The sequence below is a fragment of the Microtus oregoni genome, unplaced genomic scaffold (assembly GCF_018167655.1).
Source record: "Microtus oregoni isolate MIOR12 unplaced genomic scaffold, Mior012 000027F_ref0000203, whole genome shotgun sequence".
NCBI classification, from domain to species: domain Eukaryota; kingdom Metazoa; phylum Chordata; class Mammalia; order Rodentia; family Cricetidae; genus Microtus; species Microtus oregoni.
This window is the reverse complement of record NW_024543086.1, coordinates 22,128,493-22,400,000: the sequence shown is the minus strand read 5'-3', so window position 1 is coordinate 22,400,000 and position 271,508 is coordinate 22,128,493. Positions and strand designations below refer to the sequence as shown.

General features: G+C 48.6%; 10 protein-coding genes and 1 pseudogene across 22 annotated transcripts; 6 read left to right on the top strand and 5 right to left on the bottom strand.

The window, feature by feature from the left end:
* Window positions 1–24,405: 24,405 nt before the first annotated feature.
* On the top strand, window positions 24,406–47,299 carry Cdip1 (cell death inducing p53 target 1). Of its 3 annotated transcripts, none has more exons than XM_041675897.1 (6): window positions 24,406–24,536; window positions 43,976–44,049; window positions 44,551–44,658; window positions 44,895–45,050; window positions 45,608–45,881; window positions 45,981–47,299. In XM_041675897.1, the coding sequence occupies exons 3-6, from the start codon at window positions 44,574–44,576 to the stop codon at window positions 46,090–46,092; spliced, it is 627 nt and encodes a 208-aa protein (XP_041531831.1). In that variant the 5' UTR covers window positions 24,406–24,536; window positions 43,976–44,049; window positions 44,551–44,573; the 3' UTR covers window positions 46,093–47,299. The 3 variants fall into 3 exon arrangements, with proteins under 3 accessions (XP_041531831.1, XP_041531830.1, XP_041531832.1); XM_041675896.1 differs by lacking the exon at window positions 24,406–24,536 and adding an exon at window positions 24,705–24,843; XM_041675898.1 differs by lacking the exon at window positions 24,406–24,536 and adding an exon at window positions 40,437–40,455.
* Window positions 47,300–48,511: 1,212 nt separating this feature from the next.
* Window positions 48,512–72,001, bottom strand: Hmox2 (heme oxygenase 2). 2 transcript variants are annotated; one of them, XM_041675895.1, is made up of 7 exons: window positions 71,896–71,976; window positions 53,444–53,482; window positions 52,689–52,813; window positions 51,030–51,147; window positions 49,609–50,100; window positions 48,869–48,995; window positions 48,512–48,780 (listed from the first exon to the last, which is right to left on the bottom strand). In XM_041675895.1, the coding sequence occupies exons 3-7, from the start codon at window positions 52,772–52,774 to the stop codon at window positions 48,653–48,655; spliced, it is 951 nt and encodes a 316-aa protein (XP_041531829.1). In that variant the 5' UTR covers window positions 52,775–52,813; window positions 53,444–53,482; window positions 71,896–71,976; the 3' UTR covers window positions 48,512–48,652. The 2 variants fall into 2 exon arrangements, with proteins under 2 accessions (XP_041531829.1, XP_041531828.1); XM_041675894.1 differs by lacking the exon at window positions 53,444–53,482 and having other exon boundaries at window positions 71,896–72,001.
* Window positions 65,463–65,918, top strand: LOC121464004 (annotated as a pseudogene).
* Window positions 72,002–83,065: 11,064 nt separating the features above from the next.
* On the top strand, window positions 83,066–90,378 carry Nmral1 (NmrA like redox sensor 1). 2 transcript variants are annotated; one of them, XM_041675989.1, is made up of 5 exons: window positions 83,066–83,309; window positions 86,093–86,331; window positions 88,182–88,431; window positions 89,285–89,448; window positions 90,080–90,378. In XM_041675989.1, exons 1-5 carry the CDS (start codon window positions 83,270–83,272, stop codon window positions 90,257–90,259), a joined length of 873 nt encoding a protein of 290 aa, XP_041531923.1. In that variant the 5' UTR covers window positions 83,066–83,269; the 3' UTR covers window positions 90,260–90,378. The 2 variants fall into 2 exon arrangements, with proteins under 2 accessions (XP_041531923.1, XP_041531922.1); XM_041675988.1 differs by having other exon boundaries at window positions 83,068–83,309; window positions 89,258–89,448; window positions 90,080–90,377.
* On the bottom strand, window positions 85,388–118,368 carry Dnaja3 (DnaJ heat shock protein family (Hsp40) member A3). Of its 3 annotated transcripts, XM_041675985.1 has the most exons (12): window positions 118,143–118,368; window positions 115,187–115,317; window positions 113,416–113,499; window positions 110,241–110,441; window positions 108,406–108,558; window positions 106,390–106,537; window positions 105,915–105,979; window positions 103,210–103,338; window positions 101,786–101,901; window positions 100,903–101,000; window positions 94,305–94,421; window positions 92,616–93,738 (listed from the first exon to the last, which is right to left on the bottom strand). In XM_041675985.1, exons 1-11 carry the CDS (start codon window positions 118,351–118,353, stop codon window positions 94,318–94,320), a joined length of 1,440 nt encoding a protein of 479 aa, XP_041531919.1. In that variant the 5' UTR covers window positions 118,354–118,368; the 3' UTR covers window positions 92,616–93,738; window positions 94,305–94,317. The 3 variants fall into 3 exon arrangements, with proteins under 3 accessions (XP_041531920.1, XP_041531919.1, XP_041531921.1); XM_041675986.1 differs by lacking the exons at window positions 92,616–93,738; window positions 94,305–94,421 and adding an exon at window positions 85,388–85,749; XM_041675987.1 differs by lacking the exon at window positions 94,305–94,421.
* Window positions 118,369–121,840: 3,472 nt separating this feature from the next.
* Window positions 121,841–180,105, top strand: LOC121463929 (coronin-7). The gene is made up of 28 exons (XM_041676499.1): window positions 121,841–121,992; window positions 124,751–124,847; window positions 126,072–126,146; window positions 131,400–131,470; window positions 131,864–132,047; window positions 134,508–134,584; window positions 139,077–139,127; window positions 149,654–149,740; window positions 150,200–150,282; window positions 169,139–169,193; window positions 169,538–169,595; window positions 169,674–169,819; window positions 169,896–169,988; window positions 170,140–170,271; window positions 170,856–170,982; window positions 171,266–171,441; window positions 171,975–172,083; window positions 172,192–172,278; window positions 172,357–172,499; window positions 172,573–172,677; window positions 172,940–173,025; window positions 174,014–174,155; window positions 174,246–174,335; window positions 175,399–175,515; window positions 175,740–175,875; window positions 176,593–176,684; window positions 179,320–179,406; window positions 179,526–180,105. The coding sequence occupies exons 1-28, from the start codon at window positions 121,933–121,935 to the stop codon at window positions 179,529–179,531; spliced, it is 2,772 nt and encodes a 923-aa protein (XP_041532433.1). The 5' UTR covers window positions 121,841–121,932; the 3' UTR covers window positions 179,532–180,105.
* Vasn (vasorin) lies at window positions 146,200–164,727 on the bottom strand. 2 transcript variants are annotated; one of them, XM_041676502.1, is made up of 4 exons: window positions 164,575–164,727; window positions 155,341–156,982; window positions 148,113–148,362; window positions 146,200–146,375 (listed from the first exon to the last, which is right to left on the bottom strand). In XM_041676502.1, exons 2-3 carry the CDS (start codon window positions 156,971–156,973, stop codon window positions 148,136–148,138), a joined length of 1,860 nt encoding a protein of 619 aa, XP_041532436.1. In that variant the 5' UTR covers window positions 156,974–156,982; window positions 164,575–164,727; the 3' UTR covers window positions 146,200–146,375; window positions 148,113–148,135. The 2 variants fall into 2 exon arrangements, with proteins under 2 accessions (XP_041532436.1, XP_041532435.1); XM_041676501.1 differs by lacking the exons at window positions 146,200–146,375; window positions 148,113–148,362 and having other exon boundaries at window positions 154,388–156,982.
* A 1,938-nt stretch (window positions 180,106–182,043) lies between the features above and the next one.
* Window positions 182,044–185,986, top strand: Pam16 (presequence translocase associated motor 16). The gene is made up of 5 exons (XM_041676506.1): window positions 182,044–182,194; window positions 184,328–184,412; window positions 185,183–185,319; window positions 185,579–185,644; window positions 185,829–185,986. The coding sequence occupies exons 1-5, from the start codon at window positions 182,192–182,194 to the stop codon at window positions 185,913–185,915; spliced, it is 378 nt and encodes a 125-aa protein (XP_041532440.1). The 5' UTR covers window positions 182,044–182,191; the 3' UTR covers window positions 185,916–185,986.
* Window positions 184,750–208,510, bottom strand: Glis2 (GLIS family zinc finger 2). Of its 3 annotated transcripts, none has more exons than XM_041676503.1 (7): window positions 208,412–208,510; window positions 193,550–193,771; window positions 192,573–192,745; window positions 191,210–191,386; window positions 190,994–191,127; window positions 190,793–190,914; window positions 184,750–189,345 (listed from the first exon to the last, which is right to left on the bottom strand). In XM_041676503.1, the coding sequence occupies exons 2-7, from the start codon at window positions 193,719–193,721 to the stop codon at window positions 188,555–188,557; spliced, it is 1,569 nt and encodes a 522-aa protein (XP_041532437.1). In that variant the 5' UTR covers window positions 193,722–193,771; window positions 208,412–208,510; the 3' UTR covers window positions 184,750–188,554. The 3 variants fall into 3 exon arrangements, with proteins under 3 accessions (XP_041532437.1, XP_041532439.1, XP_041532438.1); XM_041676505.1 differs by having other exon boundaries at window positions 190,793–190,911; window positions 208,412–208,509; XM_041676504.1 differs by lacking the exon at window positions 208,412–208,510 and adding an exon at window positions 202,972–202,992.
* Window positions 208,511–242,868: 34,358 nt separating this feature from the next.
* Tfap4 (transcription factor AP-4) lies at window positions 242,869–259,558 on the top strand. 4 transcript variants are annotated; one of them, XM_041676229.1, is made up of 7 exons: window positions 242,869–243,168; window positions 252,676–252,841; window positions 252,981–253,031; window positions 253,404–253,574; window positions 254,651–254,791; window positions 255,991–256,140; window positions 258,497–259,558. In XM_041676229.1, exons 1-7 carry the CDS (start codon window positions 243,080–243,082, stop codon window positions 258,689–258,691), a joined length of 963 nt encoding a protein of 320 aa, XP_041532163.1. In that variant the 5' UTR covers window positions 242,869–243,079; the 3' UTR covers window positions 258,692–259,558. The 4 variants fall into 4 exon arrangements, with proteins under 4 accessions (XP_041532163.1, XP_041532162.1, XP_041532164.1 ...); XM_041676228.1 differs by having other exon boundaries at window positions 242,873–243,168; window positions 252,933–253,031; XM_041676230.1 differs by lacking the exon at window positions 242,869–243,168 and adding an exon at window positions 244,690–244,857 and having other exon boundaries at window positions 252,933–253,031.
* Window positions 259,559–260,164: 606 nt separating this feature from the next.
* On the bottom strand, window positions 260,165–261,083 carry LOC121464030 (60S ribosomal protein L27a-like). The gene is made up of 2 exons (XM_041676620.1): window positions 260,794–261,083; window positions 260,165–260,324 (listed from the first exon to the last, which is right to left on the bottom strand). Exons 1-2 carry the CDS (start codon window positions 261,081–261,083, stop codon window positions 260,165–260,167), a joined length of 450 nt encoding a protein of 149 aa, XP_041532554.1.
* Window positions 261,084–271,508: the final 10,425 nt, after the last annotated feature.

The following is a 271,508-nucleotide window of genomic DNA, read 5'->3' as shown; positions in this document are numbered from 1 at the left end:
TGGAGGTGGAGTTGGTGGTGGTGGTGGTGGTGGTGGTGGTGGAGGTGGAGGTGGTGGTGGTGTTGGTGGAGGTGGTGGTTGTGGAGGTGGTGGTGGTGGTGGTGGTGGTTGTGGTGGTGGTGGTGGAGTCGGCGGTGGTGGAGTTGGTAGTGGTGGAGGTGACGGAGGTGGAGGTTTTGGTAGTGGAAGTGGAAATGGTGGTTGAGGTGGTGGTGGTGGATGTGGTTGTGTCTGAGGTGGAAGTGGTGGAGGTGGCGGTCGGAGACGTGGTGCAGGTGGTGGAGGTGGAGGAGGTTGTGGTGGAGGTGGCAGGGATAGACGTGGTGGAGGTGGTGGTGGTGGAGTTGGTTGTGGTGGTGGTGGTGAAGGTGGTGGTGGTGGTTGTGGTGGTGGTGGTTGTGGTGGTGGAGGTGGTGGAGGTGGCTATGGTGGAGGTGGTGGTGGTGTTGACAGAGGTGGTGGAGGGAGTGGTGGTGTAGGTGGCGGTGATTGAGGTGGTGGAGGTGGTGGAGGTGGCCCTGGTGGAGGTGGTGGAGGTGGTGGTGGTGCTGGTGGTGGTGGTAGAGGTCGTGGTGGTGGAGGTGGTGGTGGTGCTGATGGTGGTGGTAGAGGTCGTGGTGGTGGAGGTGGAGGTGGTGGAGGTGGTGGTGGTGCTGGTGGTGGTGGTAGAGGTCGTGTTGGTGGAGGTGGAGGTGGTGGAGGTCTTGGTGGTGCTGGTGGTGGTGGTAGAGGTTGTGGTGGTGGAGGTGTAGGTGGTGGAGTGGAGGTGGTGGTGGTGTTGGTGGTGGTGGTAGAGGTCGTGGTGCTGGAGGTGGAGGTGGTGGAGGTGGCAGTGGCAAAGGTGGTGGTGGTCGTAGTAGAGGTGGTGGTGGAGGTGGAGGTGGTGGTGGAGTTGATGGTGATGGAGGTGGAGGTGTTGCTGGTGGTGGTGGAGGTGGTGGAGGTGACGTGATGGTGCTAGCAGAGGTAATGGACGTGGAGGTGGTGGTGGTGGTGGATGTGGAGATTGTGGAGGTGGTGGTTGTGGAGGTGCAGGTGGTGGTGGTGGAGGTGGTGGTGGTGGAGGAGATGGTCGTGGAGGTGTTGGTGGTGGTGAATATGGAGGTGGTGGTGGAGGTGGTGGTGGTGGAGGAGATGGTCGTGGAGGTGTTGGTGGTGGTGAATGTGGAGGTGGTAGTGGAGGTGGTGGAGGTTTAGGTGGTGGTGTTGGAGGTGGTGGTGGTGGTGATAGAGCTGGTGGTCTATGTGGCGGAAGTGGAGGTTGTGGAGGTGTTGGTAGTGGAGGTCGCGGAGGATGAGGTGGTTTTGGTGCAGTTTGAGGTGGTGGAGGAGGTTGAGATGGTGATGGAGGTGGTGGAGGTGGTTGAGATGGAGGTGGTGGTGGAGGTGGTGCATGGGGAGGTGGTTGTGGTGGTGGTTGAGGTTGTGGTGGAGGTGGTGGAGGTGGAGGTGGAGGTGGTGGTAGTGGTGGAGGTGGAGGTGTTGGTGGTGGTGGAGGTGGATGTGGATATGGTGAAGGTGGTGGTGTTGGAGGTGGTGTTGGTGGTGGAGGTGGCTGTGGTGCAGATGGTGGAGGTCGAGGTCATGGAGGTGGTTGTGGTGTAGGTGGAGGTGTTGGACTTGGTGGATGTGGCAGTGGTGGAGGTTGTGGTGGTGGAGGTGGTGGTGGTGGAAATGGAGGTGGTGGAGTTTGCCGTGTTGGAGGTGGCAGTGTTAGAGGTGGCAGGGTGGAGGTGTAGGTGGTGGTGGTGGTGGTCATGGAGGAGGCACTTGTGGAGGTGGTGGAGGTGGTGTAGGTGGTGTAGGTGGTGTAGGTAATGGTAGTGGAGGTGGTTGTGTTGGAGGTGCAGGTGTTGGAGGTGGTGGTGGCAGAGGTGGTGGAGGTAGTGGAGGTGGAGGTCGTGGTGGTGGTTATGGAGGTGGCAGAGGTGGTGGAGGTGGTGGTAGTGTTGGATGTGGTGGTGGTTGTGGTGGTACATGTAGAGGTGGTGGTGGAGGTGGCGGTGGTGGTGGTGGAGGTGGTGCAAGTGGTGGTTATGGAGGTGGTGGTGGTGGAGATGGATCTGGTGGTGGTAGAGGTACAGGTGGACGTGCAGGTGGGTCAGGTGGAGGTGGTGGTGGAGGTGGAGGTGGTGGTGGCGGTGGTAGAGGTGGTTTTGGTGGAGGCGGAGGTGGTGGAGGTTGATGTGGCGGTGGTGGAGGTCGAGGTGGTTGTGGTGGAAGTGGCGGTGGTTGATGTGTTGGAGGTGGTAATTTTGGAGGTGGAGGTGGTATAGGTGAGGTCATGGTGGTGGAGGTGGTGGTGGTGGAGGTGGTGGTGGTGGTGGTTGTGGTGGTGGTGGTGCTGGTGGACGCTGCGGTGGCGGAAATGGTGGTAGTGGAGGTGGTGGTAGTGGAGGTGGAGGTGGTGGTGAAGGTGGTAGTGGTGGAGGTGGTGGTGGCAGAGGTGGTGGAAGTGGTGGAGGTGGAATTCGTGGTGCTGGAGGTGGTGTTGGCAGAGGTGGTGGAGGTTTTGGTGGTGGAGTAGGTGGTGGTGGTGGAGGTGGTGCTTGTGGTGGTGGAGGTGAGGGTGGTGGAGGTGGTGGTGGTGGTGATGGTGGTGGTGGTGCTGGCGGAGGTCACGAGAGTGGATGTGGTGGTGGTGGTGATGGTGGTGGTGGTGTTGGTGGTGGAGGTGGCGGCTGTGGTGGAGGTGGTAGTGGTGGAGGTGGTGGTGGTGGAGTTGGAGGTGGTGGAGGTGGCGTTGGCATATTTGATGGAGGTGGTGAGGTGGAGATGGTGGTTGTGGAGGTGGTGGTGGCAGAGGTGGTGGAGGTTGTGGTGGTGGCGGTGGTGGTGGTGGTGGAGGTTGTGGTGGTGGTGTCAGAGGTGGTGAAGGTTGTTGTGGTGGACGTGGTGGTGGTGGTGATGGTGGTGGTGGTGGTGGAGGTGGTGGTGGTGGAGGTGGTCGTGGTAGTTGTGGTCTTGGTGGTGGCGGAGGTGGCGGTGGCGGAGGTGGCAGAGGTGGTGGAGGTGGAGGTGGTGGTGGTGTAGGTGGTAGAGGTGGAGGTGGTCGTGTTAGTGGTGGTGTTGGTGGTGGCGGAGGTGGCGGTGGCGGAGGTGGTGGTGGAGGTGGTGGTGGTGGTTGTGGAGTTGGCGGTGGCGGAGGTGGTGGAGGTTGAGGTGGTGGATGTGGTGGTGGTGGAGGTCAGGTGTTGGTCATAGAGGTGTAGGTGGTTGTGGCACAGGTGGAGGGAGCGGGGCTTGAAGTGGTGGAGGTGGTGGTGGTAGAGGAGGCGGTGGTTGAGGTGGCAGTGGTGGAGGTGGTGGAGGTGGTGGAGGTGGAGGTGGTTGTGGGTGAGGTGGCGGAGGTGGAAGTCGTTGTGGTGTAGGTGGTGGAGGTGGCAGAGGTGGTGGAGGTGGTGGAGGTGGAGGTCGTGTTGCTGGAGGTGGTGGTGGCTGAGGTAGTGCAGGTGGTGGTGGAGGTGGTGCTGGTGGTGGTGGAGGTGGTATTGGTGGTGGAGGTGGTGGTGGTGGTGGTGGTGGTGGTAGTGGTGGTGGTGGCAGTGGCGGATGTGTTGGTGGTGGTGTTGGCGGAAGTAAAGGTGGTTGTAGTTGAGGTGGCGCTTGTGGTGGAGGTGGTGGTCGTGGAGGTGGTGGCGGTGGTGGTGGCAGAGGTGGTGGAAGTGGTGGAGGTGGAATTTGTGGTGCTGGAGATGGTGTTGGCAGAGGTGGTGGAGGTTTTGGTGGTGGAGTAGGTGGTGGTGGTGGTGGTGGAGGTGGTGCTGGTGGTGGTGGATTTGGTGGTGGTGGTGGTGGTGGTGATGGCGGCGGAGGTGGTGGTGGTGGAGGTCGCGAAAGTGGATGTGGTGGTGGTGGTGGTGGCGGCGGAGGTGGTGGTGGTGGTGGAGGTCGCGAAAGTGGATGTGGTGGTGGTGGTGGTGATGGTGGTGGTGGTGGTGGAGTTGGAGGTGGTGGAGGTGGCGTTTGCATATTTGATGGAGGTGGTGAGGTGGAGATGGTGGTTGTGGAGGTTCCGGTGGCAGAGGTGGTGGAGGTTGTGGTGGTGGTGGTGGCGGTGGCAGAGGTGGTCAAGGTGGTGCTGGTGGAGGTGGAGGTGGTGGAGGTGTCAGTGGCAGAGTTGATGGAGGTGGTGAGGTGGAGGTGGTAGTGGTGGTGGAGGTGGCGGTGTCAGAGGTGGTGGAGGTTGTTGTGGTGGGGGGGGGTGGTGGTGGTGGTGGCGGTTGTGGTGGATGTGGTGGTGGTGGAGGTGGCGGTGGCAGAGTTTATGGATGTGGTGAGGTGGAGGTGGTGGTGGTGGTGGAGGTGGCGGTGTCAGAGGTGGTTGAGGTGGTGGTGGTGCAGGTGATAGTGGTGGTGTTGGTCGAGGTTGTGGTGGTGGTGGCAGAGGTGGTGGAGGTTGTTGTGGTGGAGGTGGTGGTGGTGGTGTTGGTGCAGGTGGTGGTGGAGGTGGTGGTGGTGGAGGTGGTGGTGGTGGAGGTGGTGGTGGTAGTGGTGGTGTTGGTGGTGGCAGAGGTGGCGGTGATGGAGGTGACAGTGATGGAGGTGGTGTTGGTTGAAGTTTCGGAGGTGGAATTGGTGGTGATGGAGCTGGTGGAGGTGGTGGAGGTGATGGTTTTCGAGTTGGAGGTGGTGGTGGTGGAGGTAGATGTGGAAGTGGTGGAGGTGGAGGTGGTGGTGGTGGATATCGTGGTAGTCGATGTGGCGGTGGTGGTGCTGGCGGTGGTGGAGGACGTGGAGGTGGAGGTGGTGGATGTAATGGTGGTGGAGGTGGTGGTGGAGGTGGTGGAGGTGTTGTTGGTGGAGGTGGAGGTGGTGGAGGTGGAGGTTGAGGTGGTGGTGGTGGTGGAGGTGGTGGTGGTGGTGGTGTTTGAGGTGCAGGTGTACATGGTGAAGGTGGCAGTCGAGGTGTAGGTGGTGTATGTGTATGTGGTTGTGGTGGCGGTGGAGGTCGTGGTGGTGGTTGTGGTGGTGGCGGTGGTGATGATTTAGGTGGCGCCGGTGGAGGTGGCGCTGGTGGAGGTGGTGGAGATGGTGGTGTTGCAGGTGGAGGTGGTGGAGGTGAGGTCGTGGTGGTGGATGTGGTCGTGGTGGATGTTGTGGAGGTGGAGTTGGTGGAAGTGGCGGTATAGGTGCAGGTGGTGGAGGTGTAGGTGGTGGTGGTGGAGGTGGTGGTGGTGGAGGTGGAGGTGGTGGAGGTCGATCTGGCGGTGGTGGAGGTGCAGGTGGGTCAGGTGGAGGTGGTGGTGGTGGTGGAGGTGGAGGTGGTGGTGGTGGCGGTTGTAGAGGTGGTTTTGGTGGAGGGGGAGGTGGTGGAGGTTGATGTGGCGGTGGTAATTTTGGAGGTGGAGGTGGTGTAGGTGAGGTCGTTGTGGTGGAGGTGGTGGTGGTGGAGGTGGTGGTGGTGGTGGTTGTGGTGCTGGTGGTGGTGGTGGTGGCCGCGGCAGTGGCGTAAATGGTGGTAGTCGAGGTGGTGGTAGTGGAGGTGGATGTGGTGGTGAAAGTGGTAGTGGTGGAGGTGGTGGTGTTTGAGGTGGAGGTGGTGGAGGTGGTGGTGGCAGAGGTGGTGGAAGTGGTGGAGGTGGAATTCGTGGTGCAGGAGGTGATGTTGGCAGAGGTGGTGGAGGTTTTGGTGGTGGAGTAGGTGGTGGTGGTGGTGGTGATGGTGGTGGTGGTGGTGGCGGCGGAGGTTGTGGTGGTGGAGGTCGCGAAAGTGGATATGGTGGTGGTCGATATGGTGGTGGAGGTGGTGGTGGTGGTGGAGGTGGCGGCTGTGGTGGAGTTGGTGGTGGTGGAGTTGGAGGTGGTGTAGGTGGCGTTGGCATATTTGATGGAGGTGGTGAGGTGGAGATGGTGGTTGTGGAGGTGGCGGTGGCAGAGGTGTTGGAGGTTGTGGTGGTGGCGGTGGCGGTGGCAGAGGTGGTGAAGGTGGTGGTGGTGGAGGTGGAGGTGGTGGAGGTGGTGGTGGCAGAATTGATGGAGGTGGAGGTGGTGGTGGTGGAGGTGGTAGAGGTGGAGGTGGTGGTGGTGGAGGTGGCGATGTCAGAGGTGGTGGAGGTGGTGGTGGTGGAGGTGGTGGTGGTGGTGGAGGTTGTGGTGGTGGTGTAAGAGGTGGTGAAGGTTGTTGTGGTGGACGTGGTGGTGGTGATGATGGAGGTGGTGGTGGAGGTGTTGGTGGTGGAGGTGTTGGTGGTGGAGGTGGTCGTGGTAGTGGTGGTGTTGGTGGTGGTGGAGGTGGCGGTGGTGGAGGTGGAGGTGGTGGAGGTTGAGGTGGTGGTGGTGGAAGTGTTGGTGGTGGAGGTGGTCGTGGTAGTGGTGGTGTTGGTGGTGGTGGAGGTGGCGGTGGCGGAGGTGGTGCTGGTGGAGGTGGTGGTGGTGGAGGTCAGGTGTTGGTGGTAGAGGTGGAGGTGGTTGTGGGTGAGGTGGCGGAGGTGGAAGTGGTTGTGGTGGAGGTGGCAGAGGTAGTGGAGGTGGTGGAGGTGGAGGTCGTGTTGCTGGAGGTGGCGTTGGCTGAGGTAGTGGTGGTGGTGGTTGTGGTGGAGGTGGTGCTGGTGGTGGTGGGGATGTTGTTGGTGGAGGTGGTGTTGGTGGTGGAGGTGGTGGTGGTGGTGGTTCCGGTAGCGGAGGTGTTATTGGTGGTGTTGGCGGGAGTGGAGGTGGTTGTAGTGGAGGTGGCGGTTGTGGTGGAAGTGGTGGTCGTGGAGGTGGTGGCGGTGGCAGAGATCGTGGAGGTGGTGGTGGTGGAGGTTGTGGTGGTGGCGTTGGCGTTGGCGTTGGCAGAGGTGGTGGATGTGGTGTTGGTGGAGGTGGAGTTGGTGGAGGTGGCGGTGTCAGAGTTGATGGAGGTGGTGAGGTGGAGGTGGTGGTTGGGGGGTGAGGTGGCGGTGTCAGAGGTGGTGGAGGTGGTGTTGGTGGAGGTGGTGTTGGTGGTGGTGGTGGAGGTTGTGGTGGTGGTGGCAGAGGTGGTGGAGGTTGTTGTGGTGGAGGTGGTGGTGGTGGTGGTACTGGAGGTGGTGGTGGAGGTGGTGTTGGTGGATGTGGCGGTGGCAGAGTTTATGGATGTGGTGAGGTGGAGGTGGTGGTGGTGGTGGAGGTGGCGGTGTCAGAGGTGGTGGAGGTGGTGGTGGTGTAATTGGTGGTGGTGGTGTTGGTAGAGGTTGTGGTGGTGGTGGCAGAGGTGTTGGAGGTTGTTGTGGTGGAGGTGGTGGTGGTGGTGTTGGTGCAGGTGGTGGTGGAGGTGGTGGTGGTGGAGGTGGTTTGTGGAGGTGGTGGTGGAGGTGGTGGTGGTGGTGGTGGACCTGGTAGTGGTGGAGGTGGTCCTGGTAGTGGTGGTGTTGGTGGTGGCGGAGGTGGCGGTGGCGGAGGTGGAGGTCAGGTGTTGGTGGTGGATGTGGAGGTTTTGGTGGCTCAGGTGGACGTGGCGCAGCTTAGGTGGTGGAGGTCACAGTGGTGGAGGTGGTGGAGGTGGTGGAGTTGGAGGTGGTTGTGGTTGAGGTCACGGAGGTGGAAGTGGTGGTGGTGGAGGTGGTGGAGGTGATAGAGATGGTGGTCGTGGAGGTCGTGGTGTTGGTGGTGGTTGTGGAGCTGGCGGTGTTAGAGGTGCTGGAGGTGGAGGTGGTGGATGTTATGGTGGTCGATGTGCAGGTGGTGGTGGTGAAGTTGGAGGTGGAAATGGTGGTGGTGGAGTGGCAGAGTTGGATGATGTGGAGGTGGTGTTGGTGGAGGTGGAGGTGGTAGTGGTGGAGGTTGAGGTGGTGGTGGTGGAGGTCGTGGAGGTGGTGGTGATGGAGTTGGGCGTGGTGGTGGTGGTGGTGGAGTTGACGGTGGTGGATGTGGTGGTGGTTCAGGGGGTGGAGGTGGCTGTGGTGGAGTTGGCGGTGCTGGAGTTGGTGGTGTTGAAGTTGGTGGAGGTGGTGATGGAGGTTGCGGTGGTGGAGTTGGTGGCGGTGGAGCTGGAGGGGGTGGTGGTGGAGTTGTAGGTGGTGGACGTGGTGGTGGAGGTGGAGGTGGTAATGGTATAGGTGACGTTGGCAGAGGTGGTAGTGGTGCTGGTTGTGGACGTGGTGGTGGTGGTGGTGGCGTAGGTGTCGGTAGCAGAGGTGGTGGAGTTGGTGGTGGTGGAGGTGGTGCAGCTGGTGGTGGAGGTGGTGGTGGTGGTCGTGGTGTTGGTGTTGGCGGAGGTGGCGTTGGTGTAGGTGATGTAGGTGGAGGTGGTGGTGGTGGTGGTCGAGGTGGTGTTGGTGGTCGAGGTGGTGGTGATGGAGCTGGAGGTGGTGGAGGTTGTGGTGGTGGATGTGGCGGTGGTGGAGGTGACGGTGGAGGTGGTGTAGGTGTAGGTGGAGGTGGTGGTGGCAGATGTGGATGTGGTGGAGCTTGTGGTTGTGGAGGTGGCAGTGGTGGAGGTGGTGGAGGTGGTGTTGGTGGAGGTGGTGGAGGTGGTTGCGGTGGAGGTGGTGGTTGTGGTGGTGGTGGAGGTGGTGGAGGTGGAGGTGGTGGTGGTAGCAGTGGTGGTGCAGGTGTTGGTGGTGGTGGAGGTGGTGTTGGTGGTGAAAATTACAGACAGGGCAGGGTGAGCCAACCTAAGGAGATTCTTGCTGAAGACAGGCAGGGTGACCTAACATAAGGGTTCAGTTAGATACTGAGGATGGAAATTTACCTGACAGGTTTTTTGCATGGACAGGAAAACTTCAAGAGATGGTAGTGCTGTGCCCACATCAGGGATCCCCAAAAAAGACTACCACAGAGCCCATATTTGATACAAACACACTGGATTTTTTTATTACAAGTTAGCTAAGTCAGACCATAATCCATCACTCTTCACACAGTGGATAGGGGAGAACAGCCTGGAGGCTTCAGGATAAGGGTATTTTAAAGGGGAAAGCTGCAGGCAGGGTGGCACATGCCTTGGTGTTTCAAAATTGGGTGAAAATATACAACTTTTGAATTTGTTAGTTGGGGTATAGGGGAATTTCAAAACAGTGACTGTCAGCAGACAAAAATTTCAAAACAGCAGTTAATCAGATACTTACAAGTACGTTTGAAGCAAGCAGATGTTGTCTGGGCACCCTGTGGGTCACTTTGATTAGGATTGCCACAGTTTCTTGGAAATGCTTATGCCTTTGCTGGGTTACAGTCATTTGCCCGCCCCCCCCCCCCCCTTAGTTAGGTCCTTTCTAAAATGAAGTTTTCTCAAAATGGAGTTTGTTCTTCTTCATTAGAGGCTGGGTGATGGTGATGTGTGGCTTTAGTTGAAAAACAAAACAGAAAAGCCCCCACAAAAACTCAAATGAACAAATAAATCCATAAAAGAGGTTGCAGGTGTTCAAAAGTCAAGGTCCAGTTGGGGAGAGAATCCAGAGAAGACTGACTCAATTTTTGTCAGAGTATGTTGGCTTAATTTCTACTACATATGAACATTCATACCACGAACATTTGTGCACTTTTTTGTGGATCTTCAGTCAATGGCTTTTGGGATTCTGGCCCATTGGGCATGGTCTTCTGTACTATAAAAGCACACGAAGGGCATGCACAAGCCTGTAGGCTGCTGGATTTGGTCCCAGTTCCTACAGCACACAGAGGATTGCAGTTCATTATTATGTGAGTTTACCCCCAGATAAATAAACCTTTATTATACTCCACTCTGGGCCAGTGTGGAACTATTTTAAATTGCAAGAGATTGGTGCCCAAAAAGGACAATTTAGGAGAGATCTACTGTGGACTCTTAATGACTTTAAAAGATTGCTAGGAGACATTTCCAATCTATGACTCGGTTCTGGGATAACACCTAATCTAATAATTCATATAAACAAAATCTTAGATGATGACAAAGACTTAAATAGTCCCAGGGGATTAACAGCTGAAACTGAAAAAGAATTGACTGTGATTGAAAAGAAATCATAGAAGGCACATGTGGATCAGATGGATCAGAATCTTTTTTTTAAATTTATTAGATTTAAAAGAATACCAATCCAAGTTCCCACTCTCTCCCCTCCTCCCATTCCCTCCACACACCCTCCTACCCCACCCCATCTAATCTTCAGAGAGGGTAAGGCACATTGCTTTATGGAAGGTTCAAGGCCCTCCCTACTATATCTAGGCTGAGCAAGGTATACATTCAAAGGGAATAGGATCCCAAAAACCCAGTACATGCCGGGATAAATCCTGGTGCTATTTCCAGTGGTCCCTCAGTCTTCCACTGTAGTATTAAGGGGCAGCGGGGCTGCGTCCCCAGCACCCCGGGTGCCTGCTCGGCTAGCTTATGCCCGAAATAACAACACACAAACTGTATTCATTTAAACACTGCTTGGCCCATTCTCTTCTGGGCTAATTCTCACATATTAATTTAGCCCATTTCTAATCATCTGTGTGTAGCACCCCAAGGTGCGCTTACCGGGGAGATTCTAGCCTATGTCCATCCTGGGTCGGAGCTTCATGCTGGGAGCGGGGCATGGCGTCTCTCTCAGGCGTCTGCTCCTGAGAGGAGAGCTGTCGAGACTGAGCTCACTTCCTCTTTCTCCCAGCATTTTGTTCTGTTTACTCCTCCCACCTATCCTCTAACCAATAAAATGGGCCAGGGCAGTTCCTTTATTAGCCAATGACCTTCCTCCATCATTTCCCCTTTTTCGGTTTAAACAAAAAAAAAAAAGGCTTTAACTTTAACATAGCAAAATTACATATAACAAAACAGTTATCAAGTAAAAGTTACAATAATCTTTATCATAACTAAGGAAAACTATAACTAACTATCCTTAACTCCATCAAAGACTCCAGAAAGATACAATACTACCTAAGCAAACAAGAAAAAAGCAACTTTTAAAATTCTAGAAATGACAGAGACACCTCGCTGCCTGGACAGTCACCCAAAGTTCCTCTGTACCGTTGGGGCATCCATCTTCAGCCTTCAGGCCCATGCTATCCAGCAGACATTTCCATAAAGCGGGAAAATTCAAAGTCAGTTCAGTCACTATCTGTTGTGTCCTGCAGAATGTCTCGCAGACTCTTTCATAAATCAGGAACCCCGAAAGATCATCTCACCTTAGGCAAGTTCATTAGTCCTCTCTCTGTGGGTTCTCTGTGTCCAGTTTATGCAATAGTCCAGGCAAGAGCAGTTTCTTGCCCAGATGGCTATCAAACTCCGTAAGGATTCTCTTCGATGCCCATCTTCCTCTTGAAGTAGATTGGTGCTGCCAGGAGCAGAGTGTCTCATTGTCATGAAAAGTCCTCAGTTATTAAAACATTAAATGTCCTATTCTGTAATCTTTGAAAGACATGAAGAATGTCTATCTAAAATATATCTCTATATATCTAGAAAATATTAACTAACATGACTACAAACTTGACTATTACGATTATCTATCAACAACCTATATTTCCTAATTATACATTACATTTTAATAATGAACTACACAATCACAATACCTTAATAAAGATCAGAAATACATATACATATAACAAAATTGACCATAAATCTCTATCAATAAAGCAAAATCTATATTAATGCAAATTATTCATACCTTTATCATATCCCCCTTTAAATGTAAAAGAACATTTATAAACATTTTTTGGGAATATGGGCGCAGTTATTTCTCTCCAAACTGCTTCCTGCTGAATGGGGGCGTCGTTAATTAGGTCTTTCATGGTATAACCTGTGTGCTAGTTTCTTCTCAGTTGGCAGTTGAGCGAAGCAATTTTCTGAAGATGTTTACACCAACCCTTCAGGAGGGCGTGGTCCATCATACCAAATCGGAATAGAAGAAATGAACAGTGTCTCATCCTCTGTGAAAACAAAATAAGAAGCTCCTTTCCAAAGTATCATATCCTTAGATCCAAATTCAAAATATCTATGTTGGATTAGTTCAGCAGCATTTATAAATAAATATCTTTTAGCAGCTGTTGCTCCTTCCTCAGCATTCAAATAATTCAAAGAGAGCATAATAGCATACAGTATCAAGAATCTCTGTGTATTTTCCGTCTTTGTACAGCTTTGTTTTAACCTCTATTTCGTTTATTTTTACTTTTAACGATTTGCTTTTTGAGACAGGTTCTCTGTATCTTTGACCTGAAGTAACTCTGTAGACCAGGCTGTCTTTGAACTCTCAGAGATCCGCCTGTCTCTGCCTCCCAGGCATTCGGGATTAAAGGTGTAAGCTACTACACCTTGAACTCACAGAGATCTGTTTGCCTCTGCCTTCTAGGCACTGGGATTAAAGGCGTGTGCTACCACACACAACAACTCTCTTCCTTTTTTTTTTTGTTTTTTACTTTAAGTACTTCAACTTTTAGTCTGCATATATTTTTAACACACTTTAAACCATTCAGAAATTTTCTCTGTCTTTGAATCTCTCTTTACTGTATATCTCTCTTTTTCTGACCACACGAGTCTTTAATTTACCAAGCAATATCAGTAGGATTAAAGGCGTGGCTTTGCCGGCTGGATCCAGCCCATTCCTTAGCTTTCCAGCCTCATGGCTGAGGTACTGGCTGTAGCCAGCAAGCGAGCTTCAGCAGCCTGTGCTTGCAAACCGCACAAACCACCTGCGTAAAAGAGTCAGAGTTTGCCCTGGCAGGACAGCCCAGAAAGCTGGCATTTTTAAACGGCGCAGCTTTTTTACTGCTACGGCTGAAAACCGAAAAGCATGCGTTCAGCTTTTGGTCAACATCGTTTAAGTGTTTCGTGGCAGGACCTCTTAATGAGCTGCAGGCTTTGCAGCTAAAGCTGAGTCAGGAAGCCTCTCTTAGATGAAAGCGCATGCTTGCCTCTAACAAGCAGAGCAGACCCGAGAACACAGAGAGTCTAGTTGCCATCAAACAAATCGTAGCACTTTACTCCAAATGCTCTATTCAAAAGCTCTGTCTCCCGCAGTAGCCAGACAGAGATCGCAATGACGGCACAGCCCCAGGAAGTCGCGCTTTAAAATGACACAGCGTTTTTTCTGCTACTGTTGCCGAATCTGGAAATCTCTCTACAGCACGCCACCAACAAACAGCAAAAATCTGTGTTAAACTCTCTCTCCCTTATTTTTAAGCCTTCTCAGGTTTTTTAAGTGGGTTTAGTCCATCACGTGGGGCGCCATATGAAGTAATAAGGGCGGCGGCGGGGCTGCGTCTCCAACACCCCAGCCGCCTGCCCGGCTAGCTTATGCCCCGAAATAATTACACGGACACTGTATTCATTTAAACACTGCTTGGCCCATTCTCTTCTAGGCTAATTCTCACATATTAATTTAGCCCATTTCTAATCATCTGTGTGTAGCACCCCAAGGTGCGCTTACCGGGGAGATTCTAGCCTATGTCCATCCTGGGTCGGAGCTTCATGCTGGGAGCGGGGCATGGCGTCTCTCTCAGGCGTCTGCTCCTGAGAGGAGAGCTGTCGAGACTCTGAGCTCACTTCCTCTTCCTCCCAGCATTTTGTTCTGTTTACTCCTCCCACCTATCCTCTAACCAATAAAATGGGCCAGGGCAGTTCCTTTATTAGCCAATGACCTTCCTCCATCATTCCACAGTCATGCAAATGTCAACCATATTCAGAGGAACTAGTTTGGTCCTACGCTTGTTCCTTCCCAGTCTGGCTGGAGTTAGTGAGCTCCCATTAGCTTACACAAAGTGTTTCACTGGGTGAACCCATCATGGTCCTTCCACTCTTCAATTGGACTTTGGGAGCTCAGTCCAGTGGTCCAATGTTGGTCTCTGCCTCTGCCTCCATTGGTTGCTGGATGAAGGCTCTATGGTGATATTTAAGATACCCATCAGTCTGACGACAGGGCAAGCCTATAGTTCATGATCCAAGAGAAGCTAAGTAATAAGGTGAACCTTATAAAAAAATATAAACCTACCTGGAAATTAGAAACTGACAGGATTGACTGGCAGGGTTGGGAACATGGTGGTGGTGGGGGAGAGGGGAGGTTAGGAGGAGAAGAGGAGAGGAGAGGGGAGGGAAGAGGAGAACTTGAGGGAATGGAATGGTCAAGATGGAGGAAGGACAGAGATGAGAGCAAGAAGAGAGATATCTTGATTGAGGAAGCCATTATAGGGTTAGCAGAAACCTGGCTCTAGAGAAATTCCCAGGAATTCAAAAGGATGACTCCACATAGGACCCTGGGCAATAGAGGAGAGGGGGCCTGATCTTGACTTACCCTGTAGCTCAATCTTTTTTTTTATTTTTTATTTATTTTATTTATTTATTTATTTATTTTTGGTTTTTTGAGACAGGGTTTCTCTGTGGTTTTGGAGCCTGTCCTGGAACTAGCTCTTGTAGACCAGGCTGGTCTCAAACTCACAGAGATCCGCCTGCCTCTGCCTCCCGAGTGCTGGGATTAAAGGCGTGCGCCACCACTGCCCAGCTAATCTTTTTTTTTAAAGATTTATTTATTAAATATAAAACATTCTGCCTCCATGTATGCCCAAACATCAGAAGAGGGCGCCAGATCTCATTACAGATGGTTGTGTGTGGCTTCTGGGAATTGAACTCAGGACCTCTGGAAGAGCAGCCAGTGCTCCTAACCACTGAGCCATCTCTCCAGCCCTCTGTAGCTGAATCTTAACTGCATTCTAGTCATACTGCCCTCCAAAATTTCCCCTACAGGGATTTTAATACAGAGGGAAGATATTATCTTAGAATCGATCTTTTTACCACATAAGTGGAGTAAAAAAAAAATAAAAACTTATGTAGAAAAGGTCTCTGAATTAATTATAAAAAGAAAATTGAGTCTTTGTCAATTAGCAAGAATAGACCCAGCAGAAATTATAGTACCTTTTACTAGTGATGAAGTTAAAAAAAATTATGGAAAGACAATGAACTCTGGCAAAGAGCTTGTGCTAATTTTTTAGGAGAAATTAATAACTATTCCAAAAGTTATAGAATTAACTTTATAAAGAAAGCTAATTGGATCCTTCCCCATTCTGTATGTGACACCGATAACTGGAACCCATACAGTCCATACTGATGCAAATAAATTAGGAAAGGCTGGTTACAAATCAGAAGATTTAAGCAAGGTGGAACAAAGCCTGGATAACTTGGTTCAAGAGTCAGAATTATATGCTATTCTCATGGCACTAAAGGATTTTAAAGAACCTCTTAATATAGTTACTGATTTTCAATATGCAGAAAGAGTTGTTTTGCATATTGAAACTGATGAATTTATACCAGATGATACAGAACTGACCTCATTATTTATTCAGGTTCAAGATATAATCAGGAACAGGCTTTGTCCCACATACATAACACACATCCAATCCCATATGGGTCTGCCAGGTAATGCAGAAATTGATTGGAAATGTGCTGAAGGGCTTCACAAAAAACATCATTTCACTAGCAAAGGTTTAAAAAAAGGAGTTTTCTATGGCAATAAGCTAAGGAGATTACAAAGAAATGTGCTACTTGTTCTTTATATAATCAAACACCACTATCTGCAGGAAATAACCCAAAGAGCAAAGGAATGAATTCTAGCAGATGGATGGCTTCCACTTCAATGAATTTGGAAAATTAAAATATGCATACCACACCATTAACATCTATTCAGGTTTTCAATGGGCAACTGCTTTGAGTTTGGAAAAGGCTGATTCGGTAATCACACATTTATTAGAAGTTATGGCCATCATGGGTATACCTGTACAAATAAAGACAGAAATGGTCTGGCATATGTCTCTAAGAACATGAAACACTTTTTGCTTATTATAATATAAAGCATATTGCCCAATGGTAGTAGTATAAACCTTTAATCCAAGCATTTGGGAGGAAGAGAAAGGTGAATCTCTGTTAGTTCAAGGCCAGCCTGGTCTACAGAGCAACTATAAAGCATATTACAGGTATAACGAACAATCCTACAGGTCAGGCAGTTATAGAAAGATCAAATTCAACTATAAAGTATATGTTAAACAAACAGAAAAGGATGAAAAATACCCCCAGAAATAGATTGCATAATGCTTTATTAACCTTGAATTTTCTTAATACTAATGAGAAAGGAACAATAGCATCAGAGAGACATTGGATAATAGAAAAAGCTTCTGAATTAAATCAGTTGGTGCACTTCAAGGATGTGTTGACCTCAGAATGGAAACTAGGAGATGTTCTACATTAGGGAAGGGGTTTCTTTCGCTTTTGTTTCCACAGGAGAATAAAAGCAATGGATATCATCAAAATAAAGATTAAGTTTGAAAAAGAGAAATCTATTGATAAAGAGAAATGATAGCTCATCCACAGAGGTAGTAAGGAAACCTCATAAGGGTTGGGGCAGGGTTCTGTTCTTGTCTTTGCAGGAAAATACCCATCTTTCAAAAGTCAAAAGACGAGATCGGGCGCGTTCAGATGAGGGAGGGGGACTTGATCGCGGGAGGGGGAGGGAAATGGGAAGCGGTTGTGGGGACGAGGCAGAAATCCTTAATAAATAAATAAATTTAAAAAAAAACAAAAAAAAATGTAACAAACAGAAAGCCCTAACTAAATCAAGACTAATGAACCAAAAAAAAAAAAAACAAAAAAAACAAAAAAACAAAAGTCAAAAGACCTCAGGTATCTAGATGCCTAAAGAAGAAAAGACAGCTATCCAGAAAGAATCACAGGAAATCTGACTTATGGTACCAATATCCTCTGCAGGGCAAAATTTCACTACCTGAACATGTATATATATCTACTTCTCAGTATAATAATAGTCACAACTCACTTAAAAATCAAAACTTGCTTTGGAGTTAGACAACTGGTGTGGGACAATTCTGCATTCTGTCAATTATGTTTTAAATAAATGCTGATTGGCCAGTAGCCAGGCAGGAGGTATAGGCGGGACAATCAGACAGAAAGTAGAGGAGGGTCAATTCTCCTGTTCTAGGAGAATTCTGGGAAGGAGGAAGCCCATTCCTTCACAGTTCTGCCCAGACACTTAAGAAGCAGGATGTGACCTACCCTGCTGAAAAAGGTACTGAGCCATGTGGCTAACATAGATAAGAATAATGGGTTAATATAAGTTGTAAGAATTAATAAGAAGCCTGAGCTAATGGGCCAATCAGTTTTATAACTTATGTAGACCTTCTGTGTGATTCTTTGGTACCTAACAACTGTGGGAACAGGGCAGGACAGAAACCCCAGTAAGCAGGCCCTCCTGTTACAGACAATGGCTATCCTTATCTAAAGCGAAGCATGTTGTTAAAAGAAAAATTCAAATTTTCTGTTTCATATCAGGAGACATCTGGTTTGGGACAGAAAGAAGAAAGAATTTAGGAAAAGTTTTACTATGGTAACTTTCATTGAATATATGTCATGAAGCTGATAGCACCACTTTAAGATTGGTTTTTGGTTACAAGCTGCTCAAGATGATTCAAATTTGGCTAGCTGATATGGTGGAACCTAAATAAGCTAGCAGAACCCAAAAGCTTTTTAATCTTTCTAAAGAATGTCCGCCAGTACGTTGTCAGAAAGCCTTTAAACAAAGAAGGTAAGAAGCCCCCAGGACCAAGGCACCCAAGATTCAGCATTTTATGACTCCATGTATCCTGCAACACAAACGCCAGCATATTGTTCTGAAGAAGCAATGAACAAAGAAAAACAAGGAGGAAGCTGCAGAATATGTTAAGCTTTTGGCCAAGAGAATGAAGGAAGCCAAAGAAAAGTGCCAGGAACAGATTGCCAAGAGGTGAAGTCTGTCCTCTCTGAGAGCTTCTACTTCTGAGTCCAGTCAAAAATAAGTCTTTGCCGGGCGGTGGTGGCGCACGCCTTTAATCCCAGCACTCTGGAGGCAGAGGAAGGTGGATTTCTGTGAGTTCGAGGCCAGCCTGGTCTACAGAGCTAGTTCCAGGACAGGCTCCAAAGCTACAGAGAAACCCTGTCTCGAAAAACAAAAACAAAAAGCCTTTAAGGGTAACAAATAAATGATCAGACCTTGAAAAGAAAAACAAACAAACAAACAAAAAAAGAACTTTGGATGACTGTCCAGGCAGCAAGATGTCTCTGTCAATTCTAGAGTTTTGGAAGTTGCTTACAATGCACTTCCTGTTAACTTAGGTAACATCATATCCTCTGGAGTCTTTGATGGAGTTGAAGAACAGATAGTTATGGTTATCCTTTTCTTTAGTTATGATAAAAATAGATTAGATATAAAACTTTAGACTCACAAAGATAGGATAAATGATAGAGTATTTTCCTTACTTTGCCAAATGTAAATGAACTAAATATTGTAACTATAATTCTTGTTTGATAACTGTTTTGTTGTATGTAATCTTGCTATGTTAAAGTTAAAACCTTCCTTTAATTTAGACAGAAAAGCAGAGGTGATGTGGGATTCCCTTCTGTATGCTGTGAATGTGTTTTGTTACCATTGGTTAATGAATAAAGCTGCTTTTGCTTACTGGCAGGGAAGAACACAATAGGGTGGGAATTCCAAGCAGAGATAGAGGAGAAAGTAGGCAGAGTCAAGGAGATGCCATGTAGCCTCTGAAGGAGACAGATGCCAGGAACCTTATCAGTAAATCACAAGCCTTGTGGTAAAATACAAAATAATAGTAATGGATTAATTTAAGATGTAAGAGTTAACATGCATGCATTTTTCTACCTCTGCTTAATATATTTTGTATATATTTTAGGATATACTTATCATATTGAACTATACGTTTTTACCTTCGTTCAAGACACTGATACATTGTTTACATTTGAAGGTCATTGTCCTCATTTGCTGCACAGTTGTTTAAAGACTGTTTAATATTTTAATATGAAGCCTTAGTCTTTAAGCTATATAGGTATTAAGAATTATAGGTCAAAAATCATTCATGTTTGTCATACTTATATTTAGATTAATCAGGTTCTTTAGATGCATAGAGATTGTATTTCACATAGATTAGTAATCTTCATCCAGTTCAAAGAACTGTAGAATATGGCATTTAAACAATTTAGGATTCTGTTGATGTGATACACGATTGTTCCTGGCAGCACTGATCTATTCCAGAGAAAATGTTGACCACTGAAGACACTCCACTTGGAGCTTGTTTTCTTTGCACTGGTCTTTGGGTAAAGAACTGCTCCTGCCTTGACCACTGACAAAATGCATGGTGTTCAGACCGGACAAGTAGGATACAAACAAAAAGATTGCCAAACCTTGCCAATTCAGGGTAAGATGGTTTTGAAATTTTTCCTTCCTCTGAAAATGGTCTGTCAGTTACTCTAGGCCTTAGCCAAAGTTGTTTGCCCCAACGTTGCAAATGAAGACTTTGGGTGATTGGCCAGGTAGCCACTTGTCTCTGTGCCTCTGTTATTTCTTGCACCTTTTGGAAGTTACATGAATGCATTTCCTGTTTACCCAAGTAGTATTATTTCCCTTCTCAGGTCTTTTATGGGGTTGAAGACTAGATAGTCATAGTTACTTTCCTCTCAGGACTTAGCCAAGCCATTCCTAATATAAGACTTAGACTCCTTAGGACAGGATAATTATTGAAACATTTAGCATACATTTCCTGCTTGATGTTGTTCATGCTGGTTGTAATTCTAATTTTTATACTTGATATTTGTTCTTATTTTAGATAGTTTTGTATTGGGCTTGGAACTTTCTTATTCAGACAAAACAGGGAGGTGCTGTGGGAACTCCTTCAGCCAATGGCCTCTTGGATGCTGACCCACTTTGGGTGTGGTTTTGTGAACTATAAATGCAGACATAGGGGCATGAGCTGCTAAATTCATTCCCAGTTCCTAGAGCATGCAGAGGATCGAGGATCACTATTCTGTGAGTTTACCCCCAGATAAATGAACCTCTTTTATACTCCACTCTGGGCTAGTGTGGAACTATTTTAAATTGCAGCAGATCTGTGTTCTCAATTCTTTGTGGACTATTCCTGGGAGTGGAACTGCAGGGTTCTTGAGTCTATGATCAATTTTTTGTTTGTTTGAGATAGGGTCTCACTATGCAATGTCAGCTGGCCTAAAATATACTAATCATATGACCCCCACACCCCTTGTGATTAATCTTTTAAGGAACATTTGCCTTTTCATAGGCATTTCAAAAGTGTTATTTAAACTGGGCGGTGGTGGCGCATGCCTTTAATCCCAGCACTTGGGAGGCAGAGGCAGGCGGATCTCTGTGAGTTCGAGACCAGCCTGGTCTACAAGAGCTAGTTCCAGGACAGGCTCCAAAACCACACACACAAAAAAAAGTCTTATTTATTCCTTCTTTTTTGTGTGTGACTTTTTGAGACAGGGTTTCTCTGTGTAACAGCCCTGACTGTCCTGCAATTCACTCTGTAGACCGGGCTGGCCTCAAACTCACAGAGATCTGCCTGCTTCCTCCTCTATGTGCCACCACTGCCTAGCATCTTTATTTGTTGTTTTTCAGATAGTGTTTTTCTATGTGGCACAAGTCAGTCTTAAACTCATGGCAATCCTGCCTCAGCCTCCTGAGTGCTGGGATTATTTGTCACACTTAGCTTTCTCAAAGTACCCTCATTTTCAAAATAAGCCACCTTCCCAGTCTTCCCGGCTGGACTGTGTGTACTTTTCCAGGACTGTAATGCCTTGCTTGACTGAATGAGTAAATGAAAACGTGTTCTAGATCAGGGTTATCCACTACATTGGCCACAAACCACATGTGGTAGCTCCTGAAAAGTAGCTGGTCTAAATTTAGGTGTTGAAAGAATAAAACAAGGCATAGATTTCAAAGGCACTATGAAGAAAAGTAAAATGTTTCATTTATATTTTTATATCGATTAAATGTTGAAGCAATAATTTAACCCAGTATACTTAAAACAGTATATGGTATTATCAAAATTAATTTTTATCAAACCCTGTTTAAAAAAATAAAAAAAATCTCTTATTATGCTAATTCTTTCAATTAAAAAAATGTTCGTGTGTGTTGCTAGGGATGAGCCCAGGGGCCTAAGGATAATAGGCAAGTGTTCTGCTACTAAGCTCCATCCCTAGTCAGAGGTTTCTGGGGCCAGAGGGTGGCTATGTAGCCTCTGCTGGCCTAGAATTAAGATATCCCTGCCTCAGGCTCTAGTGCTGGGACTACAAGCATGCACCATTGAACCCAGCTTTTTTTTTTAATTGTTTAATACAGGGTTTTTCTGTGTAGGCCTGGATGTCTTGTCACTCACTCTATAGACCAGGCTGGCCTCAAACCAGAGATCTACCTGTCTCTGCCTTCCTAGTGCTTGAATTAGAGGCATGCACCACTGCACCTGGATGGTGTGCCCATCTTTTTAATGCATGGGAAGTTGAAAAAAAGATTTGTATTATTTTTTAAAAGTTTAAATTATTTACTTTTGTGTAAATAATTTGTGTAATAATGGCATAAGTGCCATGGTCCTCCTGTGGAGGTCAGAGAACAATTGGGTAGTCATTTCTCTCTCTCCACTGTGTGGGTCCTGAGATTGAACTCAGGTGTCAGGATACAGAGCAATTATTTCTACCTAGTAATCCATCTTATTCTGCTATTATTATTATTGTTGTTGTTATTATTTTGTTTTTTTTTGAGACAGGGTTTCTCTGTAGCTTTGGAGCCTGTCCTGGAAGTAGCTCTTGTAGACCACGCTGGCCTTGAACTCACAGAGATCCATCTGCCTCTGCCTCCCGAGTGCTGGGATTAAAGGCATGCTATTATTATTTTTTTAAGATTTATTTTTTATGTATTTTATATTTATGAGCGTTCTGTCTTCATGAATACCAGAAGAAGGAATCTGATCCCATTTGAGATGGTTGTGAGCCACCATATGGTTGTTGGGAATTGAACTCAGAACCTATGAAAGAGCAGGCAGTGCTCTTAACTACTGAGCCACCTCTCCAGCCCAATATTGTGGGTCCTAAGAAGTTTTCATATTCTTTTTTTTTTAAAGATTTATTTATTACGTGTTCTTCCTGCATGTTTGCCTATGGGCCAGAAGAGGGCACCAGATCCCATTACAGAAGGTTGTGAGCCATCATGTGGGTGCTGGAAATTGAACTCGGGACCTCTGGAAGAGCAGGGATTGCTCTTAACCACTGAGCCATCTCTTCAGCATTTAATTATTTATTCTTCTTTTACATGTATTGGTGTTTTGTTTGCATCTATGTCTGTATGAGGGCATCAGATCCCCTGGAACTGAGTTGTAGATAGTTGTGAACTCACACATGGGTGCTGGGAGCTGAACCCAGATCCTCTGGAAGAGCAGCCAGAGCGCTTAACTGCTGAGTCATCTCTTCGGCCCCCTATTTTTATTATTTTTAATTGTGTGTAGGGTATGTGCATGTAAGTAAAAGGACCAGTAGAGGCCAGCAGTGTAAGATCCTCTGGAGCTGGAGTTACAAGCAGTTGTAAGCCACCTGATATGGATGCTGGGACTTGAACTTTGGTCCTCTATAAGAGCATTTTCTTAATTGCTGAGCCATCTCTCTATGCCCTCTGGTGCTAGAGTTATCAGAAATTTTTAAATTGTATTATGTGCTTGCCTTCCAGCTTCTGGAATGCCGCTCTTGGTCTAAACCATTCTTTTCACATTAGTCAGGAGTCCATGAAGTTGAATCATATATAGTCAAATAACATTATTTAAGGTAGCTATATTCTATGATGTTGCTACAAATAATTAGTAAGTGCTGAACTATTGCTTCTAGGGGAAATATAGGGTTAGGATTCTGTGAGCCTCTAGTTACAATATCTTTTTTTCTTTGTCAACTAATCAGTATACAACTTTGTTTTTTAGCTGGGCGATGGTGGCGCACGCTTTTAACCCCAGCACTCGGGAGGCAGAGGCAGGAGGATCTCTGTGAGTTCGAGACCAGCCTGGTCTACAGAGCTAGTTCCAGGACAGGCTCCAAAGCCACAGAGAAACCCTGTCTTGAAAAACAAAAAACAAACAAAAAAAAAACAAAACAAAAAAACTTTGTTTTTTGAGTGTTTATGTTTATTTGTTTTTGCTTTTCAAGACAGGGTATTTCTGTGTAACCCTGGCTTTCCTGGACCAGGTCTGTAGGCCAGGCTGTCCTTGAACTCACAGAGCTCCACCAGCCTCTGCTTCCTGTACTGGGATTAAAGGTGTGGGCCATTACCACTCAGCAGAATGTTCATGTTTAAGATACCTTATTTAATGTATATTATTGGTTCTGTTTAATTAAACTTAAAGCCAAGCCTATACAAACTCATCTAATACATTTTCACATGGCAGCCTCAGGCAGGCACAGATTCAAACTCATACAACAAAGGAGGGCAGACACAGAAAGCATGAAGTGGAGAATTATAACTGGAACTTGCTCCGGATTAAACGACTCCAAGGGGAGTGGTTTTATTTTTTCCTTAATGTGACACTGATTCATTACTGGTGAGTCAGAGTTAATCACTAATGGGTATAATCCCCACAAAAGACAGCATATCCCTTTTTACCTCGAAACACTAGACAGCAATTCAGCCCTACCCTTAGGGCCATTTTAAACAGCAAAACCACTAACACCTATACACCTAATAAAAGATATTTGTAACAGGTTGCTCGTACTTAACATGGGCTAAGAATGCATAGGATCCATACATCCATGCAATGAGAAAGCACAATTATTGGCTTTATATAGAAATATATGTTACTGAGCAGGTGAAATTTGACTATAAAGCCTGTCAGTAATGAAGATCAACTGTAATTCTAACGTTTAAAACTCATCAACACGTGATGGCTCCCTGCCTGAGGACAGTCAGAGGCTATCCTGGACTAAACAGTGTACGCAAGGCTATCCGCGGTTTCAGAGGGAGACCCCGTCTCAAACACACAAAAGGGTTGGTGGGATGGCCCATGGGTATTGTTAGTCTGCCAAGCCTGGAGACCTGAATTTGATAGTCAAAATCCACATGCTGGAGGGCGACCTGGGTCCTGAAAGTTGTTCTTGGCCTCCATTAAGTACCCAATACACACACAAATACAAAAGGAAAAGAGAGAGCCGGTCAAGGGTTTTAGTTTTTATCTGTAATAAACCCAAACTCTTTCAATGGCCCTGGTGACTTGGATCCAGCCTACCTTCCAGAGTCCTCACCTTGCTGGCCAGTGTCTTTCAGTTCTTGGTCATCTAAAGCCAGTTCCTTTCTTCACAACTCCCTCCACCATCTCCATTCCTAACTTTCCTGCCCACAGGCAACATTCTATAATTCTTCTGGGACGCTCCGCAGTTTGCCTTCGCAGCGCTGGGGATTTTGTGATTTATATGTATGGACATCGTCTGTCAGAATGGAAGCTGCGAGGGCAGGGACAGCTGGGGTGGTTCCCAGCTTCAAGCACAGCTTCTGGGCGGCCAAGGGCAAGGGTGGTGCCACTCCCTCTATCCGTGCAGGGCACTGCTGGCCCGGGCAGGGAGGGAGCGCAAGCACCGCCCGCACAGCCGCACCCACCCTCTCCAGCCTTTCCCCAGCTCAGTGACTGGGGTCCTCCCACGTGCTTATCTCACGCCTGCAACGCGCCTCCGTTGTCGTCACCCAAGCTCGTCACGTGTGACGCTCGGCTCCGCCTTTCGCCGCGAAGCCAGCGGCTTGGGCCTTTCTCCAAAGCCTATCCATTTCCTCTTAACGGGAACGGAGGCTGCCGTTCCTGCAGCTGCGCCGTGAGGGGCCCCAACGACGGTGAGTCGCCTCTGAGACTCCGGGGTGGCTTCCAGTGGGACCCCCTCCCGCACGCGGAGGCGGGGGCTGGGCTCCGAAACCCTCGGCCCGTGTGACCCAGCCCTCCGCCGCGCGGGGGTGCCGGGAGCCGCAGGCCCCCGCCTCAGGGAATGCTGCGGGTGCATAGAAGGACTACAAGTCCCAGGGTCCTCTAGGTGCGGGGGTGGTGTGCGCTCCGAGCCCGCTGATAGAGGGGGCTCCTGGGAGCACCGGGCTGGATGCCCGCCGGCCTCTGTGTTCCTTCGGCCTCGGGTTTCTGGATTCCGAGGTAAACTGGGCTGGGGTAGTGTGGTGCAGTCCATTTCCCCAGAGACGCAGAATCAGGGCGGTCAGTTGATTTCGGTGTGGCTGCCGCCGCTGGGCTACGAAGGACCGCTTTTCAGGGCCGCGAGGGACTGGGCCTGCAGACACGGGATTATCGGCCGGAGGAGGGCCAGTCCACTGGGGTGTTCCCTTATCACGCCTTTCTGCATTTCTGTAAGGAAGGCTGTGTGTGCTGTTTCTCCTCTGGATATGGAGGGTAGAGGAAGGGGAGTCCTTCGGGGAGGGTCCCCTCGCCAAGCCACCTCAGAGACCCGCGGGTGACCTTGGCGGTCCCGTAGGAGCCTGTCTGGCTCTCCCTTCACTGCCGGTTTCCAGGTCTGGACGCGGCTCTACGGCAGAACGTTAGGAAGGCGGTAGGCTGGCGAATCCAGTACGTTGGAGGAGTGGGTCCCCTGGGGCCTCAACAGGTGTGAAAGAAGATGGCGTGAACAGCTTAGGATTCTCTGCATCAGAAAGACCTGGATCTGAATGAGTAGCTAAGGGGGGGAGGCCCAGAAATCTGCATGTAGTCCGCTCTCCAGAAATTCTCATGCATATATGGGACCGAGAACCAGCGTCTCGGGAGTGAGGACCAAGGGTTTTGGGGGGGAGGGGGCGTTGAGTAGCTCTTACGTCAGTTTTGTGGTGCACTCCAAACAGGGCATGTTTGAGCAGTAGGCCTGTTCTCTCCTTTTGTTCTAACGTTGGGGCTGACCTGAGGTGGGTGGGAAGAGGCGGCATGGCATGTCTGCTCTTCTTGCCCTCTGCTCATAAGAAGAAAGATATTTTCAGTCATTCGCTGTCTCGAAGACCTCCCCTACCCCGACGTTTAGTTAGGAAAATTTCAAAGCATACAGAAAATGTTGATTTTTTTTACAGCGCATACCCGTGGACTACCACTTAGAACGTGCAGTTCATATTGTCCTTTGTTGTGTATCCATCCAGCAGTTCCGTATTTTCATACTTGCCAAAGTACACTGCAGATAACAGTATGTTTCCATTCCTAGTAGTTAAGCTGGCACGTTATTAACTAGTTTTAGAAATCTTTTTCAACCTCGGCTATTTAGAAGTCAACCTGCCTCTCAGCCCTGAAGATCCAAAGAGTTTTGGAGGGTTTCTCACAGGATGTGGTTTTAGAATCAAGAAAGGCTTTTAGAGGACTTAAACACATTTGATCATGGTGCTAGAATCAGAAGAAACAGGGAGTGTGGAAAGAATACTTGAGGGAACAAAACTGTTTTGAGAGAAAATGGAATGTCCCAGAGGTCTGGTTGTCCCAGCAGATTATGCTGGCAATAATTAAAGTGAGCTGTCTGCTTGTTCAGCCCTTGGCCTTGTTCTCTTGGCTTGTTTTGTGTGTTACAAGCTTGCCCAGTTTGAACCTGCTGGTGTGGTGGGTGTTTTTGAAGCTCTAGAACAGATTCGAGGTATACAGCCATGATACTGATGGCTTACGGTCACAGCTTTGAGACCCACAGGTCTTTGCTCCGCAGCTGTGAACACCAGACTGTTACACACTCTGTTCTTTTGTTAGGGAGAAGAAACAAGCTCTGTAAATTCTCTGCTTTCAGAAACACCACTCAAAAGGCAGAACTGTAAGGAGCACACAGTTTGGGAGATGTGGCAGTAAAAGTTTTGTCATTTATGTTAAAGTGTCCTATAAGTGAAAGATGTTCTAGTAAGAAGTCAGAATGGAGGAATCCTACAGAGGAGTTGGTCTTCACTGGGCTGAGGAGGAGAGTCTGGCTGGCAGTGTTGAAGGGAGGTTTTTTGTCTTGTGAGAGAACTTAGAAGTAGATTGTACCAAACAGAAATGGACCCATTTTTTGGAGTCCACAGAAGGCTCCATCTCCATACAGGATTCCCCTAACCACCATGTCTTGTAGGGTAAGCTTTATGGTAGTGTCCCACTACTACCAGAGAGAAGAACAAGCCAGGCCTCAGCCCTTTCTTAGAGTTTCCTGCCCTTCTAGAACCACCCACCCACACAGTTCTGAGGCTGCGACCCCCTGGATCTACCTGGTGCCTCAAAACTCTGGTGATGATGATAGAGTCCTAGACTTGGAGATGGCAGACCACACTGAAGAGCCCTCTTGGTGACTCTGAAGTTTTGTGACAAGCCATTTCCCTCCCGAGAATGTCATGTGTTACATTTAGACAGAGAACAGCCAGGCGAGATGAAAACTGGTGTCTGATAAGTGCTGAAAAAGATTAGAATTCCTTCGTAAATAGACAAAAGAAAGACCACGAAGCTGCATAGCGTAAAGAAGCCTTAACGTAGAGTCTGATGGTACCCCTGAATTCTCAACTACCGTGAAGGCTGAGGTGGAAAAATTGATTGCTTGATCCCAGGAGACGAACAGGGGGTATTGGTTTACAAAAACATGCTTATTCTCCCCTTGAAAGCAGCTGTCGTGCATTGTCTTTCTAGGAAATACTCCTCATCGCCACGCTTCTGAGTGAGGGCTGAAAATCCCCGATTGTCTGGCCATCGGGTGAACCAGCTTGTCAGTTCTTAACTACAAGGTGTCAGAGGAGTTCAGCTAAAACTCTGAATGTGCCTTATAAGCCACACAGTCAGTAAATGTTAAATTAGTCTGAATTCAGATTCAGTTGCATGCTGTGCCTGGGATTTTCCTTCTAGAAGAAACCCTAGTGGAAATAGGTAATAAGGTGCAGGAGTTGTTTGAGTGGCGTTTGAGAAGAATTCTGACTTCTTACTCCTTGATGAGTAGTTATTATGCCTCAGTGACATTCAGAACAACAGCATCACAGTTGGGGAATTGAATGAGATTTCAGTACAGTGTCTTTTGTTTATTTATTGTTGCTCCTTGACTGGTTCTCTGTCTAGGATAACAGTACTCAACCTGTAGGTCAAGACCCTTTGTGGGGTCGAACAACCCTTTCACAGGGGATACCTAAGACCATCGGAAAACACATATTTACATTACGATTTATAACAGTAGCAAAATTACAGTTATGAAGTAGCAACAAAAATAATTTTATGTTTGGGGGTCACCATAATATGAGGAATTGTATTAAAGGGTCAAACCATTGGGAAAGTTAAGAACCACTGGTCTAGGAGGTAGCCTAGGCAGAGCACTTCTAGCAGAGTTTCCACATAATGACAAAGCAGGCCTTCACACCCTAAAATAGCGGGTTAAAAGGAAAGAGGACCACAGAAGTATGAGCTGTGTTGGCTCGGAGCGGATTGTGATTCAAGAAGTGGCTTTTTCCCCCTGTTTTTATTTGGGGGGGGGGGGGGGGATTTGTGTGTTTTCTTTTTTCGAAACGGGTTTCTCTTGTGTAGTCTTAGCTGTTCTGGAACTCGCTCTGTAGACCAGGCTGGCCTCAAACTCCACACCTGCCTCTGCCTCCTGAGTGCTGGAATTAAAGATGTGCACCACCATGCCCTGCCCTTTGCTGTTTTAACTCTGGCCATAAATAAAGGTCCTTTCAGGAAGCAGACTGTGACGTCCACCTCCACTGTGGCTGTGTTGTAGCTGGAGTGGAGGGCAGTGGGCGTTTGGTTTAGGAGTAGCGTAGGATGGCCACTGCGGTGGATCCCAAATCTCATGGACTCGTTTATTCAGCAGGTGTATACAGTGGGTGGGGCTGGAGTAGGTGTGGGACATAGGGCTGAACCTAGACCTTTTCTTTCTCATCTTGGTCATCAGATGAGATAGAGCGTTTTGGTTTTATGTTTGTTTTACCATAGAGTTAGAAGCACTGGTCAAGGTTGAGAAAATGTTTTAAATTGTCAGGGCTGGAGAAATGGCTTTGCAGTTAAGAGCACTCGCTGCTCTTTCAGAGAACCTGGGTTCAGTTCCCAGCACCTATAGTAATTCCAGTTCCATGGGATCCTATACTCTTTATTTTGTTTGTTTGTTTGTTTTTCAATACAAGGTTTCTCTGTAGTTTTGGAGCCTGTCTTGGAACTAGCTCTGTAGGCCAGGCTGGCCTCGAACTCACAGAGATCCTCCTGCCTCTGCCTCCCGAGTGCTGGGATTAAAGGCGTGCGCCACCACCGCCTGTTTCCTACATTCTCTTCTTGCCTCTTCAGGCACTCCTTGAATGCAGTGCACAGACATCTATGCAGGCAAAATCCCATACACATAAAATAAAAATTTTAAAAAGTTGGTAGCTGACAAGATGCTCATCAGGTAAAGGCATTTGACTTAGAGTTTAATCCCCAGGACACACATAACAGGAAGAAAACCAACTCTCTTAGGTTGGCCTCTGACTTCCACAGGTATACTGTGGCACATGAGCCCACATATAAGTAAATTGTAATTTTGAAAAAAAAAAATGTTTGGAGCCACTTTCAGCCATCTAGTTTGGTGACTGGGTGTGGCGTACAGAAATAGGGCCTTCTGGATGGGGAGCTCCTGCCTAGGAATGTGAGCCAAGCTCTAACACTCCTGTTGTATGAGCTGTGGGAGTGACTAATGCGCTGGGCCTGGAGCTCCCTATGTGCCATCCTGCAGGGTCCCAAACCATAGCCTCTCCAGGTGGGTACTTGAGGACTGGGACAAGGGTACAGTGAATTGTCTGCATTGAGGAATCAGAAGTCACTTAGAAAAGGAAACTAGACCAATGTAGATTCATTGACTAAAACTGGCCTGTGTTAGACCTGAAGAAGACGACCTTGCATGATCACTTCGCAGCTCAGATGTCCCAGGCGTTCTGTATCTGTGAGGCTTGGGCCTTAGTCTTTGACCCCTGGTTGTGGTCAAGCTAGGCTTCCACATATGCATGGCTTACCGGTTTGGCCTAGAGATGAGCCACACTGTGACCTGTTTCTCTGTGGCTTCAAACTGGCCAAAAAGGAACTGTACCTGGAACAGCCAGAGGTACCTCTATCAGCCACCTGTTTGGTAATGGTGCACCACACAGTGCAGAGGAGACTGGGACAACCAAAGGATGCCCTACCCTGCTTCCCAGATTATCCAGTGTAAAAAAGATCTTAGCCCAGCTGCTCTCCTGACTGCATCTCTGCCCTCATTGCGGGAGCTCCCTAGGATCCCCTCTCTCCAGTCTGCTCAGGGGGTCCTTGCCTCTCACCTTTGACCTGGCTCTCCTTTCCACACTACATGTAGTTGGCATTGCCTGTGCTAAATGTTTCACGTTCAGTGACGTCTTTCCTATGTAAATTAGCTCTGTAGCTCTCCTTCTCTAACTGTTCCTCCGTCACTGTACTGCTATGTTTATATGTCTGTTGGTAGCTCCCTTTCCCAGTCTGTTAAAATAAATGTTTCCCACCTTGATTGCTAGGAAATTGTCTCACACATAGCGGACACTCAGTATTTATTGGCTGAATAAAATCAAATACTACCTGAATTTCAGTTGTGTTGTCTTCCTATGAGCTCTGAAGACTCAGGGCGGTGTTCACTGTTCCCTTCCCTCAAATAGCAGATGGAGAGTTGAATTCTCAGGTGCCAATCATTGATTAGTTCTAAAGTCAGCTGGTAAAGCAAAGACCTCAGGTGGTCAAACTGCCCTTTAAAGTCCTTGAATGAATAGCCTTTGAGCTTTGAGAATGGTGGAGAGACTGCAGCCCAAGGAGACACTGCGTTTTGTTTCCCATTTTCTCTCCAGCCTTGCTTTTGAAGGAAGAGCCAGGGGCTAGGCAGTGAGACTTGAGACTTCACCTTTTTGTTCTAGGTGCCAAGAAATCCATGTAAACGTTAGTGCTGAGGATGGAAGCATAAGGCACCACCCACTTAAATGTTTGGTGTTGTGTTGTTATTTTTTTATTTTTATTTTATGTGCATTGCTGTTTTGCCTGCATGTGTATCTTTGTGAGGGTGTTGGATCTTGGAGTTACAGACAGTTGTGAGTTGCCATGTGGGTGCTGGGAATTGAACCAGGGTCCTCTAGAAGAGCAGATACTGCTCTTAACCATCTCTTCAATCCTATTTGTTTTTGAGGCAGGGCCTTATACAGTTCAGGCTGTCCTCAAACATTCTCTGTAGCTGAGACTGGCCTTGAACTGCTACCTGCCTACACCTTCCAGATATTTAGATTATACACTTCTACCACCATTCTGGGCAGCCAGTGTTCTTGGAACGTTTTCAAGAATATGACAAGGGGGCTGAGAATGCTGTAGCAGCTGTGTTGGCTCGGGGCAGCCAGTCCTGTCTCTGCTCTAGCATATTTGTGCAGCCAGAATCGTCCGTCACTCCTCAGCCCACTTCCCAATATATTGGCCTTTTCTTTCCTACTGTAGTCTCCAGTAGTTCTCCTGCCTTTGGGTGCCTAGTAAGTGCTTGACACCCAAATGAATGTTAGCTGGAACTTCAGATTTAGTTATCTCTGATGCTTTTCTAGCCAGAAAGGTGAGATACCTGAGTCAGAAGGAAATCTGACAATGACAGCTCCAAACATGATACATGTTCTCATTTTCCCAAAGGGAGAATCTGGAGTTTTCCCAAGCCACCTGATGTGAAGTATCCCAGGGCCTCATGTCAACTTCCAGTAATAGGCATTTGTTTCAACCTCTGTGTACTATGTCATATGATGAGTGTAAAGTACTAGTTGCCTTCCACTCCTATAGCACTTGATTCCCATTCTTCCTAGTTGTCTTTGCTGAGATCTGTGTATGGATCCAAAGGGCAGGCTGTTGCTATTGCTATTTTGTGACCCTGGACTAGGCATATTAATTCCTTCCAGCTTCACAGTGTGGCCCTGGCTGACCTGGAAAAATGGCCTGGAACTCACAGAGTTTAATCCCTAGTGCTGCTTTTTTTGTTTTGTTTTGTTTTTGAGACAGGATTTCGCTGTAGCTCTGCCTCCCAAGTGCTGTGATTAAAGGTGTACGCACCACTGCCTCCTGGCTCAAAAATAAAAATCTTAAAAACAAAAAAAACCTCACCTGTTGGCTATGACTATCATGACTAACTACATGGTTTAACTGCATATCCGTGTCTTATGTGTTTTCCTAGGTCAGAATAGCAATCTTAATCTCACTGAGACATCTGGGTAAAACAACCCAGCGACTGTCCATTTGTGTCAGTTCAGTGCAGGCAGATGTCAGGATTTTTTCCCTAGAGTTCCGTTTTGGTGGCTTGATGGTGGGTCTTTTTGGCTTGTGGTGTTTCTAAACTTAGCTTTCAGTCACCATAGCCTGCCTGCCTTGGATCAGGTGCTGACAACTTGTTTATCTCTGGTTGTGCCTGAAGCTGTAGCTCTTTTTCCATCCTTGCTCTTCATTTCCTCTGTGTGTACTTCTGCATGTTCTGTATCAACAGCAGAGTAGGCAGCAACAAGCTCCCAGGCTCTGCAGCAGCTCAGAGAACAGTGCAAGGGCCTGGGCTCTGCTCTCAGCTCAAAACCAGCCATTGCCTGCCTCAGGCAGGCCTGTAACCTTGCCATTCTCTAGTGTATCATGTGTCCCTTAGGGAGTTGCTTGCCTGCCCTCCTCCATCAAGTGACTTGCTGACTCTCTATGTAAGACCTAGCCAACTTGACAGTGTGCCCAAAGCCCTGGATGGGAGTCACTTTATCCGACCTAGGAAGACCCAGTAAAGATGCTTGTGATATCTGAGAGGGAGTGTTTTCAGAAGCCCGTTTCCCCTGCACGCCATGGAGAACTCTGTCATAGTCTGAGGCACCTTTCTGGACTAATTACAACAGATTTAACAGTTTTTGAATTTTTTATTATTATTATTATTTGTTCTTTTGTTTTTGAGATAAGGTTTGTTTTTCCCTTTTTTAACTTCAGCACAGTGGCTGGACCTCAATTGTTATTACAGCCAGCAATTGTGACTCTGCAGTTACTGGCCTGCTTCTTTGGTAGCTGCCTCAGACTGGCGGGAATTCTGTTCTCGCAGGCACTGGCCCTGTTGCTGCTAAAGGTAGTTTTAACTATCATTCTAAGTATAAATAAAGCTTGAGATTCAAAGGCTGTCGTGAAAACCTGAAAGCTCAGAGAGGCTGAGTAGCAAATAGCTAGCCCCTATCTTTGCTGGTGTCTCCTAAAGACCTGTGCTTCCACACGGCCAAACCCAAAACGGCTGCGCCACTCCAGATCCCTCCCTGCTACTTCTGTTTCTCCCAAATGCCCTCTGATGCTCTATGATTATTTTCTGTCAACTAACTGCTAACTCAGCCTCCTGACCCAAGCTTAATTTTATCTAATGAACACAAATGCAAACTCGGGGTTCACAGTGTGACTGAACATCCCCCAACAATCCCTGGCTGTCCTGGAATTCACTGTGAAGATCAGGCTGGTTTAAAACTCATAGAAATCTGCCTGTCTCTGCCTCCTGAGTGCTGGGATTTAAAGCGTGCAATGCTAACACCACCCAGCAATTGCACTGATCTTAACTGCTTGTACTTAGTTCTTTCTTTTTTCTTTTCATTTTTTTGTTGTTGTTTTTGTTTTTCGAGATAGGGTTTCTCTGAAGCTTGGGAGCCTGTCCTAGAACTAGCTCTAGACCAGGCTGGCCTTGAACTCAAGGAAATTCGCCTGCCTCTGCCTGGGATTAGGTGTGCGCCACCACTGCCCGGCTTTTGTACTCAATTCTTAGCTCATACAATTTTTCCATGTTGGTTAAAAGTAGATAGGTGTCATTTTCAGACGTGAATGCAGTTACTCTGTAGCTGGGTCAGGTGGAGTTAGCCATCCTTTTGGCTGAACATCAAGACCGTACATACAGATACCTTAAAATGGAATGAATCAAAAAGAATGTATAGGAAGAACAACTTTCCTCCAGGAAAGTAGAATTAGCTTGCTCTGTTGGGGAGTTTGCTAAGAACAATGATGAGAAACATGAGGATGTTAGTGCACAGTTATTATGACTTCTAAGTTGGGAGCCACTAGTCCTTTCTTTATATTGCTCTGCTTCTCTTTTTTACTTGTCTGTATTTATTTATTTATTATTTTTACTTCCTCATGTTGGGCTTGTGTCCTCACTTCATAGATACAAGCCAAAGATGGTCAGGGCCAGCAGTGGAGGCATTGCCCCTCCTAACTTGCCTCTACTGTGGAAGATGGATGACCACAGGTAGAATTTCATAGTCTACCCAGTGCTAATTGAGTAACCAAGGACAACAGTCTCTCAGGTTGGTCATGGAAGCATGCTGGCAGCCTTCCTAGTACAGTCTTAGAAAGGTTCAGCCTTTACCAGGTTCTGAAACTGGATTTCCTAAAGGATCCCCCCCTTCACCCCCATCTCTTTCTTTGAGACAATCTTTTGTTTGTTATTTTGTTTTTTGAAACATGGTTTCTCTGTGTAACAATCCTGGCTGACTTTGGACTCAGAGATCCGCCTGCCTCTGCCTCTGAAGTGCTGGGTTTGACTGTGTCTGGCTTTCTCTTTGTCTCTTGCCTAGCCATAGTGTCTCTGATGAGCTGCAGGAGTCCTAGCTTGGTTCCACACTAGTAAATGCCTAACTCAGCTGCAGATTTCTGCAGAGCTTAGTGGGGAGAAAATGGTCAGGACCTGAGTGAGACACTAGTGAACTGTCATTTGAACAGACCCTCGGGGGAGCATCTGTGTCAGTATGGTATATGCTCCCTCAGGACTCACTATACAATAGCAGCAGCCTCTCCAATCAGGTGGCTGTGCTGAAGTGAGTGATGGCCTCATTCCTGGGCTACTAGTTGTCTGTATTGTTTTTCTTTCCCTCTTTTGTATGTAGTGTTTGAGATTGAACCCAGGACCTTGCTTATGTTAGACAAGTGTTCTACATTGAACTACATCCCCTTTCCTTGATTTTTTGAGACAGGGTTTCTCTTTGTAGCCCTGGAACTCACTTTGTAGACGAGCCTGGCCTCAAACTCAGAGATCCTCCTATCTCTGCTTCTCAAATGCTGGGATTAAAGGCGTGTACCACCATACCCTGCCCCGGTTTTTGTTTTGTTGTTATTCTGGCGCCCTTGTTCCTCCCCCCCCCCCCAGAGGATCTCTATGTAGAGGCCCATGATTGATAGCCTCTGTTGCTAAAATTCCTTTCCATCAGGAGATATAAATAATGTCTACCGCACCTCTTATGGTCCCAACAATAAACCAAGGTGAGATTCTACCTCAGTTTATTCTGGGTACCCACTGAATATATTAGGCTTATTTACAGAGCTATGCATACTTACCTTAGAGCAGCCATACTGAGAGGTTTGATCCAGCATAGAGGATGACTCTTCCATGGCTATGTACAGTCAGGAGTTGGGATGGGGTCTGTTTTTAAGCCATGAAAGCATTTGTCCCAACTTGCTAGTCTAACAGACTATATTATGTGATGTGGAGAAAACCATTCAGTTGGAAACTTAATGGAAATGTTTAGATGGTTCATCACCTGGAAAGAAGTTATATGCTTTTAGGTCCAAGTAACATTTATTTGTAATGCTAGGGTTTTCCCCCCCATAGTTGGAAAAGATTTTTTTCTAATAATTGGAAATTGGCTTACCAATAATTGACTAAAGCAGGTTTATTTCTATTAGTGGAAGAGTTAGAGGTGGTTGGGGTCTGCATGGCTTTCCTTAGCACTGGCTTCCGTTGTTCCATTGCTACTGTACTCCTGTAGCTATGTCCTGTGGCCCAGCCAGCAGGAAGGAGAAAAGGATCCTGGATTAGACGAGCTGATTTCCCTCAGTGCCTTCTCATGGCCCGGGCATGGCCAGCCATGGTCAGAGCTTAGTCTGATGGTCATGGGAACTGTAATTAGGGCTGGAGTGTCTTGGTTAATCCACTGATTTCATAACAGAAGGAAAACACAGGAAGGGTGGCTTTGGGTGCAGCTAGCTGTTTGAGCCACCTACTTCATGAGGCTGTCATTCTTCACAATCTGTCACTATTGAATGTGACATAATCATAGTCTTGGTTTCACTAGGGATGGAGGATGTTTCTTTGCATAGTAGTTCAATTAAAAGCATCTTCTGATATAAATACTACCTGTTATGTTACTTCCATGAAGTCTATTTTGGCCCAGCATTCAGAGTTTTGTTCTCCCTCACAAAAACATCGTGTTTCAAAACAAGTCAGACATTAAGGAATTTGTCTAGGGCATCAACCATTATCATGATGCCAGAGTGCCAGAACGACCTGTGCTCTTAGTGTGTCATTGATGGTCAAGAGAGTAAGGTGGTTCTGCTTCCATTGCTATTTGGGCTGGCTTTTTATGTTCCCTTTTTGTTTGTTTGTTTATTGTTGTTGTTTTTGAGACAGGATCTCACTATGTCACTCTTGCTGTCCTGAATTTTTTTCTTTTTAGTACAAGAATTTGAATTCAGGGCCTCATGGTTTCGAAGTGTTCTACCATTGAGCTATGTATATCTCACCCTGCTAGTGCCTTCCACGTGCAAGGTTGGCTGGTGCTGAGGATCTCAGAAGCCTGAGCCTGAGCAGGCATGGGACTGTCTTCTCATTTGCTCTGCCTGGATCTGAGGGCCACAGCTTAGAAGCAGTCACCAGCTGGGTCCTCCCACTCCGACAACACAGTCACCTGGTCACTGTCTCCTCCTCTTCTTTGCCTGCTGGACTTTGCTTTGCTGGACTCTGTTTCCTCTCTAAGCCTTCCTCCTGGGCTTTAACCCCAGAACACTGAATCTTCTGGGGGTTTTTTTGGCGGGGGGTGTTTTGTTTTTAGTGGGACCATTGAGTAGTTGTTGGAATGAGTGTTTGCGCAACTATGATACTAGCCCAGGTTGTTCCACGAGGAAGCACCAGCCATCTGGATCTCACTCCACATGGCCACCACACCGGCTTAGGCTAAAACCTATCCTTGGGATATGGGAAAACAGGTTTAGGACAGCTAAGTTGCCCTAACCTAGTTGACCCATCACACTGCATGGCCTTCTAGCCGGCAGATACCTCCCATTCAGAAAATGGGAGACCATGTGAGGCAGAATACCCTGCCACTGGCCAGATGCCCAAGACCTGCTCCAAAAGACAGAGGGGCCTGTCTGAGGCCAGCTGGTGTCTTAGTCCAGAGCTGTCACAAGAGACAACCTCTCCAGCAGTGGTAGTCAACTGACCCTGGTAATACAGTTCGAGCAGCTGCACCCTGCTTCCATGCCACTGCATCTGAGGTAGAATGCTTTCCCAGGGGTGTTGCTGACTTGGGGAGCTCCAGGCAAGTCCCTACTTTTCTTAAGATACAGTCCAACAGGAGAGCAATCTAGAGGATGTCTCAGAGGCTGTGACCTCGGCTGTTTGGGGTTGGATGCCACAGGGCTGAGGTGCTCAGACTGGGTCTTGCCAGAATGTCTCAATGAGGTTTGTTGCAGGTGATCAGGGAGCAGATGAGTCCAGGATAGAGGCATCAGCCCTGCTGAGTAATAAAGTAACAGTGTTCTTGGGGGCTAACCCTGTCCTCTAGCAGAGGACTTTTTGTGACCCCTTCTGGTGACCTTCTTCCATTCTGAGAAGAAGGCAAATGAGTAAACCAAGGCTCTGATGTGGCAGCCAGAAACAGAGAGCTCTGATGTGGCAGCCAGAAACGGAGAGCTGGATTTAGTGAGGTTGATGCAGAGCCCGTGTCCCAACTGCTTGCTTAATTTAAAAAGACTGCACAGCAGCAGGTGCCTCCCTGGAGTGCAGTCCATGTTGAACAACAACAAGCTGTTTTCCCTGGAGATACCTAAGACTCTAGGTCTCTTTGACAGTGGAAAATTAACCCTGCCTTTAGGCATTTAGTGTTTATTACATTCAGTCTAGTGATGTCTCTCCACTACAGTGGTGTCCTCTGCAGCCTAGGGGAGGGTTTCCCAAGGTCCCCAGCTGGAGGTCAGACTACCATATTAGTAATATTAGTAGAGCAAAGACTTTTTTATTTTTAAAAATATGAGGTTTTTTTGTTGTTGTTGTTTGTTTGTGAAAACAGGGTTTTTTTCTGTGCAGCCCTGGCTGTCCTGAATGAAACTCAGTCTGTAGACCAGGCTGACCTTGAACTCACAAAGATTCATTTGTCTCTTCCTCCTAAGTGTTGAAATTAAAGGCATGTGTCACCACTGGTTAAAGATAGGTTTTTATTAGCCAAAAGTTAATGGTTACCACTGGCTGGCTAAAGATGGGTTTTTATTAGTCAAAAGTTAATGATTAGCCAGAGAGATGGCTCTGTGAGTAAAAATGCTTAACATGCAAACCTGACAGCTTGAATTCTGCCCCCAGAACCCACATAAAGGTGGGTTAAGACAGCTAACTCCAGAGAGTTGTCCTCGGATCGCCACACGCATGCCGTTAATAGCAACAAGAACTTACTTGGGGCCGGGTGGTGATTCAAGCATTCAACAGGTGATACTGTCTTGAAAATGAACAAAGTAATTCCCTACTACAGGAAACAACTTTGGTTTCTATATGTTGCTAGTAACTTTTTTGTATTTATTTTGTATGTGAGGGTGTGTGTGTGCACCACAGCATTTGTGTGGTGGTGAGTAGCTTCATGGCTTCCCAGGATCACACTCAGGATCCCAGAATGCATAGCACACACCTTTACCTATGAGCCATCTTCATGGCCCACTAGTTTGGATTTTTTTTTTAAGATTTACATATGTGTATGAGTGCTGAGCCTCTGTGTGTGTGAGAGACAGACAGAGACATACATGTGCCTGGTGCCTGTGGAGGTCAGGGAGCATTAAGAGAGGAGTGGATTCCCCAGAACTGGGTGGTTGTGAGCTGCCACTGTAAGAGCAACAAGTGCTTTTAACTGCTGAGCCGTCTCTTCAGCCCCTGGTTTAGGTTTTTTGAGGCATTTCTCAATCTGTAACTCAGTTTGACTTCAAGCTTACAGCAATCTTCCTGTCTCAACCTCCCAAATGCTGAGTACCATTATTTCCAGCTAAATTTGTAATGATTTGTTGCCATTGTTAAAATTTGATCTATTGGTGAGTATTGATTGGAATTTTGAAAACTTAAAATTTTGTGAGCTTGATAGTTTCATGACATTGAATCTTTTTGGTGTTGGGGATTGAATCTAGGACCTTACATGTGCAAGGAAATTGCTCTCCCACGGAGCTACATTCTTAGCCTCTTTTTAATTTTTTGAGACAGGGTTTCTCTGTAGCTTTGGAGCCTGACCTGGAACTAGCTCTTGTAGACCAGGCTGGCTTCAAACTCATAGAAATCCATCTGCCTCTGCCTCCCAAGTGCTGGGATTAAAGGCATGTGGCACCACCACCTGGCTGAACTAAATTTTTAATTCTTCATTTTTTTAAGTATTTAAGAGATATTTCTAATATAGTAGATAAGTCTATTTGAAGTTCCCAATAATTGGGTGTAAAGAAGTCCACAGGGGGGTAAAAGTCCACAGAACAAAACATTTGGAGAACATTGGTGTGTAGACCTAGAAGTCATGTCATAAAGTCCCTCTAAGCCTTGTCCTCTCTGTCACCTTTGCCTCATCCCCTCAGGACTTGTCTTCAGTCCTGTGAGAACTTGTGCACATTCCCCTTTCCTCTCCCCTGGCCTTTGCTGCATTGGGACTTGGTAGTATGCCTGCTGCCTGGTACTCTGGGGAACAGAAAAGACCATGGGAGCACGCTGGCTACTGGCAGTTGCAGTGTGTAGGACAGTTTCACCAGAGAATTAAGTTTACATAACTAAGACCCTACAGCCGCAGCTATGGCCAAGACATATGCATCCTGCTGTCAGTCCCCTCCAAGGGGCCCTGTATCAAAGGCAGGCTGCCAGACTTTGCCTTGGCCTTAGATCAGTTGCACTGTATAATGAATAGTTGAGAGCCAAGTAGAATACCAGGGGCAATTATCAAGGCCCTGAGGCCTTGTGCTTGGAACTCCTCTCCAGGAATCTAGTGACCCAAAGAGCAACTGTACTTAGCATACCAGGAGGAATCCAGTCCCCGTTTCTCCCTTTCCGTCCCGTGTCTTAGTGTACTTCCTGTTGTGGTGATAAAACAGCATTACCAAAAGCAACTTGGAGAGGAAGGGGTTTTAGCTTTCAGATCCCAGGTTACATACAGTCTATCACACCAAGGGAAACCAGGATAGGAGTTCAAGGAGAAACCAAAAGAAAACACTACCTGCTGGCTTGCTGCCATACTCACAGCTGCTTTCCTTAGATGGTCCAGGCACACCTACTTAAGGTTAGTTAGTACTGCCCACAATGAACTGGACACTCAGTTAGCAATCAGAAAAAATGCCCCACAGACATACCCATACCCGTAGGTCAGTCTTACAGAGGCAATTTTTTTAATTGAGGTTCTTGCTTCCCATGTGTGCCAGGTTGACAAAATTAGCATACCACGCAATACTGTCTTCCAGGGTCCTGTTTTAGAATCATATTCTTTCAAAGTACCGCCATGTGCTACATAACAATGTTCTGATGAAGGTTGGATTGCATATACAAGCATCTCATAAGATTAAGTGCTGTCATAGCTGTTTTAGTTTCTATAATCTGTAACGTTTGTACTGCCTGAAATTGCCTAACAATTTATTTGTTTTTTTGTTTTTTTTTTAATTTATTTATTTATTAAGGATTTCTGCCTCGTCCCCACAACCGCTTCCCATTTCCCTCCCCCTCCCCCGATCAAGTCCCCCTCCCTCATCTGCTCGAAGAGCAATCAGGGTTCCCTGACCTGTGGGAAGCCCAAGGACTGCCCACCTCTATCCAGGTCTCGTAAGGTGAGCATTCAAACTGCCTAGGCTCCCACAAAGCCAGTACGTGCAGTAGGATCAAAAACCCACTGCAATTGTTCTTGAATTCTCAGTATTCCTCATTGTCTGCTATGTTCAGCTAGTCCGGATTTATCCCATGCTTTTTCAGACCTAGGCCATCTGGCCTTGGTGAGATCCCAATAGTACATCTCCATTGTCTTAGTGTGTGGGTGCACCCCTCGTGGTCCTGAGTTCCTTGCTCGTGCTCCGTCTCCTTCTGCTCCTGATTTGGACCTTGAGATTTCTGTCCGGTGCTCCCATGTGGGTCTCTGTCTCTGTCTCCTTTCATCGCCTGATGAAGGTTAATATTCCTGAGGATGCCTATGTGTTTGTCTTTGGATTCACCTTATTTAGCTTCTCTAGGAACATGAATTATAAGCTCAATGTCCTTTATTTATGGCTAGAAACCAAATATGAGTGAGTACATCCCATGTTCCTCTTTTTGGGTCTGGCTTACCTCACTCAGGATAGTGTTTTCTATTTCCATCCATTTGTATGCAAAATTCAAGAAGTCCTTGTTTTTTACTGCTGAGTAATACTCTAATATGTATATATTCCATACTTTCTTCGTCCATTCTTTCGTTGAAGGGCATCTAGGTTGTTTCCAGGTTCTGGCTATTACAAACAATGCTGCCATGAACATAGTTGAGCATATACTTTTGTTGTATGATAGGGCCTCTCTTGGGTATATTCCCAAGAGTGGTATTGCTGGATCCAGGGGTAGGTTGATCCCGAATTTCCTGAGAAACCGAAACACTGCTTTCCAGAGTTGGTTGCACAAGTTTGCATTCCCACCAGCAATGGGTGAGTGTACCCCTTTCTCCACAACCTCTCCAGCAAAGGCTATCATTGGTGTTTTTTATTTTAGCCATTCTGACAGGTGTAAGATGGTATCTTAAAGTTGTCTTGATTTGCATTTCCCTGATCGCTAAGGAAGTTGAGCATGACCTTAAGTGTCTTTTGGCCATTTGAAGTTCTTCTGTTGAGAATTCTCTGTTCAGATCAGTGCCCCATTTTATAATTGGGTTGATTAGCCTTTTACGGTCTAGTTTCTTGAGTTCTTTATATATTTTGGAGATCAGACCTTTGTCAGTTGCAGGGTTGGTGAAGATCTTCTCCCAGTCAGTGGGTTGTCTTTTTGTCTTAGTGACAGTGTCCTTTGCTTTACAGAAGCTTCTCAGCCTCAGGAAGTCCCATTTATTCAATGATGCCCTTAGTGTCTGTGCTGCTGGGGTTATACATAGGAAGTGGTCTCCTGTGCCCATGTGCTGTAGAGTACTTCCCACTTTCTCTTCTATCAGGTTCAGTGTGTTCGGACTGATATTGAGGTCTTTAATCCATTTGGATTTGAGTTTTGTGCATGGTGATAGATATGGATCTATTTTCATTCTTCTACAGATTGACATCCAGTTTTGCCAGCACCATTTGTTGAAGATGCTCTCTTTTTTCCATTGTATACTTTTAGCTCCTTTATCGAAGATCAGGTGTTCATAGGTTTGTGGGTTAATGTCAGGGTCTTCTATTCGATTCCATTGGTCGACTTCTCTGTTTTTATGCCAATACCAAACTGTTTTCAATACTGTAGCTCTGTAATAGAGTTTGAAGTCACTAACAATTTATTTGTAAGAGTAATTTCCCAGTGTCGGGCAGTGGTGGCACATGCCTTTATTCTCAGCACTCAGTAGGCAGAGGCAGCCTGGTCTACAGAGTGAGTTCCAGGACAGGCTCCAAAGCTACCGAGAAACCCTGTCTCCAAAAACAAAATAATGATAATTTCCCATTATTAATTATGTTTGGTACTTTTGATGTCTTAACAGCTGTACAACTATCACTGTGATGTAATTGCAGAACACTTTCAACCCCTCAGCAGGTCCCCCTCCCCCATGGGATGTACTAGAGATTAGGTTCTGTATGGGCCTGGGGCAGGCCTTTTCTCATACAGGAAGGTGGAGAGACTTTTTGACATGCCAAGGTTGACTTGAGGCCAGGTTTATCTGATTCCAGATCTCCATCCTGTCCATTCTGTTTGCCTGCTACAAGCGAACCCTTTCTCTTCTGAATGGGAGAGGAAATAGAGTTGTGATGCTCTGCTGACCCCATGCTACAAGACTGTAGATGTTTGTCCTTAGAGCTGAGTCACATCCCATATGGCCTGGGGTGGGGGTCGGAAGTAAAGCAGTTTGCTTTATTTCATGGCTCTGTAGTTAGGGTCTCCTCAGTTTTGGTAGGCAGCTCAGAATGGCAGTTCCATCCTTTCTTCTGTAAAAAAATCCATCTGGAAGTTCTTCAGAGAAGCAAGATCTCAGTCTGGTGGGTGAGTGTGACCAAGTAAAGGAGAGTTTGCAGCTCCCTGGTTAGCTTCATGCAGGGTGAGGGGAACCCGTCAGGTTTCCAATCCATGATTGCTACTTTGAACAAACAGCCCCCAGAGCAACTGAATGAAATGTACATCGCATTTCAGACCCAAACATAATCTCTAGGTTGGGACTGTGAGATGTGAGGGTGGCTTTTCATAAGAGTGGCTCTATATAACCTGTAAGTGGATGGAAGCTTCAGCCACTGTCTGTGGAAAGGTGGGATGCAGGCAAAGGTTGCCTAAGTAACTTCCTGAAGAAGGGAATTGGGGGTGGGGGTTTAGGCTGTACTGGCCAGAAGTGGAGTTTCTCAAACTTGTCATATTAAAATTGAACCCAAAGCTTGAATCTCATTTCTCTGCCCCTGTCACTGATTTGTTAAATTTAGGAAGCAAGGTGTCCTGGTGCATGCCTATAATCATAGCATTTGGGAGGCTAAGGCAGGGGATGGAGAGTTAGAGGCCAGACTGGACTATTTCAAAGGGGAACATGTGAAGTTGGAGAGTAGGGACAAAGTGAATCACGAACCCCAGGGTCTCTCACCCTTGGCAAACTTGGCACCTCTCTGTGTGCCTGGATTTACTGTAAGGGCAGCTGCTTTTCCACCAGTGCCTTGCAGCAAGTACTCAAGACATTGGATGGACTAAAACAAAGTGTTTTTCTTTGGCTGACTCTTTTTTTAAAAAAATATTTATTTATTTATTTATTTATTTATTATGTATACAATATTCTGCCTGTGTGTATGCCTGCAGGCCAGAAGAGGGCACCAGACCTCATCACAGATGGTTGTGAGCCAATATGTGGTTCCCAGGAATTGAACTCAGGACCTTTGGAAGAGCAGGCAATGCTCTTAACCTCTGAGCCATCTCTCCAGCCTGCTGACTCTTAACTTTTCATACCTCCCAAGCAAAACAGAAGGGGACAAGTCAGTGCCAGACAGCAACCCACAGCTGACTCCTTTTGCATTCCTTCAAGCATGGGCATTGGGTCTGTAGGGATTGAGAATGGTAGGCACCCAGAGGATGTAGCAGTTTTGCCTCTTGGGGAAATAAAGGGGTGGGAGTGGAGGGGTTATGCTGTGATAACTCACCTGGAAGCCTGCGGTTAAAGGTGTTTCTCTTTCTCTGAAACAGCCTCCTGGATCCACGTTTCAGCCGGTAGCTGAATTACTCTCACCTGCTTTCATTCTCTGCACCAGGAACCTCAGGTAAGAAATCCATATCTCTTTCCAAACCTTGCTACAGCAGCCTGTGGTAGAAGTCTGCCCCTCTGTGGCCCAGTCAAGAGTTGGAAGAATGGGTGCCAAGTTTCCCTGGGTAGAGGTAGGGGTTAGGTTCCCAGAGAGGATTGCTGAGCCTTGTCCTCAGACGTCTATTCCCCACCCCACCCCACCCCCAGCTTCCAAAGAGTTGTGGGTGACCATGGAGCAGTGTATAGGATGGTAGCTCTGGTGGGTTGTCCCTGGCAGACATAGAGTATCCCAAGTGTCAAAGGGAGCCCAGTCGTCACTGATGCTCCGAAGGTACTAGACCTAGCCACCAGCCCTGATCCTCCACACACTTAGATACCTGAGCTTGAACCAGGGAATCTCCGAAAGGAGCCAGAGAAAACACTTAGGTGCTTGGGCTTGGTGGACATCTGAAGATGGTCACAACCTAGTGTGTTGGCCCTGCGTAGAAACAAGGAGCTCGGTTTGTTTTCCCTTCAGGTCCAGGAGTATCAGCAGCAGAGATGTCTAATGAGCCCCCCCCTCCTTATCCTGGAGGCCCTACAGCCCCACTACTAGAGGAAAAAAGTGGAGCCCCACCTACCCCAGGTAAGGATAGCAAATTGTTCTGGGTAAGGGTTCCTAGATGGGATTGCTGGGTCAGTACCTCATATCATTGGCTCTTGAAGGTCTTTCCTGACCTCAGCCCTCTGGGGTCTCTTGTAACTCCCTCTCCATTCCAAGTGTGATTGAGGCTTTTCAGTGAACTAACCCTGCTTCAGGGTCACCCTGTGCCCAGTCTGTGTGTAGAAACCACCTTAGCCACCTTCTTTCTGCCTGTCCAGGCCGCAGCTCCCCAGCGGTGATGCAGCCGCCACCAGGCATGCCACTACCCTCTGCTGACATTGCTCCTCCACCTTATGAGCCACCTGGTCATCCAATGCCTCAGCCTGGCTTTGTGCCCCCTCACATGAATGCAGATGGCACCTACATGCCTGCAGGTGAGTTGGGAAGAGACCTGAAGGGAACAGGCAGCCTCCACCCTGAATTGACTGTGGCAAGGCATCAGTCATGCCATATGAAATGAAAATGGTGGCAGAGGAGGACTTGTCACTCACTGAGGGAAGGTTACAGTGGTTCATGTGGTGGGGCTTTTCCCTGTCAGGGACATAAGCCCCGTTGGAAGCCTGGGCCTTTCTCACCAGTAGCTCTCAGGCCCAAAGTTTGTGGTTCCTATAGTTTCTGGGGTTGGGTGATCTTTGATATATCAGACATTGACATGCAAAAGCTTTGTATGCAGGAGAGGTATGCTTCCCTCTTGTTGCCAACACCCTCATCCTTGCGGGCATGGAAACACAGTCTTGGCATGCCAGAGCAAGAAAGTTAAGTAGATCTGGGATATGTTCCCAGCTGCCTGCCACATCTGTCTTGGTCTTAGTATGTAGAGATCAAAAGACCTGGGCCATTGTAAGAGGCTGTGTGGGCTGTGCCCTAAGTGCTGGGGATCATAGGTTTTGTGTTCTCAGCCAGCCAGTGATCTCTCTGTGTGATGTTTCAGGTTTCTACCCTCCTCCAGGCCCTCACCCACCTATGGGCTATTACCCACCAGGACCCTACCCACCAGGGCCCTATCCTGGCCCAGGGGGCCACACGGCCACAGTCTTGGTCCCATCAGGGGCAGCCACCACGGTGACGGTGCTACAGGGAGAGATCTTTGAAGGTGCACCTGTGCAGACAGTGTGCCCCCACTGCCAGCAGGCAATCACCACCAAGATTTCCTACGAGATTGGCCTGATGAACTTTGTGCTGGGTTTCTTCTGCTGCTTCATGGGGTAGGTGTGGGGTGCTGACAAGTGGTGGTGCTGATGGGGCTCTGTAAGCTGCCTGACCATTTCTTCAGGCCTCAGCCTATCTGTCTGTCTTCAATTCAGGTGTGACCTGGGCTGCTGCTTGATCCCCTGTCTCATCAATGACTTCAAGGATGTGACGCACACGTGTCCCAGCTGCAAAGCCTACATCTACACATACAAGCGCTTGTGCTAACAGAGCTAGACTTGGAGTCCCCCACCTATTACTCTGGCCCCGTGTGCTTTGCTCCCCATGCTCAGTGGTCACCATCCCTCAGCCCCCACTTAGGGTTGGAAGTTTTGCCACTGTACCCTGGAAATCCTGTCCTCACCTTGCCCTTCCCTGAGCATCCGACTCTTCTAGCAAAAACTGCGTTGGATTTAAGGCCAAGGGCCAGTGGGTGGCATGGGGGTAGCACAGATCTTGTGTGTTGCTTGGGCATTTGCAATCCAGAAGATAAGCTGGAGGGTCTCTTACTGGGGTCCTCATTCCTCCTTTCTGTTAAGGTCCACGCTTGGTCCTTACTCTTCCTGGGACCAAAAGCACCCAAAGCATCAACAGGTCCCAGACTAGGGCCTACAGTGAGGGTTATGCCTGGAACCATAGTTGTTTCTGACCTGAAATGAGGTCAGGGCATCATCTAGAGTTAAGTGGACCCAAGCAATACAGGGTCTTAAGGCCTGGACTTATATGGAGTATGTTGTCTGGGGTGCCAAAGGTGGAATAAGAAAGAAGTAATGACTGCCAACTCTGGGGCCTCAGAACTCTCAGGTATGGAAACCCAGGACTTCTACCCACTGTCCAGGAGGTACCTAGGAGCTGCCTGGCATAAAGCGAAGAGGACACCGGGCTAGTTAAAGCCCTGGTAGCCAAGAACACTTGCCCCTGTTCTTACTTAGCTTCATTTGAGTCAGTCAGTGTGCAGAGATCTTCTTTCTGGCCACACCTCTATGAACCCCTATATTTTCTGGGGCCAGAAAGAATGAATGCCCATGAGCCTGTCTTGTCTACTTTTGTGTCTGTGCTGTGTGTGAATACAACTTCTGCCTGGTGGCTTGCTGACAGATGGCAGATCAGAAGAGCCAACTTAAAGGTTCATTGGTCTCTGGAGTAAATGCCAGTCTTTTTTGCCATAGATGGGACAACTGTGGCACTGAGCTGGGGACCAGGAAGAAGTCACAAGTGGTGGGGGTGTCCTAGGACATGAGTCTTGCCCAGGATGTAAACCCAAACTTGTCTATTTCCTAAATGGTCTGTGAAGATGCTCACGTGGGCGCTGTGTCCTGCTGCTGTCCCTCTCCTGGTCTCACACTACCACTGCATGGCCTCCTATCACTGTGAACTGTGGCCTGGTTCCAGTTTGTAGTTTCATTAAACTGGCCCTTTCACTCTCCTGCCCTGGGCCTCTGCTGTCTTGCCTGGCTTCCTTCTTTTCTGAGGGTCAGGGTGGGACTACAAGTAGTCTTACTGGCAGGCAAGAGATTAAGCCTGGAAAAAACAGGTTTAAAAACCCAATTACACCAAACCAGAATTATATATAGACTTGCCCTGGGGGAACCCAGCTGTTCTGAGCCAAGGAGGTATTGGTTTCCACTACTTACATAATTAGGTGTCCAGGCTGCAGAGCCTGAGAACTGGAGCCTTGTCCTAGCTTAGTGACCTCCTAACCTGAAGGTGTTGCTCTTTGGTCCTTAAACAAGACAGCACTGTTGGACTGAGACCTTGTATTCTGAAGATAAACACTAAAGTCTGGCACTCAGGCACCCACTCGACCAGGTTGGCCTTGGTAAAACCAACCATCTGAACTGTGAAGGTGGTGGACTCATGTTTCAAGAGTTTCCCTGCTGTTTTACTATTTTTTTTTCACACAAGACTTTTACAGAAATAGATTCCAACTAATAAAAATATTTAACTTCACATTTCTATTTTAGACTATGAATTGTTTAAGTTAAATGTGCTTTCAAAGTAAGAAACCTTAAAGTATTTCTAAGAAAAATCACAAGTTCAAGTAGACATTAAGAATCTTTATAATGCTTAACATGAATACATGGAAAAATAAGGTACAGGGAATTGTCCAGAAGTGTTGGGAGGTAGGCGAGGGCTGTCAAAGAGGATGTATACAACATGCTACTGTTTCTGGGGGACCAGGAGGTAGTCGCACCTACCCTATCCCAGGGTGGAGGAAGTGTGAGGTGTCTGCTTTAAGAGTGCTGAAGCAGGTATACCAGTCAGTGGAGACAGCCCAGGGTAACAGCCTGCTTAAGGAATAAGCTGGGGGGAGAGGGGGAAGCTTTGAGAACAGGAAAGCATAGTTTTCACCCCCAAAAGGCTCCCTGAGGCCTAGAAAATTGAACATTATCAGTTGGTATGACCCTTTCCCACCAAGCCTGGGTGTATGGGCAGCCAACTCCCAAGCAAAGGCAATGACTACTCCAAGTACTATTAAGAAAGAAGAAAATGTACCCAGGCCTCCAAAGTGGCAGAAATCCTGGGGCACTGCCAGATGAAGAGGTCCAGAGGCTGACTTGCAGTGGAGTACTGGCTGGCTGTCAGAGTGACAGCCTATGCTTGGTATGCACCTGGATAGCAGAGAAGATGCTGTTTACGCAGAGGCTCTAGTGTCTGGCTTTTATTGGTTGCTTGTTTTCTCAAACCCAGCAATAAAAAAGTTGCCTGAGGTGGTAGTTTAGTCAGAGGTGGAGATAGGGATGGAACAGGTCACTTGGGGTAGGATGCAAATAACATGACAGGTCCTTCACATGTTGTACCAGGCCAGGAATCCAGCAGCCAGGGCCACACTGAGAGCTAGAATGAACTGGAGGCTAGGCTTCCTCAGCAGAGCCATGGCTGTCCGGAAGGGGCAGCTGCTCCCTTCCAGGGTACCTGTAGGCGCACAACAGGAGACAGGGCATCAGTGGAGAGCAATGACATAACCTGCTCCGGAAATGTTAGCTTAGGACCCGCAACCTACCTTTGTCTGGCTGAGCAGCATAAAAGGGGCATTTACGTATATCTCCCTTCCCATCATGCATGGGGAGTCCATCCTCCTGAGTTTCTCTTGCCAGTATGGAGCCAGCCTGGTCCAGTTCATTGAATATCTGAGGAGCAGAAATTAACTGAGCCATCCCTAAAGTAGGCAGACTTAGAATTTACACCCTACTCACCACCCATAGAGGGACTACAGCCCAGATACATCTGATCAGGACTAGGTGAACATCAAGCCAGAAAAGTGAACACTTCCCTGCACCTCTTAGTGGGAGTTCAGGTGACTGCTGTTCTAACACTGAGGGCTGACATTGGGTTCTGGATCAGAAATGGCTTCAGCATGATCAGCTTGTAAAACCTACTCCCCAATGACTCTGGCTCCATACTAAACAATATTTTTCCTGTCTTTGCTACAAAATGAACAAACTGCTCACTCATCAATCCTAGCTAGCATCCTGTAGTGACAGACCTTTCAAATGCTGGAGCTCTGCCCTTCCATAACTATCTACAGGCCTTAAACCAGGCCTCCATCTGGGAGCCACACACTAACCCCATGCTGTCCACTGGCTAACTGGTCCCTCACCTTCCTCTAGGGCATGCAGGAGCTCATTTATGCTACCAATGGCCTCGAGACAGCTCTGGCTTTGACTCTACTGCTAAAGGATCAAGCTCATGCATCCATGATCATAACTCCATGAAGTAGGCTCCAAGGTCAGTGCCCAGTACCTGCATATTATATTCAAAGGCTTTGTTGGCCTCCTCCACGATCCTCTCTTTGGTCTTTAAATTCAGGTCCAGGGCATTCATTCTGGCTCGGTAGAACTGCTTAAATTGCTGGGCATTGTCCACATGCTCAAACAGGTAGAACTGGGTCCCTTCCCCAGTGCTGGGGAGTTTCAGTGCCCGCTGGGCCACCTTCTTCAGCACCTGGCCTCCTGAAAGGTCCCCCATGTAACGAGTATAAGCATGGGCCACCAGCAGCTCTGGCTCATTCTGCCCGACATAGTGGATCCGGTCCACATACTTCTGGGCAGCCTCAGAGCACTTCACCTGCTCCTCCCAGTTTTCACCAAAGAAATACTCCATGTCCTTGATCAGTGCTTCCTTCCGGTGTAGCTCCATGGGGAAATACAAGGGGGCGAAGGCTGGGTGGTCTTTGTTTCGGTCCATTTCCTCCTCAAGGGCTGAGTACGTGAAATAAAGTGCAGTAGTGGCCAGCTGTGAGGGTGATGAAGATCGTGGGAGAAGATTATAAGCCAAACCAGCAGCTTTAGAACTATGTTTCGTTTTGGGTTTTGGTTTTTCAAAGACAGGTTTGTGTGTGTGTAGCCCTGGCTGTCCTAGAACTCATAGCGTAGACCAAGCTGGCCCCAAACTCACAGAGACCCACCTGCCTCTGCCTCCCCAATGCTGAGACTAAAGGTGTGTGATGCCACAACTATCCAACTTTTTTTTAAAATATTTATTTTTAAATATTTGTTATGTATACAATATTCTGTTTGTGTGGATGCCTGCAGGCCAGAAGAGGGCACCAGACCTCATTACAGATGGTTGTGAGCCACCATGTGGTTGCTGGGAATTGAACTCAGGACCTTTGGAAGAGCAGGCAATGCTCTTAACCTCTGAGCCATCTCTCCAGCCCCCTCCAGCTTTTTTTTTGAACCCACCATGTTTCAAGACTAGGTCAAGACAAAAGCCACTTTGTCCCATCCCAAAAATCCAGCTGTGACTCCTTTTTTATACAGTGAACTACTTAACACACCTAGGAAGCTTCTGTAACTTCTTTAAAAAAACAACAAAACGGTGAATATTTGCAAACATTTCTGTTAATCCATTTAGGCTAGGACAGTCACAGCTTAACACTAGGAAAAAAAAATGGATCTATCTATCTATCTATCTATCTATCTATCTATCTATCTACATACACATACATATGGCTGGGCATGGAGGCACATACCTTTCATCCCCAGTATTTAGGAAGCTAAGGCTGGAGGACCCAGGGATAGAGTCCATGGACTATGCAGCCAGACAGTCTCCAAGAAAAAGACCCAGCAGCTTCTCCCTTTGAGGGCTGAGCTTCCCCCCACCCCACCTCCCACCCATTAATTAAGTTTAGAATCCAACCCCATCTGACTGAGGGCACAAACCTTAAATAGCTCCTTCCTAATGTTTCCTTTCAAGAAGTCTTTGACAAACTGGGTATTTTCTGCCCGGTCATGTGCTTCCTTGGTCCCTTCCTTCAGGAGCTCAGAGAGGTCTGCCATTCTGTGGAATGAGTTTTGTGTGTAAGACAGTAGCCCTTTCCAGTTCTCCAGAAAGGACTGAAGGGCCCCGGATACAGACTGACGCTGGAGCTGCTCAGACTAGTCCAGCATGAACAGGTGAGTCTTATATGTGAGCACAGGGCAAGCAGATGTGACAACCTGCCATAAAATTCAGGGCACATAAAGATTACTACTGTCTCCCCAAGACTATGGATCCATGTATACATGTTAGTAGGCACCCAAATGAATGATTTGGCTTCTGTGGCCACCTAGTGGCTGAAGAAACAAAACTTAATCCAGCCCAGAAAGTTGCCTTCTTCCCAATGAGGAACCAGTTCCTAGGATGTTACGTGGATGGGCCCAGGTGTGGGAAGAAGAGACAGTTGAGAGATGAGGACCAAGATCTTGGTTTTGTATTCTTTCTTCTTCTCCTCTTATTCCCCCCCCCCACACACACACTTCTCTTTTCTTCTCCTTTTTTGTTTTTTCAAGGCAGAGTTTGTTTGTGTAGTCCTGGCTGTCCTGAAACTCGATCTGTAGCATTCGAACTCAATAGAACTTCCTGCCTCTGCCTCCCCATTTTGTATTTCTTAACAAATCAGAATCACACAGAATAGTTACACCAGTAAATGGACAGGGAAGAAAAGTATGATCCTAAGAAAATGGAACCTAGGGAGAACTCCAGTATATCCATACAGTCCATCTGTTAGAATGAGAAAATGTTGGTTCTCAGTTCAGGGCCCGCCTGGTCTACAAAGCAAGTTCCAGGACGGCCAGGACTGTTATACAAAGAAACCCCGTCTCAAAAAACAAACAACAAAACAAAAACAGTCTAGCCTCTGCAGTTTCATTTGTTTTTGTTTTTTAGATTATTTTGTCCTGAGAATTTATTAACAATTATTTTAAGATATAATAACTTAGCCAACAACGGGACTTTAATGAGAGGCTAGGAAAAATGCAGAGTAAAGCCCAGTAATTTAAATTCTGGAGAGATTTACAAGTAAAGGCCTGGCCTAGAACAGAGTTCAGATTCCACATTGGTAGAGAGATAACCCTGTAAAGGGAATCAGCTTTGCCTCATCATTCCTCATGTGAGTTCATGTGAAAACCCACTTAGGTTTGGGGGTTTGTTTGATTGTTTTTAGAGACAAGGTTCCTCTGTGTAGCTCTGTCTGTCTTGGAACTCGCTCTGTAGACCAGGCTAGCCAGAAATCTGCCTGCTTCTTGTCGGGATCAAAGGTGCACACCACCCTGCTGGCACCACTTGGTTTTTAAAAAGAGAATAATGACCACCATGAAACCCTGACTCAGCACTCTCAGCATCTGGCCTGTCTCCATTGGTAACAAAACAGAAAACCAGAGAATGGGACAGCCCAGGCTGGACAGGGGCCTGCACTGCCAATCAAACATCCCAGGGTCTACACAACTCAGGACTGATGAGCACTCCCAAGTGTCACCAACAGACTGAACCAGGCATGATGGCAGGTGAGAGGACAGGTGTTGGACCCTCTCAATGAGAAGCAGTCAGCTGCTGTCACTCACTTGGTATGGTTTTCCTTCTCTGGGGCCACGGAGTTCTTTTTCTCTGATTCATCTACCCCCTCTGAGGTCTCCACTTCTGAAGACATTGTTGCTGAGTAGCTGGTGATGCCCTCCTCACTCCGGTCCTGTAAAGACACAAGAAATTGGTGACTGAATAATGTCTTTTGGCTTTAAGCCAACATAACCGAGGAGACACCCCTGCACCTCAAGACTGTTTTTCACAACAAAGCTCTGTCATTACTAGGACCATTTCAGGATGTGGACAGATCTGAAGTTGGACAATAAGTTAGGTATAATTATAACGTTGCTGAATTTGCTCTTAGGCAATACACACTGGCATTCAGAAGTAAACAGCACGCTGTCTACACCTGCTCTCAGCCTTGAAAAGAATGTAAGTGAGTGTGCATCCCTGTGAAGAAAGCACATGAGGCAAATGCTGACGCTGACAGTCTGGGTAAAAGGTATACAAAAGCTCTTTTTAATTTTTTTTTTTTTCCAGACAGGGTTTCTCTATGTAACTTGCTGTCCTGGAACTTGCTTTGTAGACAAGGCTGGCCTCAAACTCAGAGATCTGCCTGCCTCTGCTTCCCGAGTGCTGGGATTAACGGTGTGCACTACTACTGGGCTACAAAAGTTCTCTGTACTAGTCTTATCATTTTCTCCCCTGCATGTTTGAAATTATACACAAATAAAAAGCTACTAAACATGTAAAAGAAAGATACATTAAAAAAAAAAAAGGCTGCAGGGGATCTCACCTTATTAAGCAATGCAAGGCTTTCCGTTCTACCTGTGGGCTGCCAAGTAAAAAAGGATGAACAGGGTGTTGTTAGAGTTTAATTAAGCCAGGCTGTGCCCAACAGCTCCACAAGCCTGAGACACCTTCAAGTGAGTCACCTAGCAAACTATCCCAAGCCTATTCTGTACTTTGCTGGGCTGCATGAAATAAAAGGCTAAGCTGATCAACGCCCACTACCTACTCAAGGCTCACCTTTCATCAGCAAGGGACTACAACCCATAATGCAGCAGTTTTATCCTCCATCTCAGGAGACGTCTGCTCTAGCAGCACAGTAAGGGCAACTTTTTAGACGAACACTGTGACACATCATCATCAATAAGTCAACTCATAAAGGCAGAAATTCCAACTCTGGAGCCGCATCTGGCCAAGCTGGGCCAAGGAAAAAGAAAGCTTAATTTTCTGCCTCAATTAGTACTTCTTTACTGAGCATTTTCTATAACTGAGACAATCAGGTGTAAGAATAGCCCTTGAGGTAGGGCTGTAGCTCGGGATTAGATGCATCGTCACCGCCCTGCTTAAGTATGCATTTTTTAAACAATAAAATAATATTAATAACCTGTTGTTTATCACTTCAATAGTTTTCTAAACTCCAAGTACAATTTACTTATTTCCCTTTGAAGAATACTGAGTCCTCAAGGGTATCTGAAAGCTCCCTTTCCAGGAAGGCCCAGTTACCATATTCAACCAACATAGGCTCCTGCCGGGGGACAAAATGTGTTCATTCTTGTTGCCAATTTACCACTCCTTGGCCGAATGGCCACACAGGTAATACTAAGAGGTTACCTTGCCCTACTGGAAAAAATTATCTCAGTCTTTGAAAAGTTACATTTCCAAATCCTCTGTTGACCTGTACACTCTAGGACATACTCCTTAAAAATAGAAAACTGGGCCAGGCAGTGGCGCACACCTTTAATCCCAGCACTCGGGAGGCAAAGGCAGGCGGATCTCAGTGAGTTCGAGGCCAGTTTGGTTTCCAAAGAAACTTCCAGGACAGCAGGACAGAGACACCTTGTCTCGAAAAAACAAACACACAAACAAACAAAACCCAGTAATCTATACCCTAATAATAGTCATACTATAAAGTAAGAAAATAAATCACACAGCCTAACAGCCAAGGCTTGAGCTACTCAAAGGACAGTAACAATGCTGCACCACCCTGACAAGCTGACAAACTGTGATCACGTACAGAATAGTCTACATTAAAAAAAAAAAATGACAGGAAGTGGTGGTACACGCCCTTAATCCCAGCACTTGGGAGGCAGAGGCAGGAGGACTTCTGTGAGTTCGAGGCCAAACTGGTCTACAAAGCAAGTTCCAGAACAGCCAGAACTGTGACCCAGAGAAACCTTGTCTCAAAAAACCAAAACCAAAAAAATCCAAACCACGACTACAACTATGTATAAGCAGCACAGCACTGTACAGGGCTGGGAATGTTGCTCAGAGGTAGAGTGCTTGCCCAGCAAGGATTATATCACCATATAAGTACATTAACAACAACAGGAGCCGGGCGTTGGTGGCGCACGCCTTTAATCCCAGCACTCGGGAGGCAGAGGCAGGCGGATCTCTGTGAGTTCGAGACCAGCCTGGTCTACAGAGCTAGTTCCAGGACAGGCTCCAAAGCCGCAGAGAAACCCTGTCTCGAAAAACAAAACAAACAAAAAAACAAAACAGGAAGGGAATCTGGAAAACTCTTCATTTATGGTTTTTGTTAGCCAACTTAGCCAACTGACTGTTTCTTTTATGTAAAGTAGCATTATCCTATTGGAAAGAAAAAAGAGAAAAAGGGAAAGAGAAATGCAGGAAAGGAAAGAGTAAAAAGGAAACACAAATAGAAATTGGTTGGTGTAAGAAAACTAGCAAAGTTCTGCCCTGAACTAGTCAACAGGAAGTCTGTCCTTGGCCCTTCTGCTACCAGGACATTCTGTGCCCCGCCCCACCCAGCTTTAAAAAAAAAAAAAAACCTGACTGCTACTCCCTAATTCCTGTACTGCCAGCTGTTTTCCCAATCGGCTGCTGGTTTTCATTCTAATACCTGTTTTGAGTGAAGCACCAAGTTCCTACCACAGAGATTTCCAGCAAGAGGTACCCACATAGCAGATCTAAAACATCTACCTCAGAGCTGTTGTTCCTGGTAAAGCACTGTGAAGGCATTAGGACTTTCTGAAATAACAGACGTTATTCAAAGAAACTCTCCTTCGTGGAGACTAACTCCAGCAAATTTCACAAGGCCAGGTAATTCAGAGCACTGCTGCCAGGCAGAAATGTAACCTAAGGTCCATATCACGGTTACTTCCTATCTGATGATCTAAAGAATAATAAAGACTTCTGGTATTCATTCTGCACTGAAGGAAAGGAACAGGTAACAGAAAAGCAATGGCAGGGTGACCTGTTCCCTGGCATTAGAACAATGCTGTGAGCCTGACTCACTGGGTAGTGACATTCAGCAACAATCGGTTTACGCCCACAACATGAGTCACTGTTGTTATCCCATACGCACAGGGAGGTTAAGTGGCTGCTCCTAGCATTCTTTACCAAGACTTGATCATGATTCCCTCTTTGAACAGATTTCTGCTGGGCATTAGGCTTCTTGCCATCACTGTGAGTCCCCTGCCTGCTTCCTAGAAGGCTGTCTATGGTTCAAGATTTCACTCCTGTAGATAACTGATACCACACTACCCTATATGTGACTGCCCCAATTAAACCAGAAGCTTCCTACAGGGCTGATCAGGATTCCCCTCAGATTCACTATCGGTAAATCCATCAGAGCACAGCATCCTCTGGAGCCTCCAATCTGAGTTATAACTGTCACAGTGTGTACACAGAATGCACTGGACATACAAGCTAAACAAAAGCTGTATATTGAGTATGTAACTGGGTGCCTTGGCACTAAATGAACCATTATGAGATCTGATTTTCTAGTTCTTTCTTCTCTTTATTTTCCAAGTTTTAATTAACAAATAATTCTTTTTTTGAGACAGGCATACAATGTGGAAAGATCACACGAGCAACCTTAGGAAATGAAACAGTATTAGGCATCCCTGGGTGAGCTTATCAGACCATACCAGGACAAATAGGAAGGATCAACATAATAAACCCAGTTCCCGAAGGCAAACTGAAGAGTAACTTGGTCTCTTTAGCACCACTGAATTCTAGCATTCATGCATGCCTGTTATCACAACACTTGAGGGGTGGAGACAGGAGGACTGTTATAAATGCCAAGGCCCTATCTCAAAACAATACAAAACTGCTAGGGGAGGTGGGGAGAGTAAAATTTAGCATTCATAAGAATTAACTGCACATAAATGGTATGATGACTCAGAGTAAAAATGCGTGAGCATGAGCCTGAAAACCTAGAACTCATAGTGGTAGGCGACCCAATCCTCAAAAGGTGCCCTCTCAGCCCAAAACAAGCCTACATGCACCCACACAACTCCTCTCCAAGTAATTAGAAGAATTTTTAAGAGAATTAAAATACCAAAGGCCAGTTTTACATTCCATTTAGCAAATGGATGGACAGAGAAGATGTGACCTGTTTTTCTAGGTCAGCCACCACCTGGTACTGGAGGAGGGACGCGCTGAGTGGATTTGCAGCATGCTGAAGCTAACTCTGAACTCCTGCCTATTGCTAATTATTACTAGAAACCCAGCTTATCTTCAAGCGTGGAAGGGGTAGCCTGACCCCAAACACAGGGCCTGGTCTTTAGGTTTGGGAGATAAGGTCTCCATACTAATTAGCTCTTGGCAGTATGTGAGTCATAATTTCCGGAAGTTGAGTTTCCTCATCTATTAAACAGGCCAACAAAATTTGCTTTACTTTCTCAAATATGCTGTGAAAACTAAAATGAGATACCACGCATGAAAATGTTGTATGAGATGTGATGCTGCCTCAAACGCTGACCTCTTATTGAGAAAGCTGGGAGAGCCCAGGGCTTCAATCCCCAACTGGGTTTAGTAAAGTGAGCGCGACAATACAAGCCACTTGGGAGGTGGAGGCAGAAAGATCAGGAGTCAGCCCTGGAGACAAATGAGTTCAAGGCCAGCCTGAGACCCGTGAGACCCTGTCACTAACAACTCAAAACTAAGAAAGAGCAGTTAGGTGACTGTAGAACAATCGGGAAGGAAATATGAGAAGTCCAGCCAATTCAGGTGATTCTGGACGCATCATACCAGAACACTCAGCCCTCCTGCAGCAGTGTGAGGAAATGGCAGTGCCTGTTCTCTTCAAGGTAAGACCTGTGACCACGACCGGAAAGAATGCTCACGCTCCTCAATGCTGGCTCAGCTCAGTGTTAGGTGTGCTGGATGTTGGGGACAACAGAGAGCTGGATCAGCTCTAACCTAAGGAGACACTTGATAACAGGGGCCTTTCAACACCAAGGAAACATTTTCTAGGTAAAATGTTTCTAGAATAAATGGCCCCAGGTCTCTGAACTTTATAACTGTGGTTCCTCTGGAAATCTGGTATGTAAGTATCATGTTTTCTTCATTTTGATTTGTGGAAGTTCAACCCCACAGTTCACTGAATAGATGACTATTAACCTCTTGATAAAAAGCAAGACCAGACGGGAAATCCTGGAAAAGTAAGGACTCCAATGACAAAAACTTTAGCCTGATTTATGAAACACACCCTTGCAACTCTGGGTAAATAGCAAGAAAGCTAAATGCATAGGGTAGGTTTGTTCTGTGGCAGCACATTTTCCTAGTATTCTTAAAATCCTATATTCTACCCCAGCACCGAAAAAAAAAAAAAAATCAGGGTGTAGTGGTGTATCTATTTTGCAATCTTAACACTGGGGGAAGGCAGGGCGTGAGGCAGTTCAAAGCAAACCTAAGCTATATATTGAGACCTGGTCTCAAAAACAGTAACAAAAACCTAAAAGTACCATCCTTTTGCTTTAGAATCTTCAATAAGTGACATCTCAAGATGTCTTGGGTTCCTTCCACAAGCATTTTTTTTTTAAGTTGAGGAAGATGGGTGTCCTCAACTCTATCATGACCAAATACCAGCATTCAAAGCAGACACCAGCAAAGGAGCCTGGAACTGATGATTGCGGTAATCAGAAGTCTTGGTAACCAGCTTTCCTGTTTGTCTAACAAGTGTGAGACATAAATTCACTTCTCACAGCCCCACAGCAGGAGGGGGGAGGGAGGGAGCCTTCCTCCAATAAATGAAATCACAGTAGACTCCCTCCTGCTCCCTGTCTACCATCTACCATTGTCTGGAATGAACAAAGCCCCAGAACAAGAAGGCAGCAATTCTAGTACCATGAGAAGAATGACAGGCACAGATACGGAGCCCTGACTAAATTCTAAAATTACTTGAGCAGGAATTTTTTTTTAAACCGTGGAGGGTGGGATTGCAAGTGTATCATTGCGCCATGTGTGCTGGTGCCCCAGGAGGCCAGAAGAGGCTGTCAGATCCCTTGGAATTGGAGTTAGATAGTTGTGAGCTGCTGCTGTGTAAATGCTGGGAAAAGAACCCAGGTCCTCTGAGAGAGCAGCCAGCACACTTAACCCTTGAGCCATCTCTCTAGCTCCCTTGAGTAGAAATATTTTTTAAAGGGCAAAACATATGTACCAATTTCCCTAAAGAAATTCTGGGGGGTGGGAGTCAACTCTAGAAAGGTATTAAGAAAAAGCTCTGTGCCAGGCGGTGGTGGCACACACGTTTAATAGGCTTTAAAAGCTACAGAAAAACTCTGTCTCAAAAAAACCAAAAAAAAAAAAAAAAAAAGAAAGAAAGAAAGAAAGAGCTTTGAGTAAGACAATGAGCAGGTTGACACACACCTCTTTAATCCTAGCACTCGGAAGGCAGGGGCAGGAGGATCTCCAGAGTTCCAGGACAGCCAGGGCTACCAGAGAAACCCCATCTAAATAAATAAATAAATATTTTTAAAAAATCTGACAATTTTGAACAAGCTTAAAACTATGGACCCCGTGGCCAGCTGATGTGGAATTCCCCTCTATCACTTTTTTTTTTGGTTTTTCGAGACAGGGTTTCTCTGTGATTTTGGAGCCTGTCCTGGAACTAGCTCTTGTAGACCAGGCTGGTCTCGAACTCACAGAGATCTGCCTGCCTCTACCTCCCAAGTGCTGGGATTAAACGCGTGCGCCACCACCGCCCAGCCCCTCTATCATTTTTATAGCAGTTTCAGCTTCTCTAAAAATAAGAACTGTAAATCATGGGATCAAAATACACTGTCATACATGTACGAAATTTTCAAGAAACAAAAGATATTAAAAAAAAAAAACCAGAATCACATTAGGGGTTGGAGGGAGGGAGTCAGTAATCAAGATGGCTCTGAATTGTCATTCTGCAAACCCAGCTCCCAGGTACTTTCCTCTCTGATAATACCAAAAGCCTTAAAACTACCCCTGCAGGGCAATAAGTAGAAGACAGAACAGCAGGTCACAATTTGACAGACCTGGACACTCCACTCAGTCTAAGTCACTTTAGAGCAGTGTTCCACTAATTATAAAATTAAAGCAGGGGCTGGAGAGACGGGTCACCAACCAATTAAGAGCACTGGGTACTCTTCCAGAAGACCTGGATTCAATCCCCAGCACCTGCATGGCAGCTCACAACTGTCTGTAACTCCAGTTCCAGGAGACCTGGTGCCCTCACACAGAAAGAAATTCAGGCAAACTACAAATGCACATAAAAACAAACATTTCTTAAAAAAGAAGAATCAAATAACCAAAATTAAACAATTTCAGAGGCCTGGTGTTGCCTCCTTAGTCTAATTTAGAGAGAGACAGAGAGAAACAGACAGACAGACAGAGAGACAGAGAAATTAGGCTGGGTCTATAGTTCAGTTGATATAGTGTTTGTTCAGCAAGGACAATGCCCTGGGTTAAATGGCCAGCACTGCATAAAATGAGCCTGTTGGTGCAGCCCCATAATCTGAGCATTCCAGAGGTAGAGGCAGGAAGATAAAAAAAAATTCAAGGCCATTCTTCGCTACAAAGTGACTGTGAAGCCAGCACTGGCTACAAGGCCAGCAGTGCCTAAGTGAGATACTGTCTTACCAAATCAAACAACAAAACCCAAGGGGGTGCTAAAATGAAGAGAATTAACCTGCCTAAGGGCACAGGAAGTCAAGAGTCAAGTTGGAACTAAACCTGAGTCATTCAGAATGTAAGAGATTCTTCCTAATCCCCAACTAGTTCTCACTGGTTCATGCATGTGAGAGTTAGTGGTATTGTCACGGACTACAGGTCACATTGAAACTAAAGGTAGAGGCTGCTGAATCACACTGCATTTATTCATACCATGGAGGTATTAAGCCACTCTTGTTTCAGGATGAAAACATGACCCTATGAGTTCTGAGACATAAATGCTTTAAGCTTCCATTTAAAGAGCTGAGGAGACAGTTGAGTGTTAACGATAAAATCACCGAAAACCTCCATTCTGATTCATATGACTCACATAAAATAATGGAGCTCTGTAACCTAAAGTCTGAGTGAGGAGAAAGGCAGATCCCTGGAGCTTACTGACCAGTCAGTCTAGCCAAATCAATGAGCAACAAGTTTAGTCAGAAACCCGGCTTCAAAGACTAAGAAGATGGTGGTGGCGCACACCTTTAATCCCAGCACTCGGGAGGCAGAGGCAGGCAGATCTCTGTGAGTCTGAAATGAGCCTGATCTACAGAGTGTGTTCCAGGACAGCCAGGCCATACACAGAGAAACCCTGACCATGTCTTGGGGCGGGGGACAACACAACTAGGGTGGAGAAGGCATAAGCAAAATACTCAAAGTCGACCTCTGTAAGGATAAGCCCAGCCCCTTAGGGGGCGTGTTCGCCTCGCGCTCTGTTCATCGTGGGAACCTGTGGTCCTGTAAGTCTATCTCCCCATTAAAGCTGTATATATTATTACAATCTGTCTGAATTCATTTACGCCGTTACAGACCTCTGGCCTCCACATGCACACACAGAGATTGAGAGCTGCTGCTTCCTACCCCTCAAACACTTGCCTTGGCTCATTTAGTTATGCGATCCAAGATGACCGTTCTTTGGTAAGGCCTGCTTTTATAAGACAGCAACCTAAGGTGGTTCCAGATGGGGAGGTGGCACACCCCAACACTTGGTGCCTGGAGAGCCAGACCTATCTGGCCTTAGCGGACAATCAAATAAGAGGCTCTGGTGACATTCCTACACTAGAGGTCACAATAGGGTCTCTACATCTCTATAGCACTAGTTTCCATGGCAATTGAGAGAAACAGAAGATCTAGTTTTAAGAATGTATGCCAGCCTGGTAGTATTGGTACAAATCTTTAATCTCAGCGCTGGAGGCTGAGGGACGCGGATCTCTGTGGGTTCAAGGCCAACCTGGTCCAAAGAGCCCAGCCGTGGCTACACAAAGAAATCCTGTCTCAAAAAACAAACAAGAATCTGTGTGTCAATTGTGTACTGATTATTTTAAAATCTAAGCAGTCCTAACTACTTCTAAAAATGTATGCTGATGGGGCTAGAGAGATGCCTGGAGAGTGATTAAGAGCATTGCTCCCCCTTCCAGAGGACAGGGGTTCATTCAATTCCCAATACCCACACGGTGGGTCACAACCACCTCTAACTCCAGTTCCAGGGGATCCAATGCTTTCTTCTGACCCCTACAGGCATCAGGAATGTAAGTGGTGCATATACATGCACACAAAACAAACATTAAAATTAAAAAATGAATGTCTATTAAATAAAAAAATGAAAGAAAGTGTATGCCGCTTGGAAAGTGTAAGGTCAGAAGAATGAGGGAGAATAACAGAGTACAGTAAGATCAGCAGCTCTAGAGGACAAGGCTTTCCCAGCTGCTGCCCTCTCTATTTCACCTTGTTTCTGTCCCTGCTTCCCCAGGGCCTACAGACTTTCAAACAAGGACATCCTAAAAGAAGACGAAGTAACTGCAATGGCTGCTTTATGTTTTATACAGCTTTGCGTCTGTGGAGGAAGAGAATAAAACAAACCTGATGCATTGAGAAAAGGGTAGAGTTTCTCAGCACAGCCTACATTTGAACTGTCAGAGGAACTGTATTTCCATCTTGTGTTTTTACTTCCTACCTTAACAAGCAAGGCACCAGGAGTCACTAGGAGTGGGGTCCTCAACTGTGTTCTCTCATCAAAAAGGGCTGATTTACATACGGACAACTATGTCCCATAAATAAAGACATACACCAAGAGCATAGACTCATGAAGCTTTTTCTTTAAAAAAAAAAAAAAGATTTATTTATTTCTTATGTGTACAACATTCTGCCTCCGTGTATGCCCACATGCCATAAGAGGACGCCAGACAGAGCTACATAGTAAAGCCCTATCTCAAACACAACAAACAAAAAGTGGGGAAATCCGGTTGGTGCCTTTAATCCCAGCACTCAGAAGGCAGAGGCAGATGGATCTCTGTGAGTTCGAGGCCAGCCTGGTCTACAAGAGCTAGTTCCAGAGAGACCCTGTTTTGAAAACACAAACAAACAAAAATCGGGGATATGTTGAGGCAATGGAAGTAGGTATGATGAAAAGTACATGTGGTCACATATAAAAGTGACATGACGGCGGTTCAGGTATGTAATCCTAGCTAATCAGGAGGTGAAGGCAGAAAGATGGCAGGTTCAAAACTTGCCTGGGTCAGAAAGTAAGTTCAAGGGCTGCCTAGAAATTTACTAAGGTCCTGTCTGCAACAGCGTTTACCTGTTTACACATTTTCTAGATTACGATTCTTTTTTTCTTGTCTCCTGAGAAATTACTGTGCACATTTAAAGATACCAAGAGCCTGGCTTTGCTAAAGCCCAAAGAGGAGCCAGCCTAAAATAGAAGATTTTACTAATTTAGATATACCTTAGGCTTATACATTCCACATACTTTGTCATCCTTAAATCTCTTTCAGTCCCAGTCCCAAGTTATATTTTGAACAATTTCTTCGGTGTGTGTTTACTTTGCAGTTTTATTAATCACATCAATTTCACAGAACAAAGAAGGTCAAAGTGACACATGCTTAAGCTGTTTGTTAACATCATTTCCACATGAGTAGATCCTGCTTAGTATCACAGGAACTGGAGCTGTCCATGTCTATGAGAGCTCCGGATTCTGCACTGGCATGTGTAGTTTTAGTCTGGGTTGTTTTGTCAAAAAACGGGAATAGCCAGGCGGCCTTTAATCCTAGCACTCAGGAAGCAGAAACAGAAGGATTTCTGTGAGTTCGAGGCCAGTCTGTTCTACAAAGGGAGTTCTAGGACAGGCTCCAAAGCTACAGAGAAACCCTGTCTCAAAAAAAAAAATAAATAAATAAAAATAAATTAAAAAAAAGGAGGGGGGGACAAGATGGTTTGGATCTCATTGGAGGAACAAGAATATCAGATGAGCCAATACCCCTGAAGTCTATAAATGAGGCTCCAACTAAGAAAGACACGTGAGAGGAATGGGTAAGTTTGTATCAGCCAAGGGTTGGTTGGTAAGACACTGTTGTGTGCTGGAATATCTGCCTAACACTTCTTTTGCTGAAGGTGACTCACCTCTTGTATGATTGACTCCCTGTCTGGTCAACATACTTTGAACAATTTAAACAAAGACAGGAGACTGCAAGTCTGGCCACTTGGACAGATGGAAGATTTACACAGCAAAGATACTACCAGAATTATATCTTAATATTGCCAGAATTATTTAAGTACACCAGTGTTTGAAAGATAGAAAGATAGAGGAGGGGATAAAAAAGTATGCCAGTTTTTGGAACTGTTACCAGGTTTTTCTTGCCCACTTGGCAGAATTATACTTTTCCTGGTAAGAGCTCGGGAGACTTAATGGCAGACCAGGACTTGATGGCTGTGGCCTGTGCTGCCCCCTTGAGCTACCCCTCTCCACATGTTCTTTGATGTGAGCATGACTGGGTTTAAGTTGGTAACTCCAATCTTCAATTATGGCACACAATTTTCTAATAGTCTCTAACAAGCCTGCTCAGTACACTACTTACCTTCCAGGAGGCAATGCTCCTTTAGCTAAATTATCTGTGCAATTAATATTTCCTAAGCAAGTTAATTAGTAAGTCCTTCACAACATCAGTCTTACTACTTCAAGTTTTTCCTGCACATGTTATGATGCATAAACATAATCAAGAGTTTGTTGAAGAAATTATCTCCACAATTAGAGATATTCTCAAAATCGAGGCACGTTCAAACATCTGATAGAGGACAATAAATAAATTGCAAGATGAATCCCAGAGAGAAAGGTTAAAGAGATGATGGCTCAACAGCTAAGTGTGCTTGCTGCTCTTCCAGAGAACTCAAGAAAAGGTTCCTAGGACTCACATAAGGCCTCTGTGGGCACCTGCACAGACATCACATACATGTATACAGACTCACATACATACAAATAAAATCTAATTACAGAAATAAAGAAAATAGCTAGTTAGTGAGTAAGCCTGTTAGTTCATGAATAAAATTTTTTAAAAAAAATTGGGGGGAGGGTTTCTCTGTGTGTAGCCTTGGCTGTCTAGGAACTCTCACTCGATAGCCTAGGCTTAGATTTGATTTTTATGTAATGTGTAGTGAATGTTTTGCTTGCATGTATTTATATACCATGTGCATGTCTGGTGACCTCTGAGATCAGAAGAGGGCATCAGATCTGGAATTAGAGTTATAAATGGTTGTGAACCATTATATGGGTACTGGAATTGAACCCAAGTCCTCTAACTCTCCAGTCACCAGGAGCAAATTTTTAGCAATCATGGTAACAAATGCTTCTCAGTCCCCATCAGACACTCCCTCCTTAGATCAGTTTTAAAAAACAAGTCCTTCGCCTGGCGATGGTGGCACACGCCTTTAATCCCCAGCACTCGGGAGGCAGAGGCAGGCGAATCTCTGTGAGTTTGAGAACAGCCTGGTCTACAGAGCTAGTTCCAGGACAGGCTCCAAAGCCACAGAGAAACCCTGTCTCGAAAAAAAACCAAAAAACAAAACAAAAAAAAAAAAAAGTCCTTCTTTTTTGATCAGCTGCCAAGATGGCTGAAGTGGAGATGAAAAAGCAGACCTTCCTCAAGTTCACCTACCATGGTGTGGACCTGGACCAGCTGCTGGACATGTGCTATTATGAGCAGATGATACATTGTACAGTGTCTGGCAGAGGCAGCACCTGACACCCGAACCATGGCCTGCAGCAGATGCAGCACCCACTACTCAAGCGCCTGAGAAAAACCAAGAAGGAGATGCCTCCCGTGGAGAAGCCCAAGGTGTTAAAGACACACCTGAGGAACAGGATCATCCCACCTGAGATGGCAGGAAACATGGTGGGCATGTATAACAGCGAGACCTTCAACCAGGTGGAAGTCAAACCAGAGATGACTGGCCACTGCCTGGGGGAATTCTCCATCACATAGAAGCCCGCTAAGCATGGCCAGCCTGGTATTGGTGCCACCCACTCCTCCGGCTTCATCCCCCTCCAGAAACTGTGCCAATAAAGACCCTGGGGGATGGAGTGGGGGGGGGGGGACAGACAGACCCAAATTCTTGTGTCCTCTCAGCTGTCCTTAGAATTAGGGTTTCATAGCAGCAGGGTCTTTTCTCATTTGTTCCTCCAAGAAAGGAGCCAACCACAAGAAGGTAAAACCAATACAACAGCATAACAAAGTCAGATCCTGTGTCTATTCACATTCTAAAACACTATGCCAAGGCATTAGGTTATTATCACAAAGGGAAAAAAAAAAATCAATGACCACAATTTGCTGGGAAGCAAAAACAAAAGCCTGAGTGTGGATGTAGTTCAGTTGGTCGAGTGATTGCCTAACAGAAAGATACAATTGTCCATTTCTGAGGAAGGCCATTTGCCCTTTTTCTTTGTGCTGAGCATCAGATGAAGGCTCCAGGTCAAATCAAAATTTTTCACAGAAAAAGAAGTTCCCTATTCTATCTGTGAGCAAGCATAGGTCCTCAAAAAGTTAACCTAACACCCAGAATTTCAGCTTAAGAACACTTATTTCAGGAGTTTACTCTTTCTGCGAGCACGAGGCTTCCACTCCAGTCTGAGTGCTCTTCTGTAGATCTCCTTGCTTTATTCTTTCTTTCACCTGACCTGTTGTGGGTTGGCTCCTCGTTCTCAGCTCTTTAACTTGACTGACACCTCAAAACATGGAGCAGCAGCAGAGTAATCATAAATCTTATAGCAACTGTACTGTTCTGGGTTTCCCAAGATGACCTAGTTCCTGGTACTAAGCCAGGTTTTTGTTGTCTTTTGTACAACTTGTCAGTGCTGCCACTTATAGTACAGCTTAGATTCTTGAACACACTTCTACGAAAGGGGCACACATTTCTGTTCCTCCATCCTTCTACTACTAGACATATGCATTTAACATGTCAATTCCTTTAAAATTTGGGAATATATATTATCGTGATACTGACGGGTTTTTCTTGTTTTTATTTTTTTGTTTGTTTTTTTGAGACAGGTTTTTCTTTAGCATTGGAGCCTGTCCTGGAACTAGCTCTTGTAGACCAGACTGTCCTCGAACTCAGAGATCCGTCGACCTCTGCCTCCCAAGTGCTGGGATTAAAGGCGTGTGCCACCACTGCCCAGCATGATACTGAGATTTTTAAGATACACATAGCTCCTATAATCCTTACAGAGGATGACATAGAGGCTGAAGAGATGGCTCAATGGTTAAGAGCACTGACTGCTATTCCGGAAGACCCAGGTTCAAATACCAGCACCCACATGGCAGCTCACAACTGTCTACAACTCCAGGGTCTAACACCCTCACACAAAATATACATGCAGGCAAATCACTGATACAAATAATAAATCATTTAAAAAAAACAAAAAAAATTCAGCACAGAGGATGGCATAATAGAATCCTTAGTTCTAGTTGGATGTAGTGGCATAAGCCTTTAATTCCAGCACTCAGGAGGCAGAGGCAGGCAGATCTCTGTGAGTTCAAGGCCAGCCTGGTCTACAGAATGAGTTCCAGGATAGCCAGGGCTATGCAGAGAAATCTTGTCTCAAGAAACAAAAAACAGGGCTGGAGAGATGGCTCAGTGGTTAAGAGCATTGCCTGCTCTTCCAAAGGTCCTGAGTTCAATTCCCGGCAACCACATGGTGGCTCACAACCATCTGTAATGAGGTCTGGTGCCCTCTTCTGGCCTGCAGACATACACACAGACAGAATATTGTATACATAATAAATAAATATTTAAAAAAAAGAAACAAAAAACAAAAAAGGCATCAGAGCAAAGAAAATAATAACATTTTGAACATTTGAGAATTTTACTGAAGATAATAAATATTTAAGTATGCAACAGAAGAATGGAGGGGTTTTGGGGTAATTTGCTTAGAAATGGGACACTTGCTATTTTAGGCAAAGAAAAGACTGGCTCAACCCTGACCTTCCAATGGAAAAAGCAGAGAAGGCTGGGAATGTAGCTCAGGGGTGAGTGCTTGCCTAACATACATAAGGCCCTGGACTCAACCCCTGCAATCACTATTCCTTCAGCACACCTGTATGTTTAGATTATAATCTCCATGATTAGTAGAAAAATATGATCATAATAGCTACTTAAGAGACAAGCCAGCCAACTAAACTAACTAAAAATTATATGGTAGGTAAAGAGTATTAATAAGTCAAGTATTGGGCACACGCCTGTAACCCCACATGCAAATGCTCAGGAGGAGGGTCAACATGAATTCACAGTGAGCCTGGACCTACGTAGTGAGTACTTATCTGTCTTAAAAAAACAAAAACAGAAAGAAGTGGTTTGGGAATCTCAGGTAAATGTGGGAATGAATATAAGCTACCGTACAACCAGTGTCTTAAAACTAAAACAATCCAGGAAGAAAAGCAGAAACTGGGAGTATTCAGACAAGTTAGGGACAAGGCAGCAGTCTCATTATGCTGTTCCTCCCTAAAGCCCTTTTAAAATTACTGAGAACTATGGTAATAATTAGGCTCATGGTACTCCTGGGAAGGAAACAAATCCCTTCATGTGACAAAAAATTAATTTTCCCCCTGGGCAGAAAGAAGGTAACATCTGTTTGGTTGGCCTCTTGCACACAAACAGACAACACAACTGATCCCACCCAACAATCACTCTTTCGTTCCTCCCCTGTTGTTACTGCTCATGTAGCCCATTAACCACCTCTATACACCTTCCAGTTCATCCTTCTCTGCTCAGCTGTGCTTTATTCCAGAGGCCTAATCAAGAATCACATCCCAAAACCACTGATTCCCGGTCCCAATCTCAGATTTACCGAAACAGATTTTAGTAGCCTCCATCTTAGATCAATAAGCAGTATTTAGGGGCTGGAGAGATGGCTCAGTGGTTAAGAGCATTGCCTGCTCTTCCAAAGGTCCAGAGTTCAATTCCCAGCAACCACATGGTGGCTCACAACCATCTGTAATGAGATCTGGCGCCCTCTTCTGGCATGCGGGCATACATGGAGGCAAAATGTTGCATACATAATAAATAAATTAATTAAATTAAAAAAAAACTTTAAAAAAAAGCAGTATTTAAAGGCTCCACAGTCTGTCAGACTCATCAAGTACTAAAATACCCCTTTTCTGATATAAAAACTGAAGCTTAGGCTAGGTATGGTAGCACACACATTAATTCCAACACTGGAAAGGCAGAAGAAGCAGATCTCTTTGAGTTCAAGCTAACCAGGAATACACAGTGAGGGACGCTGTCTCAAAAAAATAAAAAAAAGAAAAGATTTATCCCAATACTTAAGAGGCAAAATATGGAGTTCCAGAGCAGCCAGGTCACATTGTCTTAAAAACAAATAGACAGACAGACAGACAGACAGACAGAAAGAAAGAAGAGTAACCACTGAGAGAGATAGCTTAGTGGTTAAAGCACTTGCTGCTCTCGAAGAAGACCCAGGATTACTTCCCAGCACCCACATGGTGGCTTACAGCCATCTATAATTGTAGATCAAAGGGACCTGAAGGCGCTAGGCACATATGTGGTGCACATATCTGCATTCAGGCAAAACACTAAAAGTAAAAGTAACCTTTTTTTTTTTTCAAGAATAAAGCAGCACATGTTTTAGCTGGGTATTATGGCACACACCTGAAATCCCAGCACTCAGAGGGCTAAAATAGGAGGATCTCCAGCTCAAGTCCAGCCTGGACTACAGAGACCCTTGTTTCCAAAAAAAAAAAAAAAAACAAAAAAACAAAATAGGGCCACTGAGAGTGCAGTGGGTAAAAGTACTTGCCACCAAGTATGACAACCTGAGTTTGATCCCTGAGAACCACCAATTCCCACAGGGTGTCCTTTGATCTCCACAACTCTCCTTCTCCTCCCTCCCTCTCAGTTTTTAAACTGAGACAAACAAAACAACCAATTAAAAAAAAACTCTTTCAGGAGCTGAAGAGACGGCTGGTGCAGCAGGTAAGAGCACTGGCTGCATTTCCAGAGGTCCTGAGTTCAATTCCCAGCACCCAGGAGGCAGAGACAGGTGGATCTCTGAGTTCAAAATCAGCCTGGTCTACAAGAGCGAGTTCCAGGACAGGCACCAAAGATACATAGAAAAACCCTGTCTCGAAAAACAAAACGAATCAGCTGTTTTTAAAAATCAAGGTAGGCCATGAGCGTGCAAGTTTCAACAGATTTGTGTTAAAGTTAAAGGAAATTAACATTTGACCTTCTTTAGCTCATCGGCCTTGCCACCCCTAGAGTACTAATAGTTCTGACTCAGCAGCTCAATGGACTGCCCTGAGCGAAGAAAAAAGCAGAACTCAAGCCTCAGACTGGGGGAAATCACAGGATTTCCCGTCCGCGTCCTCAGCACTATCAGGTCGCTCACAAGAAGGCTACTTTCCAAGCTCACAGATTCTCACACTCTAATCAGGTTTGGCTGCGGCACTGTATTAGCCAATGTTTAACAATTTTATCACATGAAGTGATAACTGCCACTGAACTGAGCGCGCCTAGCAAACAAGACTACAATCTCATGACGTTTCTGGGGGAAGCAATTCTGAATAAAAACTTTTCACTCCTCAAAGAAACTAAAAGCATTAATAAATGCCGTAATCAAAACATACAGTTAGCTCCCAGCATGATGGTGCACACCTTTAATCCCAGCGCTGGGGAGGCAGAGGCAGGCGGATCTCTGTGAGTTGAAGTCTGTCTAAACAGCCAGTTCGAGGACAGTCAGGGCTAGGTAATTTTAAGAGAGACCCTGTCTCAAAGGGGGGGGGGGATGGTTTTAGGCTAGGGCATTCAGGAGGCTGAGGCAGAAGAATCTCAAATTCAGCCAGCACGGACATACCAAGAATCCCTTTCTCAAAATACAAAACATTGTATTTTGTTCAGTGGTAAAATATGTGTTCGTCCTGTTCAACCTCCACCACCAAAAATATCTAATTATTATACATTATATATGATAACATTTATAATAATTATTACAAACAGCACCACAGCAGAAACAGAAAAGCAAAAAACCAGTAACAGGTTTATTTCCTTCTACATGACTGGTCTGCTTAAGGCCAGTATAACCATTTAAACAACACAGCCATTTCTAATCTCCAGTCCAGTTCTGAAAGAGCACAGGACGTCCAGGCAGGGCACTGGATTTAAGCTCATCTGTGCCATCACCTTGCCTGTGGGAGATCGCTCGATTTACTTCACGAGTCTCTAAAAAAAGGTAGGGAAACAGAAGGCTTGCGAAAGGGCTGAAGAGCAAGCGGTCTCTCTCAACAGGGCAGCATTATATGGTCTCTCCCTGTTGTTGAGTTAGTGGCGCCAGCGACACAACACAGTAAGGATGAACAGCCACAGGCCACAGCAACCGGTCCTTCAGAACCAATTTAAATGGCAGGGCACAGACAGCCCTTGTGCAAACACTGTCTTGGCAGTTCTTACAGGGCAATTAAGTCACCTAGAGCCCTGTGCTTTGGAGGTGACAGGGGACCTCCCCGTCCAGACCAACTGGCTGTAGAGTCCTCCCAGTCTTGCAGTCTGCATCGGAGGTCACGCATAAAGTCCCTCGAGGTTCTAAGGGCTCTTCCCAGCGAGGGGAGTCACAGCAGGGCGGACTAGCAAGGCCGCCACGCCCCGGGCTCCTCCGGGACCTCAGGGGGGCTCAAGAGCTGGGCTGCACTAACTTCGACCCCGGAGTCACCTCGCCAAGAGCATTCGGGACTCTGGGAGGGGCTGTGCCCTACGGGGACAGCAGAGGACGCTTGGGTCGGAGTTCAGAGGTCTTCTAGAGCGCGGCGTCTGCGATTTCGGGCTCACATGATGCTCGAGGCCCGCTCGGTGCCCCCTCCCCGACCCCCGTCTCCCGCTCCCCGGCCTCAGCCCGCTTCCGGCCGGCCCCCGCCCGGATGTCCCCTCGGGCTGGCGGCCGAGTGGCGGCGCACCAGCCGAGCAGAGCTCTGGAGGAAGACTTCCGCCCAGCGAGGACCCGGGCGGGCAAGGCCGGAGACGGCGTGGGCCACTCACCCTCAGCCGCTCCGCTCGCAGGTCCGTCGGTCTCCGTGTCAGTGACTCCACCAGCGTCGCGGTAGCGGAGCAGGGCGAGCGCGAGGACGACGCGACGTGCGCACGCAGAGAGGGGCGGGGGCTGACAGGCCACGCCCCCAAGCGCCTCAGCCGCTAGCGGGAGGCGAGTGGCTGCGCCCGCACTGCCTTGCACCCCCATCCGGGAGAGGTAGTTTTCCAGAGAGAGATGGTGTCAACAAAAGCCAACTGTTTGTTGGTTGAGAGTGGTGACTCAAGCCTGGAATCCCAGCTTTCGGCGGAGGGAGGGGGAGGCTGAGGCAGGAGGATTGCCCTAAATTTAAGGGCAACCTGAGCTACAATGTGAGAGTTTGTCAAAACAAAACAAACAAAAACCAAGACTGGGGGATTGGGGATGTAACTTGTTGTTACATTCTAACACAACAAAACAAAAACTAAAAATAAAAAAATAAAAATAAAATAAAAAAACAGAGAGAGAGAGAAAGAAAAAGAAAGAACGTTTTACAGTGACAAAGTTTTCTTGCTTAATCTTCCTATCTCTGCTTAGGGATGTAGGAGCCTAGTTGTCAGTCTCAACCTCTACACCTTGACAATTTGGCACTTAACACGCATGAGCCAGCCCTGGGCAGTTCCAGGGCAAACGCCAGTCGTGATTCCCGGTCTAACTCTGCTAACAGTCCTGTATCTGTCTTTGTGCACCTTGGCTGTGGGAACTAGAGAGAGATGGCTCAGAGCAAGGAAAGCTCTTGCTGAGGGGTCAGCTCTATTCCCAGCACCCGTGTAGCTCATCCATCACCTGCCTGTAACTCCAAACTCAGGGGATCTGACGCCCTCTTCTGGCCTCCACTAGCACACGCACATACCCACACACAAATGCACATAATCAGAACAATTTTTTAAAAAAAATCTTGATTATGCAGCCCAGGTGCTCGAGCTCCTTTTTTCTCACAACAGAACCTGAGCTAGGACCATATACTTAAGCCATAAAACCCAACTAACAATTCCACTTCCGGGAAGCTATTCCTATATACTTGTATATTTTATATACTTTCAAGACCCAGAAGAGGCATAAATAGAAAGACCACTGCATGACATTAAAAGACACTCCTCATAAATAAAAATTAAAGGAGAATGTTATGTTGGAATGAGCTCCTTTACTAGGTTTCACCAGATCAGGCTAAAAATCAGAATGATTGACAGCTGGGCAATGGTGGGCGCGCGCCTTTAATCCCAGAACTGGGGAGGCAGAGGCAGGCGGATCTCTGAGTTTGAGGCCAGCCCCAGTTAGTCTCCGCCACTGAGTAGCATGCTGCCCTTTGTTCATAAGCCCATTCAAGTGATCTGAACTTTTTAGCTTTCTTAGGCCCCATGTGAATTTATATGCTCCACATTGGGTGCCGTAAGTAGACAGATTTTTCTTTTGACTACAATCACACAAATAATGACAAAGAGACTTGTTTTAATTATGAAGGCTAGGTCTTAGCTCAGGCTTGCTCTGAACTAGCTCCTATAACAAATTGACCCATTTATATTCGTCTACATTTCATCGCGTAGCTCAGTTACCTTTCTCTTAGTACAGCACATCCAACTTGCTCTGAGTCTGCTGGCGACAATCTGTGCGCCTAGAGTCCTCCTCTTCTTCTAGTCCTCTCTTTCCCCGGAAGTCCCGCCTATCTCTCCTGCCTAGCTATTGGCCATTTAGCTCTTTATTAAGCGAGCCAGAAGGCATCTTAGTCAGAGACATAATATAAACATTTTCACAATATAAACAAATATTCTACAACATTTCTCCCTGTAGCGAGCAGCATGGAATCACACCTGATGGAGATGTATAATCAACTCCTGAGATGGCTAAGGCCTGACCTATGCTATGATCACGCAATGATTATCAGCTGCCTGCATATGCGTGAACCTATAGGCAGTGCCCACCTGGCAGTTCGGGGTTGGCAGCCCATGCCTACTTAAGGGCTGGGAGAGGGTTTGCCCAAAGGGAGAGGAGAAAAGGAGAGAGGTCAAAGAGAGAGGGAGAGAAGTCAAAGAGAGAGGGAAAAGAGAGGAAGGAAGGAGAGAGGGGAGAGGGGGAGAGAGAGAGAAGTGTAAAAAGTCCTGGAATAAAACTGCAGTGAGAAGAGCTCCGGTGGTTGCGTCATTCCTTGTGGGACGAGGGTGGCCGTGACATCTCCCTTTTGTCTAATTAAATAGGCAAGGTTTTAACTCTAACATAGTAAAATTGTATACAATAAGAACACACACATGCACACAAAACATATACAAAATAAAAAAAATAAAAAAAGATGGGGCTGAGGGCTGGAGAGGTGGCTCAGAGGTGAAGAGCGTTGGCTGCTCTTCCAGAGATCCTGAGTTCGATTCCCAGCAACCACATTTTGGCTTACAACCATCTGTAATGAGATCTAGTGCCCTCTTCTGGCCTGTAGACATACACGCAAGCAGAACGTTGTATACATAATAAATAAACCTTTCTTTAAAAAAAAAAAAAAAAAGATGGAGCTGAGATGGCTTTCCTGTTGGGAGCTTGCATTGCTCTTGTAGAGGACTGGAGCTGATTTCCAGCTCCAGCCTCATGAAGTTCACAACTACCTTAACTCCAGTTCCAGGGAGAATTTAATTCCTCCTTGGGAGCTGGAGAGATGGCTCAGAGGTTAAGAGCACTGACTGTCCTTCCAGAGGTCCTGAGTTCAAGTTCCAGCAACCACATGATGGCTCACAACCATCTGTAATGAGATCTGGTGCCCTCTTCTGGCCTGCAGGCATACATGCAGACAGAACACTGTGTACATAATAGATAAATAAAGATTTAAAAAAATTAAAAATAAAAAATAATAAATCCTCCTTGGGTCTTTGAGAGCACCTGCACTCATTTGAACATACATACACAAACACATAATTAAAAATAATAAAAGTAAATCTTATAAGATAAAAAAGTAGCTAGGTAGAATGGATAGAAAGACAATTGTTCCAATAAGAATGTAAATGTTGAGAATTGTAGAGTGCGGGTACCTATGGCTGCTTGTTCTACAGTTATTTAAGCTTTTCTGCGAGTTTACAGATTCTCATAGTAAAGATTTGAATAAAGTGTAGTTCAATGATACAGTACTTGCCAACCATAATAAATTTTGGGGAAAATTATTTCCCCTTTGTTTTCTTTCTTTTCTTTTTGAGATAGGGTTTCTCTGTGTACCCCTGGCTGTCCTGGAATTCTCTCTGTAGACCAGGCTGCCTCTGCCTCTCAAGTGCTGGGACTAAAGGCATGTGCCACTTCTGCCCAGCTACTTTGTTTGTTGGTTGGTCGGTTGGTTTTTCGAGACAGGATTTCTCTGTGTAACAGCTCTGCCTGTCCTGGAACTAGCTCTTGTAGACCAGGCTGGCCTCGAACTCACAGAAATCTGCCTGCCTCTGCCTCCTGAGTGCTGGAATTAAAGGCATGCACCAACACCACCCGCCCCCCAGTCACTTTTTTAACTATTACATTTTTTGTTTGTTATTGTACTTGAGATAGAATTCCAGATTTTGAACAAGCTCTCTCAATGAGGAATGTCCACCCAGCCCTCTAATGTTCTGTTTCTGCTTCTCTATGTTCAGGTGCACAGTGTACCCACAGGCTAGGAAGATTTCCACACTAACATTGTTAACCAATTTTCCAGAATCTTTCTCTACCCAATACCATCCACAAATAATCAAGCAGTTCTGGAAGCAGCCCGGATAGTTTTTCTGATGAGGCACCTTCTCCCTCAGCACTGCGGTGTAGACTTGTTAGGGTTATGTTACAAGGGGTGGTGTGTGCAAGCTCACCACAGAGCTTTCTTTTCTGCTACTTTATTATGGGGAGAGGATGTACCACTGGGGATTGAGCCCAGGATCTCCATCAAGCTAGATAAAAGCTCTACCACTGTGTTACATCATGAGCACTTTTCATGGAGAAAGTTTCCAAGAATCAGGGTAGCGCCTCTTTTCTCCCCCCTAATTTATTTATTCCTGGATCTGTAATGGCACCAATAGGTGTGCTATTATCATAATGAGTTCAAGGTCCTTCAAGGTCCTTGGAGCTTTAGTATAGCTTTTGAACAAGGTAGGGCCAGTCTCGTGCTCTGCTGGGGAGTGGAGCTGGTCATAGGGCACCTAACGAGTGCCAGTTAGAAGCAAAACAGACGAGAGAAACCCAGCTCTTCTGGGAGCACTAGACAAGTGTGGGCTCTGGGGACACAAGTCAGCATCTGTGAAAATCATTTTTTTCTTATCTTATTTATTTATATTTTATGAATGAGTGCTCTGCATTCCCACATGCCAGAAGAGGGCATCAGATCCTGAGACAAGCAGGATACAAAACCAGGCTAAACCCCAATATCTGACACTGAGATTCTATTAATCGAGCTTCATTTTGGCACCCAACATTTTGGGGTATGAATTCACGAAGATGCCATTTGCCTGAGGTTTTTTTAGCCAGCAGCCCAGGTTAGAGTTGGGATTGGAATTCCAGCTTTAGGAGCTGGACCCAAACCTAGCCACCTGGGTTCTGGAGAAAAACGAGTGCTCCTAGCTCATATCTGGCCCAAGCTTAGCTTCCATGTAAAGATGGAAAATGCACAGAGAATCTGGATGCTATATGTTATTATGTTGTCTTTGAATTGTTTGACTGCTGAGGAAGGAGCAACAGGTGCCAAAAGATTATAAATGCTGCTGGATTAATCCAACATGTATATTTTGAAAATGCCTTGACTTCAAAATTTAAGTCAGGATGTATGTTACTTTGGAGAAGAGATTTTGCTTTTGTTTCCAGAGGAAATGAGAGGCTGTGGATTCATTCTTAAGAAAAATAAGATTTGATCAAGGAAGGCCACCTGAAAAAAATCTCCAGTGAGAACAGATGACTCAGATGACCAAGCGTTTGAGAGTGCATTTGCTGCGGTTTCCTCTGAGTTCTACATCCAGAACAGCTTCAAGACTGCTGGCTGAGCCAAGCAGTGGTGGCGCAGGCCTTTAATCCCAGCACTCAGGAGGGGAGGCAGAGGCAGGTGGATCTCTGTGAATTTGAGTCCAGCCTGATCTACATGAGCTAGTTCCAGGACAACAGGCTCCAAAGCCACGGAGAAACCCTGTCTCAAAAAAAAAAAAAAAAAAAAAAAAAAAAAGGCTGGCTGAAATGATCCAGCTTCACAGAATACTCTAGTAAGGAATCAGCATGAAGTAGCCTAGAAAACCACACCCACATTCTCAAAAAATGGATTATGGATGTTTGTTTTTGTTTAATGTATTGGTTACAAGTTGTTATGGATAATGGTCAGGAAGAAAGCTAAACAAAAAGAAATTAGATTCAAGGTTTTTGCTTTGAAAAAAACAACCATAACTCTGTCTCAAAAAAGAGAGAGAGAAGCCGGGCAATGGTGGCGCATGCCTTTAATCCCACCACTCGGGAGGCAGAGGCAAGCGGATCTCTGTGAGTTCAAGACCAGCCTGGTCTACAGAGCTAGTTCCAAAGCCACAGAGAAACCCTGTCTCGAAAAAACCAAACAAACAAACAAACAAAAAGAGAGAGAGAGAGGCAGTAACCCACATCAGAGCACTGGACTGAGCTCCCAAAATCCAGTTGAAAAGTGGAAGGAGTGGGGGTGTGAGCAAGGAATTCAAGACCATGAGGGGGTCATCCACTGAGACAGTTTGCTTGAGTTCACCAACTCCAACTGGACTGGAAGTCAACTCTGAAGGGGGTTGACAGTTGGGGCAGACTGAGGGGCCACAGATAGTGACACTGGGATTTGTCTCTATGGCATGTACTGGCTTCTTAGGATCCTGTTCTCTTCAGATGGAAGCCTTGATCAACCTAGATGTAGTAGGGAGGACCTTGGACTTTCCACAGGGCGGGGTACATGGCCCTCTCTTAAGATTGGAGGTGGGGTGGAGTGGGAGGGTCTGTGGAGGGAGTGGGAGGGAAGTGGGAGGAGGGGAGGGAGTGGGATTTTGGATTGGTATTTTTTTAAGTAATAAAATAATAATAATAATAATAAAAAGAAAAAAGAAAGAAAGAAAAGGGAAAGCAAAAAGGGGATATAAATATGATAAGATAGAAAAGTAGATGATTGAATCTACTCTGAAAAGAAAAAGGGAGGATACAGATAGAAAGGTAGATTACTGTCTACCTTTTAAAAGTAACTATTATTTTATTTATTTATTTTTAATTAAAAAATTCCACCTCCTCCCATTTCCCTCCCCCTCCCCCTCCCTCTCCAGTCCAAAGAGCAGTCAGGGTTCCCTGCCCTGTGGGAAGTCCAAGGCCTTCCCCCCTCCATCCAGGTCTAGGAAGGTGAGCATCCAAACAGACTAGGCTCCCACAAAGCCAGTACATGCAGTAGGATCAAAACCCAGTGCCATTGTCCTTGGCTTCTCAGTCAGCAACTATTAATTTTAAAATGTTTTACATTGGTTTTACTTTTGTATATTGTTTCCAAATTTTTTTATATCGATACAAATTGTGATTAATTTTGTTAGAACATACTGTATATTCATTCCTAATTTTGTTCAGGGTATTGTACCTATACAGCTCATTTAGCAATGTAATGCAAATTTCTAGTCCTTGAAAATTATTATCAACTCCTTAGGATAATAAAGAAATATAGGTTAGTAGTTAATCACCTAGTATAATCAAACTTGTAGTCACATTAGGTATGTTTTCAAGGTCAAACAAAGATATAATTTAGATAGGTCATTTTCAAACTCTTCAGAGATCTACAGAATATGGCATTTAAGATGTTTTAATAAGATAGATTCTTCTTTTTTATGACAGTGAGACATGTCTGCTCCTGCTACTTCAAAGAAGACTACGTGCATCGAAGAAACTTCACATGGAGTTTACTTTCTTTGTGGTAAAAGTAAGCCACTGGGCAAGAAAATGCCCCTGCCTCGACTGCTGACATCATGCTGTTCTAATTAGACAAGAAGGACACAAAATATCCTGCTTCATAGAAAAGTCTGTTGAATATGCTAGGCCTGTGGGCTGCAGACAGATGCCCCAACACTGCAGAGGAATTTTTGGTGACTGTCCAGGCGGCCAGCTGTTTCTGTTATTACTCACATTTTTTGGAAGTCTGCTTACTCAGTTAATATAATTTCCTTCTTGGGTCTCTGAGGGAGTTGAATATTAGATAGTTATAGTTAAAATTTACCAGACACAGAAAGAAAGTTATGATAGAAATTAAATTAGGTAGAAAACTTTGGACTTACTGAGATAGGATAGATATGAAATATTTTCTCTGAATTTGTTAAATGAAAATGGACTAGACATTTTTGACGTATTTATTGCCTGTATATATTATATATAGTCGATGAACTTACTGTATATTGTTTTCTTGTATTCGTTACAGCCTTTTTAGTTTTTTTTTAGACAAAAAAGGGAAACGTAGTGGCATTTCAACTGTATTTTAATAAATAAAGATTGCCTAAGATCTGAGAGTAAAACAGTCCACTGGTTAGCCTTACAGACCAGATTATAATGACACACAGTAGCCACAACGACACACACCTTTAATCTCAGTAGCCATAACGACACACATCTTTAATCCCTATAGCCACACTAGTTGCCATAGAAACTGGGCGGTGCATGCCTTTGATCCCAGCCCTCCGAGAGGATTACAAAATGGGGGAAGACAGCTCTTAGATGCAATCTCCTGAGATTCCAGAAGGCAGGATCGCCATTTCAGACTGAGTTTGAGGTAAGAGCCAGTGGCCGGCTGTTTTGCTTTTTAGGTCTTGAGGTTGAAACCCAATTTCTGACCCTGAGCTTTTATTAATCGTGCTTCACTGTTATAGATGGTGTGAGCCACCATGTGATTGCTGAGACTTGAACTCAGGACCTTTGGGAGAGCAGCCAGTGCTGTTAATCCCTGAGCCATCTCTCCAGCCCCTGTCCTTCCTCCCCCCGCCCCCCACAGGTTTCTTTGTGTAGCTCTGGCTGTCCTAGAGCTCTCTGTGTGGACAGGGCTGGCCTTGAATTCACAGAGATCTGCCTGTCTCTGCCTCCTGTTGTAGGAATCTAACAGAGTCACTGTAGATAGGGTAATCATTAGAACAGAATAATTGCTTTCTTTTTTTTTTTTTTTTTTTTTTTTGGTTTTTCGAGACAGGGTTTCTCTGTGGCTTTGGAGCCTGTCCTGGAACTAGCTCTGTAGACCAGGCTGGTCTCGAACTCACAGAGATCCGCCTGCCTCTGCCTCCCAAGTGCTGGGATTAAAGGCGTGCGCCACCATCACCCGGCTAGAATAATTGCTTTCTATAAGCAGCTTAAATAAATCTTGGTGGGAACCAGTGACGGTTGTCTGTGGTTTACAGAGCTGTCTTTCTAAAGCAGCTTTGCAGCCTTTGCACGACTCTGGTCACAGATGCTTCTGACACACCTGGAACTCTTGGATTATTGGGTACTGCAAACACAATATGGACTAAAGTGGCCGGGGCGTGATGCTTTCCTTCAGAGGACGTGGAGATTAGAGCAGGGGCTTTGGTATGAGGAACTTGTTTGCCCCCCAAACACCGAAAAAACAGCTTTGTGTAACAATCAATAAATAAGGCTTTACACAGCCGTTCAAGGTTTAGTCCATCAGAGGCTGGACCTCCCTGCTGCCATACAGGCCTAAAGAATTCATCTTAGAATGACCTCTTTGGCCAACCCATGCAACACAGAATACCCGACAGCCTTCTGAGTGCTGGGATTAAAAGTGTGCGCCATCACCGCCTGGCATTGCTTCCTCCGTCTTAACTCTGCCAACTCTACTGAAAAGAGAAAAGAACAAACACAACACCAACCCCCAAACCCTCCCGTTGAGAAGCTGCTGGGAGGACCTACAGCATCAGCTGAGGCTCACAGGAGAAGTCTCATGGCCAGCCCACTAGGTGAGCCGAACTAAGCACCCTGAGAAGGGTGTTTGGACCGATGACCAATCATAGCCATTTGCTTTGGACAAACTTCAGCTATTTGTTTTGGACCAATCACAGTCTTGCCTCTCAAGCACCTACAAGAGACACTGAAACTTGAGCTCAGAGTAATCATTACCTTGCACCGATCAAGGTCATATTTTGCTAGGTCATATTTTGCTAGGTCACAAAAAAAAACATTCCCCCCCTGCCTAGACGGAAATAGTTGCAAGATTAGAGTTCACGGAGGCTTCTTCATAAGCAATAAGTTGGCACCGCAGATTTTCCAACAGCCCTCACCAAAGCTGTGCCTTCAGGAAAGCAATCCTGTGATCCTTCGTTTTCTCCAGGTGTCTGTGGAGTGTTCCAGCCGGCTAGTGCTGGCATAATCCAGGCCAGCTGGCTGTTTGACTGACAGGTCTTCTACATAAGGCAGCAGAAGAAAGTCCACCAGCTGCTAATTAGGGAATTAGATCGCCCCGCTCCCCAAAGGCTCTGCTTAGTCGCAGGAGAGCGAAGCAGTAAGAACCTGCAGAACTTCTCATTAGCATTTAATAGTGATTTTAACGGATGCTTACAATGCTCTACAAATGCCCGACACCTGCTCACCCTATCATATTATGCTTCTGTGCCGATGAGACAGATAAAGGGAATCCACATCCTTGTGGCACGATTGAGCATCCTTTGGATATATTCCCAAAAGTGGTATTACTGGGTCTTGAGGAAGGTTGTTTCCCAGTTTCCTGAGAAATCGCCACACTGACATCCAAAGGGGCTGTACCAGCTTGCATTCCCACCAGCAATGCAGGAGTGTTCCCTTTACCCCACATACTATCTAGTAAGTTGTCATCAGTGTTTTTGATCTTGGCCATTCTTACAGGTGTAAGATGAAATCTCAGAGTTGTTTTGATTTGCATTTCTCTGATGACTAAGGATGTTGAACATTTCCTTAAGTGTCTTTCAGCCATTTTAGATTCCTCAATTGAGAGTTCTCTGTTTAGGTCTGTACTCCATTTTTTTTTATTTTTATTTTTTATTTTTTATATGCTCCATTTTTTAAAAAATTGGATTACGTGATCTTTTAGTGTCCAATTTCTTGAGTTCTTTGTATATTTTGGAGATCAGACCTCTGTCTAATGTAGGGTTAGTGAAGATCTTTTCCCATTCTGTAGGCTGTCGTTTTGTCTTGTTGACTGTGTCCTTTGCTTTACAGAAGCTTTTCAGTTTCAGGAGGTCCCATTTATTAATTGTTTCTCTCAGTCTGTGCTGCTGGGTTCTATTTAGGAAATGGTTCCCTGTGCCAATGCGTTCAAGTGTACTTCCCACTTTCTCTTCTATAAGGTTCAGTGTGGCTGGCTTTATGTTGAGGTCTTTGATCCATTTGGACTTGAGTTTTGTGCATGGTGATAGATATGGGTCTATTTTCATTCTTCTACATGTTGATATCCAGTTATGCCAGCACCACTTGTTAAATATACAGCCAGGACTGCTACACAGAGAAACTGTCTCAAAAAAAAAAAAAAAAGGGTTGCAGTTCCGGCAAAAGTGAGTCCGGCAAAGGAGTCCCACAGACCCACAGATGGCCGCAGAGGGTTAAGGGCCACTGACACTTATCATGAGGTGCAAATGAAGATGGACGTTCATGTATGTATTAAAAAAGTAACCAAGACAAGCTGTGGCACCAGCACTGGTGAGGCAGAGCCCGGCCTAGATATCAAGTTCCAGGCCGGACGAGATTACTTAGTGGGACCTCATCAATAATAATGATGATGATGATACCAAAAACATTTTATGAGTTTAGATCTATGTTTCACATAACTAGTCAAGCATGGTAATCCATACTCTAATTCCAGCACTCTGGAGGCTGAGACAGGTATTCCGTCCAGAAGACCCCCTCCCCTCCTCCCACCCCCTAGTTATGTGCCATAAGAGCTTGGGGCAAAACGGACCTGCACACTCGGGGCAGTGCGTACGTTCAAACGCTTAAACCCAGAAGCAGCCCTAGCATGAAGGGAGGAACCATCCAAGGCAGCGAGGGGGGGAGCAGGTTGGTTGAGCAGGAGCAGGGTCAGGACCAGGACCACAGGGGCTCGGAAGCCTGGCATCCGCCTTGCCACACGGATAGTGAGGCCCGGAGGGGTTCTGCAAGGGTAGCCTGGAGGCTACAGTGGGGGCTGGCGGCTTGCATGGGATTGCCACTCCCCCCATTTAATGGACTCTGCTATAGGCCCGCGGATCCCGCCAAATCCTTTTCTCCCCTATCTCCCTCTCCCAACCTTTGTCACCCGAGTTGCGGTCTGGGTACAGGAAGCAAAGATCCAGGACACTGGGTTTAGCCAAACGGGATCTCGGACAGGACCGCTCCGGGCGGAGATCCTGCCCTTCCTCAACTCCGCCACTCCAGGCCTCTCTGGAACACGCTCCTTCGGCCCTGGGCTCCATGGCTGATAAGAAACTGGTGGTGGTTTTTGGAGCCACAGGTGAGCGAGCCGGGCCTGGCAAGGTCGGCCAAGCTGGGGCCTCCCGCCCCTCGTTTGTAGGAAGAGCGACTGTGGTTCCCACACGCATATGGGTGGGCGGGGGCGGCAAAACCTGAGTAAGATTGGTCACATATATATGGGCAGAAGTGGTGGCTAATACTTTTAAACTGAGGACGCGGATGCAGGAGGCTTTCTGAGAGTTTCAAGGCCAGATGGTCTACAGAGCAACTTCCGTGTGCGTGCATGCACGTGTGCTCCCCTGTGTATTTGCACAGAATACCAAATTAAATTTTCTCCCTTCCTCCTCCCCCAGATAACAAATTTCTTTGGTGTTGTACCAGAGTAAATATAAATATCGGCCACATTTTCAAACAGCAGCTTGTAACTTTGCTTCCATACACTTTCCTGTCCGCTGTTTTCCTTTCAGAAAAACACCACTCACATAAAATAGACCAATAACCCACCGCCACCACGGTTCAGCAGCAGTTCAGCATGCAACTGAGGGGTATAGCCTTTGCCCAGTATTTGGGAAGCCCTAGGTTTAATCATCAGCCCTGGAAAAGTTTTTTGTTGCTTTGTTTTTAAGAATTTATATATCTGAAAGGGAAAAAAAAAAAAGGCTAATCTTAGTATTGGGGAGCAGAAGCAGGTGGCTCTCTGACTTCCAGGCCAAGACCCTTCTCAAAATAAAATAATGGGGCTGGAAAGATGCCCTTTTTTTTTTTTTTTGGTTTTTCGAGACAGGGTTTCTCTGTGGTTTTGGAGCCTGTCCTGGAACTAGCTCTTGTAGACCAGGCTGGTCTCGAACTCACAGAGATCCGCCTGCCTCTGCCTCCCGAGTGCTGGAATTAAAGGCGTGCGCCACCACCGCCCGGCTTTTTTTTTTTTTTTTTAAAGTCCTGGCTGTCCTGGCATAATTCACTCTGTAGACCAGACAGGCCTCAAACTCAGAGATCCATCTGCCTCTGCTTCCTGAGTGCTGGGCTTACAGGTTTGGGCCACGACACCTGACCCAATTTTCCTTTTTTTAAAGATTTATTTTATTATGTATACAGTGTTCTGCCTCCATGTATGCCTGTAGGCCAAAAGAGGGCACCAGATCTCATTACAGATGATTGTGAGCCACCATGTGGGTGCTGGGAGTTGAACTCAGGACCCCTGGAAGAGAAGCCAGTGCTCTTAACCTCTGAGCTATCTCTCCAGCCCCCAATTTTCCTTTTTTAAGGTGGATTGTGTCATCAAGGCAGCTGGCTTTAAACGCCTGAGGTCCAAACTGCAAACTGCTCTCCATCATCAGCCCCTGGAGTAGCTGAGACAACAGGTAGACTGACCATCACCTGGCTAGGAAGTGTTATAATAGGAGGCTGGGATGCTGGGTGGTGGTGGCGCACGCCTTTAATCCCAGCACTCAGAAGACAGAGGCAGGTGGATCTCTGAGTTCAAAGCCAGCCTGGTCTACAAAGTGAGTTCCAGGACAGACAGGGCTGTTATATAGAGGAACCCTGTATAAGCAAGCAAACAAACAAACAATAAATAAATGGAAGCTGGAGAGAGGGCTCAGGGTTAAGAGCACTTGATACTCTTGTGGAGGTTTGGTTTAGTTCCCAGCAGCCCCACCTGGCTGCTCACAGCGATCTGTAACTCCAGGTGGGGATCTGAGGACCTCACCTGGCCTTCTCAGGTACTGCACATAAATACTACATGCAAACAAAATGCTGATATACTTAATAAAAATATAAAGTTTTAAAAAGGAAAATCTTGTAAAGGCCACATATGTGCTGCGAGCTAGGAATGAAAATGGGGGCCGGTGAGATGGCTCAGTGGGGAAGAGTGCCTGCCATTAATACCGCTGCTTGGACCTTCTCACGTGCATGTGCAAACAACCACAGTACAAATATGTGAAAAAAACAGAAATGTAGACGAATCTTGAGCTGACAGAAGCAGTCACCAGAAGCCACAAATATCATTCCATTTGCATGAAAGTCAACAAAGGGCAAATCCCAAGTAAATTAATGGCTGACAACTTAGTGGAAGAGAACTAAGGCCTCTCTTGGGGGCGAGGACACACGATGGTATGGGGAGATTAAGAATGGTTACCCAATTCACAGGTTATATTAAAAAGCATTTTATTATACATTTTATTCTTTTGTTATTTTGTATGTGTATGTATGGTGCTCGGGATTGGGCCTAGGGTCTCATACATTCTAGGAAAACACGACAGCCCTTGAATTATACATTTTAAGAAGGCAAAGCGCTGCACACGGGAAACCTTACTTCGGCTCCCGGCATCCATGTTGGGCTGCTCACAACTGTCTGCAGTTCTGATTTCAGGGGATATAATGCCTTTTCTGGCCTCCGTGAACACCAGACACAGATTGCTACATACGTATAAGTCCAGGAAACGCATGCTGTGGTGGCTCATGCCTGGATTCCCAACATTCTGGAGAAAGAGGTCAAAAGGAAAAAAAAATTCAGTCTCTAAACAAAAGCCCTAGTAGAGAAGATGAGTGTGGTAGTGTATTTCTTCAACCCTAGCATTGCAGGGGAATCTGTGTTCAGGGCCAGCCTAGTCTTCACGGGAGTTCCAGGTCAACAGTGAGATTCTCAAAATAAAACAAAGCAACCTCCCCCAAATCTAGAAAACCTAGAAGTAGTTTAACAACACTCATGTTTCCGGGCATTTTTTTTTTTTTTTTTTGCCTCGTGGAGCAATCCCTGCTGGGCTGTACTCTAGCTCTGACACTAGCAGTTGTGACCCCAGAGGACTTTTTGATTCTTCACAGGTGCCCAAGGTGGCTCAGTGGCACGCACCTTGCTGGAAGACGGGACTTTCAGGGTTCGAGTGGTAACAAGGAACCCTGAGCAGAGAGCCGCCCAGGAACTGAAGCTGCGAGGAGCGGAAGTGGTGCGGGGAGACCAGGATGACGAGGCTAGCATGGAGCTGGCATTGACTGGGGCTCACGCCAGCTTCATCGTGACCAACTACTGGGAGACGTGCAGCCAGGACCGAGAAGTCAAGCAGGTAAGGGTGTGAGAAGATGGGGGCCTGGTTCAGCGTGTCTTGGACACACTGTGGACCCCAGGTGATAGAGAAGGCAGTTTTGACTTCCCACGGAGGGCTGAGCACTTCAGGTCTTGCTCCTTGTCTCTCTCCAAACACAGATGGAGGACACACCCTCTACCTAGCTCTTGGACCCACTCCACCCTATGGCAGATGGGACAAACATCTGACTGAGACAGATTTGTCTCCCTAACCCTGGGAAACCTGTGAACCTCCTGGGGCGACAATAACCATACTCCAGGTAGTCCAAAGCCACAGACATTGTCTCACAGTTCTGAAAGTTGGAGATCCAGATTAAGGTGCCAGCAAGGTCACAGTCCCTTCTCACTTGAGGAGTGCTTCCTCGACTCTTCTAGCTCCTGTGCTCTAGGTGTGCCTAAGCTGATGTATCAAACCAGTCCTTCTTCCATATCCTCCTGGCTCCTTGTGTTTTATTTTGGCAGGAAGGGGTGAGACAAGGTCTTGCTATGTAGCCCAAGTGCGCTTGGAATCTGTAATCTTGAATGCTAGAATTACAGGCATATGCCACCATGCCTGGCTTGATTTTTTTTTTCCTTTTATGTTTATGGCATTGTCTATGTTACTTTTCCATTGCTGTGAAGGAACACCATGACTAAGGCAAATTATAAAAGAAAACGTTTATTAGGGCTCATGGTTCCAGAGAGTTTGCGTCCCTGATCATGGTAGGAAGCATGGCAGCTGACAGGGAGGCATGGCACTGGAGCAGTGTCCTGATCCATAGGCACGGCATAAAGCTCAAAGAGCTGCCAGAGTAGAGGCTTTTGAAACCTAAAACCCATCCCCAGGGCCACACACTGACAAAGCCGTATCTCCTAATTCTTCCTTAACAGTCCCGCCAGTGGGACTGAGTTTTCAAGCCTATGGGGGCTGTTCTCATTCAAGCCACCACGGGTCTTGTATGTATGTCTATGGCACCCCTACATGCATTGCTCACAGAGGCCAGCAGAGCGGATCAAGTGCCCCCTGGAACTGGAGTTACAGACAGTTGGGAGCTGCCGTGTAGGTGCTGGGAAATGAACCTGGGTCCTCTGGAAGAGCAGTCAGTGCCCTTAGCCAATGAATCATCTCTCTAGATCCTTGCATTTAGGATTCATGTGATTAATAATCTAGGATGATCAAATCTCAAGACTGTTAATGCTTTCTACAAAGACCCAGTCACCAAATGAAATCACATGTACAAGTTTGTGGGGTAAGATATGGGCAGATCTTTTGGGGGGCTGCGATTTCATACCCCCAACTTTAGTGGCATGGATTGTTGTTTATTAACCAGTAGAGTCACAATGGTTGGACTACTTGTCCTGGTCACACAGCCCAGACGAACCTGAGTGGGCCTTGGTGCTTAACCATCAAGCTATTGCTTCTCCAAAGGTGACTTTGAGCTCACCAATGAAGTCGGCAGACTTCCGTGGTCAGCAAAGATGGGGCTTGCACAACAAAAAGGCTCCTATGCACCCCTTCTCAGGGCAGGCTTGCTCTAAATTTTCCTTTTTCTATTTTTAAATAGGGTCTCATGTAGCTGAGGTTGGCCTTGAACCCCTGATCTTCCTGGCTTCACCTCTGATCTATCCCCTAGTGTGCATAGTTTAAAATGTGTGATCTTAAAGGTGACCCTGGAGTTTGAAAGCTTAGTGTGGTGCTGCACTTGCGCAGTATTCCAGAGCAGAGGCTTCCTCGGGGTAGCTGGGTCTGGCTTTTAGCATCACAGGTGGGGCATTGTGGAGTTAATCCTTGAGCAGAGGACGGTTAGCCTTCCTCTTCTTACCCTGCCGTCTCTCCTTCCTGCTTACCAGGGCAAGCTTCTAGCAGATCTGGCCAAACGCTTGGGCCTCCGTTATGTTGTCTACAGTGGCCTGGAGAACATTAAGAAGCTGACGGCGGGAAGGCTGGCAGCAGGCCACTTCGATGGCAAAGGGGAGGTGGAGGAGTACTTCCGAGACATCGGTGTTCCCATGACCAGCGTGCGCCTGCCTTGCTATTTTGAGAATCTCCTTTCCTATTTCTTGCCCCAGAAAGCTGCAGATGGACAGAGCTACTTGCTGCGTGAGTGTGCCCTACCCCACAGAGTGAAACACAGTTCGCAGCATAGGAAGCAACAGTGGGGTTGTCACCAGATCATGCTTGGTCTGAGACCAGGCTCGAGACTGGGAGTCATCTAACTTAGGCAGGCCTCAACATTCTGTGAAATGGGTTTAATATAATGGTTCCTTTTTTTTTTTTATTTATTTATTTATTATGTATACAATATTCTGTCTGTGTGTATGTCTGCAGTCCAGAAGAGAGCACCAGACCTCATTCCAGATGGTTGTGAGCCACCATGTGGTTGCCGGGAATTGAACTCAGGACCTTTGGAAGAGCAGGCAATGCTCTTATCCACTGAGCCATCCCTCCAGCCCCAATATAATGGTTCCTTAGAGTAATGAGAGAACCAGGCAGGGTTATTACTGCTCATAACAGGAAGCAGAGGATGTAGAGACAGTACCTGCTGGCCAATCTGTAAACATACTGGATGCCTGACCCAGCTTGGAAGGGAATTTCGGCCAACTAGTGTCCTGCCAGTGGGTCAGTGGGTTAGAGCAGCGTGAAGAGGCCGAAGCTGGAGGGCCTGGTACCTGGGCTCATTCTCTGCCCTCTGACGATCTGTCACTCACCTTCTCGTGAGGATACTGGTGTTGACAGAGAGTTTGGGAGTCCTATCTGCCCAGTGAATGACATACCCCTGGGTCAGACTTATAGTTCACAGAACTTGAGTACTGCTGGCAGTACACGAAAACAGACCAACACTGCTATGTGTGGATGCCCAGAGGACGGGCTGCTGGGAAAACCAGCTGCCAACCCCTTCCCGAGGACTCTTTATCTGTTCTCACAGACTTGCCCATGGGTGACGTCCCTATAGATGGAATGGCGGTGAGTGACCTGGGCCCCGTGGTGCTCAGCTTGCTGAAGAAGCCAGAGGAGTATGTAGGGCAGAACCTCGGGCTCAGCACCTGCAGGCACACAGCAGAGGAGTACGCGGCACTTCTCACCCGACACACTGGCAAGGCTGTACAGCATGCAAAGGTGGGTGCCTCCCCGGAGCTCTGAAGGCCCAGATCTTGCATGATGCCCCTAACTCCCAAAAGGTTGTTTTTTTTGTTTGTTTCGAGGCAGGTAGGTGGATCTCTGAGCTTGAGGCCAGCCTGGTCTACAGATTGAGTTCCAGGACAGCCAGGTCTACAGAGAAACCTGAAACCTGTCTTGGGGGCAGGGAGGGGTAAATAAAAGTGCACTTAAATGGCCATGTGGCTTTAAAAAGAGGTGGGACTAAGCCAGGGCTGTAGAAGACCTAAGGAACTCAAGAGTTCAGATTGGGATTGGAAGAAAAAAGGAAGAAATGTTTTGGCTTTTGAACGAAGAAGTGATGTGGCTGATTTCTGCTCTGAAGGGCACTGACGGCTTGCATCTCATGACTCTGAAAGAACAGCCTTTAAATTCAGCAGCGCCAGGGAGCCTGGGAGGAGCCACGGTTTCCATGCTTCTGGCTTTCTAGCTGGAAGTGTTCATGTGGTCTCACAGTGAGTGCCCAACTTGGTGACTGCAGGGCCAACCAGCTATACCCTGGCTTCCCTAGGCTTAGAAGGAAGCCAAACCTACCTGGCATCACCAGGGCTGTGGAGGAGGCAGACATGTGAGTTCTCTCTCTTGTTTCCAGACAACTCCTGAGGAATATGAGAAGCTTGGCTTCCCGGGAGCCCGAGACTTGGCCAACATGTTCCGTTTCTATGCCCTGAAACCCGACCGGAACATTGACGTAACCCTGCAACTCAACCCCAAGGCCCAGACTTTGGAGCAGTGGCTGGAGCAGCACAAAGGGGACTTTGCACAGCTGTGATCTTGAAGCCCTCTTCTGGGGAATGAGAGGTACAACCATCCTTTGTGTATAGTTTTGTGGTTTTGGATTTTTTCCCTTCAAATAAAACCACTGTTCTCAGAGATGGTTTCCCAAAAGGCCTCTGTCTGTGGGAAGTGAGTTGGAGTGGCAGCTGCATGAAAATGGGCCCTGATGACACAGAAATGGTAGTAAGAGGCACCAAGTAGGCAGAAGGGCTCATTTGGCACCTTTAACGTAATCAAGTAGTGACTCCACTCTCAGGCAGAGAAAAGCCTCATCCAGCCACCAGCCGCAGTGCCTCTGATGCTCCAGCAGGCAGGGCCAGAGGCACTGAGGCGGCCTGTGCATTTGTTCTGAATGAGGACAGACTAATGTAGATGTCCTGGACGCTTGTCCTTTTCCCTCTCTTCACCACAACTCTGGACAGGTGTAGCCAAGCTAGGAATAACCTTCAAAGGAGCCTCAAAAAAGAAAGGGGGCTAGAGAGATGGCTCAGTCAGTGAAGTGCTTGCTGTGCGAGCATGAAGCCCTAATTCGGATCCCCGACACCCACTTATGCAAACAGCCAGGTGTGGGCCTACAGTTGTAGGAAGGTCTCTGGAGCTCACTGGCCTGCTAGTCTTAACTTGAACCAGTGAGCGCCAGGCCTGCCTCACAGGATCAGGCAGGGAGCAATGAAAGAACATCAGTTTCTGTCCTTCGTGCTTACACAGGCATGTTCACCTGTACATGTGTGTAACATGTATGCTTACAACACACCCATACAAAGAGAGCAAATGAAACGTGGCAGAGCTATGGATCACTGTGGAGATGAGGGGGTGGTGCCTGTGGCTAAGACCAACATGATAGGTCGGCTTGCCTCCAAGCCCTTCAGAGGGAGCAACAAAGGCCCAGAAAGCCCAGACACCTGTTGAAATTTCATGGCAAGTCTACGAATTTCCACCTGTGTACGGGCTTGTCTGACCACTGGCACACATCTTTTTACTGTTCTTCCTTGACATCAGACTGCGCCAGCAAGGAATACCAGAGACTCTTGATTGAGGCATATCTTTGACAATTTACTGTGCCATGCCCTAAAATATGGGGTAAACAAACTAGTTAACGTTGTCTTGCCTTGAGGAAACTTTTCTTTTCTTTTCTTTTTTTTGAGACAGGGTTTCTCTGCATAGCCTTGGTGGTCCTGGAACTCACTTCTGTAGACCAGGTTGGCCTCAAACGCAGAGATCCACCTGCTTCTGCTTCCACAGTGCTGGGACTAAAGGTGTGTGCCATTACCACCCCGTTGAAGAACTTATTTGGGGGGAGAATTTGTTAAATAGATCTAGCTAGCCTCAAGCTCACAGATCTGCCTGCCTCTGTCTCCCAAGTTCTGGGATAAAGGCATAACCACCATGCCCAGATAGCAATAAGCGAAAATTGACCTGCAGTAATTGACTTTCTTCTTCCACATATGGGTTCCAGGGATTGAATTCAGATAATCAGGCTTTTATCCAGAGTCATCCTGCTAGGCCCCAAAAATTTAATATGGGGGACTGCTGAGATGGCTCAGCAGTTAAGAGCATCTGCTGCTCTTGCAGAGGACCCGGGTCTGGTTCCTAGCACTAACACAGTAGCCAATAAACCTGTTGTGATTTCAGTTCCAGAAGATGCAATGTCCTCTTCTGATCTCTTAAGCACTGCGTGCAAGTGGTACATAGAAATATGTGGACAAAACACCCCCACACATGGTTTTTTTAAATGCAATATAGGAAAATGCAGCTGAGGACATAGATCAGCAGTAGAACACTTGCCCAGCATGCCTGAGGTCCTGGGTTCAATACCAGATACTACCTTTAGAAAAGGTGTTCCAGCCTGGGCCACAGAGAAAACAAAGTCTGAAAACTAGAACAATCAACAAAGAACACAGTGAGCATGCGCACATTTCTCAGCAGGACTCTCCAATCTACCAGGTTCAAGAGTTTGCTCGCAGAGGAACCCTGTCTTCTGGCAAGGGCTTGCTCTGGAAATGAGGGTAGGTGATCGGCAATGTCAGTACACTAGGTCCACCTTGCTGGCGGGAAGAGAAATCTGAACTAGCAGATGCTGCCAGCTGACTCTCTTTTTTTTTTTTTGTTTTTTGTTTTTCGAGACAGGGTTTCTCTGTGGTTTTTGGAGCCTGTCCTGGAACTAGCTCTTGTAGACCAGGCTGGTCTCGAACTCACAGAGATCCACCTGCCTCTGCCTCCCAAGTGCTGGGATTAAAGGCATGCGCCACCACCGCCCGGCTCAGCTGACTCTCTTGTTGCCTCTGCTGGGCCACCTGCAGGTGCTAGTTGAACTCTCAAAGAAGAAATGAGCACAATTTTGGTTTTAAATATGTTTTGTAGTAGATCATCTTATTTACACTGATACAGAAATCACTTTACATTCTTAAATCAGACACTAAGAAATGCTTATGTAAATTATAAAGGAAAAGAATGAAACTACAGAGCAAGTGTTCTTCATTAGTGTGTCTTTCACTAGCTCCAGGACCTTGGGACACACGGAAACCGTAACATGCTTCCAGCAGAGGCTGGAAATGAGACCGCTCTGTGCACGGTGCAGTCCTCACCCAGGACACTGCGCTTTCCCTCCTGACATTGACACAGGAAAAGACAATGATTCTTGTCATTGGGTAATTTAAATATACTTTGGAAATCAAATGTCAGCAATGGAAGGGGGGAAAACCAAGCCCTGGTTGGCAAAGCGCTGGGTCCAGAGGCCGGCGGCTGTCCCACATGACCAGTAACTTTGGTCCAGCAGGGTAGGACATTTTCCACACCTGACTAGAACAATCTAATCAGTTGTCAGGCAAGCTGCTTCTGAGGTGAAGTGGACAGAGTGACTGAGTTGCCCAAGAGTGCCTCCAGGGCCCTAGCACCCACTCTCCAGTGGCTTGGTACCTTCAATAAAACAAAAACAAACAAACTCCAAGGGGAGTGACAGACACCTCAACAGACCCTGTCAGGGAGGATGGCACTGGCCGGGGTATGCTGCCCCTAGGTCCTAGAGAGGACAGCCTGTCGGGAAAGATATATTTCAGAATCTCCATGAGATTTGTTGAAAGGGAAATTAATCACTTCACAACGCTGTGCAGCTTAAGGCTTCATTTTGAGCTGTAAGCACGGCCTTTAATTTTTAAGCTCTCTAATACATGCGATTCCATGTTTTTACTGCTGCAAGAAAAGTCCAAGTGTTTTACCCTGTCTGGGCCAGAGCAAGCCACCTACCAGTGGAGAGGATATTTCCACCAGCCCAAAGGCCACACATCACTGCCTAGGGGCTGTCACCATGACCTTTATGCAGAGGTGTCATCACGTAGGTTTTGCTGTTACTAGGTGGTTCAGAGGGCTCTGTAAGCAGGGATCCCCGAGCTGCTGTTCTGGGGTCCTCCTGTGTTGGATGCCCTGGCCGTGGAGAGGGGCTGCTGCTCCTGGCCTAGCTTCCAGTAGACCGCTTTCCTGAGCCAAGGAGACAAACAGTTATACTCCACACCTCAGAAGAACTCATCCGTGTGGGAGAGGCTCTGTTAATTCCTGGAGAATGGCTGTGTTTGGAGGGTCAAGAGCCCCAGGACCTGGGGTGAGCACAAACTGTCTCCAGGCACAGAACACAAGCAAGACCCAGCAGCCCCGGACTTGCACAGTACCATGCTGACTGGATACAACAGGGTGCTAAAAAGCAGGTCAGAGGTGGAGGAGATCTGAGTTCTAGGCTTGACTCCGCCACAATTTGCCTTCTGGACTGTGGGCAAGCTGGTCCTACCATGGAGGGACAGAGCCCCTGGGAAATTCAACCCATCGAGGAAGGAATCTAAATTGAATCTGAATGAAGATGTTGACCACAGCAGCCTGCTTTATCCTGATCTGCTCCAAGGACTTAGAGGACACCATATTTGCTACGCTTTTGATTGGCACAGCTTCTGACTTCCTGGGTAGGGTAGGGTGGGGTTTGATGTTGATTAAAGTGACCAGAAGAGAGATTAGTTCACAGGAAAACAGGGAAGAATGCTCACAGGTTTTCCTACCTCAGCAGGGGTATCAGGAAGTAAACATTTTCTTAAGTTTGGAAAGGAATCCCTCATTGTCCTCCCCAGCCTCTCGCCTATCCTTGCTTCCTGCGGAGCTATCCATGGTTCTGCCACCTGGGCACAAACAGCAAAAAGAACCAAGGTCAAGACCACACACCTCCTTACAGCAAATGCCTGCCCCGCCTACCCATGTCTAGCTGCTCCGGGGCTGGCATCAAGGAGCAGCCAACAGCCACTCTCAGGCTGGCAGGGGGACCTCGTGTGTTAGCCTGAGCAAATGGACACTCGGTCTCAGGACATCACAGCTCTTCCTGGAGTCAAACCATAGGAGGGAAACAAGAAAAACGGGAGGGAGAGGCACTGTCTGCAACCTGAACAATAACAACAAAGGCAAACTGGGGCCAAGTCACACAGCTTATACACAGTAGCTCATCACCTTCGCATACTTCATGTGTACACAGAAACAATGTTGTCAGGTCCACCTAGAGTCCCAGAGCCAGCCAGCAGGAAGTAGAACTAAGCTCAAACCTAGCTCAGACTCTTAACCACCAACCTACTGGCTACAAGATAATCAATGAAGCTAAAAAAAAAAAAAATCCAATTTCTGAACCCACTGTACATTACACTGTCTATGTTGTACATACTGACATGCCCAGGATAACCAACAAGGGAGCGACTCTTAAACAGAATCCTCTGCTGTATACTGCCTTGTCTCTCACAATGCCAGTGAGGTGTATATTACTCTGACATCTAACCCCCACTGCTGCAGATAATGCACAGCTGGCTGGCTGGCTTTTAGGGCAAAGACCGAGGCTACCTAACTCTGCACAAGAAACTTGCCAACCTTGAAAGATGGAGGCAAACCTTGGCTATGAGTTAAGCTATACACCTATAACATCATTTTGTGTGTTTTGACTATTCTTTTTTTTTTAAATATTTATTTATTTATTATGTATACAATATTCTGTCTGTGTGTATGCCTGCCGGCCAGAAGAGGGCACAAGACCCCATTACAGATGGTTGTGAGCCACCATGTGGTTGCTGGGAATTGAACTCAGGACCTTTGGAAGAGCAGGCAATGCTCTTAACTTCTGAGCCATCTCTCCAGCCCTGTTTTGACTATTCTTTATGTGTGACAAGGTGTCATAGCCCAAGCTGGCCTTCGACTCATTTTGTAGCCCAGACTGGCTTTGAACTATTAGGCCTTCTGCTCCACTACTCCTAAGTATAGGTGTGAGCAACCATGCCCGATAATTTCCACATTTATTAAAATTGTGTGTGTATATGTATGTGTGTGGGGGTGCAAATACAGCTGCATGCAACAGAGTATGTACGGCGGTCAGAGGACAGCTTGTGAGGGTCAGTTCTGTCCTCCCACCAAGTGTGCTCCAGGGATGAAACCCAGGTCGTCAGGGTTGGCAGCAAGCAGGCTTACCTGCTGAGCCGTCTCAAAAGCCTTACAGCATGTTTTTAATATTGCTGATACATGTTGCCTGGATAGTGTACAACCAATTAAAAGAACCTGGTGTGGTTGTATATACATTTTTTTTTTTTTGGTTTTTCGAGACAGGGTTTCTCTGGCTTTGGAGCCTGTCCTGGAACTAGCTCTGTAGACCAGGCTGGTCTCGAACTCACAGAGATCCGCCTACCTCTGCCTCCCGAGTGCTGGGATTAAAGGCGTGCGCCACCATCGCCCGGCTGTATATACATTTTTTAAAGATTTATTTATTATGTATACAGTGTTCTGCTTGCATGTATGCCTATACACCAGAAGAGAGCATCAGATGTCACTATAGATGGTTGTGAGCTAACATGTGAATTGAACTAAGGACCCCTGGAAGAGAAGCCAATGCTCTTAACCTCTGAGTCATCTCATCTCTCCAGCCCTAGTTGTATATACTTTTAATCCCAGCATTTAAGAGGTAAAAACAAGCAAATTTATTTGGGTTTGAGTCTAGCCAAGGCTATAAAGTAAGGCCTTATTTATAAAAGTAAAAATAAAATAGCCCCAGCTTCCAACAGTTAGCAGGTTTGAGTCAACTGAGGCTCTTTAGAGGGAGGTATCCAAAGCTCAGAGGCACAAATCTGGGAACAAGGGTAGGGTGGGGTCTGTAGTTTTGTGGAACACCTGTCCTATAACACAACAGCCACTGTCATAATAGTAGCTAGGACTGCCTGCAATATACTCTCAAAATGGGCTAGAGAGATGGCTCAGAGGTTAAGAGCACTGGCTGCTCTTCCAGAGGTCCTGAGTTCAATTCCCACCAACCACATGGTGGCTCACAACCATCTGTACTGACATCTGGCACCCTCCTCTGGCATGCCGGCATACATCGAGGCAGAATGTTGTATACATAATAAATATATAAATCTTTTTTTTTAAAAAAAGATACTCGGCCGGGCGATGGTGGCGCACGCCTTTAATCCCAGCACTCGGGAGGCAGAGACAGGCGGATCTCTGTGAGTTCGAGACCAGCCTGGTCTACAGAACTAGTTCCAGGACAAGCTCCAAAGCCACAGAGAAACCCTGTCTCGAAAAAACCAAAAAAAAAAAAAAGAGATACTCTCAAAATTGGGCCTTTTTTTTTTTTTTTTTTTTTTTAAAACATTTATTTATTTATTTATTATGTATACAGTATTCTGTGTATATGCCTGAAGGCCAGAAGAGGGCGCCAGACCTCTTTATAGATGGTTTTGAGCCACCATGTGGTTGCTGGGAATTGAACTCAGGACCTTTGGAAGAGCAGGCAATGCTCTTAACCACTGAGCCATCTCTCCAGCTCCCAAAATTGGGCCTTTTAATAATCTTAAAAGATGGATTAGGGAGAGGGTCATGAGACCCTCCTCACTCCCTCACATACCTCCTGCTGACTACATGTAATTCTACTCCACAGTATGTGTTCTCTGGAAGGTTAACTGAAAGGGAACTCCACGATGCTGCTTCCATTAGGTCGCCATCCATGTGTAGGACTTTTCTGCAGTGCGATTATTTGGGGGGTTACCAACATTCCTGTAAGCAGCCCCTCACTCATGTCTGCAAGTAAACCTTAAAAATTCATGGGTCCCCAAGCTAGACATGGGCATAAATGCTTTTGTCTGTCGTTGGTCCCTATCTGGGATGAGGAGACATTTGTTCACACAACATAAACAGCAGGACCACAGCTCACACTGATGGACCCGAGGTATGCCCTTTGAAAAGGAATGGTGTTCTGAGCAAACACTAATAAACAAGATCTGGGCAATCAGGAGCTGGAGAGATGGCTCAGCAGAGATTGCTGCTTTTGCAGAGAACCTTAATTTGGTTCCCAGCACCCACTAGGAGGCTTACAACCATTTCTAATTCCAGTTCTACGGAATTCAGTGCCTTTTTATGGCCTCCATGGGTACCAGGCAAGCACAAGCCATACATGAAAGTAAAACACATTAAAAAAAAAATACACTTAAGGGCCGGGCAGAGGTGGCACACACCTTTAATCCCAGCACTTGGGAGGCAGAGACAGGCGGAGTTTGAGACCAGCCTGGTCTACAGAGCGAGTTCCAGGACAGCCAGGACTGTTACACAGAGAAACCCGGTCTCAAAAGACAAACCAACCAAACAAAAAATACATGTAAGTAAGGGGCTGGAGAGATGGCTCAGAGGTTAAGAGCACTGGCTGCTCTTCCAGATGTCTTGAGTTCAATTCCCAGCAACTACATGGTGGCTCATAACCGTCTATAATGAGAACTGGTGCCGTCCTCTGGCCTGCAGGCATGCATGAAGGAGGCAAAACACTGTATTCCTAATAAATTTTTTAAAACACGCAAAAATTAATCTTTAAAAAAATGGTTGAAATCTGGGTAGCTGGGTAGATGTGGCACATGCCTTTAATTCTAGTACTCAGGAGGAGGCAGGTGGATCTCTCAATTTGAGGCCAGCCTGATCTACACAGCGAGTTCCAGGACAGCCAGGATTATTACATGGAGAAATTATGCCAACAAAACAAAACAAAACCAAAAACAAAAAAATCTGGGTAATCAACAAAACTAGTAGGAACATATCTGAGCTCTAGCTTTGCACAGAATCTAGGCCCTGCACAGCACACTGTGCACTTCCAGAGACCAGGTGTACCCTGCTTCAATTCCAAGCATTCCCTCTTCTAACACAGAAAGGTGTAGATAACATAATAACAGCTCTATAAACCATGGGCTTCCCAGCCCTCCTGAGTCTCCTAAGACAAAACGTGCACGAGTTTTCCATTTCATGTCTTTAGTAAAGCATGGCCCAGTTAGTGTGTCAACACTGTAAAGGACCTCTTATGGCACTTCTAATACATGCCAGGCACCCCACTACTGGCTTTGCCACTTGGCCTCGCCAAACTGCTTAGAAGCCCTCTATGTTGGTTTTTGAGACAAGTCTCATGTAGCCCAGGCCTGCCTAGAACTCATTACACAGTGGAGGATGATCCTGAACTCTTAACTCCTGCTTTATCTCTGAAATGCTGAGATAATTAGTGCTACTGTTTCTCTCAACTTAAAAAGGTAGTCTGTCTAAGGCTTCACAGCTAACCGCGACAAAACAGGACCATGAACCATCTGACCACTAAACCTAGCCTCTGAGTGGGGCAAAAAAATGCCTGTCACCCCCTTCTCCCCCAATTCTGTTCCTCTTCTTCCCCCCCCGCCAAAACACGGTTCCTTCAAGTAGTCCTTGCTGTCCTAGAACTCACTCTGTAGACCAGGCTAGCCTCAAAATCAGAGATCCTCCTGCCTCTGCCTCCCGAGTGCTGGGATTAAAGGTGGGCATCACTACTACCAGGCTTAATTTATTATTTCATGCATGAAAACAATGTATCTTGATCATATTCACCCCCTCCCTCACCTCCAACTCTCCCCAGCACAAACACTTTGAAATTCTGAATCACATGTTGGTGACCAGTTCTGAGGGCTAAACAAAAGTAAGCAGCTCTGTGAAGGCAGCATTTCCTCTCAGTCTGCTTTCTGAGGGCTAGCCTGGGGAGGAGGAGGTAGGATGTACCCTAGGTACCAGGCTGTGAATATGAGCCCTTGGCTTCCAAGGCTGCTGGTGCTACTTCTATTTATTTATTTATTTATTTATTCATTCATTTATTTATTATTTATTATTTATTTATTATGTATACAATATTCTGTCTGTGTGTATGCCTGCAGGCCATAGGAGGGCACCAGACCCCCTTACAGATGGTTGTGAGCCACCATGTGGTTGCTGGGAATTGAACTCAGGACCTTTGGAAGAGCAGGCAATGCTCTTAACCGTGGAGCCATCTCTCCTGCCCTTGCTACTTCTTTTGAGGCAGGGTGGTCTCGAACTCCCAATTCTTCTGCCTTAGCCTCCCTCCTAAGAATCTGGATTCTAAATTTGTGTCACACAACTGGATCTAAACCTGCTTTAAGTAAGTCTAGGACACACTATACTTGAGTGTAAGCAGGAAATTGACTGCTCCAAGGAAGTCTGTTCAAGGTTAAAGAGAACCACTCAGTGCTCCCAGTGATGCTTCCAGCAGGAAAATAACACAGGAGGGAGGCTAGGGAATGCAAAACATTTCTAGTAAAATTCCAGTTTCCCCATAACTCAGGCAGAAGGGTCTTGAATTCCAGAGCAAGGTTGTCTTATAGACAAAACCCAAATAAAACAATCAGCTGAACAAAAGTCCAAATCAAAAGCAAACAAACAAAACCCTATAATTTTGCTAACTGTCTGAAATAAGAGGTTGAGTCTAGGAAAAACTGACTACTGGTGAAGTGGCCTGGAAGTGGTGCTAACATGCAGTGCAGTACTGCGAGTGGGTTATAACATTAAAGCACTTGGTGTCTGGTTAAGCTATAGACACAGTCTGCTGGGATTTCCACGTCCACTATCATCTCTTCTTTCAGAGAACTCATCCTCCCTGTACTCCACTGCAAAAACTGCCCAGCTCTGCACACACAAATCTAAAGCCATTCCAGACCGGAGAACTCCATCCAGGTTCCCACAAAACAAAATGATGCAATGAGGCAGAAACATGTGCAGCCTGGGCACAGCCTGTCCCAACCTGCTGATCAACAGAGGCCTCAGCTGAAATACAGCTACGGGGGACAGCAAAGCTCCAGCCCAGACATGAGCCACTCATGTTCTCAGAGCATGACATCTGACCTTGGGTAACATGTTCACTGACTCAGGAGATCAAAGCTATCCCGTGTCCTTGATAGCTTTTTACATGGTTTACTTTGGAATCCTGGTAAAGCATTTGAGGTCAGGAAGGCACAGATCTGTCCAACTGATTTCCCTCTTAAGCTGTTACAAAGAACTCTTGGAGCGAAGTGCCCAAAGTCACAAGGCAGATGGCAGAACCAAGGCTAGAACTCAGAACAGCAGCTCTGATATAGAGCTGTGGGTAGGAGGCAGTCCTGTGGTTTCTAAGCACACGCATGCAGTGAAAGACAGAAGCTCAATGGGGTACGGTCTCACTCCCACGGGTCACCTCTTCCAATGATAATTTTGGGGGCCTATGGGAACTCAAGTAGAAATCAAATGTGTTGTGAATTGTCTGTCAACCCTTCAGAGATTCAGAGGTCACCACATTATTCCCAGGATCCTTACCAGTACTTGTCTGAGTGACCCCATTTACTGTCCCCTCCACATCAGTCTCATCCTCGGCATAGCTCAGGATCAGGTTCTGCTGCCTACTGGTTAGCCTCCTGTGGACCAAGAACAGTTAGAGGCCAAGTACTTAAGCCACACAGCTCTGGAAAGGACACAATGCAGCTAAGTTTCTTGCTCAGGCGGGGTACACACCAAGCTAGTGGTGAGGGACTGAAGGCCACATCTGTCTACAACTTTGAGTTGTTTCAACTGTCATCACTGTTATGCTAGCCACTTACAGGGGTGAGGATGGGGTGTGCGTGCTGTATGTGTGTCTATGGGCAGCAGGTAAGAAAGTAATCTCATGCCAGACAGTGGTGGCACACACTTTTAATCCCAGCACTCAAGAGGCAGAGGCAGGTGGATCTCTGTGAGTTCGAGGCCAGCCTGGTCTACAGAATGAGTTCCAGGACAGGCACCAAAGCTACAGAGAAATCCTGTCTCAATGCCTTCCCCCTCTCCACCAAAAAAAGGAAGAAAAGAGAAGAAAATAACCTCACAAAAGGCACAACAGCTGGAACTGGCTTCCCAGGTGGAGGAGCAGAGCACAGCACATGCTGAGTGCCACAGCATTCTGTCCAGCACACATCAGGAGTTTAGCACCTGTGTAGTTGACACTTCCCCAACACAATGAAGCCAACCTGCTAGATCCATTGTTCAGATGGGAAATAATAGGCTGGACAAAACTGACTTTAAGAAAAAAACCTGCACAAGACAAGAGCTCAAGGGCAGCAAAACTGCTGTGCTGGAACTGGCAGGTAAAAGGCAGAAGGGTAACTGCTCACTGTGTCTGTGTGTGCAGAGTCTGGCCATCTTGGCCACAGTCTTAGTGGACACTTACTTTGGAACTCTGATCTTGATGTGAATGTAGTGGTCTCCATAGCCATAGCTATTAATCCGGGGGATGCCTTTCCCAGACAAGCGAATCTTCTGGTCTGTCTGAATCCCAGCAGGGATCTATTGAAAAAGGAATGCACTGATGTTCCCTGGTCCCCACTATCCAAAAATAAAGCATTTCCCTATACAGAGAAAAGCATCTTCAAAGAAGGATTTGCACCGGGTGGTCAGAACAATCTAGCCACATTTGTGGACAGCTGAGTCCACAAAACAGATGTGAGGAGTGAAGCAAAAAGACTTGGGAGCAAACAGCTGAAAGCAAGTATGCCCCTGAGCTTGCTCCCTTACTCTCGGGGGCTGCACCTCAAGGAGCCTGGTGGAGAGCCCACAGTGACCACAGGCATGGCCTAAGGCATGCCCAAAGTCTCCGTACCCAGAGTCTGAAGAAAGCCCTGATATACAAATATATATAAGTATAATGGTATTAGGGTGGGAACAGGAAGCTGGCCACTACAGCTGCAATTAAAACTAGAGGTGGTCTGGAAGCTGGAGATACGGCTCAGTGGTTAAGAGCACTGGCTGCTCTTCCAGAGGACCCAGGTTCAATTCCCAGCACCCACATGGCAGTTCACAACTATCTGCAACTCCAGTCCCAAGGGATCTGGCATCTTCATACAGACATACATGCAGGCAAAACATCAATGCACATAAAAAATAAGTAAATCTTTAAAAAACAAAACAACAACCAAAAAAACCCCCCAAAACCTAGAGGTGCTCAAGAGAGTAAGACACCTGCCCCCAGACAGACCCAAAAGAGGGATGTGAACAAAGAGCACCTGCTGCGGTGTAGTAACACGCCCTCAATTCCTAGGACCTGACCAGAGGAAGAGGAGACAGAAAGGCCTAGAGTGGTAATTACTACTCAAGGAACAGCCAAAAGCTGTTAGTGTCACAGGCTCCAGCGTCTCTTCTACTCTTAGAATCCGTAACAGGCTGGACTCAGGTTTGGGACCACCTCAGCTTTTTCCCATTTTAGAAAAGACTAACTGGGCATGGTGGCACACACATGTAATCACAGCACATGGAAGGGGAAGGCATTTGGATTCAAGATCAGCTTAGGGGGGTCTGGAGAGATGACTCAGTGGTTAAGAGCATTGCCTGCTCTTCCAAAGGTCATGAGTTCAATTCCCGGCAACCACATGGTGGCTCACAACCATCTGTAATGAGATCTGCTCTGCTGCCCTCTTCTGGTCTGCAAACACACACAGACAGAATATTGCATACCAAATAAATAAATAAATATTTTTTAAAAAAAAGATCAGCTTAGGGTACATACACAAAAAGCATCAGTCTCAAAAAGGAAAGAAAGGAAAAAAGAAAAGAGAGGAAGGAAGACTGACAAGGTGCCAGGGCGCAAAGACCTCTTACCGTCACATTGATTGTCTCATATAAGCCCTGCGCTTTGGCTGTACCCCCAAGAATAGCTTGAGCTATTGAAATAAAGAGGTCGGAGTGGATGTCTGCACCGTCCCTCCGGAACACAGGGCTTTTCTGCACCTAATGCCAAAGAGAAGACAAGTGTGAGCACTGTGGAAGTGCTGCGTGAGGCTGGACAGCAGCCATGTGTCCTGCCGACCTGAGCTCAGGCCCTTTGCACTTAAATAAGATAGCACAGGGAGACCTATACCTGAGCAGTGGGAGAAGCACCCCAGGGCTCTGGAGGGACACATCCTCCAGGCATACTGCACAGCAGGGCACTGTCACTCAGCCTCCATCACAGCCTTTCAATTATAAAAGTAAATAAGAATGCAATTTGGCATTCTAGTTTTCCCCTGAATCTTACCTAATTAGAAAGATGACTAAACACAGACCAATACATCTACAAAGATAAAAATGATTTACAGGGGCTAGGGAAGTGCCAGCCACACAAGTATGAGGATCCATAACACTCATGTAAAAGCTGAGCATTGGCCGAGTGGTGGTGGTGCATGCCTTTAATCACAGCACTGGGTCGGGGGGAACAGAAGCAGGTGAATCTCTGCAAGTTCAAGGCCAGCCTGGTCTGCAGAGTGAGTTCCAGGATAGTTTTACAGAGAAACCCTGTCTTGAAAAAAACAAACAAAAAAACTCAACAAAACAAGCAGAAAAAGCTAGGCCATGGTAGTAGACATTTGTGAGCCAAGTCGCTGCTCTGTGTGCGTGTGCGTGTGTGTGTGCGCGCGCGCGTGTGTGTGTGTGTGTGTGTGTGTGTGCGCGCGCGCGCAGGTGGATCTCTTGAGCTCACTAGCTAGAAAGCCTGGATGAATCAATGAGCTCCATCTGCAGCAAGAAACTGTCTCAGAAAATAAGGAGAGAGGAATCTTAATTACCTGTTTATCTTTGCGGTGCTGGAGACAGAATACATGGCCTTGCACACACAGGCACACCACCACTAAACTATAGCCCAGCACCTACCTTCATCTTCGACGTCTCAGTCTGGAGGACTCACTCTTCATGCTAATTTTATATACTGTGTTATCTTTGGTTTGAGAGGCGATCTCACTATACATAGATTCCAAATTCATGGACTTATGTAAACCTAGGCCTCAGCCTTGCATGTAGTGAGACTCCAGGGAAGGATCACCATACCCAGCTTTGCCACTGGGTTTATTTTTATTATTTGGAGGAGATGGGATGTTTTTTGAGACATGATCATCTAACCAGGCTGGCTTCAATTCTCTAAGGTCGAGGATGACTGAATTTCTGATCCTCCAGCTTCTACTTCCCAAGTACTGGGATTACAGGTAACACCATTGCCAGTTTTATACAGTGTTGATGACTGAACCCCAGGCCTTGTGCACGCAAGGCACTCTACCTACTTCCTGAGTCTTATTTTTAGTTTTCATTTTTAACCTTGTTTTTAAAGACAGGGTTTTGGGGCCTGGAAAGATGGTTCTTCAAGAGGATCTGAGTTTGATTCCCGGCAACCATGTCAGGTGACCTGTAACTCCAGCTTTAGGGAATCTGACAACTCTGGCCCTTTAAACACCTGCACCCATGTGTATCCTTTGATACACATATACATACACGTAATTTAGAAGTAAACAATTTTTTTTTAAAAAAAAGGTTAGGGTTTTATTGTATAGCCCAGGCTGCCTCCACATCCCAAATGCTAAGATTATAGGCATGTACCACTATACCTAGTACTTGATTCAAATAATGTAGTATCTCTCATACAGAAAAAGACAAAAAAAACAAAAACAAAAAAACCCCACAAAAACCAAAAAAAAATATTTTTAAAAAGGGAAGGAAGGAAGAAAAAGAAAACTGGCAAACTGTACACCTACAACTAAGCTTACAGAATTAAAACATTACAAACATGCTGGACCAAGGGGTACACAACTATAATACCAACATTCTAGAGGCTAAGACAGGACAATCATGAGTTTCAGGCCAGCCTGAGCAACGCAGGGAGATCCTGACTCAAAAGCAGGGAAAGAAAAATTACAAATTATAACTTCCGGGCTGGAGAGATGGCTCAGTGGTTAAGAGCTCTGCCTGCTCTTCCAAAGGTCCTGAGTTCAATTCCTGGCAACCACATGGTGGCTCACAACCATCTTGAATTTAGCATTTATCAACCCTACAGGCATCCCTCTACCACAGTCTCTCTCCTTCCTGAACAGCACATAATCAGTGTCGCCCAGCTGACACCTCTGTGTAGCTAGTCCCTTGTACTTTACAGCTTGTAACAATCTGCTTTCCTCCCCTCAAGTACCCGTGGTTCTTTCCTTCTGAAGATTGATAATATTCTTTTTTTTTTTTAATTTGTTTTTTTGAGACAGGGTTTCTCTGTAGCTTTAGAGCCTGTCCTGGAACTAACTCAGAGATCTGCCTGCCTCTGTCTCCTGCGTGCTGGGATGGGATTAAAGGCGTGCACCACCACCACACCTGGCTATGTTTCTAACTTGTTGGTGTAGTGAGGAAGTTTCTCTGCATCCAGACATGAAAACAAGAGCCACGCCCCAGCAGCCTTTCTTGAATTTGGAACAGTGACACCTTGGCACATGAACTGTCTGCCTCACTACAATGAGGAACCTCAGCTGTATCCACTGACAGAACAAGGACCCAGCAGAAAGTGACAGGCAAGCACCTACCCTGAATGTGACAAAAATTTCTCGTTTTCCCACAGGCATCCTTATGGTCTGACCATCTTCAACTCCTAGGAAAACAAAAGTCCCAAATAGCAGTTGTGGTAGGGGCCTCGCACAGTGATGTCTACCCAGGAAACCCACTTGACCAGGTTTCTTGTCTTATTTTGGAAATGGGGTCTCCTCCTGCCTCAGCCTCCTGGGATTAGCAGCTGTCACGACATAACTAGCTGGTCTCCTGTTAAGGCCAGTCCTCACTGCACGAAGACAGAAGAGACAGGACAGAAAACCGGAACAGGAGCTGCAGCATCCCAAGGTGGGAGCAGAGTGGGCGCACTGTAAGGATGACTGGTTTAAAGGAAGACTGTAACAGGTTCTAGTTCCTCCTCCAACCTGGGACCCAGGCCCTCAGGTCTAGCTCTGCAATCACGCAGACAACAAGGCACAACAGAGCTGGCCCATCTCCCGGGCAGTGACCCACCTGCAGGCACAGGGATCGTCACTCGCTTCTTCTGCTTGGCTTGTCCTGCTCCTCTGCAGACCACACAAGGATTTGTGATGATGGAGCCCCGGCCACTACATCTCCGACATGTGGAACGCATCACAAAAGGGCCTGTATTGATAGTTTCCTGAGGAAAAGAAGGGAAATGCTGAGTATGTAGGTGCATTGTTTTATTAAACAGTGTTTAACTGAAGGTTTATCTCCAGGTTAAGTGACACAGTTCTATGATATATGATATGATATATATCTATGATATATGGGGCAGGGGTAAAGGCAGTAGATTAGGGGATCAAGGCCAACCTGGGTTACAAGAGACTCTGCCCACCCCCAACTCACAATAAGGAGGGTGGATAAGAATAAAATATATCATATACATGTTGTGAGCTGCCATGTGGGTGCTGGGAATTGAACCCAGGCCCTCTGGAAGAGCACTCAGTGCTCTTAACCGCTGAGCCATCTCTCCAGCCCCAAGGATGGACTTCTTGTGTGCATGTGCTGCCATAAAACACACTGCCTAAGAAAACAGCTACAGGTGCTCACACTGCTAATTTGAACTCTTTTTTATTTTTTTTGGAGGAAGAGGGATGGTGTAGCCCAGGCTAGACCCAAACTTGCTATGTAGTAGAGGATAAACTTGAACTTCTGACTCCACCTACCAAGTGCTGGGAGTACAAGTATATACTATCACGCCCAGTTCTAAAGTCAAAAAAAAATTTTAATTAAAGATGTAGCTAGCCGGGCGATGGTGGCGCACGCCTTTAATCCCAGCACTCGGGAGGCAGAGGCAGGTGGATCTCTGTGAGTTCGAGACCAGCCTGGTCTATAGAGCTATTCCAGGACAGGCTCCAAAGCCACAGAGAAACCCTGCCTCGAAAAACCAAAAAAAAAAAAAGATGTAGCTGCTGGGAATTGAACTCAGGACCTCTGGAAGAGCAGTCAAATGCTCTTAAGCTCTGAGCCAGCTCTCCAGCCTCATATATATCACTGATTGGCTTTCTCTGCACTATCTCCCATGTATACACGGTGGCTCACAACCATCTGGGGGTTGAATTCAAGGCTTTAGCTGAGCATGATGACTGACGTTTGTTCTCATAGCACTAAAGAGGTTGGAAAATGAAGATTGCCTCATGTTCAAAGTCAAGCCTGAGGTCTATATTCAGTTCCAAGTCACCCTAAATTAGAGTTAAATCCTATCTCAAACAAAACAATATATGAATTCATGGCTTGGTGTATACTAAGAACATGTTCGCCAATTAGAAACAATCCCAAGAACTCTAAATATGGAATGCCTGCACATGGTACAGAAGAAAAATTCTGAATTTAAAGCTAGTCTGGTCTATACAGCAGGTTTCTGATCATCAGAACTACACATCAAGACCCTGTCTCATTAAATAAAATAAAATGTCGGGCAGTGGTGGCATACACCTTTAATCCCAGTGCTCAAAGGTAGAGGCTGGCAGATCTGTGAGAGAGTTACAGGACAGACAGGGATACACAGAGAAACCCTGTCTTGAAAAACAACAACAATGACAACAGAAAAAGCCCACATATATAAAATGGACAGACAAGACAGCTCAGCAGGTAAAAGCGCTTGCTACCAAGCCTAACAACTTGAGTTCAAACACTGGGTCCCACACGATGGGAGAGAACTGACTTCCACAAGTTGTTGTTTGAATGCTACATATAGGCCATAACACACATGCACACACACAATAAACAAATAAATGTAATAAAAAAAGATTTTTAAAAACTATAACCCGACATGATGACCCGTGCTTATAAATTCCAGCACTCCAGAGCCTGAAGCTAGAAGTCTGTCTGTCCAGCCTCTAATTTGACAGGGAGGAATCCTAGCACTTGGAAGGTGGAGAAAAGATTACAGGTTCAAGATCATCCTTAGTTAGCACCTAGCCCAAGCCCAGCCCCAGAAATTTAAATAAAGGACCTCCTAGAACAGAGGAAGGAATGGATGGAGCGCCCTCCCCCCATCCTTACCATGCCGGAGCCGCCGCAGTAGTGGCAGTGCTGCACTTTGGTTCCAGGCTCATTCCCCTTGCCGTCACAGCGTTCACAGGTATCCATGATGTCCACAGTGAACTCCTTGTTGACGCCCTTGGCAGCTTGATTGAACGTCAATTCCATGATGTACTGAAAGGTATGGCCTGTCACTCTGCTGTTTCAGGACAGGGGGACCCTGGCCAGTACCTGTAGTTACTCCATAACTACCAAACACATGCACATGTATACTCTACCAGGTCAGTAAGAATAGGTGCTATTGCCGGGTGATGGTGGGGCACACGCATTTAACCCCAGCACTCGGGAGGCAGAGGCAGACAGATCTCTGTGAGCTCAAGGCGAGTTTCAGGACAGGCTTCAAGGCTACAGAGAAATCCTATCTTGAAAAAAAAAATAGGTGCTGTTCACTTAGCTGACCCAGCTTTACACATACGGATTTTTTGAGTTCGAGACCAGCCTGGTCTACAAGAGCTAGTTCCAGGACAGGCTCCAAAACCACAGAGAAACCCTGTCTCGAAAAACCAAAAAAAAAAAAAAAATGTATTTAGTGAAAATTAATTCTTCAAGAGCTGAAGGCAGGACTAATATCTGCATGTGGCGTTTGCTTTGGCCTAAATCTAGAATATCTCCCAAGGGTCAAGGCTTGGTTTTCATCTTAGTACAGTGTCTGGAAAGCAGTGGACCTTGAAGAGGTGTGGCCTGGTGAGAGATTTTACGTCACTGGAGATGTGTCATCAGAGAGGATTTGGGTGCCAGTCTGCACTCCTTCCCTTCTCAATCAGGTGAGCAGCCCTGCTTTTCCACACTCCCCGCCATTATATAAGGCCTTACCCAGGCCCTGAAACAGTGGGGCCAACAGACCCTTCATTCAAATCTCTACAACTGTAAGCCAAAAGAAACCTTTCCACTTGATTTGATTTTGTTTTGCCTCTATGTATGTGCACCATGTGTGCCTAGGGCCCAGGGAGAAGAGAAGCAAAAGTAGGGTCCCTGGAACTCGAGTCCTCTGCACGAGCTGCATGTGCTCTTCACCTGCTGAGCCACCCGACAGCCCCATCTTTAGAGCTGTCTCAGGTATATTCTTACAGCAACAGAATTAAAACAGTACTAACAAAAAGCTGGAATGGTCCATAACTGTGACTTAGACCCTGGAACATTTCTCTTCCTTCCTCGACTCTGACAGCGTCTCATTAGGACAGAGCTCTGGAAGATCTCGCCAGCAGTCTCCTCCTGCTGGGCTGACTGAGCTTCCCAGGCTAAAAGGGATGTTCTAGGGCAGTGTTCTCAACCTTCCTCATGCTGTGGAGACTCCAACCATACAATTATTTCATTGCCACCGCGTGACTGTAAGTTTGCTACTGTTATAAATCATAATCTATATCTGACAGGCAGACCCACAGGTGGAGAGTGCTGCTTAAGATAAAATCACTCTGCCGAGGGTCTGAGGGCCTTCAATACCACCTGACCGTTAATAACATCACAACGTACACCTTCATTACTACCTACAGGGTTTTGCTAAATATTCCTAAATTTCTTCTGCCAAATAGCTGCCTCTGAATCATTCCATTGCCTTTCTGAGAAACAGAAACTAAACACTGTCTCACTTTTGCTTAAAAGTTAATCATTTAAAATAAGGTACACTGTACGTGATGGCACATGTCTTTTAATCCCAGCACTTGGGAAGCAGAGGCAGGCAGATTTCTGTGAGTTCAAGGTCAACCTGGTCATAGTGAGTTCCAGGACAGCCAGGGCTACAATGTGAGACCCTTTCTCAAAAACACAAAAATAAATTTAAAAATAAAGAAAGAACTTACTTCCTGAGGCTGATCGAACACAGTCTGGAAATCTCCAAAAGGAGATGATGAGAACTCCCCAAAGATCTTCCTGAATAGCTCTTCCGGGTCAACAGAGGGCCCTCCTCTCCACTGGCTCTGCCCAGAGCTGCTGGCTCCAGAATCAAAGCCAGCTGAGCCGTAAGTATCATAACGCTTCCTCTCTGCTTCATCAGACAACACCTACAGTGAAAGATGACACAGCAATCAGGCATTTCTGGGTCTTCTAAGGCTCAGGTACACAGACAACAGCTCACGCCACGTAAGTCTATCACTTTCACTAAGTGGTCTTTTTTTTATTTTTAATTTATTTATTTATTATGTTTATAACATTCTGCCTGCATGTATGCCTGAATACCGTAAGAGGGCATCAGATCTCATAACAGATGGTTGTGAGCCACCATCAGGGCCTCTCGAAGAACAGTCAGTGCTCTTAACTGCTGAGTCCTCTCTCCAGCCCCCTTACTAAGTAGTCTTATGTGCAAAACATTCTACAAAAGCCAGGCATTGTGAGTGGTGAATGCCTGTAATCCCACCAATCAAAAGGTTAAAGCAAGGAGATGAGCTTGAAGATAGTCTGGGTTCAACAAAAAACAAAATCACATTGGACCTCAGTGGTGCGGCATGCATACAGCCCTGGGTTCAGTCCTCAGGGCAATAAAAACAGGAAAATAAAAAAATGTAAAAATTAGTTGAGTAGTGGTGGTGCATGCCTTTAATCCCAGCACCCAAGAGGCAGAGGCAGGTGGATCTCCGTGACTTCGAGGCCAGCTTGGTCTACAAGAGCTAGTTCCAGGACAGCTATTTAGGCTTGCAGCCCCAGACCAGGCTGCTATCACTGGCCTCCCATTCAAAGGCTTCCAGCTTCTTACACGGAGCAGCCACCAGTTTCTCTGATGTTACAACCTACAGGTTGTCAATGTGGTACTCCTCAGCAGATGATCTTTTTTACAAATAATTTTTATGAGCCTGGCATGAAGACTCATGTCTTTAAGGAAGCAGAGGCAGGCAGATCTCTCTGAGTTCAAGGTCAGCCTATCTACAGAGTGAGTTCCAGGACAGCCAGGGCAGTTACACAGAAAAAACCTATTGTGGAATATTAGCTTAAGACATGCTACATTTGTTTATTCTATGGAACATTTGTTTAATGACGATTTCGTTTAACTCTGTGAAGCTATGCTACTTTACCAGCCTAAAACACCTGATTAATAAAGACCTGAATGGCCAATAGCAAGGCAGAAGAAAGAAATAGGCAGGGCTACCAGGCAGAGAGAATAAATAGGAGAAAAATCCAGGCTGAGGTAGAGAAGAGAAGAGGAGAACATCAGGGGCTGGTCACCCAGCCACACAACCAGTCATGGAGAAGAAGGGAAGAAAGACATATATAGAAATAAAGAAAGGTAAATAGCCCAGAGGCAAAATATAGAAGAGAAACAGGTTAATTTAAGTTAGAAAAACTGGCTAGAAACTGGCTAACGCCAGGCTTTCATAAGTAAGAATAAGTCTCAGTGTATTTATTTTATTTGGGAGCTGGGTGGTGGGCCCCCAAAGAATAAAACAAACAAACAAACAAACAAAAGCCCAACAACCACAAAACCCTGTCTTGAAAAACATAATAATAATTTATATTTTATTTTATGGGTATGGGTACTTTGTCTACATGTATGTCTACTTGTGTGCCTGATGCTCCCAGAAGTCAGCAGAGGGCATTGGATCTCTTAAAACTAAAATTATAAGCCAGGTGGTGATGGCACACACCTTTAATCCCAGCACTTGGGAGGCAGAGGCAGGTGGATCTCTGTGAGTTCGAGGCCAGCTTGATCTACAAGAGCTAGTTCCAGGCTCCAAAGCTACAATAAAACCCATCTCGAAAAACCAAAATAATAATAATAATAATAAAAAGAAAGAAAGAAAGAAGGAAAGAAGGAAAGCAAGCAAGCAAAAACCTTGGAGTGTTGTAGGTGGTTGTGAGCTGCCATGTGGGTGCTAGGATTGAACCTGAGTCCTCTAGAAGAGCTGCCAATGCTCTTAACTAATGAGTCATCTCCACAGCACTCTGCCCCCCTGCAGCTGATCTAAAGAGCTAATTTAATAAATCTCTTATGACTACATATATCCTATTAGTTCTACTTCTGTAGAAGGCTCTAGCACAGATTAGCAGGGGATAAAACCTTCATACCTCTGAGTTGTGACTCTTTTTATATAAGTGGACATCTCCTAGTTCCTTGAACATAGAAACTCTTGACATATGCAGAACCCCCTAGAGTCAATCAAGTCCAAGAGGAATGGTGTGGTGGCCAGAATGAAAATGGCCTCATAGGGTCATAGGGAGTAATAAAGCCCTAACTAAAACAAATGGCCTCATAGGGTCATAGGGAGTAATAAAGCCCTAACTAAAACAAATGGCCATTCTCCAATAACTCCGTAATTGGTCAGTGGCTCTTTCACAGACATGTTTTTCTGTATTTTTATATGATATTCTACTTTTTTTTTTGGTTTTTCGAGACAGGGTTTCTCTGTGGTTTTGGAGCCTGTCCTGGAACTAGCTCTTGTAGTCCAGGCTGGTCTCGAACTCACAGAGATCCCCCTTCCTCTGCCTCCCAAGTGCTGGGATTAAAGGCGTGCACCACCACCGCCCGGCATGATATTCTACTTTTAAAATTGCTACCAAATAACGGCTAGGTCTAACTGGGATGTATCAAGATCAGCTATCAATACGAATTACCCAAGGAGCTTCACTGATACAGACGAACCGTGTTCCTGGTTTTGTACTGAGATGGGCTGTGTAGCCCTGGCTGCCCTTAAACTTGCAGAAATTCTCCTGCCTCAGTCTCACCACTGCTAGAATTACAGTTTTACCACCACTCCTGGTCTCTTCTTTTTTTTAAAATTATATCTATTTATTTTGTGTACATGTGTGAGTATTTGAATGTCATGGCACTCAGGTGGAGGTCAGAGACATCTGTGAAAGATGCTTCTCTCTGTCCACTATATGGGTACTGGAGATTGAACTCAAGTCATCAGATTTAGCAGCAGATCCATATACCCACTGACCCATCTCACCAACCTTGTTTCTTCACTGAGATTCTAATTCAGCAGAACTAGCATAAGACTTCAGCAGAGACAGACTGAACCAGATGACACGGCAAGTTCTTACCTCGTATGCTCGTGCCACTTGGGTAAACTTTTCCTTGGCTTTGGGATCATCCTTGTTTGAGTCCGGATGATATTTCTTGGCAAGCTAAGGGGGAAGAAAGTACATTACTATAGATATAAAGCAGAACCCAAATACTTGCCGCAGTTATGACTCTTTACAGCATTTGTCTCTCTTAAGAGAGCAAAAAATTCTTTTGTGTGTTTTCAAAACAGGGTTTCTCAGGATAGCCCTGGCTATCCTAGAACTCACTCTGAGGACCAGGCTGACCTCGAACTTGAGAATCCGCTATCTCTGCCTCCCGAGTGCTGGGATTAAAGGCATGTGCCACCACTGTCCAGTGCAACATTTTTTAATTTTTATTTATTTATTTATTTTGAGACAATGACTCTCTGTAGCTTTGGTGCCTAGAACTCGCTCTTGTACACCAGGCTGTCCTTGAACTCACAGAGATTCACCTGCCTCTGACTCCGGAGTGCTGGAGTTAAAGGTGTGTGCCACCACCACCTGGCTTTTTTTTTTTTTTTAAAAGATAGATTTAATTATTTATTTATTTTGAAGTGTTCTGCCTGCACACCAGAAGAGGGCACCAGATCTCATTACAGATGGTTGTGAGCCACCATGTTGCAGGGAATTGAACTCAGGACCTCTAGAAGAGCAATCAATGCTCTTACCCACTGAGCCATCTTTCCAGTCCCAGTGCAACTAATTCTTAAAACAAGATTTAAAACCTGAAAAGAAATCATTCTTTTAAAGATCTATATATTTCTCATCTACCAGAAATCTTTCAAAAATAGTTAACTAAGATCTAGAGAGATGGCTCAGGGACGAAAAGCATTTAACACTCTTGCAAAGAGCTGGATTTGGCTCCCAGAACCCATATAACAGCTCACAACTGTCTAAAACTCCAGTTTCCAGAGATTTGATGCCCTCGTTTGACCTCAGAAGGCACCAAGCATACATGCAGTACACATACATACATTAGGCAAATACACATGCACAGAAATTAAATCTTAAAAAAAAGTTGACTAGCTGGGGAATGATGGCCCACACCTTTAATCCCAGCACTTGGAAGGCAGAGACAGGAGGGTCTCTGAGTTCAAGGTCAGCCTAGTCTACAGAGTGAGTTCAAGAACAATCAGGGCTACAGGGGAAAACCTGACTAAAAGAAACAAAACAACTAACAAAGAAAAAAACAGCATTAACCGATACAATATAGTGTACCAAACGCACCCAACACTTTATTTTTCTCATATAACTCCACAGGATCAGCAGCTTGTGACCTGCCCAAGTGTGCTACGTACCAAGTCAATGGGGACCAGACAAGATCAACAGCAATCTGGGCTGAAGAGATGGACTGAACAGCAATCAGTGCTAAGAACACATACTTCTTTCCCAGAAAATTTGAATTTAAATCCCAGACATGGCAGATGGTTCACAGCTGCCTATAATTATAGTCCCAAGGGAATCCAATACCTCTGGTTTTTTGTTTTTCGAGACAGGGTTTTCTCTGTGTAGCCTTGGCTGTCCTGGAACTCTATAGACCAGGCTGGCCTCAAACTCAAGAGATTGGCCTGCCTCTGCTTTCTGAGTGCTGGGATTAAAGTGTGCGCCACCACCGCCTGGCAACCAGTGCCCTCTGTGAACACCTACATTCTTGTACACATGTCCATACGCAGACACAATTTTAAAAATTAAAATAGACACAAATATATATAAAGATCACCAGCAATCTTTCTACAAACTTGTCAGTCAATCTGAGACGAATACAGACCTCAAGATAGGCTTTCCTGATATCTTTCCGGCTGGCATTTCGGGGCACTCCTAATATCTGGTAATAATCTTCGGCCAAGGAAGCGCTTGTGTGGAAGGAAGCAGTACAAACAAAAGGGAAACTTTTTGTTCCTGGAAATGAAACGAGAAAGTCAGTCTAGGAATTTGTCCAACAAGAGGAAATTATAAATGAGCAACTATGGAATACCTGTGAAAGATCAAACAAGACTCAGCTATAGGGTCTGTTCGGTTCTCAGCATACTAGAAGCCAAACTCAATGAACTTCAAATGAGGGCACAACTTGGGGACATAGTTCAGTAGATACATTGCTTACCAAGCATGCATAGGGCCCTGAGCTTGATTCCCAGCACTGAAAAAACTCAGCATAATGGTGCATGATGAGCATGCCCATAATCCTAGCATCAGGGAAAAGGAAGCAGATGACAGAAGTTCAGTTCACAGCTACATAGGAAGTTTTAGGACAGTCTGAAATACATGACACCCTGTTTCCAATTAAAAACAAAAACACAGCCAGCTGGGTGGTAGATTCTTAGTGAGCCTATATTCAGCCTCCTCTTTACTTGATAGCAGCCTGGCTGGTTAACCTCCAAGTCCTTCCACTACCTAGAGGATGAGTCTATCAGTGGCAGAAGTTTGGCCGTGAAAGCAGCTCCAACAACTGCAGCAGAGAACTTACATAAAACTGTGTAGTTAACCACGGGGCTATACAAGGTGGATGTCTTTGAAAACCTAAAGCCATCAATGGCTAACAATATTAGGAAGAACTTGTTTAGTTAACTCTTTGGTTTCTGTTGTTGCTTTATCCAAGACACGTCCAGTAAATGTCTTGTTTTTTGTGAACCCAGGATTATTTTCCATGTTGTTTCAAGAATCCCCAATGTAAGTAGCAAGTTACTGTTTTGTTTTGCTTGGAAGATTTTTATGTTATCTGATTTCATAAACCAAGCTTGAGAAATGAGCACAGATTAAAGTTCCGGGGCAGAATCGATGACCTTAGATGTGGTATCAGGACACACAGGGAGGGATGCCACTTCCACAAACGGAATCCCTTGAGATAAAGTATGTCCACTGTAGCCTACGAACTCAAACTGAAGTTCTTTAGTTCTGTTTTCATATAGAAGTAATATGTAGTGCCTGTCTATGTCTCTATGTCTCTCTCAAGCAAAGACACAATTTTAAAAAATACTTCAAGGTCTACGTGTGATCCCTGGAACCACTACAGAACTAAGCGGTGGTGGTGCATGCCTTTAATCCCAGCACTTGGGAGGCAGAGGCAGGCGGATCTCTGTGAGTTCGAGACCAGCCTGGTCTACAAGAGCTAGTTCCAGGACAGGCTCCAAAACCACAGAGAAACCCTGTCTCAAAAAACCAAAACAAAAAAACAAAAAACCAAAAAAACAAAACAAAAAAAAAAACCCTAAGAGTTCAATACTTGCCTCTTTCATCCTCACTGAAGTGGTAAACACAGTATAAGGAAATACGAGGCCGGGCGGTGGGGGTGCACACCTTTAATCCCAGCACTGAGACAGAAGCAGTCCCAGCTCTGTGAGTTTGAGGCCAGCCTGGTCTACAGAGTGAGTTCCCAGACAGGCTAGAGGGCTAGAGAGATGGTTTAACAGTTAGGAGCACATTCCACTGTTGTAGAGGACACAAGCTCAATTCCTAGCCCCTAGGAATAGCAGCTCATTAACTGCCTGAAACTAGCTCTTGTTCCATATGTAAGACTCAAATAATTCTTAAGATTTTTTTTTTAGATTTATTTATTTATTATGTATACAACATTCCTTCCATGTATGTTTGTATGCCAGAAGAGGGCACCAGATCTCATTATTGATGGTTGTGAGCCACCATGTGGTTGCTGGGAACTGAATTCAGGACCTCTGGAAGAGCAATCAGTGCTCTTAACCTCTGAGCCATCTCTCCAGCCCCCTTAAGATATTTTTTTTTTTTTTTTTGGTTTTTCGAGACAGGGTTTCTCTGTGGTTTTGGAGCCTGTCCTGGAACTAGCTCTTGTAGACCAGGCTGGTCTTGAACTCACAGAGATCCGCCTGCCTCTGCCTCCCGAGTGCTGGTATTAAAGGCGTGCGCCACCACCGCCCGGCTATTTTTTTTTTTAAAGAGAAAGATTGATCTGCTGATCATGGCCAAAGCACTTCAAGGCTTACTGCACACTGATTTGGTATTTTCTCCAGCAATAAGGAAAGTAAGTGCCACGACAAGACTACCACTTTCTTGGTCTGTAACTTTTTCGAGTTCTTTAACATCTAAGCCTGTTTCTCCATAAAATGGAAGGGTAAGCCAGGCGGTGGTAGTGCAGGAGGATCTATGTGAGTTCAAGGACAGTCTGGTCTACAGGCTCCAAAGCTACAGAGAAATCCTGTCTCGGGGAGGAAAAAAAAAAGGGAAGGGTAACTATGCCTGTTACATGAAATGTTTTGAAAAACATACTTCATACACACTAAGTGTTTAATTAATTTTAGACTGCATTATTATAGGATTCTAAAAAAGACTGATGTGTGCTCCATTTACATCACGTGATGTTAGGGATGCAAACTGTGAAATGTCAATTCATGACACTTTCTGACCTTAGTGAAGACAAGCACCTGCATCTCCCCAGATCTCTAGGTGCCTAGCACAAGCTAGAAAGTGAAGAAAATGAGAAGGAATAGGGCAAGGGAGCAGCGGCCTGGACAGAGAGGCGCATGTTGACAGAGGTGAAGGTTCACGGCCTTCGGAGCGTTTCACCACCTCCGGCTCCACGCAGCTCTTTCCCCTCGACGGCTTCTGGGTAACCCGCACCTTGGTCTCTCTGCCCCCTGCAATTCTTCTCTCGATCGGGAAGACACCTCCATCCCGCTACCCCGGTCGTCAGAGCGAGGCGACTTGCCCTTTCTAGTCCCAGGAGCCGCTACTCGAGATCTGGAAGCCTCGCTCACCTGTGAGGTGGACACCCCGTCTCAATGTCAGCAGCGCCCGGGGGCCGTGACCGCTCATGGGAAGCTCGGAGGCAGAGATACTCAGCTTGCGAGCCAGTGATGTTGCCACTACGCCGCCCCGGGGCTGCTGGGCCCCTCTCCCCGCTGCAGCCGGCAGCCGGGGGATTCCCACAGCCACCAGCAACCAGCGTGGAGAACACCGCGCAGCCATCTTGACCCGGGGACACTGCGCCTGCGCGCCGCTAAGCCGGTCTCGTCTTCCGGAGGCGAGGCATCCGCAGCAGACTGGGCGCGAGCAGTGCGTACGCGCCGTCGGCTCCAAAGGGTTGTGCTCGCGTATAAGTGCTTTGCTCCGAGGATGTCATCTTGTATGTTTCCCTTGTATTGGGATTTCTGTGATGTACGACTGAATGCTGCATTTTACTTGTGAGTGATGTAAAGCAGTTGTAATCTTCCAGCGGGCCTTGTCCTGGAAGAAACTACAAATCCCAGCAGACCACGCGGCGTCAGTATCGCAGATTCCGGCACTGCTTGTGGCTGATTTACCTTGACCCTGAAAATTACATTTTATTGCGTGTTCTCTCAGAAAGTCTCCACCCCCGTTTTCGGTTGCAGGTTTTTTGTGTCTGATTATGTCGCAGCAGAACTTGAAGCATTCAGCTCCGTCTTAAGTACGTTAGCCTTCTCCAAACCTGTAGCAAGAATTTCATAAAGTATAAATGACTGTTATGTATCATGCACTTAGTTACCCACGTTCTAGAATATGTTAGTGCAGACCCGCTCTAGGGGAGCAAACTCACTTCACAGGAACAGACTTCTTATGAAGTAACACTGATAAGTGCTACCAGCTATAGGAGCACTGCTATAAGCACTCCAGTGTCCTTGATCTGATTCTCAAACGTTTAGGGCTGGAGAGGAGGGAAGGATTGGGGAGAAAGTTAAACTTCCCGTAATGGTCTGTCCTGTCCCTTTAAGAGACAGGCCCCGCCTACTTCCTCGTCTGCTAAAGCAAGCTGATTTTAGGATTCCAGCCTGAGCTTCCTTCCCTTTTTTCTCCATTCTCCCCTTTCCTCCATATTCTCTCTCTCTCCCTCCCTCCCTCACTCCCTCTCTCTCTCCCTCCCTCTGCTTTTTCCCTTACCTCTTTCCAGTCTCCTCCATAACCCACTGGACTCTGCATGGTGTACCTGTCCATGTCTCTGTCTCTCACCCACCACCTGGCTCCCTGCCTGGGACTTGCTGCTCTCTCACTCCACACGCAGCTCCCTGCCTCTGCCCTTCGTGGCCCATGAGTCACTTACGGAACGGCACCATCTTCTTTTACCATAACACTTCCTGAGCCATACAATATCCATAGCTGAACTTTGATGAACAGTACAACAATTACAGATGAGATGTTCCAAGTGGCAAGAGCATCAGACGCTGCCTGACATTGTAGCACACACATGTAATACCATCAACCTGGGAGACAGAGGTAGGGGGATCAGGAGCTCAAGACCATGTTCAGCTGTATTGCAAATTCGAGACAGTCTGGGCTACAGGAGACCCTATCTCAGAAAGCAAAGGAAAAAATTGTTAGGTCCAAAGCAGACTCCAATTCTTCAAACTGGAATGACAGTGCAAATATCCAAAAAACTTCAACGACATTTTTGGATATGCAAATATCCAAAAATGGATTCAACCTGGACTACAGGAGGAGTTCTGGTGGTTAGATAAAAGCCAACAAGCTCGTTGGTGGGTGTTTCACACCAATAATCCCAGTGCTTGGGAGACAGAGGCAGGCAGATCTCTGTGTTCTTTTTTTTTTTTAATATTTATTTATTATGTATACAATATGCTGTCTGTGTGTATGCCTGAAGGCCAGAAGAGGGCACCAGACCTCATTACAGATGGTTGTGAGCCACCATGTGGTTGCTGGGAATTGAACTCAGGACCTTTGGAAGAGCAGGCAATGCTCTTAACCTCTGAGCCATCTCTCCAGCCCAGATCTCTGTGTTCTAAGACAGAGCAAATTCTTCCATAGAGCAAGTTCTAGGACAGCCGGAGCTACACAGAGAAACCTTGCCTCAAAAAAGCAAAAACAAAAACAATAAAATAAGAACAGATACTAAGCCAGCATTTCTCAGGAACTTGTGAAGCCTGTTCCCCTCTATCACTGGCAGAAGGGACACATGGCTCCCTGTGGTGCCTCCAGGCTCCCTCAGTATCACAAGTACCAGTTACACATTTCACAGTCCATGCTAGCGTCCTAGCCCTTCTCACTCCTCCCCTACCCTAAACTCCGCAGCTCATGAACTTCCCTTCCTCCAGTTACTCATTCTTTTTTTTTTAAGATTGATTTATTATGTATTCAGTGTTCTGTCTGCCTCTATGCCTACAGACCAGAAGAGGGCGCCAGATCTCATTACAGATGTTTGTGAGCCACCAGGTTGCTGGGAATTGAACTCAGGACCTGAGTGCAGCCAGTGCTCTTAACCCCTGAGCCATCTCTCCAGGTCCAGTTCCTCATTCTTATAACCCTGCTATTTTCAATGTTTCTCTCTGTCTCTATGTGTCTTCTCAGCCCCTCCCAAGTCCAGCACACTCTGGAGTAGTCATGTCATCAGTTTATTAAAAAATAATTCTGAAAGCTTGTATCTGAAGGTGTAGGAGTATATGCTTAAGCATTAAATTTAGAGTATATAATTGAAGATAAAGCTAGAAAGCTAGCCGGGTGATGGTGGTGCACACCTTTAATCCCAGCACTCGGGAGGCAGAGATAGGTGGATCTTTGTGAATTTGAGGCCACCCTGGTCTACAAGAGCTAGTTCCAGGACAGGCTGTCCATATCTCCAATGCCAGAGGATCCGACAGTTCTAACTCAGATTCTCACGTTTGCATAGCAAGCACAGTTACCCACAGAGTCAGCTTTCCAGCCTGCTCCCCGCAGCCTTTTTTAAAATTTGGCTGTTTTGATATGGGGCTCACTTAGTAGCTTAGTCTGTCTTGCAACTCACTATGTAACCCTAGCTGGCCTCAAACCTGGTGGTGGTGGCACACATCTATAATCTCAACCCTCAGGAGGCAGAAGTAGGCAGATCTCTGAGTTTGAGGCCAGCCTGGCCTGCAGAGCTAGTTCTAGGACAGTAAATACTACACAGAGAAAAAACCCGCCTCAAGAGAGAGATCTCGATAAAGAATTCTTAGTAGTCCTTATCTCTTCAGCCTGCCCTTTTCATTTATCTGTAAATGACTTTAGTGATTTGCTGCAAGCTCTCGACCCAACACGTGGAAGGCCTGAAGTGACAAAATCTGCCTTCTTGATTCTGCTTCACGTTTATGAGGCCAGCTGCTTGTCCTCCGTTTCTAGTCTAGTTAATTCTGTCCTGCTACTCGAGGAAGGAGATAGTGGGACAAACTGCACACAGGTCATTGGAAAGCCTCAGGGAGGAGTCCTGCAAGTCTAATCCCAGGGCAACAAAAGTGTGGTCTCTAAAGCAGGAGGACAGCTGCGGCTCACGTGACCTCCTACTGGCGCTGTGGTCCCTGAGGCATCAGGGCGTGATTTCTCAGGACAGCTATTGGCTGAGAGGTGGGGCTGGCGGCGTTCGCACGGAAGAGGGCGATGCGGGGGCGCGTCAAGATGGGCCGCAGACGCTTCCTATTGGTTGGCAGCATGTCGGGGCGTGTCCTCCACAAACTACGGGCGGGTGGGGCTGGAAGCTGCGGGAGTCCAGGGTAGCTTCCTACCGCGCACCTGAGAGCTGACGCCCCTAGTAGTCGAGGCTGCGCTCTCTCTGTCCCAGCCGCCATGAACCGCTTCAAGGTGTCCAAGTTTCGGCACTTGGAGGCCCGGCCGTCCCGCCGAGAGGTGAGCCCGGACCGCGGACCCCGATCTCTCGCTCCTGGTCCCAGATGCCTGCCATCCTCTTGTGCGAGCCGGCGCACTGCACACCCTGGGCTGCGGAGACCCTCTACCCCGCCCCTCCCCGCCCCCGAGCTTTCCACCCGGAACCGCTCCCTTCAGCTGAGCCCCAGAGTCCAGGCCGCCCCTTCACTGCCTAGAGGACAGAGTCCGGAGCTCTAGTGACGCGCCCTGGCCACTGGGTGATCCCGGTAGGCCTGACCAGTTTCCCTTGCCCTGGGACCCCCAGGAGGCCTCGCAGCCCTCCCAGCCGCGTCCAGGCATCTGCTTCCGGTCGGCCTTGCTGGGAGCCGGGCTGGGAAACTGCAGACTTGGGGCTTCTCTTTCCTGATGTCTAGGATCGTCCCTGCCTGGGGCTGGCCTATGTAGAGATGCACCCTTTTCTTTTCTCGGGGAGAGTGAGGTGTCATCTGGGGAGGGAGCCCCTTGGCCAGGCAGGCTTCCTCCCTTGGGTTTCCGCCTGCTCTTCCTCCTCTGCTGGTGCAAGCTCTTCTCTTACTAGGGTGATGCTACTAGTAGCGGTTAGGGCCTGGAGAAGCTAGAGCAGGTGGAGCCTAAAGAAGTGTCGAGGACAGCATGCTTGTTGAGTTTTCTTCAGAGACCTTGCCGGCCCAGGCCTATCTCCCTATTATTTGGAAAGCCTGGACTATCTTCGGATAATTGGGCTTAGGAATTGACCTATAGTGACCGTCGGTGGCCCAAAGCAAGTTATGACAGCCCTTCTCCGTTTCCTTCTCTGGACAGTATCCTCTCCTTGCCTACTGTGTGCTGCCCAGCTTCATGAGCTTGGGCAGTGAATTGTGGCATTTCCCCTCCCCTGTGGCACTTAACAGCCTCAGGAGGAAGATGGCCAGCAAGCACACTATACTGCATTGAAGAACACCCAGGGGTGTGTGGATGTGTGCTATGATGTGAAGTGCTGAAGTCGGGGTTCTCACCATTGTGGAGAACGCTGCCTGGGAGGTGGATTGCAGCTGAGGCCAGAAGGGTAAGAAGTAAGAAAAAGCCCAGTGAGAAAATAGAAAGTGTACCCAGGATGGACAGAGGGCAGGGTGATGGATGAGTACAGGACAGAGCTGCAGAGGAGGAAGTTGGGTTTTGTTCTGAGTACAGTGTGGAGTCATTGAAAGGTTGAGAGGAAGTTTATGTTTGAATCAAGAGCATTGCTAGGAGTGCAGTAATTACTACTGGAGAGGTCTGGGGAGACCTTCAGGGGCGCCTTCCTGTGTGGACCTCCATCCAACAAGTTAAAGAGACAGGTCCATGGAACTAGGGGCCTCAGGGAGGGCTGCAAACAGTTTGTGTGATTGGAGGTGGGCGAGCAGACTGTCCATTCTCCCTTTCAAAGCTGTTGTCTGTCACTGTAGAGTAAACATGAATCAGGAAGGAAAAGTAACGTTTGGGAGCCAGGTGGTGGTGGCGGCGCACGCCTTTAAGGCAGTGGCAAGTGGATCTCCGTGAGTTCCAGGCCAGCCCGATCTACAAGAGCTAGTTCAAGGACAGGCTCCAAAACCACAGAGAAACCCTGTCTCGGAAAAAAAAAAAAAAAAAAAAAAAAAAAAGAAAGAAAGAAAAAAAAAGTAATGTATGGTACTGATGTTCTACTGGGTGGAAATGGACACCAAACTAGGGGGTGTGGCTGCTTTGTCACCAAGGAAACGGGGCCTTGCTGATCTCAGGTGCAGGACAGGTGCTCTTCCTCTCCCCCACATGTGGGGGTGTTCACATTATTGCTTTTCACTTAGGCAAGGGAAGAGCGTGTTCTGAGGAAGCCAGGTCTTTACCTTCTCCTGCTGAGTGTGGGTGTTTTCAAGGGGTCCTTGGGCTCCAGGAGAGCCCTCTGCAGAGAATCTGCAGAAGCCAAGCCCAACTTCTGTTAGGTTGTCACTTCTTTGTCACCTTCCCCCTCTCTGAACTGAAATATTTCCTCCACAGACCCATGTGCCTGCTCTGACAGCCTCCTCCTCCTTATTAGGGAACTGATTTGCGAAAGAAAATCACCCGCTTAGCTACTTAGATTATTTCAAGAACATTTGGTATTTTGTAGAGGACTCTGGGACAGATCCAAAAAAGTTCAATTCCATATCCAAAGGAGTGATTCTCTGATGGTGCAGAACCCAGGCGGAGCTCCCCAGGCCCGAGGAAATGAGTTTATTAGTAACCTGCTTGCTGGGCAGGGCATACATGAAAACACGAGTTTCATGTCCAGAACCTAATGTGATGCTATGTGCCTGTAATCACCGCACAGCTGCACAGACAGCTCACTAGTCAGCCAGCCTCGCTGAATTTGTGAGTTCCATATTCTGGGTAAGACCCTGTCTCAAAAACCAAAGTGGGGCTGGACAGTGGTGGTGCAGGCCTTTAATCTTAAATGGGAGGCGGAGGCAGGTGGATCTCTGGGTTCAAGGTCAAACTGATCTACCTACAGAGCTAGTTCCAGTATGGCTAGGGCTACTCAGAGAAACCCTGTCTCTAAACAAAACAAAACAAAAAAAGTGGCTGGCCCCTGCGGAATGACACCAGAGGTTGTCCTCTGGCCTCCACATTCACACATGTGTATACACACATACACACACACACACACATGCACACACACATACACACACGCGCACACACACAGAAGATGGAGTTTCCTGTATTAGGGCCCTCTCTAGGCACGAGTAGAGACCTGACAATAACCATCTTGCTTATTGTTCATTTGCAGGCCTGGATCAGTGACATTCGTGCTGGAACTACCCCCACATGTGGGAACCACATCAAATCAAGCTGCAGCTTCATTGCCTTCACCTCCGACCGCCCAGGTAGGGAGGTAAACATGGGAGAAAGGTTCAGACATCATCACCATAGATAGGGTGAAGAAGGGCAAGCTCCATTCACACTGGAGAGTTGGAACGGCTGGAGCTGGGGGGGAGGGACAGGCCTTAGACCCCTATAAACTGCTCACCTTATAGGGAGTGCTTGTACACAAATCATGGTGGCTGTTCTAGCCAGGCGGGAGAGAACCCGGTGCTTCTGTTTTCAGCCATGCCACAGACAATTCCCCATCTTGTATCTGGGCCTTGGGTGGCTGGGATCATAATGACGGTCTGAAGAGCCCTGTGCCGGGTGTGGAGCGGCATACCTATAATCTGTGCTCCAGGAAGCCAAGTCTGGAACAGCGTGAGGTGCAAGCCAGCCTGAGCTACCCAGACCCTATCTCAAAGAAAAAAAAACAAAATCCCAGGGGGCTGGAGAGATGGCTCAGCGGTTAAGAGCATTGCTTGTTCTTCCAAAGGTCCTGAGTTCAAATCCCAGCAACCACATGGTGGCTCACAACCATCTGTAATGAGGTCTGGTGCCCTCTTCTGGCCTGCAGACAGATTATTGTATACATAATAAATAAATAAATAAATAAATAAAATACCCAGAAAAAAATAAAAAAATAAAGCCCTGTGTTAGTTGGGACTCCCTTGGCTGTTTGTGACAACACAGACAAAATAACATAAGCACAGAACAAATACCTTTTTGTCTGACTCAGGACTTTAAGAAGAGCTGAGTCCAAAAGTTCGTAAGTGCTGTCCTCGCCCACTCTCTACCCCCACCTCACACCCATCCCTGTAGTTTTTACAGATAGAGTCTCACATTGTAGCCCACGCCACCCAGCACACAGGATTCTCTAGCCTCAGTCTCCCAAGTGAACCATCTCGCATGGTCTCTAGTTTTTCTCTTGGTCCCCCAACCTGGTTTGGGGTGCTGGCTTCCTTCTCTGGTGAAGATGGGAGGAAAGCCCAAAGGTTAGCCCAAAGCTAAGCTCCCAGATGATCTGCAGTGTGAGAAGAAGCAAGCCTCTTTGCCAGTGTTCTTTACATCCAGTGCAGAGTTTAAGCCAGAGAAGAACTAGGTCCCTTCAAAGTCAGGAAGAAAAGTAACAACTGGCTTTCAGGAGGTCGCCTGGTTTTGGGTCTGGTCTCCTCTTGAAGTCTTCTGAAGAGAGGTAAGTGGTACCCGTTAATCTCAAAGTCAGAACCCCTGTGTTTGTTTAATAGGTGTGTTGGGCATCATATCTCAGGAAGGCCATGGAGAGAGCAAGAGACACGTGGCCTACCTTGGCTGCCATTCAGGTGAGTGGTGCTTGATCGAAGAAGCCTGGGTCCAGGGATTCACGCATACTTGGTCCCCCTGCCTGTGGCTTCTTGTCCCCACTATGTGTTCTGCAAGATATGTGGGGTCAGAAAGTTGCACCTGGTTTGGAGTTCTGGCCTAGAGGAGAGAAGCTGGACATTCCAGTTCATCAGCTGGAGAAGGATGTGCAGTATCAGTCCTGGACACCCAGATATCTTACCTGAGAACACAGGCATACACACACACACAACTCATGTGTCTCTTACCCTGTGTTCTCTGGAGTCCAGCAGGACACCACTCATTTCTTTTTTTTTTTTTTTTAAATATTTATTTATGGGGCTGGAGAGATGGCTCAGCGGTTAAGAGCACTGCCTGCTCTTCCAAAGGTCCTGAGTTCAATTCCCAGCAACCACATGGTGGCTCACAACCATCTGTAGTGAGATAATGGTGCCCTCTTCTGGCATGCAGGGATACATGCAGACAGAATACTGACAATACTGTACACATAATAAATAAATAAATCTTTAAAAAAAAAAGAAAAAAAATATTTATTTATTTATTATGTATACAATATTCTTTCAGCGTGTATGCCTGAAGGCCAGAAGAGGGCACCAGACCTCATTACAGATGGTTGTGAGCCACCATGTGGTTGCTGGGAATTGAACTCAGGACCTTTGGAAGAGCAGGCAATGCTCTTAACTGCTGAGCCATCTCTCCAGCCCCCGACACCACTCATTTCTAAGGCCCCTTCCCAGCCAGGCTGCTAAAAGCCATCCAAGGAAGTAGTTGTGCTGGGCTACAGGGTGGGATTGGGCCCTTACAAAGGGTTTTTGTTTGCTGCAGCTGCTCTGGGGTCACTAGCAGCCTGCCTGGCAGCCTGCCCACTTTGGGGAAAGTTTGCTCTCCCCTAGGCATTGACCTAGCTGGCTCTGTCTCTATAGCTTTAGCCCTATGGACTAGAGCTCTCTTGTTGAAGACCTGGGGTGAAGGAAGAGAATAAATCCTTAGTCCTTAGGCAGGGTAGGAGGAGGGAGAGTCAAAAGTAGGGGTGCTGTCAGAGTTATGATGGTGAGGATTAAGTCATTAATAATGAAAGCCAAGATTTATGTAGAGTCCTCTGGGTGTTTTCCAGTCTAATTTTGTTTTGTTTTGATTTTTGAGACAGGGTTTCTCTGTGAAGCCCTGACTGTCCTGGAACTCGCTCTGTAGAATAGGCTGGCCTCGGACTGCATATGCCTCCTGAGTGCTGGGGTTAAAGATGTGCGCTACCACATCTAACCCAATCTAAATTTTGTACAATTTTTTATGCATATGGATGTTTTTGCCTGCATGTATGTGCATCACATACATATCTGGTGCCTGAGGAAGCCAGAAGAAGTTGTCAGATTTCTTGAAATTGAAGTTACAGATGCCTCATACATAGCACCATATGGATACTGGAAATTGAACCTGGGTCCTCAGAAAGTAGTTAAGGCCAGTGCTCTTGACTACTGAGCCATCTCTCCAACCCACTAATCCAAACTTTGAAAAAGTTTCAAGATGTCATTTGGATACCATATAGAGTGTTTGGTTTTTTTTAAAGTGAATAGTTGATTTTTGTTAAGTTTTTTGTTTTGTTTCTATTTTAATATGTGTGGTTGTTTTGGGTTAAGTTTTTGTTTTAATGTGTGTGGCTGTTTTGCATGCATGTGTTTGCCACGTTCTTGCAGTGCCTTTGCTATTGGATCTTCTGGAATCAGAGGTAAAAATGGTTGTTAGCTGCCAGTTTTTTGTTATTGGTATTGCTTTTTTTTTTTTTTTTTTTTTTGGTTTTTCGAGACAGGGTTTCTCTGTGGTTTTGGAGCCTGTCCTGGAACTAGCTCTTGTAGACCAGTGGTATTGCTTTGAGACAGGGTTTCTCTATGTAGCTTTGGAACCTGTCCTAGAACTCACTCTGTAGACCAGGCTGGCCTTGAACTCAAAGAGATCTTCCTGCCTCTGCCTCCTGAGTGCTGGGATTAAAGGTGTGCGCCACTCTACCCGGCATTAGCTGCCAGTTATAAAGATAGTTATATGTATGAGCATCCTGTTTCCGAACACTTCTGATTATCTAGATCCTCTTGTGGTTAGTAGAATCCTTAGCACAGCAATCCAAGGCAACCATCATTTTACTCTCCAATTCTCATGGTCAGAGCCACCCAAGGTTGGCAGGAAAGCAGGCAGGAAACCCTTGAAAACCACAGTCACCCAGCCCAGTTCCTCCTAAAGTAGCATATCTGGCTGCACCTCCAATTGTGGAAGGCTCCCGGGATTCACCCCACGCTGAAGTGGATCTCAGTTTTATACTAGGGAGGGGAATACGGTGGTGTAGGATGAACCAGAGCTAAAAGGGAAAACAAGGTTGGTACTTGGGGTGAAGAGGAAACATGGAGGTGGCGGGTAAGGAGGACACTGCAGATGGGACAGCGAGCCAGCATCAGCAATGCCAGAGGCACCACTGCTGTCCCTACTGCTTGCCTTGATGTGGGTGAGAATCCTGCTTTCCTTCCAGCCAGGAGAGACAAGGAAAGTGGGTGGGTATGGACAGGCGGCCCCTTACAATGACTTTGGTCTGGATTTCTAGCCAGCAGGATCAGGCAGTAGAGCAGGCGGCTGGCATCTACCAAAAGAGGAAATATGGTAATGAAACTGAGTCACAGGGTGAGTCCTTGCACGCATAGACCTCCCTGAATTCCCATGACAACCCAGCAGTTAGTACTGCAGTCACTTCCCAACTAGAAATTGAGGATACCAAACCCCGAAGGGTAACAAACCTGCTCAGAAGAACACAGCTACAAGGGAGTGGGCTGAGGGCTAGTTCCAGCATCTGCTTCAGAACCTGGGTGTGCTGCCTTTTCTCCACTGGGACAGCGGCAGGTCCCATGGCCAGCCCTACTACCTACATCTCAGGCTGTTCTAGGTGCCCCCGTGCTCTGCTCCTCTGGCTGCTAGGTGACCCAGGCAAGCATACTCCAAGATGAAAGGCTGGAAGACAGGAAACCTTCAAAGGCTGGGCAATGGTCAGAGTCTAATGTACTCAGGGTCTTTCGTCATTGGCCAGAATAGCACTTAGTATCTCAAGCGCAGACTTTTTTCCCATGTACCTCCTTAATCTTATATATGTGCGTGTCTGTATATTTTATATACATATGTGTATGTGCATTGTGTGTGTGTGTGTTCTTGTTTTGTTTTTTGAGACAGAGTTTATCTTTGTAATCTTGGCTGTCCTTGCACTTGCTCTGTGATGAAGCTGGCCTTGAACTCATTTGCCTCTGCCTCTCAAGTGCTGAGACTAAAGGCATGTGCCACCACTGCCCGGCATCTTTTTATATTTTTCTAGCTTTATTTTTGAGACAGCCTCTCATGGGGTTGTCCCAACTTCCCAAATAGCTAGAATTACAGACTTAAAGATCTATGCTACAGTGGTGGCGCACACCTTTAATCCCAGCACTCAGGAGGCAGAGGCAGGCGGATCTCTGTGAGTTTGAGGCCAGCCTGGTCTACAGAGCTAGTTCCATGACAGCTAGGGCTGTTGTTCAGAGAAACTCTGTCTTGAAAAACAAAACAAAGATAGAGAGGAAAGATCTGTGCTGTGAGGTCCAGCTTAGGGAGGGCTCTGCAGAGAAAGACTCTAAAGTTACCACTGCACCAAAGCTACCGGTTTGCCCACAAATGACTATTGCAGCTTTTATGTAGAGTATGCTGTTGAGAGGGGGCTTACTATTTTCCAGAACCTGGGGTAGCTACCTCATAGGTACAAAACACCAAGAGACAAAGATAAGAGCTGGCATGTCTAGATCCTAATTCTGGTTCTGAGCTTCAGGGGTTTGTTTCTGTTTTTTGTTTTTGAGATAGGGTTTCTCTGTAGTTTTGGAGCCTGTCCTGAAACTTGCTATGTAGACCATGCTGGCCTCGAACTCACCAAGATCCACCTGCCTCTGCCTCCTGAGTGCTGGGATTAAAGGCGTGCACCACCACCCACCTAGGTAGAGGCACTTTTTTTTTTTAATATTTTTTATTTATTTATTATGTATACAGTGTTCTGTCTGTGTGTATGCCTGCGGGCCAGAAGAGGGCACCAGACCCCATTACCGATGGTTGTGAGCCACCATGTGTTTGCTGGGAACTGAACGCAGGACCTTTGGAAGAGCAGGCAATGCTCTTAACCACTGAGCCATCTCTCCAGCCCGGTAGAGGCACTTTTATGCAGGCCTGATGGTATAAGTTTGGTCGCTGGATCTCACAAAGACAGTAGTGAACTTCTTCAATAGAGTGGTCCTCCGATCTTTACATGCTGCCGTGACATGTACATGCCTACATATATATACACATACACTAACTAAAGTAAATTAATTAAAAATTCATTATGTATGTAAATACATATATGTAAAAAAATGTATATAAAAATAAACATGGTGGCACATCCTTTTAATCCGAGCATTTGAGAAAAAAGACAGGAAAATCAGAAGTTAAAGATTATTTCCTACAATATATACAATATATCAAGTCTGAGGTGACCCTGGGCTACATAAGACTATCTTAAGAATAAAAAGGGGGAGCTGGAGAGATGGCTCAGAGGGTAAGAACACTGGCTGTTCTACCAGAGGTCCTGAGTTCAATTCCCAGCAACCACATGGTGGCTCACAACCATCTGTAATGAGATCTGGTGCCCTCTTCCGACCTGCAGGGAAACATGCAGGCAGGAAAAAAAAAGCTGGGAAAACAGATATATGTTACATCAAAAATCGATCTCAAAACCACAAGAAAGAGGGGCTGGAGAGGTGATTCAGCAGTTAAAATTAAAAAAACAGAAACTGGTCAGAAAGACTCTAAACTAAACCATGTGATTCTGTGTTAATGTGCAGAGAAGGGCCATGAGACATTTTCTACAAAGTTCAAGGCAGTGTGTATTTTAGGATGCAGAGACTACACAGTTTCTGTTCCAGCTTCTTAACTCTGGGTAGCATGTGCTTCATGGTAGTAGAGTGTGTGCTTAGCAACACAGACCACACGCATGCCAATGCATGGTGGAGCTGTGTTCCAGAAGGACTACAGAAACAGCAGCCCAAGGACTCACCAGGATATATGTTGTAGGAAGAGACCTATATGTGTCTCTAGTGTCCAGAGGGAGCGTGGCTCCTTAATGTGGGCAAACGTGTCACCGCTGAAACTCCGGAAGGAGCTCACTGGGTCTGAAAGGGACATTCATCAGATCTGATTGCTCCTCCATACAGATCTGGTCACTGATCTGGACTTCTCTCCATTTGATGACTTCCTCCTGGCTTCAGCTTCAGCCGACAGGATGGTGAGTGGGGTTGGTTAGAAGAGCTGCTTATGACCCACCCTCGATACCCTGGGGTCTCCGAGCCCTAACCTCTATGCATGCCCTTGCTGGCCCCAAGTACCTGCTCAGAGCTGCTGTTATGATCTGTCCTTCCAAGGCTTGACTGCAACACTCACAAGGCACCCTTGTTGGTCTCTGATCACACCCTAGTCTCCCTGAGTTGGGCTCCCTCCCGTCCATGATGGGATGTGTGGCTCTCAAGCCCTAGTAGGTAAGATGCCTTCACCTCTAATGTATTGGCCTTGTCTCAGCAGGGGACCTTGCTTGCTGAGACCAGGATTGCCCTGGGCAGGCCTGACTGTATGAGCAGTGAGGCTCCTAGCATCTGGACCACAAACTTGGTCTTTCTTTCAGATAAAACTCTGGCGGCTGCCAAGCGCCAGAGACACCCTCCCCTCTGCGCCTGGAGTGGTGCTGGGTCCTGAGGAGCTTACAGTAGAAGCACTGCAGTTCCATCCCACGTCAGATGGTGTTCTGGTGAGCACAGCTGGCAGGGCTGTGAAGGTCTGGGATGTAGCCAAGCAGCAGCCCCTGACAGGTATGGCCACTCCGGAGTGGCTGCCCTTCTCTGGCAGCCCCCAACCTGGACAGCCTTTGACTTCTCTGTTGATGTTTTTTTTTTAATATTTATTTATTTATTATGTATACAATATTCTGTCTGTGTGTATATCTGTAGGTCAGAAGAGGGCACCAGACCTCATTACAGATGGTTGTGAGCCACCATGTGGTTGCCGGGAATTGAACTCGGGACCTTTGGAAGAGCAGGCAATGCTCTTAACCACTGAGCCATCTCTCCAGCCCTCTGTTGATGTTTTTAGTAGTGTGGGGGGAAATGTATCAAGGATGAGTGCTTGCATTGCATTCCTAAGGCTCTGGGTTCCACAACAGAAACCTAAAAAAAAAAAAAAAAAAAAAAAGTACCATAGGCAGATAGTATACATCTTAAAGCTTTTTTTTTTTTTTTTTTTTTTAATTTTTGGTTTTTCGAGACAGGGTTTCTCTGTGGTTTTGGAGCCTGTCCTGGAACTAGCTCTTATAGACCAGGCTGGTCTCGAACTCACAGAGATCCGCCTGCCTCTGCCTCCCGAGTGCTGGTATTAAAGGCGTGCGCCACCACCGCCCGCCTTCAACTGAATTTCTTAAGCACTTCCCTCTACAGCACAAAGTGGTCTTAAAACAACCCCTTTGGGTTGGCAGAGTGCTTGCCTAGCATGCACCACCGAGTTTGATACCTCTAGCACCAGAGAAGCTGGTATGGTGGTATACACTGGCAATACCAGCACTTCAGATGGAATGGCAAGAGGACCTGGCCAAGGCCACTCTCAGCTACACAGTGAGTTCATGGACAGCCTGAGATATAAGAGACCCTGTGTCAAACGACAAAAACAAAAATCCCTCTCCTTGGCATTCTGCTAAGGTGTCGTCAGGATTGGCTTCTGCCTCCTTGAATCTTCTGTAGAAGCCAATAGTTCCCATGGGAAGCAAATTTCACCATGCACTATTTTTTATTTCCTGTGACCATTATTATGGCTCTTGTGTGTGAGAGGCTATAAGGTGGTGTGTGTGTGGTGCGGGGGTGGGGGTGTTGCCCCTGTGTGTGCTGAGGTCAGAGGAAGATGCTGAATGTCCTACTCTATCTTTTTTTTAAAGATTTATTTATTACGTATACAACATTCTGCCTCCATGTATGCCCACACGCCAGAAGAGGGTGCCAGATGGTTGTGAGCCACCATCTGGTTGCTTGAAATTGAACTCAGGACCTCTGGAAGAGCAGCCAGTGCTCGTAATCACTGAGCCATCTATCAAGCCCCGTCCTGCTCCATCTTACTCCCTTGAGACAGTCTCTCACTGAACATGGAGCTAGGCTGGTGGCCAGCAAGTCAGTGACCCTCTATCTCTGTCCCCATCCTCCACGGCTGGGGTTACAGATATGTGCAAGGCCACACCCAACTTTTTACATGGGCTCTAGGGATTTGAACTCAGGTCCTCATGCTTATGCAGCAAACACTCTTGTTGAGCATCTCTTTGATCTGTTTATTTTTGAGACAGGGTCTCACGTATCCTAGGCTGGCTTTGCCTTCACTCTGTAGCTGAGGATGACCTTGATCTTCTGAGCCCGGCCATCTTAAAGCTTTGTAATAGATATATTGTTGGACTCTGGCGTCCAAACACCGAGGAGGAGTCGCCCCCAGAGACCACCTCACACACCACAGCCGATGCAAAAGCATGAGGATTTTATTAATTCTGTCATGACAGGGTCCCCCAGCATTCGGGAAGCCGAGGGACCTCGAATAGCTGGTACAGTCTACTTTTAAAGGGGCCACAGAAGCAAGGGAGGTTGTTCTTTGATTATTTTGATTGGATTGTTCAAAAGGGCTATTACCAATGATTGACTGGAGAGCTGTTGCCAGATCAGATGAGGTAAGAGGTCGTTTTGACCCCGTTTCCCAGGGGACCGAACCAAAGCATACGTATATGGGTAATTGTTCAGGAACTGAGTATGTGCGAGTGTAGCTGTTAGGTCCTTGATTCCCAGGGGAGGAGGGGAAGCACTATGGCACAGAGGCTGAGAGGATTCAGAATTGTCAAAAATGGCTTCAGGATTGTCTTAAAGTCTTACAATATCACTCTCTGTTTCCAGTAGGCATGTCTTGCATTCCAAACCCCCAAATTGCAGAAGGAGGTGGGACATAGAAGAGCAGAGGCGGGGGTGACATAGTGGGTGTGTGTGTTAGAGAGAACAGAAGTGAGCGTGGAAGGCGAGAGCCAGGCTGAGAAGCAGAGATCTCAGAAGATTGTTAAATAGAGGCATATCCCAATGCGGACAGGCTTAAAGAAGGAAGCCTCTAGATGCATCTGTAGCATGTGTGAATGGAGCTGCTGCCCTGCCCCTCCAGGCTGCTGACTCTGATCCCGAGTCGCCCCAGAACAGGCCTACTCTCCTCTACTTCCTTGGTCCCTCATCACCTGGTGCCTGACCTTGGCTGTTTCCCTGCAGAGCTGGAGGCCCACAAGGACCTGGTGCAGAGTGCTGTTTGGAGCCGGGATGGAGCCCTTGTAGGCACAGCATGCAAGGTAAGCAGGGAGCAAGCAGCCTAAAAACTTAGCACGGGGCTGGTATGGTCAGGAAGTTCTTATCTCTGAAAGGGGTGTGGTGTTTTGAACTAATCGGATTGGTAATAGGAATTTGACCTTGGCCAGTGGCTGAGTTTGAAAAGTTTGAAGAGTTCATTCTTCAGGCAGGGCGGGAATGTGAGTGAGTGGGACACCTGGAGACAGCACTAAGCCTTCAGGAGGAAGTGCTGGTGTTGTCTCCTGCCTGGCAGTAGGCAGGCAGGAAAGTTATAGACAGCAGGGTGGGCGGTGACCTGTGGATGAGTAGAGTTGGCATTGGATACACTACTGTGGCTTCCGTGTGGGCAGTGTCTGGACTTAGTTTGGGCGCTGCCACCAGGGAATGAGTAAGAGGACTGTACTTGTTCCAGGTGGTAGAGATAGAGGCCATAGAGTGTTTGGTGGTGGATTGGATATGAAAGGTGAGGACTGTGAGTTTGGATCTTAGATACAAGGGGAGCCCCACACTGAGGTGAGTTGGAGAGAACCTTGTGTGAATGGTCTAGACAGTACTGCTACCATGGTAGGAGGTGTATGGAGCTGGAGTGCTTGGAGGCATCCCCGCTTGTCACGACCTCGTGGAATCCTGAGCAGAACAGAGCAGAGGATGGAAAGGGAGGTGCAATTTGTGCCCACCGTCAGGGGTACTCTTGGAAGGGAAGAGTCGTTAGCCTGCAAAGAGAAGGTGGTGGTAAGAAGGTAAGGGGAGTGGGGCCTGGGATCTGACCTGGAGGATTCACCAGGTAGCTGTGCACCAGGGTATAGGAAACTGGGAGTTGCGGCACTGGGATATGGGACATTTTTGATGGTATCAGGGCCTGAAGAGACTTAGGAAAAACGGCAACCTGGAATAAGATTACATGACTACAGTCCTAACAGTAAGAAGGTAGAGGCCAGGAGATGAGGAGTAAAAAGCCAGCCTGGACCATGTTGTGAGTTTAAGGCCAGTCTGAATTATATAAAATCCTATCTCAGAAAATAGCAAAAGGAATGGGGGTAATGGAGCCAGAGAGGGGAGTAGAGAATCCAGGAATGGGGACCAATGAAGGCTTTAAGCCCCGAGTACTCCCAGGCCTGTTGACCTATACACTTGAAGAGTCCTTATTTTCTGTGTTCTCACCTTCAGTTTGCCATCTTTTGGAAGGCACACCTCTAAATCTTACCAAGTATCCTTTCTGGTACTGTTCCTTACTCAGAGGGTTCCAGGTGCTGTCTTGAGCTCTGGAGATTGAAAATATGACCCCAAGACCCTCTGGTAGGTTTCTGTTCGGGTTTGGCACTAGAGGATGGGAGACACTTCCCAGAACATAAACTTTGCCTTCATTCTAGAAAATGGGTATCCAGTCAGGAAACCAGCCCTGACAACACATCATCCGAGTCAAGGCCAGCCTCTCCTTCCTTTGAGAAACCTCGTGGCCCTCCCTCACTGATGTGATGATCCAGCCCCTTCTTTTCCCTGCTCTGAACCCCCTTTTGCCACCAGACTTGGCCAGGAAAGACAAAGAATAATAGCCCAGTAAGGGGTAGCACTGTGGCTGACTCAGTGTGGACACTGCTTGGTCTGGTGCTATCTCGTAAGGCAGTTAGGAGGAGAAGGCCAAGCCCAGGGGATTCATGCTAGTTCCCCTTGGGGAGACATTTCCCCTCTAGATCCAGAGCCCAAAGCAGCCAGGACAAGAAGTACATGTTTCCCAAGTGGGTGGCACAATAAACTTAGGAGCTTGTAAAGGGACCCTGCCCCTTTCCCTCCTTTCCAGACCTAGGTGTGCCCCTGTGGAGATGCACCATCTCTTCCAAGCCGGTACCTGTCTGCACATGCTAAGGACCAGTGGGTACCTTGATTGTGGCTAGAGCTCCTGCAGAATACATGCCCACTTCTGCCTTTCTTTGCTGGAAAGGTGTCTTAAGATCTCAGGTGGTACTACTAGCCCTACTAATACAGTACTGGGAGCAAAAGGCCTTATGACCACAGGCTAGCTGGAGATGCCCATGGAGAGTGTTGTTGGAGTGGTAGGCAAGGTCACGCGAGAGTCGGAGCCCCTCTTTGCCAGAGTTTGTGGAACAGGCTCTAGCTTTGTGCAGTTGCTGCTTGTGCTGCCTGACTGGGCCTATATGGCACGCCGCTTCCATCAGAGGTGCCTAGTTTCTCCGTCCTGCCTTCTGCCAGAGTAGGGCAGCTCCTCTCAGAGCACCCAAACTAACCCTGACCTCTAATGACTGAGAAAAGAAACCAGAGGCCACTAGAGGGCGAATGGGCATCACAGATGGTGGGCTTGGCCTGCTATGAGCTCCCTGCAGCCTAGTTTAGGCCCCTTGGCCTGGCCTAGAACAGTCTCAAGGCTAACCCACTCTGAACCTGATTTGCACCCAGCCTTCAACTAACTGCTTAGTCTCCTCTGTGGAGCTTGTTACATACCGAGAACAATGTTGCACCTCCAACCTCAGTGCCCTCCCCGTGGGAGACACCTCTATCACCTTGTCATTGGACTCAGTCTTGCTCGGCCACTAGCTGGTCAGCGGTAAGGTTAGCATTTTGAATGGAGGCCTCCAGCTTTGCTCAGCAGCTCTAGCCCTGCAGAGTGAGAAGTGAGTTCTCTAGCCTTTCATCGTGGATGACTCTTCAGCTCTCCTGTCCTGTGGGTCTCTTGCTTCTCTCTTTTTCCCTGTTCCTTTTTGTTGCTGTTATTTTGTTGTTGTTGTTTTTTTTTTTTTTTTGATACAGGGTTTCTCTGTGTATCCCTGGCTGTCCTGGAACTCACTCTGTAGACCAGGCTGTCCTGGAACTCCCAGAGATCCGCCTGCCTCTGCCTCCCGAGTGCTGGGATTAACGGTGTGCGCCACCACCAGACATTGTTGTGTTTACTCCTACTCTGCCTGTGTCTGATCTTATGTCACGTGGCCCTAGGAGCCCTAACTGTGGTGGGCAGTTCTGCTCAGGATCTGAGCCCTGGACTGTGCCTGGTACAAAGTAAAGTGTAGCTGGGAAAGTTTTCCAGAAGAACTCTGGGCTGCTCTGTTTTTGCCCATTGCCCTCCACTCCCTCCGTCTGCTTAATTCTCTGTCCTTCCCCTTCACACCACACACCACCAAGCTCCTGTCTCGGCATCTTGCTTGGGATTTTCCACCTTGTCTTTTTCTTTTTTTTTTCTTTTTTTTTTAAATATTTATTTATTATGTATACTTTATTTATTTATTATGTATACAATATTCTGTCTGTATGCCTGAAGGCCAGAAGAGGGCGCCAGACCTCTTTACAGATGGTTGTGAGCCACCATGTGGTTGCTGGGAATTGAACTCAGGACCTTTGGAAGAGCAGGCAATGCTCTTAACTACTGAGCCATCTCTCCAGCCCCCCCACCTTGTCTTGTGCTTGTCTTTTGACAACTCAGGTTTCTTCCAGGTTTTCCTGTTAGAGACTGCAGCCTTAGCTGTGAGCTCCCTCCTGTTAGAGACTGCAGCCTTAGCTGTGAGCTCCCTCCTGTTAGAGACTGCAGCCTTAGCTGTGAGCTCCCTCCTGTTAGAGACTGCAGCCTTAGCTGTGAGCTCCCTCCTCACCGGGGCTTGGCTGTGCATTGTTTCATAGGAAGCGCCCAGACTCAGGCTATGCACAGAGCAAGCATTAAGTTTTTCTTTTCGTTTGTTTGTATACGGTGTTTTGTCTGTATGTGTAGCTGTGTACCATGTAGGTGCCTGGTGCCCTTGGGTCCTTGGAACTGGAGTTTCAGACAGTTGTAAGCTAATATGTGTGTGCTGGGAATTGAATGTGAGTCCTCTAAAAGAACATCAGTGCTCTTAACTGCAGAGCCATCTCTCCAGCCCCGCCTCTGTTTCTGAATGCTGGGGTCATAAGCACGAGTCACCCTTCTAGGCACAGTTTTATTTTTATTTATTTATTTTTAATATTTATTTAACTTTATTTTACGTGCATTTGGTGTGAAGGTGTTAGGTTCTCTGGAACCGGAGTTACAGACAGTTGTGAACTGCCATTTGTGTGCTGGGAATTGAATTTGAGTCTTCTGGGAGAGCAGCCAGTGCTCTTAACTGCTAAACTATCTGTCCAGCCCCAAGTTTTATTTTTATTTCACAGACTATTTTAGAAATGTTTTATAGGAAAAATATAGCAGATAATAAAAAAATTTCCTGTTGGGCGGTGGTAGCGCATGCCTTTAATCCCAGCACTCGGGAGGCAGAGGCAGAGGCAGGCGGATCTCTGGGAGTTCAAGGCCAGCCTGGTCTCCAGAGAGAGTTCCAGGACAGCCAGAACTGTTACACAGAGAAACCCTGTCTCAAAAAAAAAAAAAAGGAAACTAAAGGCTAATTTTCACTAGAGAGTTTGCCAATCAATATGCATATATGTCGGGGAGGGATGTGTGTGTCCATGTAGACAAATGTTGGGTATCTTTCTCTGTTACTTCCTATGTTTACTTTTCAGTATATGTCCATTCTTTTTTAGGACAAGCAGCTACGGATCTTTGACCCCAGAGCAAGAACCAAGGCCTCTCAGGTAAGTTCTGTGTCCAGTGCTGGTGGGTAAAAAGCCCTACCTAGGATGAGGACTGCACAGTTCCAGCACATGGAGGACCTTGTGGTGACAGCAGCTAGTGCTGCTGGGAACTCTTTCTGAGACCTGATCTCAGACTCCTGGGCAGCACCTAGCTTTGCTCACAGGGTGGGATGCAGTCAGGCTGTCCTCAGGCGGTCAGTGGAGGCATGCGCCGACTTAGGGAATGTAATGTGAGATTTCAACTTCCTTCCCTCCTGTGAGCCCTGCTGTCTTTATCTGGCATGATCAGCAGAGACCAGCTACTGAGGAATCGGGAAGAATCCTCATCCCAATTTCTGTGTCCACAGGATGGACTGGCTTCCTATTCCTGAAAGACCTGGGGACTGTAGGTCTCTTGTCATCTGTATACTGGGTGTCTAGAGCCCACGCAGTAATGATCTCCAAATGAGGCAGCAGGCCTTGGGCCTCTGGAGAGTCATTCATTTCTCTAGCAGAGACCCTGTAGGCAGCAGTCTGCTAGCCATACAGATGGCCCTGTCCTCAGTGATTGTTAAGGGCTTCTCTTTCCTGGAGGGCTTAGTGTTTGTCCTGAGAAACTAGCTTACAGACGAGGACTCAGTTTTACAATGGCCATAAGCAGAAGGCCAGAGCTGGGAAGAGTTTGTTCTAAAAGTCATCTGAGAGGATGGAAAGGGGAGACAAGAGCTTGTTCTAGGGGGGCAGCAGTCTGTCTACACAAAAGGTCTGTCCCCTGGGCTGTGGGAAGCCTCTAGAGCTTTAGGCAGGGAATGAGATCGGTGAATTTCTATTTCTTACTCTCTCTCTTTCTCAAGATTTTTAATTTCTCTTCTTTTTTTTTTTTTTTTTTTTTTCGAGACAGGGTTTCTCTGTAGCTTTGTAGACCAGGCTGGCCTCGAACTCACAGAGATCCGCTGCCTCTGCCTCCTGAGTGCTGGGATTAAAGGCATGTGCCACCACCGCCCGGCTTCTCAAGATTTATTTAATATTTTTTGTGTATATATCCATATATGAGAGACAGGCTACATGCACACGTATATACATGGGTGCCCACTGAAGACAGAATAGGAGATTGGAGACCTGGAGCTGGAGTTGCATGTAGCTGTGAGCCACCTGATGTAGGAGCCAGGTGCTCAACTCAGGTCCTTGGGAAGAGCAAGAAGCACTCTTAACTGCTGAGCCATCTTTTCTGACACCCCCACCCCTTTATATCTGTCTCCACTCTTTCTCTCTTGACACAGAGTCTCACTATGTTGCCCTGATTGACATTCTATGTAGACTAAGCTAATCTTGAACTTATAGATACAGAATTCCACCTGCTTCTGCCTCTTGATTGCTGGGATTAAAGTGTGAACTACCATACTTGGTATTTTGGGTATTTTTGTATTTGTACATTTTTTTTTTTCTTGTTTTTCAAGACAGGGTTTCTATATAACAGCTCTGAGTGTCCTGGAACTCTCTTTGTAGACCAGGCTGGCCTTAAACTCACAGAGATCTACCTGCCTCTGCCTCCTGAGTGCTGGGATTAAAGGTGTATGCCACCACCACCCGATCTCTTTTCTTTTTTAAGAAGATTTATTTTTATTGTTCTTTTACAAATATTTATTTATTTCATATGTATGGTTATTTTGCTTGCACGTGTGTTTACCCCTCATCAGTGCAGTGCCCATAGAAGCCAGAAGAGGGCAGTAGGTTCCTTTGGAACAGAGGTTACAAATAGTTTTACCTCATATGGGTAAAAACTCCAGTCCTCTGTAAGAACAGCCAGTGCGCTTAACCACTGAGCCATCTCTCCAGCCCCAACAGTTATTATTTTGAATCGTGTGTCTGGGTAAGGGTTTGTTATGTGAGCGCAGGTGCCTACAGAGGTCAGAGGCATCGGATCCCCTGGAGCTAGAGTTACAGATAGTTGTAAGGTGCCTAACATGGGTGCTAGGAACCAAAGTTGGGTCCTCTGCAAGAACATAATACATATTTTTGTTTTGTTTTGGTTTGGTTTTTGAGACAGGGTTTCTCTGTGTAGCCCTGGCTGTCCTAGAACTTGCTCTATAGATCTTGAACTCAGAGATCCTCCTGCCTTTGCCTCCCGAGTGCTGGGATTGCATCACGCACATTGAACCGTCTCTCTAGCCCCAGTATTTCTTTCTTTCTCTTTCTTCCTTTCCTTTCCTTTTTTTTTTTTTAACAGATTTAAAGGGCTGGAGTGATTGATGACTCAGGTTACAATCATCTATAATGAGACCTGGTGCCCTCTTCTGGCCCACGGGCACACATGCAGACAGAACACTATATAGATAATAAAATAAAAAGAAATGAAAATGTTTTTTTAAAAAGAATTTTAAAAACACTTTATTTTATGGCTATGAGCATATGAGCATTTTGCTTTTATGTCTATAGCACCATGTGCATGCCTGCTGCCCTTACAGGCCAAAAGAGGATAGCAGCTCCTCTGAAATTTGAATTACGTAGAGTTGTGAGCCACCATGTAGAAGCTGGGAATCAAACGCCTCTGATCAAGTAGCTGGTGCTCTTGACAGCTGAGCCATCACTTGAGTCCCAGGAATTTTTTTTTTTTAATTTATTTATTTATTAAAGATTTCTGTCTCTTCCCAGCCACCGCCTCCCATTTCCCTCCCCCTCCCCCAATTAAGTCCCCCCCCCCCCTCAGCCCGAAAAGCAATCAGGGTTCCCTGTCCTGTGGGAAGTCCAAGGAACCCCCCACCTCCATCCAGGTCTAGTAAGTTGAGCATCCAAACTGCCTAGGCTCCCACAAAGCCAGTACGTGCAGTAGGATCAGAAACCCAGTGCCATTGTTCTTGAGTTCTCAGTAGTCCTCATTGTCCGCTATGTTCAGAGAGTCCGGTTTTATCCCAGGCTTTTTCAGACCCAGGCCAGCTGGTCTTGGTGAGTTCCCAATAGAACATCCCCATTGTCTCAGTGTGTGGGTGCACCCCTCACGGACCTGAGTTCCTTGCTCGTGCTCTCTCTCCTTCTGCTCCTGATTTGGACCTTGAGAATTCAGTCCTGTGCTCCAATGTGGGTCTCTGTCTCTGTCTCCTTTCATCGCTTGCTGAAGGTTAATATTCAGGAGGATGCCTATATGTTTTTCTTTGGGTTCTCCTTATTTAGCTTCTCTAGGATCACTAATTATAGGCTCAATGTCCTTGGTTTATGGCTAGAAACCAAATATGAGTGAGTACATCCCATGTTCCTCTTTTTGGGTCTGGCTTACCTCACTCAGGATAGTGTTTTCTATTTCCATCCATTTGTATGCAAAATTCAAGAAGTCCTTGTTTCTTACTGCTGAGTAATACTCTAATATGTATATATTCCATACTTTCTTCATCCATTCTTCCATTGAAGGGCATCTAGGTTGTTTCCAGGTTCTGGCTATCACAAACAATGCTGCTATGAACATAGTAGAGCATACACTTTTGTTGTATGATAAGGCCTCTCTTGGGTATATTCCCAAGAGTGGTATTGCGGGGTCCAGGGGTAAGTTGATCCCGAATTTCCTGAGAAACCGCCATACTGCTTTCCATAGTGGTTGCACAAGTTTGCATTCCCACCAGCAATGGATGAGTGTACCCCTTTCTCCACAACCTCTCCAACAAAGGCTATCATTGGTGTTTTTGATTTTCGCCATTCTGACAGGTGTAAGATGGTATCTTAAAGTTGTCTTGATTTGCATTTCCCTGATCGCTAAGGAAGTTGAGCATGACCTTAAGTGTCTTTTGGCCATTTGAAGTTCTTCTGTTGAGAATTCTCTGTTCAGCTCAATGCCCCATTTTATAATTGGGTTGGTTAGCCTTTTACGGTCTAGTTTCTTGAGTTCTTTATATATTTTGGAGATCAGACCTTTGTCAGTTGCGTGGTTGGTGAAGATCTTCTCCCAGTTAGTGGGTTGCCTTTGTGTCTTAGCGACAGTGTCCTTTGCTTTACAGAAGCTTCTCAGTCTCAGGAGGTCCCATTTATTCAATGAGGTCCTTAATGTCTGTGCTGCTGGGGTTCTATGTAAGAAGTGGTCTCCTGTGCCCATGTGTTGTAGAGTACTTCCCACTTTCTCTTCTATCAGGTTCAGTGTGTTCAGACTGATATTGAGGTCTTTAATCCATTTGGACTTGAGTTTTGTGCATGGTGATAGATATGGATCTATTTTCATTCTTCTACAGGTTGACATCCAGTTTTGCCAGCACAATTTGTTGAAGATGCTCTCTTTTTTCCATTGTGTACTTTTAGCTCCTTTATCGAAAATCAGGTGTTCATAGGTTTGTGGGTTAATGTCAGGGTCTTCTATTCGATTCCATTGGTCGACTTCTCTGTTTTTATGCCAATACCAAGCTGTTTTCAATACTGTAGCTCTGTAGTAGAGTTTGAAGTCAGGGATGGTAATGCCTCCAGACGCTCCTTTGTTGTATAAGATTGTTTTGGCTATTCTGGGTTTTTTGTTTTTCCATATAAAGTTGATTATTGTCTTCTCCAGATCTGTGAAGAATTTTGATGGGATTTTGATGGGGATTGCATCGAATCTATAGATTGCTTTTGGTAGAAGAGTCCCAGGAATTTTTAGTTCTTTCTAGAACTGGAAGCTGATGAGACTTTTTTCCCCAGGGAGGTGTGGTACAAAGTCTTGTTCCTTAGTAAAGACCCATCACAGATAGTCTTCCTTTTGTTTTGTTTTGTTTTTCCCAGAAATCTTTTTGGGATTTTTTTTTCTATTTTTATTTTATTTTATTTTTTTAAAAAACTATCTTTTTTCATTTTACATGCTAATCCCAGTCTACCTCCCCCGCATCCATCCACTCCCCAGAGAGGGCAAGGCACATTGCTTTGAAGAAGGACCAAGGCCCTCCCTACTATATCTAGGCTGAGCACCATTATCCCTCCAAAGAGAATGAGTTCCAAAGAGCCAGCACAAGCAGCAGGGATAAATCCTGGTCCCATCGCCAGTGGCCTAGCAGTCTTCCTCTGTTTGGAGGACTGGGTCCCCACAGGGAGTTGAGGATAGCCTGGAGCTCTTGTACCTTCATCCTCAAAAATCTGTTCACTTGGTACATTATACCTCTTGGGCCTAAATAGTTATTAGTTCTACTCTGTCCAGCTGAGGACTGAAAAGAGGCCCCGTCTGATGGTTGAGCCGAGAGCAGAGTCCCTGAAAAAGCTGCTGATTTCATCCCAGTGGGTCATTTGAATCTCAGGTTGATGAGGTGTGAACAGTAGACCTCGCCTGCTCGCTTTCTCTGACCCCCAAGCCTTTGCCTAGAAAGAGGTCCCCAAATCTGCTTTAGGGTGAGACAGAAGCCCTTTCTCGGGGTCCCGTGCCCATGGTTCTGGGGGCACTACACAAAGCACCTGCACTCATGCCTATTAGGCATCACCCTGGGCCAACTTTCTGAGTGTTTTCTTTCTTCTTTCCCCTTTGCAGTGGCCTCCTTCCAGCTTGCCTTCTCCCCCCTTTTCCCTCCCCTCCTACGCCTCCCTAACACCCCACAGAGGTGGTCTGTGAGCGAGGCTGAGGTGGAGCTGCTGTGGCTGCTAGCCAGGGATTTCCACGTTGCTGCAGAGTACAAGCAGGCGCTGAGGATCTGAGCTGGAGGAGCCCCCTGGAGGGGCTTTAGCCAGGAGATCTGGGAAGAGCGTGGGCAGCTCCACTGGCCTCTGGGATGGTGCCTGTGTTTGGCTCTGAGGCTGTATGCAATGCGGGGGCAGCACAGGCCTGGAATGCTGCCCTCCAACCGTCCCTGCCTCCCCCCAACTTCCGCCCAGGGCATCTGGCCCACACCTGGCTTCTATTAGAAAAACCACTGCTGGCGGCCAGGGTGGTGTGAGCTGAGGGGCCAGCTCACAGAGACTCCTTCTGAAAGCGCTTTTTCTGAGTTCCCCCTTCCTGTCTAACAGGAGCCAAAGTGGGGGTGGGGTGGAGTATACCACCCTGGTCCTACCTGCTCTGTTCTGGGCCTCTCTTCATCTGAACCCATGGACTTCCTCCAAAGTTGTCCTCTCTCCACTGTCAGCTTTGGCCTCTGCCTCTAGGCACTTAATCTTGAAGTAAGTGACCCTTGGGTGGCTCCTTCTGTATTTTAAACCCTTACTTTGCTTTAATTTCTTATTTCTATTTTTATTTGTGTAGGTTTTTATTTGTTTACCTGTCATTGTTTTGGGGTTTTATTTTTGTTGGAGACAGGGTTTCTCTGTGTAGCCCTGGCTGTCCTGAAACTTGCTCTGCAGACCCAGGCTAGCCTGGAACTCAGATTCGCCTCCTGAGTGCTGGGATTAAAGGTGTGAGTCACCGCTATCCGGCCTGTTTGTTTTCAGAGTTTAGATTTATTTATTTATTTATTTAGCAGACAATGTACTGCTGGCAAGGAGGCACCAGGTCTCTCTCTCTCTTTTTTTTTTTTTTTTTTTGGTTTTTCGAGACAGGGTTTCTCTGTGGCTTTGGAGCCTGTCCTGGAACTAGCTCTATAGACCAGGCTGGTCTCGAACTCACAGAGATCCGCCTGCCTCTGCCTCCCGAGTGCTGGGATTAAAGGCGTGCGCCACCATCGTCCGGTGGCACCAGGTCTCATTACAGATGGTTGTGAGCCACCATGTGGTTGCTGGGAATTGAACTCAAGACCTCTGAAAGAGCAGCCAGTGCTCTTACCCTCTGAGCCATCTCTCCAGCCCCCTGTTTGTTTGTTTGTTTGTTTGTTTTTGAGACAGGGCCTCATGTATTCTAGGCGTGTGTTGAACTTACTATATAGCTTAGTAACTATCTTGAACTTCTAATCTTCCTACCTTAATTTTTTTTTAATTTTTGAGATGGAGATTCTCACTGTGTGGCCCGGGCTGGTCTTATCTCAAGTGACCTCCTGTCTTAGCCTCCTAAGCAAGTGTCATTGGCCCAGGATCCAGCAGAGAAGCAGAGCCCAACCTCCCTGAGCCCCTAGACTTTCTCTGCCGTCCTTTAAGCCAGAGCCTAGGGTGGGGGCAAGCAAGGCCCTGAAGCCATTATTAATCAAGGGAAGCAGCAATTCTTTTTGCATTTAAACGTATTTATTTTTGTGTGTATGCTTTGCCTGCAGGTGTATAAGTGGGAATGGAATTAGGGAGGGTTGTGAGCTGCCATGTGGGTTGAGGGAGCCAAACCTGGGTCCTCGGGAAAAGTAGGCGATACTCTTCACCTCTGAGCCGGCTCATCACCTTCAAACTTCTGAAGTTTAAGGGCAGGAGAAAGTTGGAACAAGCCTTTTTTAAAAAAAAAAAAAAATTTTATTTTAGTTTTTTGAGACAGGGTTTCTCTGTATAACAGTCCTAGCTGTCCTGGCAAATTCATAAAGATCCGCCTGCCTTTGCCTCCTGAGTGCTGGGATTAAAGGTGTGTGCCACCACTGCCCATCTCTGACCTCTCTTTTTGGACAGGTGCTTTTTGACTACCTTAGCGTCATGATGGTTGGATGAGGAGGAGGATGGTGATTCCCTTTTTCAAAAAAGAGCCAGGAGGAGGGGGAAGGGAGCCACGAGCCAAGTAGGTACCTGCTGGTTGTTGTAGTTGCCCAGGAGACTGCCCATCTCCTGGAGTTGAGAGGTCCTCCCCTATGCTGGGAACTCCAGTGACATGCCATTGGAGAGGGATGTGACTGCCCCTCAGTTAGAATGTGAAATTGCCGCTGCCCCCTGGTTGTGGTTGGCTGGGGCAGCTGGACCACTGCCATTCTTTTTCTTTTCTCCATGCCAGAGATGGGGAGAATTGTTAGGGGACTGAGTGGCAGAAAAGACCTCCATGAGCATCAGTATGCTTAGTGACCCTACAGTGTAGGTCAGCCTTGGAAGTTTGCTGGAAACCAGAGGCCGCTGGACTGGTGGTGGTTCCACTTCTGCCACCTTCCAGTGTAAGTCTCATTACCTATGAGTCACAAGACCTTTTCATGATAAAGGGTCCTAGCTCACAAGGCTTAGAGATTGAAGGAGCCGACAGCTGCATTTTTGGCAATCACGGCACATAGCTTCCTCGGTCTAGGCCCTTGATTTCTCCGTATGTGAATGGGAAGGTAGAAGATGTGGACCAAGGTACAGTCTACTCCAGTCTATATCTCTGCGTGGAAAACTGCCAGTGGCAGCCACTCCAACCTGTGGGAGGTACAGAGGTCCTTGTGGTCACTGATGACCACTAAGGGGATCAGGAATGTTAAACACACAGGGTTGTCCCTTCAAAGGGAGGGATACATGACCTGTTTATCCAACCAGAAGTCTGGGAGCGGATGTGGTTAATAGCCTGGTGACCTTTGTGCTATCTTTGTGGCCAAGACAACATCAGATCTTCCCCCAGACCCTTATCATGAGCTTGTCAATCTGTAGAGCCCATCCTTCTGGAAGGTGTCAGTGTACTTTACAAAGAGTTTTGATGTAGTCATGTCTTACACTTTATTGTGCACACAGTACTGATTTAATTATTACCAGGAAAATTTTCACCAAATTGTGCTATTCTTAAATATGTCTAAAATAAACTATTTGGGGTCAGACTCCCAGAGTTTGGGCCAGCACCAACTACTGATTACGCAGAACCGGATTACCTTCTTGGCTCCTTTGCTGGTCATGGTAATCACAGAGACTCCTGCACCAGATTAGCCACCTCCTTTCCCTACCTGCAGCTTCTTGGAGCTTTTTGCTTCCCAGTCTCCATACAGAGTTAGGTCTGTGTAGATTCTTCCATTTTAGCTCAAATAAAAAGTTCCTTCAGTTACATTCTCTGCCCTGTTACCTTGTAAAATAGACATCTGGATCTGCAGCTGGATGTCATGTGCACATCTGTAAACACATAAGCCCAGCGCTTAGTAGGCTGAGGCAGAAATCAAGTGTTCAAGACTAACCTGGACTAACATGACATAACCCTGTCTCAGAACCCCACCCCACCCCCAAAAAAATTAAACAGCAAAACACAGACACAGTGCTGGACATTACTAGACTCTGACACCTCGTTCTTACAATAGAAGATGTCATTGTGCTTTTCAGAGCTGAAGAAACCAAGGCTCAGAACTCATCCAGGGACGGGGCAGCGGCTGCAAGGGTGGCTTTTCACCAGGGCAGTCTGATTCGGGGTTTCCTCCGCTGGCCTTCATTCTGCTCCTTTGTGGCACGGATAGTAACTGCAGCGACGTTCCTCCATTCAGTGTGCTGGCCTCCCGACACACTCTCTCTATGTAAATGTCCCATTGGTTCTCCGTGTCTTTAGCCCCTAGCACAGCACATTCGTATTAGGAAAGAATGATCGTCTTCACCATGCACACTCCTGGCCTTAGACCCGCCCCGCCCACTGTTGCCTCCCATGCTTGATGGACGTGAATGAGTGAGTGACATGCTGACCGGTTATGAGCCATCTAGTTTTCCGCCCTCACAAGGGACACTGCACACTGGTGAAGGAACAAGAGCTCAGATGACACTGCTGACCCATAATAGTGTGTCAGAGGCGAGCCAGTGACTTGACCCCTGTGAGGACCCTGCAGCTCCTTTTACGTGGAGAGAGAAGTCTGGGGCCCTAGTTCTCAGGCTCCATCCCTGACTTCCTGTGCCACTGTGGCTGGGTGGGAAAGGAAGAGTGAGAAAAGCCCCTTGAAGGACAGGCGGAGCATTTCCAGTGGTCTCCCACGCTGGGGTCAGCCTCTGCATGCTGGGGAGGGGGCCCTGGGCCAGCTTCTCCAAGCTGCTTCCCTGCCTCATTCATTCCCAAGGAGATCGTGGGAAGTTTGGAGGAGGCTGGCCACATTTGGGGTGAGCTATTTTTGGTAACAGGGTCCTTGTCTCAGGCTCCAGGGGCCAGGGTGACTGGGAGAGAGCTGTTTGCATTTCCTCTGGCCCCTGGACTCCCTCCTGCCATGGCCCAAGGGGGACAGGGCCATTCACTCCCCTGCTGTGTAAACTTTTCCCTTTCTGGGGGCCTGCAGCCTTCCTGTCTGTCAGATGCTCCAGCCCCCCTGAAGGGCCACCAGGGGCACTGCTTTACCCTCTCCAGAATGTTACCCAGAGCCTGGCCGCAATGGCCTGCTGGCAGTGACAGGAGGCGGCAATAATCCCTCTAATCCCGTGATTTGCACGGGGCTTTTCTCAAGGCCTGGTCCTTCTATGTGCACTCTCAGCTGGTCCTCCAGGCAGCTCCAGGGAGTGGGTGGCATGGGCACCGTAAGCGTTTATGAGTGACGAATGAGCCCGCAGAGGGTGTACGTACATTCCCCAAGTTCATACAGCTCTTAAATGAGGACCCTCAGGGCACCCAAGGAGGTGAGAAAGTGCTGCTGCACTCTCAGGAGGAGGGGGATGAACCTGAGCCTGGTGGCCTCTGGGTGCCGAGATGCCTTCAGAGGTGGAGGCGGGGCTCTTCCTGTGGCACATGTGGCCTTCAGCACCTCTCCTGTTCTCTGTGGGCACTCAGACAAGTATGCTCAGGACATCCCAGTTCCCAGCCTCTTAGGAGGTCCTTGTCCCCAGTAGGGGGCCCTGATGGCTCAGTGCTGTCCCTTGTTTCCCTGCAGAGCACACAGGCCCACGAGAACAACAAAGATACCCGGCTGGCCTGGACAGGCATGCAGGAGCATCTTGTATCCACCGGATTCAACCAGGTAGTGTTTCCTCCAACATCCTGGGCACTGCCAACCAGGAACTTGTCTAGTGCTTTAGGCTCCTGCTTCCTGAGGGTTGGGTGAGGCCATTGGGAGGTGGGTGCAGACAGCCAGTTAGAGGCCTGTCCATATACGGCCTGGCTGTGCAGCTGGGTCTTGGGCCCCCAGGGAATTGAGGGCTTTAGAAAACTGGCAGATTCCATTTGCAGTAGCTAAGCTTGACCCTAGGAGCCATGGTGTGGCCCCACAGGGACCCGAGTCCATGGAGGGAAACGCCCCTTGTCCCTTGTCACCCAAAGGTTCTTAAAGGGGCAGAACAGGACATGAAAACCCAAACTCCCCCCTCCCTGTCATGACTCCCTGCTGCTCTGGGGCAGGGGACTATGCCAGGCTGCACCCTTACACACTGGTTCCAGGAGCAGGGAGAGTCCTCTGAGCCTCCCTCCGACTTCCCCACAGATGCGGGAAAGAGAAGTGAAGCTCTGGGACACCCGCCACCTCAGCAATGCCTTGGCCTCCGCCACCTTGGACACCTCGCCTGGGTAGGAGCTTTAACATGATGGGAGCTGGGAGCCTAGAGTTTGGAAGGTGTTCACACTGGCCACTGGGACAGCCCTGTCATTGAGGCTGGCTGATCACTCGAGTGTGATCAATGCTGAGCCTGGGCTGCATCTGGGCCCAGCACCCCAGCTCTACCAGCAGGGGATGCTGAGGCTGTCTGAAATGGGCCAATGAATGAACTTGTCCTATCCTCTTGGGGCCCTGTCAGAAAAGTAGGCCCCTGGTCATGGGCACACTTCACTGCCTAGGGGTTCGTTCAAGTGTTTTTGAATTTAGGGGAGGAGCTATGACTTTGAAAATGTGTCATTGGGGTATAGGTGACAGAAATGGGCTTGCTTTGGCTATGGAGGTTTTCATGGAGCTGAGGGCCCAGGGATACTTGAGGTTGTGGTAGGAAGGTAAACACCGATGAGTATGAGATGATGGGGCAGATGGCTGTGTTTGGAGGTGTGTAGCAGGCACAGGGGGCCTAGAGTCCCCTGAAGTTTATATAGGAAGTTTGCTTGGGACCTGCCACACATATGTCCTCAGCTACACTTGGAGAGCAAAGGATAATGGGTACTCCTTCCATTCCTACCTCCCAGAGGTATGTGGAAGAAAGTTTATGGATATGCCTGGTGGGATCCCTGGCCAGGCCAAGCAGCTCTTGGTCTGTAATGGCGTATAATCAGTCACTAGCAAGCTGGCTCTTCAGATAAACAGTCTGTTCAATCTGCACAGCCATCATGAATAGCTAAGGAGGCTCCAAGAGGATCAGAGACTCTGCCAGGCATGGCTGTAGGGAAGGAGGGAGGAACTTGGACCCTACTCTGAAGCTGATTACTGATGGAAGGACTGATGGGGAACCCTCGGGGTAGGTTGACTGGGGAATACTGGAGACAGGAAAGGTCCCTGGTCCTTGGCTATCATCCAGCCTCTCCTTTCTAGAATATTTCAGAACTAAAGACTCTGAATCACAGTGGGGCGAGGGTTATCAAAGGTTCAGAAACAAGAGCATCATATTAGGGGTCAGGGAATGCTGGGAAGTCGTATTCTTTAGACCGGCAGAGGATGAGGTGTGGTCAGGCAATAGACACTCTGCATCCCACCCTTTACTGTCAGGGAGAGGCTGGGATACTTCGTTTGTTTGTGAGACAGGGTTTCTCTGTGTAGCCCTGGCTGTCCTAGAACTCTCTTTGCAGACCTGGCTGGCCTCGAATTCAGAGATCTGCCTCCCTCTGCCTCCTGAATGCTGGGGTTAAAGGCATTCACCATCATGCCCGACTTGGCAATATCTATTTTATAGATGAGGAAGGCAAAGCTGAGGCATATTCAGGGTCAGGGACTTGGTCTCAAGAGAGGTATCATCAGGATGGCACTGCCCTGGGGGAGACAGAGGTGCTGGGCTTTGGAGCTACACAACTAGCATTTATCTTGTGTCCCCAGGCCTGGCACTGTCTTAGCATCTTATCTCCAGACTGAGGTGCTGCAGGTGTGAAGGGCACTTGGCACCATCAGTCAGGTACTTTTCACCGAGCACTTCCAGCCAATCAGGCTCCACTCTCAGTGGTAACGATGCTAAGTATCCCCTCCCCTGCAGGGCATCTCCTGCCCAGCATTGATGGCCCCTGGAAGAGTTAACCATGCCCAGACCCCATGGTGCCACTGGCCAGGGCTGACCCTGTAATTACGGCAGTTAAGAATAGCCTCGAAGGACCAACGAGGACTGGAATTTGTCAAATCACTCCCAGATGGGCCTTCAGCCCAGCATTCCTCCCAACAGTCCCCCAGGCCTGGCCTATGCCCTGGCAAGCCGACACCCTTGGCAAGGGAACTAGGACTCTTCAGTCTCCACAAAGCTGGTGGACATTGATGCATGCCAGTAACTAGGCTGCTGAGAGAGGTGGCAGGTCCCCGTGTCCTCACAGGCATACTGGAAAGCAGACCCCCGCCCCGCCCCTGCTGTGATTAAAGATGGAAAGTGCAAAGAGTGCCAGCTCTGGGCGCAGCCCCGCGGAGGGTTGGCAGCCCTGTCACTGCCACCCTTGATCTCTCTGTTACAGAGTTTCCATCTTGGTTTAGGCAGAACAGTGTGTGCTCACAAGAGCTAGAGGGCCCCAGGGTCAAGTACATCCCTCCTCTCCTGGGCCTTTGTCATGGTTCCCATCTCTGTCCATTCCTTGTCATTTTGGAGTATCTATAGGGCTGCCTGCCACAGTGCAGAGGGCAGAATGTTGCCAGTCTCCCACAGGGCATGCTCATTGGGCTTTCCAGTACTTCCCGTGTGCCCGATCCCAGGTTCAGCACAGGCCGGAGATGCCAGCTACTGAAGAGCGCTATGGTAGAGGGCCATGCATGCCTCGTCCCTTGCTCCTGGATGTACTGAGAGGCTGGGTGTTAAGATGGTACGAATGGTGAGGGTGAACTGCAGGTCCTTCCCTTCATAGCAGCAGGGTGAAAGCCCTCCCTGTGGCTTGTCACCTCTCTCTGCACCAGGAAGCAGGTGTTGGGATCCCACCCGCCTTGCAGCTGTGAGCTATTACTGCTGTTCCCCATGGGTGCCTCTCCTCCTCTCAAGGAGACTGTTAGCCTTGGAATGGGAGCTTATGAAGCTCTAGGAACGGTGCTTCCAATGAAAAGACCCCACACTTCACAGCTGTCTAGCTTGACTTGACCTGGGCTCCGCTAAGGATGGGATCTGGATACCTTTCCTGAGGGCCTCTTCCCCTTTCTCTAGGCCTCACCACCCCACCCTGCCATCCCTCTAGGCCAGGTTTGCTTTACAGAAAAAACATTTACTCAGCAGTTGCCATACTTCAGCAGTGGCCACAGGCCCACAAAGGCCCCTTTGATGGGGCTGGCGAGAGGGACAGGCCTCACCACGCCTGCTGTCCTAATAGAACCCAGGCCTACAGGAAATCCACCTGGGCTGCTGCCGCCACCACGGCAGCCTCTGTAGAAAGAGGCCCCACCCAGGCCCGATGCTCCCATCTACTGCCCCACATGACCCATCCACCTCCTCCCTCCACCAGAGCCCTCAACAGCCACTAATTGAATCCAGAGCCTCTTGTGGCTGAGACTGACTTGATGCTGACATCAACACCCCGAACCACAGGGCCTGTTCCCCAGGCCTGGCTGGGCCTCCTCCTCCCCTCCAGGGTGAGACTTCATACCAGGGCCATGACCCACGGAAGACAGATTGGCACTGGGGGCCTGTGAATGGCTTGCTTCTGCTTTTGCTGGGCCCTTCCATTCCCCCAGGGCCCAGCTCCTTTTTGTCCTACGGGTAACAGGTAATGATGCCATGTATCCCTCAGTTTCCCGAGCTGCCCACCTCAGTCCAGGCCACAGCTGTCCTTGAATGTAGTCTTGCTGCCCCACAGCCTGTAGTCTTCCTAGAAAACATTTCTTCTTGGGGTTCCAGAATCGCTGGGCATATCCCCAGGGCAAGAAGTGAAAGAATACTCAGGGCCACCAAATTCTGTACCATCTACAAGCCAGACAGCCCTTTGGCCCTGTCCCTGCTGCTAATGCTCTGTTCTGGCCTCCCCTTTCTGTCCGGCAAGCTTCTTGCCTTGGTGACCCATGTTTCCCCACCAACGCCCTCCTGTACAGTGTCAACAGCAGGAAGGAGCTGGGGTCACACATACCTGGCTGGCCCAGGATTCTGCGGTAGAGACTAGAAGCCACCTGTCCCAGGATCCCCATCATTAGGCTCTAGAATAAGGAAGCTCCAGGCTGTCTTCGCTATTGAAGGCAGGGGTAGTCTGCCCTTCACAGCACCCAAGGAGGATGTGACCTCCCTTTGAGTCCCTCTGTGTCCCGTGTTTTCTGTGAGACCCTTCCAGCCTTATACACAGACCCTGTGGCTCCTGCTGGCAGAAGACGGGCTAGCTAGGGTAAGCTGCCCTACCTAGTCCATTGCCCTGTCCCACCCAGGTGAAGGTACTTACCAGGGCCCATGGTTGGCACATTCTAATTGGGGAAGCTCTCAGCAGCGGCCCTGGCAAACCCATGCCTGACGTGTGCCAGTGACATAGGTGTCCACAGAACACATAGCTCATGCACCCCAAGCCCAACCAGAGACAGTCAATCTGTTTTGTTTTTTATTTTTTTACAAAAGGCCTTCATATCATCAATAGTCTTACAAAAACCAAAGTCCTTGTCACTGAGTTTGAAAAAACACTTTCCCAGCATAAATGGGAAATGAACTTTTATAAATACATTTAAAAAAAAAAACAACAAAACAAAACAATAGAAGCAAATCCACTTGTGCCCCAGAGCACCTTCCTTTCCAGTTTCAAGTGTTCCCGCACTTTTGGGGCCAAGGCCACAGCCATAGTGCCTTCCCCATCCACTACTTTTGGGGAATTCCTTCACTGGTCACCAGAGTCCATGTTGGGAAGCCCAACATGCCTAGCCATGTTACCAGCACATGGCAGGACTCACACCCCAGGGCTGCGCACTGCAGCAGACAGCAGGTGCCTGTTTTGGACATACTGCTGGTATGGTTCGACTGGGCCATAGCAACTCACAAATGAGATCCAGGCCAGAGAGGGTCGGGGACAGGTCCCACAGCGCCGTCATGCATGTGCCCGGTGATGCATATCGAGAACTTGCTTGTGTGGCAGCAGGGTGGGGGGTGACTAAAAGCCTGGCTGCTCTATCGATCCCAGCTCAGATGTAGTGCTTACCGGGGAGGGCCCCTTGAAGGCTGGGCCCTGGGTAGCCCATAAGGGGCACCTCACATTCAGGACCTCCCGACAGGGCCTCCCCACCTCCCTCTGTTGCTTTAGAGCTTGACTCCAAGGGAGTTTTCACCCCCTCTAGTTCCAGGGGCCCGGTCCCCGGTCCCACCTGCCCTTTGTCCTGAGCTGTAGCTGTTGCCCGCCCCCGCCGCACACAGTAGGCTGCTCCTGCAGCAGCCAGCACAGCTAGAAGCACAGTGGCCAAGGCAGGTGCGATAAGGAGGGGCAGATTGCCCTCACGGGCCTGGGTCACTGGGGCATGGTTGGAGCGGACAGCCTGGGGAGTGTTGGCCTCCCCACAGGCCTCCTCACCTTCAGGTATCCGCCCGGCTCCCATGGGTGTGACACAGATAGAATAGGTGGCATTGGGCCGCAGCTGGGTGACTGTGTACTCTGCAAGTGAAGCAGGCAGCCGTAGGGTCACCAGGCGCTTGTCAGGGCCAGACAAGTTACGGTAGGTGAGGCGGAGGCTCCGGAGCTGTACAGTGTTGCCCTGCAAGTAGCGCTGCAGCCCCACACGCAGAGATGTGGGGCTCACTGGCTCGATGCTGAGGGGCAGGGGCCGAGGGGGCCTTGGGGTGTCTGGTATGGAGCTAGGCTTCATCCCTTGCCCTACTGGACTCTCACAGTACAGACCAATGAAGCCCTCGGGGCACAGGCACTCCCGGTGATGTTTTGCCCCTACGCGGCAGGTACCACCATTCAGGCAGGTGGATGCTGGGCAGTCCTGGGGCTGAGCAGACCTCATGGTTGGTGGGGCAGTGGATGGTGAGGTGGACGCCTGGGTAGTTGGTTCTGTGAGGCTGGGCCATGTGGGAGCTCGGCTAGAAGGTGAAGGCTCGGGTTCCCTGATAGTAGGCCTTATGGTGGGTATGGTGGCTGTGGTAGTGGTGACTGGGCAGCCAAAATCTGCATAGTCCAGATCCAGGAGCATTCGGCCAGCATTCTTGGGTGGGAAGTGACAACGTGTCTCTTCAGGGCTGGCCAGCACAACATGGCTCTCACGCACCCAAGGCCCAAACCAGCTCAAGGGACATAAGCAGTTGAAGGGGTTTCGGGCAGCTGCTAAGAGGCGCAGGCGGGGAAAAAGATTTGAGAGGTCACTGGGCAGGGCCTGCAGGCTCAGGTTGCTCACGTCCAATTCCTGTAGGGCGGTCAGGCCAGCCAGGTCCTCAGGCCGGACATGGGCAATGCGGGTATTACCAGCTAGCCGAAGGCGTGTCAGGCCGCGCAGGCCTTGGATCACAGTTGGCATGTGCTCCAGCTGGTTGTCAGAAATATCCAGGTCATGGAGGTTGCGCAGGCGGCCAAAAAGCCCCTCATCCAGCTGCCGCAGCCCTAAGCCAGCCAACCTCAGTGCCTCCACATTGGCAGTATCCAGTATTCCAGCTTCCAGGGCCGGGATATTGTTGTAGCTGAGGTCAAGCAGCAGTAGGCGGGGCAAGTGCAGTGGGGGCAGCACCCGAAGCTCATTGTCCTGCAACTTGAGCTCCAGGAGGTGGTCAAGCGCATCAAAGGCTCCAGGCTGGATGTGGCGAATGCGGTTCTTGCCCAGGTAGAGGCGCTCGAGGCGGCGCAGGCCCCGGAAGGTCTCATTGGAGATCTCGTGCAGTTTGTTGGCAGTTAGGTCCAGGTTACTGAGGTTAACCAGTGGCCGAAAGATGCCACCAGGCAGGCTCGTGATCTGGTTCTGTGACAAGTCGAGGAGCTGCAAGCCAGGGAGGCCAGCGAAACTGCCCACATCAAGTGTGGTGATGCCGTTCTCGAAGACGTACAGGCCCACTGTGTCAGGTGGCACGTCTCGGGGCACTGTGCTTCCCTGGCGGGCAGTACAGAACACTGTCTGTGGCTGGTTGCACTGGCAGCCTGATGGGCAGCCCCGTACTCCAGACTCCAGGAGCAGCAGGAACAGCAGGAGAGGTGGCAGGCAGCTCCTGGGGTGCATCTTCCGTTCCTAGGAGCAAAGAGTTTATGAGTCAGGGCCGAGGGCCACCACATCATGAAGGCCAGAGGGGAATTCACCGCTCCCCACCCTCAAATGCAGCAGAGCCCAGAACTTGTGAGTCAGGTCCCTAGTGTCCCTGACCAGTTCCTGGCTCATCTCTGGCATCCTTCCCTCAGTGATCGTATCTTTATGGTGTTGGTTGTCACTAATGAGCATCCATGTAGAGGCCAGCTAGGCTAGTGCAGGGACCAACAGTTACTAACAACATAACTTTCCCTTCCTGAACCCAGGCCCCTCTAGCTGGCTGCTTGGTCAGGGAAGGAGAACTGTGGATCCTGAAGCCCCTCCCTGTAGATCTGGAGAGACAGGATGGCAGTTGGCCCGGGCGCGTAAGCAGAGAAGCTGGCTGTTGGGGCCGCTGGCCCCTGCAAAACACTCTTGCGTCCCTCCCTTCTCTGAGTGAGGAAAGACCGCAGCAGGAAAACTTCACATGGAAACTATGGGATCCGTGTTTTTCCACTTGTGCTCTCGGACCTGCCCAGGATGGGGGCTGTAGGCCGCCAGGATGTGGCCAGGATGAGGTTCCTAGAAGAGGGTAGAGGCTGACTGGCAGCCCTTGCTTGGCAAGTGTCCTTGTCTAGGGGAAAGGGGTGGCTAAATGAATAGATTTATTTGTCAGTTTATCAAAGCATGAACTGGAGATGAGGAACCCCATGGTTCAGGTGAGGGACAGACAGTGTTATATAGTGGACCGTGACAGTGCTAGGCTAGACAAGTCCATCAGGTCAACTCCACAGATGGTTGGGGGTTCTGCTCTGGGCCAGACCCCTAGAAATGAAGAACAGCACTGTCCCCCAGAAGTGACAGTACCCCAACCTTTCCACGTGCCAGTATTTGCTCAGCACACTGCCGCCTCAGCTCCCCAGTGGCCAGTTTAGATGGGAGCTTCTGTCCCTGCAGAGTCACACAGGGAAGGGACTTTTGGAGGCACCAGTGGGTCTGAGCTGGAACCCAGGGCTTGAGTAGTGCCAGTATGACAGGGTCTGCCTGGGGACAGGCCCATTCCTGTCTTAGCAAGCCATCAGAGGTGGGACTCCCATCTTGTCCTGGGGTGAAAGGCCAGCAGCTTGTTCATTTCACTCAGGCTCCTAAGCCTGAGGGCCCCACCCAGGCAGTCCTCACCCTGGGTGCCCCAGAGGCCTGAACCTTGCCTGGGATACCAAGTTGCCCCCAGGTGGGCAGCCCTGCTTAGTGGCTGACAATTCCCTGCCATCCCAGGTACCTGCTGCTCACACAAGGGCCTTTTGTGCTAGAGCTGGGACTTCCCTTCCCCCACAGGTGGCCCCAGCAGGTAACAAGACCCTCACCCAGCCTGCCTTCACCACTCCCTCATCTGTGGGCTCCCTTTTCCCAAAGCACAAGGGCTCCTGGTACGTGAAAGGGAAGAAGACAGACTTACCCAGGACAGGTAAATTAGATGCCTGGAGCCTAATGCCAGCTCACAGGCCTACCTTAAGTGCCGGAAACATTTAGATAGGGGCTTATACTGAGTCAACTGAAACAAAGTGCCAGAACCTCGAGGACCTGATCCTACCAGCACCATAGGGCTGTGCACTTAGTGACCTCAAACGCTGTTAGCTGCACCCCTAACTCCCTTACCCCATAGGACCTGTTCCACCCACCGTGACTCAGAAACTTGGGAGGATGGCTGGTTTGGCCTGGCTTCCAGATAGGGACTTCAAATGACCTCCGTCTACATCTCACATCCACGTAGGGTACGACAGGCCTTCCCCTCAGTCACTCTTCTTAGTGGGGCCAGGCCAGGGTCAGGCAGGAGGCCCTGCACGTGGCTGGTATGGCCACTCTGTTGAGTCGTCTCCCCACGGGTCTTGTTCAAGGCTATGTTAAGAACTCATCCAGACAGGCTCAGTCTATGCTCAGTTGTCCAAGCTGTGAAGCCTCAATTGGCAGCAGCCTACTTCACACCTCACCTTCCCTGTATATCCTTGCTGTGAGGCTGGGGTGGGCGGGGTGGGCTACTTACTCTGCACTAGCAGCAGTTAAAGGGGAAGGGGTGAAGGATATGCACGTGCGACTGAGGACAGGATGGCCACTGGGCTGTCCATACAGGCTGGCAAGAGAGGACACTGAGTTAAGTCAGCAGGGACCAGGTCCAATTCCCATTCCTCTAGGAGTCATGTTAAGTTTCTTTACTTGATTCCTGGCTTCACCCCTCCCAGCAAGGGGAGACTGAGGCAAAAGATGGTGCTACAGCTGTGGAAAATTCCAGCTTGCAAGCTACAGTCTGCAAGCTGGGGAGCTCTGTCATGGCTCTGAGAACAGCGTGAACAGTCCTTGAAGGGAATCTGGATAGGGCGGGAAAAGGGTGAAACCGTTTGGAGCAGCAGAAGACAGGTTTGGCCTCAGGCCCGAGTTCTGCTGAAAAGATTCCTGAGTCCTTTCTTTCTGATTTATTTATTTATTTATTTTTGTTTGTTTGTTTGTTTGGTTGGTTGGTTGGTTTTTCAAGGCAGGGTCTTACTGTGTAGCTCTGGCTGTCCTGGAACTCACTACATAGACCAGGCTGGCCTCAAACTCACAGACATCCTCCTGCCTCCACCTCCCAGGTATTAGGAGTAAAGGTATGCAGCACCACAACCAGCTGAGTCCCCTGACTAAGTTCTACCTTTCACCTACATGACTGTTAAGGGCAGCCCTATGGACTTCTTTTTTTTAATGCTGATTTTATTTTTATTTATTTTGGCTTTTTGAGACAGGGTTTCTTTGTGTAACAGCCCTGGCTATCCTGGAACTCTTGTTGTAGACCAGGCTGGCCTTGAACTCAGAGATCCTCAAGCTGCCTGACTCTTGGTTTTAAACAGGAAGTGCTTTCTTTTTTTTTTCCCCCGCGTGTAAATTTGTTTTGTCTGCATGTATGTATGTGCAGTGCCTGTGGAGGCAAGAAGTGGCTGTTGGACCCTTGGAACTGGAGTTGCGAGCGGTTGGTGGTTGTTGGAGTTACAAGTGATGGGTGTTGGGAATCAAATCTGGACCCTCTAGAAGAGCATCTCTCCAGCCTCAAACAGGGAGTTCTGACATTAGCTTGTCTGGGCCTGGGTCCTAGTGCCTGGCGTATGTATGTGTGGGGTGGGTGGCTTCACTAGAGTGGCTGTTGCCCTGTGCTTTCAGCATCACAGGTCGCCAGCCTTTGTTTGGTATCTGATCCTTGTGGGGAGAATTCTAGAGTAGCCCCCGGCTTGTAGGTGAGGAATCAGACCTCCTCCTGGATTCCTCACCTACACTGGCCTGACTCTACCACAGCCTGGTGGACAGAGGCAGGAAGGCCTGGCTCTCCACCTCAGCATGCACTGGAGCTGGTCACAACACCTTCCCAAAGCACTTGCATATGGTCAGTAAACATTAACCACTGAGGGTGGCTACCTATAAGCCAGGAGTCCTGGCTTCCTCATTAGCAGGACCCTCTGTACCACCTGCATGCTAGAGCCCCTCCCTGGCCCAGGTTAAGGCCACCTGACCAGGCATCCCTCTACTCTCAATGGGAAAGTGAGGGTGGGGTCCTTAGTTCTATAAAGGAATTTAGGGGTAAGCTGTCCTTTGGCCCAGCCTCTTGAAGCACATGACCTCCAGGAGGGGCTCTGTGAGTAAGGACAACTAAGGGCATTGGTCATCTAACTCTCGAGGGCCCAGAATGCCCTCCACACCCAAGTGTGTGACACACTGTGGGCATCCACCCATACACATGCCTGAGGTTAGGCAGGGACAGGAGAGTGGGTGGGGTAGAACCCAGGCATTTAGTGAGCACATCAGCCCTGGAGCTGGTGCATCTCCCTGATGCTAAGACAGGCCATGTGCCCAGCAGGGTGGAGAGGACAATTCAGACAGAGCCCACCCCTCCTTGCACACTTACCCTGATAGGATAGACTCTGCAAGTCTGACTCTCAGCTCTGGGCTCCCAGCCTCTGCCTCCTGGTGCTGGCCTGAATGGGCTCTACTCTGCTCGCCAGGCCTGGCAGCAACCCAGCCCCAGGAGGCTGCCAATACCCCCCCCAGCCCCCTCCCGCAGGCGGGACTGTGCCGGCGGCCAGAATGGCTGGCTCCAGTTTCGCTGACGTGTCCGAAGCAGTTCTGGGCTCCGGTTTGGTCCATCCCATCTCCCCTTCTCTAGAACACAGCAGTCCTGGCCCAACAGAGAAGATGGGCCGAGGGTCTCTATTATTTCTCACACAGAAAGTGGGGGAGGAGGCTTAGCTCAGGCTTGTGATTAATCAGGGGATACCAAGCCAGTACTGTTCACTCGGCTTTGTGACCTCATCCCGACTCCCTGCCCTCTGTGGCTCCCATCTTTGCCCTAACTCAAAGGGCTTTTGCATTCCAGCTACAGGTTAGGATTACCTAGGAAGTTCCCTGGGCCGTGTTCATCTTTTAAAACAAGTCAGTTAAATAAGCAGCCCTGCTGGGAGGAAAGTCCTCTGGCGGGTCTTCTGCCCAGAAAACACAGATGAACTGCAGAAAGGCCATGAGGACATCAGCCTAGCTGCTGTGTCTGTCCAGGAAAGGATTCTGGGCCTTGGAACAGGTGTGGCCAGGGTGGCTTGTCCCTCTCCAGGTGGGTGTCTTAAGTAGCCCTGTGGGTGACCTGGCTGTTGCCAGACCTGTCAGCCAGAGCAGATAACTCAGTGACTAAGATCAGTCTCTGGCTCAGGCAAAGCCTTGGGGTGACAGGTTGAGCCATCTTAGGAGAGGTGCCACTTGTAGGGCAGGAACACCTGTGGGCCCAGGAGCTATGTGGTGGCTGTGGCCCAACTAGAAGTGGGCCAGTAGAATGCCACTGTCAGCACGCAGCAGGTGTGATGCCACTGGGGCTCAGCCTCCTACTGCCCTGTCCCTGCCCAGGGCTTGGCATCCACTGAATAAACTTTAACCCTGCAATTAACCCCGAATCTTCCAAAACACCTTAGTCACTGCAAGCTTCCTGGGCACAGGAGTCTCAGGGAGACAGGAAGAGAATGGTCTCAGAAGGGGCCTTATTCTACTCAAATTCACCATGCCACTGTTCTACAAGTCACTCAGCAATCTTAGATGAACCCTCAGCCATTGTATGGCACAAGAGGCCCCTTCTGGGGTCTATGAACTGGTCATTGACCCACAGTTCTACCTCCACAGCTGTCATTATTGACCAGTGGTTGAGGCTGAGTGCCAGCGAGGTTCCCAACCTTCCCCGGCTCCCTCAGAGCAAGCCAACTCCCTCCTTAATGAAATCTCTTAGGCAGCCTCCAGGAATGCCAGAGTCTTATTGCATTCCCCAGGAGTTGGCGTGCGTGGGGGTGGGGGAGGCTGTCCCCAACCTTGAAGAAGAACTGGCCTCTTGCCTTCCCCCATCCCTACAAACTGAGGTAGCCTGAAGACTTCTCACACCCAGGGAGACTGGAATGAGGAAAAGCGGGGGAGGCCTGTGGCCTGGACAGCAGGCTGAGGGGTTGGGGAAAGCGCACGCACACACACACATGCACACACGCACGCGCACACACACCCGGCTGACTTTGGAATGTGGAAACTGATAAAGGAAGGAGGTCCAGTCCTCCCCAACAAACGCAAAACACCAAAGCACCCCTCCAGGCCCTGCTGTGGGTCACGTGCACAGACACACACCCTCTGGCCACACTCCTCTGGGCCTGTGTGCGTGTGTATACACACACACCTCTCTCTCCTTTCCCAAGAACACACAAATTCCACAGCAGTGAGGGGAGCCGGTTTTCTTGGCAACACGAGGGCCCTGGGCTCCACAGCTCTGGGAGGGGCTCTGAGGGTGGCTGAAGGGAGCTCTGTGAGGGATGGCTGATTCCCTTCACCTAAGATTAGGACCTGTCACTGGTCAAGAATGGCTTTCGGCACTTAGCGAAGAGAACTGTCTGTCTGGGCTGGGGAGGGGAGGGCTACTTTCCTGTTCTTAGAAGCTATGCAGCACCACGAGGGTTCACTCACAACCTGTGGCTCTTGTCTGGGACTTACCCCAACTAACCCAGGGCTGGGGATATCTGGAATGAAGTGAGAACCAACCGAGGGCTATCTGCCTGGCTGTCTCTCATCTGCATAGGTCTCAGCAGTGTCTGGGGGCTCCTGTGCTCACCTCTTCGGCCACTTCTAGAGGGTGGCGTCCAAACCCCTGGGACTCCAGCCCTCCACCCCACAGATCTCAGGTGGCAACTGTCTGGTGTGCAGCTCCACAGTTTGGGGGCGGGGTAGGGACATGCCCTGCTTGCCCCTCTCCCCGGGCCGGCACGGGCACATGTGCTCCTAGGTTCTTTCCTCTCTGGATGGGAGATGCTAGATAATGGTCTGGAGGGAATCCAGCAGGGCTGCTCATTACCAGAGCCCTCTTCCTGCCTCTGACACTCTGTTTACAGAAGTTCCTCAGGGGCTGATTCCCCTGGGAGAGGACAGTAAACTCTAGAGACTGCCCTCCCATCCCCCACCTGCCTGCCCCAGCTCTATGGGGCTATGCTAACAGCTGGGTCCATACTGGCCTTCATTGCCCATACCAATGGAGCCCCTCACAAAACTCCAGCCCACCCACATCTTTGCTTTCCCAGCACCCAAAATCTAGCCTAGGGGGAAGGGACCTTTTACATTTTGGCCTGTCCTCTTCCCTGAGGGCTCTTGGCTCAGACAGGGAAGAAGGCTGTCTTGGTGTCTCTTCTGTCTCTTCCTCTCACCTACCATTAATACATAAAGCAAGGGGGCTCCTAGACCCCGTGGTTTCTTCTACCCTGCAGACTCCACTCCCTGAGATCCAATGGGTGAAAGCAGCCAGCGACCCTGGTGTGGTAATCGTTAACTAATGGGGGTGAGGTGGTGTGGTTGGCACCAATCAGCTGGCCTGCCTGACCACAGGGAACCTCAGCCGTCTTCTGGCCCCAGAGCTGAGACCTGGGGACACAAAGGACTAGACTGGCTATAGGTCATTGGGTTTGCAGCCCAAGCAAAGCCCAGTCCCTGGGAGAGATGAGATGCTGATACTGGGGCACTAAAGGTTCTGGTCAAAGTCCATCCCTTACCTGGGGGCACAGCTATCGGTCTCCCCACCCCCATCCCTCTCCTGGGCTGCCTGAATATTTGTGGGCCCCAGTCCTGCCATGTGTGACAAGGCCCAGAGGACCCCAGGCGACCAATCTGCGCAGGGGCACCAGTCTGTCTGACCCCATGAGGGAAAAGTAACCAGACTACGGCTGGTCCATCCCCCTAAAGGAGGTTTGATTCATAAAACTGGTCACGCCAGAGGGCCCAGCCGTGGGAGGAGGAGGAAGCAAGGGAGGGGGGTGTTTATTTTGTCTACTCAGAGCCTCACGGGTAGGTGAGCCATGCACAAATGCATACCCTGGCTCTCCAGAGGGTCAAGGGAGGTCCTGGGCCCACTCAGAGAACGGGAGACAAGTGAACGTGCCTGCCCAGGTAATCGCCGAGGCCAGAGGAAGCCCCTCGCTCCCGCAGTCGCAGTTCCACAGGAGAATGTGTGTGCTAGTGTGCACGGCGAGTGTGATCAGCCCTGCCTGGCGCCCCCGCCCTTGTCCCTAGACACTCACCAGGAGGCGGCAGCCGAGGGAGTCGGGCGGTGCGACCCACCGCCTCAGTGGGGCCTCAGACCTTTGCCTCCGGCCGGTCCCGAAGGGTCCGGAGTCCCGGGGTCCGGAGGCTGCGGCGTCCGCGTCTCCCAGCCCCGGGATCCGGCTCCGACTCCGAAGTTGGCTCGTAGGAGGCTGGTCTCTCCTTAAGATGTGGGGGGTGGGACCATCTCCACTGAGGGCGGGGCTCCTCCTCATTGGCCAAGGCGGGGTTTGGCCGAACCTGCACACACCCCTCCGCGGAGCCGGTCGTTGCACGGAGCAGGCCTAATCTGTACCTAGATATATCTGAACCCGAGTGTGGAGAGATTTTATTAGGCTGGTTTAAGTCAATCCTTGGTTTTCTGTGTGACATTGGACAGAGTCTTGCTTTTCAGTTGAAAACAAAGATAGTGACATGAATTTATGTGAACCTCAGGGGTCAGTGAAGATCTGGAGAAGCCTAGGATAGGATAGTGAGGCCAGCCCAGGTGAGGGCTTAGTCCCCATGACCAGCCCAGTCTGCCAAAGCTCAGGATTTTTCATGCAAATCTAGATTTTTAGGTGTAATCTCTCAATGTGTTATTGTTGGTAGCTAATCCCAATTTCAAAAGCTAGAAGTGCTTCCAAGAGCCTCTTGTGTAAAATCTCTTAGGCTGGGTTTGGGATCCTTGTGGCCATGACAGCAGCCCTGGTCACCTTTCCAGTCTGAACTGAAAGTCTGCGACCTAGAAACAGATGCCCACTCAAACCCCACCAGGGACTGGAAGTTCAACTTGAAGACCACAATAAGCTTGGGGTAGAAGTTGGGGTTGGGGACTCCATCAACAGTAGGAGGGACCTAGGTGTTTGTTGACAGTGGCTCTTGAGCAGGAGGGGCTGGTGCCAAGGGCTAGTTCAGAAAAATCCCCTGGCTTGTAGGATTCCAGGAAAATGATCATTTCCCTCCTCCCCCATGGTCTGTGGTTAAGATCATGCCTCAGAGCCTTTGGGGGCCCAGCTCAGCTTCCAGATTTCACCACTGTACCCCCTCTGTGCCTGGCCTGTAGCCAAGCCCTTTGGCTGAGTCACATTGGCTGGAGACTTGTCTGCCCTCTGCAGGATTCCAGCACCAGAAATGAAGGTGGCCTGGGTCTCGTTATCAGGAGCTAAGCAGGGTCCCTGTGTTGTAAATGCAGAACATAAGCGCGTGCACACACACACACACACACACACAAACACCACTCAAAGTGTCTCATTTGGTCTGTGTGGCAGGTTTGAAACTTTGAAGCCCTTGCCAGAATTGAAAAATCAGGTGGTTTCACATTAAAATGGGGTTTCCTAGCCTGTCTTGAACAGGAAGTCTTCTGAGGTTGAGAGGCACTGTCCCCTCTGGCCAGGCTCCTTGGTCAGTGAGTGTTGGGAGGCAGCTCTGGCATCCATATCCCTGAAGACTGAAGTAGGAGGATGGCAAATTCAAGGGCAGCCTGGATAACTGCATGAGACCTTTCTCAAATACAAGTCTGGGGATACATCTCAGTAGTAAAGCACTTAGGATAAATAAGGCCCTAGATTCAATACCCAATGCCAGCAAAAAGGGGAAACACACAAGTGCGGTGTGACTTCTAGTCAAACTGTCCCCAAGCCCCTTCTCATGAGCCATCCTCCCTTGTATCCCAACTTGTCTAAACTCCCATTGTCAATCTCTAGATACCACCCTTCAGAGACCCCCACAAAGGAAGAGAGTGGGATACCTTTGGCCCAGCCTGGGTGACAGTGACAGATCCATAGGACCTAGACTGCTTTTGATAAGGGGCATTGCCACACTGTCTGGGCTCATGGATGGAGAGGATACCAGAGGAGTTCGGAGATGCTTTCCCACAGCAAGCCCACCCCTGTCCTTCCGCAGGGCACCTGTCAGAGCTTAGGGCATTATCTGACCAAAATGAGGCCTTGGACCCTCTCTGACTTTAGATTTAGGGTAGACTCTGGACTGATGTCAGGGTGAGAGCCCTCCAAGGTGGCAAGCCTAGAAACCGTAGTAGCAGGAGATGTACTGGCACTATCTCCCTCCCCATTTGGCCTTCTGTCAAGTCAAGGTGAGCCTTTCGCATTCTGGACCCAGACACAACTTGGCTGTCTTCACAGGGCCTGGAGTCAGGCCGGTGCCAGTTGTTGGCTGTTAGTTCTGGGTGTTGTGACCCCATTTCCCTGCCCATCCTGAGCAGTGGGCAGCAGGATGCTCCTGCCTGGCAGAGATGTCCAAATGGTTCTGCCCAAGGCAAGGAGGACTGGCCTGACCTGTCAGTAGAGCCAGCCCTGCCCTCTATGACTTCCTGTTGCTGCTACCCAGCACCTGAGTCAGGGGGCAGGGCGAAGGGCAGGGCAAGGGAGGCCTAGCCAGCCTTCAGGAGATAGTTTAGAGAGCTGGTAAACTTTCAGTGCCCCAGTGGACTTCACAGGGTTCTTGTCATGTTCTCTCCTGTGCAGTACAGCAGAAGGCCATAGAGATGTCCCCCTGGCCCCCAGATCACTTGCTCCCCATCTCTGCTCCAGTCCTGTGTTCCATTGGTTCCTGATTTTCTCAGCCTTTTCTTTCTAATCTCTGTGACCCATCTCAGTGCCATCCTGCTCCTACCCTGCTTTGTCTAAAGCACACCACACACCTGGGCATGGTAGGACAGTTTGCCTAAGCATATATAAGGCCCTGACTTCTGTCCCCAGTGTCACAAAACAAACAAAAAGTAACCACCATCTTCTAATTGTTTGTCACCTGCTTGGGACAGAACTCCTGATTCACTGAGCCCTGTTTCAACTGGCTCTGCCTACCTGAGTCTCAGTCATCACCCTCATTGCCCGGGTCACCACACACATCACCTTCCCTACCTTCCAAAGCCTTAAACTCATACCCACTACCAGCCCTTTGCACAGAATGCTCTTCTTGTCTGGAACACTATCCCCTGTGATATTTGACTTCTGCCTGGCACTAGAATTGAAGAAGCACCCCTCCCCAGTGGTCCAGCTAAGACCAACTAGCCCCGCCTACTACTACACAACATCGCTTCTTTCATGTGTTTAATTATGGGATTGTGTGTGCCTTGTGCACCAGGCAACTCTGTGCCTTGAGGGTTAGTATGGGGTCTGTAGCACCCTCCTTTATTCATACCAGCAGGTGAGCTGAGGACTGAGCACAGATTAGTTCCTTAAGGGAACGAAGAAATACTTATAATAAATGAGTGAGTAAAGCCATATGGAAGGTGCAAGGGCTCTAATGTCAACTCCAGTCTTTAGGTGACCCTGAGCCACCTACCGCCTTATCCCTTACTTGCCTTCCGCTGTGGTTGGCAGGGGTCAGGCTGAGTGGAGACGGGCATCAGTGAGGCCAGCTCACCCGGCCATCCTGAGGTAATTAGGGCCTGCGTTACTCACAGGTTACCAACTTAGGGTTCTCCAAGAAAGTGTGGAGGCACTTGGGAGCCCCACCCAGCTCTCCACCCACTCTGTGGTTCCTGGAAGAACACTAGTAGTCAGGGGAGGAGGGAACTGGACAGCTGACCCAGAAGGGGACCACAAGAGGGATGGAACTCTGGGAGTGTGGCAGAGACCACGGCCAGAAGCAATCATACAGCCAGGCGTGGTGGCGCGTGCCTTTAATCCCAGCACTTGGGAGGCAGAGGAGAAGGATCTCTGAGTTGAAGTTCCAGGACAGCCAGGGCTACACAGAGAAACCCTGTCTCAAGGAAAAAAACACAGAAAAACAAGGCGAAAAGAAGGCTCTCAAGTTCTCCTGTTCTCTTGGGTACTTCTTCCCCAGTAGGAGGAACTGCAAGGTGGAGCTCTTGGGCCAGGGGCCTGCACGTGAAGGCCCAGAGGAGGAGGCAGGAGTTCTTGGGCTGAAGTTGTAGTGTCATGGGCTCCCAGCCCTCTGCATTCCCAGATACCACTCCCTCCCACCATGATCTCACCTCAGGAATGTCCTTCCTACTGGCCTGGGCTGTAGCTACCAGGACTCTAGGGAAGCCCAGCAGCTTCAGGGGCCCTTCTCCCCATTGCCTGGTCCATCTGGGCACAGGGAGTTGGAGTCAGCATAGAGGGCTGTATGGGCCTCTAAAGTGTAGGCTGATGAGTGGGTGGTACCACCCCATCCCTGGAGTGGCTAGAGTGGACCCTACTGTGCCTAGGTTGCAGGGTCCCTGGTTGAGCATCTATCCCCTTAATCTCCTTGGCTGTGCTGGTCTCATTAGGTTGACTGAAGCATTCTCAGACATTATGTATATGTGAGCTTCTCATGAATGCCTGAGGCAGAGGTCAGGCTTGAGCTCCCAATGCCCAGGGCCATTGCAAGCTCTGCAGGGAAGCAAAACAGCTGAATGTGTATGTGGGTGGGTGGGAGGGGCTTAATATAGGGGCAACCAGGAGAAGAGTTTGAGGATTCTGGGGGCCAACCAGATGCAGCTAAAAGGATCAAGTTACTGGTACCTTCTAGGTCCCTGATCTGATGTCACAGGTTGTCAGCCTTCCTGCCATCCCTGATCTACCGTCTAGCCCACTGGCTTTCTCTCCCCAGGTCTCTGATACCCCTGCTGGATCCAGACTCCGGGCTATTGGTTCTGGCAGGAAAGGTGAGCAAAAAGCTGGATTGCCCCACCCACTGCCCTCCACGGGCACTACTGAGAATCTCGGCCCTGTGCTGTTTTCTTCCTTGCTGTGCCCTGAAAGAGCAACCGAAAACAGTGCAGCCCTGTCCTGTGCCATTGTCCTCAGGAGGATAAGACCACATGCTGGCTTGCTGTTGGCATGCCATAAATGCTAATGTATATCCTGGGTGCTCACCACACAACGCAATGAGCAAGTGAGGGAAAGTCTGCCAAGGCACGGCTCAGCGCCCAGTAGGATCCAGGTTCCTAGGTGGTTGCTGCAGCCTACAGCCTATGGTCAGGTAGGACTTAGGCTCTGTGTGTTTCAGGGTGAGAATCAGCTGTCCTGCTATGAGGTGACGCCACAGCAGCCTGCGCTGAGCCCAGGTGAGTCCTTGCTCTCCCTTGCCACCCTGCCACCGGCTTTCTTCCCTCACTGACCTTCCCCTGTGGTGCCTTTGGCAGTGACCCAGTGTATTCTGGAGAGTGTACTGCGAGGAGCAGCCCTTGTCCCCCGGCGAGCACTGGCTGTCATGAGTTGTGAGGTGCTCCAAGTCCTGCAGCTGAGTGACACAGCCATCATACCCATCAGCCACCATGTACCCCGAAAAGTGAGAGGGGCCTGGACAAGGGATTGGGGACCTAGAGGATTTGGACCTTACTAACCGACTACCTGTCCCTCACCAGGCTGTGGAGTTCCATGAGGACCTGTTTCCTGACACAGCCGGCTCTGTGCCTGCTTCTGATGCCCACGCCTGGTGGTCTGGGGACAATCAGCAGGTAGGGCCAAGCCTGGCTCGTGCTCCTCCTCTTATCCCCTAGTCTTAGCAATGCTGGGGAAGTCACATTTGGTTCTCAACTTCATGTCCACCCCTCCAAGGGTCTCCTTCACCTCTGGCAGCATGTGCCCCTCTCAATGCTCTCCCCCCAGGTACAGAAGGTCAGCCTCAACCCAGCCTACCAGCCCCACCCCAGCTTCACTTCCTCCCTGGTGCCCACTATGGAACCGCCCTCGGACATGGCCCAGCCTGCAGAGACTCCCAGAGCTGACACAGACCCAAGTGTAAGTACCAGTTCACCTCCCCACAGCTAATAGGACACCACAGTAGGGTGGTGAAGCGGTTCTATTCACCTGCCAAATAACCTTGATGATCCTCTTTAGCTGTTGGGCATGGCAGAGATGGAGGAGTGTTGCAGCACAGTAAAGAACTGAGCATCGTATTCTAAGCTGAGCAGGTGTTAAAGAAACAGGGCTGGTTGGGCAGTGGTGGCGCACACCTTTAATCCGAGCACTCAGGAGGCAGAAGCAGAGTGAGTTCTAGGACAGCCAGGGCCACACAGAGAGACCCTGTCTTGAAAAACAAACAAAAATAAGCAGGGTTGTTCTTGAAATGCTTGCAGCTATAACTCTTGACATGGTCTCCCACAAACTGGAAGGCAGGAGCAGCCACCCCTGTCCCCTTGGCCTAAAGCTCATTTCCCTCTTTTGATGCCACCTGACTCATAACTCAGCAGGGTCATGCCCAGCCTACTGTCCAGAAGCCCAGAGGAGCCCCGAGCAGTGGCCCAGGGAGTTTGCCAGCTGTCCTCTTTCTGCTTGGTTAGTACACCCAGGGACCACTGGCTGACCAAGTCCTTCCCTCTTAGGAGGGCTTCTCCTCCCCTCCCAGCTCACTGATCTCACCCTCCACGCCATCCAGTCTGGGGCCTTCACTCTCCAGCACCAGCGGCATCGGTACCAGCCCCAGTCAGCGGTCACTCCAGAGTCTCCTGGGTAAGCTGCTCAGCGCAGGACCCTGTCTGCCCCAGTTCTAGCCCCGACCCTGAGGGAGACCTTGCATAGACTAACCCAGGCTCCTGCTGCTAGGACTACTGCTTCCCCGACTGGAGAGGAACATGGGCAAGCTTTTTTGGACAAGTTGTATATGCCAACCCCACAGAGGCCTACTGGGCCCACCCCAGGCTCCTCCCAGTGATGAGGACAGCAGGTGGCCAAGACTAGGCGCAGATGCACGGTGCAGTATCCTTACCCTTGACTGTGTCCCTACCACCCCCAGGCCCCAGTTCTAAATTCCGCCATGCTCAGGGCACCGTCCTTCACCGAGACAGCCACATCACCAACCTTAAGGGACTCAACCTCACAACCCCTGGCGAGAGCGACGGCTTCTGCGCTAACCGACTGCGTGTGGCTGTGCCCCTGCTCAGCAGTGGCGGGCAGGTGGCTGTGCTTGAGGTAAGGGCCCCGTGGCTGTGCCCCTGCTCAGCAGTGGCGGGCAGGTGGCTGTGCTTGAGGTCCCTATAGTAGACAAGAACAGACCACTAAGGGTCTACCCCAACTCGCTGAGTGCAGACCATGCATCAGGCACCTGCCCAGCGTACCCTCTAACCAGCTCAGCTGCCTCATGTGGTAGGTGCCATCCTTATTCCCATTTTTCAGATGAGAGTGAAGAAGTTCAGAGAGGTATAGTGATCTGCCCTGGTCACAGAGCTTCGTAAGTGGAGCAGGATTCAAACCCAAGCGACCTGAGCCCCAAGCCCCAAGCCTGAGCTCCTTCCACCCTTCCACGCTGCTGTGCCCTCACTTTATGGGGCCTCACAGCGGGCACTTGGGGCTCAGCACAAGTTGTCCAAGGCAGAGAGCTTGGGGCACCCAGCAGTGGGGCATATGTCATTCTGTTGGAGAAGGTGGGCTCAGGCACCTGTTTTCCTGGGATGGGCTCTCTTGCCTGGTTCTGATGTGCGTTGGGGTGGGGGTTCCTCTTACAGCTACAGAAGCCAGGCCGCCTGCCTGACACGGCCTTGCCCACACTGCAGAATGGGACAGCTGTAATGGATCTGGCCTGGGACCCCTTTGACCCAAACCGTCTTGCTGTGGGTAAGGAGCCTGGGTGCCCAGAGTTGAGAAGGTTCCAGGCCATGAGTGGGCAGGGAAGCCAGATACTTCCAGCTCTGCAGTGAAGATATACTCCTCCTTTTCCCATAGCTGGGGAGGATGCCCGGATCCGACTTTGGCGAGTGCCCCCGGGAGGCCTTGAGAATGTTCTCACCACACCTGAGACTGTGCTCACAGGTTAGAGGGCCCTGATAAAGCCAGGTGGGGCAGTGACTTCCCAGGGCTGACTCAGCATCACCTTCTGGTCCTCTCCAGGCCACACAGAAAAGATCTACTCTCTGTGTTTCCATCCCCTGGCTGCTGATGTACTGGCGTCCACTTCCTATGACCTGACTGTTCGCATCTGGGACCTTCAGGCTGGAATTGAGCAGCTGAGGCTGCAGGGCCATCAGGACCAGGTAGGACAGCTGCAGAGGCAGGGGCCCAACCCTGAGAGGAGAGGCTGCCACTTATGCCCTTGTTTGTCCCCAGATCTTTAGCTTGGCCTGGAGTCCAGATGGACAGAAGCTGGCCACTGTATGCAAGGATGGGCAAGTACGGGTGTATGCACCCCGGAGCAGCCTTGAACCCCTACAGGTGAGCGTGCATGATCTAGGACAGGGACAAACTCAAGGTCTATAGATGCACATACATGGTCTGGGGGTTGGGGAACCTCAGGGTCTACACAGCAGCCCTATGCCCCTGCAAGTAAGCATGTAGGAGCTGGGGGAAAGAGCTCAGGGTTTGTGAGCCCTGGAGCAGCTCTGCATCCCTATAAGTGAGCACTTTTGAGCTAAAAGTGTCCCCCTGTCCATTTGGAGGGGGCTTTGACTGAGTTTTGTGTGATGTATCTCTACAGGAGGGTCCGGGACCTGAAGGTGGCCGTGGAGCCCGCATTGTCTGGGTGTGTGATGGTCGTTGTTTGCTGGTATCTGGTTTTGACAGGTGAGGACTTAGGGACCACCATCCCTAGGCTTTATCAATTTACCTGATTTCCTTTTTTCCGAGGTCACAACATCTGTCAGCCAGGCGTGATAGAGTACGCTTTAAATCCCAGCGTAGGATCTCTGAATTTGAGGAGTTCAAGGACAACCAGGACTACATTAAATAGAGAGACCCCGACTCAAAATAAAACAATAAAGTTGGATGATGGTGCACACCTTTAATCCCAGCACTCGGGAGGCAGAGGCAGGTGGATCGCAGTGAGTTCTAGGCCAGCCTGGTCTACAAAGTGAGCTCCAAGACAGCCCAGACAATTACACAAAGAAACCCTGTCTTGAAAGAAAAACAAACCAAAAAGGCAATAAAATAAAACAGAAACTCTGCCCAGCCCTCGGTAGATGTGTAGATAGATGGATTAGTAGACGTAGGCACTGACGGATAAAGAGATGCATTTGTCAGTGATTAGACAGACAGACTGACGGGTTGGCAGTCGGATGGGAGAAAGTGTTGGGGAGGGAATGTATGTTAACAGGATTCAGAGGGTGAAGCCAGGCTCAGGAACCCATGCCTGATGAAGACCAGGTAGAGCAGAGAACACAGAGCCAGGTGTGCAGGAGAGGCCTGAGGGGGGCATCAGGCACCATAGATGATGGAGCGGGGAGGCTCCCAAGAGAGGGCTCAGAGGAGCTCATCATTCAGGCTGAGAAGAAAGGCTGGGCTGCTGCAGCTGAGGGTGCAAAGCACAGCGCGGGGGGAGGGGTCCAGACGGAGGCGCAGACCAGGACAGACACTGAGGTCAGGGTTGTACGGAGGACGAGGAGCTGGGAGGCAAGGGGAGGCCCCATCCAGCCACGTCTAAGGGCTGGACTCATCTCCCCTTGGACTGATGGCCCCTAGGCTTTCCAGCCTACACAGGAACAGGGTCCCTGTGGGAGTGGTTGCCCTACCCCAGGCTTCTTAAGGATCTGTTCTACCCCTGACTCCCTGGCAGCCGAAGTGAACGCCAGCTGCAGTTGTACATGGCGGATGCCCTAGCAGACGGCCCCTTAGCAGTGCTGGGTCTCGATGTAGCTCCTTCAACCCTGCTTCCAAGCTATGACCCTGATACTGGCCTGGTGCTTCTCACTGGCAAGGTTGGCTGGGATGGACTGCCTGGGGTGGGGGCAGGGCAGGGTCTGGTGTAGCTGGCTGCTTCCCTTCCATACCCCACCTCTGTCCTCCAGGGTGATACCCGTGTGTTCCTGTATGAGGTGCTCCCAGAGGCCCCTTTCTTCTTGGAGTGCAACAGCTTCACATCATCTGACCCTCACAAGGTGATGTCTCTTACTTTCTGTCCCCAAGTTGGACTGCGAGCGTCCCATGCCCCCTTGTGGTCATGTGCAGAAGTGCAGGAACCAATGGGGGTCAAGGGAGTCAAAGTCCTGTCTAGAGAGCTATGCCCAGTAGCAGGTTTAGCTGACAGGAATAATCTGAGAGTTTTGGGAGCTGGCTTATATTCAGCCATTACTAAAAATTAAACTATATAAGGTTAAGTTATATGAACCAGGCATGATGACACAAACCTGTCATCCCAGCACTCTGGAGGTCATGAGTTTTGACAACCTGGGTGCTATAGTAAAACCCTGCTTCAATCAAGCAAAGCCATCCAAGGGAACAAATTCTGCTTCATTTCCTTTTTTTTTTTTTCTAGACAGGGTTTCTCTGTAGCTTTGGTGCCTGTCCCGGAACTAGCTCTTGTAGACCAGGCTGTCTGCTTCATTTCTTGCTTACCTTAATGTGGTATGCACATGAATTAAACTCATGCAGGGGATCTGTCCCACAGTGGCTTGTGGCATACTACTTTAAGTACTGCTTAAAGTGGGCCATGGTGGGACTTTGTCCTCTGTAGAATAGGCCAGTGGTACATGTCTGGTCTTTTCTCCGTAAAAACTCGTTGTTCCCACTGGCAGCACACCACTACTGTCTTATGTACTGTTCTATTGCTGTGAAGAGACACTATGACCAAGGCAGGGAGAAAGGAAGTTGTTAATTGTAGACTTGCTTACTGTTTCAGAGGGCGAGTCCATGACCATTATGGCAGGGGGAGTGGCAGCAGGCAGAGAGAGGGAGAGCTAACTGTGGAATAGCATGGGTTTTTAAAACCCTAAAGCCCATCCCTAGTAACATACCTCCTAATCCTTCCTAAATAGTTGTTTCACCAGAGGACCAAGCATTCAAATATCTGAGCCTATGGGGACCATTCTCACTCAGACCTCTGCAGCTACCGAAGGGCAGGCCGTGGTGGTCCTGTCCTAAGTGAGGATGCTACCTTAGGGTGCCCTGTATCCAATTAGGAACTCTTGGCGGCTCTACTTTCTACTTCCTCACTCCTCCTAGGGCTTTGTCCTTCTGCCCAAGACTGAGTGTGACATTCGGGAAGTGGAGTTTGCCCGATGCCTGCGGTTACGCCAGACCTCCCTGGAGCCTGTTGCTTTCCGGCTGCCCCGAGTCAGGGTGAGTTTGGGTCAAGGACTCAATCCCTTCCTTTTGTGGCTGACCAGGGACCCAGGAATTTAGGTTCTTATCTGTTCTTTCATCCAAAGCTCCCCACTGTCTAGTTTTGGGAAACATCTACTTCTATATTCTACTGAAATTTTGCAAAGCATGTGGGTGAGGCCAGGTCTTATGGTCCCGGGCCCCTGGTCAGTGTCTCATGATAATCCCCTTTTCCTCTACAGAAAGAATTCTTCCAGGATGATGTGTTCCCGGACACAGCTGTGAGCTGGGAGCCAGTACTCAGTGCCAAAGCCTGGCTGGGGGGTGCTAATGGACAGCCCCAGCTACTGAGTTTGCAGCCCCCGGGCATGACCCCAGGTTGAGTAAGGGATAAAATGGGGAGACAGTGGGGAAGAGGGAGTCTGGACAGGAGTGGGAGGAAGGAGCAGAAGATCCAAGTACAGTCCTCCGTTTCTGCTGCCACATAGAGACCTGGCTCAACTAAGGATGGCTGGACATGTCTCCAGACCCAGTCTCTGAACCCCTGGAGGGCAAGTCCTGTGGTTTATATTTTATCCTAGTACACATGCATATCTAAACACACATACACATGTTTTGTATTCAACACATGTACCTTTTTTTTTTTGGTTTTTCGAGACAGGGTTTCTCTGTGGTTTTGGAGCCTGTCGTGGAACTAGCTCTTGTAGACCAGGCTGAGGCTGGTCTCGAACTCACAGAGATCCACCTGCCTCTGCCTCCCGAGTGCTGGGATTAAAGGCGTGCACCACCACCGCCCGGCTTTTTTTTTTTTTTTTTTTTTTGAGACAAGGGTTTCTCTGTGTGACAGCTCTGGCTGTCCTAGAACTCTATTTGTAGACCAGGTTGGCCTTGAACTCCCAGAGATCCTCCTGCCTCTGACCGCCACTACCTGACTCACATGCATACTCTTACAAATATATATTTTGGGCAGGTCTGGTGAACAAGGTTTTTGATACTTGTTAACGCCAAGCCACCTCTCTGATCTCTGCCAGAGAATCTCCTGGGAGTTGATTCTAAACAGGGCCTTCTTTGATGCTTGTCCTTGCTCCACCCCAGTGAGCCAAGCCCCCCGTGAGGTCCCTGCCCGAAGAGCTCCATCCTCAGCACAGTACTTGGAAGAGAAGTCTGACGAACAAAAAAAGGAAGAGGTGGGCATGGGAGAGAGCTGTGCTGTGCTGTGCTGTGCAGACATGGGAGAGAGGGCTGTGCTGTGCTGTGCTATGCTGTGCTGTGCTGTGCAGACAAGGGAGAGAGGGCTGTGCTGTGCTGTGCTATGCTGTGCTGTGCTGTGCAGACAAGGGAGAGAGGGCTGTGCTGTGCTGTGCTGTGCAGACAAGGGAGAGAGGGCTGTGCTGTGCTGTGCTGTGCAGACAAGGGAGAGAGGGCTGTGCTGTGCTGTGCTGTGCAGACATGGGAGAGAGAGCTGTGCTGTGCTGTGCAGACAAGGGAGAGAGGGCTGTGCTGTGCAGACATGGGAGAGAGGGCTGTGCTGTGCTGTGCTGTGCAGACATGGGAGAGAGGGCTGTGCTGTGCTGTGCAGACATGGGAGAGAGGGCTGTGCTGTGCTGTGCTGTGCAGACATGGGAGAGAGGGCTGTGCTGTGCTGTGCAGACATGGGAGAGAGGGCTGTGCTGTGCTGTGCTGTGCAGACATGGGAGAGAGGGCTGTGCTGTGCAGACATGGGAGAGAGGGCTGTGCTGTGCTGTGCTGTGCTGTGCAGACAAGGGAGAGAGGGCTGTGCTGTGCTGTGCAGACAAGGGAGAGAGGGCTGTGCTGTGCTGTGCAGACATGGGAGAGAGAGCTGTGCTGTGCTGTGCAGACAAGGGAGAGAGGGCTGTGCTGTGCTGTGCTGTGCTGTGCAGACAAGGGAGAGAGGGCTGTGCTGTGCTGTGCTGTGCAGACATGGGAGAGAGGGCTGTGCTGTGCTGTGCTATGCTGTGCTGTGCAGACATGGGAGAGAGCTGTGCTGTGCTGTGCAGACATGGGAGAGAGGGCTGTGCTGTGCTGTGCTGTGCAGACATGGGAGAGAGAGCTGTGCTGTGCTGTGCTGTGCTGTGCAGACATGGGAGAGAGGGCTGTGCTGTGCTGTGCTATGCTGTGCTGTGCTGTGCAGACATGGGAGAGAGAGCTGTGCTGTGCTGTGCAGACATGGGAGAGAGGGCTGTGCTGTGCTGTGCAGACAAGGGAGAGAGGGCTGTGCTGTGCTGTGCAGACAAGGGAGAGAGGGCTGTGCTGTGCTGTGCAGACAAGGGAGAGAGGGCTGTGCTGTGCTGTGCAGACAAGGGAGAGAGGGCTGTGCTGTGCTGTGCAGACAAGGGAGAGAGGGCTGTGCTGTGCTGTGCAGACAAGGGAGAGAGGGCTGTGCTGTGCTGTGCAGACATGGGAGAGAGGGCTGTGCTGTGCTGTGCAGACATGGGAGAGAGGGCTGTGCTGTGCTGTGCTGTGCAGACATGGGAGAGAGGGCTGTGCTGTGCTGTGCTGTGCAGACATGGGAGAGAGGGCTGTGCTGTGCTGTGCAGACATGGGAGAGAGGGCTGTGCTGTGCTGTGCAGACATGGGAGAGAGGGCTGTGCTGTGCTGTGCTATGCTGTGCTGTGCTGTGCAGACATGGGAGAGAGAGCTGTGCTGTGCTGTGCAGACATGGGAGAGAGAGCTGTGCTGTGCTGTGCAGACAAGGGAGAGAGGGCTGTGCTGTGCTGTGCTGTGCAGACAAGGGAGAGAGGGCTGTGCTGTGCTGTGCAGACAAGGGAGAGAGGGCTGTGCTGTGCTGTGCAGACATGGGAGAGAGGGCTGTGCTGTGCTGTGCAGACAAGGGAGAGAGGGCTGTGCTGTGCTGTGCAGACAAGGGAGAGAGGGCTGTGCTGTGCTGTGCAGACAAGGGAGAGAGGGCTGTGCTGTGCTGTGCAGACAAGGGAGAGAGGGCTGTGCTGTGCTGTGCAGACAAGGGAGAGAGGGCTGTGCTGTGCTGTGCAGACAAGGGAGAGAGGGCTGTGCTGTGCTGTGCAGACAAGGGAGAGAGGGCTGTGCTGTGCTGTGCAGACATGGGAGAGAGGGCTGTGCTGTGCTGTGCAGACATGGGAGAGAGGGCTGTGCTGTGCTGTGCAGACATGGGAGAGAGGGCTGTGCTGTGCTGTGCTGTGCAGACATGGGAGAGAGGGCTGTGCTGTGCTGTGCAGACATGGGAGAGAGGGCTGTGCTGTGCTGTGCTGTGCTGTGCAGACATGGGAGAGAGGGCTGTGCTGTGCTGTGCAGACATGGGAGAGAGGGCTGTGCTGTGCTGTGCAGACATGGGAGAGAGGGATGTGCTGTGCTGTGCTGTGCAGACATGGGAGAGAGGGCTGTGCTGTGCTGTGCAGACAAGGGAGAGAGGGCTGGGCTGTGCTGTGTCCTCTGTGTGCTGGGTTACCTGCCAGATCACCAGCCCCAACCCAGATGGCAGGACAAGCCATGTGTCACACTTGTTTCCATACTAGACTTTGGGGAGGGGTCATACCCAGGGACCTGCTGCTGTCTCCAAGGCACAGGAAGCCAGGGAGGGCAGCGAGGCACACACAGTTTAGACAGCCCTTGTCCAGCCAAAGTTAAAGATTGGTGACCTAAGCCTATGGTGATTCTGGTGCACATTTTTACTGTTTGCATCTTCTACAATGCAGACCCATCAACCTTGTCAGGGTTCTAACCAAAATGACTCCTTTTCAGCATTATTGCTGTTAAAAATGGGGTTTTAAGCAGTTAAGGTCAGGGAGTCATTTCTTTCAGTGCCTCCCCTATCTCCCTCCACAGCTGCTTAATGCTATGGTGGCGAAGCTGGGAAACAGAGAGGACCCATTGCCCCAGGACTCCTTTGAAGGGGTGGATGAAGACGAGTGGGTGAGTGACAGCTGGCCCCAGCTTCCTTAGCCAACAGCACTGTTCTCCTGTAAACGCCGTGGCATGCACCCTCCCTCCCTAGGCCCCCTTAACTCCTGCCTCCTGGTTTCTCACCCCAGGACTAGCCTGCACACCAGGCACCCCTGGCCTCAACTGCCACTGCCACCTCCTAGGACCACCTGCTGCCCTCCACACCTTGCATCTCTGCAAACTGGACAGCGCTGCTCTGGCCCTGGCAGGCACATGGAGCCCAGGAGCCCTGGGTTTCCTGCAGGCCCCAGGCACTTCCACTGCTGCTGGGCCCACTGCTCCTCTGCCCTCTGGGGCCGGCTGCTTATGCCAGTTGCCTGTTAGCATGTGACACCAGTGGGTGGGAAGTGGATGTCAGTAGCATGTCTCTGGGCCAACCCCGGATGCCTCGTCTCTCCTGGTCTCTCTGCTGGCTTCATCTAACATCGTCAGTTACTACATGCCAACCTGTCTTGCCTGCTGCCCCAGATCCAGTCAAGGACATTGGGGGCTGGCCCCCCACCAGGCTGCTGGGAGCAGCTTTATCCTCAGGGGCCTAGAACCATTTACCCTGCTTCCCTTGGCTTGAGGCCAGGAGAAAGGGTCTTGTGGAGCTTCATTACAATAGTGTGAACCCCACAACCAGCCTATCCATGCTCTGGATGTTTTCATCAATTAAACTTTTCTAAGTTGCTGCCTCTCGTGCTGGTCTCTGGAAGTCTAGAAAGAAGGGGACAGAAGATGAGTGAGAGAACTTGGTTCTGGGCTCCTTCATACTGGTTTTACTTTGCTCCATTTACTTTGTAATGATCAGCTGATCATAGCTTTGTCCTAGGGAACCAGGCCATGCATAGGAAAGCAGCTATGAGGAAATCTGTGAACTGCCTCGGGGGCGGGACAAGCAGTGTGTCAAGGCAGGGAGCAGAGAGGAGATACTTGTGTTCTTTGAAACTGAAAACTAAAACCTGAAGGAGCCAAGAGCAAACAAAAGGAAGTTGAGCAGTGTACCAGGGTAAGAGAGTTTGGAGAGCTAGAGGGAGGAAGGAAAGAATGGGCAGTGGGCTAGAGCAGGGGTTCGCAATCTGTGGGTCACTTGAGCCCATTGGAAAACACAGCTATTTACATCGTGGTTCGCAACAGTAGCAAGTTATGGTTACGAAGCAGCAACAAAAATAATTTTATGGTTGAGCCACCACAACATGAGGAACTGTATTAAAGGTCACAGCATTAGGAAGGTTGAGAACCACTGCTCTGGAGGAATCTGACTTAAATCCATTCACCAAACACCTATAAGTGTCCATGGCATGCCAGACAGCCCTCCAGGCTTGATAGCTAAGAGGAAACACATAAATGTTCTGACCACTGAGAGTTCATACTCTAGTGGGGAGGCATAGCAATAAATGATGATGGTAAAATATCAAATTATTTAAATTCATTATTTGTTAAATTAATTATTAATTATTGGATTATTTTACAAAAGAAATTATGTCGTAGAGCAGTGGTTCTCAACCTTCCTAATGCTGCAACCCTTTAATACAGTTCCTCGTGTTATGGAGACCCCCAATCATAAAATTATTTTTGTTGCTACTTCATAAGTGTAATTTGTTACTGTTATGAATTGCAATGTAAGTATTTTTGGAGAAAGAGGTTTGCTACGGGAGTTTCGACGCACAGGTTGAGAACCGCTGTTGTAGAGGATGAGAGCTTCAAGGAAAAATATAGAGCAAATGGAGCATGAAAGGATAAAGCAGTCACAAGAGGCCACATTTAGTTCTGATTCTATAGAATGTCCAGAGCAAACATGGACAGTTTCCAGAGTAGGAAAGGGACTGCAGCTGGAAATGGCCTGAACAAGACGGTGGCGATGGCAGAACTGAATTGCGCACTCAAAAAGGTGGAACTGTTTGGTGTGTGGATTCTGAACAGACCAGAGAAGATCTTGTTAGGACCTGGAGAGAAGAGATTCCTCTGCAAGCCAATCAGAGGAACTTAAATAAAAAACAAACCTGGCAACATGATCAGCTTGGACATAAAGATTCCATAACCAGCTAGGTGGTGATGCTTGCCTTTTATCCCAGCAGGAGGCAGAGGTAAGTAATCTCTTGAGTTCAAGGCCAGACTGGTCTACAGAGTTCCAGGACTGACAGGACTGCACAGAGCAACCCTATCTCGACACCACTGCCCCCCAGAAAAATGATTCCAGAACCATCAGAAAATAAACATCTGTTGTTTAAAGCACATCCCAGACCCTCCAAAGCAGAACAGCGTGGTGGGCGCATTAATATTTGTAGAGGAACTTGATGGACCTCACTGAGAAGGTGGCTTTGATTACATACTTGAGGTGGGTGGGGACGAACCTGAAGGGTATCTAGGAAAGAGTTTCACAAGCAGGAAAAATCTGCAATTAAACCTATTTTGAAGTACCTAGTTTTCTTAAGTATTTCAGAGAATTTGACATCCATTCCTTTATTACTTTGACTTATTTCATATGATGGCTTCTTCCTAAATATTTTGGGAAAGTGAAGGAACGAAGCTTGCTGCACGAGTACGCACGGAAGGTTTAGAGCCACCCGTCGCTCGCCCAGCAGTCTTCTGACCCCGAAGCAGGCTCCGCCTACAGTCACGGTGACTTCCGTCTGAGTCCCGCCCCTGGAACTGCGCCGCGGCCTCGCGCACGCGCTCTCCGGTCTTCCTTGACCTCTGACCCACCGGCCGCTCAGGAGCTGGTCCCGGGGTCGGGAAGCGGCACCCGTGCCCCTGAGGTGGAGCTGCCGCCATGGTGAGTCTCGGGAAGGGAGGTCTAGTCAGAGTCGTGAGCCGCCCGCGTACCCCACAGGAAGCAATGTCGGTGGCGTGTCGCGGGGTCGCAGACCGTTGCCCCCCGGGCGGGGACGACCGCGGGCCTGAGAACCGAGGCTCGGCCGGCAGGAAGCCCCCGGCCAAGTCCTGCCTCGGCGTCAGCGAACCGCTGTAGGCGGTGAGAGGAGGGGATTGGAGGGTGGGCCGGCTCCTGAGTGGCAGGACCCGGCGTTGTCGGTGATGTCTCTTGGTTTTTAACTGCGTTTGACAGTTGGCTCGTCCAAGGAATTGGTAGACCTGGGACCTGAGCTGAAATCGAGACCTGGTGGCTGAGTGTGTTGGGAAGCATGCAGGTCACCTGTGCAACCTTTAAAAGGCAGGTTCTTGAGGTTTGACCGAGTGATCGGAAGGCGGTTGTTTGGGGGAGCCCATTTGTTTGTTTCCTTACCTATTTATTTACTTGAGACAGGGTGTCACTGTGTATGAGGCCGTGGCTGTCCACGTACTTTCTGTGTAGTAGGTCAGGCTGGTCTTAAACTCATCTCATTGAGATCCACCTGCCTCTGCCTCCGGCATTAAAGGTGTGCGCCACCACCCCTGGCTGGGGAGCCTGTTCTTTATTGGAAGGTGGCAGTTAACTTGCAGTTGCTTTATGTAGATTGTTATTTAATCTTTCTCAGTTGTCCCAGTTTTTAAACTTAAAAGACGGAGAATTTAACTTTTCCAGGAAGTTAAATCTTCTTTCCCGGAAGAGTCAGAACCTGGTTTGGGTCCCAGTTTTGCTCATGTTCTGAGACTACACATTTCCCACCGTATAGTACCTGCCTTGTAATTGGGTCACCGACATCTAGTGGGACTTGTGTTGATTCCCCATGGAACTGGGTCTTTATCACGTGTCCTCCACATTCAACTCAGAAATTCTCTCAGGTCATGGTGGCTTACACTTGCAAACCCAGCACTTGGGAGGCTTAGGAAGGATGGTCAGGAGTTCCAGAGCAGCCTGCATACTTTAGTAAAGATGGCTGAGGTATAGCTCAGTGTTACAGTGCTTGCCACCACAGGAGAGGCCTTCGATTCAGTGCCCAGGATGCTTCCAAAAGAGGCAAAGAAAAGTTCTGTGGGAAGGTACATGTGGGAGGAGCCTAGGAATTTTCACCTGGAAGTCGGGTTATAGCGTGCTTTGCCAAGCCCTGAAGGGTGTTGAAGATTTTTGGTTTAGGGCATTGTCTTGCTCTGTAACTCAGGCTAGCCTCAAAGTCTAGGTACCCTCCTGCCCCAGGCTCCCGAGGGTTGGAGTTTGAGGTTTGCGCCACATCGCGCCTGGGCAGTCTTGGCCATATCTATGTAGAAAGGAAGGTATTCATAGTGAAGGAACTGAGAGCAGTGGAGACATTAAGCATTCAAGAAGCAGGGGAGCTTACCTAGAAGTAAAGAGTGCAGCTGCAATGGGGGGAAGGGTAAGAGGGAGAGATTCCAGAGAAAGAGGCTGGCTGGGGTCAGAGGTGGGAGGAGGAAATGAATTTGCACCGTGGAGAACTGGGCAGCCACCTTAACTCAGCAATGGCGGCGTGGAAACCCTGCCTGGGGAACGAAGCCTTGGCCAAGCAGAGTTAAGAGTGACTTGATTAAAGTGTTGGCTCATGGACAGTCATGCTCTTTCTTAGAATGAGCACTCTTACCTGCTGAACCATCTTCTTGGGCCATCCATTTGTTTGGGTTTTATTATGAGATCGGGCTCATGCGCACCCTACCTGGGCCTCCCCTCTCTGCACACCACAGACCTTTAGTGATTTTGTTGTTGTGTTGTGTTCATGGACAGATTCCAAGTCCTAGGGCTTGAAGTCTTGGGAGAGTTAGGATGGATCTATTTTTCCCTGGTTATATGGACGCTGGCCCGATGGTCCCAAAAGCAGAGAGGAGCCGTCAGCCTTGGCGTCGATTAAACTGGTGGTGGTGGCAGTCTGGGACTGCCAGGTTCTTCCCATAAGTCAGTGTCGGTTTCATGCCCTATAACCTTTCCAGTCTACCTCTGGGCACGCCAGCGAATTTAGAGTTTAGAAAAGTTAGCCCTTAGATCATCCCCACATCTCCAAGGTGTTCCTTTTGTCCACAGGCCAAGTACCTGGCCCAGATCATTGTGATGGGTGTGCAGGTGGTGGGCAGAGCCTTTGCCCGGGCCCTGAGGCAGGAGTTTGCAGGTAAGACTATCCCTGCATGCTGGGAGCCCTGCCCAGCTTAGATTTCCCCTGTGGGTTGTGTCAGTTGTGAATGAAGGGACCTCTTTTGGGTAAAGTTCTGCGGCTTAGATGCTGGAGTACTTTCCCATGGGAGGAGGCGGTGCCAGATTTTGAGACATTCCTACATACTGGAAAGGTTTGTTTTCAGTTTGGCCTGGTTAGCACAAGTGTCCAGGGCAGATGGGCTCCCGTGACAGTCCATTTTGGTAAATAAAGTAAGATAGTCCCATCTTCTGTCTGCTTTCACGGAGAGCTGAGTAATTCCAACACAGACTAACTGGCTGCAGAGTTAAAATGTTTATTATCTGGCATCTGAAGAGAAAGTTTGCTGGCTTTTGATTGTAAGGTCACCAAAGGAAAGCAGTCCTCCAGGTGGTCTGGGTACTGGCTAGGCCAGTTGTGGGGGCTCTGACACCAGCTACTGTTCCTCCCTTAGTTTTACCATAGTCCCCAAAGTAGCTTAAAGCTCTCAAATTTGCTAGGCCTCTGGGACAAGGAACGGGGGGGAGGAGAGGGGACAAGGTCATCTTGTGGTCTAGATTGGGGGACCAAGAGCCTAATTTGACCCCATCTTACCCTTCAGTGTGGAATGTTTGCCTCTCCCCTCCAAAAAGAAGCCAGTACTAAAGAAAAGCGGCTCCTGGGAGAAATGTTTATTTAATGTCACTTAGAAGGCCTGGGGGAAGCTCTGGGCCACCGAGGGGGCTAAGCAGTCACCCATGTATCCACAGCAAGCCAGGCAGCTGCTGATGCTCGGGGTCGTGCTGGGCACCAGTCTGCAGCCGCATCCAACCTCTCTGGCCTCAGCCTCCAGGAGGCCCAGCAGATTCTCAACATCTCCAAGCTGAACCCTGAGGAGGTCCAGAAGGTGAGGCCTCTCATGGGTCATGGGACTGTGTTGCATGGGCAGTCAGAGGAGGGTGGGTGTGGAAGCTCTGACCACAGCCAGTGAGAGACTGGCTGTGTAAGTAGAGACACAGCTAGCTGTAGCAGCTGAGCCATCCCCACAGGGTTACCTGTATCCTTTGGACACAGCAGTTTCCTACATGACATGTGGGTTAGAGGTCAGGCCCTTTAACTTCTCTTGCCATCAGCCTTCCCTGATGTTCACTGTCTCATCTCCGCAGAATTATGAACACCTATTTAAAGTGAACGATAAATCCGTGGGTGGCTCCTTCTACTTGCAGTCAAAGGTGAGTGCTTTTAACTCTATGAGGAAAGGAAGCCATAGGCTTCCCCTTCCACCTTAGAGTGCTACTTAAGTTGTTTGAATCTTGGTAGTCTGCTGTCCTCTAGGGAGGTTGTTAGGGCCTGGGAAAAGGCCCTTGGTTCAGGCAAAGAGCAGAGATTGCCAGAGCCTGATCTTCCTCCTCCTAGGTTGTCCGTGCAAAGGAACGCCTAGATGAGGAACTCCGAATACAAGCCCAGGAAGACAAAAAGAAAGGGCAGATGCCCAAAACGTGACTGCTGGGCACACCCCACCCCACCCATTGCCTCATAATTTATAGCTTGGTAATAAATGTCTTTTCCATGTTTCTCCGGTGCTTATATTCCTATTTGAGAAGGTCGCTCACTTCCTATTTGTGGCTGTGAAAGAGTCAGGGGGCAGCAGCAGCTTTGACAGCCTGGTGGGTGGGATGTTGGGAAACAGCCACATACCCACTTTATTTATTTTTTTGGGGGGGGTTTTTTCGAGACAGGGTTTCTCTGTGGTTTTGGAGCCTGTCCTGGAACTAGCTCTTGTAGACCAGGCTGGTCTCGAACTCACAGAGATCCGCCTGCCTCTGCCTCCCGAGTGCTGGGATTAAAGGCGTGCGCCACCACCGCCCAGCCACATACCCACTTTAGAAGCCTGGCCAGGATCTGTCAGAGGCTTTGTTCCCTCCTGTGTGTTCTACCACACAGTCCTGAGGAGACCAAGGGTCTGCCCATGCCTTCCCTCAAGATAAAGAACCCCTAGCCTCAGAACTCCAGCTGGAGTTGCATACTGCTTTCAGTGACTTGGTCAGAATGTTCATGTGTAGCAGGAAGCGGCTTTGGCCAGCCTCTTGCTTGGACCAAGGCCTGGGCCTTGTAGTTGAGGATAATCTGTATCTTATTGTTCCTTACTACCTACCCTTCCAGGTCTTCCCTTTGTAGTCCCAAGTGGGTGGGCCTTCTGATCTCTTCCTTAGAGTAGCAGGTTGAGGGGAAAGCTCCAGGCCAGGTCTTTAGGAGGTGCCCACAACCAGGCACAGAGCAAGTGACCCAGCTCCTGGCACATCTAAGATGCAGAAACCATCTTTGCAACTCACTTTTATTGTTTCTTTATAAACTTCCTCTCACATGGAGGAAATAAATTGTTATAGTCATTAGCTTATTTTTTTTTTAAACTCTATGCTAACAGCAATGGAGCCAAAAGGAGGAAAAACATAAGCTACAATAGAAAGGCACTTAGAACCTGTTAAAATACTGATGTCCTGGAATGTGCAACAACAGACTGACAAGTACACCGGCCTTCCAAGCCTGGTCTATCACAGAATCACATGCTGAGCTAACGTCACCTTCCAGTGCCCTGTTCCTCTGCTCTCAGGCTTGAGTCTCAAACCCAGTTCTCAGCCAGGGACCTAAGTAAGGCCTAGGGCCCTAATGGAGCCAAGAGGCTGCTTGGATCATGGGTAGACCCGAAGACAGGAGACCAGCTCCTTAACTTGCTCACAGCCCCTTCAAGGGGTAGAGCCAGCACAGCCGAGCCCTATCAGGGCTGGGGTCCTAAGCCCAGCAGTTGGGCAGGTCAGGTCAGGGTAACCCTTCTAAAACAGAAGGGCAGTCTTGGAAAAAAGAGGCAAGCTGCTCAGAGGAACCACAGGGCTACTGAGGACCCCAGCAACTCTTCTGTTGTACAGATGGGGAGAGGAACTTAGCCACTCTGCATCATAATACGGGGGGCAGCAAGAAGCCCAAGCTGGCACATTCTGGAGCTGTAGACTACAGTCCTCCAATGTCCTTGGCTTTCTAGCCCTACATCAATGCTAGACCTTATTCTGAATAGTACAAGCCCTGGGGGAGCTGGCTTGGGTAGAGCTTGTGGGCAAAAGAGGCACCACCAAGAAAAGGACTCAACTGGAAAGTCAAAGAAAACAACCTTGTCACATGTCCAGTCCACTCTCAAGCCAGCTTTTCCCTAGCAGGCAGTTGGTCCTCCAAGAGCTGTTCTTGGCTACCTAGCCTCTCTCACACCCATGGGCTTCAGTTCGTGGTTTCTAGAAAGCTCCAGTCTGATGAATCAGTTCTTCCTGCATTCCATGACTTCGTAACCCCCAAACCTGTAGCTGCTTCCCAAGCCTGGTATCCACTGGTGTAGACACTGCAGGATAGCCAGGCTTCTGCAGGATAACCCTGCCAGGCCAACCCAAGCTGGACTGGACCAGTGCCATGATCCTTTGAACCTGCCTGTACACTCCGGAGGGAAAGGCTTCTATAGAAAGTGTTGCCAACCCTTTGGCAGTGCTGACTGACGCAGGCAGAAAGGGGCACTGGCAGCAGGCTTCTCTGCTAAGTAAGCAGGGAAACACCTTGTCATAGCAGTAGGTAGGAAAAGGCAGCTTTTTCCTGTAGCTTGGCCTGTGTCTGTCTTGCTCTCCCTCCAGGGGGTGTGCCAGAGGGAAAGGAGTCTAAGGAATTCCCAAGCATGGGTTTATGATCACTGAGGGCTTCTCAGTTGACAAGTAGGTAAGGCAGGGAGGAATAACAACCTGCCCAGACTGCTCACAGAGAGGAATGTACCAAAGCAAGAGGCAGGACTAGGGGTCCTTGGAGGACAGGCAGAGGAAGGCCTCCCCCAAATGATGTGCTAGGGAATGGAGGCAAGTGAGGCCTTAGCATCCAAGAGCATGGCCTCCTTGGACAACTCCTTGGCATCCACTCTGGAGCCACCAAAGACCTAGCTAGCACCATCCTTGCTACCCAGTTTGTCTGGGGCTGCAGCTTCCCAGGAAGCAGACACTCGGGCCCCTGAAACAGTAGGATATTATTGCTATTTCGCAGAATAGTTTCTGTTCGTCAGGGGATGAGCCCACAGTAGGTAGCTGGGCTGTCACAGCTGGTAGATGGGTAGCCCAGGTTCAGTTTACCACAGCTGGTTTGAGCAGCACAGACCCTGGAGGGATGACCACCCAGCCAGGAGTTAGCGCCTCTGGACTGCTGGCTGCTGAGTTGCCTGTGGACAGGTCCAGTACAGTTCCCGGTAGCAAGGGGAGTCCATCAGGGCTTGGCCGGGAGCGGCTGCGCTCCATCCTTTCCAGGGGAGGCTTATGGTCCTCTAGGCCCAGGACCCTGGCAGGCAGTGACCCACGACCTTTTTCCCCCTCAGCCTTGCTACCAGCAGAACCACCCAGGAGAGAGACCACAGGTAGGCCTAGTCCACCAGCCCCAAAGGGTGAGGGCAACAGCGGGTTCTTGGCCAGATTGAGGGGCAGAACAGAGCCTGGCAGCCCAGGGCCCATGCCCCCACCCCCACCCCCACCATTGCCACAGGCCAGAGCACTGAGGTCAAGGGGACCAGGGGCCAGGGGTAAGGGCAGGCCAGGTAGACTGGGGCCTCCAAAAAGGGCAGCAGGGTTGGGGATGATGATCTGAGCTCCACTGACATAGGAGCCACTGTCGGAAGTGGGCAGTGGTGGTTTCGGGGGTGGGCGCAGCTGTAGGAGCTCCTGCTGCTCCTGAGACACAAAGTGGCCATGGGCTTTGATGTGCTTGCGCAGTGAGCTGGGGTCCGTGTAGCGCTTGTGGCAGCCAGGCATCTTGCAGTAGTAGGGCTTGTCTACGTAGTGGGTACGGGTGTGCTTGAACCGGTCACTCGAGTTGGAGTAACGCTTGTTGCAGCCCTCGTAGGGGCAGACGTAGGGCTTCTCACCTGTGGGTGGGCTGCATTGAGGGGTCTCAACTCTGCCAGATCTTGCCACCTATCCCCTTGCCTCTCCCAGGCCCAGAGCTCCTGAAGCATTCTGATTCTGATTTGGGAGACAGTCGTTGCACCTGGCATGAGGCTGACCCAGCTAAGGACAGCAGCCAGAATTGCTGTACACCCTTTAGATCCCTTTGCTATAGATGCTGTGGTTGTTGTTGGGCAGAACTCGACCTTGGAGTGTGTGCCCTTGCTGAGCACTAACAATGCTGCCTGGGCCTTTTCGTGTGGCCTTGCACAGAACAGCTCACAATTCTGTTGTTGTTTGGTCTTGTTTTTGGAGACAGGGTTTCTCTGTGTAGCCCTGGCTGTTCTAGAACAAGCTTTGCAGACCAGGCTGAACTCAGAGATCTGTCTACCTCCTAAGTGCTGGGATTAAAGGCATGCACCACCTTATCTGGCTTGAATCACCAAGTCACTATGCTAACCAGGACAGGAGCCACCTGTAGCCACTCAGCCTTTGAAATAACTGGGCTCAGGAGATGTGCTGTGAGGCTAAGACACACGAGATCTCGAGACTCTGCATGAAAGGAAGGATTTCAGTGTTCTGCCGTTTAGTTTTGGTCATTTTAATTTTTTGAAATGGGATCTTACTGCGTTGGCTAAGATGGCCTTGAACTCCTGAGCTTGCCGGGCAATGGGGCATGCCTTTGATCCCAGAACTCGAGGAAATGAGTTCTAGGATAGCCAGGACTACACAGAGAAACCCTATATCGAAAAACCAAAACCAAACAAACAAAAAACTCAACTCCCCCCTTCAACCTCTTCATTATTTGGGAATATAATACAGACATTCATCACCATGCCTAGGTTTGCTGACATGTTTTTATATATTGGGTTTCATAGGATACATAATTATAATTAATTTAATTTCACCTATTTCCTTTTGGTTTATTTTGTTTTTGTTTTTTGAGACATGGTTTCATTATATAATTCTTGTTGGCCTGGAACTTGCTCCATAGACCAGGTAGTCCTTGAACTCTGACTCCTAAACACTGAGATTAAAGGCTTGTGCTACCATGCCCAGTTTGCTCTTTTCAGTGTACTAATTGAGTAACTTAAAATAAGGTGTGTGGGTCTATGGGGCTCAGGGTACAATGAAGAGAGGCAGACCCAGTCTGCCAGTCCTAAGGTGGTGTTAGAAGATCATATCCTTGTAAGGGTTTCCCCAGCAAATGGCCTTCAAGGTAACAGGAAAGCCACACCCATAACCCCAGCATTTGGGAGATGAATGCAGGAAGATTAGGAGTCCATAGCCACCCTTGGTACACAATTAGACCCAGCCTGGGTTACATGAGACCCTGTCTCAAACAAGGGGAGCAGGACATGAACAACGCAATTTGTCCCTTTTTCTGGTCTTTCCCTGGCATCCCCTAGCTCTCCATGAGGAACTTACCTGTGTGGGAGCGGTTGTGGATCTTCAGGTTCTCCAGGCGGGAGAAGCTCTTGTTGCAGGTGGGGCATCGGTGTGGCTTCTCATTGGTATGAGTCCGGATGTGGATGAGCATCTTGTACCTGCTCCAGGGAGGGCCCAGAGGCACACTCAGCTCAATGGGCACCCAGCCCCTCCCTTCCTGCCCTTACCCGGCTCCCTCACCTGGCATTGAAGCCACGGCCGTGGCGGGCACAGCCCTCCCAATGGCAGCAGTACCGAGCATCCTGTTCCGGCTTGACATGGTGGTCATTGACATGGTCAACCAGGTCTTGGAGGAGCTCAAAGAGCTGGTTACACTGTAGGGCCAGACAGGCAGGGTTCTGATCCCAAGTAGGGTACCGGCCCAGCCCTCACCACTCTTCCCAGCTCCCAACTCACCTTGGCCCATCGACACACCAGCTGCTTTGCCAGGGGCAGCTCTGGTGAGAGGCACTTGTCCTTGGGGGGTGTGAGGAAGGAGGAAGCAGGTAGGTGCAGAGCTCCCCCAGAGCCCAGGGGCAAGAAGAACTGGAAAGAACTGGGGACACCATCCAAATAGCGAAGTGGTTGGAAATCCTAAGGAGTAAAGATAAGAGCCTGTTAGTGTACCCCACTGGCAGGCCCAGACCCACCCCCACACTTTTTTTGTTTTGTTTTTCAAGATGGTTTCTCTGTATAGTCCTGGCTGTCACCCAGAGATCCACCTGCCTCTGCCTCCTGAGTGCTGGGATTAAAAGTGTGTGCCGCCACTGTCTCCAGGCCAGACTCATCACTTTACCCTCCTGTGGACAATGTTAATTTATATCACTGCAGCCAGTTGTAAGACGCCTTTAATTCCAGTACTCGGGAGGCAGAGGCTGGCAGATCTTTGTGAGTTTAAGAACAGCCTGATCTACATAGTGAGTTACAAGACAGCCAGGGCTATGTAGAGACCCTGTCTCAAAAATAAAATAAAATAAAAATAAAAACAAAAACAAGGGGGGTGGTGGTGGCGCATGCCTTTAATCCTAGCATTCAGGAGGCAGATCTCTGTGAGTTCAAGACCAGCCTGGTCTACAAGAGCTAGTTCCAGGATAGCTAGGACAGAGAAACCTTGTTGAGAAAGAAAAAGAAAGAAAGAAAGAAAGAAAGAAAGAAAGAAATATAGAAAGATGATAACAACCTAAAAGACACCCTGAGTGCTAATCCAAGGCACCTGTGTGTGTAGATAACCTCGTTTGAAAATAGTCTTTTCAGCCAGGCAGTGGTGGCGCACGCCTTTAATCCCAGCACTCGGGAGGCAGAGGCGGGTGGATTTCTGTGAGTTCGAGGCCAGCCTGGTCTACAAGAGCTAGTTCAGACAGGCTCCAAGGTTACAGAGAAACCCTGTCTCGAAGAAAAAAAGAAAGAAAATAGTCTTTTTGGGAGTGATTAGTTAAGGTGATGTCCTACTACAGTAAGGTAACCCTAAATCCAACACCTTATATCTTTTTGACAAAGAGGAAGGCCTGGACAGACAGACACACGGGGCCAGCTGAAGATGTGGTCACAACAGATGTCGTTACCAGCTGGGGGTGAATGCCTAGCATTAGGGCTTCCAGAACCTAAGAGCAAGGAAGGAGCCTGCTCCTGGGGCCTTCTAGGAGCATGGTCTTATCACCATCTTTACTTGGAGTTTCTAGAACTTGGAGAATTCCTTTCTCATTTCAAACCACCCATTTGGTGGCACTTGCCAAGGAGCCCCAGGGAGCCTCTGTCTCTCTAGAACCTCCCACCTCCTTACCACAGCAGTAGGCAATGGCGGCAGGTCACCATTGCCCTGGCGCTCAGGGGACAGGGAGCTGCTGCCATTTGGGGAGTCCAGTCCAGACGGTGGTGATAAGCTGAGGTCCACCAGGGGGGCTGTAGAAAAGCGTCCATCTACCTTCTCAGGGAACTTGGGGTTCAGCAGGAAGCCTGAAGAAGATCATGTTTCAGGGAAGCTGGCTAGAGTCCTGTTGGACCAAGTCCCACTACTTTGGGATCCCTACCACCATCTTTGACTACTCTGGGAACCCAGATATCCATGGAACAGACAGGACAGTTATCGTCATCTTGTCTGACCTTCACCAGGAGAGCTAGCTGCCAGAAACAGCAAATGTGGCTGGCACGGTGGCTCATACCTGTAATCACAACACTCAGGAGGCTGGGGCAGAAGGATCAAGAATTCAAGGCCATCCTGGGCTACCTAATGAGTTCATTGCCAGCCTGGAATACACGAGACCATCTCAACAACAAAAAGAGAGAAAATTTAAAATTTAAAGTACCATCTTAAGGATGAGACTTATCTGACACATAGAATAAGTAGTATAATCAGAACCAGACCATAAGACTACCTCACTCCCAGTCATGTTTTGCCTTAGTGTTCCTTTCTGTAAAATGGGAAAATTGGGGTACACTGACTCCTCTATCTCAAGCATATGGTTAAACTGGTTCTCAAGTCCAGGTGAAGGTACGACAGACAAGGTGAGTACCACATGGTAGGTGGGGCACAAAGCATCTGTAAGACACATCTGCCTGGCTCTGTCCCCAGTCAGCACCTAGTTCAACCAGACATACAGTCTCAGAGTCTAGGGACAACCTTGGGCCCACTACTGCTGCTTTGCCCCTCTCTGCCTCTTTTCCAGATCCTTCCACAGGCCCTGGTTGGAGCTAGTTTTACATGCCCACTGAGTAAAGTGGGCAGTATAGGATGAATGGACAGGCATGGAGACACAGTACCTGGTGGGGGGGAGCCTGGGGAGCCAGGCGTGGGGCTATCGTCCACCAGACCCAACTCCCTATGCAAAGTATGATGCCGGACCACACCCAGTGTCCTTTCCTGCTTCTCTCTCGCCGCCCGGAGCTTGGTGATGCTCAGCTTTAGGTCAAGCGGCTCGTCCAAGGAGTGCATGGTGATGTGGAGGGTCAGAGAGGGTACCCAGCTGGTCTTTAGGCAGGAACCTGGGGAAGGACACAAGCTGTGCAGTGACACCGTAACCTTAGGTTTCTCCTTAGCTATACCGTAAAACTCGAAGCAGCAGAGGAGTAGAGACAACATCCTGAATGGCCTGACTCACGCATATCATGGAGAGTCAGCATCTAAACAGTGCAAGATTCCACTGCCACTCCCCATAGACCTTTGGGATAGGCCAAGTCTGTGGTCTCCATTTTTTTTTTTTTTTTTTTTTTTTTTGGTTTTTCGAGACAGGGTTTCTCTGTGGTTTTGGAGCCTGTCCTGGAACTAGCTCTTGTAGACCAGGCTGGTCTCGAACTCACAGAGATCCGCCTGCCTCTGCCTCCCAAGTGCTGGGATTAAAGGTGTGCGCCACCACCGCCCGGCTGTGTGGTCTCCATTTAACAGTGAGAATACTGGCCCCAGTGACAGAACTCACAAGCTGGCAGAACAGCTAGACTTGAAGCTACATCTCCCAGGAACTAACTGGCTAAGTCCCAACTGTCACTGCTGATAGAATGGGAAGCAAATTTGGGAAGCCTGCCAGTCTGATTTCAGAAACCTAAAAGCAGGCTGGGGAGCAACAAACATCCTCCAAGATGTAGGTAGCATTCTTCAGTAGCCAATGAAGCACCTTTTATGCCAGAAGTGCCTGCTGAGGGCAGAGAACTATGTCACCTCTAAGGGAAGCAGGCTGAGGGCCTGTCCCAGGCAGGCTGTGCAAAGCTTGGCCGTGGGAGTGGGCCAAGACAAGGACTGAACCTTCCAGGTAAGACAGAGGTTAGGCCTCCACAAGCCACCAGGGGGCGGCTGAGGACTGTGGCCACGCCAGCTATGCAGAGTCTGTCAGGACCAGCAAAGGACAGTAGATAGTATTTTTTTTTTTATAGTATTTTTTTTTTAAAGCTGTAACAATATTCTTATAACTCCATACTGTGATATTCCTCCAGTTTGTACTATTTCTGGCTGTTGTAATCTTCATATCCATGGGGGACTCACAGGCTCCACTGACCTAAGAACATGGCCAGTTCTTCCACACCAAACTCAATTTTTCCAGCAGCAGTCTCTCTGCCCATGAGAAACCCCCTCCTTGTTTCCCCTGCCTTTGTTCACTTTCAGATTGTCACACCTTGAGAATATTTTTTGTTTTGTTTTGTTTTTCGAGACAGGGTTTCTCTGTGGCTTTGGAGCCTGTCCTGGAACTAGCTCTGTAGACCAGGCTGGTCTCGAACTCACAGAGATCCGCCTGCCTCTGTCTCCCGAGTGCTGGGATTAAAGGCGTGCGCCACCATCGCCCGGCCTTGAGAATATTTTTACTAAACAACCACGCTATGGGATTCTACCACTGTATTTAATAAAAAAGTGGCCATGGCTGGAAAGCCACTGCCTGGGAAAGACTTGGAGCAGTTTATTGAGCGTATCCTTGGGGGCTTGTGGGAGCCATGTGCAACCAGAAAAGTGCCCTTACAGGGTGAGCAAGGCAGCGGACAGCCACTGTATCCCAGCCATCTCTTCTCCAGGCCAAGACTCTAAGGCAGCTTCACCTGGTCCTCACTTGCATCCCAGCCCTGCACATGCTTCCCATCGCCTCCAACAAGCTCCACCCTTCAGGGCATTCCCTTCCTTGGCCTGAGATACTGCTTGTGAGGACATAGCCCCAGCTCCCACTACTGTGGCTCCATGGGAGCTGGGCACACAAGGCTGCTTTACTGGAGCACAGGAAGCCCCTCCTGACTGAGATTCGGGTCCACACTTGTCCCCACTGAAGTTGTCAGATGCACTTGTCCTCACTGACACCATGGTGACCCTCTTAGGTAGATGGGTAGGTGACAGTGATGGGTGGTCCTGGGCCTGCTTGTCCATTCCTGTCTAGGCAAAGGCTGCCCTCTGCTTGACCTGCAGCCCATTATGTCTGTCTGTCTGTCTCTCTACCTGTTTATTTTTAGACACAGGCCCAGTCCAACCTCCCTGAAGCTGCTCTATGCTGGGAGCCTGGAAGGGGAGGAAGGAAGTAAATATTTATGCTGATTAAGAATTCAGGAGCCAGGAAGGGCTGGTGGCCTGGTCCCTCTTCTGGCCCAAGGCCACAGGCCTCCCTGCCCCCAACACCCACCGTGGAAAAAAGAAGATCACTGGCATGGCGCCTGAGCTAGAAAACCCAAGTGCTGACTCGTGGTCAGAGTGCTAACCGAGCAGTACCCTTTGGCACCTGCTCCTGTCCCATGTTGTCCTCCCGCCAGAGGGAGCCTAGGAGGAGCCGGTGTGTCACCAGGTTCTGGGGACCCCACGGAACAGTGCAGTGTTCACCTAGGACTGGAGAAGGCTCCAGCAGGAGCCCTCCCTGGGTGGAGCACTCATTGCAGGAAAGGGGACGCCAATTACTGCCCCCCCATTAGCTGACCCAGTCTCCAGGGACACCCCTTCACTTCCTGTCCCTGGGTTCTGCCAAGGGAGTTAGGGGGTCATTTTGGAAGCCAGAACCCAGCCCAGGCGCTGCAGCCCCTCCTGGGAAAGGAGGAAGGAGCCGCCCCAAGGAGTCTCACAAGTTTTCCTACCCATAGCCCCCCAGGGAGTAGTCGGCCTATGACCCCGCTCATGCTCTGACCTTGGCCAACCTCTCCCTGTTCCCATTCCCAACCAGCATCAGCCAGTCTGAGCTCAGCTTTGCTTGAGCTAGGTGAAGGCGCAAGTGAGGAGCAGGTCCCCCACTCTTCTAAACAGCCTCTGCGGTTCAGCCCCTCCAGAGCCAGACTTAAATGCTTAGAACAAGGATGGTGCGGGGTGTGGGGGGGGGTGTGACCCAGAAAAGGTGAAGCTGCCTCCCCAGCCACGACCCAGCTGCTTGCCCTTAGAGTTCTGGAGATCAGTGGGTCTCAGGAAGCTAGTGGTTCGCAGGGGTAGGGGCCCCACCTATCTTCCAGTTCACCGATGCAGTGTCAAGGGACAGGGAGCACACTAGCCCGTCACTATCCCAACCTTGCTGGGGAAACCACCAGGGCCTCAGTTTCCCTACTGGTTGGGATGGCTGAGTGCCTCACACCCTGTTCTGACTGTGCAGCTGCAATCGCTGAGCAAAGGCTGCACCTCACAGTGCTCACTCAGGGTAGGCTGGGTACGCCCTGTGACACACCCACCTGCATGGGTCCGCCAAGGGAGCCCTCAAAGAGGTGGTCGCATGACCCAGGCCCCACGAGGATCCTCCAGCTGCAAAAGGAACTAATTAGAACAGAGGGAGCTGAAGGAAGCGGCAGTGAGGGAGGAAGCGCGAGAGAGGCTGGCTGAGCAGGGACCACCAGGCGGCAGGGGTGGGGACAGCCCTCCCACAACCCCCGGGGGGGGGACCCTGAGGGTGGGCTGGTGCCCCCACCCCACCCCACCCCCGCCAGCCATACCAAGACAATGACTGCTATTGTGTGCCCGCTGCTGACCCTGCACAGACTGCCCCCAGCTGCAACTCCTGCAGGGCATCCGGCCCACTATAGACCTATCTGCCACCATCCCTTCCTCTTGGGGAAACCGAGCTTCAAAGTCACCAAGCTAATAGAAGGGGACTGGACTCCCGCTCAGGATGACGTCCTTTCTTCTCTGCCCGAGAGAGGGCATTTGGTTGGCCTTGAGACTGGAGGAATAAAGAGGGAGGGCTACCTATGCTAGATAGTTCTTTAGTCCCTGGCAAACATTAAAGGACTAGGAGCTCAGCAAGGTGGGGTCTGTATCCTTGTCCACCTACCTCACAGCGCTGTGACTAATGAAGAACACCATTTCACCAGGGGTAGTCTTGAAATTGCTCATTTGATGAGCTATAGCAAACCCAGCCTACAACTTGCCATGGGCCCAAGATGCAGTCAGTCATGGTGGCACATGCCTATAATACTAGCACTTGTGAGACGGAGGCAGTTAGTCAGTAAATCAAGGCTAGCTTCACAGTAAGTTCCAGGTCAGTCTGGACTAGCACACACACACACACACATACACATAGGCCCTGGTGTATGTCTCCGAGTCTGGTAACTTGGACCCTTACTTTAGCATTCCACTCTTACAGACTAGGAATCTGAAGACTGGGGGATGTACCTGCCCCCGGTTGTAATCATGGGTGGCAAGGCCAAGACTAAAGCCATGGTGCTTATCACAGTGATTGCCCCAGCCACTGGCTGATGGTCTAACATGCCAGCATCTGTTATAGCAGGTGACAGTTCATACTACTTTACAGATGCCCTGCCCTGGGTCACAGGGTTTATCACCCCTCCTGTGTCCTTGGACTTGCTTAGGTTGGTCACCACCTCCCAATCCAGAGGGCTTCTGGAGCTAGGTGCAGAATCAGGAAAGGCAGCGGGCAGGCAGTGGGTGAGGCACTGGAAGAGATGACAGGGTCGGGGGGCCACCAGAAGGCTGGGAGAGCCGAGGCAGCAATGCTGCCAAAGCAAACTGCCCGTAACCCCACATTCCTGGGAACCGGCTGTGCTCCCTACTCTGGCCAAGAGCTCCACCCTCCTTGGCCGCCCAGTGAGAGAGGCTGGAAGGCAATGGCAGGGACAGGACCTTTCAGGGCTCCCTTCCCAACCAGGCAGCAGGCAGGGTTCCAAACATTGGTCAGACCACATGGAACCCCAACCCTGTTCCACTGCTTCCTGCCATGTCCCCTGACCCCCTCCTCCTCTTTCCTAAGGTGGGATGTAATGTTCAATGCACAGAACAGTTAGACACACAAGAGGTACTTATTAAACCCATCCTAAGTAATACCACTGCTTAAGTCTCAAGTCTATAAGGACAGCCCCCAGGAGGACTGGCCCTCCCTATGTACCCACAAACATTAAAATCTCATTCCAGACCAGAACTTTGGCTGGCCTGTACCCCTTGGAGAGCCTTGGACCTCTACTGTCCTGTAGAGTGACCAGAAAGTTTGGGGGGGGGGGCACCGGGGGAGGCCCTCCCTGTGGAGCCTGACTGAGCACTAAGAAGCCCTGCAAGGAGGATGCAGTGGTCAGAGGCCTCCCCAGGCCTAGAGAAGAGACCAGAGCCACTGCACTTTCTGGAAGGGTTTGGGGTTTGCCTTCCTTGGAAACCTATGGTTAGGTGTAGCCCCGAGTCCCAAGAAGGGTACCTAGCCCACAAATACCACCTCAGAAACTCAGATGTCCCCAGACAATCAATCCAGATCCAAACGCTTCTCTGCTAGCAGATTCTGGGGACTGTCTGAGCAGCGTCCGAGCACACAGTTTGCAGAGAACTTGGCTATGGCACGTTCACAGAGCAAAGCCAGCATCCCACTATCTGGTTGTAGCCTCCTCTGGCTGTGTGACCTCAGACAGGTCCCAGTCACCCTCTAAGCCTCCACAGGACAGTTTCCTCATTGGGAACTCAAGCACCACAATAACGATCCCAGATATACAGGGCATTCTATGGGACAAGCCTTGGCCCAGTGCCTGGCACATGGAAGATGCTAGTAACTAGGAGCCCTGGAGATTCTCACTTCTCCCCCAGGCTGGGGGTGACCCACACTGTGAATCTACCAAGGTCACCCAGAGCTGAAACAAAAGGCTGACAGGTTTGCTCCCCCTGCACCTTTCAGCCTCTGGGGGGTGGGGGGGCTTCCTTGTCCTGTGGCAACAGCCTCCACTTCCACATCCACTCATACAAGCATGTGGCCCTCTGGCAGCAAAGTCTGTCCAGCCAAGGAGCCTCCAAATGTTCTGGTGGCTCTGGGCCCCCTTCTCCGGCCCCCACCTCCTGCTGCCTGCCCGCCTGCAGCCACCTTTGCACAACTATGTCTGGTATTTTCCTGTCTGCCCAGCTTTTGGTGGGGGGGTATGGGGCCATGAGCAAGCCTGCACCTGGGCCTCAGCCAGAGGCAAGCCAGCCAAGCAGCCCCCACACCGCCTGCCAGGCTGGAAGGGAAGGACACAGGGCTGGGCAAGGCCATCGAAATCCCTGGGAGGGGTGGGCAGCAGGGAGTCAGACAGGGGTACACACCCAGCAAGTTAGCAAGGCCAAGAATAGGCAGAACTGCCCTTGTGGGACTGGAGATGGAGTTCTTTTGGTAGAGTGCTTGCCTAGAATGCACAAAGCCCCGGGGTTCTATCCCCAGCACGGCACAGACCAGGTGTGGTGGCAAAGGCCTACAATGCCAGCATTGAGGAAGTGGAGGCAGGAAGATCGAAAGGTCTCTGTCAGCATGGGCAACATAGTGACACCCTGTCCCATAAAACAAACAAACACCCACGAAACTGCTACACTGCTGTTCTAGGATGGGGGCGGGGAAAGTGTGTGTGTGCACTCATTAGGGTACTGGCCAGTATTTCTTAGATGAGCAGTAGGTGGACAAGCAGACATACAGACATATGTGTGCACAGCAGTACATAGAGGCCAGTCCTTGGCTTCAGTGGCAGGTGCCACTGCTTATGAGACCAGATAGGTATGGGTGACTGATCCACAAAGGCAAGGAAACGACTTCCCAAGCCAAGCCCAGCAATGCCCATGAACACATCAGGCAGCCCATACCTGTGGCCCACCTCTCCCACTACCCTGGGCAGACACAGGCCACTGTGAACAAGCACACCTGCCAACTCAAGAGCAGGAGGGTGAAGGCGGGCTCTGGACTTTGGTCCTTCCCTCCCCACTCATTTATGCATTCCAACACCAGGCTCTCTGCTGGGGTCCAGGATAAATCAGATGGAACAAGGCCTGAAGGTCGCTCGGATACACAGGCAGTGAAACAATGTCAGGGGCACACAGCTCCGTGGGGCGGGGGCCGGATCTGGGGGGGGCGGCGGGAAACGACACAAACCTGGGAGCTGGACCTGGTGTTGCCTGCCTATGCTTGGGAGGCTGAGGAAGGAGGATTACAAATTCTGAACTACAGAATGAGACCAAGGCCAGTGTAGGCAACACAGTACAATTCTGTCTTAAAAAGTAAAAAAAAAAAAAAAAAAAAAAAAAAGGAAAAAGTCAGGTGGTAGTTGCATACACCTTTAATCCCAGCAGAGAAACACTGTCTCAAGAAACCATTAAAAAAAAAAAAAGTTGCCGGGCGGTGGTGGCGCACGCCTTTAATCCCAGCACTCGGGAGGCAGAGACAGGCGGATCTCTGTGAGTTCTAGGCCAGCCTGGTCTACAGGAGCTAGTGCCAGGACAGGCTCCAAAAGCTACAGAGAAACCCTGCCTCGAAAAACTAAAAAAAAAAAAAAAGTTAAAAAAAGGGATATTCCTCCCTTGGAGCCCTCCTACTCTCAGGAGTTCTTTCTCACTTTTCTCTGCTCCCCCCCCCCCCCTTGGTTTCTCGAGACAGGATTTCTCTGTGTAGTTTTGGAGCCTGTCCTGAAACTTGCTTTGTAGACCAGGCTGGCCTCGAACTCACTAAAACCTACCTTTCTCTGCCTCCTGAGTGCTGGGATTAAAGGTGTGCGCTACCACCAGCCGGCTCACTTTTTCTTTTTTTTCCCCACTTTTTCTTATGTCTATATTTGCTCTAAAAAGTAAAAGTGGCTCAGGGTAGAGCGCCTGCTCATAGGAGACCCTAGGTTTAACGCTAGGACTGTAAAAAGAGAAGAAAGTCTGGGGACAAAGGGCCTCCTGTGTAGCATCCTGGTTTATCCTGCCACCCTTGAATGAGGTGCTATTCCCCCCATCCTTAAGTTAAAGTAAACTGTCAAGGTGACAGCTTGCAAACCATGGTGAGGCTAGGATTCAAATCGGTCTTCCTGAGCCCAAGGCTACCCCACAGCACCAAAGGAATGTCGTCCCCCAAAGCTTACAGTGACAAGAGACAGTTAAGTCTGCCTGTGATTCAGTGTAAGAAAAGGCAGCAGAGGGACTGGACAGGAAGACGAGCCACGGAGTGTTCTACACAAAAGAAGAGTGCCACTTCCCCTTCAGCTCAGAGCCACCTACCCTTAGCCTTTCCTTAGAACCTTTAACTCCCTAAAAGCCTGAGGCTTGCGTATCAAGTGGACAGCTACCCACACTCCCCTGCAGCTCTAAGTTCCTTGACCCCCTTTTCTCGGCATGTCTTCTGTGGCATAGCCTCTCCAGCCTCAGTCTCTTAGAGCTACCTGAACAAGGTTCACCTGCTGCTGAAGGCCGGTGATTCACCAAACCCAACAATGCTAAGAGGCCTGCCATACCAGCCCTGGGTCCAAGTCTAGCTAATGCATCACTAATACCACACACAATGTTGCCAACCCTCAAGCATGCCGAGTGTGCCTGACCTTGCAGGTCCTGTGTTCTGCCACTGACCTTCGGCTTCGGGCATTCTCCAGCATAAGGAGCCTCCCTCAAGAAGAAAGGCCTGAAGTGGGCAGGGACTGCGGCTTCTAGGCAGCTCCGAGTCCACTGAGGAAGAAAAAGGGATGGCCAGGACTGGAGAGATGGCTCATTTGATAAAATGCTTGCCATGTAAGCATACACACCCAAGTTCAGACCTCAGAACCCATGTGACAAAGGCCAGGCATAATGGCCCGTGCTTACAATACCAATATTGGGGAAGCAGACAGGCAGATCTCTGGGACCCAGCCGAGCTTAGCAGGTGACTCCCAGGGCTATCAGAGACCTATCTCAAAAAACAAGATGGAGCCGGGTGGTGGCACACGCCTTTAATCCCAGCACTCGGGAGGCAGAGGCAGGCGGATCTCTGTGAGTTCGAGGCCAGCTTGGTCTACAAAGGGAGTTCCAGGACAGGCTCCAAAGCTACAGAGAAACCCTGTCTCGAAAAAACAACAACAACAACAAAAAAAAAAAAAAAACACAAAAAAAACAAGATGGACAGCTTCTGAGGAATGACACCCAAGATTAGCTTCTGGTCTCTGCACACACAACACACGTATGTACCCACAAACATGAAGACACACATACACCAACAGAAGATCATTCCAGCTGACCCTTGCCCTGCTCCTGCTGACCCAGGGCCCAATCCTCTTCCCATAACGAACTGAGCAGAGATGTGAAGTTCTTGAGATACAGGGTGGGAAAGCCATTTATCTCTTAATTTGATATAAGGCAAGACCCGAGGTCTTAGTTTCCCCACTGTGAAGAATGAGGTTAGCCTGGACACCTGGGAGATGGGACACTCTGGAATATCCAGGTCTGTTTCCTTACACGGCTCTACTGTACCTGAATTTCCTTCTCCAAGCACTTGGTCTTGGGTGGATGTTTGCTGAGTGAGTGAATTCAGTTGTGTGTCTATTATCAGGGGAGGTGGTAGGTTTCAGGGTACCTTAAGTCCTACAAATGGAAGTGTCTTCCAAGGGCAAGAGGTCTCTTCCTCATATCGGGGCACACACTGGGGTCAGGTACAGACTTGAAAAAGGGCTGGAGAGGGGAGAGACGATATTGCCATTACTGGTCAGCTGTGATGACCAAAAGGACCCAACTCCTCAGCTTCATTCCCGGGACTCCCACCTACCCTAGGCCACACCAGTAGCCGCACTGTACAATCGCTGGTCTCTACCCTCTACCCTTCCTCATCTAACTTACCCACTCAGCTCTACAAAGCAAATCCAGAAGCCAGGGAAGCCTTCAAATCCATCCTCACTCACAAGGAAACAGCTATCAGGAGGGGCCTGCCAGACCCAACCTGATCTAAGGTCTGTGGAGATGGTCCCCACCACTCAGGGGGGAGAGGGGAACGAACAGGAAGGGCGAGAGGAGGAGGAGGGGCACCACAGTTGGGGCTGAGGCACTGTAAATGGCCGTGTGGGCTCTGAATGAAGAATAGTGTGGCTCAAGGGAGAACTGGCTCAGGCAGGCTGGGATATGCCAGTCAGATGCAGAGGACCCTGGGAGCAGACCTGGGAAGTACGAGTGGAACTGGGCAGTTTCCAGCTTGAAGTGGCATTTCATGGGTCACGGTCAGTCTCAGATGCCAGGATACCTTACCCTGCTCGGTTCCACTGACCCTGGGCCCCCCAGACGCTGGATCAGGTTGGGTCTGGTAGGCCCCTTCTGGGGCATTTCCTTGTGGGTGAGGATGGGTCTGAAGGTTTCCCTGGCTTCTGTAGAGTGAGTGGGTAAGTTAGGCATAAAGGGATGATTTCTGTCCTCCCCCCACACCAAGATACCACAGGACAAGTAACCAAAGCTCTCGGAGCCTCAGTTTCTCCCCTTTTTATTGCTGGGATCAAGGGGAGCGTGGTGAAACCATAGAGATCCTGTCTGATGGCAGGGACTGCTCTCCCACAGGCTCCCAGCCCAGGCTGATTCAGAAGGCTCAGCAGCCTCCAGGAGCCTCTGCTGGGCTCCCACCCACTCCTGGCCATGACTGGAGGAAGACACCAAGGGCTATTAGATGGGAGTCCCCTCTCCTAGCCATCTGTAAAGGCACACACGGACCCCTTCCTGTGCTGGGTACTACCTGGCCTCTCCCGCATCCAAGACAAAGGACTTGAGGGGCCCTTGCTGCTCCCTCACCGCAACAGTCCTGGCACTGGAAGATTCTCAGCCCCTTTGCCCATCCCCCACCAGGGGCATCTGGAGCAGATGGGAAGCCCCTGCTCCTGAAGCAGACTCTTTCCCACCCTCATGCCCCTCCCAGTCCAGCCACCAGCTAACTAGGGCCTCCCCCTCCTATCTGGGGGGATGGGCAGTGAACAGCCACAGTCAAGGACTGTGCCTGCCCAGGCTGGAGATGCCTAAAGGAAGGTGTCCCAGCTGCAGTGCCAGAAGGGTCACTCAGGTTGAACCTCTGAACTCCCAGGGGGCCAACCGGCTATAAAGGAAGTTTCTAGAGGCCTTTTTAGGAAGACCTGTGAGCTCCCCCTCCGCCCCCAAGCAGGGCACAAATGGGGAGAAGAGCCAGGCCTACCCTCTCCTCTCCGTCACTCATCTCCCATGGAGAGATAGGGGGCATCTCTAGGGGAAAGATGTCCCAGCTGCCTGAGGACAAGGCCCCAGCTACATCCAGACTAGGAAACTGGCTGACATGCCCTTTCCCATAGATGCAGATGCCTGCTGGTCCTTTTCCATCCTGAGCCTCAGTTCCCTCACTTACCAAACTGGGATTAATGGGCCTGTCACAGACTTGGCAATTGCAGGTGGAATGCAGTCTCTGTCAAGTTGGCCAGTGGAAGCCATGTACGCTGGTTGGATTTTTCCAAGAGATATTCAGGAGGGATCAGCACCCCATCCCTCAACCCGACCCACCTGGGGACATCTGCAGTGTTTTATTAGCCAGAGTAGGAAGGATGGCTCTGGTAAGGTGGGAGATGTGGGGCAGACAGTCAGGTTTTTCCCTGCAAACACCCCCAACTACTAGTACTAGCAGGCTCTGTCTTGTTCCTGAGATCCGAGCAATGGCTCGGTCTGGGGAGGTGCTTGTTAAAAATGCCCAGTCCCCAACCTGGCCACACTTGTAGTAAAATTCACTATGATAGGGCTCAGAGAAGCCACCTCAAAAACACACTGGGTCAGTAGATGTGTCCCACAAGCCGGCTGAGGCTGCCGTCCACACATCCGGAACGGGGACAGTCACCTGTTCTGGTGTCCTCTGAGAGGTGAGTCCCCATATGCATGCATGGATTCTAATTCAGTATGGGGATGCTGCACAACTCCTGAAGGAGGGGGCTTCTAAGCAGAGGGTGGAAACCCCAATGCTCTGCCCCAGAGACCCTTGTATCAGGTAAGAGAGTGTCCCTCACACTTAGCACCTACCCACATCAGCCACAGGGTCCCTATCATCCTTGAAAGGGGAAAGGGCCCTCCCCACTCAGCATCTTGTAAGGATGGTTTCCACATAACAACCATAAGCGAACAGAGAAGGAATTTAGGGGCAGCCCTAGGAAAGGTTTAGCCCCTCACTCTGCCCTGATTGATGGTCTGTCCTTTGAGATCCATTTTTCTCACTTAGGTAAAGAGCCCACCTCATTTTCCCCTGGGATGCAGGAACCCACAGAGAGGCACAGGAAGATGGGGGATCCAGCCAGGAGCATAGCGTACCCCCCTCAGCCTTCCTTCTTTCCTAAAGAGCCCCAATGCCTCCCAAAAAGCAGAACTGCAGGCCCCAGCCTCAACATCTGGTCCCCCAGTTACAGCTGTTACCCTCCTCCCTCATCCTGGGATAGCCCCAAACCCTGCCCAGCACTGGCACCGCCCTCTCCCCTAAGTGGGAAATTCAGATTCCAGGAGAATCCAGCTGGGGAGACGGAAATGTGCATGGGAAAATGTCGTGAGGAAAAACACACTCTTCACTCCACACCAGAGCCAGCACAGACCCTGGAACAATTTAGGTGGCCAGCGGACCCTCCCACTCCACAGGGCCAAGGCTGGGCTAGCCTTGAAGGGGAGCCTGAGATGCAGAGGTGAGCTCCAGCTTCTCTCCAGGCCCTAAGGAGGGGCCCTGGTGTCCAATTTGCCCTCTAGCCCCTCACTGGTATTCCCACTAAGGAAAGAGGGCGCAGAAGAAATGGCTATGGCTACCCTTTTGCAGCTGAGCTCTTTAGAAACAAAAGCTTTGTGGGGACGAGGTTTACACGATTGTTTAAAATGAGGTTTTGGGATGTCTGTGGCATCCAGTTATTCATACTGGCTCCACCCACGGATAATTGAGAGTTAGCTTTTGTTGGACGTAGCCTTCCTCCCTGCCCCCACTGACAGACGAACCTACTGTTAGGACTCAGAAAAGCTCACCTTGCCTGACCCTTGGTTTTACAGATGAGGAAACTGAGGCCTGGAAAGAGGAAGAGCCGGGCTAAAGAACACCCAAAAGGTAGTGGTTGTGCCAAGATTCGAACCCAAGACACAAAAACAGGGTGTTTTGGCCAGGAGCTTTTTCCCATTCACCCTTCACACAGATTGTGTCCTGGCTCCAGCAAGTCCCCCCAAAGCCACTGACCCCAAAAGTAGTAGTGCCTGGAAGTGGGGTGACTCATTGTCTGGCTTCCCATCCCCCCATCTATGAGGGAGGGTTGGCAGGTGTCCCTGCATAGAGAGAGCCAAGAGCGGGAGAGTTGCCCCAGGGGGCCTAGGGCTAGGGTCACTCTGGGGACGGAGAGCCCCAGCTGGAGGGATTTAACACCAAAGGTCAGGGGTCACAGACAGGGAAGGGCAGGCAGGCATAGGGGGTCAGGGGGTCAGCACTAATGGTAGCTCCGGAAAGAAGGGGGAGGGGAAAAAGCTAAAAAAACAGGGCTGCTTCCAAGGGGTCCCCACCCACAAAACCAAAGCCTGGCACTGCCTCCTGCCTGACTGGCGGCAGCACACAGGGTCGTACTGAGCTGGGAATAGGCTATGAAATGGGCTAGACTGGGCTCAGCAAGGGGTGTCTTAGGAGACTCCCCCAGGTGCAACCCCTCCCCCATTACAGGCCAGGGCCAGCTGTGAGGCCCAGCCTGAGCCCACGGGAAAGAAAAAAGGAGGCAGGCGAGAGGGAGGGCTCTGAGGTCACTAGAGAGGGATGTGTGGGCTGGGCTGACACAGCTGTGGTACTGTGCCACCAGAGTGGAGCCTGGGGAGAGTTGGGCACGCTGAAGTGGTCAAACTCCCCGAGCCTAGGGGCTTCAGAAAGCTAGCAGAGATATCAATTGTCTCCCTAGGCTCTGGTTCAGCCCCACCTTCCCTCCAGGATGCCAGGACAGCTGGGAGGCTGCTGTGCAGGGTACCTGCCACAGAGGACCAAGGCTGAGGGCTTAACCCTGGCCCAGACGAAGACCCATGGGAGCTCAGGCACTGGTAGGGCCACTGGCTGTCCTGGCTGCCCCCTTGGTGTCAAGTATTCCCTGTAGAGCCAAGATCTTGTGCTGTGATGGCTGGGGGCCCAGGGCTCCTCCCAGCATCCCTTCCAGCTTCCCAGGCCCCAGGGCAGGGCTGGGCAACTCCCTGCAACCAGTGCTTCCCGGCCACCCTCTGGCTGGGCTGGGCGGGCCCTCCAGGATAGGCAGACAGGCAGCATGCTACCCTGCTGTGGCCTGAGTACCCTACTGGGCAGGGCACTGTGCCAAGGCGTCCAGGTGCCAGCCCGGACTCCAGGCCCATCCCAGGGGGCCTGCGGGGAGGCACAGGAATCTTCCTGGTTGGAGGGGAATGCACCTGCCTAGCCCCCTCCTCCAGTCCCACCCTTAAGATACAATCACTCACCCTCCCCATCCTGCCAGGTTCCTCACCTGCTACTATCCACCTTGCAGGAGTGGACCAGACGCTAGACAGTTCTCCAGCTCCCAGTGGTGATACAAGGGACGCCCCACTCCCTGCCTTTCCCAGGGCTTGCTAAGGGCAGCAAGAAGACTTTCCCCAGACAGGGAGGGCACCTTCCAAACAACCTGGGCGCACCGGTGAGCAAAGGCGGCTGCCTGATGCCCTTTACAACTTCATGCCCAGGCTCCGGGTGCCCCCTCTCACCTCACAGCGCACCCCCACCGAGACCGCCCAACTTCCCCACTGAAGTTTGTGCCCGCCCCGGGCCGGGCCGCAGTTCGGCTCGGCCTCCAGACAGAAGGAGGGAAGGGAGGAGAAAAGACGGAGATCGAAGGATCCAGCCAGGGAGCGAACAAGGGAGGGAGCGCGCAAACCAGAGAGCGCAGGGGCCTCAGCGAGGGCTCACAATGGCCCGGGGCGAGGCGTGGACGCGCGAGGGGAGGCGACCCTCAGGCCCCGCGGCCCCGCGTGGTAGGTAAGACCCCAGCTGGGTCCGCGTCCTCCCGGCGCGACGCCCGGGGGCTTCCTACCTCTGCGGCCGGGCTGACGGGCTCCGGCTGAGGGTTCCGGCGGTCGGGGGACAACGGGGGGCAGGCGAGGGGGAGGGCCGGGGCGGGCGGGGGCCCGGGCGCGAGGCTCACGGGGCGCGGGCTCCCCTGGCGCGGCCGCCCGGCGCCCGGCCGCTCCGCCACATCTGCAGCTCGGGGCAGGGAAGGTGGCCGCGGCGGCCGGGCCGTGCGGGGATGTCTTTGCGAGGGAGGGAGGAGAGAGGAGGAGGGAGGGGGCGGGAGGAGGGACCGTCGGCCGTGGAGGAGGGCGAGGAGGAGGGGCGCGGGGGGCGGCCTCCCTCCCTCGCGGCTCACTCGCTCCCACCCTCCCTGCAAACCCCTCTCGCCACCGCGGCCCCAGGCCCGGGGCGCCAGCTGCCAGGCGGAGCGTGCGCGTCTGGGGGAGGGGGCGGCCGGCTGGGCCGGGGGCGGGGAGGAAGGGCGGACAGCAGCGGGAGCGGATACCGGGAAGAAGAGAGGGAGCCCTGCCGCGGCCGAGGCTCGGGTCCTCCTCGACCCCCCCCCCCCGGCCGCCGAGGTCCCGCCCCCGGCCCGAGGGCAGCGCTAGGACACGGCCGGGAGGTGGCCTGGGAGGTGGGGAGACGGGGGGGGGGGGGGGGGGGGGCGGGGGAGACGAGATATCCCGCCCCTGGGGAAGCCTGGGAGAGGGGCGGGCGCGCCGGCCTGGAGGAAAAGCCCCAAGGACCGGGAAGATGGAGGAGGCGGCTGCGGCAGAGGGGCGGGGACCCTCGCCTCCTCCAGTGGGGTCACCTTGGCCAGGGCCCCGGAGCCCTGGGCAGCCGGGAAGGCGCTAGGAATGCCTCTCTCAGACTGCCCTGATTTCCCCGCCCAGCCCAGTTCCAGGAAAGCTTGGGCAGAGGCTTTTTCTGATTGTGACAGGTTCGAGGCCACGCTCCACACTTCCAGCTTTGCCTTATCTTCAACCTTAGTTCCCCTCATGATGAAATAAGCGCAGCGCAAGGCCTGGCTGCAACCAATGCAGGATTCCGGTATCTTGGTGACAACAGCCGGGACAACTGTGTCCCCCAGCCTGAGCGCCGCAGGGGTCACCGCATTTGGGATCAGTAAGTTCAATGATTTGGTCACTGCGAAGTGGATGCAAGTCAGTGGATGACGCTTCACACGGCAACTAAGCTGTTTTCCACCTTTTCCTGGGAAGTTCGGGCTTGCGTTCTTTAGTATTTTCTTTGGGCGATTCCTGAGGCCGCGCCTAGTATCTTCTTACCTGTCTTCTGTCTGGTGACAAATCTGGGTTCAAAAAGACAGCCCTCTTGATACGAAGCAGGACTTGAGCACAGGAAACAAAAAGGCACTTCAGATCAGCATCCCCAGTAGGTGAAGTACTGACTCCGGTTTGGAATTCTGTTTTCGCTCGGGCATTTGATGCCGCGGTCTGCACCAGAGCCAACATCAAGACGTGGGTCTTGATCACAGGGCATCCTCATCACCAGGCACTGCTCTTGGCACACGCTCCTGATCTGGTGCGCAGGTAGAAACGTAATTGGTGCTCCTAACGTAGTGAACAAATGGACACGTAGTCAGTACTCTTAACCGATTATGTAGTCACGATGGGTGCTCGTCACATTTGTGAACGAAGACGCATACTAAGTGCTTATGATCTTTCTGTTCATGAAAGGGATTTAAGAAGGACGGTTCAATAGGAGCAGACGGCAAGGATAAGGGTGCTTCCCCAACCTCATTTCTCATGTGTGGATAATGTCGCAGTGCTGCCGGTTAAACATTAGCTGGCAGATGGACCCGGAGAAGGCCAGCTCTGGGACCTAAAGCTTCCAGGAGGGGGCTGTTAAGGGCCGACTCTCTGGATCCTTCCTCTAGCGGAACGACACAAGGCGGAGGCGAAGGGCTGCAAAGCGCCCCCTCCCGGCGTCTTGCATCTGTCATTCAGCTGTTCTGTTCTGTTAGCCTAGTTCCAGCGCGGTATCTCAGCCAGGCTAACTGTAGTCCTGAGACTAAACTGGCTGGCTGGTATAAATCTTAATTTAGGGAAAAATGCTAATTGAGGACCTGGGGGTATAGCTCAGTAGTTTCTGGGTCCAATCCCTGATACCAGAAAAGAAAAAAATAATATCAAGTTCTTGTGGGACACCTGGCACTGTGTAATTGTAGGGACAAAAGGCCAACAACCCAGCTGGGGAGACTTGGCCCTAAGAAACTTCGCCTCCAAAATGTATTTTTCTTCATTTTGCTCCCAGGGAGAACTCAGACCCAGGATCCTGAGGATCTGGGAGCACAGAGGTACACTTAATATAGGCTAATGACCTATATTATGGCAAACCTTGCCCAATTCCAAGACCTAGCTGGTGTCCTCATGACTACCTGGGGTCAGGAGGAGGAACCAAAACAAAATTTGGTCGTTTCCTGCAAAACCAACAAGATTAAAGAAAGAAGCCTGAAATCCAGCACTTGGGAGGATCACCACAGGCTGCGGTAAGTCTGCACTACACAGTGAGTTCAGCGCAGCCTTGGCTACAAAGTGAAATCTATCTCCAACATGTGGGAGGTAGAGGCAGGAGGATCTCTATGAGTTTGAAGCCAGCCTGGTCTACAAGAGCTAGTTCCAGGACAGGCTCCAAAGCTACAGAGAAACCCTGTCTCCAAAAGCCAAAAATGATTAATTAATTAATTAATTAATGAAAGTAAGCCGGGAATTGGCGGGTACGCTTTCAATCCCGGCACTCCGAAGGCAGAGGCAGGTGAATCTCTGTAAGGTCGAAGCCAGCCTGATCTACAAGAGCTAGTTCTAGGACAGACACCAAAGCTACAGAAAAACCTTGTCTTGAAAAAACAAACAAAAAGAAAGAAAGAAAGAAAGAAAGAAAGGAAGGAAGGAGTCTTGGCCAGGATGCATGCCTTTAATCCCAGCACTCAGGAGGTAGAGGCAGGTGGATCTCTGAGTTCGAGACCAGCCTGGTCTACAAGCGCTAGTTCCAGGACAACTAGGACTTACACAGAGAAACCCTGTCTCAAAAAAACAAAAAAGTGAGTCTTGAAGCCAGGCGGTGGTGGCGCACGCCTTTAATCCCAGCACTTGGGAGGCAGAGGCAGGCGGATCTCTGTGAGTTCGAGGCCAGCCTGGTCTACAAGAGCTAGTTCCAGGACAGGAACCAAAAGCTACGGAGAAACCCTGTCTCGAAAAATCAAAAAAAAAAAAATGAGTCTTGAACTAAGGATGGATGGAGCTCAATGGTAATACATTTTCCTAGCATTGGCAAGGCCCTGTTCCAGCCCTAGCACCACCAAAAGCAGTTGAAAGGCTGATGCAAAGACAGGAAGAGCAGAAGTTCAAGGTCATCCTAGGTTATATGATAATTTTGGACCAGCCTGGTATATATAAAATCTCAAGAATTAAATTGAGCGGGGGAGCCAGAGAGATGGCTCTTGCAGAGGTCCTGAATTCAGTTCCCAGCAACCACATGGTGCCTCACAACCATCTACAATGAGATCTGGTAGGCAGGCATAAAGGCAGGCAGAACACTATATACTATACATAATAAATAAATCAATCTTAAAAAAATTAAATGGGAGTGGGAGGAAGGAGGGAGAGAAAACTTTGGTTGGGATGTAAAAACAAAAAGTAAATGAATAAACAAAAACAACAACTACAAAGAATTAACGAGGTGCCGAAGAGATGCTTAGCAGTTAAGAGCACTTGCTCTTGCAGAAGTTCTGGGCTCCATTCCACATGGTGCTCACAACCATAACTTCAGCTCTAGGGGCACCAAGCATGTTGAAAAACTGGAGAGACCATAGGACTCAGGATGAGCAAACAGGTCTCAAACTCTGACTCCTGCCCGTAGCCAAGCACGCCTTACCTGTGGAAGCGCAGTCTGCAGGGTCCTTTATGGGGCTTTGAGAGCTCAGTGGAAGGCTTCTGGAAAAGGCTTCCAGTGTGGCTGGAAGAGAATAGGAAACAAATGGTAGCTATTATTGTTATTCCTGAAGCTATAGCCCATGCTGAGCAAGGTCTAGGTAAAAGCAGTGATCGAAGGAATGAGAGCAGGATGGCTTACTAACCTTGTGCTGTGCGCACTGTCAGCAGGGACCAACAATCCAGCCCTCCCCTCCGTTGGTTGGTGCTGGCCCTACTGAGCCTGCAGTGCTGGGGCTGCCTATGTATGGGTGGGGTGTTTGTTCTGGAAGTGGTCCTGGTTGTTCCTCACACCCTTCTCCAGGAGAAAAAGCAGGCCTAGAGTGAGCGGTAAGGCCCACCCTGGGCCTAGCTATACAGTTCAGTAGCACCCGCCTATAGGGCCAAGGGAAAATGTCCAGGACACACACTCCTAAAACCTGGCTAGGTCTGGCAGAGTTGAGAGAGAGCGCGCGCCTCAAGTGCTCCTGTGTCAGAAGTTGGCCCTGGATGCTGCAGGGTAAGGACAACAGCAGTGGACTCCATCCGGCTACTCTGCCCTCAGAAAATTCCCTGAGAGGATTCTTTCAGCCATCTGGCTTCCTGAACATGCAACCCCGCAGTTACATTGAGCTGGCACACTGGTGTGACACAGCTGGTTGGAATGTCTGTCTGTCTGTCCCCAGGGCCTGTACTTTATTTTACATAAGAAGTCTGCCCTTCCTTGGTGCTTTGGTTTCCCTGGGACTTCTCCCTCACGTGTGAGCATTCCCCTTGAAGGGCCTTACCGAAAGCCCTGATTGCTGAAGGGTGTGGCAGAGGGGCAGGTACCAGCCACCTGGCAGGCCTTCTCTGTCATCCCGTCAAGCCTCAGCGCTCCATGAGCTTCTTGGATGATAACACCTTATATCAGTGAAATACTGGAGAAGCTGTTAAATTTAGTTTTTAACTTCTTGTTGGGAGGTTTAAAAGGTAGTTCACATAGAGGCCACAGGGCCGGCCAGAAATACTGCTTAGAGGATTAGAACTATCATAGTCTCCTTTCGAAGCATATGGTCAAAGGTCAGTTGTAGAATGCTTGCCTACCATGCTTGAGGTACTGGGTTTGAAACCCATCCCACGGAAAAAAAAAGCTAATACAGGCACCAGGAGGGACCTAGCAGCGGGTCTCCAGGCATTTCTACCGACCTTTCCCAGGGGAGAGGAGCAGTCCTTTCCCTGGCCTCTTTGCTCCTTCCCTCGCAGGGAGGAGACCCCACAGACACACCCTGGGGCAGGGACGACCGACGGAGGAGCGGCCGCGACACATTTTTGAGTCGTGACCAAGTGGAAACTCCCTCCCCGAAGCGGAAGCCGGGGGCGCCCCACTGGGGCCTGAGCCTCCGCAGGGCGGGATCCCAGGTCGCGGGCGGGGCGTAATATGATGAATATGAATGAGGCGACTGGGGGCGGAAGCGCGAGGGGACCCCAGCCCTGCTGTCTTTGCCCACACCGCGGTAGCCGTGCTGCTGAAGGCGTGGCTAGCCTTGGGTGCCCCACTCCTCCTGCTGTGCCGGAGGGGGGCCTCCTTCCGGCCCGGCGCGCCCGAGAGGTGACCTCCCGGGTGTGCCCCACGGCCTGGCGCGGGGAGGAGCTCGTGGCCACCGGTAGGTGTGGCGGAGCTTTGTCCCGCTGTCCGTCCTCCCCTCAAGTCTCCAGACTCAGGCTTGCAGGAGAAGCCTTAGCATTCCTTCATTCCGGCACCGTCTTAAAAAAAACACAATAGCTCTGTCTTCCTGGGGTTTGCTTCCAGTTGCAATGAAACACCCAACAGAGTCGAACCAGTAGGCTGTCTGATGAGTACAAGAAGACATAAACGGGAGAGAATAGCCAAGAAGGTGACTTAAGACCTGACGGAAGAGGCTTAGAGATGTAGCTCAGTGGTAAAGTACTGCCCAGCACCACATAAAACCGGGCTTGGCCGTGCAGACCAGTACTCCTGTCTCTCTCGAATGTGGAGGCAGGAGCATCAGGACTCAAGGTTGGTCTCAGCTACATAGTGATTTGAGGGCAACGCGGGCTACATGAAATCTTATCTCAAAAAGAGCAACAGACCTTCTGAATGTATTTGGTCGAAGATGCTTCCCAGTGTGACTGGAGTAGAGAAAAAGAATGCTCATAGTTTTGAGCAGGTGACATACTAAGTGTTTTATGTTTGTTTTAATTCATCAGAACAGCTGGACGTGGGTGGTCTCCTGTTGTCTGGAGGAAATCAGGCCCAGGGAGGTTAAGGTACTTGCTCCAGATCACTTGTTTTGACAGATAGATATTGGGAACTGAGACTGATGGCTGTCGTCACTGCCTGAACCTTGGGTGACCTTGACCAGAGAGAGATCCTCGGGGCTGGTCCTCCCTTTCCACCCTCGTTGCTAGGGTTGGGGGCCCAGACTGACCTCCAGAGATGGGCAGGCAGGTCCTTTGCTTCTGTGAACCAGCCAGCTGCAATGAGCATCCTACATAGAACAAGGGTGTGCTTCTTCTTAGAGATGCTTTGTTGTCTGGAAAGCGCTTGTCACCTAAGCAGCCTGTGCAGTCAGGTACAAGTAGCTTTGCAGAGGGAGGGCAGAAGGGTGGTGGCAGGGAAGGGTTGAGGTGGTGAGGGTAGAAGGTGTGGGTAGAAGGGCCTGCATGCTGAATGCTTTGAAGCATTGACAAAGGCAATGCCAGCCAGGCAGGCCTTGTCTTCCACCAACAGCTGAAGAACTGGTCAGATCATCCAGACATCCCTCCTCACTGCCTGGAGAGATTAAATCACTTATAAAACCTAACGCTTGGTGCTTGCTGCCCCTGGGAGGTGGGGAGTCCTGCGCTGCTGATGGCTCCTTACAGTGGGAAGTGAGAAAGAGGCCCTTTCCTGCTATGCCCTATCAAGGGGGCCTTCCCCAGCTTGGTGCAGCCATCCACCCTGGCCCCTTAGGCTAGTTAGGAGCTCAGCCTGGTCCTCCATTTGAGGAGCTTGGCTGCTCCATGCGCCCATGCCTGGCGTCTCTAAGGAAACTGAGATGCTGGGGCGGAGGGTGGGGGGAGAGGACCACAGTGGAACTCCTTATCAGGCCCATTTGAAAAGGAGACTTGGAGATGGTATACAATTCTCTGAGAGGACACAGCTGTTAAAGAGACATCGATGGTATTCAATGACACTGGAGCGTAGGTAGGATATTTACTTAAAAAAACAAAAAACAGAACAGCAACACTAGGGATAGATGGGTACGATAACCAAGGGGAAGAAGACACTTTCTATTCTCAGTTCCTGCTCCTTGTCCCCAGACTTTTGTGTCTGAATGAGTCAGCCAACCTTTTTTCGGGTGGCACAGATATAGGTGGGGCCAGGGGCCCCTTAGACAGCAGGTGGTAATGTCATCAAGTCAGGTTAGGTCTGGGGCTCCATCTTTGCTCGGAATATTTGGCTCTAGGGACACTTCCCTGTAACCCAGGCTTTGAACTACTGGAGTCTCTGTGTGGGTCATCACTGACCAGGTAGGCATCAAGAATGGGTGCTAGGCACACGGGGCAGTGGCAGTGCACGTCTTTAATCCCAGTTTGGAGGTGGAAGCAGCGGCAGGTAGATCTCTGGTCTACAGAGTGACTTCTAAGACGTGGATGGCTAGACAGAAACTTTTTCTTCCTTCCTTTTTTTTTTTAATATTTATTTATTTATTTATTATGTATACAATATTCTGTCAGTGTGTATGCCTGCAGGCCAGAAGACCCCATTACAGATGGTTGTGAGCCACCATGTGGTTGCTGGGAATTGAACTCAGGACCCTTGGAAGAGCAGGCAATGCTCTTAACCTCTGAGCCATCTCTCCAGCCCCCTTTTTTTTTTTTTTTTTAAGATTTATTTTGTATACAGTGTTCTCCTACATGCATGCCTGCCAGAAGAGGGCATCAGATCTCACTACAGTTGGCAGTGGTTGCTGGGAATTGAACCCGGGTCCTCTGGAAGAGCAGTCAATGCTCTTAACCTCTGAGGCATCTCTCCAGCCCCAGAAACTGTCTTGAAAAAGAAAAAAAAAAAAAAAAACAGCCATACAAATAACCTGTCGCCAAAAAACAAATAAGCTCGAGGCCAACCTGGTATACAAAGCATATTCCAGGACAGCTAGAGCTTGCTGGGAATTGAACCCGGGTCCTCTGGAAGAACAGTCAATGCTCTTAACCTCTGAGGCATCTCTCCAGCCCCAGAAACTGTCTTGAAAAAGAAAAAAAAAAAAAACATACAAATACCCTGTTGCCAAAAACCAAATAAGCTCAGAGGCCAACCTGGTGTACAAAGCATATTCCAGGACAGCTAGAGCTGTTATATAGAGAAATCTTGCCTTAAAAAAACAAAAATATGGACTGGAGAGATGGCTCAAAGGTTAAGGACGCTGACTGTTCTTCCAGAGGTCCTGAGTTCAATTCCCACAACCACATGGTGGCTCACAACCATCTACAATGAGATCTGGTGCCCTCTTCTGGCCTGCAGTCATACATGGAGGCAGCACACTGTATTGTATACATAATAAATAAAATCTTAAAAAAATAAAAAATAAAAATAGGGCTGGAGAGATGGCTCAGAGGTTAAGAGCATTGCCTGCTCTTCCAAAGGTCCTGAGTTCAATTCCCAGCAACCACATGGTGGCTCACAACCATCTGTAATGACATCTGGTGCCCTCAGAATATTGTATACATAATAAATAAATAAATATAAAAAAAATAATAAAAATAATAAAATAAAAACAAAACAAAATAAGCAAACAACAACAACAACTAGAAAAAGGATGGAATGGGATAGTAGGGGCTAGAGGGATGGTTAAGTGGCTAAGATTTGGCTGCTCCTTGTAGGAATGTTACCCACATGGGTGACTCCCAGCACCTCTGTGGCAGCTCACAGATGTCTGCAATTCCAGTTTCAGGGGCTCTAACACCTTCTAGCTTCTGAGTGCAGCAGGCATGCATGTAGTGTACAGATATACATGCAGGTATAGCACCCAGGCACGTAAATTAAAAATAAATAAATTAAAAAAAATTTTGTTGTTTTTTTGAGACAGGATTTCTCTGTGTAACCCTGACTATCATAAAACTTGCTTTGGAGACCAGGCTAGCCTCGCACTCACAGAGATTTGCCTCCTCTGCCCCCTCCCCTGCCCCAAGTGCTGGGACTAAAAGTGTTAGCTACCATGCCTGATTTGGTTTTGTTTGGTTTAGGTATATGGAAGCTTTACTGCATGTGTTGCTGTGTACCACTCAAATGCAGTGCCTGAGAAGAAGTCAGATCCTCTGGAACTGGGGTTACAGAGGGATGTCAGCTGCTATGAGGTACCAGGAATAGCACCCAAGGCCTCTGGAAAAGCAGACAGTAGTCTTGTTTGCTTGTTTGTTTGCTTGTTTGTGGTGTGTTTTGTTTTGTATTTTTGAGATAGGTTTTCTCCATGTAGCCCTGGCTGTCCTGGAACTCACTCTGTAGATCAGACTGGCCTTGAACTCAGAGATCCGCCTAGAGTATAAATTTGGTTTCACTGCAGTCTAACACAATTATTTTTAGTTAATATTAGTTAAACTCAGAGTAATTTGTTTAATTAAACTCAAAGTAATCATCCTGCCTCAGCCTTCAGGGTGCTAGGATTACAGATGTAGTCTGGATATCTTTTGGGGATGGTGAAAATGTTCCAGAATAGATTGTGGACACAATTATTGTGCTATGCCAAAAACACTGAACCCTATACAGGGATGTAATTGCCGAGTGTGCATCCCATGGCTTAGGAACTATCTCACTGAACTCTTTTTTTTTTTTTTTTTTTTTTTTTTTTTTTTGGTTTTTCGAGACAGGGTTTCTCTGTAGCTTTGGTGCCTGTCCCGGAACTAGCTCTGTAGACCAGGCTGGTCTCGAACTCACAGAGATCCGCCTGCCTCTGCCTCCTGAGTGCTGGGATTAAAGGCATTTGGATCATTTTCTTAAGAGTTCAGTGAGAGGCCGGGCAGTGGTGGCGCACGCCTTTAGTTAGCTTTGTAACTACTGTCAGCGCACAGGCAAATGGAAGGAGTTTCTTCAAACTGTCCCTGCCACCGCTACTGCTGCCAACAGGATTGGTCAGATCCACAAGGCGGCTGTTTTCAATTCCAGCCTTTTGCTCCCTGCTGCGGCTTGTGGCATGGTGGCTCAGCGACACGGTGGATCACACCTCTAGGTCTCTCTTAATATTAAACTTAAAATTCCTGCAGCTCTGGCCAGGTAAGTGTGATCATACCCAGTTTGTATTGGGCTTGGGATCAGACCCAGGGCTTCATGCTTGCTAGGCAACCGTTCTATTTTTTTTTTTTTTTTTTTTTGGTTTTTCGAGACAGGGTTTCTCTGTGGCTTTGGAGCCTGTCCTGGAACTAGCTCTTGTAGACCAGGCTGGTCTCGAACTCACAGAGATCCGCCTGCCTCTGCCTCCCGAGTGCTGGGATTAAAGGCATGCGCCACCACCGCCCAGCCAGGCAACCGTTCTATTAAGTGAACTGTGTCTCCAGACCCTACCCAGTCCTTTTTTTACCTTTTACTCCAAAACAAGGCCTCAAAACTTGCTTTGCAGCCCAGACAGGCCTTGAACTTGAGATCCTCACGCTTCAGCTGGCATGGCACGTGGCATGCACCACCAGGCCCGGCTCAGCTTCCTTTCTGATACCCGAAGAGTTTCGTGTTGTCTGACTCCCCAGCAGGAAAGCAGTGGGGCAGAATTGGGCGGGAGAAGAAGAGCAGCGGTCCTGGCTTGTGTATATCAGCTGCAGAGCCTGCAGGCTAGGGACTGCCCTGGGAGGGCCCTTCTGTACCCTAAAGCTCTATCGAAGGCTGTGGGAGGGACCTGGGGTCTTCTAGAGGCTCTCAGCCCCTTGTCCATCAGATACCTGTGTGATCTCAATGTTAGAGGGTCACTGAGTCAGCATTCAGGTCATCTCTGCCTTCCCTCCTGGACACCTGGAGGCTAGTGGAAGGCCTGAAAGGGGAGGATGCTCAAGGACCTGGGACTTCTCCAAAGAGGATTCTCAGTGCCCAAACAGAGCCTTTGGGATGCCCATTAGAGTCTAAAGCAGTGTTTCTCAACTTTCTTAATGCTGCAACTCTTTAATACGATTCCTCATGTTGTGGTGACCCCAACCATAAAATTATGTTTGTTGCTACTTACTTCATAATTGTAACTTTGCTACTGTTACGAATTGTAATGTAAATATCTGATATGAAACCCACAGGTTGAGAACCACTGGTCTAAAGCTTCAAGGAGTAAAAAGTACAGGCTTCTTCTAAGTCTTGTTTGTCTTTCTGTTTTAGTTGTAAAATAATGGTTCTTCTCGTTTTGCTACTGTTTTGAAACCCTGAAGCGGAGCACCTCCCAGAATTTGCTGATAGTAGATAGAGTGTTAGGAGCATGTCTCTGGGCTCAGTGACATTTTATTTCCCTGGGGGGCTGGAGAGATGGTTTATTGGCTAAGGCTTAGCATCTACTGCCCTTGCAGAGAGCCTAGCACCCACAGGATGGCTCACAACCCTCGTAACTTCAACTCCAGGGGTTCTGACACCCTCTTTTGACCTCCAAAGGTACCAGGCACACACATGGTGCACATACATACATGCAGACAAAATTATACACATAAAATAAAATGAATAAAACTTTAAAAAATATTATTTTATTTTAAATAATGTTTATGCCTATGTGGGTGTGCGCATGAGTGCAGGAGCCCAAAGAAGCCTCAGACATTAGATCCCCAGAACTGGAGTTACAGGCAGTTGTGTGTCATCTGAGGTGGTGCTAGGGACTAAATCTGAGTCCACTGCAAGAACAGTACTCACACCGGCAGGTGGTGGCGCACGCCTTTAATCCCAGCACTAGGGAGGCAGAGGCAGGTGGGTCTCTGTGAGTACAAGGCCAGCCTGGTCTACAGAGCACCAGGACAGCCGGACTACACAGAGAAACCCTATCTCGAAAAAACAAAACAAAAAAGTGAAACAAAACAACAACCAAAAAGAACACTCTTAACCCCTGGGGTCAGTGATTTTCACCTTTGCTAGCCCTTTTCCTTGTCATGGCTCTAAGATACCCAGGTGCAAGGGTGCTAGCCTATCCCAGCATCCCAACCAAGTCCTTGCTCCCAGTCCGAGTGCTCACTTCCTTCCTCAGGAAGGCCTATCACCATTCACACTTGTGCTTAATGTTGTCTCCACTGCTGGCTGTGGGTTCAGTTTGTCTGTTTGGATCTTAATGGGGACACAGGAGCAATCAACACAGCAGCCTATGGCTACTGTTTGACTGACAGCCATCTGGCCACTCACCCACATCCCCAGTGCATGGAATATTAGCTATTAGCCTTTTTGGGTTTTCCAAATCCATTCTGTTCATTCCTCTTCTGGGTGTCAATTTTTTCCTCCATTTTTTTTTTTTTTTGAGACAGGTTTTCTCTGTGTATCTCTGGCTGTCCTGGAACCCACTCTGTAGACCAGGCTGTCCTGGAACCCACTCTGCAGACCAGGTTGGTCTCGAACTCACAGAGATCCGCCTGCACTTGTCTCCCCAGTGCTGAAATTAAAGGCGTGCGCCACCATTGCTCGGCTCAAATCTTCTTTTGATGTGTTCAGCTGGTCTCTTCTATTAAACAGCTCTCTAGGCATTAGAGGGCATTGTTATGACAGCCAAATTTTCTAAGCTTTTAAAGTGCTTTTATAATACCAACCAGGGGACTGGAGAGATGGCTCAGTTGTTAAAAGCATTTGCTGCTCTTGCAGAGGATCCAGGTCCGGTTCTCAGCACTCACAACCGCTTGTAACTACAGCTCCAGAGGTCCCAGGGTCTTCTGATCTTCGAGGGCACTGGGCATGCATATGGTGCACATATGTACATTCAGCCAAATCTCATACACATAAAATAAAAATAAATACATCTTTAAGATACTGACCTTGAGTTGGGCGGGGTGGCACGTGCCTTTAAATTCAGCACTCAGGAAGCAGAGACAGGCAAATCTGTAAGTTCGAAGCCAGCCTGGTCTATAAGAGGGCAGGCTCCTAAGCTACAAAGAAGTCCTGTGTTGAAAAGCAAAAAAAAAAAAAAAAATTCTTACCTGGAAGCTGGACTTTTATCTCACCTTGCACTGAGTTCCAACCCCAGCAAAGCAGAAAGCAAACCACAAAAGGAGAAAAGGGAGCTTGGAAGATGGCTCAGTGGATAAGAGCTCCTCCTCAGGGTAGGTAGTTAATCTGGGAAGATGGCTCAGAGGATAAAATCTCCGCCTCAGGGTAGATAGTTGTTAATCTGGGAAGATGGCTCAGTGGATAAGAGCTCCTCCTCAGGGTAGGCAGTTGTTAATCTGGGAAGGTGGCTCAGAGGATAAGAGCTCTTCCTCAGGGAAATTGTTAATCAGTTGATCTGGGTTCAGCTAAAAGAGAACTGCTCAGCACCTTTGCAGGGACTGTTTTTGATAGGTAGGTTGAAGTGGGAAGATACACCCAAACGTAGGTGGAGCCTTTTGTCTAGGAGGTGTGCTAGGGGAAGGCTTTGCTTTTCCTCTCATTGCCTTTGTGTCTGGGCCCATCTGATCCATTCCTTCACTAACATCAGAACTCAGCTTCTTCAGGCTCCCACCGTGGACTGAAAACCAGCTGCTCTCTAGGAATTCTCCAGCCTTTTAACACCAAGTCTGGACTGCCGAGGCATCCAGCCCATGGATTCTCAGCCATTGTTGGATTACCCAGACTGTATTGTGTAAACTTTCAGTGTAATAAATCTCTTTTTAACATTCTTTCTGCCGGTTCTTTCTTCTAATATATCTACTATATGGTGACTAACATGGCTAACATATGGTGCATGTGAACCTGAGTTCAAATCCCCAGCACGCAAGTAAATCACTAGACAGAGCTGAGTGTGCTTGTTCTCTCAGTATCCTGGGGCAGAGATAGATGGCTCCCAGGAACTCAATGGCCAGCCAACCTAGCCAAAACCTCAAACTTCCTTCAAGTTCAAAGAGAAAGGCTGTCTTTGGCAATGAGGTGACAGCTAATAGCAAAGGGTACCCAGTTTACTGCTCTGGCCTACACATGGGCATTTGCATCCACACACTCATGCGTGTGTGCCACACTTGCAATACCCCCCCACACACACAATTTTTTTTAAAAAATAATAAGTTGATCTTAGCAGGACCCACCGGCAGATGCCTGCACTCCACTGTCAGCTGAGGAAGGAGGAGCCAAGTCAAAGGCTTCCTGAGCTCTGCAGTGAGTTCAAAGTCGACCTGAATAACTTAGCACGATCCTGACTTTAAAAGGGGTTGGGAGTCTGGGACTATAGCTCAACGGTAGAGCAATAGGAAGCCAACAGGAGGCCCTAGGCTCAGTCCGCAGGAGAGAGGGGAGAACAATAACGCTGTAGTGAGACTACACACCACGTTGGAAGCCGAGGTCAGGCTGGGCTGTCTGTCAAGACCCTGACTCAAGTGTCCTCCGCCAGACTGGGAAGGGCTCTGAGAGGGTTCTGGATGGAGCTTAGTTGTTTGGTTTTGTTTTTTTCCGCGACAGGGTTTCTCTGTGTAAGCCCTGAATTCAAGGATCCACCTGCCTCCGCCTCCAGAATGCTGAGATTTAAGGTGTGCACCACTATTGTCCAGCTGCCTATAATCTTTTTTTGCAATTTTCAAATTTACCTTTGTTTGATGTGTATGTGCACCACTTGCATGTAATGCCAGAGGAGGCCAGAAGAGGGCACTGGATCCCCTGGGACAGAAGGCAGGGAATTGCCATGCACTTGCTGGGACTTGAACCCAAGACCTCTGGAAGAGCAGCCAGTGCCCCTGACTGGGTGATGGTGGTGGTGGTGGTGCACACCTCTAATCCCAGCACTTGGGAGGCAGAGGTTCACAGCACTCTAGCAGTGTAGCCTCTGGCACTCTCTTACCTACAGACGAGGAAGACTGCGAGCTACTGAGTGAGGCAAGGTCACACAGCAAGGCCAGGCGTTGAAGTTGAGACCGGCTAGTCTGCAGTGGCCGCGGATGTTTAGGAAAGCATTTCTGGTCATTTCCAACACTGGCAGAGTGCTTCCCACAGCAAATGTCACTGAGTTTTCAAACAGGGCCATGCTAACCCCAGACTTCAAACGTATCTATGATCTCTATAGGGGATGCTTGTCACCTGCTCAGAAGTGACCTGTAGGGCTGGTAGAGTTCTTGCTTAGTGTGCACAGAACCTCGGATTCGATCCTCACTGCACAAACTGGGGTGAGGGCCCACACATCTAAACCCTTGCCAAATGGAGACAGAAGAATGAGAAATTTGAGGTCATTCTCAGCTACGGAATGAGTTTCAGACTAACCTGGGGTGGGTGAAAACCTGTCTAAAATAAAAATTAAAGTAATCATTGCCCCAGGGGATATGGAGGGGGAGAGAGGTCTCTCCTGATCCTGATGTGGTCTTGGGCCCAGGCTCTCCCAGTTTCCTCTGGATGCTGTTATCAGCTCTTAAGAATAGAAGCCAGGCCCCTCTGTCACCAACCACTTACGGGTTTCATCCCTCACCTTCTTGAATTCAGGACCTGTGCTTCCCCTGTGTATGATACCACCTGTCCTACAAACCCAATTTCAGGTAAGTTTTGCCAGCAGTCTGGCTGTGTGGTATTCTGTTTCTGAACCTCTGTTTTCCATCTGTAAACTTGGAGTCATAAATAAAAGTCTCTATTCACAGGTGGCTTCAGGATTAGCTGGGAATAGAGATGAATGCTCAACTATGCCTAGCACTTTGAGCTTCTAGTTGGATCTTGCTTCATGTCCAGCGACCTTGTGCAAAGATATGCCAGCACCCAAGTCTGGGTTTCTCTTGAGTGACAAAAAGATTTCCCATGTCTCAGTTCTGCACAATATGCAGGGACCTCAATGCTGGTTCTAAGGTCGGACCCCTTGAGACGTCCCTGTCTTCTTCTGTTTTTTTTGTTTGTTTTGCTTTTTGTTTCTCCAGACAGGGTTTCTCTGTGGCTTTGGTTCCTGTCCTGGAACTAGCTCTGTAGACCAGGCTGGCCTCGAACTCACAGAGATCTGCCTGTCTCTTAACTCCCAAGTGCTGGGATTAAAGGCATGCGCCACCACTGCCCGGCTCTTCTTCAGTCTTGCAGAAAACACAGCCCATGGCCTCTTACAGATCCACAGTATAGAACTGTTGTCCCGTAGTCAGCAGTGCTGGATACTGGCTATGACTCTGAACTGCCCCGAGTGGACTCTATAGAAGCCAGCTTTCAGGCAGGAGGGGCAGCTGTGTGGGAGGGCCTGGGCCAAGGAATCGAGGCTCAAGCAGCCAGTTGGGGCTCCTGCCCGGGAAACCCTCTTCCTCAGCTCTGCTCTGTCTTTCCCTGGCCTGCCCCTGGCATCAGCGTCTCACACTTCAGCTTTTGAGCTACTGGCTGCACACAGTGGCTGCACACAGTGACTGCAGCTGTTACTGCTGCCTGTGCTGCCCGGCCTCTGCAGCAGGCAGGTGTTAACTCCTTAGGTGTTGGTGGCCATGCCAGCTCCACCAGGAGCAAGTGGCAGGGGTCCAAAGCCTGGAGGTCTAGAGTGAGGACGAAGCCGACCAATGTTAGTGTCTGCCTTTGCACCATTATTCACTCGGGCTCATCTTGCCTCCTTCTTTCTCATTGGCCAATGCTTCAGGGCCTTAACATCTGCAGCACGGAGCATAAATGATGTACCACCTTGCACTTTAGCTTCACGTATGGTGATGACTTTTCTCCCATATCCCTCACCGCACCCAGCAGGATCCTGCTCTGCAAGCTGGCTATGACCATGGCTGGTGACCCAGCACCAGGTGAGTTCAGAAGACAGTGTGGAAGGTGTTCTTGCGGGCACTTTACAGTGCCCTAAAGGAGCCTGAAAGAACCTAGACCTTGGCACTGGTCAGCAGGAACAACGGACAGCAAGTTGCTTGGTAAGAAAATCGACCAGAGTGGTATTGGGTTCGCAGGTGTGCTCAAATGCTGAAGCCTCCACACCTATATGACTCCCAGGATGCCTTGGGGTGGGGGTGTTGAGCCTGTCCCCTCCCAGGGCTGGCTTGTGACAGCAGCCCTGTCACTTCCCAGCCTGACCAGTTCTGGTCATTCTATTCCAGTTATTAAATGGACGTGACAGGTCATGGGTGTCACTTCGCTCGCCAAATACGAGTAAAGCTGTGGTTCCCTCCTCAGCACTGAAGGAAAAAAAAGAAAAGAAAAGGTAAAATAAAAGAAAAAGAAAAGGGACTTGGCATTCCACTGTGTCCCCTGCCTTGGTCCACGCCATGAGTTGGGTGCCTACGAGAAATGGAGGCAGCAACTCCCGTGCTTCTTTCCTGTACCGCTCAGCTCCCTACTTTTCTTTTGAACCAAAACACTTACCCTTCTGGTTTCCTGTGGGCCTCCTTGGCCCTCCAGCCACACCCCACTGGCTCCTTGGCTAACTTCCTTTTACAGGAACTAGTAACTCAGGTACCTTCCTGCTTCTCTCATGGTGAGAGGGCGCAGTTGGGCGTCGGGATCTAGGGGCTTCTGGACGGTCTCCCCACTCTCACCCCCCCTCCCACCCCCGCCACCTCCACCTCCTGAGTGCTGGGATTAAAGGCGTGCCCCATCACAGTCCCGGCTGATGTTGACTTTTGAGCCTTTGATTATATACTTTGGGGTCCTCTCCACTGTTGGGATTTCTTATCCTTTTTTTGGGGGGGGGGCGGGTCTTAAGGTGGCTAAGGCTGCCCTTGAACTCAAGACCTTTCTACGCAACTTCCCAAGCTTTGTTGGGTTTACAAGCACAAGCCAGTACACTCGATGTTTCCTGGTGGAATTATTATAACTACTGTAAGCGCTCCACCGCTTCCTGAGAACCAGCTGAGAAGGAAAGCAGTTACAGCCGTTTCTGTCTGAAGCAGGGAGAGTCTAGCAGGTAGCTATAAACTGAATGTGTAAAAAGGGGTTGCTACCAGGTGATGCAGCCCAAGAACCTGTTTGCATTGCCTGTTGGTACACTGAGAACTAGAGACTTTCCCAAGGGGAGGAATCGCTAAGGGAGGGGTCTGAGTGTAAGGGGAGGGGCTAAATGCTCAAAAGAGGGATAGGCAGGATATGACTGATAGAGACAAGGCGCAGCCGTCAACCACAGCAGAGGGCGAGATACAGATGAGTGACAGGCGTTGAGGGTGGCGGAGGTGAAGCTAAACGGAGGTGAATACACAGAACTCAGGCCTTCAGTCAAACTGGGTACTCCCTGGATTTGAAGGGTTCTGGGGATGCCAGAGGGGCCCACCCTAGCATGACCGGTCAGGTCAGCCCCACACGTTCCCGGGTTGCTTGTCCACAAAACCTCGTGCGTGCCAGGCGCCCCCTAGTGGTTTGTGGTCCCAGCTTTGTTGGGCCAGGTGATGGGTATTGAGGGATATTGGATTTGCTCCTAACGCCAACAGGGGCATTGACCCTTGTTCCACCCAGATCACGGGTCCTTTCGCAGACATTGATGTTTTCATCCTTCATGTCTCATCCTGGCTCCATTAATTGCTGTCCACTGTTCTTGCTTGCTTTTGTTTTCTCTGTTTTGAATTTTTTGAAACAGGCTCTCTCTATAGAGCCCTGGATGTCCTGGAACTCACTGTGTAGCCCAGGCTGGCCTTGAGCTCACAGAGATCCTCCTGCTTCTGCCTCCCAAGTGCTGGGATTAAAGGTGTGCGCCACCAGGCCCCGCTGGAGTCCACTCTATTCACAACAGATTCTGTTTTTCCTTAGCGCATAGCAGGGTTTAACTGGTCCACGCCCACCCCAACTCCTGTTCCTACTGTATATAGTGCATATATGTAGAAGAAAAGTCATCACACTGAAACTAGGGGAAGCAGTCCCTGGACAAGTCATTGAGACAGTGGGTACCTCAGCTCTACAGCCAAAAGGAAGAAGTCTGCGGAAACAATCAGAGGGCTTGGAGGAGCATCCCAAGCCTTAGAGGCCTACACTTCGTTTCTTTCATCCATCAAGACTTCAAACCCAGGGTCTGACTTAGTCACATGGCTTAGACTTGTGACCTAAAGTGTGGCCTAAAAAAAATTAATGAGGCCAGGCGATGGTGGCACACGCCTTGAATCCCAGCACTCGGGAGGCAGAGGCAGGCGGATCTCTGTGATTCGAGACCAGCCTGGTCTACAAGAGCTAGTTCTAGGACAGACTCCAAAACCACAGAGAAACCCTGTCTCGAAAAACCAAAAAAAAAAAAAAATTAATGAGGGGTTGGAGAGATGGCTCAATGTAACGGCGTAAATGAATGCAGACAGATTGTAAAAATATATACAGCTTAAATGGGGAAATAGACTTACAGAACCATCGTTCCCGCGGAGACCAGGAAAGCAGAAGAGAGAGCTTGGAGCACACTCGCCAGATTTATAGGTAAACATTAGCCCGAGGCAAATACGCCCCCTAAGGGGCGGACTTATCGCTACATCTCCCCTTTTTGTCTAAATAAGACAGAACTAAACCAAATACAACTATATACAATAATAACAAATAATAAATATAACAAAAAATATTGAGAACAAAAGTTTTGCTAAACATTCTATCTCAAGGAGTCTAAATAATGTAGAGAGTAACTACAATTATATAATCTTCAACTCCATCAAAGATCTCAGAAGGGAATAAATATTACTTAACAAACGAGATATATCCAAAATGTGCAACAATTGACAGAGACAACTGACTACCCGGGCAATCACCTAAAGTCTCGTTTGCAATGTTGAGTTAACCAACTTTGGCTAAGGCCTAACATAACTGACATACCATTATTAAAGGCAAGGAACTTTTCAAAACTATCTTACCCTGTCTTGGCAGGATATGACAGTCCTGTTTTATCCATTGATACACGCTCTGTATCTCTGTCAGTGGTTGAGGTATGGGCATTTCTTTGCCCAAAGGCCAGTTCTGCCAAAAAGAAAGGCTCCAGGTGGAGTGTCTTTGGTGTTCAACATTCTCTCGGGAATAGAGCGGTGTTGCCAGGAACAATTGTGTCTCACTATCACGAAACTCTGAGTTAGATTAAAGGCCATTTTCTATAGGTCTTTGAAGAGGTTGAAGATTATCTATCTATACTGAGTATAATCTCTATATATCTAAAGAACCTGATTAGTCTAATTATAAATGACAAACTTAGATGACTATTTATCTATATAATTCTCAATATCTATCTAACTTAAAGACTAAGACAATAAACAACTGTGTAACAAATGAGGACAATGACCTCCAAATATGAACACTGTACAAATATACATTGCAATATGGTAAATATATATCAATACACAAACATTATATAAGTATCTTAATCAGAGGTAGAAATGTACACTTCAATATGGTAAATATATACAATATATATCAATACAATATATGTCAATACATAAAAAATGTTTTAAACAGAGGTAGAAACATGCATGCATACAATAGTCAATATAATTTAACTTTGTATCAATATACAAGAATCGATACCAATATATTTGTCTAAAAACAGTAACTCACAATTATAAATCTATTATCCCATCATCCCTCTTTTTTTTTTTTCAAAATGGTCCCTGAGCTTATAAAATTCCTCCCCCAACCTCCCAACCCCTAAATGATGTCCCTAAACCCAGGGGCAAACTTTACTGGGAGAGGGGACGTCATCCTCTAGAATTACTTCCAGCTGTCATGGGGGCGACGTTCTTTCTGGGGGATCCCGTGAAAGTAAAATGATGGTTAAATTTCAAGATCAATGTCTTTTAAAATTGCAATTAGTCTCTGAATATTTTGTGGAGGTCTGGCCAGAATGTTGTACAAGATGTGCACCATTTCAGCTAACCAAGTTGGGATCGTCTTGAGCAGCTGGTACCCAAAACAGGTCTTGTAGTAGTGCTATCAGTATCATGACGTCATATCAACCAGGTAGAGTTGTGGTGGGGCCCCATCTTCTTCCTGGAAACTTCAAATGTCACTTCAGGAAAAACTCATTATTCATTGTGAAAAACTTAAACATTAATCATATAGACATATATATATATTCAATGAAAGGCATGATAGATATATTCAATGAAAAGTATGATAGATATGAAGAAAAGCAAAGATGTTTTCTAAATTCATATTTCTTTCTGTCCCATATCATGGCTCTTGACATGAGACAGAAATTCCAGAAACTTTGGGTTTTTTTTCTTACTAACAGGCTTGGAATTGGAGAGGAACTGAGCCAGAGTCCAACTTCAAAACCGGCTCTACATATTTATAAAGAAATGTTTAAAAAGACATATATATATATATAAATTAATACTTACAAAATGTGTCCATCCATCAGTAATTAAATATTCAGGGTCCCTTAATTTCTTTGAAGATGAATATTTTCCTGTGGAGATAAGAAAAGAACCCTGCCTCCAACCTATCTGTATTTCTTACCATCAGTATGTTCGCCATCCTTATGAATGAATTGTTATTTATCTTTTCCAAGTGGCTTCTCTTCTTCAAACTGAACCTTTATTAATTTTGACAGTATCCACAATTTTTCCTCACCTGTGGAGATAAGAGCAAAACCCCTTCCCCAACGCAGCACATCTCCTGGCTTCCATTGTGAGGTCAGCACATCCTTGAAATAAACTGGTTGATTTAGTTCAGTAGACTTTTCCATTATCCAATGTCTTTCTGCAGCCATTGTTCCCTTCTCATTAGCGTTGAGAAAATTCAAGGTTAACAAAGCATTATGTAACCTATTTCTGGGGGCGTTTTCCACCCCTTTCTGTTTGTTCAACATATCCTTTATAGTTCGATTTGATCTTTTTATGACTGTTTGACCTGTAGGATTGTATGGTATACCTGTAACATGCTTGATATTGTAATAATCAAAAAACCATTTCATTTTCCTAGAGACATAAGCAGGACCATTATCTGTCTTTATTTGTGTAGGTATACCCATGATAGCCATGACTTCTAATAAATGAGTGATTACTGAATCAGCTTTTTCTGAACTTAAAGCAGTTGCCCACTGAAAACCTGAATAAATGTCAATGGTGTGATGAACATATTTTAATTTGCCAAATTCTGCAAAGTGGAACACATCCATCTGCCAGATTTCATTCCTTTGGGTGCCCTTTGGATTAGCCCCTGCAGGCAGTGGCGTTTGGTTATAGAAAGAGCAAGTAGGAGCCGGGCGGTGGTGGCGCACGCCTTTAATCCCAGCACTTGGGAGGCAGAGGCAGGCGGATCTCTGTGAGTTCGAGACCAGCCTGGTCTACAAGAGCTAGTTCCAGGACAGGCTCCAAAAACCACAGAGAAACCCTGTCTCGAAAAAACCAAAAAAAAAAAAAAAAAAAAAAAAAAAGAAAGAGCAAGTAGGGCATTTCTTTACAATCTCCTTAGCTTGTTGCCATGTAATAGAAAACTCTTTCTTCAAACCTTTGCTATTAACATGATGTTTTTTATGAAATTCAGAGGCTTGTAGTACACTACCAATCAACAATTGATCAATTTCTGCATTACCTTGTGCTAGAGGACCTGGCAGACCCGTATGGGATCGGATGTGTGTTATATACATAGGGCAAAGCCTGTTCCTGATCAAATCTTGAACCTGGAGAAACAATGAGGTTAGTTCTGTATCATCAGGTATAAATTCAGCAGTTTCAATATGTAAAATAACTCTGCGTATTGTGAATCAGTAACTATATTAATAGGTTCTTTAAAATCCCTTAGCACCATAAGAATGGCATATAATTCCGCCTTCTGGACAGAATCATAAGGACTTTGTTCCACCTTACCCAAGTCTTCTGATTTGTAACCTGCCTTCCCTGATTTATTGGCATCAGTATAGAATGTACGGGCTCCAGTTATTGGAGCATCACAGACGATTCGAGGAAGGATCCACGAAGTTCTCTTTATGAAGTTAAGCTTCTTGCTTTTTGGATAGTTGTTATTAATGTCTTCCAAAAAATTAGCACAAGCTCTTTGCCATGGTTCATTATCTTCCCATAATTTCTTTAGTTCAGCAGCAGTGAAAGGCACTATAATTTCTGCTGGGTCTATGCCTGCTAGTTGACGAAGTCTCAGCTTGCCTTTTATAATTAACTCAGAGACTCTTTCCACATAAGTTTTCAGTTTCTTACTTGGTTTATGTGGTAAAAAGATCCATTCCAAGATAATATCATTTCTCTGCATTAAAATTCCTGTAGGAGAAATTTTTGATGGTAGTATGACAAGAATACAATCGAGCTCTGGATTCACCCTGTCCACATGTGCCTGTTGTAATTTTTCCTCAATCATTGTCAGTTCCTTTTCTGCTTCAGCTGTTAACTCTCTGGGACTGTTTAAATCTTTATCACCATCCAAGGTTTTGTTCAAATGAATTATTAGATCAGGTGTTATTCCAATAGCTGGTTGTAGACTGGAAATGTCTCCTAACAGTCTTTGAAAGTCATTAAGAGTCCGTAGGCGATCTCTCCTAATTTGTGCCTTTTGTGTCTTAATTTTTTGCAAATCTATTTTATAACCTAAATAATTAACAGAATCTCCCTTCTGAATCTTTTCAGGAGCAATTTGCAATCCCCATTTAGATAAAAGTATCTTTATTTCTTCAAACAATCTGTTCAAGGTATCCATGTTTGAATCGGATAACAACATGTCGTCCATGTAATGGTATACTATAGATTTGGGAAATTTCTTGCATATTATTTGCAATGGTTGGTTCACAAAATATTGGCACAGGGAGGGGCTATTTAACATACCCTGGGGGAGGACGGCCCAGTGGTACCTCCTCGAAGGTTGAGAATTGTTATAAGTAGGCACTGTGAAGGCAAATTTTTCTCTATCTTCTTTTTGTAAAGGTATAGTGAAAAAACAATCCTTTAAATCGATACCTATGAGAGGCCATCCTTTTGGTAATAAAGAGGGCAAAGGAATTCCAGATTGCAGAGGGCCCATAGGTTGAATAACCTTGTTGATGGCCCTGAGATCTGTCACCATTCTCCATTTACCTGATTTTTTCTTAACCACAAATACAGGAGAATTCCAGGGGCTGGTAGATTTTTCTATATGTCCAGCATCTAATTGTTCTTGTACCAGCTGTTCTAAAGCCTGTAACTTTTCCTCAGCTAAAGGCCATTGCTTTGTCCATATTGGTTTCTCAGTCAACCATTTTAGAGGTAAGGCTCTTGGTATCTCTGAAGGGACATCAATTGCTTGTTCTTGTACAGCCCAAATGGCCAGTTTTCTCCGTTTGTAATATCTTTTAATATTATTCTCAGAAATATAGGCTCTAGAAGTCGCAGCAATGTTAATTTGGGTATTCCATTGTTGTAATAGGTCACGACCCCATAAATTCATTGCGATATTATCTACATATGGCCTTAATTTTCCTATTTGTCCCTCTGGCCCTATACATTCAACCCATCTCATGCTCTACCTTACTCGAGATAGGGTTCCAATTCCCAGGAGCTGAACATTTACATTCTGAAGAGGACAATATGGATGCCAAGATTCTGGGGTAATGATACTTATATCAGCACTTGTGTCCAGCAGGCCAGTAATAAAAATGCCATTTACACACCCTCTCAGGTTAGGTCTTGGATCATTTATAGAAGTTTGCCAAAACACACGTAACTCATCTTTCTGATCATTATTGCTTGTAACAGTAGGCATGGGGCTTCCTAATTGTCCTGATGAGGCACGTTCTCTGCAGAAACTGGAAATGACTGAACCATGTTTGCCATGGGGGCCTGTGAGGCCCCCCCCCTCACGTTTCCCGTCTGTATCAGGTTGCCTTGTCTATCTCTTGTAGACCTGCATTCATTTGTCCAATGTCTGCCTTTTCCACATCTTCTACATAAACCTGAAGGCTGAGTCCTCCTATTTCTGTTATTTCTAGAAGATGCATTATTATTATTTCTGAAAATCCATTGTCTACAATTCCTTTTCATATGACCCATTTTGCCACAATTAAAACATTTGGTATTCTGGTGTCTCCTTTTACCATTGGAAATTGCTTCTTCTACCCATGCTTCAGTGCCATAATCAAATCTATCAACATTTAGTGTATGCAAGACCCATTCTTCCAAGGACGCTGATCTGATCTTTAAAGGCCCCAAAATCCTTTTGCATTCCACATTTGCATTTTCATAAGCCAAAGACTCAATCATTATATGTCTTTCTTCTGGGTCAGATATCCCTATTTGTACAGCCTTAGTTAGTCTTTGTAAAAAGTCACTAAAGGGTTCTCTCTGACCCTGTTTAACTCTGACAAATGATTCCATTCTCTGTCCTGGGTCTTGTACCCTGTCCCAAGCCCTTAAGGCTGCTGTAGTACACATGGAGAGTGTGTTTTCATCCAAATTAGCTTGTTCCTGAATGTCGGAAAAGAGCCCTTCACCTAGAATTTTATCTAGGGAAATGTCAATTCCCTTCGCTTTTTCCTGCTGTTCTAAAAGTCTAGCCTCTTGCCTGAATAAGCATTTCTATTTCAATTGCGGTCTACTCTCAAGTACCGCAGAGCTCAGCTGGAGTCAGTCCGAGGGGGTTGCTCTGCTTGTCGTGGCCCAAGATCTTAGCATCTCTTTAACAAAAGAGGCTTGCATCCCAAAGTCATGACAGCCTGTTTAATTTCTTTGAGGTCATTCATACGGACAGGCTCCCATGTATCTTCCTTGATGACCCTAGGGTTTCTGGAACCAATCACCCTTCTCTGTTGCTATTACTGGAAAGGCAGGTAGAGCTGTAGGTAGGGCTTTGTGAAAATTGTCCCGGAGAGATTTACCCACAGATGTAGTTAAAATTTGCCTTTCTACCCTTTGCTCTTCTTCATCAGAATTTAGACATTCCTCAATCTTTTCAATTCTATTCACCATTGCCTTCTGCAATGTCTGAATCTCCTGTCCAGAATTATGTTCCAAAGCCTTTGTTGAGGATTCTAAAATATGAAGTTTGTCCATTAGAGATAACTTGTCATCTTTGGACATAATTTTTATGGCATAAACCATGCCTTCTTGTATTGACAATCTTTCCGCCAATCTGTCATAAGCTTTAGACAAAATCCAATTGTCACATTCAGCAGTTTTGATTCTCTCAGTTAATGTTTCAGTTCCTACAGAAAGGGACTGAAGCTTACGATCCAAATCAGCTGTTCCCTCTTCCATAGTAATGAATTTCTCCTTAATATCAGCCACTAATGTTTCAGTTCCTACAGAAAGGGACTGAAGCTTACGATCCAAATCAGCTGTTCCCTCTTCCATAGTAATGAATTTCTCCTTAATATCAGCCACTAATGTTTCAGTTCCTACAGAAAGGGACTGAAGCTTACGATCTAAATCAGCTGTTCCCTCTTCCATAGTAATGAATTTCCCCTTAACATCAGCCTGTACCTTTTTTAAATTTTGCTCAGTTGATCGAATCATGTTAAACAAAGATCTGTTCTCTTCCTGGAGAACTTCAAACTGATTCTTGAGAAGATTGTTGTCATTCTCAATTGTTTTTAAGCGTTCAACCTCTGCCTTAAGAATCCTGGATTTGTCTTGTAAAGACTTTATCATATTTCTATTATCAAACCATATAGTGCCAAGGAAAACTACGAATCCCAGAAGGATCCATAGATGTGAGGTGATAGACACCTCTTGTAAAATCTCCCACATGGTACAATTAAAAAAACTGTTAAATTCTTGAATGGTAACATGTTCAGACATTTTATTTATAAAAGAAATTTTTTGCCTGCAATGACCGGTTCCTGCCAGTGGTGGGTCTCTGTGGTTTTGGTTCCTGTCCTGGAACTAGCTCTAGACCAGGCTGGCCTCGAACTCACAGAGATCCGCTTGTCTCTGCCTCCCGAGTGCTGGGATTAAAGGCGTGTGCCACCACCGCCTGGCCGGCCTCGAACTCCCAGAGATCCGCCTGCTTCTCTGGATATTATGGGCCTGAAGGCTGAGTGTATCTCGGACTCGGCACCGAGGCCCGAGTCACGAATTAAAAAAAGGCACCCGGGAGCGTGCTGTGTTAGCTAGTGGGTTATGTGCTTGAGTCCAATCGCATTTCCTGAGCTCCGGTAGCTAATCTTGCTCGCAAAGGCTGGGAAAGATCAAGCTTGTGTCCCCCGTGCTGGTGTGGGGGCAAAATAGCCCAATGTTGGATGCCAAAACGTAAGGGCGTAAATGAATGCAGACAGATTGTAAAAACATATACAGGTTTAATGGGGAAATAGACTTACAGAACCACCATTCCCGCGGAGACCAGGAAAGCAGAAGCAAGCACTGCAAGCATACTCGCCAGATTTATAGGTAAACATTAGCCCGAGGCGAACACGCCCCCTAAGGGGCGGGATTTATCCCTACAGCTCAGAGGGTAAGAACACTGGCTGCTCTTTCAAAGGACCTGAGTTCAATTCCCAGCAACCAAATGGTGGCTCACAACCATCTGTAATGAGATCTGATGCCCTCTTCTGGCATGTGGGCAAAACATGCAAGCAAACACTATGTACATAATGAATAAATAAAATCTAAAAAAAAATTAATGATAGTTTGTGGCCCATGAAAATAATGAAACTCTAGGTATGTTACTGATTATTGTTCAATAATTTAATCCTAGACTGAGACATTCCACTCTGGAGGCAAGCACCTTAAGCAGGAACATAACTCAAAACAGCTTCAGGAAGTCCCTGAAATCTATCAGATTCACTATGACCTGCCCTGCCCTGCCAGAGTGAGTAATAAAACCTGAGTGTCCCTCTTGGAAGAGCAGAGCCACGCTACACTGAAGACTCTTGAGAGGGTTGCACCTAGTCTGTTACGCACCGTGGGAAGGAGAGAGATGACACCTATGGTTCCAAGTATTCTATTTTTTTTTTTTTGGTTTTTCAAGACAGGGTTTCTCTGTGGCTTTAGAGCCTGTCCTGGAACTAGCTCTGTAGACCAGGCTGGTCTTGAACTCACAGAGATCTGCCTGCCTCTGCCTCCCGAGTGCTGGGATTAAAGGCGTGCGCCACCATCGCCTGGCGGGTCCAAGTATTCTAATATTCACCACATAAGTCACTGATGGATCAGGGCTGCAGGACAAGGACTCTGGAGCCTTGTTTCTCCTGACAGCCCCGAGCAGGGGCAGAAGTGGGGTTTATAAGCATAAACATCACAAACATTTGTTGCCAAGTTAGAGTTACAATTTTCACCAACCAGGATTTGGAGACTAGGGGGTTCCTTGAATGCTCCATCATTGTCAACCGATACACAACACAAGCCGTTCAGTTCAACCAATCAGATTCATTTGTTCCCTCTGTTGTTGGGAACAACCATATTGTTTCTAGAGAACTCTAGCTTCAGAACGACTGTTTCTATGGTTTAGGGAGGAGGTGGATCAGCCATTGGAAAGTTCTCAGCTTCCCTAGGGCTTGGGAACCTGAACTTTATTTCACCCTACAGGTAAAATGGAGTCTGAAGTCAAAATAGCAGTACTCAGACCAAGGTGTGTTTGCCTGCTCCCTTCAGGATCAGACCAGCTGCCTGGGAGAAGCAGAAATCAGTGTAACTGCCTGGAAGAGGCTTTGTCCAGAATCACTTGGAAAGGCCACTCTCCAGCTTGTTGAGCCGTCTGCAGACCGTGCAGAGCACTATGGGTTTCCTGGATCTTGTGAACTGTCATCTATGCTGGGCTGGGTCTTGACAATGCGACCATCTTTGAGTCAATTCTGTTCCTGTAATTAACTCCAATAAAACTCACTGGTTCCCCAAGTTGGACTTTGGTGGTATCTATACTTTGGTCTGTTGGGGGTTCCCTATCTAGTGTGAGCAGATGATGTGTGTGCTGTGTCTCTCCAGGGAAAGTTTTGTCACATAACACTGGTAAACAGCTATTCATTTATTATAATTGATATGTGGGCATAGGGTTTTATTTTTGAGACAGGCCTTCAAGCAAAAGGATGACTTTGAATTTCTGATTTTCTTGCTTCCACCTCTGGAGTGCTGGGACGGAAGGCATTGGTGAGTGTGGCAGTAAGACTCAAACCCAGGGCTTCATGCTACACAGGCGCTGCACTAACTGAGCTGCAGTCCAAGCCCTGACACAATTCTAACCGACTAGCCTTGTGGAAATATGGTATGGAGCAATAGGAGCTCAAAAAACAGTACCCTGGATACATGTAGGGCAGCTATTGAGAAACTGGAAAGACACGGCCTGGAAAGATGGCTCAGTGGTTAAGAGCATTGGCTGCTCTCCCAGAAAACCTGGGTTTGATTCCCAGCACCCAAGTGGTGTCTTACAACGGTCTGTAACTACAGTTACAGGGGATCTAAGACACTCTGCTGGCATGCATGAGGTGCACAGTCACACATGCAGGCAAAACACCCAGGTAAATAAATAAATTTAAAAAAAAGAAACTGGAAAAATCTATCCATCCTCCATCAGGATTAAAATCCATAGCAGAGCTGGGGAATGTGGTTCAGTCACAAAGTACTTGCCTAGATGAACGAGGCTCCAGTGCTGCAAAATAAAAATAAGAAAATGTGCAGAAACTGGAGAGATGGCTCAGTGGTTAAGAGCATGCCCTGCTCTTGCAGAGGATCCAGTTCAGTTCTCAGCATCCACATTTGGTAGGTCACAACCGTGTGTAAGTCCAGCTCCAGGAGCCAAGACATCTCTGATCTCTGTAGGCACCAGAACACACGTACACATACCTCCTCAAAGAGGCACAGAGACATAAGGCTTTTGTTTGTTTGTTTTGGAGCCTGTCCTAGAACTTGCTTTTTAGAGCAGGCTGATCTTGAACTCACAGAGGTCTGCCTGTCTCTGCCTCCTGAGTGCTGGGATTAAAGGTGTGCGCCACCACAGCCTGGCTAGGAATAGGATTTTTGTTTGTTCTATTTTTTGAGACAGGGTCTCCCATTGTAGCGCAGGCTAGCCTTAACTTCTGCATCGCCTTCTCAAGTGCTGAAATTTCATTCCTAAGTCACTGCAGTAAGTATGTTTGTAGGTTTTTTAAAAAAATTATTTATTTATTTATTATGTACAATATTCTGTCTGTGTGTATGCCTGCAGGCCAGAAGAGGGCACCAGACCTCATTACAGATGGTTGTGAGCCATCATGTGGTTGCCAGGAATTGAACTCAGGACCTTTGGGAGAGCAGGCAATGCTCTTAACCACTGAGCCATCTCTCCAGCCCCAGGTTTTTGTTTTTTAAAGGTTTATTTATTATGTATACATTGTTCTGCCTGCATGTCAGAAGAAGGCACCATATCTCATTAGATGGTTGTGAACCACTACATGGTTGCTGGGAATTGAACTCAGGACCTCTGAAAGAGCAGCCAGTGCGCTTAACCTTTGAGACACCCCTCCAGTCCTGTTTCTGTTTTGTTTTTTAACATGATCTCACTTTGTTACCCTACACTTATGTAGACCAGGCTGGCCTCAAAGTTATAGGGAGTCACCAGCCTCAGCCTTCTGAGTACTGGGATTAAAGGTGTGCACCACCACGCCACCATCATGCCTGGTGATTCCGTTTCCGTACCACCAGCAGTTTCCCAGCAGCCTGGAACGAGGGCGGCATCTGTCCTGGGAAGGTGCTGACACCGTTGTCAGAACAACTGGGACCTGGGTTGGTGAGGGAAGACAACCCGGACCATTGCTCTAGGAGGTTGTTTCCAGGGTTCCTTAGACTGGCATCAGTCAAAGTGCTTTAAGAGATGTTTTATGGTTTGTGTGTGTGTGTGTGGGGGGTGGGCTGGGAATATAGTGTGTGCTAAGTATGTGCAGACCTGGGCTGACTCCCTAGCATGGCCTACGTTCATCCAAAACAGCTTTATTGGGTATAATTCACAAGCCCTTTATTTCACCTATGGCTTTCTTTTCTTTTTTTTCAAGACAGGGTTTCTCTGTATTTCTCTGTATAACAGCCCTGGCTGCTCTGGAACTTGCTCTGTAGACCAGGCTGGCCTTGAACTCAGAAATACACCTTCCTCTGCTCCTCAAATGCTGGGATTAAAGGCCCACACCACCAAACATGGTTTCTTTTTGCCTTTTGAACTTTATTATTATTAAATTTAAAGATTTTGTTATTTTGGGACAGGGTCTAACTGTGTAACTATGGTTGGCATAGAACTTGCTGTGTAGACCATGCTGGCCTCAAACTTACAGAGATCCACCTGCCTCTGCTTCCAGAGTGTTGGTATTAAAGACGTGCACTATTGTGCCCTACAAAAGTTATTATTAGTATTACTGTGTGTGTGCATACATACGTACACCATGGTATGAGCGTGTATGTAAGTTTCCTATAGGGTTCAGGGATTGAAATCAGGTGATGAAGTTTATGCAGCTAATGTTTTAACCTGCTGACTCATATGGCCAGCTTTCAAACTTTTTGTTTTTTTTAAATGTATGAGTGTTTTGTCTGCATACATGTCTGTGTACCATGTGCATTCCTGGTGCCCAAAAGGTTACTGGATTCCCTGGAACTGGAGTTACAGATGGCTGTGGGCCACCATGTGGGTGCTCCCAATCAAATCTGGGTCCTCTGGCAGAGCAGCCAGTGCTGTTGACCACTGAATCATTTCCCTAGCACCCACAACCCCCCTTTTCTTTTTAAGGCAAATCCTCACTGTGTAATGCTGCCTGGCCTGGAACTAGTTACATGGTCAAGCTGTCCTTAAACTCACAGAGATTGGCCTGCTTCTGCTTCTGGAATGTGGGCAATAAAAGTGTGAGCAACCACCACTCCTAGAATTATTTTAAATTATGTTTATGTGTGCGTCTGCCTGCATGTGTCTGTGCACATGTACGTGTGCCTGCATGTGTCTGTGCATATGTGTATGTCTGCACGTCTACGCAATGCACGTGTGTCTGCACATGTCTGTGCACAGTACATGTATCTGCACGTGTCCGTGCGCATGTCTGCACACATGTCTGTACATATGTTTGTGTGTCTGCACATGCCTGTGCACATGTGTCTGCACATGCCTGTGCACATGTGCGTCTGTGCATGTGCCTGGAACATGTGTGTGTTTGCATCTAAGGGGGCCAGAAGAGGGCATTAAATTTTCTCCAGGTGGAGTTACAGGTAGCTGTGAGCCACTGAGACAGGTACCAGGACAGAGCTCTGGTCCTCTGGCACACTAGCAAATGCTCCTAACTGCTAAGCCATCTCTCCAGCATCTGAATGTCAGCTTTTAAATGTCAACATCTCAAAGTACTCCAAGAATTAGTTTTTGTGGGTCTGCCACAGAGACTATCCCCTCCATAGGATCACCTCTTTCAGAAGGAAGGGGCCAAAGTAAACTCCCTCTTCTCTGAGAGACAAACCTGGCTCAGCTCAAGGTCACATCTACTCAAGGGTGACAGGTGGGGTTACTGTTTAGAGGAGTACCCGAAAGTAGAAATACCCTGATTATAGAGGGGTGGGGGTGGCCGGATATAAAAATCTTGGTGGTGCACAGTTATTACCTCTGCTCTTGGGAGGACGTGTTTGCAGCCAGCCTGGAATACAGGAGACCCTGTTTCAAAAAACAACAACAACAACAAAAAAAAAAACCAACCCAAAATAAAGCAAAGGCCTAAGGGCTGTAGAGATGACTCAGCAATTAGCACTGCTCTTCCTGAGGAACTGGGTTCAATTCCCGCATCCACATGGTGCTCACAACCTTCCCCAACTCCAGTTCCAGGGGAGGTAATGCTTTCTTCTGGTCTCATAGGGCACCAGTGCACACCTGGGGCACAGATGTATTCTCCGGCAAAATATTCATACACGTTAAAGAAAAACTTGAGCTTCCCAAGGATTCGAGGATGCCCCTTTTCATATTCTTTCCTTCCTTTCCATTTTCTTAAAATTTTATGTATGTATGTACGTGGCATGGTGCCCATGCCAAGGTCAGGGGACAGCTTGTGGGAGTTGGTTCTGTCCCTGTCCCATGGAGGTTCTGGGAATTGAATACAGGTCGCCAGACTTGAAGGCAAACATCTTCACCTACGAAGCCATTTCACCTGCCCTCCTGTTTTCTTCCATTTCCTTCTGTCTCTTCTAAGGACAGTCTCTACAGCTATCCTTGGATGCACATCTTCCATCTTCCATCTCCAAGTGCTAGAATGTTGGATTACAGGTGTGCACTGCACAGCTGGCTAGGATGTGCTTCATTTTAAGTCTCCCTGGGAATTAAATGCTAATTGATCTGGGATCTAAACATAGAGAAATTGCTTAACAGGTTGATCTGAATACTAATAAATATGCATGCAATAGACATGTCCTGGATGTTGGTAATATCTAATAACAATGTTCCCTAATAATAACTAACAATTGTTATTAATAGAAGTATTTCAACTAAGAGGTGCGATTTGGGTGGAACCTTGAAAGGCGGATGGGGCTGGGAAAGGCGCTGAGCAGAAATGAGGACATTCCAAGGCAGGCGTGGGCTTCCTGAGCTTGGGGCCAAGCCCTCCAGGAGCCTGAGACCGGAAGGTGGGGGCGTGACAGAGGACGGAAGCTCACCCCTAAAGTGTCCCTCCCTCCTTCCCCGATCATCACGCCCCCCCATAGTAGAGAGCGCCCTCTGGTGGTGGAGCAAGTTCCACCCCGCCTTCCCCATGAATGAGAAGCTGCAGCCCGCTGCGCGCGAAGCCGTAAAGTTAAATGTAGAGAAGGAGCCAGGACAGGTTCTGGCAGCCACCACCAGACCTCTAATGGATCTTCGGGCCGCGCTGGCAGCCTGCCCCCAGAGGCCGCTGCTGTTTTGGCTTGCCTCCGCCCTTCCCTCCCTTTCCGCTTGCTCTTCCTTCCTAGGACAGCCCCAGCATCCGAGGTGCCCTGCACACCTGCCTTTGCCTTTCGCACTTTGTAATTTCTAGGCTCCAGCCAGAGTCCGGGCCGTGAAGCCAGCTAGGCAGAGCCGGAGGGAGGAGGCTGGCGGGTGGTCAGAGTCAGCCCCAAGTTACATGTGGGAAGCGGTGGCTATGACGCAAGTTTCCAGGGGGCCCGGGTCGGCTCGAAAGGGAGCGCGCCAGAGCGGCTCCGCTCCGTGCAGTGGCAATCATGAAAAAGCAAAATCCCGGAGCACGTACCCGAGGGAGCTTTCCTTTTGCCGCTGCAGCCCCGCCCAGCGCACGTCCCCCAGGGCAGCGGTGCACATAGACCCTGCGCTGGGCAGTCCTCACTGGACCCTGGGCTGCACAGTCTGGGATCCCGCGCGGTGGCTGGCCATTTTTTTTTTTTTTTTTTTTTTTTTTTTAGCTACGCTTGCCAACCTGTCAGCTGATGGACCTCATCACCCATAGTGGCGCATGTAGCCGGGCCGCTGCTCACTCCATTCACACCGTGTCCCTCACAGCTAGCTGGCGACCGGGAACCCCTGATCCCGGGGTTAGGTCTGCAGACCCAGGTTGCAGTCGGTCGCAAGGAGTCTGCGCCCTTCTCGCCCCAGCATCCAGCCGCCCGTGGGGGGGCGCTGCAAATAGTCCTTTGTTTACATGCAATTCCTTACTCCGCGGAAGGAGGCCGGGGGAGTGCTGAGTTTTCACCAGCTGTTTCCCGCCTAGAAACAGACATCTGATCAGCTGCAAACACACACACATACACACGCCCGGGGAGGCAGGCTGGAGAGACCTCCCTCCCGCCCCTCCCGCCCGCCTCTCTCCCCTCGCCGCTGCTGCCGCCGCCAGCATCTGGGACCGGCCGATTCTGCACCTCCGTCCGGCGCTGCCCTTTGATTCGGATTTCCATCTTGCATTCTCCGGCTGACCGCGAGACCTGGCTCGTGCAGAGGAGGGGGGCCTATCGCTATGGAGTATTTCATGGTGCCCACTCAGAAGGTGCCCTCTTTGCAACATTTCAGGAAAACAGAGAAAGAAGTGATAGGAGGGCTCTGTAGGTGTGTACTGCTCCTCCCCCGAACCCCTTCTTCCCATTGCAGCCCCCGGCCAGCCCGCCCGGGCCGGTGCGCGTGTGCGCACGCATGGCCCGCGCCTCCGACCTCGCTCGCCTTTCGCCTTTCTTAGCCACCGGGTCGGCTGCAGTCTCATGTGCCCGGCTCGCGCTGCCTGGGGACCCTCTTCCCTCGGAACATGGGGACCCCGAAAGGCCCTGGCCACTTTTGTCCGCTGCAGGCGGGCGAGTCGCGACGTTTGTAAATTGCAAACAGACCCACGTGGTGCTGCAGCAGTCCCGGCCATGCTTGCTGCTGGTGGCTTTCACCCGCGCTTCCTCCTCCCCCCGCCCGCTTTGGCTTCCTTCCTTTTCTTGCTTCCTCGCGCTTTCTGGGAACCCTTTTCTAAGGACGTTTTCGGGGGGTCCGGGGCGTGCCTGAGGACAGCTACAATGCAGCCATGCCGCGGCTCCCGGCTGGGGGGAGGGCGGGGAGCCGGGCGGTGTGAGCGTTTGCAGAGAACAGGGCTGCTGCAGGGCTGGGGGCGTGCTCGCCCGGGGCTGCGGGCCGTACGTGGACCCTTAGTGGCCGCGCTGCCATCAGGGAAGCCGCGGTCCCCCACACGTTGGCAGTCACTAGCTTGCTTGCCCGCCGCCCGCCCGCGCCCGGGCGCTGTTTACTAGCGAGGCCTGGACGTGACTCTGCAGCCCTCTTGGAGTAGGCGGACCTCTGCGCGCGTGGCCTCGCGGGAGCTGTAGTTCTCCATGCCGGGTCGGTGCTGCATTGTGGGACTTGTAGGCGCTTCGGGGCCACGCTTTACTTGCACAAAGCTCGACCGTAGCCAACTGGGTGGGCTAGGCAGGCGGAGTTCTTTTGGGAAAAGAGTACCTGAGGCTGCTTCTAGGGTTCAAGACCCTGTTGCATGAGGGTCTCCTCTGCAAACTTAGCGGTCCCATGTCTGTTCCTTAATCATAAATGCAAAGCGTTGAGTGTCCTGACCGGGTGGGTGGTCGGAGGGCTGCACGCTCTCCCAGGACACCGTTTAGTGAGCTTGACCCTACTTAGGTTGCCCCAGATCTATCCTCTACCAAATCGCGGCCAACCAGTGGCCGAATCACCCTGGACTCTTGTTAAATGGTCATGCCTGGAACATCTATTGCCGGCCCTGGCGTCTGTTCATTGAGCCTTACAAGCCGGCTGGGTCGGGGCGGGAATGGTGGTGGTGCACGCCAGGAGAGGTTTCTCCAGCGCGCTTAAGTTTGAAACCTACGATCCCTTTCCTGCCTGCCGCGCTGCTAGGAGTGTAATGGCTCCCCAGGGCTGGGGCCACGTGCTCAGACACCCCAGTCAGGCAAGGCTGGGATTGAAGGAGGAGGAGCCCGCTGAGTGGCACGGGCTGGTAAACTGCAAAGCCTGTGGGGCAGGTTGCTGCCTAGGTATAAAATCCGGGCAGGTATCCCACTTTACTCTCAAGTTGAGAGCCAATACCCGGGGGATAGATGGTCTGTTGATGGGTCGAGCAGCTGGCAGCCCTCCTCTGCGTCCCCTTCCCCACCCTCAGCTGGCACTAAGACAAGGGCCCACCTGGAGGACCCAGCAGCGGTACAAAACAGCAACAAGCAAACTCTTGGATTCTGTGAATATTCTGGGGACTCTCTTGCTAGGATTTTCTCATTGAATGGTCACAGACTTGCTGTGAGTTGATTTATTTTTTGGTTTCTTTGTAAAAATGGATAGAGAAGCTAAGAAGGGACCAGTTAGAGCAAATGGTACAGGCGGACTTGAACCCCGAGTTTGCTGTGTGGCGCTGGCTTCTCTGAGCTGGACTAGGGAGTGGGGAGTGAAACTTGATCCGGCTTTAGGTTCTGGTTCTGATGCTGCGTAGGCTTGAGAAGGTTTCACTCTGCCCATTCTCCAGCCCTGTGTTGGAGGAAGGCAGTAGATCTCCCTAGGAGCATCGAGTGTTGTCAGGTCTAGTGATTGAAGTACCACAACCTGCCTACAGGTACACAGGTTCTCTGCCTGTCCTACACTGAAACAGTTGTTGGCTGTTCACTGGAGCTCCAGCCTCTGTGTGTGTTCATTTTCAGCTGGAGCCACAGATGGGAGGCTTGTCCAGGATGGAGTGTGGGCTGGGCAGGACCTTAAGGTGGATTGATTGACTCCGGTTTATCTCAGGTTATTGGACTTTGCTCCACCCCTCCCTGTCTGGCTCCTATGCCTCCTGGGCCGTAGCACATTTCAAGTTTGGCTTGAAGTTTTGGACCTGCTGCCTAATGGTTTTGTGAGAACTGGATGTAGGAAGTGCCTAGAAGGTGAAATTCAGACTCTGAGAGGCAGGTGCAAGGTGGTTTCTGTCCGTGTAAATGTTTGTGTGCCTGTGGAGGCCACAGGTCAAAGTTGAATGACTTCCTCAGTTGTCCCTCTTCAGCACCAGAAGAATGAGAAAAAAAGGAGGACATGACTGCTCCGCGGTACCCGGCTGAGGCGAAGGGTTTCTGTAGATTTGAGGGAGAGCACAGCCAGAGGTATCTGGAAGATCCAGACTGAACCAGGCCATGGGAAGGAGAGAGAGGGAGCAAAGAGAGCACCTGGGAACCTGGAGACTGAGAAGCAAAGAGGCAGTAGCCAAAAATGGTTGATGTTATATAGGGATTAGAGGTTGGGGGGTGGGAGGCGGGGAGCCTAGCCCAGGGATTGGACTGGAGCGGTTAGGGTAGGGGGCGGGGTATACCAACCAGGACGACTCTGTAACAGGTGGAGAGATGCTGGGAGAACCTGGTGGCCAGCATCCCCTTCGATGTATTAAATAGGCACCTCAGCCATTCGTCCTGAGTTGGAGACCTAACATTCCCCACCTTATTTGTTTACTTATACTCTTTATTTAATTTTTTAAATTCCAATATTTTAAAATGTGTATGGGTGTTTTGCCTGCCTGCATATCTGTGCAGCGCATGTGTGCCCTGCTCTCAGAAGCCAGAAGAGGGCATCAGATCCCCTGGAATTGTGGTTACAGACAGTGTGAGCTGCAGTGTGGGCACTGGCAATTAAACCTGGGTCATCTGGAATGTTCTCTCAACTACTCTTAGCCATTTCTCCAGCCCAGCTGTGTATCCCAGGCTGGCCTCAAACTTGGGATCCTCCTGCTTCCTTCTTAGCGTGACTTAGTGATGTAAACTACCACAGCCAACATCTTGTCCTTGTATTTTAGAAGAGGTCTTGAACCAAATCTGGAGCTTATCAATTGGTGCCCCTGGCTGGCTGTTAAGGGGCTCCAGGGATCCGCTTGTCTCCAACGCACCCCCCAGCTCCTAGGTGTGCACTGTTCCCAGCCTTTATGTGGATGCGGGGAGTCAGAATTCAGGTTCTGATGCTTACAAGGCCGAGCCATCTCCTTAGCGCCCCTACTCCCTTTAGTAAACAGTAGGTTCTCATTTAGTCCAGGATGGTCTCCAACTTGATTGTTGTTAAAATGACCTTGAACTCCTGATCCTCCCTCCTCTACCCACCAAGTACTGGCATTTCAAGCTGTGTTCCTCTGTGTCTCTTATAAACTCTTTAAAGGCTCCTTTAAGGGTTGACAAGCTGGCTTCGTCGGTAAAGGTCCCTATGGACAAACCTAATGACCTGAGTTTAATACCGGAGTCCTGCAGGTAGATATATCTCTTGAGTTTGAAGCCAGCCTGGTCTATGTAGCAAGTTTCAGGACAGCCAGGGCTACATAGAGATCCTGTTTTAAAAGAAAAAAGAAAAGTGGTATCATTAAGAACTTTGGCAATGGGGCTGGAGAGATGGCTCAGAGGTTAAGAGCATTGCCTGCTCTTCCAAAGGTCCTGAGTTCAATTCCCAGCAACCACATGGTGGCTCACAACCATCTGTACTGAGGTCTGGTGCCCTCTTCTGGCCTGCAGGCATACACACAGACAGAATGTTGTATACATAATAAATAAATAACTATTAAAAAAAAAAAGAACTTTGGCAAGGGCTGGAGAGATGGATTAGTGGTTAAGCACTGGCTGTTTTTCCAAAGACGCAGGTTCAATTCACAGCAACCACATGGCAACTCACAACTGGCTGTATGTAACTCTAGTTCCAGGAGATATGACACCCTCACACAGACATACATGCAAGAATAAGAAAACACCAATGCACATTAAAAAATTGTGAAAAAAATAAATTGCTTTCTTAAAAATAAAAGCCGGGTGGTGGTGGTGAACACCTTTAATCCCAGCACTGGGGAGGAAGAGGCAGGTGGATCTCTTGAGATCGAGGCCAGCCTGATCTACAGAGTGAGTTTCAGGACAGCTACACAAAAAAACGCTTTCTGGGCTGGAGAGATGGCTCAGTGGTTAAGAGCATTGCCTGCTCTTCCAAAGGTCCTGAGTTCAATTCCCAGCAACCACATGGTGGCTTACAACCATCTTTAAAGAGGTCTGGTGCCCTCTTCTGGCCTGCAGACATGCACACAGACAGAATATTATATACACAATAAATAAATAAAAAAAAAAAACGCTTTCTAAAAACAAAAGAAAATAACTTTGGCATGCTTGTTTCGTCTCTGATCATGTATTTATGAAGCACCAGCTAAGGATATAGCAGTAATCTCTGACCCCTGTCCATGGCAGCTCACTGATTCAGGATACTGAAGGGTTTTGTCAGCTCTCCGAGAGGCTGGGTACCTGGGTACTGAAAACCTCCAGGGAAACAGGCCATTCTTTCTTCCTCTTGTTATACTGCCCATCTCTCCTTTGAATTCTATTCAACTTCACCACGATCCTGCATAAGGCAGTATTGCCACTTCATGAACGTGGGGAGACCTGAGATGGGGAGATTTCAGTGGCTAGGGTTCCACAGCTAGCAACTGTCAGCTGGTGTTGGCATCTGTACCTTGGGCAGGCTAGGGAAGAGGTGCCTGTGACAGGAATCACTTGGGTCAAGGGGAGGGTGGCAGGTTGGTCAGGGGCTGTCAGGGCTGTGGAGGTAGTGGGCCTGTGATGGAGAAAACATGAATGTGTTGGGTACCGTTGGTGGGAGGTCATCTCTGTCTTCTCCCGGGTATGGGAGAAATTCCACAGGGCCTTTCCCACCTTTTGATTGCAGATGCTGTGTGTTTCAGGGATGCTAAATGGGTTCAGGCCATGTGAAAAAGTTGGTGGGGGCCAGTTAGAGGGTGATGGGATACTTGGCCTTAGGCTGGGCAGGAGGATCAGGGATCCAGATGTGAACCATCACCTGTCTCCTGCTCCAGAGCATCTGGTTAGGGTACTGCTGTTCTTCACTAGGGACAGTGACCCTGCTCTTAAGAACCCAAGGCTGGGTGGCCTAATTCCGTTTCATGTCCATTGGCCCAGTTTCTTATTCCTGAAGCCAAGAAATCCCTGATGAGCAGCAATCTCTGCCATCACAGGCCAGAGTCACCCCAAGCCCGTGGTCTCAGCAGTCTTCACTGCTTACAGAGGGGACTCTGAAGTTTTGGGAGGGGGTGGGACTTCTCCATGTCATTACTCACTGTGAATTTACTTTTGTAAAACCAAGAAAGAGCTGTAAGGAACTTCCAGGCATATACAAGAAAATCTCCTTTTTCTAGTGACGATTGGGTTGGTTAGCGATCAGGATAGCTGATCTGCATTCCACCAATCAGAATTCACCGTCAGGGAGCTGGAGAGGTGGCTCAGCGGTTAAGAGCACTGACTGCTCTTCCAGAGGACCCAGGTTCAATCCCCAGCACCCACATGGCAGCTCACAACTGTAACTCCAGTTCCAGGGGATCTGGCATCTTCACACAGACATGCTTGCAGGCAAAACATTAGTACAAATAAAATAAAAAGTAATAATTTTTTTTTTTCTTTAAAGAATCACGGTCAGCTCGCACTCTACACACTAGAACTCCTGGCTAGCTTACTGACATTCCACCACTTAGAACACCCACTAGCCCCCACCCCCTCCCTGCTCAGCAGTCACCTGCTAACTCCCAGCTGGAGCTTCCTGGCTGTTGTTTAGACGAGTCATTGAGACAGTCCCAATCCCCAGAAGAATTGCAGCTTTGCAGGGACAGTTTCTTTCTCAGAGCTGAGTCTGGGGGTGACCATGTTAATCGGCAGTTGGTTCCTGAGCAAGGAGAGTTGGGTTAGGGACCTGCTCACCATCTGGTAGCCAAGATCTCTTCCTCATGGGAGTTCTGTGATTTACCCTTTCTGGGCCAGGGCTGTGAGATTCCCAGTCAGTGCGTGTCCGGGGTAGCCAAGTTGATGGAAACTGCAGGGGACTGCTTGCAGCTGTACCCTGTCTGCCAGCCCACCCAGTATGACCTAGAGTGAGTCTCTGCACCTGTGGGTCAGTCACACACACTTAGTTGTGCAGGTTGTGATTGTGCGTGGGCTCTTAACAGAGGGCACACCCAGTTGGAGCCAGCTCTGCCCTGCTCTACACAGCACAGGACCATGTCTGTGGTTCACCGCTGCAGTGAAAGCCAGGGAGAAAGAGGTCTCAATAATAGCATCTGTGATCCCAGCACTCGGAAGGCTGAGACAGGAGGATTGCTGTGAGGCCAGTCTGGGCTGTAAGAGTGAAACCTTGTCACAAACATGAGCAGCAACAAAGGAGTCACCACTTAACTCTCCATGGTGCCTGACCCTCCTTTCCTGGGGAAGCTGGCCAGCTGGTCTAGGGGATGGTATAGAACCTGTTCCACCTTGCTCTGGGGTCCCAATGCCACATTTTACTGGTCCCTTTCTCTAACCTGGGAATCAAGTGCCCTTAAGTCTACTCACTGGTTCTTTGAAACAATAGTGTCTTTTTTTTTTCTTTTTTCTTTTGGTTTTTCTGTGTCTTTGGAGCCTGTCCTGGAACTAGCTCTTATAGACCAGGCTGGCCTCGAACTCACAAAGATCTGCTTGCCTCTGCCTCCCAAGTGCTGGGATTAAAGGTGTGCACCACCACCTCCCGGCTGAGACAACAGTGTCTTATTCTACAGCATAGATTGTCCTCAAACTCAGGACCCTCCTGCCTATACCCAGCTCTAGGATTACAGATGTGTGACACTATGCTTTTTTGTTTTGTTTTTTAATGGAGTTCTGGGGATTGAATCTAGGACTTTGAGCATGTTAAGCAATCACTTTATCAACTGAGCCACAGACTTAACCCCGTTTATTTATTTTTAAAATTGCACTCCGGTATTCTGAGGCCCTTAAGACAGGCTAGCCCTCTGGGCAGCCTGAGGCTGGTTATAGCTCTGTTTGGAGACCCAGTCTTAGACCAGTTTTAGCCTTTGAGGCATCACCAGCAGGGGCCCAGAGACTGGGCGAGCTGAGGGGGAGCTTCCCACATCAATCTTAGGGTGGGGTGGGGAATTCTAATCCCTGGGTGACTTGTTTCTCATGTGTGTATGCGTATGTATTTATAGTGTTTATGTGTAGGATGCCCACAGAGGCCAGGGTATCGATGCCCTACAGTTGCAGTTACGGTAGGCAGTTTGGAGCCACCTGGTGTGGGTTCTGGGACCCTAACTGAGGTCCTGTAGACGAGCAGCAAGAATTCTGAGCTGCTTAGCCATCTCTTCAGCCTCCCTCCTACCAACCACTTTTAAAATTTGAGTCGGGGTCTCATGTAGCCCAGGCTGATTTTGAACTTGCGATGTAGGTGAGGATAAACTTGAACTTAATTTTGCCCTTGCCTTCCTAGTGCTGGTATTACTGGCATATTGCCATGGTGCCAAACGCCTCATCTCTTTCATTGTTTTTTGAGACAGGCGTCTTCCTGTGTAGCCCAGGCTGGCCTCAACCCCCCCCCCCCCCCACTCTTTCAGCACTGTGTCCTAAGTGCTGACATTCAGGCGTGGGCCATCATATCCTTCAAAGTCTTGCCTTCAAAGTCCTGTGGTGTTTCATCTCACTGGCCCCCTGGCTCCAGAGGAGGTGTGTTCAGGGCCAGACCCCAAGGACTGAGGAGCATTGCTGGCTTTGTCCTGCTCGGAGTCCTTGTCTTCTTCCAGATGCCCCATTGCTCCCTTTTTGGAGCTGGGAGAAGGGAGGCATTCTGGCCAGAAGCAGGGAAGCTGGACCTCCAGCTATTCCACCTTAACACTGTTTCTCCCCACCCTAAGCTTTAAGTAGGGAAGTCTCATCTGTGGGAGACCTGGGCCCCTTTAGGTCCTATGGGGACATGTACCTAGGGAGAAGGGGCCATGTATTCTGGGTGCTCTGGGGTCCTGGACAGATGGGACCTGGCTTGATGGAGTGGGAAGGGAGCTGCCTTGCCTCCAAGTCGCCTGCAGTAGCCAACAGGGAACTCATTCCCAGCTGTCCATCCTTTCTGTTGGGAGAGGATGCTGAGGCCCTGGAAGGGGCAGGGATACTGCTAGGGTCCTTTAGGGAGCTGAGGCAGGACAGATGGGGTAGGCTGGGTGGGGCTGGACAGGCTTCAGCTGTTTCCAGCTGCTGCAGATGTGTCCCCTGCTGGGCTGCACAGCAGCCCATTTTCCCTGGGGATAGAGGCAGGAGCCAGCTCACTGCAAGAGAGTTAGATCTGGCACCCCGTTGACCTCAGACTCCACATCAATGAGGTGAGAGGTGTTGGAGGCCCCTTTTTCCCAGACCCAGGGGTACATGCTCCCTTGGCTCTAGCCTGGAACAGGTCACCCTGGGAGGGCCCCCTCAGGAAGAGGCCAGGACTGTGGCTTTGGGTGGGGCTGAAGGCCTCTGCTGAGAGCACAGCATCTGGAAGCCATCAGGCCAGGGGCGGGAGGGGGAGTTGCAGGGGAGGGCTGAGGAGGAGGGGGTATACCTCCTCTAGGCCACACACAGGCCCACTCCTCGGGAGCAGCGGCGTTGGGCCCTCCACTGCTGGCTGCCTTCTGTAGCATGCAGTGACATCCTCCACAGCATGCTGGGAGCCTCCCTTCTCTGTGCAGTGGGTCAGGTTAAAGCAGACCCGTCCCAAGGGGTGGTTGACCCAGTGTCCCGTCTGGAGTGAGTGCTGCCTGTCTTGACCTTCATGCATTCTCAGCTCAGAGTGGCTGGGGTGGTGGCTGGAGGCAGCTGTGCCATTAGGCAGTCTTCTCAGACTGCGGTGGCAAAGTCTGAGCTCTGAAGGAGGTGGTCCAGATACAACTGCAAGGAGCTTTGAACTGTCCCGAGAGCGGGTGTCTGATTGCTGGCTGGGGTCCTCTTGCATTAGAATCATAGGGATTAGCCTGCAGGTTTCTGGGCCTTCCCGGCCCGACTAGGTAGATGTTAGGAACCCAGGTATTGCTAAGAATCTCTTCTAGAGGAGAGAATTCGAGGAAAGAAAGCAGGGAAGGAATGGGTTCTAAGCATACCACCCGTTTCCATGGGCAGCTGATTCAGTCCTGGGTACCCCAGGACACGCACAACCCTACATCATTGTGGAGGTGACCTGCCAGAGTCCCTCGGGCACTGTTTGTCATAGAGAAGTGACGCAGGTTATATCCAGGGCCCTCTGGGGGTAAACTTTAGAGGACATCAATCCTGAATCTACTCCTGTTCTCCCTGGCAGCCTTGCCAACATTCCTCTGACTCCTGAGACCCAGCGGGACCAGGAAAGGCGGATCCGGCGGGAGATTGCCAACAGCAACGAGCGGAGGCGCATGCAGAGCATCAACGCGGGCTTCCAGTCCCTCAAGACCCTCATTCCCCACACAGATGGCGAGAAACTCAGCAAGGTGGGCAGGGGCAGGGAGGGCTTCTTGGAGGAGGTGCCGCGCTCTCGCAGGGAGGGGACCAGCCATGTGATTCTTTCCCTCCTGCTCTCAGGCAGCCATTCTCCAGCAGACGGCAGAATACATCTTCTCTCTCGAGCAGGAGAAGACGAGACTTCTGCAACAGAACACGCAGCTCAAGCGCTTCATCCAGGTACCGGACGGAGAACCCACCCAGCAAACCCTGCCTTTCTCTTCTGTGTGTGCATATCCTAACCAAACCACTAACTCGGGACGCATGGGTGGCTATCCTTCTTATCTTGCCCACAGAACCCGCCTACTCCTTGCCTGGGCCTGTTTCTTCATCTGTGAAGGACAGAGGAGCAGGCTCTGGAGCAAGCAGGCGACTGTTCTGGAGAGCAAGTCCATCCTTCTGTTCCCGGCATTTGGCTACTTGGTGGATTTGCAGAATGGATTCTCCAGTATTGAGTCCACCTGTCTCGGGTGGCTTTGGAGAGCTCCAGGACCTCTGGATGTGTTATGGGTGTGTCAACTAACTCACTCACCAACCTCTTGGGGTCCCCAGGAGCTGAGTGGCTCATCCCCCAAGCGGCGACGGGCAGAAGACAAGGACGAGGGCATTGGCTCCCCTGACATCTGGGAGGACGAGAAGGCTGAGGACCTTAGGAGGGAAATGATTGAGCTTCGGCAACAGTTAGACAAGGAGCGATCTGTGCGGATGATGCTGGAAGAGCAGGTGAGGCAGCGCCCTCTGCTGGCCAGTGTGATACCCAGGCATAGAGGATGGATTCTGTTCAGTTCCTCCCTCCAAGTATTTCTTTACCAGAGTGCTTACTCTATACTTGGCCTAGGAATAGGCTCTGCTCTCCAGTCTCCATCTGCATAGGAGTGAAAAGCATTAGCCAACGACTTTCTTTTTTTAGTACTTATTTATTTATTTACTTACATACTTATTTATTTAATGTATATGACTGCTCTGTCTTCACGCACACCGGAAGAGGGCATCAGATCTGGAATTGAACTCAGGACCTCTGGAAGAGCAGCCAGTGTTCTTAACTTCTGAGCATTTCTCCATCCCCTTTTCAAGACAGGCTGTCCTAGAACTCACTCTGTAAACCAGGCTGGCTTCAAACTCACAGAGCTCTGCCTGCCTCTGCCTCCCAAGTGTTGGGATTAAAGGAGTGTGCAACCACCCAGCAAGGGTTCTTGTTCTTCTTCTTTTTTTTTTTTTTTTTTTTTTTTTTTTATTTTCGAGACAGAGTTTCTCTGTAGCTTTGGAGCCTGTCCTGGAACTTGCTCTGTAGTCCAGGCTGGCTTCGAACTCACAGAGATCTTATGCCTGCCTCCGCCTCTGGATTGCTGGGATTAAAGGTGTGCGCCATCACAGCCTGGCAAGGTGTAAATGCAATGGAGGGCTGGGCTGTTTGGCTCAGTTGTGGAGTGCTTAGTATGTAAGTTCTGGTCCCGACTCCCAGCATGCACACTCAAAAAACTGCAGCTGAGAAAGACTGTACAGGAGCTGAGGCTCCAGGAGGAGTTTGACCTAGTTCCCCAGGTTGTGCTCTGTGGCTTCCAAAAGCAAACGGGCCATCAGACAAGAAAGGAGAAGGTGGGAAACAGTCGAGACAGAAGTTTAGAGGTGAAGTAGGAAGAGCCTTTGGTCTGCCCTGAAGGGGGTGCTCTCTGCCAGGGTTTTAGGTTTAGGATCGCCCTGTGCCCAGGATTGGAGTTTTAGTGAGAAGTGGCCTTTGCAGCAGGTTGGGCAGGTGTGGTCTTGCCCCACCTCTGAGTGCTATGCCGATTCACTTACAGGTGCGCTCCCTTGAGGCCCACATGTACCCGGAAAAACTCAAGGTGATTGCACAGCAGGTGCAGCTGCAGCAGCAGCAGGAGCAGGTGCGGCTGCTGCATCAGGAGAAGCTGGAGCGGGAACAGCAGCATCTGCGGACTCAGGTTAGCAGGAGACATGAGTGCATTAGAACAGAACAGAATCCTCACACTGGTCCTTTGAAGCTTGGACTGTTATAGTGTTTTATTGCTGTGGAAAATGAGGCAGAGAAAGTTCAGATAACCTGCCCAGGAGCAGGAATTTGAACCCTTCTGTCTCAACCCAGGAACTATGCTCTTTTTTATGGTGGTGATAGGCTCCAGGGCCTTGTGCATGTCAGGCAAGCATCCTACCACTGAGCTACATCTCAGCACCAGACTCTATACTCCTTTTGTTTGTTTTGAGAGAGGGTCTCACAATGTAGACCATGCTACCCTTGGACTCACAGAGATCTGTCTGCTTCTACCTCCCGAGTTCTGGGATTAAGGGCTCACTCACCATGCCCAGCCAGGATGTAAACCCTTGAACAGTTGCTAAATTCCGAAGTGCTTCTTGACACAGGGAAGTGGAGCGACCGAAGCTGCTCGCTGGGCCCCCAGGTGTGGTGGAGTTGTGACTTGGCAGCTCCCCCTGCTTGTCATCTCTCTATTAGTGTAACAAGCTCCTGAAATAATCAATTTATAAAGAGAAAAAGGGTACTTTGGCTCAAGTGTTGAAGGCTTCAGACTGTGATTGATTGGAGCAGGGGTGAGGTGCTGTATCATGGCAGGAGCCAAACCTCTCACCTCATGGCTAGGAAACTGAAGAGAGAAAAAGAGAAAGAAGCAGAATGTTCCTGCCCAGTTCTACTTGGCTCCATTATTATCATTATTTTCTGAGACAGGGTTTCTCTGTGTGGCAGCCCTGGCAGTCCTGGAACTCACTTTGTAGTCCAGGCTAGCTTTGAATTCCACCTCTCTCTGCCTCCTGAGTGCTGGGATTGAAGGCGTGCTCCATCATCACCCAGCCCTAGGCTCCATTATTATTATTTTGTTCTCCTAAGAGAGGGCCTTGCTACGTTTCCCATGTGGCCTTGAACTCACTATATCCCCAGATTGGCTTGAACTTGTCATTGTCCTGCTTGGCTTCCTGACTCCTGTGATTACACCACATGCTAGCTTAGGCTCAACCCCTCAGGTTTCTGTCTTCTGTTACTGCCACGCCAGAGACCAAGCCTGTACCTCCTGGACTTTGTGGGGGACATGTAAAATCCACACTCATAGATACCTATGTGTAAGGAAGGCTGGTGGGCAGGAGAGAGAGACTGAGGAATTCTGTCTTGCAGCTTCTGCCTCCAGCCCCGACCCATCACCCCACAGTGATCGTGCCTGCACCAGCCCCGCCTTCCCACCACATCAATGTTGTCACCATGGGTCCCTCCTCAGTCATCAATTCTGTTTCTACATCCCGGCAAAATCTGGACACCATTGTGCAGGTATTTGGGCTCAGGGGAGGGTGGCTCATGGGAGTTGACTGCTGGGGACAAGCTCCCCCCCATCCCCCCACCCCACGGTTTCTCTGTCCTAGCTATCCTGGAACTAGCTCTTATAGACCAGGCTGACCTTGAACTCAAGGATCTACTGCCTCTGCCTCCGGAATTAAAAGTGAGTGCCGGAATTAAAAGTGTGTGCCACCACTGCCCAGCTTGAGGCTCCTTTTTGAAAAAAATTAAAATTTATTTATCGTGTGTGTATGTATGCCATGGAACCTGTGTAGTGGTCAGAGGACAGGAGGAACAGGCTCTCCCCACCATATTGAACTTGGGTTAGAAGGCTTATAGACTCAGGTTTATAGGCTTGTTGGCACATGTGCTTCTTGTGGCCCGAAGAAGCATCTGTTCTCAGAGCTTCCTGGTGAAGCTCTGAGCCAGTCTAGAACTCTCTCTTACCTTTATGCAGGCTGGCATCAAACTCAGATCCGCCTGCCTCTACCTCCTGAGTGCTGGGATTAAAGGCACGTGCCCCACTGCCTGCTTCTTTAATTTTGAGATTATAATTGCGTCACTTTCATCTTCCCTTTTCTCCCCAAACTCTTACACTCCCCTTGCTTTCTTTCAAATTCATGGCCTTTTTTCTCATTAATTGTTGTGAAATACATACATGTGGATGATTATTTTCCTTCATACACATTACACCTTTCTCAGCCTCTAGAATGGTACTTGTATATGTGTTTTCAGGCTGACTGTTTGGTATTGGATAACCAATTGGGGTGTTCTTTCCTGGAAAGACTGTTTCTCCTGCTCTCAGGATTCCCTAGTTGCCTGTGAATCTTTGTGTAGGAGTGAGGCCTCATGGGTTCTTACTTGTCCACTTTGGCGTGTTTCTCGGTGTAGTCTTTGTTTACCGCATGGTTATGCGGTCACATTGGTGAGACTTCCTAGCAAGCTCCCTGATCCTGACTCTAACAGTCTTCCCGTCTCCTCTTCAATGATCCCCAAGCCTGGCTTGGGAGCTTTAGTGGAGCTGTGTCCTTTGGGATGGGCTCCACAGCTCTGCCTTTTCATTGATTGTGGTTTTCTTTTTTTCGAGACAGGATTTCTCTGTGTAGCCCTGGCTGTCCTGGAACTCTGTAGACCAGACTGGCCTCAAACTCACAAGAGATCTGCCTGCCTCAGCCACCAATTAAAGGCATGCGCCACCACGCCTGGCGATTGTGGTTTTTATAACAGTCTCTATCTGTTGCACAGAAGTTTCCTTGATGAGGGGCGAGGACTGGATGCTGGGGAAAGATGTCCAGTGTTTTATTTATTTATTTTTGGTAAAAGATTTGTATATATATCTGTATGCATGTGTTTGCATACGTGTGTTTGTGTGTGTATATACATACACAATTATCTATACATAATACAGGAAAGATGTCTACGTTTTTGAGCTAATATCTGCCTATGTATGATACACACACATATATGAGAACATTAGAATCAAATATATGTTTATTTTCTTTCTTCCTAGAAAAGACAATGCATTTTTTGTAAGCCAAGTTATTCTGTTTATATTGCTAAATACAGTTGATGTATTTAAATATGTACGGCACCTCTCACATTTTATATATATGATCCCAATGTTCTCATTATGAGGGTTCACATTAATGACCTCCAAAATGTCTTTGTCTCTCTCTCTCTTTTTGGGGGGTTGTTTTGGGTTTGGTTTATTTATTTATCTATTTTATAATTTTGAGATATTTGTGTCCGAGGAGCAGCCACTATATATTGTTAAGAAAGTGGGGGTGGGGAGCCCAGGAACAAGAGACAGGAGACTGTGGCTGGAGTTTGCCACGGTTAGGGCCGCCTGGCTTGCCGTCAGCTGTAAGGGATCTTTCTGACTCTAGTTTCCCAGCCCTTCAGGTACTGGTTCCTGCCACATGCCTGACTTTGGAGTCTGGGGACTGAACCCAGGCCCTCACTCTGCAGACTGAATTTTCTCCCCAGCCCCTTTCGCCTTTATATGGGTAGTAGTCCTTGGGCTCCTATCAGTGCTGTGAGCAACATTAAAAAAAAATTATCAGTTGATAAATAGTAAAACAACCCAGAAAACAGAAACAAGGAAAAAAAAAGACTATCAGCTCCCAGAACTTTCTGCGTATATGCCCAGCGGACTGAATAATACCGCGAACAGCAAAGACCTTTACTGAGTTAGTGAACTTCATTGTATATAAACAGGAGCCGTCATTTATTTTTGAACAGTTCTGGGGGGGTGTCTTGGGGACAGAATGCAGTGGCGAAGGGCCCCCACTCTGACTGGCTGGCCTGGTCTCCTCCTGAGTCTCCTAATGGACTGTCCCTTTCTGTCCAGGCAATCCAGCACATTGAGGGCACCCAGGACAAGCAGGAGCTAGAGGAAGAACAGAGACGAGCGGTGATCGTGAAGTCCGTCCGCAGCTGCGCAGAGGCTCACACCTCCGATACCGCCTCGGACTCTGAGGCCTCGGACAGCGACGCCATGGACCAGAGCCGGGAGGAGCCTTTGGGGGACGGGGAGCTTCCCTGACCACCCCCAGCCCTCCTCTCCCTTCTGGGGTTAGAGGGGGCCGGGGTAACAACAGGGAGAAACATGGGTGAATGAGTGAGGAATTTTTACAAAATTATGATGTCATTTGGGTCTCTTTTATGACCTCTTTTTCAATACTGTAAGTCGACCTTTGATCGAAGCCACCCAAGCCCAGGTCCCAGGGTTGGGGTGGCATAGCACGCGTGGGAGCATGGGACTCCAGGGCTGGGCCTCGGCCCTGGGGCCGGGGAAGCTGACACTGAGGTGCCGGGTCTCTCTCCGCCAAAAAGCTTTTTCTGTTTGTTTGTTTGTTTTCCTTCCATTTAAACGTGTTTTTAAGAACAGGGAAAATCAAACAAAACCCCAAGGTGTTTTCCCCCTCCCCAGGGCCAGCCCGAGACTGTCAGTCTTAGCCCCCTTCCCTCCTGTTTGGTTTTCTTTTTTCTCTTTTAAGCACTTACATGGGTTGGGGGTCAGGCTGGGTTGGGGCTTTCTGGGGACCTGGGGCTCTATGTTGTTTCTCGGTTGGGGGTTGCTGCTGCCATTCTCCCCTCCCCCTCCCCACCTCAGCACCAGAATTGACCATTCTCTGCTACCACCTTCCCTCTAGGGTTTCCATCATTGACCCCAAAAATGTCTTTGTCTCTCTTTTTGTTTTGTTTGTTGTTGGTTTTATTTTGGTTTTGGTTTCTGTAATTTTTAAAATTTTTCTTTTTTCTTTTTCTTTTTTTTTACACAATTTTGAGGTCTTTGTGTCCAAGGAGAAGCTATTATATTTTGTTAAGAAAGTGGGGGTAGGGAACAAAATACCAAGAGGCCATTGTGCCTTTGTAAAGAAACAAAATAAAATTTGTACTTTGTTTTTTAGATTCTGTATTTCTTGAGGATGTACTGCTCTGGGGACCCTGGCTTGGGCTATTTGGCCTAGACTAAGGGGTATTCTCTGGACTTCCAAATCCAGAGGGGACTGTGTGAACATAATGGCACTACTGATGGTGTGTGACGTTGCAATGACGAGATTGGGGCCCTCAGTCCATGGGCTTGGAATATTCTTCAACAATGGGACGTCTGCTGGGGTGGAGGGAGCGGCTCAACGGAGGGAACGGCTCAACCGTCACTGGAGGGCAGGAGCCTAAGCCACGGTTTTTACTACTAGAGGAAGAGCGCAGATGCTCTCAGGCTCTCAAGGTTTATGAGCCTTACCGCTGCCTAAGTGTGTGCCCCTGTGTTCCTCTTCTCCCCAGTCCACAAATCCCCCTGTAGGAGTGGGTGAAGACCTGTTTCCACGCTGGGGTGGCACCAGCAGTGCAAAGACTGACCCATGGCAGTCCAGCGCAGAGTAACCGAGTTCACTGGGTGTCGGTTAGCAGGGACGACTCAGGATGGCTGAGTTTTCCTTTCATCCCATGTGAATGCCCATTTTTTTTTTTTTTTTTGTAAATGCTAGCATTTAATTGGCCTCCCTGAGTGGCTTCAAGCCATCAGAACACAGGCTCCTCCAACACCCTTAATCTTCTCTTCAGCTCTTCTGCTGAAAAATTTGGCTTTCACGATGACAGGCTGCTTAGGGAGCTTTCCCTTCCCCAGAACTTTGTAGTAGCCCGATCGCACGACATCAGCGATGGGAGCAGCTCTTGTTCTTGGCAGCGTTAACCCGGGTCTGCTCACTGACCAGCGTCCACACAACTCCAGTCCTGTTCTTGGCAGTGTTGACCCGGGTCTGCTCACTGACCAGTGTCCACACAACTCCAGTCCTGTTCTTGGCAGCGTTGACCCGGGTCTGCTCACTGACCAGCGTCCACACAACTCCAGTCTTGTTCTTGGCAGCGTTGACCCGGGTCTGCTCACTGACCAGCGTCCACACAACTCCAGTCTTGTTCTTGGCAGCGTTGACCCGGGTCTGCTCACTGACCAGCGTCCACACAACTCCAGTCTTGTTCTTGGCAGCGTTGACCTGGGTCTGCTCACTGACCAGCGTCCACACAACTCCAGTCCTGTTCTTGGCAGCGTTGACCTGGGTCTGCTCACTGACCAGTGTCCACACAACTCCAGTCCTGTTCTTGGCAGCGTTGACCTGGGTCTGCTCACTGACCAGTGTCCACACAACTCCAGTCTTGTTCTTGGCAGCGTTAGCCCGGGTCTGCTCACTGACCAGCGTCCACAGTTTATCCAGGGTGGCAGTCGGGCAGAAGCTCTGGTTCTTTAAGTGGTAATGCCTCATCCCAACGTTCCCGAAGTAACCTGGATGATATTTGTCGAAGTTGATCCTGTGATGATGCATGCCTCCAGCGTTCCTGCGTCCTCCTGGATGCTTGCAGTGTTGACCGATGCGGCCATGGTTGTGGCTCACGTGGCCCCAGAGTTTCCGGGTCTTCCTCAGTCTGGATGGCATGGCGGTGGCAGAAAGGAAAGAGGGCAATGCCCATTTTATGTGGCTCTCTGTCCATATGCAGCAGAATTAATTCAGAGCTGTGGCTAGTTGTTAAAGCGTAGAGGTGATTGCAGGTTCAGATAAACCAGAATCCAGGTGGAGGCACACCCCTTTAGTCCCAGCACTCACAGCCAGAGGCAGGTGGATCTCCAGGAGTTTGAGGCCAGCCTGGTCTACAGAGAGTTCCAGGACAGTCAAGACCAAACAAAACACCCCAAAGAACCCAGACTCCAGGAAAATTTGTTCCTTGTTCTTAGTGGGGGTTGGGGAAGGGGGCATGCGGATCTCAGCACACACTGCCCCACCAGGGAAGGAGTTGGTTTTGCTGTTCTGGCACAAGGGAACAGCAACATGGAGGCTGGCTGCAAGATGGCCTTACTCAGGCTAGGGTTTGGAGGGCGAGTCTCAGATCCGCTAAGGCCAGTGTTCTCATCTGCACAAGGGAAGGCAACCTCTCTGTGATGTGTAAGCGGCTGTGGCCTGCCAGTGCTCAGTTCAGCCTCACACAGCACAACCTCGTCCTCTGAGTCTGTTTCCTTCTTGGGAAATTGCAAATGATGGTAGGTCAAGGGCTTTCTGTCTCTTTTGGAGTGAAGACTGCCCTTCAGGTTTCTTTACCTTGTGACTTTATACAACATGGCCCATTTCTCATTCATGCTCACTCTGTGGGACTAAGACCAGAACAGAAGAGGCGATTTCTACCCCCAGCAAGTCTCTGGACATGAACTTATTCAATTAAAAGGCAGGAAAAATTTAAACATTTAAAAATACTTTTAGAGCCGGGCGGTGGTGGCGCACACCTTTAATCCCAGCACTTGGGAGGCAGAGGCAGGTGGATCTCTGAGTTCGAGGCCAGCCTGGGCTACACAAAGTTGCTCATTTTACATGTGAACCTAGGCCACTCACAATGTTAATAAACTCATCTAATCCCAAACATCTCAGCTTCAAAATGCGCCCTTTCCCTAAAGCAGTCGCTCTTCTTCTCCCCATCCCTGGTAGCCACCAAACTCATCCAGTATTCAAAACAAAATAGTGGGTGCTGGCAAGATCTATCAGCAGGTGATGGTGCTACAAACCTACCTGGGTTTGATCCGGGATCTGCCACAGGGTGGAAGTTGTCTTCCAGGTACATGTCTCCACACATGGACCATGGCACACTTAAATCCCAGGGCTCAGGAGGCAGCTGGGCCAACATGGGCTCTAAAGAATGATTTTGAGGCTGGCCAGGGCTACACCCTGTCTTAAAAAACAAATCAAAACAAAAAACCGGCGGTGGTGCACACCTTTAATCTCAGCACTCAGGAGGCAGAGGCAGGTGGATCTCTGAGTTTGAGGCCTGCCTGGTCTACAGAGCGAGTTCCAGGACAGCCAGGAAACCCTGTCTCGAAATACAAAACAAACAACACACACACACACACATGCAACACTGTAATTGTATTAACTGAAATTCACACTTGTTGGTTGTGAGTTTGGTCTTTTTGAGTATGCACCATCAGATAGGAGTTAGTACTTCCTCAGTGTTCCCCAGTCTGTGTTGTTTTTCTGGTATATTTTTGTTATAGTTTTGCTTTTTGCAAAATGTTATGTAGAGTCATTTGAGTCTGGTGACTTTAGGTAGCATTTTGCCTCATTTTCTCTTAGGTATGAGGTGGTGGGCAGGACTAGCTCCATGCAACTCCTGATAGCATCAACAGAGGGCGCTGTGGGCCTACGATGCTTGTTTCTGGCGGGTCCGAGGCTCCGCCTCCTTCCGGTCTCTGCTCTAGTCCCATAGGCCAGAGACGGGACTTGGGGCGGAGCCAAGAAAAATAGCCCGACTCTGGAAACGCATTGGCGCCCCGCGGTGGTAGGCGGGCTCTTCAGGAGGCTGCGGAAGTCCTCGCGCGTTCGAGTCCTGCCCCTTCCGGGTTTAGCCACGCCCTCTCAGCGCGCACACCTCGTGGCGTCTCGGAGGGTCGGGGGTGTTCCTGCCAGCCGGCTCTGCCGGCCCCGCCCACAGGCGGACGTGGGCGGTTCGAGGCCGTTTTAGTCCGGCAGGTGGTGGTTCCGCGACCTCTCTTTACGTGTGACTTTAAATGTCCAGCCGAGAAATAGGTGACACACGTCTTCCTGCTAATTATGCCTGGAGCGTTGTCACCTCAGGGTGTCCTCCATTGTTCCGCTGGAGCCAAGGCGGGGCGCCGCTGAGGGCCGGTCGGCAGGACGAACCCGGACGTAGAGCGAGACGACGGTGCCGCTCTGGACTGTATTCTCGTGTGCAGGGACAATGGAGCGGAGCGCGAGTGACACCTTTAACATCTGTGCTTTTGCGGGTGGACGCTGGGATGTTAGGCAAGCTCTGCCCCTGCCCTTGCCCGTTTAGCCAACATCTGTTTTTACTTTTTACTTTTAGGCTTTATTATATCTATAATAGTTGCTTATTTTTATTTTATGTGTTTGAGTTTGCTCACATGTATGTATGTGCATGCTCCAAGTGCATGCACGGTGCCTGCAGTCCAGAGGCATCGGATCCCTTGGAACTGAAATTCAAGACCATTGTGTTTCTGTGGGTGCTGAGAGCTGAACCTAGTCCTCTGCTTTTAATTGCTTGCTGAACCATCTCTTCCAGCTCCTGTTTCGTGTTTATTACATGTGGACACACCTAGTTTCAACACTTGGGTGGAAGCAGGGGGATCAGGAATTGATTATCCTCAGCCATGTAGTATGTTTCAGGCCAGCGTGGAATACATGAGACCCTGTGCCAAGAAACAGAGTGAGCCGGACAGTGATGGTGCATGCCTTTAGTCCTAGCACTCAGGAGGCAGAGGCAGGCCTGGTCTACAAGAGGTAGTTCTAGGACAGCTAGGGCTGTTACACACAGAGAAACCCTGTCTTAAAAAACAAAAACAAAACAAGAAGGAAATAAGAGCTAATGCTACTTTTGTTATTAATTTTGTTTTTGCTTATCTATCATCTATCTATCATATCTATCTATCTATCTATCTATCTATCCATCTGTTTATTGAGACAGGGTTTCTCTGTGTAGCCCTGGCTGTCCTGGAACTCTGTAGACCAGGATGGGCTCAAACTCAGAGACTTCCTGCCTCTGCCAACCAAATGCTGCGATTAAAGGTATGCATCACCACTATCTTGTGAATGTTACTTTACCTTAATTAAATCCAGTTAATCAAATTAAATTGATTAAATAAATTTTAAAAATTACAATTATTTATTGTGCAGGCCTGGGAATGGAACTCAGGTCATCAGGCTTTCCAGCAGGTACTTTTACCACTGAGCTGTCTTACTCGCCCTACTTTATTTAGTTAAAAAATAGTTCTTTTTTCGTTTTCAATTTTGGTTTATCAAGACAGGGCTTCTCTGTAGTTTTGGAGCCTGTCCTGGAACTAGCTATATAGACCAGGCTGGCCTTGAACTCACAGAGATCCATCTGTCTCTACCTTCTGAGTGCAGGGATTAAAGGTGTGCACCACCACTGCCTGGCCTTAAAAAACTTTTTTTTTGTGTGTATGTGTCTGTACATAAGTGCAGTACAGTGCCTTCCTGTCCTCTATCGCCACAGACAACCTCTTGAGCCTGCAATTCCCTAAGCGGGAAACTGAGGAATCATTTAGTGATAAATCCATCTTCTTCCCAAAGGCTCCAGTGATATCAGTCAGGGGTTTGCATTCTGTTTTGTGGGTTTGATGACACGTTTTGGTCACAAAGACATAATTAACACTCAGACATGCTACTGCCTACATACCCGTGGAGGGGTAAATGTCCCAGCTACTCTGAATGGCACACCCATCTTGTCCTTAAATGGCTCTGTCAGATTCACCTTCCCAGGCCTCTCTTCAGACATCTCTACAGTGGGGTCGCTGAGATGCAGCTGTAACTGCAGGCTGGCTGGGTACCCATTCTGCTGCCTCTTAGCTTGTCCTGGCTATGACAGGTGTCTACTCCAAGGTCTCACTGAACAGCAAGCAGCTGGACCGGCCCTATACCTGCCCACCAGCATGAGTTTGTTAATTTTTATTGCTAAGCACTAATTCTTTGTGTGAATAGTCCATAATTTATTTATCCATTTACTTGGAAATGGACATCTAGATTGTTTCTAATTCATAGCTATTGTAAAATCATTTTTTTTGGAAAAAAATTGTTTATTTTATGTGTATGAATGCTCTTATCTGCATGTATGCCTGCAAGCCAGAAGACAGCATCAGATCCCATCATAGGTGGCTGTGAGCCAGCCCATGTGGTCGCTGGGAGTGGAACCTCTGGAAGAGCAGCCAGTGCTCCTAACTGCTTAGCCATCTCGCGGGCTCTGTAAGTTCATTTTTACAGACACTGCCCCCTAAATACCCACAAGTAAGTGATAATTCAGATTTGTCCTAACTGTGATTGATGACCTCTTTGGTGGCTGTTTCTTTGAGATCAGGGCTGGTTATTCTCAGTCCCTGGTTCCCTCACTGACCCTATTTTGAGTCTCCATTAGGAATAAGCCTCATGGGAAATGTGCTGTTTCTTCTGTAAGAGTGTTGTTAGGGACCACTGCATTGTCCCTTGTTGGCTTTATGATGTTCTCAAGAAAATTCCTGTTGAGGGCTGGAGAGATGGCTCAGAGGTTAAGAACACCAACTGTTCTTCCAGAAGTCCTGAGTTCAATTCCCAGCAACCACATGGTGGCTTACAGCCATCTATAATGAGGTCTGATGCCCTCTTCTGTCATGTAGGCAGACATGAAAACTAACACTGTATACATAATAAATAAATAAATATTAAAAAAAATTCCTGTTGACTCTTAGTAGCAGGAATATTATCATTTCTTCCTAGCATGTGGTTTGATCTCATTTTAAAGACACTGAATTGGGCATGTGGTTACACACATGTTAGGATTTAAACATATAGCCTTTCTCCCCCTTCTAGCCTTCCATTTTGTGTTTTTTCCTGCTTCTCTTCTATGTGGTGCATTCTGCTATATGAATTAGTGCCAAGTTGTTGGTTTTTGTTGTTGTTGTTTGTTTGTTTTCTAATACAGGGTTTCTCTGTGTAACATCCCTGGCTGTCCTGGAACTCGCTCTATAGACCAGACTGTCAGGCTGGTCTTGAACTCACAGAGATCCGCTTGCCTCTGTCTCCTGAATGCTGGGATTTAAGGCGTGTGCCACCACCACCCAGTGGCAACTGTTTTAATGCTTTTCTGGTATAGTATGGCATATAATAAATATGTGTCCCTTGTGCCATGATTAATGCCTCGGTTCCATAGATGTTTGAAGGATCATCTAGTGGTAGAGGCGGGCCTTTCCCTGGTCTTGACCTCTTCAGTAGTGACTCCCTGGCCCCAGATGGTGTGTAGAGCAGCCTCTTGGAGTCAGCCATCAGGCCATGGTGTCCTTAGTGGCAGACGTTGGTCCTGGCTTCACCCTGCCATCCTACTATCCCCCTGAACCCAAGTGTCTCTGCTTTCATCAGTGCTGTTGAATGTGTGACATTTGTCTTTTTCACAGGTACTTCTGCTTGCCTGCCTTGTCCTTTAGTCCTGGGTGGAGATGGGAGTCAGACCCCATTCTGCTTTATCCCTTCTCTTTTGTTGCCCTGATGAATTGCAGGTTTTTTCTGTTGATTGACAAGAGCATGTGCTGATTGAGAGAAGAGGGTGGGACTGGGGGCTGTAGTCAAGACTGGCACTAAATTTGGCAACTGTGCAAAGGAATGAACTCCTCAAATTGGCTGTCCGTCTATCACACCCCTGCTATTGAAAAAGGAACCAGGACTGACAGCTGCAACATTGTTTCTTGAATTATGTGCCCCAAATCAAGGCTAACTCCAGGGCACAGCCTAGCTGGTGGACGGACATTCTCAAAGACTAAGTAGACAGTCTCAGAGTGGATGGAGACTGTGTGCTCTTAGAAGGTTTTTTCAACAAGTGTCTCCTGGTAGCATCTGCCTTGTGTGTCAGTGATAACGTTCTGAAAATTGTGGCTGCATAAAGAATTGACAAAAATGTACTGTTCTTTTGTAAGAAGAGGAAATGCGCTAGGTGGTGGTGGTGCTCACCTTTAATCCCAGCACTCAGAGCAGAGGCAGGTGGATCTCCGTGAGTTCCAGGTCAGCCTGGTCTACAGAGCTAGTTCTAGGACAGCTAGGACTGTTAAACAGGTAAACCCTGTCTCAAAGAAAAAAAAAAAAGAAAAAGAAAAAGAAAAGGAAATGCCACCGAGGCTGGACAGGTAAGGTGTTCCTTGCCATCAAGGGAATGGCCCTGTGCTTTTTCTGTAAGACACTGAGATGACAGGTGGGAAGGAGTTGCAGCATTGACTGGTTCTAAGTCCTCACTGTATTCAACAGGGGAGCCATTTTTTTTGTAATTTTAAACATCTCTCACAGCAGGTATTCAAATAGGCTGAATGAATATGTCAGGTTTTTATGGAAATAGTTCCCCTATTGGGCGGGAATTTGAATTCTTCTAAGATTGATAACCTATAATTACCAAGAAAAATGGAGTAGTCCTTTTAGTGAGTGCTTTTAGCCAGCTGTGGTTCACACTTGTAATCTCAGTACTCAGAGACTGAGGCAGGAGTGTGCTAGAAGTTTGAGACGACTTGGACTACATAGCTTTAGGCTGCACTAAGATACAGTATGAGACCCCTCCATCCAACTTTATGTCCTCCTGTCAATTATGGAGCTCATAGATCCACTCTCTACCTCATGAGTGCCAGGATTAGAGGTACGCTCCACCACACCTGGCCAATGATAATAATAATAATAAAAAAAATAAAACCCAATTTGAATGAGATTGCTTAGTGGGTTAAAGTGTTACATTAAACCCGATGACCTAAATTTAGCCCTCAGGGCTCGGGGAGAAGCAAGAACTGATTCACCAGAGTTGTCTACTGAACTCCACATTTGTGTCAGAGCATCCCATACACATACAGAACAATAAAATACTAACATGCCAGAGATGGCCTTGGTGACTGACACTTATAATCTCAGGACTTGGGTGTTGGAGACAGTAGGACTAGGAGTTATACAGTTTGAGACTAGCCTGGATACTTGAGACCCTGTCTCACCCCCTTCTACCCAGCCCCTCCCCCCTGGAATGTGCAACAGATGCAAACGCAGATGCTGCCTAAGTTAAGGTCTGACAATTTCCTGGATCCCTGAGGAATGTTCGAGCCTGACAGTCTACCAAGTCAGCCGCCCAAGATAGACCAAGCTACAGACACCGTGCCAGGGACCATACAGTTCTAGTGCGTCTTGCTGCACTGTGTGGCCTTTCCCGTTGTTTCTACACCCTGCTTCTACCATCCATTGTTCTAATCACTAGGTGGTAATTCTGTGTGCTGCATTCACGACCCGTGTTCTTTTTTCTTTTGTTTCTTTTTAATTTTTTTTTTTACATCCTGACTGCTATTTTTCCTCCCTTCTCTTTTCCTAGTCTCTCTCCCCCAACCTTCCCTCTGTACCCCATTCACTCTTCCTCTTCTCATCAGAAAAGGACAGGCCTCCCATGGATATCAACTAAACAGGGTTTCTCTATGTAGCTCTGGCTGTCCTGGAACTCACTCTGTAGACCAGGCTGGTCTCAAACTCAGAGATCCATCAGCTTCTTCCCTCTGAGTGCTGGGATTAATGGTATGTACCACCGTGCCCAATTCATTCTTTATTTTTTTTTTTATTATTTTTGATTATATGTCTCTGGTGGGAATGCACATGTCTGTGTGTGCCGCAGAAGGTCAGAGGTGTTGGGTCCCCTGGAGCTGAAGTTACAGGTCACTTGATGTCACTTGATTTGCTGCTGGGAACTGAATTCAAGTCTTCTGCAAGAGTAATAAGTACTCTTAATCATTGAGCCCTAAAATGAGTTTTTACTTTATATGTTATTACTCTGTGTGTGCTGTGTCTGCGTGGGTTCCATGGTGTGTCCGTGGGGGTCAGAGTACAACTTTGGGAGTCTCTTCCCTCCTTCCGCTGTGGGATCTGGGCATTGAATTCAGGTTGTCAGGTTTTCTTGGCAAGTACCTTTCTTAACCTGCTGAACCTTCTCATTGACCCCTCTTACAGATTCTGAACCCCAAAGTGAGGCAGCCTAAGCCAAGAAGCCCCAGATCTGTAATCACAGATACAGACTTTGTATTTTGTCAGGTAACTTACCAAATGATTGCTAACAAATCACAGCCCCAAACTAGTTCACAGACTGTTTTCACAGATGAGTCCTTTTGGGGATCCATCCATTTGTTTTTGTTTGTTATCTCTGGCTGCTTTTGAAAAACTTTAACCTTTTGACCTCTGACCCTTTACAGGAGAGGCTGCTAATCCCTGTTCCAGGGCACTGGAAGTGGGACTTGAGTGACCCCAGAACATAGTAGCCTCACCTCACGTTCTTTTTGTTGAGTTTTACATTTTTATTTTGTGTTAACGTGTGTACGTGTGTGGGCACGTTAGCGCTGTGGAGGTGAGAGGAGAGAGCGTGCAGGAGCTGGTTCTCTCCTTCCACCATGTGGTTCTACGGTTGTCAGGCTCGGTGGCGTCTCACTGGCCCTCATATCATGTTCTTTCTTTATTTATTGTGGATGTTTGAGACAGGGTTTCTCTGTGTGACCCTGGCTGTCCTGGAACTCCATCTGTAGACCAGGCTGGCCTTGTCAGCCAGCCTCCGCCACCCAAGTGTGGGATTAGAGGGGTGCACCACCAGCACCCGGCTCACACGCATCCTGTTCTTAAGCACACTTCTCCCCTTTCCATGTCTGGAATGTCAGCCCGAGACTGTCAGGAGCAGGTGTACGTGGGGACCGGCAGCCTGTGAAAATGGGGCTGAAATCACCATGGTCGAGGATTCTCAAAGGCTGAGCAGGTCCTGAAGGTTCTGAGTTTGGAGATAGTGGTGGGTGACGTGACATGTCAGATGTCTTGTGACCACATGACGTCTGTTTGAGTATTTGAGATTTAAGAGTTTATTTTCTGGGTTGGAGAGATGGCTCAGAGGTTAAGGTCGCTGACTGTTCTTCCAGAGGTCCTGAGTTCAATTCCCAACAACCACATGGTGGCTCACAACCATCTGTAATGAGGTCTGGTGCCCTCCTCTGGCCTGCAGTCATACATGGAGGCAATACACTGTATTGTATACAAAATAAATAAAATCTTTAAAAAAAAAAAAAAAGAGTTTATTTTCTGCTGAGTTTCCCCTTTGGTCTCTTTTTTCCAAACAGGGCACCCCATTGCCTCTTTAAAAAATTGTGGAAGCATAGATGATAGACTTTTACTATTTTCAATTTTTTATAAGATCGTTTTATGATTTTGATTTTAAAACATCTTAATTTATTTCTGTGTTTGGGGTGCGCATGTGACAGTCAGAGAACAACTTACAGAAGTCAGTTTTCTCCTAATACCATGTGGTTTTGGGGGCTTGAACTCAGTTCCAAGTACCCCTAACCACTGAACCATCTTCTCTGCCTTGCCTGATTTTTGAAAGAGGGTCTTTGGGCTCAGACTGGCCTATAGCTCACTATGAACTCTTAGCCCCTCGCCCTCTACCCCCATGTGATAGGATTATAGGTATGTGCCATTACATCTGGCTTAATAATTTTAAATAATACACAGTTCTGTGGCAGAGTTTTCAAAGTGTATGAGTATGTTTTTTCAGCATTGCTTGAATTCTGGGTTTCATGAATGCCAGACAAGTGCTGAACACTGAGCTGCCCTCTCAGTCCCTCGTGCGCATCATCTACTTAGTTCTCATCTATGAATCTGACTACTGAAGGTTCCTCGTATAAACGGAGGTTTACAATGTCTGTTGTCTCACACCCTTACGTCATGTGCTGAACCCCAGCCCCTAGCACCTTAGCATGCGATTGTGTTTGGAGATAGGGCTGATAAAGAAGCAGTGAGGGTAAAGTGAGGTCGCTGGAGTGGGCCCTAATCCAGTCTTCTGGCATCCTCAGAAGAAGAGATTAGGCACAGACACACACGGGAAGACCATGTGAGGACACGGGGAGAAGGTGCAGTTTGCAAGCCAAGGACAAAAGCCTCAGAAGAAACCAATCCTGTGGATGCTTCAGTCAAAGCCTGCCAGCCTCCAGAATTATGAGACAATAAATTTCTGTGGTCCGTGATATTCTTTTATAGAAACCCTAGCAAAACAATCACTTAACTCAGTGTAACATTTACTTAGAGGTTGACACAGGTCGAAGCATGTGCTATGGCCTCATTTCATTGTGTGGCTAATAAATATTTCATGTGTGAAAGACGGCATTCTGCTTATCGGCTCATTTGCTGGGAGGCACCTGGATTGTTCCCAGCTTTTGGCTATTGTGGACCATGCTGCTTAGAACATGGTGTGCAGTTATCTGTTTGATACTCCACGTGATACCTTCCCATCTAAGAAGTGATAAACTTACTTTAACTCGC

Coding starts and splice junctions, on each gene's coding strand:
- Cdip1 (XM_041675897.1), top strand. CDS start 44,574: ATGTCTAATGAGCCCCCCCCTCCTTATCCTGGAGGCCCTACAGCCCCA. Junction 44,659..44,894: donor TGGAGCCCCACCTACCCCAG/GTAAGGATAGCA, acceptor CTGCCTGTCCAG/GCCGCAGCTCCCCAGCGGTG. Junction 45,882..45,980: donor TTCTTCTGCTGCTTCATGGG/GTAGGTGTGGGG, acceptor TCTTCAATTCAG/GTGTGACCTGGGCTGCTGCT.
- Hmox2 (XM_041675894.1), bottom strand. CDS start 52,774: ATGTCTTCAGAAGTGGAGACCTCAGAGGGGGTAGATGAATCAGAGAAA. Junction 51,148..52,688: donor GAGAAGGAAAACCATACCAA/GTGAGTGACAGC, acceptor CTCATTCCACAG/AATGGCAGACCTCTCTGAGC. Junction 50,101..51,029: donor TTAGGAAGGAGCTATTTAAG/GTTTGTGCCCTC, acceptor TCACCCTCACAG/CTGGCCACTACTGCACTTTA.
- Nmral1 (XM_041675988.1), top strand. CDS start 83,270: ATGGCTGATAAGAAACTGGTGGTGGTTTTTGGAGCCACAG. Junction 83,310..86,092: donor GGTGGTTTTTGGAGCCACAG/GTGAGCGAGCCG, acceptor GATTCTTCACAG/GTGCCCAAGGTGGCTCAGTG. Junction 86,332..88,181: donor AGGACCGAGAAGTCAAGCAG/GTAAGGGTGTGA, acceptor CCTGCTTACCAG/GGCAAGCTTCTAGCAGATCT.
- Dnaja3 (XM_041675985.1), bottom strand. CDS start 118,353: ATGGCTGCGCGGTGTTCTCCACGCTGGTTGCTGGTGGCTGTGGGAATC. Junction 115,318..118,142: donor ACGGGGTGTCCACCTCACAG/GTGAGCGAGGCT, acceptor TTTCATTTCCAG/GAACAAAAAGTTTCCCTTTT. Junction 101,902..103,209: donor ATGAGACAATCAATGTGACG/GTAAGAGGTCTT, acceptor CTTTTTCAATAG/ATCCCTGCTGGGATTCAGAC.
- LOC121463929 (XM_041676499.1), top strand. CDS start 121,933: ATGAACCGCTTCAAGGTGTCCAAGTTTCGGCACTTGGAGGCCCGGCCG. Junction 169,194..169,537: donor TATTGGTTCTGGCAGGAAAG/GTGAGCAAAAAG, acceptor TGTGTGTTTCAG/GGTGAGAATCAGCTGTCCTG. Junction 172,084..172,191: donor CCCAAACCGTCTTGCTGTGG/GTAAGGAGCCTG, acceptor CTTTTCCCATAG/CTGGGGAGGATGCCCGGATC.
- Vasn (XM_041676501.1), bottom strand. CDS start 156,973: ATGCACCCCAGGAGCTGCCTGCCACCTCTCCTGCTGTTCCTGCTGCTC.
- Pam16 (XM_041676506.1), top strand. Junction 185,320..185,578: donor ACCCTGAGGAGGTCCAGAAG/GTGAGGCCTCTC, acceptor TCATCTCCGCAG/AATTATGAACACCTATTTAA. Junction 185,645..185,828: donor CCTTCTACTTGCAGTCAAAG/GTGAGTGCTTTT, acceptor TCCTCCTCCTAG/GTTGTCCGTGCAAAGGAACG.
- Glis2 (XM_041676503.1), bottom strand. CDS start 193,721: ATGCACTCCTTGGACGAGCCGCTTGACCTAAAGCTGAGCATCACCAAG. Junction 192,746..193,549: donor CCCAGGCTCCCCCCCACCAG/GTACTGTGTCTC, acceptor GATCTTCTTCAG/GCTTCCTGCTGAACCCCAAG. Junction 191,387..192,572: donor CGCCATTGCCTACTGCTGTG/GTAAGGAGGTGG, acceptor TTTACTCCTTAG/GATTTCCAACCACTTCGCTA.
- Tfap4 (XM_041676228.1), top strand. CDS start 243,080: ATGGAGTATTTCATGGTGCCCACTCAGAAGGTGCCCTCTTTGCAACAT. Junction 253,575..254,650: donor GGATGATGCTGGAAGAGCAG/GTGAGGCAGCGC, acceptor ATTCACTTACAG/GTGCGCTCCCTTGAGGCCCA. Junction 254,792..255,990: donor AGCAGCATCTGCGGACTCAG/GTTAGCAGGAGA, acceptor TCTGTCTTGCAG/CTTCTGCCTCCAGCCCCGAC.
- LOC121464030 (XM_041676620.1), bottom strand. CDS start 261,083: ATGCCATCCAGACTGAGGAAGACCCGGAAACTCTGGGGCCACGTGAGC. Junction 260,325..260,793: donor AAGAACAAGACTGGAGTTGT/GTGGACACTGGT, acceptor GCCAAGAACAAG/AGCTGCTCCCATCGCTGATG.